Source organism: Xenopus laevis, chromosome 8L (assembly GCF_017654675.1).
Source record: "Xenopus laevis strain J_2021 chromosome 8L, Xenopus_laevis_v10.1, whole genome shotgun sequence".
In the NCBI taxonomy this organism is placed as follows: Eukaryota; Metazoa; Chordata; class Amphibia; order Anura; family Pipidae; genus Xenopus; species Xenopus laevis.
In genome coordinates, this window is record NC_054385.1 from 43,218,533 (window position 1) to 43,492,605 (window position 274,073).

The following is a 274,073-nucleotide window of genomic DNA, read 5'->3' on the forward strand; positions in this document are numbered from 1 at the left end:
ATTTTGCAGTATTTGATTCAAATTGTACAGTCACTGGCAAGCAACCAAGCACAGGGATTGGATCCTTTAAGTAACTGACCAGTTTTAGGGCAGATGCAACAAGCTGATCTTTTGCAAAGTATTTCAAGAAAATATCCTTTGGTAGTATAGAAACAGCTGAACCTGTATCAAGCATCAGGTTAATGCAGTGTCCCTTGTCAGCAGAAGCAGTACTGACACTGACAGTGCATATAAACTTGTCTGGAATAAATGTACCAGCTTTATCCACACTTAATACTTTAACATTTGTAGTAGTGTATTATGTTGAACCACAGCGAAAGCAGTATTTTTTATTTGTATTTGCTGCATGGTTTTGCAGTGTAGGTGAATCCCTTTCCTTAGCACTGTATTTTGCCTGTGACTGTACATTATTAGGTCACAGTGTTGAATTCACAATCTGTACATTCCCAGCAGTTCCCTGACTGAGAGTTTTAGCCTCTGCCACTGCTGTTTCAATTTGGCTAGCAACTGTAATAGCCTTTGCAAGGGTTAAATCCTGCTATAAGAGCAGTCTCTCTCTAATGCGAGGTAAGTTTGTTTCTTCCACTATTTGGTCTCTTAGCATTTCACCTGTTAGATTCCCAAACTCACAGGTAACAACCAGCTCTCTCAAAGCTGCTACAAATTGTTCTGTGGATTCGCCATTACATTGTCCACGTTGGTGGAATTTATATATTTCAGCAACCACATTTACTTTTGGCACGAAAAAGTTCTTTATAGCAGTAAGAGCATTTCATAAGTCTCATCAGGTAATGGTAATATATAGAATATACGCTGTCCCTCTGCTCCCAGGCAGTGAATAAGTAAAGCGCGCTTTCTAGTAGCAGAATCTCCGCTTGGACAGCAGCATTAATGTAATATTCAAACATACGGATCCAAGCAGTAAAAGGTATGGTAGGCTCACTAGGGTTTGGAAGAAAAGGTGCAGGCTGCTGCAGAGGTAGAAAAGCCATCCTGTCGCCAATTGTTATGTTTTGGGTAGCCGAGCATGACAAGAGTATAACAATGCTATATTAGCAGGCTCTCACGCAGCCATTACACAACAGTAACTTTCACTTTTAAGTTGTCAGGAAGTATGCATAGTATAAGTCTGGGCACAGTGACATCTACAGGTCATTTGTATAAACACCACAAAACAGTGTAACATTTTACGCAGGGCCGGAACTAGGGGTAGGCAGAAGAGGCATGTGCCTAGGGTGCAAAGTCACAGGAGCGCCAGGCACGTACCTCATCTGATGCCTTCCCCTAGTTCAGACCGTTTTGTCCAGACTCCAGATGCTGTTCCACGCATGCGCACTGGCGCGAGTTTGACGCTCTTCCACGCGTGTGCACTTCCTCCTTTATGCAAGTGGTGGGGACGACGTAGTCGGCCGGGTTGCCTAGGGCGCCCGGCTGACTTGGCCCAGCACTGATTTTACATGTTTTTTCTTAGCGTGACTTTTGCCAGATACAATGTACAGCAAATGTGGCATTCACATGGTGTAAAATAAAACATACCTTGATAAATTCAATGTTTATTTTACACAGCCTTTTACACCGTTTTTTCTGCGAATTTCGTTTTAAACCGCATAATACATATGCCACTTAGTGTACCAGAACACAGGGAGATTTGTCACCTGCACTGCAGAAATAGTGCAGACAGACAGTGCACACTAAACAGGCCAAACCTCTTTATCACTGTGTTGTTTACAGTCCATATTATATTACATGTTTTTTTCTGGTTGCTGTATCTCTGGGGAAACTCTATGAAGACTGTATTCGGTGCATCCCTACTTTACTACAGAAAAAAAAACATTTTGGTGCAGGGTGAAATAAAATGTAAAAATTTGGCATTCAGACAACTGTGTATTTGTGGTGTGACAATTTTCTGGTGTAAACAAACAATTTATGCTGGTTTAACATTATATTCATCTTTGCATTGCATTTTTGGAATCCCATCCCAGTGTTTCTGAAAATGTAATTATAGTTTTCTGAATTTGATATTAGCTCAAGAAGTTAATATACAAAAAAAAACATGGAATGCTAATTAAACATGAAACTAGAGGGTAGGGCCCCACAGCAAAATTAAATTATGGTTATGGAATATGAAACCTGCTTATCATTGTGTGTCCCACTCTGTCCCTATACCTACTGGGCCACTATAGATCTACTCTATAGATACACCCTTAATTAAATCTTTTACATACAAGTGATTTGTTGTGCAGTGGCTTTTTTATACATTCCACAACAATGGAACATTTGAGTAATACAGCCCATTTTTCCCAACAGTGTCAGTATGCACAGAATTGCAGAAAATCCAATATACATGGGTTCAGTAGTTCCACGTGGTGCTGTGAGTATGGACACTAGGGCAAAAAATTAGCTACATTAGTTACTTCATGTGTTCTCTTCAAGTGGCACATATAAAAAATGCAGGGCAGAACAAAATGTTCATGTGTATAAGCCCTTGTTCTTGAAAGTGGAGTTTGTAAATATGACATTATTATTACTATCACGCATTTATAAAATGATGAATCGCTACACAAAGCAACCAATACAAATATACAAAAACTAAAGGCATCCCTTTTACTCCATTAAAGGGGTGGGTCACCTTTATATTAGAATGGCCAATTCTAAGCAACTTTTCAATTGGTCTTCATTATTTATTTTGCATAGTTTTTCTTCTAAGTCTTTCTAGCTTTCACATAGGGGTCACTGACCCCATCTAAAAAAAAAAGCTCTGTACAGCTACACATGTTTTGTTATTGCCACTATTTATTACTCCTCTTTCTATTCAGGCCTCTCTTATTCATATGCCAGTCTCTTATTCGAATCAATGCATGGTTGCTAGGGTAAATTGGACCCTAACAACCAGATTGCTGAAATGGCAAACTGGAGAGCTGCTGAATAAAAATTATTTGCTGTGGGGCCCAGTAATATCTAGTTACCCCACTGCCAAAAATGAAGCAAATTATACTAGAAATATGTAGTAAACCCCCCAAAAAGATATATACACGGAAGGTACACAGAAAAGAAACAAGTATACTTTACCTTAAACAGGGCTGCCACCTGTTCATTAACTTATTGGCCCACTAAAGGGTGTGACTATAAAGGAAGCAGAGCATTACAATAAGTGATTTCTTAATATATTCTGGTAAAACAGGTACATTTCTGGAAGTTTTGGGAACTCGAAAATAAGTTTGCTGTGCAGCCAAATAACATCTGCATATGCCGGTGCAAAATCCATCATAAAGCCATTTTTGTGAATTGCTGCTAGGGTTGCCACCTGGCCGGTATTTTTCCAGAAAAGGTGGCAACCCTAATTGCTGGCCAGTTTTTCAGACACTTTAATGCCATTTCTGTTTTTGCTGTTGAAATGTTGTCACCCCCTGGAATGACAATGCTAATGACAAAGCATACAAAAACTCTGCAGTCACTAAACTGGTGACATTTGTAATGATTCTATTGCAGTATTCATCTTCCATACTGCTGTTTTATCAATTGATTTACTTCACCCTTGTGAATAACCCGCAGTAACCCATAGCAACCAATCAGCCTGCTGCTCTTGCGGTAAGACTGATCCAAACGAGCATGTGACTGGTTCCTGCACACATGTTAGTGAATGAGCCCTATGAACCAGGTCGTCAGGGGGCCAAGCAATACAAGCAGGTGTAGCTGTGGGAAGCCCTCCTTTAATTTAATATTAAACACTCCTCCCCTGTTAGCAGTGGCTGTGCACTTGAGTTTTTTTTGCAGTTCAATCCTTCAGCCCTATCCGCTAGTTCCTCGACAGCCTCCCCCACCTCCACAGGTGGTAACTCCCCAGCCTGAGGGACAGGTTATATAAGGCAGCCCAGGAGGGCCGCTTTCCCCCATTAAAAAAAAAGCTGCTGCGTGGATGCCGAGTTCAGGGGTAACCGGTGACCTACATACAGGCCGTCATGCACAAAGGCTGGAAGAAATACTTTGGCCAGAAGTCTCTTAATGAAGTGACCATGGACGATTACTTGGGCAGCCTGGGGCTGTACAGAAAACTGACGGCTAAGGACGCGTCGTGCCTATTCCGAGCAGTGTCTGAGCAGGTGTGAATGATGGGGGGGGGGCTTTGCTGGAATTTTAGGGGCACTTCAGAGTTTAGTTCTATATGTTCTATAGAAACTGCTGCACTGGCCCTAGAGTGAGGCAAATAATTGCTCTACTCCCCTCTTCTGCATCCCAATATACTAATATCCCCTACCATCAGTTTTTAGCAACTTTTCCATTGGTCTTCCCTTTTTTTTTATATATATTTTTTTAAATTTTTTATTTTATTTCTTAGTTTGTAAATTATCTGCCTCCCTCTGCTGTTCACTATTTAAATGGATGTTTGGGGGGTTTTGGACCATGGCAACCAAAAAAACTCATTGCTCTTTTTTTATTTAACTAATATTTTGTTCAGTCCATCTATATATCTATATATCTATATATCTATATATCTATATATCTATATATCTATATATCTATATATCTATATATCTATATATCTATCTACATCTACATCATATCTCAAAGGTAAACCCCTGTAAGTGCCCTATTGCAAGTGACCAAACACAGCAACATAAACCAAAAATGTGGAAGACCGCAGTCAATTGACTAATAAATCAATTCGCTATAATTTATTGTAGGCAAACATACTCACATCTCAGCTGAACACCAGCACTTTTTTTTTATATACCTGTGTGTGTGTGTGTGTATATATATATATATATATATATATATTTTTTTTTTTTTTGTTCCAGCACCTAGGCATCACCATGGCTATCTGAGTGCACCTATCTAGTTGTGTGTGTGTGTGTGTGTGTGTGTGTGTGTGTGTGTGTGTGTGTGTGTGTGTGTGGCTAGACAGAGGCACCTGCGCTTTAATAGTATTAGGTTGGAATATTTGGTCTAGTATGGCAATTAGGGTTGTCATCTAATTAGTAATTTACAGGCACAACAAAAAAAATTGCTGGCACACAAGGTAATGCTGGCAGGGTGAACCCTTGCTTCAAGTTTATTGCAGCATGCAACGTTTTGGGGTTAAACCCCTTTATAAAGCATTTGTTTTTCTAGGTGGCCAGGGTGTGAGTGCATCCAGGCAACTTTCCATAGTAATTTACTGGCCCATCCCAAATCTACTTGATGCCAACTTTTTTAATAGGGAAGGGCAATAACCTAAAGAAAGGCCCCATCATTACAGAAGAGAGCCCTCTGTCTCTCCAGCTGACTAGAGCCAATTTCCTGCAGACTATAGATTTTGTGCTATATGATTTTATTCTGAAGTGTTGTTCATTGCCCTACATGGGTATTTGCCACTGATGTACACAATAATTTTAAAGGCGCCATGTAGTATATTTTGTGTGGAGTTTGCAGTGACTTTGCTGTATGGTAAAACAAGTTGACGTTTTATTCTGCTAAGGGAATGTCATGCATGTTAGTGATTATTTAAATGCATACGTGTGGAGACTGTTCTGATTGCTCTGATGAGGTATTCTTGTCACAGAAATTTTGAATGGCGAATATTGGTTTCAGAATCACCCCCTTGGATTTTTCCACATTTAACTACAACCTAGAATTGCATTTAAAGAGCAGTTGTTTACCTATCCATTAACTTTAGGTATGAGGTAGAGCAAGATATTAAGAGACCATTTTAAATTGGTTTTGATTTTTTTATTTGTGGTTTTTGAATTCAGAGTGGGTATGTTTATTGGATAGGGTCTCGTGCTTTTGAGTGATATGGAAGTTCTGGCCTATTTATTGATCTAGAATTTTGAGCTGTATTGCTAACTATGAATTTTATTTATGCAGTTGTGTTCTAATGCATTAATAAAGCACTTTAATGTTCATGACATTGTAAATGATTATTAAAAATGCAGTTTTTTTTTTGTTGCCCCTTTGCAGTTGTTCTACTGCCAGATTCACCATCCAGAAATTCGAAAACTCTGTGTGTCCTTTATGAGGAAAAATGAAAAGTTGTTTGAATCGGTAAGACCATTCAGCTCCAGGTAGAGGGGTGCAGGCCAGTCATCCTGAATTGCTTGCATTTCTTCCTTTTTTAACATTCTATTCACCTTGGTAAATAGCAAAATGAGGGCTTCTAGTATTTTGTATTATTCAAGGTTAACTGTGTAACTGAAAATATGTACAGATTGGACACCATTATCTACGAAGATACTTTTTCTTTCTTTCTTTTTTTTTTTTTTGTAAGTTAATTCTAGGAATTTATAAAAAGGAGGTACAGAAAGGAAAATGGTGAGGGGGAAACAGTCTATGCATACACATTATATTAAGACCTCAAGATGTCTTAATATACAATATAATTTTCTATAACGGGGGCTATATGTTTTCAACTTTCTATGGTTATTGTAATGCTAAGATACATTTTCCAGCTAGAGCTCCATGGGCTTGAATTATTCCTCCAGTTTTAGGTCCACCATCCTATCTGTATATTTTACGCGAGTTTAAAAAAACATTTTTTTCCCCTAGCATGTTGAAGGACCATTTGAAAAGTACCTGGAACGCTTGGAAGACCCTAAGGTATGTTAAATAGAGAAAGTAGTTCCATACTAATACCCTAAATTGTGAGTCTCAACACTTCATTTAAAATACTTTACAGTGCATTTCCTGTCGTAGTCCACAATATGTCAGTAATTGACCAATATGTTTCGGAAAAGGCATAATGTCTGATTGTACCTGATCTGTTCCTACCTCCGTAATTTGTCATGTCCTTCATATTTGGGTTAGGTGGTTACAACTAAGGACATGTGGCCCATAGCTACCAACACAAGTCATTATAATAGAATCTAGGGTCTATCACAAACTTGGAAAGATAATCTGTTTCATACACTTATGCTGAAAATTTAAATCAAATGTTTATTTTTGATCCTCTTCACACCTGGCCCCAATCTTTGTTAGGGTCCCCTCTATTTTCTTAGTTTTCTGTGTTATAATTTTCCCTTTAAAGTGGACTTGTCACTCTAAGAAATAATTCCAAAGTATTTTCTACTGTGTTTGTCAAGCAAAATAAAAAAAACTATATTGAATCTTGTTTTCTTTAGAGGATATAGGTGAGTTCCATTTTGTGAACATTGTTAAGGTAAACTTTAATTATATTACATTATTCCAAAATTTTGTTTATACACCAGAATGGGATACCACATGCACTGGCTTAGGGTTGCCACCTGTCCGGTTTTTGGAAGGGATGCCCAGGTCACAACTGCCTGGCTTTCCAAATAAGGAAAATTAGGCTGGATTTTGAGACTGACATGGTGATCCCCACCATGTGACAACATTACACAGTGTTTTATTTCTGGGTGACGGGTCCCCTTTAATATTATATTCTATTTTTATAACTGTGTATGCTCTTTTATTGTAGGAAAGTGCTGGACAGCTTGAAATAACTGCTCTGTCTCTGATTTTTAAGTAAGCTTTCTATTTTGGAATTGCTGTTTATAAGATAATGGGTATAGAAATGTGTATAAAGTGTGTTTCTAAGTTTATTTGTATATTTGCAAATAGATAGGATCTGATTGCGCTATATCAAGCCCTTTACGCTCCCCCCTCCTTTACTCCATGCCACTTGAGTTTGGCCTTATAGCTAATATTCAGTATGTACTGTATATTTGGGGACACTAAGTAACCTTGAAATCCAAGTTTTTGAAACCTCTGACCCCAATCCTACATAATAGTGAGGATGGGGGTGTGGGAGTCGACATAAATAAAGTTAACAGTCCATGCCAACTCCCAACCAAGCATAGTAGTGTTCTAATAATACTTTTTCTAAAGTATTTTGTTTCCCACTTTTTTTTCTTTACTAGTCAAGATTTCATTTTATATAAAAGCCCTGGAAAACAACCTACATATGCAACAGACAACAACTGGGAAGGAAAGGTGAGAATCACACTTGTAATTCTTATCTAAAGGCACAGTACCTCAGTATTTTTAAGTGATATGTCTTCTGCATCTTCCCGTAAATTGATTTGTGCGTTACCTCCCTTTTAAATCTAGTTACCACAGCTCTACATAATTAAAGGAACAGTTCAGTGTGAAAATAAAAACTGTGTTAATAGGCTGTGCAAAATAAAAATGTTTCTAATATAGTTAGTTAGCCAAAAATGTAATATATAAAGGCTGGAGTGAACAGATGTCTAATAAAACAGCCAGAATCCAACTTCCTGCTTTTCAGCTCTATAACTCTGAGCTAGTCAGCAACTTGAAAGGGGGCCACATGGTACATTTCTGTTTAGTGAGTTTGCAATTGATCCTCAGCATTAAACTCAGATTCAAAAGCAACATGACCCATGTGGCCCTTTCTCAAGTCTCTGATTGGTTACTGCCTGGTAGCCAGGGTAACCAGTCAGTGTAAACCAAGAGAGCTGAAAAGCAGGAAGTAGTGTTCTGACTGACATGTTACACATCAAATCACTCCAGCCTTTATACATTATATTTTTGGCTAACTAACTACCGTATAGACTCGAGTATAAGCCAAGTTTTTCAGCCCCTGAAATATGCTGAAAAACTCTACCTCGGCTTATACTCGGGTCAAGCTCAAAAACGGTCGCCGGCGCCCAAGAATAGTCGCCGGCGCCCAAGAATAGTCGGCGGCGCCCAAGAATAGTCGCCGGCGCCCATAAACGAGACGCCGGCACCTCCAACGGTAGCAAAAACCCTAAATTTTTTGATTGAAACTTACCAGAAGCTGCTGCATTTCTCACCCTAGGCTTATACCCGAGTCAATAAGCTTTCCCAGTTTTTGGAGGTAAAATTAGGTACCTCGGCTTATACTCGGGACGGCTTATACTCGAGTATATAAACATTTTTTTATTTTGCACAACCTATCTATTTACACAGTTTTTATTTTTACACTGAACAATTCCTTTAAGGGCTAAGTCAAATATCATATGGCCTATAAGCTGGAGTTTCATAATGTGTCTTAACGGATTTTTGTGCCCATGCATCTTTCTGCCAGAATAAACTAGGTCTTTTCAGTTTCTGTTGGTCCTTGACAAATGTCATTAACTAAAATGGTACTTGTCATTACAGATCAGTATACAACATAAGCTGCATATGTATATCTATGTATATATTACTATATATATTGAGATATAAATGGTTTTAGTATTCTTCCTCAACATAACATTTTCTCCTCATGCAAACAACGCAACCATGCTTTGTGTAAGTAGTGCATTGCAAATAGTTGACAAATGATGGAATCAGCTAGTTAGCAGGTGAAATATTTTAGCGACTTGCAGATAATAAAAGTTTGCAAATCTCTCACATGAAGTATTAAATCTATAAACCGCTGTAAGAAAAAATAAATAAAATAGTTGGTGGCTTTATATATTGGTTATGGCTCCCTTTTAAATACCTGTGTAAATGTATTTTTAACAGTCATTTCCACTCCTACCAACCTGGTACATTTCAATCTTTCTCTGTTCTGTTTAGATAATGCTGTGCTGCTCAAGCAATGGGCATTATGACTCTGTATTTTCCAAAGAATTCCAAGCTACTGCTGCTATATGTCAGGGTAAGTATATTCCACCTTTTGGTTGCTATATTGGCTCTTACCAATACTGAGTTCTTTGATCACACTGCATCATTCCTGCTTTATAAATTTCACAGGTAACACATTTAAGGATCACTAAAATTGGGTGCCCACACTAACTTTGCAATAAAAACAGTTGTTGGCCTGTGCCGAGTCTTGACACATAGTTTAGCAAAGCACTTCTGTAATTGTGGCTCCACTAGAGCAGTGCTGCCCATCTGGCGCCTGTGCGCCACATCCGGCCCTCAACCACCCTTTTGTAGCTCCCCCACACAAGTCTGTCTGCTTTGACTACCTGCCTTATGTAAATTTTAAATGGTATCTGAGATTAACTGGCCTGTGAATTGTTTACACCTCAAATTCAGACCGTAAACTCCTGCACTGTTCAGATCTGTAATCCCCCCCCGCATTGTTCACACCTGTGACTGAAAGTGCCCATATTGTTCACACCTCATACAAATGGCTGGAGGGGCACCAGCATTGTGTCACTGCATGTAGTACAGTATGAATTGTTCACCTTCGCCCTGATTGGTTTCCTTGTCTCCTATTCTGCCTTCCCTTTGCTCCCTGTGTGTGTCATACTCTGCCTTCCCTATACTCCCTGTGTGTGCCATACTCTGCCTTGCCTTCCCTATGCTTCTTGTTTGTGCCATACTCTGCCTGCCCAACACTACCTGTGTGTGCCATACTCTGCCTGCCAAACACTACCTGTGAGATGTGAGCCTGGTAAGCTTTGTTCTGGGGGTTGGTTAGGGGGGCCCCTTGTGTGCTGGGGGTGCCGTTATCCACAGGGGAGAAGGAGGCGTATGGATTTAAGGGTATGTTTTAATATAACTTGCATACAATAGTTCACATACAGTATGAGTGATATCCCTGCAGTGAGCACCAACCGTTTGGATTTTTGGTGTACTACAACCATTTATGTGGACATGATCTTAAAAGTTCTTGTGGTTTTATAAGGGAGTGTTCAAACACTGACTTACATTATCCCTCCAAGTGGGCAAGAAAAATTCCGGCCCTCTGTACCACAGACGTTGGACAGCACTGCAGTAGAGGATACTAGAGGTTCAAGTATAAGGTGTAGGTTACATGTGCAGTAAAACCCACTTGCATCAGTATGCAGCCACTTTGCTAGGTATGGAGATCTGCTACTATATTGCTATAGCATCTATTTTTATTTATTTCAATTGAAATCCACATTTGTTTTTTCCTTTCTGACTGCTGGTTCTGGCTCTTGAAACCGTAATAAAGCCTGCTCTTCTCTACCCAAGAGTCTAAAATCCTAATGCTACATTGTATAAAGTCAGAAGTAGTCATGCAGAGGATACATAGAACTAATATCAACAACAATTACATTGATATACTGTAACTCTAAAACAATGTATATTCTTAAAATGTTTTGAAATTTTTTTTGTGAAAAAGAAAAATTGTGGAATACACGTTTCTAAAGTTAATCTCTCCAATAATGATGGTTTGCAGTGAAATGATTCTTGTGGGTAAGAATTGTGACCAAAATCACAGTATTGCTCTTGATGAAGGGCACTAGGTTAATAATATTTGTATTTCCCTATTTGTTGCATAATCTGTATTGATAAATTGCTTCTCTACATAGCTGTTCTGTACGAGTGCCTATATAAAGATGTTTTTGGTGTGGATGAAAGAGAGTTGCTTGCAGCCGTTGATCTCTTCCGAAGTGGTACCAAAAGAAATCGGAATAGTGCTTCCACTGGTAGTGAAGATGCCAGCTTTGACTGCTCTTCAGAGCAAACATCGAAACAGTTTTCTGATAACAGGTAGATTTCTATGTTTCGATTTTTGCCATACTGCCCATCTGTAGCAGCTTGGACACTGGTTTCAACAGACCATCCAGCAACCTATTGAATCCTAGATGAACTGCCTCAAAAAAAGTCCAACTGCTAATTATATTTTGTTGGCAGTTGTGAAGTGCATTGGCAGATAAGGAAGCGGCAAGAAGCTGGTGTTCCTCTTGCCCTTCTGCAGGTTGAAACCAAAGAAACAATAGAATGTGTTTTTAAATATACATCTGTTTGTTGTAGTGCCAAGTTGTTAATTTGATGATGCTCACTTGTAAAGGAACATTGATTGCTTTTTCTTTTCTTGTGTAGGGTTAAAGATTGGGATGTAAAAGGTGGGGAAAATGCCTCGGATGACAAATCCAGACAAGCCACAGATGACGCAAAGGTCGTTTTTTTTTTTTTTTGAGTAAATAGTGAGATCACTAAAATAAATTTTCTATCTTATACATTTTATTAAAAAGATTGTTTTGCATACATTTAAGCCAAATTAGTTATGAACTAAGGGTGCTGCTGTGCTTCAGAGTTTTATAAGTAGTATATTACCTGCCTAATTCAGTCAGTTCTGACCAAACTGTTTCCTTGTCTGCCTGTAACCCCAAAAGCACCAGCAGATAATCACATGTCCCTCAAAGACAGCACTGAATAGATACACCTTCAGGATTTCCGCACATGACCTGTATCCCCACACAGTGGATCAGGGAACACACTAGCCCTAATTCCCTATTAGGCTTTGTCCTTGTACTACAGGCCAGTGTTGCCTGAGGGGAGAGCTACCTCCTTGCTATTCCTCCTAGTTGGACACCAGCTGCTCTTGCTACTTAACCTACCTATCTTACTCTCCTAGAGAGTACTATTACAGGTAGTATCCTATCTCTAGCAGGCCTCATTGACAGAGTCCCTGCTCCCCGATTTATCTTATCTAGAGGTATTGGTCCCTCTAAGGCAGAATGGCTTTACTGTGCCTTGTTGTACCCAGGCTCCCTGGAAACATCCAGCTGAGTCAGCAACCAGAAGCCAAAGAGAAAGATCCACCCCTTCATATTAGCACTCCTAAAGATGCCCTGATACCGAACTGCACCATCAATTCTCCCCAGTATGTCCCTGCTCTATAATACTTGATAATAAAAGCAGAGTAGTGTCACTACTTACTACTGCCATTCCTGACTACTTGACTTTCACTATCTCTATGGTGACCTGAAGCATGCACATTTGATGTCAGGACCAGAATGGTTTAAATGCGTATGTTGCTGCTCAGCCATGGCCGATGGGGCCAAGAAGTCATATATGAAAAAGTTGACCTAAATTAATTGTAATGATTTGTCTATGTATGTAGTGTGGGTGCACGCATATATGTGTGTGTAAATAGGCCAAGGGGAGCACACCACTACAGCTGGTTAGACATGGTGGCTGGAAACCCCACTAATCTACTTTTCTCCAAGTCATCTTGGGGGACACAGGGACAGTGGGGTATAGCTGGTACATCCAGGAGGGCATGACACAACATTAGGAAAAACTAGCCCCTCCTCTACTGGCTATACCCCCAGCAGGCGGAGCTTAGATCAGTTTTAGTTGTGTCCTCAGGAGGATAGGACATTAAATCTACGCTCTCAATTTTTATTTTATTTTTTTCATTTTTGTCAGTTGCTTGACACCAGGGAATGCCCAGGCCCTCTACACTCAGCAGAGGATACCCATAGGCATTCCCCAACGTAGGGACCTGCCTCCAGGGGGCCCTAATTATTAAAGACCACCCAGTCTCATACTGGTCTCCCCTTTTGTAGGTGGAGACTTACTGGCCGGAGGACAGAGGAGAACGTACAGGACACAGTAAGTATATTCTGTGCTGCCCTGCTCTCCTCTCATATTCCTCTCCCTGCATATGGGGAGAGAGGTCTGTCTCCTAAAGGGCCTATTCCCCTTCCCCCACACTAGCACTATTGCATTGCTGGTTTTACTCAGCAATTGTGCGACCCTGCCTATCCCTCTCTCTTCCTCCCCACCTGGTACGCACAGGGTACTGCATTAGAGCCTGCAAAGGGGGGAGTGTTTATGCAAAACGGGGCGCATTGACCGACGCATTGTGAGAGAGGTGGCAGTGGTTTTAATGGGCACGGGATGGAGATGCGGAGCGAGTAGGTCTGGGGCCAGCAACTCACTGTTGCTTCCGAGACAGAGCGCTGACACAAAACTGGGCCGCGCAAGTTCTTTGGCACCATTTGCCCTGTTCTCGCACATCTCAGCTCGCTCCCTCAGTCGCAGCTGCCATTTTGTTTCCCGCACTGGAGTGCATATACAAGTTCAATGGCAGATTCTCCTGGCCTCCTGAGCTTCACAAACAGCGGGGCAAGTCTCCTCGGTAGTGTTTACACTGTACACTGGTGACTATTCTGGGGACACGCCCAAGTTCTGGGAGAAGCGGTAGCAGGCTTCTTTACAGACAAGGAATTGGTATTAGCCGCACCTTTACAGACAGCCTCCTCTGCTGGCCCCCCCTTTGGCCTTACAGCACGGTTGAGCTAAGTCCAATACATATATATATCTCTCTCGCTCTCTCATATTGCCTTGTCCTACCGGTGTCTGAGGGATCTGGTGATGGGCCTTTTTCCAGGGTGGCACCTACTGCCCAAGTAAGATATTTAGCTTCTGCTCCTCCCCAGGAAAACCAAGACTGTCAATGGGCGTCACCATCTCTGCACAAAGATTCTCCACCACATAGGCAACCTTCCACTCCAGAGTGGGCATCACAGCTAGCCTCCGGAATACCAAAATTAGCCCAGTCACTGGACAAACTGCTGTCCTGTCTTGACAAGCCAAAAGGGAGTTTCTAAATGCAGAGCTCCTTCTCCATCCGAGGAAGAGAGCGATTCTCCTCCCAGATTTTTTTCACCATCTTTACCAGATTCCAGAGAGGACTTTGATCGCTCAGAAGGTGAGCTTTCATCGGAATCCGACAGAGGGTGAGGAATCGCACAAGAATTCTGTAGATGCTTTAATTACATCTGTACTTGAAACGCTTCATCTTCAAGACCCAGAAGCATCATCTGACACAGCAAAGAGCCTGTTCAAATGTCATAGTAAGGCTTCACCTGTTTTCTCTTCTCATTCTCAACTTGATCAGATCATACAACAGGAATGGGATACTCCAGAGAGACGCTTTCAAACAAATAAAATATTTCAGAAGCTCTATCCATTTCACAATGAGCTTACAGAAAAGTGGTCAATGCCACCTTCTGTTGATCTGCCGGTATCCCGGCTCTCAAAGAACAGCGCTCTTCCTGTCCCGGACGCTTCATCCTTCAGAGATTCGATGGATAAGAAACTAGAGAGCCTTCTACGCTCCACGTTCTCGGCTTCAGGTACCGCTCTATGACCTGTCCTAACCATGGCATGGGTCAGAAGGGCAGCCCAGTCCTGTTCAGACTCCTCAGACTACTCCATACAGCCATTAACTCCGGGGTACCCTGCCATGAGCTTTCTCAATGGGCTTCCCAAATTAAGGAAGCAAATGATTACATGTATGAGGCTTCACTCGATGCACTTCAGGTCATCAGCAGATCATTGGCACTCTCTGTAGCAGCCCGCAGATCACTTTGGATGAAACTGTGGTCAGCAGACCAAAATGGCGCATTCTCACGATGGACGCGCAGTTCTCGAGGGCCGCTCTGCTCAGGGTCAGTGGAACTCATGAGAGGTGAAACTACAGATCAACCTGCTCGAGATCCATGCAATCCGTCTAGCCCTAATCCATTGGCAGCAGATTCTACAGGGTCAGGCTATAAAGATAGTCAGACAATGCCACAGCAGTGGCCAACATCAATCACCAGGGGGGCACAAGAAGCAGAGGAGCACTAGATGAAGTCAACCTCATTTTCAAGTGGGCCGAAGCTCCCCAGGCCCATCTGTAAGCCATTTACATCCCAGGGCTACTAAACTGGGACGCAGACTATATAAGCAGACAATCCCTAGACCCGGGAGAGTGGTCATTGAAGGACGAGATCTTCCACGAGAACACAGATGTGGGGCACCCCAGAGGAGGATCTTAAGGCTACCAGGCACAACCGCAAGGTCCTAGCCTTTCTAGCTTGATACAGGGATCCACTAGCCATAACAGCCGATGCTCTAACAGCCAAATGGCACTTCCATCTGGCTTATGCCTTTGCACCACTGCCCCTTGTACCCAGGACTCTCAGGAAACTTCAATGAGAGCAGACCACTCTCATCCTCCTTGCACCAAGATTGCCTCGGCGCTCCTGGTACACAGACCATCTCAACATGTCCGCGACAGAGCCCTGGACCCTGCCCCAAATCCTATCCTAATTTGACGGCATGGCTCTTGAAACCAAAATCCTAACCCAGAAGGGGTTTTCCAAGGCAGTAGCTAACACCATGTGCGCAGCCAGAAAGCCTGTCTCAGCAAAGACTTATCATAGACTTTGGTCCACCTACCACCAGTGGTGCGTACATCACAAGACACAGTTCAAACGTTTCTCCATGGCTAACATCCTGGAGTTCCTGCAAGCGGGCTTATCCACGGGTCTATCCCTTGGCTCCCTTAAGTCACAAGTCTGCTGTATCTGTCCTTTTTCAGAAACGACTCGCTCTTTTACCTGATGTCAAGACTCTTATGCAAGGAGTAGCACATTTGGCTCCTCCAGTTCGAGCACCAGTTCCTCTATGGGACCTCACCTTTAGTCCTACGAGCCCTTCAAGAGCCTCCTTTTGAACCATTAGGATCTGTACCACTTCTCTGGCTTACCTCGAAAACTGTCTTCCTTCTGGCTGTTGCCTCTGCAAGACGTGTTTTGGAACTCTGCACACTGTCATGCAAACGACCTTTCCTTGTTTTTTACTATGATAGGGCGGTCCTACGCACTATTCCATCTTTGGTGAATTTCACCTGAACCAAGAGATTACAATACTGACCTTCTGCCCTTCACCTTCCAATCCTAAGGAGAAGGCTCTACACACCCTGGATCCTGTTAGAGCTCTAAAGTTCTACCTGCACAGAGTCCAGGACATTCGTAAGGGGGACTCCTTACTTGTTATTCCTTCAGGCCCCCACCGAGGAGAGGCGACCACAAAATCATCCATTTCACGCTGGATTAAGCAAGCGAGTTCAGCGAGCCTACGTGGCAAAACTCCACCAGCTAGACTCAAAGCCCACTCTACTAGGGGGATGATTACGTCCTGGGCGTTCAGGAACCAAGCATCAGCAGAACAGCTGTGCAAGGCAGCTACATGGACATCTGTCCACTTTTTCAAAATTCGACCATTTCGATACCTTTGCGGCTTCTGACACTCGCTTTTTTCAGAAAGGTGCTTCAAGCCGCAGTGGTTACTTCCACCTAAGCCTCACTCTCCCACCCGGAGGATTTAGGGGACAGCTTTGGTACGTCCCCACTGTCCCTGTGTCCCCCAAGATGACTTAGAGAAAAGGAGATTTTGTTTACTCACTGTTAAATCTTTTTCTCTTCAGTCACTTGGGGGACACAGGGCTTTCCTCCCTGGACTGAGGCCCTAATTTTTTTCCGTCAGACATGTTACACTTAAATTAATAAAATTTTTCCTGTTGACTTTGGAACAAACTGATCTAAGCTCCGCCTGCTGGGGGTATAGCCAGTAGAGGTGGGGCTAGTTTTTCCCATTGTGTCCTGGATGTACCAGCAGTACCCCACTGTCCCTGTGTCCTCCAAGTGACTGAAGAGAAAAAGATTTAATGGTGAGTAAACAAAATCTTTTTTTTTTTTTTTTATCAGGTGTGGGGAAATGGGTCCATACTGTGGCTGGACATGTAGTTCAGAGCACTTTTGCAGGGTTGACAGCACTCTCGATAAAGTTTCTTGAATTTTCCTGGGTGCAGTGCCAATAAATTATCCATAACTACTACAAGAAGGTCCGCACTCTCAGGACTTATAAAAATCATAATATTTAATATAAATGACTACCGTTTCGGCTAGGTCCCTAGCCTTTCTCAAAGTGAGAGGCTAGTGAGCTGGTTGGTTTTCCTCTGCCGCCATTGCTTTGAACTGGAACTTTAAAAGATTACAGACTGATCGATGTATACAGATATAGATAATGGGTATAACTATATGTATTTGTGTGAATATGTATAAAAATGTATGTCCTCTTACCGTTTATTTTTCTGAAGTTCCTTGTCTTCTCCACAAGATGTCAGTGTCAAGTGCCAATTTTGATTCACAATTGTGACTGATAACACTACATTTTCACCTGTAAAGATAAAGTTTTGCTTTATAATTTTGCTACGAACTAGGGTAGACAATACGTTGTTATACTTCTAATGTTAATATGCACAATAGGTTAATTAGTTCACTTTTAGATCTTTTAAGGCAAGGTCATATCTGGTTTCTGGTGGAGCTTACAAAGACCCTGTACAGACAGCGTGCATTTGACTTTTGCATAGGTTTTGGTGCTCTGGCAAATAATGCACAGCTGTAATTAACTGTTTTTGTTACTTTGATTTTTGGAATGGATTTCATATTTATTAAAATTATAAAATGCTCAAGTTAATTAATATTTTTTTTTCATTTGGCAGTCCACAGAAAATCCTAACAAGATGCCCTTCCCATATAAGGTTTTGAAGGCCCTTGACCCAGAAATCTATAGAAATGTAGAATTTGATGTCTGGTTAGACAGTAGAAAAGGTACGTTCTTCTGAAGTGCATACGTTTGGCTGAGATTTAAAAAAAACAAAACAAAAAAAAAACCTTAAATTATAGTTGAGCAAAATCATGGACAGTCTGTTAGTATGATTTGCACAGACTTGTGTAGATATCATTCTGTTAAAATATGTTACTTGGCATAACTGAATTATCTCAATTACTAATAAATTACTTGCTTAACGTGTACCCATAATTCATTACTACCTTTCAAACCCCAAATTGTCCTCCCAGCCTTTCATACACGTGCAGCAATATGTTTGTTTTCAGCTACTTCTGATACTACAAAAGTGCATTACCCCCTTTCACTTTCCACTTAACATGGGGAGTGATCACTGAAGCTATACAAACAGCAACAGGCGTCCGATCTGCTTTTTCATGTAACCTTGAAAACTGTAGTCCAGTCTGCATCAGTCAGAGGTGATCAGTAACCACCAAATGTTCTTGTAGCATGCATGTTTTGTAGTTCTACTTTATTTTAAATCACATTAATTTTCAAACTGAACTCATTGTCCTTTATAAAATGCTTGCTTTAATGACCATTTAATATGAAATATGGACATTTTAACACTGAAGAAATTTGTTCCGATTTCTGTCCATAGAACTTCAGAAAACCGATTTCATGGTGTTTGCTGGAAGACACTATTGTTTAGGTGATAAGTGTCAGGTACGATATATTTATTTATTTTTTTCTTTTGGGAAACCTGAAGAACAAATATGACTTGGTACGTTACAGGTGGTGCAGTATTTAGAAATTCATTATCATGCCTCGCCTCTCTTACCTCAACTTGTACATTGTATGAAGTATAAAATGTTGATTGTCCTCCCATTGAGTGCAAGTACAATTTGGGGGGGGGGGGGGGTGAAATAATTAACTTTCTCAAAAAAGTGAAAAAGTTTACCTAAATTGTCATGATTTGTCGATCTATGTAGTACGGGTGCACCATATGTGTGTGTTTAAATAGCCCAAGGGCAGCACACCACTACAGTACTAGCCTCGGGTGCACGGCAAGTGTTTTGATTAATACAAAAGACACCAGCAACACAGATTTTTTGTGAACGTTTAAACAAGTGTATTTTTTTTTTTTTTTTTGAATTTTCACTAAAAATCTGTGTTGCTGGTCATTTTTTGTGTGACGTAAATAAATTGCCAGTGTTGGTAGATATGTAAGGGACAGAAGATTTACACATGACGTTCAAAGCATGAGGACTTTATATATTTAAAAATAAAACGTACAACTGTGCACTATATTTTCACTGTAATGACCCTGTCTAGTACTAATGCTGAAAATCTGCCTAGCAGTATAAAACAGTCTAAAACTTCAAAATGCCTCTAATGGAAAAAATACCTTCAGCAACATGAAACTCAAAGTCCCGGTGCTCAGTCCCATCCCCCTAAATCATAGATATATTTACAATAAGACAGAAGCACCACACGGGTTTCAAATTGCTGACTAAGTATATTAAAAGAATCCCATATGCTACGTTTCAGACATATTATGTGCCCTTTATCAAGCCATAACAAATGCATTTAAAGGGAAACGCTGGAAGGGATCTCAGAACAATTCTCCGTAACCATAGTTATCAATTGCATTATATGACAATCTATACAGTCCACTATATCATTTCTACAAAAAATTACAAACCTAAAAACAAATCATAATTTTATTTAAACCCACTGGATATAACGACTTAAGTTTATTGATCTACCAAACCTCTCCCCTTTTAAGTTAAATTCTCGTTCACCTCCCCTTTTCAAAGGGGGTATAGTTTCCAATACCATAAACCTAAGTTGATCAGAGGGGTGACTTTTTTTACAACATGCAGTTTTAATCATATACCAATGCTTACGTAATACTGGAGTGTGTGTGTGTGTGTATATACATATATTATATAAACATTGCAGCAGTGTTTGTTTCATTGTTTGTATACGCCTGAATGCATAGTTCAGGGAACTTTGAGATGCCAATAATGTTCATAATGTTACCTTACCATAAATTTGTATACCTGCCCTGTTTATATAGTACTTTAAATTGCTTTTATTTTCTGTCATACTTTTCCTAGGTACGCTTGGAACCAGGTGGAAGATATTACAATGCTCATATTCAAGAAGTTGGGCAAGATAGCAACTCTGTAACAGTCTTTATTGAAGAACTAGCTGAGAAGTAAGTAGGTTTTATAGACCTTAAAAAAAATATTGGATACGTTGCTATATTTCCCCATAGTTCTTTAATTTTCTAAGATTTAATATCTATCTCCAAATTTAGGGAAGGCTAAAGTATCTCCCATAGATTCCATTTTAAACAAACCTTTCTGATTTATATGAATGGTATCATTTTTCTTTTATAATAATTAAACGGTACCTTGTTCTCTGGTACTTCAGCTGCATGAATCCATGTTAAATGCAAAATAATCTTATTGGGTTTATTTAATGTTTAAATGTTTTTAAGCCGGCTTAAGGTATAGAGATCCAAATTATGGAAAAACCACAGGTCCCGAGCATTTTGGATACTGGATAAACTGCCAAAGGAAAATATCACGTATATAATGAAACCAGGTGTTCCAAAAGGCTTCCAATAAAGCTAAGAAGAAAGCTTGCTTGAACATATATTTTACTGTTACTTAAAGGAAAACTATACCCCCCCAACAATGTAGGTCTCTATTAAAAGATACTGAGTAAAACAGCTCATGTGTAAAACCCTGCTTCATGTAAATGAACCATTATCATAATAATATACTTTTTTAGTAGTATGTGCCATTGGGTAATCATAAATAGAAAATTGCCATTTTAAAAAATAAGGGCCGCCCCCTGAGATCGTAAGATTCACTGTGCACACATACAAATCACATGTTAGGTCACATGAGCCAATTAACAGACAGAGTTCTGCCTTTTGCTTCCTCACTTCTTCCTGTTACAGTTAATGTTGTAGTATTTCTGGTCAGGTGATCTCTGAGGCAGCACAGATAGAGTCACGAAATGGTGGTTCAAGGCAAGAGATGTAAAAGGGCAATATTTATGTAAATATATATTCCAGTTTGGTAAGATTCTTTAATATGTCATTCAATTTGATATAAACTATCTGTTGCTTAAGTGTTCATTTTGGGGGTATAGTTTTCCTTTAATTGGGCTTTCTCTCAAAGTAGACCTACAAGCTAAAATCATAATGCAACATGACGTTTAAAGATGTGCAACCAGTTTCGGACTGGGATGGTGGGATGCCGGGAAAAAACAGATGGCCCTGGCTTTGACCTGCTCCCTGCCTGAAGCTATTGCCGCTGCTCCCTCCCTGCACCGGGTCGTGGCCCTGAGAAGAAAAAAATATCATAATGCAGCTGGGAAAGGAAAAATGGGGGGCATCCGCAAAGCCCCCTCTGCCCCCCATGCTGTGTGCAACTAGCCGTGTTTTCACATAAATGCTATCATTTACATATATAGTTTCTCCTTTCCTAGCTGCATTGATACTTTTTTTTTTTTTCCTTCCCAGTCCAAACCTGGTTTAGCATCATTAGAAGTCCATGTTGCAGATTTGCACGATTTCTAAATCTACTGCTGATATTTACTGAGGATGTCCTACCTAATAATAATCAATATTCGTTATAAATATATGTAATTGTAAGCAACTTGAATTTGCATCAGTTAAAAATTAGTTACAGCTGAAACCATCTATTCTCATTTGGTAATGCTGTTGTTTGACTACGGAAATAGTTTATCAGAAACTGGCTTTCTTTCAGCTAAGACTCCAATTCTCACAATGCCTTACACGCTTCTATTATTCTCATTCTTAGGCTTGTAAATCTCAGAACATGCGAGGCATTGTGGGAACTGGAGTCTTGGCTGCAGGTAAGCTTAAACGTTTAAGTCAACTAAAGCACAGTTTTATAAGAGTAATCAGGGAAAGCAGAAGAAGAGAGATGTATGAGACAAACTGCATTTAATAGCAGTTACATTTGCAAGTAATTTCTAGGGGACATGGAACGAATGGGTTAAGCTCCACCCTCCAGGAGGCAGGACACTTGGAATAATTAATTAAGGACCGTGCCAGGTACTCCGGCTTAAAAAGTAACAGTAACACCAAAAAATTAAAGTTTTAAATGAATGAAAATATCATTTACTGCTGCCCTGCACTGGTAAAACTGGTGTGTTTGTTTCAGAAACACTACTATACATCATATAAACAAACTGCTGTGTAGCAGCACCAATCCATTCAGTTTTTCAAGTGTCCTGCTTCCTAGGAGGATGGACATTCCTCATTAAAGAAGATGTCAGCTCAGTGCTGACTCGTGGGGTGACACCAGGAGCAGGGCTACCTGCTTCCTTTATGGTGAGCCTCCTTCATGGGAAGAGCCTACCAGGGTCCTCTCTTAGCCTGGGAGGGCTATACTGACCTCTCCAGACATTCCTGCATCCCGGGTAGGGAGAGTAGACAGTCTGTCTGGTAAGGGGTAAAAAGTGAGTATGTCGACTCTGCCTTCATACTCGCGGTTTCCACTGGTAGCCTTCCCCCCCCCCCCCCCCCCAACGCAGCCCCTGATACTTGATTCATTCTCTCACAGTCCCTGTCTTACCCTCCATTGCCGATAACTTGGGCAAAGCTCTAGCTAAACTGAGCCAAAAACCCAGCAGCAAACGCAAGAGGCCAGAAAGCTCAAAGGGGGATACTGTCCACTATACTGCCTCTAACGGCTAATCAGCAGGAGCAGACTCCTCACACTCTGAGGGAGAGCTCCCTCCATCCGACGTTTTTTCAGGGGAAGGGAAGGAGAATGATGATGGTGAGACCAAGGTCCACTATGTGCAGCATGATATTGACAATTGTACTGGAGGTACTCAAAATCAGCAAACACAAGCTGTGAGTCTGTTCAAGAGACTGCACAAATCCTCTTATGTTTCCCATCACATGAACTCCTTGGCATAATACAAGAGGAGTGGAATTCTCCAGAGAGGAAGTTTTCAGGCTGGAAATTTTCCAAATCCTATCCTTTTCCTAAGGAATTGGTAGACAAAGGGTCAATGCCAGCAACAGTTGATGCTCCGGTATCTAGATTATCCAAATCCCCACAGCCTTACCAGTCACGGATGCGGCAGCATTCAAGGACCCTTCTGACAGACGTCTCAAGGGATTCCTGAGAGTGGTTTATTCATCGGCCGGATCAACCCTTCCTTTATCCAGTGCTGGCCTCTACCTGGGTAGCCAGGGCTATACAGGCATGGTCTCAATACTTGCTCAGACATTCAAGAGGGAATACCCAGATCTGACCTCATGTCATCAGCACCGTCTTATCGCAAAAGCCTCAGCCTGCCTATCTGTGTGACGCTGCTGTGGACGCCGCACAAATTACAGTTCGCATGTCCACAATTTCGGTAGCAACTCGCAGAACGATATGGCTTAAAAGTTGGTTGATAGTCCCTTACCACTCTCCTTTCAAGAGACAATGGCTCTTTGGAGGAAAAACTAGAAATTATGATTTCTCAGGCCACAGGGGGAAAGGGCATGTTCCTTCCCCAGACCAAGAACAGGTTGTCTACATTGGCTAAACAGGGTTAATTTTGTTTCGTGGCCAAAGTGGATGACTTGCAAGATAAAACGGCCCTCCTAAAAGTTCTCAATTTCTGTCAAAACCAGCTGACAAGGGTCCAGCATAGAAAACCAGCAAATTCCACAACAAGCTCTCAGGCATCAAGCCTGCTTCAGGTTGACTGGGCACTCCCTCTGGAGTAGCAGCATCTGATAGGGGGGCAGGTTGCTTTAATTCCCGGGGGGTGTGGAACTGACATTGGGCGGATACTTTGCAACAAAATAATTTCAGAAGCTGAGCACCTGGATTTTTCTTTCTTCCCCCCTCAGAAAATTTCTCATGTCCAGAGTTCCCTCCAGCCCCACTAAGGCACAGGCCTTCCTGGATTGCATCATCAAGATGGAGCAAAATGGAGTGATCTTACAAGTGCCTCCGTCTTGAGAGATTATCCGGGTTGTACTCCAATCTGGTTCCCGGGGGGTGTGGAACTGACATTGGGCGGATACTTGGCAACAAAATAATTTCAGAAGCTGAGCACCTGGATTTTTCTTTCTTCCCCCCTCAGAAAATTTCTCATGTCCAGAGTTCCCTCCAGCCCCACTAAGGCACAGGCCTTCCTGGATTGCATCATCAAGATGGAGCAAAATGGAGTGATCATACAAGTGCCTCCGTCTTGAGAGATTATCCGGGTTGTACTCCAATCTGGTTCCCAAGAGGGACGGGACATTTAGACTGGTACTGGGTCTGAAACATCTCAACAAGCACGATCGGTACGATTCCAAATGGAGACTCAACGATCAGTAATCCATGGAATGGAACCGGAACTAATGATGTCCCTGGACATCAAGGATGCGTACCGATATGGCCACCTCACCATTGTTTCCTGAGATTTGCCTTCAAGAATCATTACTATCAGCCCCTCAGGGTCTTCACCAAACTCATGGTGGTAACAGCAGTGTCATTACGACTACAGGCAATCTCTGTGACACCCTATCTGGACGACTTTCTCCTGAAAGCCAGGACGAAGGAGAAAAGCAGAGGGGATCTTCAAAAGGTGATCTCATTCCTCCACAACTTCGGCTGGACCATCAACTGGAACAAGTGCAATTTATGTCCCAACTACCAGATGACATTCCTGGGCCTCAATTCAACACCATCAGGCAGCAGGTAAGCTTGACCCAGGACATGCAGATGCAGATAAGAGATCAGGTCAGTCTGTTATTTTGCAGCCAACAACCCACAATCCACCTGGAAATGAAGGTTGGCTTGAGGGTCTCGTCCATAGAGGCAGTGCTATTTGTTCTGCGCCACCTCCAAGCCAACATCTTATACGGGTGGAAAGGAGGTCCTCTCTCAAAGATTTACCCCACTACACTCGACAAGGGAGTAATTTCAGTGGTGGCTAAGACAATCTTGGGCAATCCGGACTGGACTGTAATAACGTCAGATGCTAGCCTACAAGGGGCAGCATGGAACAATCTATCCGTACAAGGTCCATGGTCCCAAGCCGCGTCCAAACTACCAATAAACATCCTAGAACTCAGAGCAGTAAGATTAGCCCTCTCGAATGCTGGTCGAAGCAGCTCCAAGCAAAGTCAGTACAAGTACAAAGTGACCGCTCCACCACAGTCGCATACAAAAACAGCCAAGAGGAACCCACAGCAAGGCAGCTCTAGCAGAGGCCCTGCAGATTGAGTTGGGTGGAATTCAGTTCTGTGAGACTGTCCTCCATCTACATCCTAGGTGTGTCCAACACGAAGGCGGATTTTCTCAGCCAAAACCAACTGGATCTGGGAGAATGGGAACTTCATCTGGACGTATTTGCGGATCTTGAGACACACACTGGGGTCAGCCCCAGATCTACATAATGGCTTCCATATCCATTCGCAAGGTGTCTAGCTTCTTCACCCATTACGGGATCTGATGGCAGTGGATGCCATGACTCTTGAATTTGCAGTTTGACCTAGCCTACATCTTTCCTCCCCTTCCTATGATGCCTCAATTTCTGAAGATGATCAATCTCGCGCCCAGAAGAACGTGGTTCACTGAGTGTTTCTGGTGGCAATTTCATCGGAGCTCAGTGCGCTATTGTGTGATCCCCTGTTCCTAGTCTTCCACAAGGATAAATCTGTGTTACTCACAGTGCCATCCTTCATACCAAAAGTGGTATCATTGTTCCATATGAATCAGGAGATTGCTGTGCTATCCTGTGTGTCCAGAACCAAAGAACAATAAGGAGTGACAATTAGATGTGGTCAGATCACTTTGTTGGTACCTTGAGAAATACAAATCCTTTCAACGTTCTCTAGCTCTTTTCGTACTGCTGACCAGGCCTCATCGAGGCATGACAGCCTCCAAGACTTCAATTGCATGATGGCTCAGAGAGACCATCCATCAGGCCTACCTGTCTAAGGACAAATTACCACCAGAAGGTCTACAAGCACACTCCACAAGGTCACTGGGAGCTTCCCAGGAGTGGCGCAATTCGGCCTCTCTGGATCAGATCTGCAGAGCAGCTAACTGTTCCTCTGTGCATACATTTACTAAATTCTACAGTCTTGACAAGCTTTCCTCCGAAGTGGCCGCGTTTGGCCGTAAGGTATTGCACTCAGTAGTGCAATAACGTGTCTTAATCTACTGTATTGTTCCCACCCTGCTATGTTTGGGGCTGCTTTAAGTCCTCATTAATTCCCTGTGTCACCCAGAGACGACAGATAAAACATAATTTTTTGATATTCGCTGTTAAATTTATTTCTCTGTAGTCGATAGGGTGGACACATGGATTCCCGTCCCTACAGAGAGATCCACCAATATAGTAGGACCAGCGCCTGTGGCAATAAAGAGTTAAAAACCAATATGGTGCAGTATTTTTGATTCAAGTGGCATCACCCAGTGATCGTAGACTATAATGGGTGTCTATTCCTCCACCTTTCCTATTTGCTCCATGACTCAGATGAAAAAGGAAAACTGGTAAGTATGTATCCTTTTAAAACTCCTTCACCTTTAAGGGATTTGATCCACCAATAGCTAAAGTGCCTACTTACAGACTTATAGTTTCAATATAACACATAACCACATGTGGATGTAAGGTTATCGGCAGCCGTCCCCTCACCGAATAGTTAAATTGCCTACTTACAGACCAAAGGGTTAATTCAGCATATAGTCTTAACCGTACACAGATCCTCCTCCTGTTACACACGTCCCTCCGTTGTTTTAGTGCGAGGAGTAAAGGATTAAAAAGGAAAATAGTATAGTCCTGCTTTTATTTTTAAAAAAACATAATAAAACCAATATTGCACTCACATGTATTTGTTAAAATCATCGCAGTTAGTCCATACAAGGTGCTGTGTCCCAATTCTGTGGTGCTGCCAGATTGTATATATCTCTGTCCACTTTCTTGGGGATACTGCGACCCTAATCTCGTAGTCCTTGATCGCCTAACGCGTTTCGCCGATGGTCTCGGCTTCCTCAGAGGCATAAAAACCTGTACTGTTCTATTTTCCTTTTAAAATGTTATCCGCGTCGAGTTCCTCCTGTTTGTCCGGTCACAAACAGGGGTCCTACTATATTGGTGGATTGTTTTGGAGCAGTTTGGAGAGACTGTAAAGAGACCGGCTTTTAAAGAGAATCCAAAGGACTGACTATTTCCTTCTTTTTCATTGTTTCCTACAGAGAGATGTTGACCACTTTGGTCCATAAAGGAATATTTCCCAGGTTTACCAGTTCTGCAAGTTTGCTTAATAGAATAGTCTCTTTGGTACAAACTGAATGGATTGGTGCAGTGTGGGGTTAAGCCAGATCACCTGGCACACCCCTTAATGAATTATTCCAAGTGTCCTGCCTCCTGGAGCTTAACCCATTCTTTCCCTGTGTCCCCCTATCGACTACAGAAAAACAGATTTAACTGTATCAAAAAATCCTGCTTTTTTTCAGTGGGTGAACTATTCTGCACATTCTGGGTATAGCATTCATAGCATGTGGGCTCACAATGCTCATTGGTGAGAAGATAAGGCCTTATAATACATTTTGATGATAGTTATAATTTTCGTGACATTTATGATCTTCTGAGATGACTCTTCCAGTTTATGCATAAAAAATATTTGCCATATGACAGAATCATTTTTTTTTTTCAAACCTAAAAAAATTCATGCAGATTGTAAATAGTCCATCAAAAGTAAATGTTGTGGTTTAGTATAATAAGTAATGTTTTCTTAACATATTGCATATCCTCTGTCTGAGGTATACAGGTTTCATAGATCAATAGTTGCCAAATATAAATTGCTCCGTTACTTGACAGTCTTTCTTGTAAACACTAATAAATGTTCTGAAAGTTATTATATGACAGTATGGGTATTATATAAATACTGTAGGGTTTTCCTTTCTTAAATGTATGTATACCCCTGCTATGTGTATTTTTTCTTCTGCAGACACCTTGTTCCACTCGTCAATTTAAAACCCGTAACTCAGGTAATCCCTGTGCCTGCATGGAATTCATCCACTAACCGAAAAGGGGGGAACTACCAGAAAATGACAGTGGGATACAATAGTGAGATAGGTAAGGATGAAATGCTTCTTGAACAAAATATTGAAATTGGGCTTGGGTTTAATGGGTCAGTCCACTCTGTGGACAAGAGAGCATGACAAGCTACTTTAGGGAGCATAGCCACTACAATCCAGTTAACTTTTAAATCTGCAATAATTAATGTGGAACCTGGTAATGTCAAATCTTGTCCTGGCACTCCTTGAGTTAATTTCAATGCATTTAATCTATGGGTTGTAATGGGTTAATGGACCGGTTTTCCTTTGGTGTTGGGTTTACTTGGAAAATATAATGCACTACTTTTTTGACCCAACTTTTTAAGATTCTTGATGTGAAATGGTGTTCCATAACATTTATTCTGTGTGTAGAGATATATAGTAGTCATGTAATGTATATTACAGATGTTCATGGCAGATTCTAATTTGAAGGAATAGTGTACTTTTGGACCATGAGCTGCTTTTAGGCAAAATTTGACATTTAAAATGCTGTTCACTTTTTAGATCTTGACCTTAAAACTCGCAAAAGGCTGTTTAAGAAAGTACGTGGGAAGGAGGTTTGTATAATACTATTGGAGGGGTGCCAATGATGTCTAGTTTATCCTACAATTACAGGTTTCTGATTACCACTCCTTGTTCACAGACTCAAGGAAATGTGCCATCTTATGAACACTTCCGGCCTCCACAGTCTCCTCATAGACAAGGCAGAAATTATGGAATCCCAAAGTAGGTATTCTTTGTACTTGAAATAAAGTTAGCATTCTTAATAAATTACTAGGATCAGAAGCTTCAGACCACAAAAACAATGCCTAATGTTTAGTTTTATGGGTAAAGTAGTTCTGGAAAAATATTTTGACGATGGTTTTTCTTTTTTGTGCTTGCAAAGTTAAAGGGAATCAATAGTAAACAAAAATAAATTTATTTTTTTTAGGTTCCTCTTGTATAAATACTTATCGCCAGTTTAATTGCATTAATAATGTTGCACAATTTAATAAATACCTACAAAAGTATGTCCTGCTTCTGCCTATTCCTTGACAATCATTCATAATGATCCTCTGATAACTGCTTGCTGCAATGGAATTTTTGGCTTTGTGATCCACTGCCCAAAAGGATGTTTGGCCTAACTACATAAGCTTCACGGAGAAACAAAGGCAGACTCTCTCTTTATCCTTTCAGGCAATGAAGTCAAAAATTATTTCTAAGCAGAACAGCCGGCGACTGTCAGAATTACGAACAGCTTTTCGGGCACATGGGAAAGCAGGACACACTTTTGCAGTTACTTCTTAAAAGGATACTGTCATGGGAAAAAAAAAATTTTTTCAAAATGAATCCGTTAACAGTGCTGCTCCAGCAGAATTCTGCACTGAAATCCATTTCTCAAAAGAGCAAACAGATTTTTTTATATTCAATTTTGAAATCTGACATGGGGCTAGACATATTGTCAATTTCCCAGCTGCCCCAAGTCATGTGACTTGTGCTCTGATAAACTTCAATCACTCTTTACTGCTGTACTGCAAGTTGGAGTGATATCACCCCTCCCTTCCCCCCCCCCCCCCAGCAGCCAAACAAAAGAACAATGGAAAGGTAACCAGATAGCAGCTCCCTAACACAAGATAACAGCTACCTGGTAGATCTAAGAACAACACTCAATAGTAAAAACCCATGTCCCACTGAGACACATTCAATTACATTGAGAAGTAAAAACAGCAGCCTGCCAGAAAGCATTTCTCTCCTAAAGTGCAGGCACGAGTCACATGACCAGGGGCAGCTGGGAAATTGACAAAATGTCTAGCCCCATGTCAGATTTCAAAACTGAATATAAAAAAAATCTGTTTGCTCTTTTGAGAAATGGATTTCAGTGCAGAATTCTTCTGGAGCAGCACTATTAACTGATTCATTTTGAAAAAAATTTTTTTCCCATGACTGTATCCCTTTAAACATGCAAAATAGAGGCCTTGTGGTATTGAAAACAATCTGTCAGGGCTAGTCTGCCTTCTTTTTTATTCCCATATAGTGTGTCCCCTTTGCTTCTGGAGGGGCAGTCATTCCAAATAAGTTTGGTAATAGCTGCTTGAAAAGAGGTCAACAAGGAGAAGGAAAAGAGAAAAGGGATACATTGGAATAGGTACAATAATCATGGCATCACATTCATCTTTGACATTGACTGCCCATCCAATATATGGGTTGCTTATTCCATTTTTGCAGGTGTTTAGGTTGTAATGCTTTATGGTTATTTAACACCCAAGCCTCAGTCTTCAGTTATCAATATTCCTAAGCAGGTAAAGTCCTTATTAGACCAGCTATATGGAAAATTCTTAGTCACTGTATTGTAAAATATGGTAGAGATGTTGATTGCCACAGATTTACTATAATTTATCTTTAAGTTGCTTATTTTGTTAAAACGGTCACAAAGTGTATTTAAATTAGCAATAGTTATTAATTTATTTGTTATTAAAAAAACAGATCTGCATAAGCTGCTATTTTGTAATGTTTTTGTCCTACCGAGACCCCTGGCGACACCTGGGTGTATACCAATCTGTGTTAAAAAGGGCTCTTCAGGCCAATATGAGAGAGGTGGGCATCCATTTAGGGTGCAGAAAAAATAATGGCCCTACCTGTATAGCCAGATGATCAAACTTCATTGACTTGAGTCATTTTTCATGTATTTTTTTTTTTCTTCCACAAAGGGGCTCTCCGAGATATATAAACAGGCATCCAATAATAGGGCCAGAAATCGCATTTTACCACAGTCCAGGAAAAAGGTGCTACCAGAGCCTTGATGGATACTCTTATAGAACTCGGTAAGTAACTCATGCAGAAAGTTTTGCTTATCTGCAATTGTAGCTTTTTGTATATTTCTGATTAATTTTGGGGGAAAATTCACGTACACATTCAGCATCTAAAATCTGCGAGAAGTTTAATACAAATTTGAATGATTTGCGTGTTTAGGATTTTTATAGCACAGTTTAATAATCTGGAAATTCTCCCCTTTTTACTCGTAGCACTGTGCAGCAAGGCTGGATTTCTTGTTCTGTTTTGTTATCCCAAAAAGCAGTGGTTTGCAAAATTTTAATGAAAATAAACTGCAAAGGAAAACTTTTTAACTTTGGGTCTTTCCCCCAAACCCATTGACAACCCAGACACAATAAGATGAAGTAAGAGGCAGTGTGTAATGGCACCATAAGTGTTTTATAAAGTAACAGGAAGTGGGTACTGACTCCATTACATACAGATTGCAAATAATAGGCAGTAGGAACTGGAACCCCAGATAGCGGGGCACTGACACTACAAGCATTATGTACACTGTCCTACAATGGGTACACCCTTCTTCCTTAAAGGGGAACTATCGTGAAAATGAAAATTTAATATAAACTTCCTCATACTGAAGTAAGAAACTTTCTAAATACAATCAATTAAAAATTCTGCATTGTTTCTGAAATATCATGTTTGTACTCACTATCCCTCTCTCAGCATCTGTTTCTTTTCATTCTGTCTTCATGCAGTAGTTGGGTGTCAGATGAATGATAAAATATATGTTATAGGGGGGCTCCTTTCCTAGAAAGTGTATTAGAGCTCACTCAAATAACTGATTTAAGTACAAACAAAATCCTAACAAAATAACTGCCTTTTGCACAAATTCTGCATGTAGAGAGACATGCTGTCTGGTGATTTTATTAGTGAGCTCTAATACATCTTCTAGGCAAAAGGATTAGATATATTGGATGATTCATCTGACACCCAACTCCTGAATGAAGACAGAATGATGAGAAACAGATGCTGAGAGAGGAATAGTGAAGATAAACTTGAATATTTCAGAAACTGTACAGAATATTTAATTGATTGTATTTAGAAGAACGATCTGGGGCCCATGTAATATGTATTTTTGCCAATATACTTTTAGGTGACTTTTTTTTTTTTCCTGGCTTTAAGAATATCCGGACATCCTTTGCAAAAAGGCTTATTTTCTGCTCCTGCCCATGTACCATGATAGCTTTCACTTCCAAAGTCTGCCTAATTCTCTGAGCTAGAGATCCCATAACCAGATGAAATACAAATGGAGATAATGGGCATCCCTGTTGTATGCTATTGGAAATAGTAAACTTCTCTTATTGAAAACCAGAGTTTTCGCCACTACTTTTCTTAGAAAGGCCTTTTTGGTGTCTAAGGTAATAGTAATAACCCAATGTTAATAAATTACTAGGTCAATAAGCTTCTTCTAGTAGCATCTGAAGCTTGTGCTGCACCTGCATATTGTTTTCTTGCCCTGTTGCTGTTGCTCTGATGTCTGATGGCAAATGTACTGAACTAAAACAACTTGTTCCATAGTCTGTTTTCACATGTCCTTTAGATTTACAACTTTGAATAATGACCCCTTAACTGTTATGGTTTTTATCCAGAATATTTCCTTTTTTCTTTTAAATATACTGGTGGAGGCCAATTCTAAGACAGCTGTGTCCTTTTTGGGCAACTGTTTTCACCTGTTTAAAGGAAGACTAAACTCTAAAAATGAATATGGCCAGAAATGCTATATATTATGCCATAATATTTACCACATAAGGTTTGGAGCACCATCTTGGATTTGGTTAGGAGTGTTGGTGACACTGCACGTGCTTTGTGTTTTCCGGACAGCTGTTGAGGCTGGTACAGAACCCCAAATCATAATCTACAGAGTTTTAGATTACTTCTTTAAGATTTAGTTCTCCTGTAACATGTCCACAGAATAGAGAACAAATACATATGAATATGGTATATTTTGATTATAGAATTTATTTCGTAACATAAGAGAACAGGTCAACAGTATGAATGCTTATAGAAGGCTAACCATCACACTTTGTGTAGGGCTTATGCTCATGTGGGATTTTTATTTTTTTGGAAGTAACATTGTTAGAAGTGACGTTTAACGAACACAAAGATGCTCGAACACTTATGGGTTGCCTTTAAAGTTCTTGCCAGTACAAAATAGAGAAACCCCACAAGCATCCCTGGTACACTGGAAAAAATACTGTGTTTAAAATGCTAGCATGCACAAATCTATACTACACAATGGGTCTCAATAAAAAATAAATGGATTTGTTATACAAATACCACATTTTCTTTTCAAACTTGAAGGAAACAATTTTCTTTCTCCAAATGTTTTAATTCCAGGGCACCACTCAAGTGGCTAGTGATTAATCGGCAATTTAATGTGTAAGTACATTAAATATCCTAGCAATTTAAAGGGGGAAAATGCTATTTTGTTTTTTTACTGGAGATTAAAATGTAGGCAGCTGTTGTGCTTTCTAGCACAGGCTTATGTTTAGTTAAAGGGTGCTTTTTTCCATGATGGTATGTAATACTGAGCAATGCATTTGCTTGATATGCTTCTGGTAAAAAAGTTCTTTAACATTTCCAGAGCTGTCAACCTCGAATGCTCACTGGGATACCTCGAATGCTCATGAGGGATAAGGTTCCCTGTTACATAGGCGGATTTGACGTTACACGCAGACCTTTCCTGAAGTCAGATTCTGTGTTGCACAAGTGCTCCCGTTTACGTCCCTGAAATGTTCTGTGCATGCACACATTGAATTTTCGCTGAAAATAATCTGAAATCGTAGAATATCGTCAGAAATTATGGGAATTCTTAAGAGTGACAGTAGTCCGGAGTATTGAGCCCAAAAGCCAGTAACTTCCCAGAAAATAGGAGGGGTTGACAGCTCTGAGAACAGCCCGATTCACCAAAAGTGCTAAATGCAGTCCATAAAATGCAAAATCCATTATCTTTGGGCCTAAGCCATTGTATAGACCATATAACCCCTTTCATTGAAAAGCAAAGTGGGAGTATGTTATGATCTGTACATGCACTTACAGTAGGCTCTAAAATAGTAGAGTGGGTCAGAGATATTTGAACTCGCAATTCCTGCACCCAACCCTGCTTGAAGTTCTCATCTTCTTTATGACAGTCACCTTACTGATTCCCCTTTTGACCCATATATGGGTGGGGTGTAGGGCCACACTTGAAGTTAGACAATCCCTTACCTGCACATAGGGCTCACCTTCTTTGTCCAGGTTATGGTTCAACTTGCTCATTTCTACATAGGAGCAAGTGCAAAAAAGAGCAATTTTTTTTTTCTTTTAGGCAAAGTTAATGATGAAACCTCAATACCGCACCTATCATCAGGACCTAGGAATGTTTGCAAAGAACACATTTGTGCAATACGTACCCCCTATAATAAATTGTAAGGGGTTCAATCACTGAAGGCCTAGTAGTTTTATACAGCTGATGCAAAGTCAAGCAAATGTATAATTGTAGTTTACTGCAAAGGTGGTACATTATTTCAGTGACCAATTTAATTCATGTGACATCATTAATTGTTCTAGCCAATGAATCAATTAATAAAGGTATATTATACAGGTATTTATGACTCTTGATTACTTTTGTGTGCGTTTTGTTTCTTTAAAATAAATGCACAGGGGGTAGATGTATTTTAGGATAACATAAAATGTGTTCTAAAATGTGCCCCTATTAGCGGATATTTCACATTCAAAAATATTTCATGTTATATATTTTGTTTGCCATGTCGCTTTAATTCTTCAATACAAATTAATATGGTTTATTTCTCCTTACTGTTGTAAGGAGAAAATGGACCCATTCTTCGAGTAATTTAAATTAATGATGGAACAAGTTGTCAACACCTGTTGAGACAAAATTTGCTCAGTTATATTTAAATCTAGTGAGCCATTTAACACCTTCATCTGCCATTTAATGTTTCACCATTAATCTACCTGTGATACCTAATTGTGTAAAGGATGAATCATCTGACCTGTGTAAGACACCCCCACTGATTTCAGTTGCTTACCTGTCATGCTGTCTCTTCAAAAATATGCAGCAACCAAGGGTAATTCTGCTCCTCTAGTCATTTATTTTCCTAAGGTTTCTTTACTGCACATGCACCCTGCAGTATTGGTGAAGGGAGCCCCAAGGAGAAAAAAGTATTAGTATGAGATGTATCAGGATTTAGCATTGGTGCACAGTACTGCTGCTGAGCTGGACTTCAGTTTGGCAAATTGATATCTTTATCAGCTTTGATAAATGTGTCAATTGTTTGAAATTTTCATCTGTGGATAATGAAATGCAGATATTCTTGCTGTACCCTTTATATTTTTTTTTTTTTATTCCACCACCCTTCCTGCATTTCAGATCATACAGTCGGAGTCGTAGACAAATGGGTTGTATAAACAAAGAATGCCAGTTTGGGTATGTGCCGGACAGAGATGAAGAACAAAGAGGCTTGGATGAAACCATGGCCTATTATGAGATTGAAGAAGGCGATGAAACGGCTTATCCAACTCTGCCTGTATGTAACCTAAAGTCATGGGCTTGCCCTGACATCATCTAGTTTACTTGAACAAATTAATTAATAAAATCCACCTGAATTAAAAGTAGTTTATTTTTCTTGTGAGGACTTTTAGCTGACATGCAGTTGCCCTTTTGTGCTTAAACTAGTCGGAATGAGAAGAGGGTGTCATTGTCAAATTCAGATTCAGACTATAAAGTATGATTTAGACTTTTAGAGAAGGTAGTCTAACACTCAGTCTCACCAGATCACTGTAGAAGTGATTTCAAGACATTCCTTTATATAAGTGTTGTAAACCTATCCAAAGCATGAATGGACTTGACATTTATCTCTTCCCAGCTGTCTTATCTGCAGCCTTACTTAAATATAAATTTAAAATGCTCTATTACAACATTATTATTTACATTCTAGGTTCTGAAATGTATTTTTATAATTTTGCTACACCACAGAATCTCTAAGGATTTATATAAACTATCCATATTTTTAATGGTATGATAGTTCCCCTTTTAATGGAAAGGTGCTGTAGGGTTTCTATCTCATCAGTTTGGGTGTTGTATTGTGGCGGTATTATTCTTGAAAGAAACTTCCTTTTGTTTTTCTTAAGTAGGTACTAGTAACTTGACAGTACTTGACAAATGTATTGGTCAAAATTCTTCAGCTGCATGGAGAAAAGAAAAATAGGATGTACTGTATATAATTAATAATCCTGTGGCAACCACTACCTAATATTTATTTTTTGCTAGTGCCAATTATAATTATGATAATCAATGTTCTCTTATCCACTTCAGAATCAAGGAAGCACAATGGTTCCTGCTACAGGATATTGGGTTACAAGAACCAGTCCTGGGCCAATTAGTCCAGGGAAGCAAAATATGAATTCATCAGAGGATGAGATTGATGAGCCGAGTGACAGCGGTAAAGTTATTTTTATTTTACAAGATACTTTTTGATATCTCTTTACGATGTTTTATAAAGCAGCAGTAGCATAGAAGGGTGCATACACCTAACATACAAATACTAACTGATAACAGGTAAAGATAGACTTTGCTCAATTTAGCAATCTAATCTCTATCTACAGGCTTTCAGCAAGCTCTCTGGCATTCTAATACTATGCCTTATACAAGTTAATTGTTTACCACCCATCCTCCCCCAAATATCACTTTAGTTGCACGTTATGAACATAATGAAGATAACTGCAAGGTTACCAATTATATCACTTGCATTGTGTTCCTCGCATGAACCATTTTCAATTTTAATATAATGGACTTGACAAAGAGTGAAACACGCTGTGCCAATAAAAGCACTAGCAGCTAGTTCTGTTTGTCCTGCTTCTCTATTCTCCATAATATTAGCATATTGCACTACGGGTGGTAGTGCCTTGAGGATCCAATGATAATATTCCCTCCATTTTGGGGTTTTATCCTGTTACTTTCCATTTAGTAACTTTTTTCTGGCATGCAGTTGATTTTGCAGTTGGCTGATTCATGCACTAACCCGTTCATTTTGGTGACGGCAAGTCACTTAAGTTGAGTTGACTTACAAAGTCAGCTTACAATATTGATTAATAAAGTCCTACAACTAAGTTGTAGGAGTTTATGCATAATAACTGAAACAACCACCTCTGATCCTGTATATCCAACACACAAATGTAATCAAAATATTTAGATGAGAAATTATTGTATAGTTTAACTTCCATATTGTTGCAGCAGTGTTTTGGATTACCTAAATTTGGTTTCCATTTCTTATTTGTAAGATTACTTTTCATTTTGTCAAAAGCCAATATTTCATAAAACGTCAGTGCAGTCAATTTTCTTTGATATAACCAAGCACATTTTTGTTTTGTTTTTTGTCTTCTGATAATGGTTGCTATTTAGTATGTCCTTTTTTTTTATTATTTATTAATTTAAAATGGCAATTGTAATTATCTAACATGATGCAAATACATAATATACCTGTATACTTTAATTTGCAGTTTATAGTAAACTTATATTGTAATGATGATGAGCAGTGCTGTACGTAATCGCCATTAAATGCTTAAAGGAGAAACTGAGCAATCATTTTGTGTATGAATATGTTCATGTTTAATCAGTGTTTTTTTTATTAGGTGAATATCATGAAGAGTTCATTTATACTTCAGGTCAGTACAGTAAAACAAATATGTGGTGTATATAGTGCTGTTGCTTTTATATTAAGGTGTAACATTGCAGCAGTTCTTCAAATAATTTTATGATTCTAGGATATTTGAGAAAAGGACAGACTATACCTAAAATGCAACATCATCATTATTAGCAGCTGTGGTCATTATTTAGATCATGTTTGTGGTCATTATTTAGATCATGTTTGTGTTGAGAGTGGGTGACTTCAATATGCATTAAAGGAACAGTACCATCAAAAAATTAGTGTTTGAAAGTAATTCAAATGCAGTATTGCCCTGCACTAGTAAAACTGGTGTGTTTGCATCAGAAACACTATTGTTTATATAAATAAGCTGCTGTGTAGCAATGGGGGCACTATTCACTTTTTAACCTGTGCCTTATAGCATTTTTTCAATTCATGCCATTGCTACACAGCAGCTTGTTTATGTGAATTATAGTAGTGTTTCTGAAGCAAACCTCAGTTTTACCAGTGCAGGGCAATAGTACATGATATTTTCATTACTTTTAAAACACATTTTTTGGTGTCACTGTTCCTTTAACAGTAATCACAGGAACGGGCCATTTTAGGTTGTAAACTCTTTGGAGCATGTTTATCAAATGGTGAACTCAACTAGGAATGGGCAAAATATTTTGCCACAAAAAACACCCATTGACTTCAATGTGCTTGGTCAGGTCATTTTTTGCACAGGTCATCAAAGTCCAGTTCCGATGAGCTCTATTTATTTGCATGGAATTTGTTGGTATATTTATCATAACTTGAAGTCTTTTCGACCTTAAGTCCCTAAAAGTCTCATACAAGTTAATAAATAAAGAGTGGTGGAATATCACTCTTGCAGGGTTTACTCTTCTGTGCATGCATGATCAGGACTTTATGCAAGAGATGTCCGTAAAAAGGTAAGTTAAATGCTGGTACAGTGGTTAAACAGGCTTTTTTTCCCCGACAGACCAGTGAAGTTTTCTCTTAACAGGAGGACCGCTGGGCAAAAACTCCAAGCTATTTATTTCACTGGGAGTGCCTAACATTTTGATGCCCCTCTATGAAATAGACTTACATGTCTTTTAACCTGCTTTTGCTGACCAGTGTTTTTCTTCAAAAATTTTTAGATCCTGCCTTTGAAAGCTCTTCATTATATAGTGCAACAGAGTCCACTCAGAACTTGGTAATATATTTCTGTATCTTTAAATAAAAATAAATAATAATAAAAAAAATATATACATATGTATGTATTGCCCTATTTTTTAATTTAACATTTCTGTATTTTTAATTTTTGTAATGATGTTTTTGGTCATATATATGGTAAGGACAGGGCCGCTGCGCTGGTCAGCACTGCATCTAAAAATGCAGAGTGCAGCACAGCCCTGGGCACTTGTGCTTAGTATGGTTACTGAATGAGCACTAAGGTGAGCGATCTTGCACTTGCAAAGCATAAGGCTACATGCCAAAAATTTCTAGAGCTATGTAAGCCAACATGCACCCCTATTTGGAATGGGTTGCCCAAGGGTCTAGAATTCAAGTAGAAAAGAAAACATTAAACCCGTACTATTGACACATCCATAAACACTCCATTAAATAATTTTGAATTAATTTTCAACATGTAAAAACGTAGAGCGTGCACACTGTGGTTACATGCTGCGTCAGGAAAACTTCCTCATGGTGCAAGTAATCGCATCACTGCCCCCCACTAATAAGCAACACCCAAATGTGTAAGTGTTATATGCACTATTCTGAATTACCAAACCTAGTATTAATGAACATTTCAGCCCTTCAATAGGAATTAACTGCCAGAGTAAAACTCTTAGTGAGGCATAAACTTTCTTTAATTTTCATTGCCCTTATACAGCTCCTTGTGCTGGTGCAGAATGAGAACTGTGCATTGTTATTATTTTATTAACATGTATTTATATAGCGCCAACGTATTGCGTAGCACTGTGCATCTTTGTTGGATTAAAGCAGATATGTGCAAGCAGTTTGCTGAACTACTACTTCTGGTATCTTGCCATATGCCTTTCCATGAATCTGGTTCCATGGAAAACCCTCTTATAACCATTTCTCCATATGTGTCATTGCATTGTTAACCTGTAGCGTGATTCTCCTGTTCCCTTTGGTTTTTAATGTCCTGTTATTGCAGTTTGACAGATACATTTTGTATTTGTCAACTAACCACCTCGTACTGGAATATGAAACAGGTGGTAGACACATAGAGTAACCCTTTTCAGTCAGGATTATATTTTTTTTGTTGTTAGCACTAAACACTGTGCATGTTACAGTATTTCTGGCTGAGACTGTACCAAGACTGCAAATGCCTCCTCAGCCAAACTCGTAGGATAGCTGCTTATTCCTTGACTCAAAAAATTGAGATCCGACCTGCATGAGTGGGTTGCCCAAAAATCTATATGGAGCGTCAAATTAACTGGCATTCACTTTTAGATAAACTGTTCTAAGTACCCTTTAGTCTAAGAAACCTACATAATGCAAATTACAATGTTTCAGTCTCTCCAGGATGATGGGACCCATGTTGTTCCTTCTCAAGATGACATTGTGTCATATAAGTATTCTGAACAGGTAGGTAAATGTATTATTTTTTTTTTTCTTGGGAGAAAAGTAAAAACTTGATTTAATTGGGTGACTAGAGCCAGTTAATCACCTTTATTCTTGGCTAGGTTAACGGTTTTTATTAGGTGTCAAATTTCAACTTGAATCTCCATGCTCACCTCAAGGTTTGGTGTTAGGAAGACCATGGACATTGTTTTTATATATTTAAAAGAATAGTAACCTCGTGCTTCACTGATTCTACCACACAATCACATCCCGTATTCACTGTGTTCAGGCTTGCCACCTGTAGGTGAACAAGTAAACACTAGAAGATACAATAGTTTTGGTTCGGACTGTGTATGAAGGTGCTAGGATGCACAGCATCAATAGAAGACTCCATACAAGGGGGTTTAACAGTTACATAGGGTTGCTGTATTTATCAGAATACTGCCAAGCTTTACAAAGCTTGGTACTTCTTTTATAATTAGTCACTATGTAATGTAAGAAGAATCCATTAAAAGAGCTAATAGCCAACAAAACTTGAGAAGCTTGCTATACAGCATGTAACTGACAAGCTACAGACTAACAGGATAAGTATTGCATAATGCCGAATTTTAATATATATAATAGTTTCAGATCAGAAAGTTCTAACTGGCAAAACCAGCCTATAAACTTGTATGCTAATTAATAGTTTACTGTGAATTAAACTTTGACTTTTCCCCCAATCTTAAGCATTATAATCAATTTACCTTAATCTCCCTTTTCTAATTTGTATAATGATTTTAAAGATTTGTTTGAGGCTTTTCTTAATCCCTAGAGGCCCAATTGTAGACGGTGGATGGCTTCTAGTGTACTTATCTCTCCTTTATTATCCTCTGTGCATGAGAATCTCCTCTGTTCTGGATCAAAATCACTGCTGGGCAAAATGCTTTAGCAGAACTTTGGAAAGGGCAACACCCTTTCTATGTTGAAAGCCAGTTTTGCAGAGTGGTAGTGATTACTATTAAGGTTGGGCTTGTAGATTCTAATTCTTAATGCACTAGGTAGTATGTTTGCAGATGTAATTTTACATGTTATTTGTAGGTCACTTCTGTTATGGCTACCTCTTCTTGCGTGAATGCTGCTCCAGTGACAGTCATGTCAACTTCTGCTGTGGTGATCCCATCTACATCTACTTCTTCTGTTATACCACAGACTCCTGTTCAACCAATTATTGTGTCTTCACCTCCTTCAGGACGGCCAGGTAGACTAGATATTGTTTCTTATTTTTAGTTTTTTTTTATTTTGTTGTGGTGCTTACATTTTTTATAGGACAGCTTAAAGGACAGCTAATATAAAGGTACTCACATAGGGACCCATTTACGAGCAATCAATTTTTTTTTTCAGGAATATCTAAAAATGTATGGTTCCTATTTATTTATTTTTTTAAACTATAAGTATAAGTTCTAGATTTAAGTGTGAAATATAAAATCTCGGCAGGTAAAAGTTGTCAAGGTCCTGTAGAAGACAATGGGAGATAAGTGGATTCTATTGGACCCTTTAAAATCAGTTTTGACAAATTGACTTTCCTTCTTCTTTAATACTTCATGACATTCATAGTTTTAGAGTTTGTGAGTTTTGTCGTGGTTTCAAAAACCTCTAAAATCTAACCTTTAATTGGCCCCATAGAGAAGCAACGCCTGTAAAAACAAAAAAACAAAAAAAACCAGTTAGGTGACATTACTGGATACTCCATGTCTATGGTGCATCTATGGCAGTGATCCCCAACCAGTAGCTCGTGAGCAAGACTCTCAAGAGTCCTTAAATTTGGTGCTTAATTTTGAATTCCAAGCTTGAATGCAAGTTTTAATTGAATAAAAACCAAGTATAGTGGAAGAAGAGCTTCCTGTAGGCTGTCAGTCCACATAGGGGTTACCAAATAGCCAATCACAGCCCTTACTTGTCATCCCAAGGGACTTTTTCATGTTTGTGTTGCTCCCCAACTCCTTTTACATTTTAATGTGGCTCACAGGCAAAAAAGGTTGGGGACCCTTGATCTATGGTGACCCAACTCTAAATGTACAAGATCAGTTTTTTGAGGTTTTTTTCTTATTTATTTTAGTAATGACTTGAGATCTCCCAATACATAATTCCCATCTGTGGAATGCCATTTCATGTCAGTATTTAATAAATAGTCAAAAATTGGTCTTGCCATTCCTAGGTTTTTATGTGATTTCCCAAACAGAGCAAATTCCATTTGCATGTCAAACATATCAATGCAATTGTTTTCAGCGTTTGGATTGCTAAACTAAATTGTGATTTTGAATTGCAAAGTAAACTGTAACCTTGAAGATTTACATCTGCTTTATCATAGGTTTCACTGATTCTGTATTGAAACATGGACTTAAAAATAGCATTAATTGTTCCATTAATAGTCGGTGGAATTCCTTCCCCCTGCTATGTACAGTCAGCTATAAGTCACTTTAAAGGGCTTAACTACACAAGGTGTTTTCAGGCCTGGGCTTAGGGTGGCAAATTCTAGGGGTGCCATGCCACCCTAAGGAGCACTGGGAGTGTGTGGTGCTAGGACCATGCAGCCTAGGGGCGTCGCAGAGGAAAATCCAGGCCTAGGTGTTTTAATAGCCAACACTTTATGTATCAATAGGGGAAGTTCACCATTTTATAAATACAGATTCTAACAATCCCATAGGAATTAATAGAAAGTGGGTGAGTTAGTCTGTAGTGAGCTCTACTTTGCGCATTTTGATAAATCTGCTCCTTGGTAGCAGAAACAAGATGCTGGGAATGTTAGCAATACGGTACTTTTATACTGACGGTATTGGGAAATTGTGCATGTAACTTTTTTTTTTTTTTGCTTGTAGAAGTAACTTGGCTCTGTGTTTTAACAGAGGCAGGAGGTGGTGCTCTTGTCAAGCTTTTGCTATCAACAGTACAACAAATGTCCTTTGGCTGAGGGAAAGCAAAACCTTTGGTATATTTTACATACAAACCTGTTCTACAAAGCACTGTATGTGGCCTAATTTATATTGATATTTTGAATTGCTTAATAATTGCTTTCATATCTCATGAAACAGCCCCAATGTTTATGTATTGTGAATATGTATTCCAACACTTGTTTTTTGTGCATACAGAACTGAATGGATTCCTCCAGTTTTCCAGCATCAGTCATTTTTGTAAACGGTTTCCTCTTGTAGAAATAAAGTTGTTTATAATGTATAATTGCAAATTGCTTCTGATTTAGAAGCTGAGATGGCTACTCCATTATTACATTCTAGGATTCCTGCGGTGTAACAGAATTTAAATTGGTACCTTAGTTTCGAGCTGTTAGGCAATGTTTCATTCATGTAATGTCCTGATTAAGCTGTACTTTACATTTTAAAAGAGGTATGCCATTTCTCAAGATTACAATTTTTTCCTAGGGATAAGTGTTAAATAGCCTGGAATTCTACTGGATATTGTGACTTAAAATTGGTATCAATAGCAAACAGTGCAGTACAAATCTGTCAACTAAATTAGCACTTAAACCTAAAATTCATTGATGACCTTTTTAAATAGGTTGCCATTTTCACCCTATTAAAACACAGGTGTGTTTCTTTGCCACTATGCGACCAAAAATAGTACACTCTCTCCAGCTTGTTGTTTTCGGAGTGATCTAAAAGGGGCGTGTGAACTGCATAATCCTCTCGCCATTCCTTTAAAGGGATTCTGACATGATTTGTATGGTGCAGTTTTTATTTCAGTATTACACGGTTTACACTGCAAATAATTCACTCAATCATATAGAATTTTATTCCTAACCCAACAAGTGTATTTTTTTAGTTTTAATATTGGCGTGTGGGCAGCCATCTTGAGTAATTTTGCCTGGTCATGTGATTTAAGAAAGTGCCAGTCCGGCACTATGGAACTGCTTTCTGAAGGAGTTGCAGTGAGACCTGGATTTTATACTATTGGGAAGCTGACAATATGCCTAGCCCCATGTCAAATTTCAAAATTAAATATTAAAAATCAGTTTGCTCTTTTGAGAAATGGATTTCAGTGCGTAAGTCTGCTGGAGCAGCACTATTAACTGATTGTTTTGGAAAAAAGTATCCCTTTAAGGTCCTTTGGATGAAGCTTCTTTGGTAGAGGGGACTGTGAAGGGAATGAGCTGATTCATCTCGCAGAACTCTTTTTCAATACGAGTCATGTTGGCTCTTCAGTGTTCATTAAAAAAAATGAAAACCGGCAATTTCCCGATTTACAATAATGATAGAAATGGGTGCTGGAGATAACTTTGTGCACATGTTATTTTTTCTACTTCCCTTTTAAAGTTAGTCTAAATCAGGGTGTTTATTTAATTTTGTTTCGTAGCACCCCCTTGTCCTGGAGAGATGGGAGATTGCACTGTCCCTCTTCCACCACCACCACCTCCATATTCCTGCGATCCAAGTGGCAATGACTTACCTAGAGGTGAGAAATAACTATAATAAAAAATATTACTGGACCCAAATGTATTTATGGGATGCACATTTGCTGAACCCAGTTTGCAATTAGTTGTGACTTTACAATGTTGGTCTTTGGATCAAGTTATGTAGACTGACCACTGCATTCCAGCACCTAAATAACTTAAAGGGATGTAGGAGAAAACAGCTAATGCTTTCTCCGATGCTGTCATACTAAATGCAAGCAACTGTATCACTTTAGCCAATGTGTTGATGGGCAGAGGTCAGATTATCTCAGCAAATGCCTTTGAATCATTAGCGGGGTCATGTCAGAGACCTCATAGATCTTTATGAAGGTGAAGGGGCCAGGGCACAATTCTATAAGGGTTGAGGCTGTGAGAAATTTCATCCTGTACCCATGGCCATCTGCTTTCTCCTCTGGCTCTCATTTTGGAATACATCAGTGCAGCCTAGACAAGAAGCTGATCCTGGATTTCTTTTAAATATAGAATTAATTTCTGATAGCATTATCCACTGATGTATATTTGTTCCAAGGGCAATCACTCTTCTCCTATCTTGCAATCTAAAAGATGAGTCTAGGTTTGCAGGATGCCAGGAGATCGCTACCTGCCTCTGTGGTTTTGTACAGGAGGAATAGCGGTATGGGAGGGCAAGTTTCCTGGTTCTGCATGATGTTCTCTTCGTATGTTATTTAAGGGAAGTATTTCCAGTAGAGTAGATAATTGTTATAGCACCTAAAGATCATATATTGGGCAGGCAGGTGTCTGGTTAACTTTTTACTTTTGGTAGTTTATCATCTTTAAGGGGTAGCGGTTCTCCTTTGTATTAACTTAAATAACTTCAAGACTGTAGTAAAGTTATAGGATCTGTTATCCAGAAAGCTCCGAATTACTAAAAGACCATATCCTATAGATTCCACTTTATCCAAATCAGAATTTTTAAAAATTGTCTTTTTTCGCTATAATAATAAAGTAGTTGCTTGTACTTTGATCCAAACTAGGATATATTTAATCCTTATTGGAATACAGCCTATTGGGTTTATTTAATGTTTATATTTCTAGAAAACTTAAGGTATAGTATTAAGGTCCAAATTACAGATTACAAAACCCCAGGTCCCGAGCATTCTGCATAACAGGTCCCATGGCAGTTTGCAACTGGTCTTCATTGTTTGTTTTTCTTTGATTTTGAATTATTTGTCTTGCAGCCATTTGGAATGTCAACAGCTGCCTGGTTACAAAAATCCAATTTAGAGTAGTAACCAAGTCAATATAAAAATCCAAAAAAGTCAGACCAAAGGGGCATTATCTAAAAAAGATAAGCAATATAAGAATAATTGACACAATATAAGAATAATTGACACTTCGCAGTCAATCTTTTTTTTTTTTTTTTTTTTTTTTTTTTAAGTGCCCCCCCCCACTATAGCCACATTTAATTTTAAAATCATGCAAAATAAGTAATGAAGATGGAACTTGCTTAGAATGTGTTTTTATTACTTTGTATATGTACTTGTGTGGAAAATCTTCAACAGTTCTAGAACATGTCTGTCTTCTATTTAGACACAAAGGTTTTGCAGTATTACTTTAACTTGGGATTGCAGGTGAGTAGCTCTATGTATTCTTCACTATTTATGCAAGTAATATAACATACAGGGTTTGAACTTCTATCATTGTAAACATTCAAAGCCATCGGGCAATTCCTGGTGTATGTAAGAATTGTCTAGATTGCCTTCATTCATCCTCCCTTCATTCTGGTTTGGAAAGAAGAGGGAGACAATATGCCACCTACTCTCAAAAAAAAATCTCGTTGCTATGGGTTCAATACCTGTATATCAAAATTACACAGTGGTATGAATTACTTGTTTCTTATTGTATTAGTCCCCCTTAAATAGCAATCATTCCAAAATCATAATTTTCGATATAACAGAACACCTGATATTTCGCTGAACATTAAAATGCAAGCACATTTCTCAAAACTACAGCTTTTGGGAGAAAAAATTCTGTAGAAATGTAAATTATTGGAGGGCACACTTTGCTTATGCAATAATTACAGCGGAAAGTTAAATATGTGCAGGGTCCTCAAAGAAAAACACAGAATAATAGAGTAGATCAATAAAGTATAACCAAATAGAATCTATATAAACAAGTGTTACTGCAAAAAGAGTCTTTATAGAAACACTTATACATAGAATTTAGTCAATACAAAGCAGTGTTCACATTGTTGTACATATCAAACATAGTTCCAAAATGTTTTTCAAATACATACCACACAGTAATAGTATAGAGATGTAAGAGCAGTTGCTAAGGTGTATTGTCAGTGCACGCACTTCTACAGAAGAACGAGATGAGGAGCTGGTACTCGGAGGGGATGACCCATACTTGCTCAAACTTTATACTTTGTTCATAAACTTGATAGACTGTGAAGACCTAATGTGTATGGCAGCAGCATTTATGTCATGGAAGGCCAATTAATTGAGTTACAGTAGTCCTGCATTAAGGGTGAATCAGAATTTTGGTTGCATCTATCACAAATATTCCATGGCTAAAATTGACGCGTTATCGATGGGACAAGTGAAGGAAGGATAGGAGAGAATACAATATAATTCCAAGCAGGTCCAGACTGGGAATAAAAAACAGCCCTGGCACAGACCATATATATGTGTGTAGTCTTTGCAAGGTAGCTGCACTGCTCCGTTGCATGCTCAAAATTTTATTATAATGTCTTGCCAGGATAATAACAGTCCTTGTAGTATAAAAATGTCCTCATTTATATATGGCAATGTTATCACAATTTTGGTTGCATCTATCACAAATATACCTTGGCTTAAATTGACGAGTTATCGATTGGACAAGTGAAGAAAGGATAGGAGAGAATGCAATATAATTCCAAGCAGGGCCAGACTGGCACAGACTACTGTATATATGTCTACTCTCAAAATTGTATTATCCCTTGGCAGGATAATACCAGTCCTTGTAGTATAAAAATGTCCTTATTTATACATGGCAATGTTATGTATTAAATATTTTTTTAAAATGGTGCTTTAACTGTGTGTGTTGACTGGAAGATATTTTAATAATACAAGAGGTAATCTTACTGAGGTACTTTAGGGAGCTGAAGTGCAGATGTTATCCGCTAGAGCCCTCAAGAACCACTAGATAGGGAGGTGCAGCTTTTTTTACTATTAATTTATATGTTTACTGCCTTCATTATGAGTAAATTTCCTTATAGATAAGAACATGGTGTACACCATGCATCAAGATCTCATTCATGCACACAATATCTGCAGGCTTGGGCAGTTCACTATGCACCTAATATATACCCATATGTTCTAATGATATTTATTATACATGAAACATGAAATCAAAGCCCGTACCAATAAATTGTCTACTCTCCCAAAACACTCCCAGCTTCTGAATGGAACCATAGCCAGAAATCCCTAACCTGAGCAATGGTCTGATGTGTGGAAGAGGACTGCATGTCTAAAATCTTCCCCACAGGAGAATTATACACGAGCATGTTTTTAGAGAGGATATGCCACTGTATCGAAACAAAAATTACTGCCCTGCAGAGGTTTCTCTGTCGTCTTAGGGGGACACAGGGACGATGGGGTTAAGCTCCATCCTCCAGGAGGCAGGACACTTAAATAAAAATTAAAGGGGGCGTGCCCTATTGGGCTTAACCCCGCACACTGTGCTCTAGCCTTCAGTTTTTTAAGTGTCCTGCTACCAGGAGGTTGGACTACGCACTCTATCTAGGAATAGATGATTCTACGGTCAGCCCTGTCTGACACCCGGGGTGATACTAAGAGCAGGGTTACCTGTCTCTTCTACAGTTAGCCCCCAACATGGAGTAGCACACCGGGGTCAAATCCTAGCCTTGAAGGCTATAACGACCATCCAGACGTTGCCTGCGCCTCACTGGAGGGTAGAGGGTCTGGCCGGTGGTAGCCCTTAGTAACTATGGGCAGAGGGCTCCAGCGGTGCTATTCTGCTGCAGAATTCCCTCCCTCCTAACCCACCTCCGAAGAGTTTTCCCCTGGTTGCGGGTTAAACCTCACTTCAGGTGACGGGAGGACCAACATGTCTGTCTCCTTCCATCCACGGAACAGCGCTCAACTGGTCCCTCAGTGCCGGCTATTACCTCTCCTGGATGGCTTCCTGCATCATGCCGGTCAGTAACCGAATGCGCTGCTAGCATTCATATCGCCAGGAGAGGAGGCGAGGTGAGCGTCTTCATTCTGGAGAGACTTAGCGTTCCGCGCCATTATGCATTGCCGCGCGCCGCTGGAACGCATATGCGTTCCATCGGTCATTTTGAAATAATAGCGGCGCAGAGCGGCTGCTTCCTGCATATTTACCGGTCGGTAAACAAATGCGCTGCTAGCATTCATATCGGCAGAAAAGGAGGCTGAGGTGAGGTCCTTTACTCTGGAGGGTCTGAGAGTCCGGCGCCATTTGCACTGCCGCACGCGCTGCTGGAACGCAAATGCGTTCCAGCGGCCATTTTGTAAAAATAGCGGTGTACGTCGGCTGCGAGCTGCATGGGGGTGTTTTGGCTATGCAGCTACTGCCACAAAGATACCGAGCACGTTCTGGCGGTGCAAAAAGGTCAAATCCGCAGTGCCTAAGGCTCTCCTGTACCAGCATCAGTTATTCAACTCATACATGCATGATCACCAGCAGGGGCCCACAAATGACAGCAGGTAGGCCAGTGGGCTGCAGCTAAGCCGGGGGAGGAGAGAGAGTACCCCCCACAGCACGGGTGGTTATTGCATGTGCGGTGCTGTTCAGTGGGGCAAGGGGCCAAATCTGCTTCAGATAGCAACCCCAGTCCAGTAGCAGTACCAATCAAGGTATTCCACTAAAGACTATATACAGGAACCGGGAGGCAGCTATGTTGTATCACCATAAGATTCTTTTGGCAAGTCACCTCCCTAATTCCTTAGCATCACGACAAGGATTGCCTGTTTTTTGCTGTAAATTTAGGAAAAGACTGGCAGTCATTAGTCATCAGGTAGCACATGAACTAACCCTAGGATGACTTCACCGTAATTATCAGTCAGGTCAATTCCTGACTGGGCATTTTCCCTGTGGGGGAAAAACTTCACCTTCCAATAATATGGTAGGGAAATATAAATTCATGATGCGAGTAAGGAAAGAGAGAGTCAATTTGAAATTGACGGAATCATAAAGGTGTGTTTGAGATTCTAAGTCTCTCATAAACAGTCTACTGCAAGAGGAATGTAATGCTCCTGAGAGAGAAAATTCCGAGCTAAAATGAAGTTGTAATATCCATTTCCAAAGGAACTGGTAGGCAAGTAGCCAGATCCCTTGGCAATACGAAGGCTCCGTATAGATAATCCGGAATCCAGACTGTAAAAATTACCACGTGCCAATAACTAAAGGCGGCAGCATCAGGGACCCGGCAGTTAAACGGTTAAAATGCTGTTAAGAGCAAATTATCTTCGTGTCAGCACTACAATGCAGGATTCTGAGAAGGGAGTACTGAGAAGTGATCTGTAAGACACTCAGGAAACAGCAGATGCATTGATTTATCTAGGTGTTACCTCCTTAGATACTTCTCAAAATATGGCCCGCATTTGGTTCTGTCTGTTGCTGTGGGAAGAACCTGTGCATCAAAAACTGCTCAAGCAGACCCCCGTTCAAAGACATCTGTCATTTTCAGTCCTAGGGCAATGGTTATGTGGAGAAGAACTTGCGTAAATCATTGCTCAATTTACAGGCGAACTACCCTCCTGGCCCAACCTAGATCCAGATTTCCAGGATCGGCTAAGCGTCAAAATTGTTGTGGCCAAGGTGCATTCAAGTACTCAGAGAACAAGACTACTTCACGACGGGGCATCTCCTTCAAAATCGGGGGAACAGATATGGGGCAAGTTACTTCCATAACAACCGACCATCTAGAAGATCGAAGCCTTCATTCCTTGGTTGCATGAGTCAACAAAGGGTGACAGAAGGATAACTCCTAGACGTCACATCCCTAAACCCCACCCCTCCCGGAAATTCATTTACCAGGAGGGCCATCGCACCCCGCCTCCCCCTCTTTAAACTTATTGCCAGGATGGAGCAGTCTAGAACTATTGTACAGGTACCACAGCCGAAGAAATCTGGTGGTGTAACACCAACGCTTCATAGTTCCCAACTGTGGTTCGGCTTCAAACAATTGAACAAGCTCATGCGTTCCAAAATGGAAACCCTACAATAACTGATTCAATGCAACTAATGATGTCAGTAGACATCCAGAGGGATATTCGATTTTCCTCGCGAATCGCCACTACCGGTTGGTAGCACTACAGTTTTGACTCTCTTCTTATTCTGATGGCAAGATCTGCAGAAACCTTGCGACTGCAGGGGAGTTCTGTCACCCACACCTGGACGATCTTTATTCAAGACCAGGTCGGAAGACAAGGCCAGGAAGGCTCGGTATCCGAACCATGCTCAGGAAGTCCAGTGGGCTATCAAGCGGTAAAGAATCCAACTTACAACCCAGCTCCCAGATACCATGTCCACAACACATTTACACAGTCGCTATGTTTCCCATGGGACAAACAGGACAGGGTCAGACGTCAAATCGTTTTCACTGTTTTTTCCATTCAGAGACCAACAAGTCTCTTCGTAATGAGAGAGCTGGGGCCAATGGTCTTGACCAGAGAAGCGGTTCCATTCGCATAGATACACTTGCGTCCTCTTCAGACAAAATGAATCACCATGAAAAAGGGGATCCTCTGTCCAGAATCATCAACCTGTTTCTACTAGAACGGCTCTCCAGTAATGGTTACAGCCAAACAACCTAACCATAGGGCAGTCTTCAAATGGACTGTGATACCCACATGTGCCAGTCTGCAAGACCGGAATTGCAATATAGAACAACCTGTCCGCGCAGGTATCCAGAAGAGCTCATGCTGACAATCAATACCTTGCCGTTACGAGCTGTACAACTAGCACTAAACATATGGGCACATCGGTTACAAACAAAACTGGTGTATGTCTGCAGCAAAGACGTCACCATTGTAGTCTACATCAATTCACAAGCAGAAACGGGCAGCAGAGAAGCACTAGCAGCAGTGGACAAAGCCTGAGCTTGGGTGGAAGGAAGCTTGTAAGACTATCAGCTATACACATGCTACGAATGCCCCGACATTGTAGCAAACTTCCTCAGACGAAACCAGGTATATCCAAGTGAAGCGGAGCTTTAACCAGAAGCATTCTCGGAACCTGCGAATCGCTGGGGACAGTCTCAGATATATCTACCGGGTTTCAATGCCAACAGACGACTTCCAGGATTCTCACTGGCTGCCTAGATACATTGGCATCTAGATTGGTTGCCATGACACTTCGAGGGGGAGTTTGATCCAACGCAATCCTCCCTCTTCTCACTATACTACCTCGGGTCCGCTAGAAAATCAGACCGTTATCTCCACGGCATTAGTAGTAGTTCTGTACAGGCTCCAGACACAACGTGTTGCGGATTGCAGTACGGGCATAGGTACAACCTATCTGACGAGAGGGCAGCACTGAATTTCCTGTGGCAAGGTCCAATGTACCTCACTCCGGGTCTATTCGCCTTGACGGGATGTCTGCGTACAGCTGGTGAAGACAAGGGCAAGCAGAAGAATTCATATATGCAATACTCATGGCACTCAAATCTACTTCTCGAGATCCTATTACAAGATGTAGCACTTAACTGATGTGAAGAGGCTGACTTGTCCTTCCTGGAACTCCACATTCCATGGGTATCATTATTTTTGCAGCGGAGTTTACAGCTAGCTCTCTAAGGTTACAGGTATCTGTCTCACCAGCCTCTGTTAGCGGTGACAGATGCATTGTGCATTTCTGCAAGGAGTAGCACATGTAGCTCCGTCCTTTTTTTTTTCGCCCACCTGTCAAAGGTTAGGATCTTATCTCGTACCTAAGTCTTACTGGACCCAGCATTTGAATATCGGAACTCAATCTTTGTAAATGGCTCATCTGCAAGGTGGCATTTTTGTTGACATTTCATCAACCAGGAGAGTGTCTGAGCTGAGGGCACCGTTCCATAATCCAGCTTCTCTGGTTCACAAAGATAGAGCAATAGTACGTACAGTTCCTTCATTCTTCCTTCTCATATTAATCAGGAGATTTTAGTGCCATCGCTGCGCCCAACTTCTACAAACAGCGAAATCCGAGCACTCCGCGGATAGAGGAAACGGTTACGTTCTTCCGCAATTCACACTCTCTCTTCTTACCAGCGGGACCTCGCAGAGGTCAGGCAACTTCCATGATTCCTTTGCCAAGTACATCCGATTATCGCTTATCAGACATATTTTCTAACTAAGGTCTCTACTAGAAGGTATCCGAGCCCTTTTAAGCAGTGGGATCTTCTTGGGCGTGATACATTCTGACCCACTGGGCCACAGCTACAAGGCAGCTGCCTGGTTGTAGATACCTGCAAGATTACAGACTCAACACTCCCTCCTGAGCCCAGGCTTCCCTCGGTCAAGAGTGTTACAGTCTACCTTTCACTATTGGGTCTATTTAAGCTCGTTCCCACCCTGCGGTTCTGGGACTGCTTTGTTAAGTCCCCATCGTCCCTGTGTCCCCCTAAGACGACAGAGAAAACAGGATTTTTGATACTCACCGTTAAATCCTTTTCTCTGTAGTCAAAAGGGGGACACAGGGCTTCCCGCCCATTAGAACGAGCTTAACCATTGTTCGTTCCAGGATAGTTCCTGGTTTACCTCGGCTTATGGTTACTGTTCTTATTGTTCTGGTTGCAAAGTCTTTGGGACAAACTGAAGGCTAGAGCACAGTGTGCGGGGTTAAGCCCAATAGGGCACGCCCCCTTTAATTTTTATTTAAGTGTCCTGCCTCCTGGAGGATGGAGCTTAACCCCATCGTCCCTGTGTCCCCCTTTTGACTACAGAGAAAAGGATTTAACGGTGAGTATCAAAAATCCTGTTTTCCTCTCTATTGCCTAGGGCAGGGATCCCCAACCTTTACAACTCGTGAGCAACATTCACAAGTAAAAGGAGTTGGGGAGCAACACTAGCAGGAAAAATGTTCATGGGGTGCCAAATAAGGGCTGTGATTGGCCATTTGGTAGCCCCTAAGTGGAATGTCAACCTACATCAAGGCTCTGTTTGACAGTGCACCTGGTTTTTCTACAACTAAAACTTGCCTTCAAGCCTGGAATTCAAAAATAAGCACCTGCTTTGAGGCCACTGGGAGCAACATCCAAGGGGTTGGAGAGCAACATGTTGCTCGCGAGCTACTGGTTGGGGATCACTGGCCTAGGGTAATGTTATTCTAATAATCTTGAGAGCACCTCAAGACATTTTTTTGGAGTGTGAAAGGCAAATTTAAATCTTACATTTTTTTGGATGGTCTTATTTCTTATCTGAACTGGCCACAACTTTTTCTTTCCCTTAGCTATATAAATTAAGTATAATACAATATCAATAATGTGATGCTTATGTAATCCACAGTGTTATCACCAGAGCTTTTGGCACTCCATGGTATATGTCCAACAGATACCACCTCCAACACCTGTAGAGACATACCAAGGCTTTCCAGAACCTGTTTCTGTAGTTGATCAGTCTCCGCCTCCAGTCTACAATGAGAGCAGACCTATTGCACTGGAAACAGGAGGTAATAAAGGCAATACACAGAGACAAAAATATAGTAGGAAGAGACTATAAAAAGAAAAATCCTTTCAGGCGGTAGTAGAAGATGGTTCTATAATGTATAAGCGAATAAAAACAGGAGCAGAAGTCTAGAGAAGGAATGCAGGGGGGACACAAACAGTTTCTGTAAATTTAAAAAAAAGAATGAAGGAAAAGTAAAGGTAGAAAAATTCAGGAAAAGAACACACAGAAAAGAATAGTGGGGAAAATCAGAGCCTTCAGTAACCCCAATTTTAAACCACAAATGCTAAAAAATAACCTAAGGGGTGTCATTGAGAATTTCTTAATATTATGTAAAGAACTTTTTTTATTTTTTTTTTCCCCCCCAAGGTCCTTTTACAAATGTGGATCCATTGCCTCCTCCTCATGGGACAGTATATTATCCATTAATGACTGATCCTTATAACCAGTCACCCTTACAGGGTTTTGATTCTTGTGTACCGATTGTGCCCACTTATCACTACGTTGGACCGTGGCACCCGATTAGTCCAACATACAGCAGTTCACCTCGTCTGCATAATGCTGTAAATGCTGGACATATTCACCAAGTCAGCTACATAACTCCAACATCGCCAGCCCATTTTGTGCCGCAAACAATATGAAGAGGACCTTGTGGTTTTTTATGGTATGTTGCCTTTTTCATGAATATATAATTTTTTATGTGTAGGTTCTTCATGGCCATGTAAATAAAAACATGGGTGATAGTTGGGATTGTGTTTCCGGGTGCAACAGTGATAAAAAGTGTTTGCCTGTTTTCTTATGAGAAATGGTGGCCAGGCAGCCTGAGGCAACGCCAATGTCAACTTGGTAAACTATAAATAAAAGCACAAACTCCTCACATCAGTGTCCAGTTAAGAAGTTACAAAGACGAATGAACTTAAAATACTGGGGTTAAAACTCACTGTTCAAGAACGTTTGGGAACCATTGGCTATTACCAGTTAATTGAAAATAAGTCACAATAATGGGAACAATCTGGTTAAACTAATAACACAATCAATTGACTTCTAGTCAACACGGAGTGCATTTGAAGATTTTCTTGTGTTGGATCAAAAAAGTATGGCATCTTTCTACAGGGACCAGGCTCCATATATTTTACAATTCTGGGTTACATACATGTAACGAATAGATAAAGTCCCATTTATTTTCTGTAAATGCCAAAATTATGGCATAGATAACTCCAACCCCCAACTGTCATTGCTTTTTTTTATTTTTTTTAAACATTCTTACCCCCATTACACACTGATATATATTTTTTTCTCTTTCCAAATTGCTACATACACTTGTGTGCCAAATACTGTCCTATGAAACAATATTTGAACCAGAATGCAGAAATAAAATAGTTGAATGCCTTTACAATGTTCTCTTTTAAAACTTGTGGAACAAACCTATAATAATTTTTGCATATCTTATCTTCTACATGCCTCAGGCTTCATTACTGTAATCTAGTGAATTCATAACTACCGTTGAACCTAATTTTCCTTTCTTTGTGTATAGCAGTGCATTCATTTGTGCATTAAACTCACTTTAATGAAAATCCATGTGGCTTTGGTTATTCTGAGATGCATTCTATAATTTTGCATGTTTAAAATCTGTCCCCAAATTAAATTGCCCCTAGTCTGTCTTTCAGTTTCTGTATTTGTGACACAATTCCTGATACTTTTGCCTTCCTTTAAGAGCAGTTTTTAACACAGGAGTATCTTGCAGAAATGCACCAACAAGTATATGGTTTTGTACCTTTTTAAATGTATTTTAAATTCATATTTGTTTAATATTTTAATTCAGTACTTTCTGGCCCATGTAGATAAGGGGATTCTTTTCTCTGCCTTGTCTTGTTTTTAATAGATGGTGTCTAATAGCTTCACAAATTCACAAACAACTGTAAAAGCAAATAGATTGACAAGGACAATGAGAATAGAATTTATGGAGAACCTGTCCTAAGAAACAGCACCAAGTTTTTTTTTTTATTATTTTTAAGCTGCCTACACCTAAAGTGCCCTATATCTATTTGTGAACTTTGAGAAATACATGTTCCAGCACCTTGCATTTAGCTATAGTTTAACTTTGCTTCATTGTGGTCAGAGAGCCTGCCTGTGAAATGCAGGTATTTTAATCTTTATACTGAGTAACACCCACTCATTTTTGAAATCAGAAAAAAACTGCAGGGTGACGTATGTGATCACATTTCAGTTTACCATTTAATCCATCAAAGAACAAAGCCAAGTCTGTCACTTACTGTCACTTTTTACTTCTCAAATCTGATAAGTTTCATTATTTCAACGTTGCTGTGTATATGCAAGTTTAAACTTCACTATTTTCTTTCCTTAGGTTTCTGCTACATTCTAGATAGCGAAATCTTTGGACAAAATGTTGCTGCATCAGTGATTTCACAGAAGGTTCTGACAGCGATGGAACAGAACACTTATATGGTGGTGAGGTGCTGGGAAGGCATATTAGTTTTTACCGTGAAGAGTCAATGCTTGTTTCTTAATTTTGGTGGAATTGGATTTTCTGTTCGTTTTGTGGGACTGGCCATTATCATATAACTTTTTAAGCATGTTATGCACTTGTGAAAGGCTTTCTGCACTACCTTCTGAAGCTACTGTGTCCATAGACTACCTCTGACTACATCTACCTCCCAAATGGCTGTCAACATGTGAAGTGGTTGATCCAGATATTCATCATGCCAATCTTCCATTTGTTTGCCATGATATTCATCTGTGTTCATCTATGGCCTTGTAATTAAAAAAAACACTAAGCTGTTTTGACTTCAAATATTTAGCCTAAAGAGGGTGGTGATCTTCTCTAATGGTTTGCTCTTTGTACTTCTGTAGTATTTTATGCCCTTTTGTGTTTTAACTTGAAAGTGATACCTGTGCCAACATATATCCAAGTCAAAAACTGTCATTGCAGGTTACTTTGTTCATCTGACATTGCCAGCGTGCAAGTCTGTACATTGGCAACATATTTATGTGTTGGCGCTGTTTCCTAATTCTTATAATTGTTTGCTCTGTCTGAAATATTTATTTTCTGAGCAGTGAACTTTATTCCTTGTTTAACGAAAAGTAAATTATGTGAACATAACTTATTCTGTGCAGGGAACATTCCCTCTTCGTTTTCATTTATATTCAAGTGCACAGGAGCTGCCATGCTGTGTGCTCCAACAAGGGAAAGCCATAACCTATCTACCCCTGTGTTGCCATTGCCAAATGCTTGGTAACCAGCAAAATGCCAGCTACCACTTGTTTATAAACAAAGCACGAAGAGGAAAAATGTTTTGGTTTTTTTTTTGTTCATGATGTGCTTTGAATACTTTACTGTTTATGTATGGCCAGATTAATACTACTACTAGCGGTATTTTTCCTTCTAACACCTTTGACTGGTCAAAGGGTCACATACTATGTAAGTGGAGTAATTTATGCCTGTAAAGTGCATTGATTGTTTCCCTTTAAGATATCTCTTCTAAGAAATTTATCTGCCTGGTTTCTGGAATGTGCTTGTGAAACCCCAACAGTCTTAAGTTTTCTGGGTACACTCACAATAGCATAGGTGGATCATTAAGCGGGTGGGTCATTAGTGAAGATTCCACTGTATCCATCAGTGCTGCTGTGAAGGTATCTGGAGGCATTGCAGTGCTGAGGCATCATGACGATAGATTTAAGTGGTCTGACGTACGTTGGATCAGTTGATGGTACATTTTAAATATTTTTCTTCACCCCAGGCTTTAAATATGAAACTGGCAAATAACACATTTGGTAATATGAGAAATACTATGGCCGATCTACTTTAACTGCAACCTTGTAACTTTCAAGCAGGGCTTGAAATGTTTTACAGAAGAGCTGTGCCATAGAAGCCATCTTTTAACTTGATCATTCATAGCCATAGCTAGAACACCATGCAACTTCAGATGAACCAATAAAAAGGGAATGAGAAAGGAACACCATATTACATTCTTATCTGCTTCAGACTGGGCAACTTTCCCACTTTAATTTGTCTTAAGTTGTTTTGTAAGTGTTTACATGTACTGTTATTTATGTTCTTGTACAGTCTTTCCTTTGTTGTACGCCGCTCTTTCATTTAGAAATATGTAAGCCATTTTTGCACAATAGGTGATTTGAATTGGTGTTTACTTTTTCACTGGCACATAATAAAAAGCATAAATCTAGTGCGTGTGTGAAATCGTCTCTTCGCTATTAGATTCTAACATTATACCTTCAGAAAAGGAGAAATATTTGTTAAAAACTGAATAAAATATGCGGATTCAACATGATACTGAGATGGACTGGGGAGAAGGGTCAGTATTAGAGTGATGTACTAAATTTGCCATAAATTCAAAAGCGAGAAAAGCTTTTGTCTGTTTGTCTAAACGCTGCCATGTAACCCAAAAAAACCTTTCTTTTGATGTTATACATTTCTTAAATAGTGTTATCTGCTGTCCCTACAGTTATTGATAACCTGCCAAGTGGTCTGTCCCTAACAGATTATAGATGAGCAACTTCTGCTTGTAAATTGATTTCATTCTGCCTCATGGGTCTGTGCCCAAGGGAGCAAAATATACCAATGCTAAACTCAAAAAAAAAAAAATTGGAAGACCATTTTCTTTGCCTTTGAAGACCACCCCTGTGTGTTTATTGCCACAGAAGCTGAAAATTGTTTCACACTACTCCAAATTTAGTAAATCATTTGACAGCAGTTTCCCCATTAATCTTGGTCTTTGCTGGCCGAATAATTAAATAGCCTTAATAGAAATACATGTAGAAAAGTTCAGAGTGATATTGTGAGCCCTTTTGCAATAAGTATTATAATCATTTACTTTTTTGGATTAGATTTCATATTATTATTTGTTTTTACATGAATATCATAAAATGTAATCTAAGCACCCACTGGTTTTTGGCTCGGCATAGTTGAACAAATCGATAAATGCTTTTCCCCCCTGAAGCAGGAGGTTTCTCATTAAGCTTATGTGACTGGTTCCATTGCTCTGTGTGACAGGGGATATAGAACTGATCACATCAATAAACATCAAGAGATGGTAATTTGTCATTGTGCCTGCCCATTGTTTGGGCTGAGCTAAGGTTACATTTCATGTAATTTACAAAATAACTACTAATCTCATAACCTTTTTATTATGTAAATTGCAAAAGTGCTTATTAAAGAGACTATAATATGGCTGAAATTCCATAATCCTCTGTAGCATTGTCATTTAAAGGAACAGTGACACCAACAAATGAGTGTTTTAAAGTAATGAAAATATCATATACTGTTGCCCTGCACTAGTAAAAGTGGCGTTTGCTTCAAAAACACTACTATAGTTCATATAAACAAGCTGCTGTGTAGCAATGGTGGAAACTGAAAAGAGGCTATATGGCACAGGTTAAATAGTGGATAACCGATAACAAGATTTATGTTATACAGAGCTTATCTGCTGTGGAACCAGCGTCTTTTCTCCTTTGAATGGCTGCCCCCATTGCTACACAGCAGCTTAGTTATATAAACAATAAGTGTTTCTGAAGCAAACACACCAGTTTTACCAGTGCAGGGCAACACTGCATTATATTTTTATTACTTCAAACACTTTTTTTTTAATGTTACTGTTCCTTTAAGTAGAACTGTCCTTAACATGAAATGGCCAACTGGATATTTAAAGATTCTGATGGATAAAATCAGCCCAGCTGGTGCCTGCACCTAAGCAGACCTGTGCCCGTACTTAAACTGCAATAAACCTTTGCAAAAGTGATATTTATATGAATTATTCCCTCAAAATCTAGTAAAGGATTGTTTGAAAGAAAAAAAGGCAGTTTGGGTTCTACTGAATAAACAATAAATTGTAATCACATGGATACTAAACATATTCCTGTTTAAAACTAATAGCAACAGACCGCTCCAATCCACATATGACATTTTAATTGTGTGCTCCCTTAAAGGCCATGTAAAGGTAAAAAAATAAAATCCCATTTTTACTTTCTTTAACGAAAAAGAACTCTATTTCCAATATACTTTAATTAAAAAATTTGTACCGTTTTTATAAGAAACCTGACTGGTTGCAATGAAATAATCCCTTCATTTACTATTGTGGATAGGAATTGTCAGACGGTCCCTAACTGCTCTGCAGGGAAACAATCATACTTATGAACAGCAGGAGGAGCCCCTTCCTTACTTCCCAAGCAGCTTTGTTTGTTTCCCTGTAGAGCAGTCTGTGACTGTGTAAAGATTTGTATTGGATTTTGCTTTTGCATTTACATCCCCTTTACTGTTTCCAGCTTCAGGGACAAAGATCATGGAGCCAGATTTAAACCGATAAACTGGAACAACATTGGCCAACATTGAAAGCATAAATCATTTGTTTGATTAGGGTTGTGGTGCAGTAAGTTTGTTTAGTTTAGAAAATACAGCATTTCTAGCCTTATTCTATTTTAGACTTCCCTTTTAATGGCAAGATTTTTTTTCCCTCATGACTGATGCTTCCGTTTTATAATAATGGCAAGCATGTTCTCTTTCCAGTTAAATGACGAATCTGATCCGTTTTATGTATTCATAAATCTTTATTGGCAACTGTCATGTTTACATATTGTATGAAAGAATAGAAATCTTAATTTCAGTAAGCATACATTTGAAAAAAAGCTTTTATTCAGTACCGTAGTTTAGTGTACAATTTAATTACAAAAGACATGGAAATAAATACATGTTGTTTTTTTTTTTATTTACAAAGTTTCTCTGCAGTATAGATATCTGTTCTGTGGTACATAACCCAAAGTGCACTCTTAAGTGAATTCTATTTTGCGTTTTTGAAATGGACATTCAGAATGTTCTGTTACCCGTGTGTGCTGGATGATCTGCAAGGCATTGTAATATATTGCTCCCCTCTCCCGGGACAGAAAGGGTTAAGCTCTCACACTAGACATTGCTTGGAACTTTTTTTTTTTTTTTAAGTGCAGGCAAAATGCCATTTGGCTGCATATTGCTGCAAATCTCCAAAGAATAAAAAAATAAAGCAATCCATTTACTCAAATGCATCTATAGCTCTCCTAAGAAAAAAAAACTAAACAGATTACAGGTTTTCATTTACAAAGACGGAGGCCTGTGGCATTAAGCATGCTTGTTTGCAGATATCTTATTGCGTTGTACAAACTGAGGGATTAAGCAAAAAGGTACTTTGTCGTTGCTACTCAGCACAGTGTTTCATCAACGTACAATAAACCAACAGTCATACACAGAATCTGATTAATGAGACGCACATTTTACACAAAGTACAGGGAGGTCGCCTATTCATCTGTTACTAATGTGCAGAATGGTACTTGGCTCTTCGCAATACTGCTTTCATAACTCTTTCTCTTGTGCCAATGTCTTAAGCATGTTCCTTAAATATCAGAGTCCATTAAAATCAATTCCTTTAATTGTGAAATACAAATAATGTTCTGAATTCCCCTGTGTTCTATTAAACGAGGGATATGTGGTTGATACCAACAAAAAAAATTTGGTTTCAAATGGCTAGAAAAAAAATAAAATCCCTCCAGTTATTTACGGTACCTTTTTAAAGAGGCATCTTTTATAGGTTGAGTTTTACACAACAATTCTATGTAAACAGTCCAAATGCTGTAGGTTTAGGCTGGAAATAAGGAAGGGGTCATGGGAATTACCCTAGGCTGCTTTCCATAAGGGTTTGGGCCTATTGCAACATACTCTGGGAGAGAAGTCTGATCCTGTTCTTACTATTGGAAGGGTTCCATCTTAAATTTAGCCATGTATAATACAACCACAAATACCAGTACAGGTATAGGCTCGGTTATCTGGAAACCCGTTATCCAGAAAGCCCCAGGATAGCCATCTCCCATAGAATCTGTTTGAATAAAACCATTACAATTTTAAAAAATTGACCTTTTTCTCTCTTTATAATAAAACAGCACCTTGTACTTGATCCCAACAAAGATATAATCGGTCTTTATTGGAGCCAAAACAATCCCATTGGGTTTAATGTATACATTATTTTTTTAGCAGGCTGAAGGTACGAAGATCTAAATTATCGAAAGACGCCTTATTCAGAAAACCCTAAGCATTCTGGAAAAACGTTCCTATACCCGAATTTAATTGTACCCAATCCACTCGCTTCTGCTGCTCCATACACAATGTTGATAATGTGTATACTGTATCAAATGTTGTCTGCTGTAGCAATGGATTTATATTTTGTATAGTCTTCTTAAATGATTTTCAATATTGCACCCTGCAATAAGGTGAGGGAAGAAAATAAATATTGCACTGCCATCACCTCTGGTTCATAGACTCCACTTTTATCTCTTATTTTTGGAAAAGAGCCTCTCCAGAAGAACATTCCATTCAAAAGATAACCAACATGCTTTATTCATGTTTTAGTGTTCACATATATTTTTATATGCAAAGACTTTGTATAGATTGCAGCTGTAACTATCAATATTTTCCTTGTTAAGGAAAAGTAGGCCACTGGGCAGTGCTGTAAAAGAAATAGGTTTCCCCGTTAAGCTTATTAATCATTAGAAGAGCATGCAAAAAGAACACGGAGCGTCCTAATCACTTTTGCTGACTTGTAAAATAGATCTCCAGGTCTTGATGCGTTTCCAGAGAAAGTTTCCTGTTTTTAGAATAGACACCTTGAATTAAACTACATTTAGAAATAAGTAATGCGAGGCTTTACGTGCATATTTCCAAAATGCAGGACAGAAGGTCAGATGTTTCTCAAGTTAATGGCATTTTGAAGGCAAAAAAAGCAGTTTGAAGAAAATATTCTGATATATGCCAAATTGCTTAGTAGTCTGCCCAGTCATATTCAAACTAAGAGATTGCTGTGACCAAAGACATTTATGAGAGGCGCATTTAGCAAAGGTCGAATTTTGAATTCAAGTTAATTTTTTTTAAACTCAAATTTGAATATAAAATTTGATTGGGGGGTTATTTAATAAAAAATAGATATCTAAAACTCGAATGAATATTATCGAACAAACTAGAATCAAGTTTTTTCAAATGGGTCACTGGACCTCTCCCACTGACTTATACATGAACTCGGGAGGTTTTAGGTGGCGAATGATCAAATTCGTATTTTAAAAGGGACAAGGTTTGATAAAACTTGAAATTTAAATTAAAATTTGAATCATTTGGATTATTCACAATTCGAATGACCATAACAAAATCGTAAATTCGAATTCAAATTTTTAATTCAACCCTTAATAAATCTCCCCCTGAATCGGTGAAATGGAGCAGCATTTCAGATATGGACAACGAGAGACTCGGAGCTGCTGTTGTCCCTCAGGCCCTTTGTGTTTGTTATAGCCATCGTACATATTAGTGCTCTGACTCAGAAGGGTCAACAAATGACACAGATTAACTTTTATTACTGCCACTTTGTCTGTTTAACTTGCTTAGTCTCAGAGGATGCAATCATATCTTTTTCTTGGCATAATTTGTGTAAATGATGTTGAAAATAACTAGGAAATGTCGAGATTTCTGCCTCGGTAACTTTCTAAACCACACACTGTCCCCAAGTCACTTTAAGCCCCAGGGGTAGTAAACTCTAAGCAGAATGCTTGGGGCAGTAAAAATGGCATATAAGCTGTGCAAGAGACAAGAGCATGTAGCATGTTGTATATATCTGACTTAGGTGCAGCATTGTGCTTGAAATCTGCTTTTAAAGTGCATAGAGAATCCAGAAACTGTGATAGGACACAGGCATGCATTTACAAGCTCCTAGATATGCAGTAACCTAGATAAAATCTGCTGAAGCCGTCTGCCATTATTCAAGGTTGGGGTGTTTTTGTTTGTATGAGACAGTAAAGGACAACTTCCTGGCGTTTGCTATTCAAATAAATGGGAGATGCAGGGGCTCTTTTGAGCTTTTTGAAATATCCTGGCTGAAAAGTGTCCCGTGTCATGTTGGCCTTAGATTGACTTTACTACCGTAAACATCTTTACTGCCTTTCTTAATCTGTTACTGCATCCCTAATACTCTATAGCAGTGATCCCCAACCAGTAGCTCGTGAGCAACATGTTGCTCTCCAACCCCTTGTATGTTGCTCTCAGGGTCCTCAAAGAAGGGGCTTATTTTTGAATTTCAAGCTTGAAATGAAGTTTTAATTGCATAAAAACTAATTATAGTCCCAAGTAGAGCCTCTTGTAGGCTGCCAGTCCACATAGGGCTACCATATAGCCAATCATAGCCCTTATTTGGCACCCCAAGGGACTTTTTTCATGCTTTTGTTGCTCCCCAACTCTTTTTACATTTGAATGTGGCTCACGGGTTAAAAAGGTTGGGGACCCCTGCTCTATAGGGTGTGTTGCCTAGAGCACGCTTAGCGCTAACAGGCACACCTCTGATCAGAATTACTCATTGACCATTTCCCATACATTACTCTGACAAGTGGGTAATGGGTGGAGTGGGGATCATTCCAGCCATGTTTGTTTTGGGGAGTTTTGGTGATGCTTTGCCAGGGGTATTTATTTTGGTGATGCTATACCAGGGGTATTTATTTTGGCAATGCTATATCAGGGGTATTTATTTTGGCGGTGCTATACCAGGGTATTTATTTTGGTGATGCTATACCAGGGGTGTTTATTTTTGTGATGCTATACCAGGGTATTTATTTTGGTGATGCTATACCAGGGGTATTTATTTTGGTGATGCTATACCAGGGGTATTTATTTTGGTAATGCTATACCAGGGTATTTATTTTGGTGATGCTATACCAGGGGTGTTTATTTTGGTGATGCTATACCAGGGGTGTTTATTTTGGTGATGCTATACCAGGGGTGTTTATTTTGGTGATGCTATACCAGGGTATTTATTTTGGTGATGCTATACCAGGGTATTTATTTTGGTGATGCTATACCAGGGTATTTATTTTGGTGATGCTATACCAGGGGTATTTATTTTTGTGATGCTATACCTTGGTATTTATTTTGGTGATGCTATACCAGGGGTATTTATTTTTGTGATGCTATACCAGGGGTATTTATTTTGGTGATGCTACACCAGGGTATTTATTTTTGTGATGGTATACCTTGGTATTTATTTTGGTAATGCTACACCAGGGGTATTTATTTTGGTACCTCTCTGTGTTAAATTGCCTGACACCCAGATTCATTACTGCCACCCCATGCACAAGTTTAGTGAGATAGCTCTTTGATATGGATATTTACAGCCCCTTTTAATGTTATCACTTTGCAACATTCACAGCGGATCTGTATTTATGTGTAATGGTGGGAGAAACCTGATATTATGGAGATGAGGCACCTGTTGTAACACATAGCAACCCAAATGAAAGATCAATAGCTCAATGTAACAAAGTAGAAGGTATTTGAAATGTGTTAGCATTGTATATAAAAAGCCCAAGATGGCTTTGTTTTTTAGTTGCCAAGGTTTTGACACTGTAAACAAACATAACAGGGATATGTATTTTCTTTGATATGCCATATCAAATTATTCATCAGAACACAAACCTGCAGCTTGAGTTTTAACAGTGTGCACATCAATTTCTGTGTGTTGCTCTAATAAGGCACTGTGCCCTCGTTTTCCGCTCGTGAACTGGAGCAGGCAATGTAACCAAAATCTAGTTTCAGTAACATGTATATTAATTCATAACATCTACTGAATGAGGCTGAAAATGTAAGATAGTGTTTGCAGTAAATACATCATATAACACATCAATTACAAGATGTACTTTCAGTCTCTTGAGTGTTAAAAAGCAACAGACAGAGATTGTTCCAGTGCATGTTACTTAAAGGGCATGTAAAGGCAAAAAAATAAAATCCAATTTTTACTTTCTTTAATGTAAAAGAAACCTATCTCCAATATAGTTTAATTAAAAAATGTGTACAGTTTTTATAAGAAACCTGACAGTATGCAGTGAAATTCTCCCTTCAGTTACTGCTGTGGATAGGAATTGTCAGACGGTCCCTAACTGCTGAGCAGGGAAACAATCATACTTATGTACAGCAGGGGGAGCCATGCAGAACTCAAGCAGCTTTGTTTATGACGATCCCTAAGCAGCTCAGACCCCACTGAGCATGTGCACAGTCTTAGTCTTGCAAAGATGTTTAAAACAGTTACAAGATGGTGACCCACCTGTAGCCAACTTTGAAAGCATAAATTATTTGTTTGATTAGGCTTGTGGTGCAGCAAGTTCATGTTTATATTAAGTATACAAAATACAGCTTTTCTAGCCTTATTCTATTTTAGACTTTACATGCCTTTAATGCAGGGAGGGTCTATTGTTGCTTAGCAATGTGATGTCATGTTTGACCTGTAACCCTGTGTGATTTTCTTCTTCCTGTGTGTGTGTCTCTATGAAAACTTCCTGTTGCGCACATGTTATACTGAAGTGTTTATCTATAAAGCAACCAAGTTACTGTTCACACAGAGGTTGGTGTGTCTGTCCTCACAGAGAAGCTGCACATGCAGTTCACATCAGCTCTCTGCTAACATTGAGAAGGAACCATTTTAGGTTCTACCTGCAATTTGGTTTGACTTACACTAATTACTTTACTACCATAGTTTACAATTGGCAATTTCCAAAGTACAGGCTACTGAATATTTCCGCTAAAGGGTTAAAGCTGGGCAGATATACTGTATATACATTTTTTTTAACCGTTAAGCCTAGTATATGATAGAAATACAATGCCCCCCATTAGAGTATGACATGCTACTGTATCTGACAGCTCTAATGACTTGTGTAAAGTTGGCCTTAGGACAGAACCGTGTCAAGGAAAAAAATTAATTTCTATAGCAAAAGGACATTCATGTTAAGTATTGCTTTCATAGGAGATGTGCTAGGCGATTTAAAGATAGATTAAACACTTCCCATAATTCACAGGTGGTATCCTTTTTGGGAGTGTCGCTGCTACAGTATGTGTGCTGTTTGTAAATACATAGTCATGAAAACAGGGTTTTCTCCTAAATCCTAAGACTGTAGATACAGTATTAGCATGTGCTTCACTTATATATGTTGCAACTATAACGTATATACTTTACATTGAGGTGCTCTTAAATTTTTGTTTGAATATTCCCTTTTCCGTTGGTGAAACCAAATAACGCCCCTGGCCACAACTCCCTGTGCAGTGGGACAGCTGCTTATTCAAGCCATGCAAAGAAAGGCGTGTTGATTTTACAAATTTAACATAATTGCATAAATCACTTGTGGGTTTGTGCTTTGCTACCAGCTGCATGAATTATGGGTATGTAGCAGGAAAAAAGTTGAAGGCCCACCATCATAAACACAAAATCTACAGAAAAATATCCTACTATTGCCCCTCGATAAAAAAATGGATATAATGCTCAAATGGAACAGTTTAAATTGGGAAATACAGGCTGTTTCATGGTATGAATATCACAGACCCACTACAAACAAGATTAACTGTGCCACATCTATATGTTTGCATAGATTTATTGTGTACATAGCTTCTGAATTTTTGAGTTCATGAACTGCTCACTTGTTGCCCAGGAACCTATGCTGCTGCTGCCTGGGGTAAACTCGGGAAATAATGCAGACATTTTAAAGGGTTGGGGCTATGGTGTGTGTAATAGTTTACAAAGAGAGATTTTTTTCAAAGGGAATATCTTCTAAGTTTCTTTAAGGGGCAGATTCCGTAAGGGTTGAAGTGACTAACGCTACCAAAAAATTCGCCAGCGTGACATCATTTCGGACCTTTGGCAATTTCCTAATGGGCGCAGGCATCACTTCACTAGCGAAGGAGATAGACGCTAGTATGCTTCGCATTGTAACGCCAGGTGAATTTTCGCTCTGGCGAACAGATGTAACTCTGCAAATTCACTAAGATGCAGATTTTAGCTCATTCGCCAGCTCAGACCAGGTAACAGTATCGGAAATTCACCAGCCTTCGGCGCCCTGGACGCAACTTCGCACTTTAGTGAATTAGCTTTGTCCTATCGAATTTACGCCTGGCGAAGTGTTGCGATGGCTGTGAAGCCATCGCTGGCGAATTTTCACCGGTTAGGGAATTCACTCTAATGATATATGTGTGTTAAAGGCAGTTAAATGTTTATTGCTTTCAGCTAAACTTGAATTGCTTACACTAGGTATGGGCAACTGATATTGTTTTAGTGGGTATAGTTTGCCTTGTTTTCTTGGGAAATGTTCAATGATTAGTTCTTATAAAGAGGTGATTTACCTTTAAGCTAACTTTTAGTATGTTCTCAATGTTACTCTGTCCGATTCTTAGCCACTTTGCAACCGGTCTTCATTATTTTGTATAGTTTTTAATAATTTGCTCTCTTTTGACTCTTTCTGACTTTCAGATGGGGGCACTAACCCCAACAGGCAAAAAAAGATTGCTCTCGGAGGCTACCATTTTTATTACTTATCTCCCTATTCAGTTCTTCTCCTATTCATATTCATCCCTTGCTAGGGTAAATAAGACCTTTGCAACCAGATAACTGTTTAAATAACCAAACTGGAGAGCTGCTGAATGAAAAACTTGCAAAAAATAAAAACTGAAGACCATTTGAAATTGCCTCAGAATGTCCCTAATTACAGCCTACTGAAAGTTAATTTAAAGGTGAACCACCCCTTTAAAAACCGTTACAGTATGGCCTGTGTGTTATCAGTTTCAGCAGGTAAAGATTCTATTGGTGACCACAAGTTAGGATTAAGCTAAAACCAAGAGAAAAGAAGTAAAACCCACTTCCTATACGAGACAGCCTTGCCTGTCTTTCATAAATCCAATTTTACTTAATTGTTTTCGCACATTGTCAATCTGTGATTGCATCTACGTTGTGGTGCTAGCACTTTAAAAGAATTTCCTTAATGGTGTTCTTTTATATAATTCTAATTTAACAATTGTTTTATAGAACGAACTAGCACTCAGCACTTCTAATGTTTTTACAAGCAATTAATTAATGATTTAAGCACATAGACATCACCTTTTTTAACCCAGTAATCACTGGTACCATATTTAACCCATCGAATTATTGCGTTAAGCACTTGTTTAATTCCTAATTGGTTTGGGGTGTGGAAGGTAAGGGGGTTTTACTTCTTTTCTCTTGGTCTTAGCTTAAATTAAATAAGTAATACATACCTCCCTTCCATCGGGAAGTGATTTGTTTTAACTGGTAAGGTTCGTACAAACCAACTTTTTTCTAAGCACAATTTAGGATTAGTTAATGTAAGCATAAGAGACGACATGCTCCAGGGTCCTAATTCGAAATGCTGAAAAAAAGATTGCAGGAGTTTCTGCTTTTTTATGGATAGTTGCAGTAAATATTCGACATTCTTTGGACTTATAAATATATACAGTATAGAGATAGAGAGATCAAGATATATAGAATCTGTGATGTCAGAAAAGGTCCTATGAGTACTTTATTGTATTATAATGCAAAGGCCCTGCTAATGATGAATAGGATCATTTAAAAACTTGGCAATATCCTAGCACTCTGCTCCCGAAAGCAAACCAAAATCTGGTAAGAACTAGAGGATAACAGAACACACATTAATGGAAGTGACACACATCACATGGACATAAAGAAGACCCTACCTTTTTAATTATCTGTAAAAGGGAAGTGTAAAAATATCTGTCTGTTCTATGATACAGCAATTCTAGGTTTATACTTATAGTCTTGTTGTGACCTGCTCTTCCTGGCCATCTTTCCACTTATTGATAAAAAGGTCGCATGTCTCACCCCAAGAGTCAAAAACATCTTCTGTTGAGTCTATGAGCCTGGTATTTGAAGAGCAGAGGTTGGAAGCACAGTGTAAAGAGTTGGTACAAATAGGAGGATTCTCATTGCTTGGTCCAACAATGCTCCCATCATGACTCACCTCATTGAGGTTAGTTTCACTTACAGAGCGCTCTGTCTCCTGGCCAGTCTGGATATGTTGTAAGTCCTGCCACATAGCGTGAGGCTGGACTAGCCCATCTGAAATGGTGTACACTGGTTCAGACACTGGCTCTGTCACATGCCCGTTCATTTTGGAAAAGAGTAGACCTAGTCTTTTAAAGGACTCCTTTTTAGAACTTGAAAGCCTTTGAAGCTTGTTACCATTCCTGATAAATGAACGCTTGCTAATGCCGTTACTCTTGGGAGCATCCTCCACATTTTCAATCCCGGACATTGTCTTAATCAATGCCGACACGTTAAAATCCTTCTTTTTGTTAGTTACGCCGAAAGAAACACTTTTTGCCTTGGGTTGCTCTTCTGCTGCCTCATCTTTTTGAGACACCTCCGTGCTGCTGGTGGAGTAGCTTCTTCGCGGTGGCTTACGATTTCCTAAGAGATCGAGCACTTCATATCGAAAGCTGGAGATGTCCTGTTTCAGTTCCTAGAACAACAGAAAGAAGTATGTAACAGAGGCAAACCTATCACATATAATGTACCTCTTAGTAATGGTCTGACTGTACATCATTTCCATGGTATCCTTAACATATGATTTGCCACTGCACAATTTTATCATTAAATATAAAACCAAAGATTATCAAACACAAGTATGTTATACAGGGAGGCCCATTTATCAAAGGTCGAATTTCAAATTCATGCGAATTTACTCACTCTAATATTCAAATGGTTCAGACTCAAAAATGAGACTCATATTTACTCTAATATTCAAATGGTTCCGACTCAAAAATGAGAATCATATTCTATTCGTATTCAAATCATACAAGTCGAGTTTTTCTCCCGAAAAAAAAAAATGTCAGAAAATGACTCAACAGACCTCTGACTTTGTACATTAACTCAGCAGGTTTTAGGTGGCGAATATTCAAATTAGGACTGTTCCATGGTCACGGTGTGATAAATCTCACAAATTCGAGTGTAATGGTCTGTTCTATTGATATAAAAATGGATATAAACCAGTATTCTTATAATTGACTGATTTCAGCACATGTTGCTTATATGTCATCTTAATTGAATTATTCTGTTGCTAAAACTTTATTTATTAAGGGTCGAGTTGTGGTTTCCATAAAAATTTGAGTTTTCACAGTGTTTTTTTTTTGTACAGAACGAGGAGGCTTATATGCATGAAGAAGGTGATTTATGCTAAGAGGCATATTTATTAGAATTTGAGTTTTTTCTTTTATTCAAATAAACTCTAAATTCTACCAAACTCAAATGTTTGTTATTTATTACAAAATTAGAATCTAAAAAACAACTAAGATATAATTAATCCTTATTGGAAGCAAAACCAGCCTATTAGGTTCATTTAGGGGCAAATTTATTAAGGTTTGAGTTTTCGAGTTGTAATTTTTGGCCAAAACGCACATTTTCGTGTAAAAAAACTTGAATTGATCGAGTTTAAAAAAACTAGAATATTCAAGATTTATTATACCCCAACCCTGGAAATAGCTTGAATCCGAAAATACACCATCTAAAACCAGTTGAGGTCATGTAGGAGTCAATGCCAGAGGTCCCTTGAACCATTTGACAAGGTTAACAGGCTGCTAGATGTTAGGGGTTTTTTTTCGGATGGGTTTTGCCTGAAAACTGAAATGATTCAATCGATTTGAGGTTTTTTTCCCCGAAAACTCGATTACTTATAGTTTTCGGGTTGCAGGAACTCGCAGAATCGTCTTTTTCAGATTTGAGATACCATTTGAGTTTCTGGTTCATTCAAGGTAAAAAAAAAAAGACTAACATTCAACCTTTGATAAATCAGCTTTTATCATTATTTCATTTATTCAAACATGCTTAATTAGAGACAGAATTAGACAGCAGACATACTTCAAGGAAGATTATAAGTAATGTGGGCCACTTCACAGTACTTAAAGAGACCTTGGAATAAGAGAGGTGGTAATAATAAGCAAACTTAATAACGAAGTCCCCCTTGATTAAATAACCACACATCAGTATGAGATGTAGACTTTTAAAATAGGGTAACAGTCACCCTCCTCCCTGTTCACCTTTTACTTGCTTATACTGTACATGAAGGCCATACAACATTATTTTTAGTAACAACATTTAGTATGTTTTAGGGGCATATTTATTAAGGGTGGAATTTCAAATTGAAAAAAATTTGAAATTCGATTTCAAAAAGACCAACCGAAGTGAAGTGGAAGTTTTTTTTGGGTCGAAGAGGTCCGTATTCGGACCAGGTCTAATCGTACTATTGAAGGAATAGCGCATTCGATTGAATTCGATTCTAAGTTTTCCCCCCAAAAAGCTTTGATTTCTCAAAGTCCACCAATTGACTCCAAATAGGTACTCAGAGGTCCCCCATAAGCTGAAACAGCACTTTGCCAGTTTTTAGATGGCGAATGGTCGAAGTTTCAAAGAGAACGTACATGATAAATTTCAACGTTTTTTTTTCAAATTCAAATCGAATTCGGACTATTCCCTAGTCGAAGTACACAAAAAATAGCTTGAAATTCAAAGTTTTTAGCTTTGAAAATTCACCTCGACCTTTGATAAATCTGCCCCTAAATGTTTGGTGCTAAGTGCCATGCAAACTCCTCGTCCATGTACAGTACGTTTACGCTTTACTTGTCCAATTGCTCTGGGGCCCATTAGCATTAGTTACTACAGTGTATAAGACTCTCTGGTGGCTCCTGGTATGAGTGTCAACTAAATGGCACGCAAAGTAACTGTCTAGACCCCTGTTCTTGTCCTTGTACTGCAATATGAAGACCTAATTACCCCATATATTTTTCCGTGCCAATGCTTGACAACCAGCAAGTGATGAATAATACATATTGTATAAAACCACATGCCTCGTCATTTCCTCTAAATGTAGTAGCTTCCCGAGCAGCACTATAGATGGATCCATGGCCCACTTGATTGCATGCTAGCTATTCTATGATGTACAATCTCTATTTTTAAAACGCTTCCTTGGTGGTATTATGGGTCAGGTTGGTAGCACTTGAGCAATGTTCTGTTCAGTCTTTTTATTTATTTAAGGGGATAATTACATTTCATTAAATTCACATTACAAGGTTAAATCCGTTCTGAACTCCTTGAAAAGCTATGTTATCAAATAACCTTTGATTTCGTCTATTTTCTGAACTGGATTTTTATTTTATATAGGATACAGTTTGCATGCAATAAAAAAAGCAACGAGAACCAAATTAGTTCTCAGTGTACACAGCCTGGGAATAACTGTGAAATTCTACTTAAGTCACAGTCTCCTGAGAGCCACTCATACAATTTACACATACATATTTGTATCCCAAGGCTGTAAGAGGCTGCTGGAAGTGTTGAAATATGAGACGTACAGAAGCGAAGTCAAATCGCAATGGGAATTATCCGACAGCTCTTTTACTAGGTGTTGGGATACAATAATGTTCAATTTTGAAAATTCTGAATGAGCTTTGACAGTAATGAGTCATAAAATAATAGACAAGGGCAAAGATAACAAAAGAGCACAGCTGCTAATATAAGAAAAAAACACCAAAAATGCTAAGATTCCATGTTGGTTAGATGGTCTATCTGTATCAAAAGTTGTAAGAGAATTCTTCATATGACGTGGGTATTATTTCAAGGTCCTTAAATACAGATATGGCACCTGTTATCCAGAATGCTTGGGATCTGGGTTTTCTGGATAACATCTTTCTATACATACATACATACTCTACATAAACCTACTAGAAAATCATATAAACCTGAAATAAACCCAATGGGCTGGTTTTACTTTCAACAAGGATTAATTATATCTTAGTTGGGATCGAGTACAAGGTACTGTTTTATTATTACAGATAAAAAGGAAATATTTTTGAAAATGTTGGATTATTTGGATAATAATATTCACTGTGCCTTTTTAAACACGTGTGTGGGTATCTATGAAAGAAGAAAGAAGTGTGGGTATCTATGACCCATTTTTGATATAACTGTAACACTAATTTGGTTACTGTCTCTTTAAATCACCACTTACCCTTGGCAATCCAGGGGCCCTGAGTCCCTTTTGCATTGAAAAGTACTGGGAACTGGGAATTACAGCGCAGTGCCTCCACCTAGTGAACACTGAGGAAGACACCTCAGGGGGTTACACTAGGAATAATAAAACACACAGTTTGCAATTTGAACCAATATAAACTTTATATAAACAAAAAGTAAACACTTGGGCAACTAATACACTCTGCACTCCTACACTGGGGACACGTGGGACACTCCCTAAACCACTATTAGGTGCTTAACTGTTGCTTCACACAGTCCTTGGTAGATATCACAGTCCTTGGTAGATATCACAGTCCCAATCCTCCTGAAGGGGTTAATAATAACACAGGTCAAATGATTGTCCCTTCCCCAGAGCTCTTACTCCCCAGGTAGCGCTACCTTATTCCCCAAAAGTACCTCTCCCTTTTGAATGTTGGCAGCAGCTCTCTCGTAGCAGGTAAAGGGTTAACAGCTGTCTTCAGTATGGGGCCCCACGCTTGTATCCGTGCCAGTATCCTCCCTTGGGTGGCTCACTCACCGGGGTGCTCTCAGAGGAATTCACACTGGAGATCACACACAGCTCTGCAGCAGAATCAGTCTCACTAGTGGCACCTTTCTCCTTCTGAGTTTGCAGCAACTTGGCAGGGGACAGGCTGGGCTCAATCTCCCCAGATTCAGCAGCTTCTTCTCTGCACCTCACAGTCTTACAGCTACTCACGCTGGCTCTCTCAGCTCTCTTCCTGGGAGACCCTGTGCTTTTGGCTCCAAAGTCAGGCACACCCTTTCTCCCCAGGATGCACTGGGGTTCCCAGCCAATCGGGTCACTATCCAGCATGCAACTGGGCTGGATGATGTCACTGGAAGACAAACAGGGGAAGGATTCTTCCTGTCCCCTACATTCTCCCCTTGGACAAACCGGCAACGACCTCGCTTGCCGTACGCCCTGGCATGCCTGAACAGTAAAACAGTCAATAATGTTGGTGTCACTACTGTTACCTGAGACCCTAAAATTTGCCCTACATGAAGACCTGCGCTTACCCAGACCCAGTCCTTTAGATCTATCGGGGGTATCAGAGGTTTCAGGGACCACCTTCATGCCAATAGGGTTCTCCACAGTAGTCTTCTCTCGACTCAACACCTTATCCTCTTCAAGGGAGTCACTCTCACAGATGGAAGGCTCATAATAAGACTTCTGTACTGTAACATTTTTGTAAGTCTTACAATTCCGGGCCTGATGACCCATCACTTGGCACTTGTAACATCTTCCAAAGAAACTTCTACGCCTGCGGCGTACTTTACACAGTGCAGATTGGGTTTCACCTTCATCAGGAACTGGACAGTTTGGCTGGATGTGGCCAAGCTTGCCACACCGGTAACACTTAGGAATTTTCTTAGCCTCAGCTGGGGGTGGTCTGGCTCTCTCTGACAGTTGAGCTTTTAACTCCTCCAACTCTTTGCGAAGCTTCTTGTTTTCCTCCAACAGTTTAGCATCAGCAGGGGATTTCTCTGTATGCCCTGAAGTGGGACTTCGTCTGACCCTCACATAGGCATCCGCCTCCTCTCGCCGCACTCTCTCCATCAGAGCAATGTACCCAGGGGGTAACTTATCCTGGTAGTGTGCTCTAATTGTCATGGCAACAGGGTCACTATTCAGGGTCCCTCTCTTCAATTGGCAAATTCTCAGAGGATCCATTTCACCGTCTGAAATTGCACCACGGCTCACTAGCAGTCTCAGGCCTTGTTCTAGCCGCACAAGATAAACAGACAAATCTTCCTTCTCTTTTTGAAAGGTAGAGTGGAAGCGATGAAGCATCTCTGTAGCACTCTCTACAGGGCCAAACGTCACCTCCAGGACTTCAATCAGATCACCTGAAGTAGCATCAGGGTGGCGAACCATATAGGATTTAACAACATCCACGGCAGGACTGCGGAGACTCTCAAGGATCTTCCTTCTCATAGTCGTCTCGGGGCCAGTCCAATCTCTCACGGACACAACAGTGGAGTCTCTCCAGCTCTCAAAGGACTCTTCACCAGTAGGTACAGGATCTGTGCCGGAAAACACTTTAAGTCTCTTAAAATTACCATTCCAGGCCAGCTGTGTTAGTTGGTCAGTCAGTTGTCCCAGCGCGCTCACAATCTCTGGGGTATCCAGCCGGCAACCAGAGCTATGCCGACTCCCCTTGGAGACCACGCTCTCACAGGATGGACATCTCTTTACTTGACTCTGCCCAGCTGGTGAATCAAACAATGTCTTGTCCCGCAGCACACTTTCCTGTGCCTTCACAGCATACTGAGTGGTAAGGGCATCACCCTGGGAAGTTAACTCATCTGCATCATCAGACATATCAGGCAGAACAATCTTCCAGGGCCCTTCACTTTCAGCATCAATATCAGGGGAACCCGGTCACGATCTATCTCTTTAGGGCTTTCTATAAGAACATTTAGTAGGACCCCAGCAGAATCTCTCCGTGACGCAGCCACTCTTGGGCGGTAAAAAGTCTGTTCCCCATCGAGAATTTGGTAAATAAATTCTTCTTTCACTCTGGGCACCATAGGCCCTACAGCGGCAACCTTTCGAGGGTTAAGTCCCAATGCAGTACACCACTGGCGAACAGTTTGTGGAGTTTCAAATGAAGACATATTTTCATCAAACATATCCAGCTTCCCAGTCGATATCTCAGCAGTGCCTCCAAAATGTAACACTAATTTGGTTACTGTCTCTTTAAATCACCACTTACCCTTGGCAATCCAGGGGCCCTGAGTCCCTTTTGCATTGAAAAGTACTGGGAACTGGGAATTACAGCGCAGTGCCTCCACCTAGTGAACACTGAGGAAGACACCTCAGGGGGTTACACTAGGAATAATAAAACACACAGTTTGCAATTTGAACCAATATAAACTTTATATAAACAAAAAGTAAACACTTGGGCAACTAATACACTCTGCACTCCTACACTGGGGACACGTGGGACACTCCCTAAACCACTATTAGGTGCTTAACTGTTGCTTCACACAGTCCTTGGTAGATATCACAGTCCTTGGTAGATATCACAGTCCCAATCCTCCTGAAGGGGTTAATAATAACACAGGTCAAATGATTGTCCCTTCCCCAGAGCTCTTACTCCCCAGGTAGCGCTACCTTATTCCCCAAAAGTACCTCTCCCTTTTGAATGTTGGCAGCAGCTCTCTCGTAGCAGGTAAAGGGTTAACAGCTGTCTTCAGTATGGGGCCCCACGCTTGTATCCGTGCCAGTATCCTCCCTTGGGTGGCTCACTCACCGGGGTGCTCTCAGAGGAATTCACACTGGAGATCACACACAGCTCTGCAGCAGAATCAGTCTCACTAGTGGCACCTTTCTCCTTCTGAGTTTGCAGCAACTTGGCAGGGGACAGGCTGGGCTCAATCTCCCCAGATTCAGCAGCTTCTTCTCTGCACCTCACAGTCTTACAGCTACTCACGCTGGCTCTCTCAGCTCTCTTCCTGGGAGACCCTGTGCTTTTGGCTCCAAAGTCAGGCACACCCTTTCTCCCCAGGATGCACTGGGGTTCCCAGCCAATCGGGTCACTATCCAGCATGCAACTGGGCTGGATGATGTCACTGGAAGACAAACAGGGGAAGGATTCTTCCTGTCCCCTACATAACATAACTGTTTTTTCTTACCACAACATCTAGAGAAGTGGTACCCAAATTTTCTTACCTGTGAGCCACATTCAAATGTAAAAATAGTTTCTAAAATAGAAACTAAATTCCCTGGCGATGCCAAATAAGGGCTGTGATTGGCTACTTGGTTGTCCCTGTGTGAAGTTGCAAACTACAAGAGGTTCTGTTTGGCTGTGCACCTGGTTTCTATGCAACTAAACTTGCCTCCAACCTGGAAATCAAAAATTAACACCTGCCTTGAGGCCACTGAGAGCAACATCACAGGGGTTGGTGAGCAACATGTTGCTCGTGAGCTGCTGGTTGGGGATCACAGATCTAGCGTATAAATATCAAAAGTGCCCATGCAATTGAGGAACAGAGGGTCATATTTAACAAAAGATGCCCAAGATCTTCTGCCCATCTGAAGTAATTTGAGTAATTGATGAGAAGACTTATATCCCACACTTATATCCTTATGAACAGAAGCTTAGAATATTCTCTACAAGTATCTGCCAATTGTCAGGCTTAACATAAAATGAAAGTAAATTGTAGATTTTCTTTCACAGCTGATCAATGTAAGCTGAATATGAATATTTTTATACACAGAGCATAGTTTTCAGGAGGACATTAGTTAAGCATTTCTTTAGGCTCTGGTTAAATTAGATTTATTAAGGAATCTTTCTAGAGAACAAATACCGTATATACTCGAGTATAAGCCGAGGTACCTAATTTTACCTCCAAAAACTGGGAAAGCTTATTGACTCGAGTATAAGTCGAGGGTGAGAAATGCAGCAGCTTCTGGTAAGTTTCAATCAAAAAATTGAGGGTTTCTGCTCCCGTTGGAGGTGCCGGCGTCTCGTTTTTGGATGCCGGCGACCATTCTTGGACGCCAGCAAATATTCGTGGAGACTATTATTGGACACGGCGACTATTCTTGGACGCCAGCGACTATTCTTAGGCGCCGGCAACTATTCTTAGATGCCGGCGAGCGTTTTTGCGCTTGACCCGAGTATTAGCCGAGGTAGAGTTTTTCAGCATATTTTGGGGGCTGAAAAACTCGGCTTATACTCAAGTATATACGGTAAATTCACAATACAGATAGAATGAACAAAATAATTCCCAGCAGTTCAATATTTTACTGTTTATCGAACCTGAAAATATTCCTGAATGTCAGGAAAGTTTATAACAAATTGAAACATTTATCAAAACCTGATACCTGTGTCTGTTTGTCAGAAAATGTTCAACTCCATTGTGACCTAACCAGTGATATTGCACAACAGCATTGAACACAGTCCCGTGTTCCAATCATTTCTCCCCAATGTGTAACCCATGCAGAGAAAAAGGATTCAAATAATTTGGAAAACAGACAAAACATGGAGAAAGAGATGAGCTTAAGATGTTTACTCCAGTTGAGCTGGATATGTTCTCTGGGTACCAAAAAGGGTCATAAAATACAAAGGACACTCCCATGGCTGTGATACACTTTGTTAAAAATATATTGTTTGTCACAGTAGAGAAATCAGTCTGACTGATCTCCAAGATACTATGAGCTCACTTGTGGCTGAATATTTTCCCTCTGTCCCTAAATTGTGCTTATTTTTGGCCCGGTATCCAAAGGACAGTGCTTGTTTCAGTGCTTTTATCCGAAGAGGAAATTTGTCCTTAAAATTGGCCCTGAAGGGATTGATTATTTTCCGAGCATAAAAAATATTGGAAGTCTGCAATAGGGGTCAAAATAGAGGTATGGGATCCGAAAGCTCTGAATTACAGGAAGTTTCCCTTTTAATCATATAATTCATATTTTCAGAAATTATTTTCCTTTTCTCTGTAATAATAAACCTGTACTTTGTGCTTGATTCCAACTTAATCCTTATTAGAAGCAAAACAATCCTTTTGAGTTTATTTAATGTTTCAATGATTTTTTAGTTGACGTAAGGTCTGAAGATATAAATTATGGTAAGATCCCTTTATCCGGAAAACCCCAGGTCCTGAGCATAACAGGTCCCATTTCTGTACCAACAATTGCTTTACTGCATTCTGGCAGTTGAAGATGACATACTGTATTGCCAAAAGTATCTGGACATCTGAACTGTCATGCACTCAGTTGGAACAGTCAAAGCTGATTTCCAAAAGGTCTTTTTCTTACCTTGAAGTTTTCTTCTGTAAGCCCTTCGTTGGTCTTTGAATTTCTGATCATTGCAGCGACGTATCTTTTTACCAGGTTTCTGATAACTTCCTAGAATATCGGAAAGGACAAGTTTAGAATTAAGTTCAGTAAAACTTGGTCAGTTTCAGGGCACTGAAGCAATTTCACCAAAGCCCAGTATAATAAAAGGGTCCCCACAAGGAAAAATAGACAGAAAAAAAGTATTGTGTAGCTATTGTTAAATGTTTCATGGGTGGCCAGGATGAGTTGGACTACAATTCTCAGCATCACCGACTGTCTCTGGCTATTTGAGCTGGAAGTTGTAGTGCAACAATAGCTAATGTTACAGTTTGGCCATCCATTCTTTCTATTAACATTTACACCCCCAAAGTTAGGCTTTGAGTCAGCTCTTGCTGAGCACCAGCAGTGATTGCCTTTTCATTCTCCATGTAGGGGGATATTGCAGATTGTTGCAGAATTCTCATTGTGTTCAAAGGATAATAACAATACATTATAATCAGCCTGCAGTGACCATACCATGGATATAGGTCATTTTCTTGAGTAGTTTGAACATTTTGGTCTGTTTTACTCAACATGACCAATCTTTCTTACTTAATTTGTTTTTAATAGCTTTATTGTTCTCTTACAATGAAATTACCAATCAGTGTTTGGCCCGTAACAGCCAGCTTTCAGTTAAACTGACCAAAGTTGGCTAATAGGACTTGCTTGCTTTGGAACTATTCAGTTGCCTGCAGGCATTTGTATGGTGTGTTCATACATAATAAACATGCCTTAAACAAACATTCACAGATGCTAAACTGAAAAGCTCTCATCCAAATCCATTCAAAGATCTAAATACTGCTGTAGTAAAATGAAATGTATAATCAGTGCATAGTACATTCACTTTAATAAGCACAAGTACTGTATAATATGTAGGGATGAACCAAATCCACTATTTTGGGATTCGGGCAAATGGTGAATCTTTCATCAAGGATTTAGCCAAATCCCAAACCCAAATTTACATATGAAACTTAAACTGGCCATAGACCCAACAATCCGACCATACAAATCGTAGACGCAACGATCCGACCGTACAAATCGTGGATTCGTACGATTTTCGGACCGTGTGTGGAGAGTCCCCACATTTTTCGTCCGGCGGAGATTAGTCGTTTGGTTGATCAGACAGGTTAAAAGATTTCTGTCGGCTGCGGGTAATATCTCTGCATGTATTGCCGATTGTACTATTTTCAGAGGGAGACTCTCACTAGCTTTGGTCAGACATAACTATCATACGATTGCTGTCAGGGGCAGAACATCGGCTGATCTGTTCTTTTCTACTTTATTTGATCGTCATGGTTAGTGGCAGGTTGGGAGATGGGAAAGTCCGATCGTACATTGATTCGTACAATCGAATCTTTGCGTCTATGGCCAGCTTTAGGGTAAGGAAATGTAAAAAAAAAGAAATGTGTGCAAAAAAAACACAATTTCCTTATTTCTGTGACAAAAAGTCACATGATTCCATTTGGCCAGACACAATCCTGGATTCAGTGCATCCCTAATAATATGTAAATTACCTTTTTTTATCATTAGGATATGATTAAAAAGAGATTAGACTGAACATTGGGGGCAGGCTCTGGGATAAGGCAGGTGAAGGTAAAGCAGATCGTGCATTGCCTGGGAACTCTGTGTATACAGTAGCCTGGTGTGAAAACGTGAATTCATTACTGAGTATTAGCATTAGTACTCTATGCTTCATGGGTGAGTGAGGGATTGTGGGAGATTGCTTCTGAGTGTGTCACTACTGAATGGGTTTTCTCTCCTGCCCCCCTTTCAGTCATGCTGCCTGGACCTCTTTCTATTTAACATATGCTTGTTACCCTTACCCGTGTTCTGTCTATTTAGTATTATACTGAAGCCCTGTGGCATGTCATCCATGTAATGCAGCTAACTGCCTGTGCTCTGTTTTAATTCTCATGGGATCCGTTATCCAGAAACCCATTATCCAGAAAGCTCCAAATTATGGGAAGGTCATCTCCCATAGAGGCAGATTCCCTTAAGGGCGAAGTGACTAAAATTCGCCAGCGTGACATCATTTAGGAACTTCGACGATTTCCTAACGGGCGCAGGAGTCACTTTGATAGCGAAGGAGATAGTTGCTAGCATTGCTTCGCATTCTTAACACCACGTGAATTTTCACTCTGGCGAACGGGCGTAACTCCACAAATTCACTAAAATGCGGATTTTACTGAACGTTACCTCGTTCGCCAGACTTGCCTTCGCCAGCTCAGACCAGGCAAAGTGCGATGGAGTGCAATTTTTAGTCCCAAAAAATGCTGGCGTCTTTTCCTTTTTTCAGAGTGATAGGCTGCAAAGGTCCGTAAATTTTTTTTTTGTGTAACCGGGTTCCCCCCTCCATTTTCTAATATATGGCACATAAACTATACACTGGGCTAATGTGTAGGGCATTATAACAACTCTATTTTATTTATTAAGGTTCCCTGGACTTCTGTAATGTATTTGCTGCAACATATACGTCCATGTCAGTGTTCGGCACCCTGGACGCAACTTTGCACTTTAGTGAATTAGCGTTGTCCTAGCGTTAGAGTTGCGAATTTTCGCCGGTTAGGGAATTTGCCCCATAGACTTCATTATAATCAGATCAATTTAAATTTTGAAACATATTTCTTTTTTCCCTGTATTAAGAAAACAGTACCTTGTACTCAAAATGAGATATAATTAATCCTTAAATGAGGCAAAACAATTTACTCAAATAAGATATAATTAATCCTTAAATGAGGCAAAACAACCTTACTGGGTTAATTTAATGTTTTAATATTTTTTAGTAGACTTAGGGTATGGAGGTCCAAATGACAGAAAGACCCCTTATCCAGTTTTCAGGATAATAGGTCCCATACCTGTACTTTGGATGTAGGAAACACTTTTTTTTTTTAACTTCTAACTTCTGGAATTCATATAGCCTGTTAGTCACTAGGTACGTTTAATATATACAGTGTTACCATGTTAAAAATAAAAACGGTTCCAGTTTATGAGCTACTTCGATGTTCCCAAGATATGTTTCCTATTCAGTCTTCAACATCGGGGTGGTCATGATGAATTTAAGGCAAAGTCGATCACTGGACTGCCATCGGTAGAACAACCTGACAAGGTTTTGATAGTGCTGACCTTCTCATAAAAGGCCCAGAGTCTGAATCACTGACATCTGCCGAGGAAGCCATTTATATGTTATTTAGGGATGAGCACAGAATGCCTGATTGTCTCGGCCGGTGACAGAATGTACTGTAAGCGGCAGGTCTAATCCTGCTTGTCATACGGTAAGTGGTTTCAATCAAGTGTTGGCAAGAAAACAGGGCTGTATCAATATAACGGAGCGCCCCTTACCTGGTAATGTTGATTCTGAATCAGGTTGTCAGCGTGCCGTTCCTGAAATTAAAAATGCAGGCATAAATTTAACACATGCCTCACTGTGATTCAATAGCTCCCCTGCGGACTATAATAAAAATGGAACCCTCTGTCTAAGAAATCTGCCCAAAAAGGTTTCTAAATGAATAAACCATAGCCATTAAATTGTTGATCTCCTCTTACTGTAAACGTCTTTAGGTTCTCGTGCTGCTTTTGCATGTCTTCTTCTGAGTTCTTGCCAGGGCAGAGTTTATAGCGGATCCACTTGCAGAAGTACCAGATGGATTTTGGGCTGGCAATGATGTTAAAAGGAGGAGGCATTGTCGCACCTTCATCAAAATAACTCATCCACAGCTTAGTCCTAGCAAATTTCCATTCAATGTCAGCATGATCCTGTGAGAGCAATCATATAATATGGGTAAGCAGAAATACTCTCTTCCTGCATTGCATTAATCTCCTGTATAGTTGTTAATTTAATGCAGATCTGTTTTGTTCTGAGATATTACAGGTATGGGATCCGTTATCCGGAAAACCGTTATCCAGAATGCTCCGAATTTTTGAATAGTTGTCTCCCATAGACTTCATTTTATCCAAATTTTTAAAAATAATTTCCTTTTTCTCTGTAATAATAAACCAGTACATTGTACTTGATTCAAACTCAGATATACTTAATCCTTATTGGAAGCAAAACCAGCCTATTGGGTTTATTTAATGTTTAAATTATTTTCCAGTAGACTTAAGGTATGAAGCTCCAAATTAAGGATCCGTTATCTGAAAAACCCCTGGACCCGAGCATTCGGGATAACAAGTCTCATACCTGTATAGTATTGTTCTTTGTAACTTTTCCTGATCTCTGGCCTTTTTAATGTTAAACAGGATAATTCAATAACCAAACAGTGGTAGGATGTCAGAATGGAGGAGAAGAAGTAGATGAAGGGATAGAAACAAAAGCTAATTTAAATCCTGTACATGTGTAGAGAGCCATGGATGGCAAGTTAACAGGGTCGGACTGGGCTGGCAGGACTCTGGGAAAAAACGAGCCGACCCAGAGCCACTCCCCTCCTAGAACTGTGTGCGCTACAGCTGCTGCCCCCTTTCTGCAGCAAAAAAATGTATGCTTGGGCCAGGGGGGGTTGCGGCTGTGGCAGGGGGCCCCCGAGAGGGTGTGGGGGCCCCTGAAACAACTGCCTTGGTGGGCCTCTGACCCCCCGGTCTGATGCTGCATGTGAAAATGTTGCCAGGTGCAGTTACCCATAGCAACAGGTGACTAGTAAATGCTACATAATGATGGGTTGCTATAGGTGACTAGATCTGTAAAAACGTTGCACTTTTTATTTCATTTCAGTTTTATTCTAAAAAGCATATCTAGCATGGGCAATACGATTGGGCCTTACAGCTACACCTACTGTATATAAAGGTTTGTGAAACAAACACACACACATATATGGAGAGATTATTCTTTGTAAATGAATATAAAACCGTTTTATTTTTGGCCAAAGATCAGTTTATCCAGGGACCTTGTCTAAATGACCCAACTCCATTCTCAAGAAAGCTTTTCTTAAAGGAGAAGTAAACCCTAAAAATGAATAAGGTAAAAAATGCCATATTTTATGTACTGAACTTGTTGCACCAGCCTAAAGTTTCAGCTTGTCAATAGCAGCAATGATCCAGGACTTCAAACTTGTCACAGGGGGTCATCATCTTGGAAAGTGTCTGCGACACTCACATGCTCAGTGGGCTCTGAGCAGCTGTCGAGAAGCTAATCTTAGGGGTCGTCACAAATTATCAAGCAGAAAATGAGGTTGGTCTGTAATATAAGATGATACTACAAGGCTGATTATTAAATTCTGATGCTAGTTGCACTGGTTTCTGTGCTGCCATGTAGTCATTATCTTTTTCAATTACTTATCAGCCTTATATTGTGACATTTCTATTCTATGGGGCCCATTTACTAAGGGTCGAAGTGAATTTTCGAAATTCAAAAACTTCGAATTTATAAGTAATTTTTGGGTACTTCGACCATCGAATAGGCCAAAATTCGGTTAGAAAAAACGTTGAGAGTCGAAGTACTGTCTCTTTAAAAAACTTCGACACTTCGCCACCTTAAACCTGCGAATTGCTGTTTAGCCTATGGGGGACCTCCTATAACCTTTCTAGAGTGTTTGGCTAAGTTTTGAGTAAAGTATTTTTTTGTAAAATCATTCAATTCAAACGATTTAATCTATCAAACGATTTTTACTTCGATCGAAAACAGCCATTTTCGATCCAAAAAATACTTCGACTATCAAAGTATCAAATTCGATGGTCGAATTTCAAATTTTTTTACCTTTGAAATTCGACCCTTAGTAAATGTGCCCCTAAGTGTATTATATATTGTGAGTTGTTCCCTAAGCTCAGTAAGTGACAGCAGCACAGAGCATGTGCAGTGAATCAGCAGAAAAGAAGATGAGGAGCTACTGGGGCATCTTTGGAGGCACAGATCTTCCCTGCTGTGGTTGCCTTGGGCTGGTACAGAAGCCCAAAACATAATGTACAACATTTCTAGCTACTTCTTTAGTTAAGCTTTAGTTCTCCTTTACAGGGGTAGTTCATATAAAAATGAACTTTAAATATGAGGTTGGCAGTTGTATTCTAATAATATTTGCTATTTGTTGTTCCCATATATGAACTTATAGGGGTTGGGTGTCTACGATAGGGTTCATAATTTCTCTTTAGATTGTAGAAATGCACGTGTTATTTACTGTAGCAAGAAGTGGACTTGTCTCCTTTCCAAGGAGTTTGGGTCTCATTCTGAGTGCTACACTAATGTCACTGCATTCCCAAATATGTCCACATTGTAAAGGTGCTTTAATCTGACTGCCTTTAGGAACTGTGTCAGAAGCAGAAGAACAGGGAGTATCTGCCAAGGTTGGCATCCAGTTAATCAAACAAATGCATTTGGCCATGAATTCTGTTTGGATACATCTAATTTATTTTATTCCAGGCACGCTGCTCCCTCACATCCATCTTTTCAATGTGATATATTGTATTCCATAAATACACCTTTTACCTACAAGGTTTTCACGGTGAATTCTTGCTTCTTTCCAGAAATGAAAAATTATACTGTAAATACTGTATAATGTAACATTACAGTTGGCCCCCACAATGGGAAAAAAAAGTTTTATTTTTAAAAACCAGTCTCTCTCATATAGTATAGTTTCAGAGCAGGGCTGTAGTTTCTTAAGAAGCAGACAGAGAAAAGCTTGTGATTGGTGAGCTTTTATGAATGCTTAAAGGAGAAATGAATCTTTATGCATCTTTAAAGGGGAAGTAAAGTCTAAAATAGAATAAGGCAAGAAATGCTGTAGTTTGTAAACTAAACATAAACATGAACTTACTGCACCACAAGCCTAATCAAACAAATGATTTATACTTTCAAAGTTAGACACAGGGGGTCACCATCTTGTAACTTTGTTAAACATCTTTGCAAGACCAAGACTGTGCACATGCTCAGAGTGGCCTGGGCTGCTTAGGGATCGTCATAAATTATCAAAACAGCACAAGTCAAATAATGTCTGCCAGAAGCTGATACAGCAAGACTGATAATAATCAGAATATACAAACTGCACTGGGCAATGTAATGTAATCTAATGTGGATTTTATAGTTTTTGTATAGTTTATTACAAACTTTCTCCAACTCTACAGAACCAGTGGCTGCAGCAAAATAATCCTCCAAATAGAATCCCAGTTTATCTGTTTAAATCTGGCTCCATGATCTTTGTCCCTGCAGCTGGAGTTGGCAACGGTAAAGGGGATGTAAAGGCAAAAAATGAAATCCAATACAAATCTCTACACAGTCGCCGACTGCTCTACAGGGAAACAAACAAAGCTGCTTGAGTTCTGCATGGCTGGGAAGTAAGGCGGGGGCTCCCCCTGCTGTTCATAAGTATGATTGTTTCCCTGCAGAGCAGTTAGGGACCGTCTGACAATTCCTATCCACAGCAGTAAATGAAGGGAGATTTTCACTGCATATAGTCAGGTTTCTTATAAAAACTGTACACATTTATTTTTTAATTAAAGTATATTGGAGATTAATTTCTTTTTCTTTTTTACATGCCGTTTAAATAAAACTTTCATTTACATTTAGACCAGAAACCGTAAGCTCCTTTGGTGCAGGGAGTAAGGAATGAATAAATCTCTGGAAAAGTTTGGGAGCTAAATAAAGAACAATCATGCGGAATTTAGCACAAACATATAAATAAAATTGCAGCTGTGTGCTGCTCTTTTGACATTTGCAAATTACTCTGTGTCTTTTCCCTTTCCCTAATACTATTCTTTATACCCTACTTTTCTTTCTTTTCTGTAGCTAAATAGGTTAAAGGTATAATAAGATAGAACAACTTGTATTTTACCTAAAATATAGAATCAGATATAAAAAAAGTGTGAGCAACGTTTTACTGCATACTAATTCAGACAAAGCAAATCCCCTGTCAATACTGAAAACCGCACTGTAAATGCAGATATAAAAATGCATTTTAAATGAATTTTATATAAAAAAAAACATCTGTTCACTCTGATAACCTATATATTTATTCCTTTGTAGGCAATGAGCACAGCCTGCGTGTCCATATGCTGCAGTCCATAGCTACGGGAATAAAGGCAAAGGTGTCATTTAGTAGCTCGTGGTTGCTCATGCAAATAAGGTCAGATGAAGCAAGAGCTACGCATCAGTAAAAATGTGTTTGTTGATGTTTGTGTGCACAGGCTCTAAATGGATATCTGTGTGATGTGCAGCAGCGCTGTGGAAGAAGTGTATGTGTTTTGAGTAATGCTGTAAAATGATTATGCTGACAGGCACTCGGTGGGAAAGAGAAGCACTAAGCTGATTGCACAGTCACACCTTTTCCCTTCCATGCTGAGGACAGATAGAGCTTGTCTTAGAAGCAACATCCCAAGATCCCTGCAGCTAGGGTTGCCACCTGGCTGGTATTTTACTGGCCTGGCCGGTAAAAATGACGGTGGAACCTAATGTTATTAATAAGGAAAAAAGATAAATATATGGAATGCCGGTATTTTAGGTGGCAACCCTACCTGCAGCTCTCAGACAGATGGCACAATAATTACCAAGCATTATGGCAGATGCGAGTGCAGATCTGGAGCCCACTGGAGTGATGCCAGACTGGGTCTCCTATGGCCCACTGGTGAACTGAACATCAGGAGCCCACTCTCATAGCAGCCCAGTGATAAATATTATAGGTGTTATATAGGACTATGGTAGATGGGTGAAACATATGGTTCACCTTCAAGATTTGACTTGTATTAGAATGGCCAGTTCTTAGTAAACTTTCAATTAGTCTTCATTTTTTTTATAGTTTCTGAAGTATTTGCCTTCTACTGACTCCAGTAGCTCATAAACTGTTACTCTGTCAGGCTATAATTTTTATAAATAACTATTATTTTATTTCTATAATTATTTTTAGTTAGGTATCACTCAATTCAGGTCCTCTCCTATTCGTATTTCAGTTTTGCATTCAAACCACTACATGCTTTTTAGGGTAATTTGGACCCAAGCAACCAGATATCTGGTGTTGATTTAAAGGTGAACCACCTCTTTAAGTTATAAAACAGTCACTGCTAAACAACTTTTCAATTGGTCTTCGTTGTTTATTTTTTATAGATTTTAAAAGGGTGGTTCACCTTTACATTAACTTTTAGTATGTTATAGAATGGCCAGTTCTAAGCAATTTTTCAATCGGTCCACTATTTTTATTTCGTTTTATATATAGTTTTTTAATTATTTGCCTTCTTCTTCTGACTCTTTCCAGCTTTCAAATGGGGGTCACTGGCCCCATATAAAAAACAAATGCTCTGTAAGGCTACACATTTATTGATATTGCTACTTTTTATTACTCCTCTTTCTATTCAGGTCCTCTCCTATTCATATTCCAGTCTTTTATTCAAATCAGTGCATGGTTGCTAGGGTAATTTGGACCCTAGCAAGCAGAAAAAGGCAAACTAGAGAGTTGCTGAATAAAAAGCTAAATAACTCAAATAATAAAAAATGAAACCAAATTGCAAATTGTCTCAGAATACCACTCTCTACATCATACTAAAAGTAAATTTAAAGGTGAACAACCCCTTTAATGGAAATTGCCTTGGACTGGGGATGGGGGATGAAGGGGTTTATAGGGGGCCAGCCTCAAGATACTGTATAAGGATAATGGCGTATTTGAGTGAATTGAATATTTGCTTCATTAGATTTTCCTGTAAGACTAGTCTGAGGAACAATTAACCTTATAGGGTAGAACGTTTGATATGAAGCATAACAAAATTGGTGTGAAGGTGATACCTTTATTGGCTAACTAAGATGATAATCACAACAAGCTTTCAGAACATTGCAGTTCATTCTTCAAAGCTGGTCAGTAGCGTAACTAGAGGGGGGCAGGCCCTGGTGCGTGACGCGCAGCCGGGCCCCGCCCCCTCCGTACCGCCCGCATTTTCAGTGGCGTGTGGGGTGCCGGGGGGCCCTGCTCCCCCGGTAGTTCTGCCACTGAAGCTGGTAATTAACTTTGAAGAAGGAACTGAAATACTCTGAAAGCTTGTTGTGATTATCATCTTAGCTAGCCAATAAAGGTATCACCTTAAGGGCATTGACACACGCTCAGATTCGGGGAGGTAAGTTGCCCAGCGACAAATCTCCTCTTCTAAGGGGCGACTAATCTCCCCGAACTGCCTCCTGCTGGCTAGAATGTTAATCGCCGGCCGGGATGGTAATCAGTGTGCTTCGTCTTCCAAAGTTGCCTCACGCGGAAACTTTGGGCGACTTCTGAAATTGAAGTGCTCTGACGATTTAGATTCTAGCCGGCAGGAGGCAATTTGTGGAGATTAGTCGCCCCGAATAAGAGGCGATTTATCGCCGGGCGACTAAATCTCCCTGAATCTGAGCGTGTGTCTCTGCCGTTAAACCACTTTAGTTATGTTTCTTATCAAACGTTCTACCCCTATAACTTTTTCAACGGGCTAACACGGTGCAAAAAAGTTACCTGGGACAATTAACCTGAAATATATCCCTATACCTGTAGCAGGCAAGCTCTAAGCTAGCAATTGTGCAAACAAAAATAAGCAGAGACAAATACACTATACATACCCAATATTGTATGAGACATATTTATCAAGCTGTCGAAAAATGCAGCCATTTATTACACAGCCCATCATCCTGTAAAAGCTGACAAATATGTAAATTTAAGAAGTGGGAATGACTTTGCCAAGTCCTCTGACGTGTAACATTTTTGGCAAACATTTTACAGTTACTCTGGAGTGTGCACAGAGCTTTAAAATATGGAATGTGTGCCAACATTCAAGCCTGCTTTCATTGGAAGGCTGTAACTTTATAAATATATGATTACTTTTATGCCAGATTCTACAGTTTAGTGGGGGGAAAACTTTAAAAGTATGCCCTTTAATATTAATTTACTTTCTGTTTGATGGTGTTTAAATCGAGGATATAGGGAATATAAAGATGATATTGTTTCCTTTTAATGGGCTACGAGTATATTTCAAATATTTTCTTTTTATAAAAGCATAGCAGGCATGAATACACAGCAGATGTCAGGGAATCAGTGGCCACCAACATGGTCTCCGTCAACCAGAAAGGTGTAAAAATCTGAATTACTTCAGCTACTCTGCACTCAGACCAGAGATTTGGATCAGTGATTTTTCTGAGTTCTCGTTTCGTGGCAGGCTGTGTCCTAAAGGCAGTTTCATCTCATTTATGTTGTCAGCCATAAAATGACTGCAAATTCCATGCAAATATATATATTTTTAGACTAAAATGCAATGCCTAGTTCAATCAGAATAATAACAGTATGTTACTGAGCAAAATTTGTTTTATCAAAACAGTAGCCAGAAACAGCATGGCTCTAATGTAAGGGTTTTATGCTATGGTTCTATGTTTTAAAAGGGGTGGTTCACTTTCAAGTTGTGGTATGTTATAGAATGGCCAATTCTAAGCAACTTTTTGATTGGCCTTCATTATTTATTTTTTATAGTTTTTTAAAAGGAATACTGTCATAGGAAAAAAAATATTTTCAAAACGCATCAGTTAATAGTGCTGTTCCAGCAGAATTCTGCACTGCACTATTTTTTTATATTTCATTTTGAAATTTGACATGGGGCTAGACATATTGTCAGTTTCCCAGCTGCCCCCAGTCATGTGACTTGTACGCTGATAAACTTCAGTCACTCTTTACTGCTGTACTGCAAGTTGGAGTGATATCACACAATCCCCCAGCAGCCTAACAACAGAAAAATGGGAAGGTAATGAGATAGCAGCTCACTAACACAAGATAACAGCTCCCTGGTAGATCTAAGAGCAGCACTCAATAGTAAAATCCAAGTCCCACTGCGACACTTTCAGTTACATTGAGTAGGAGAAACAACAGCCTGCCAGAAAGCAGTTCCATGCTAAAGTGCTGGCTCTTTCTGAAAGCACATGACCAGGCAAAATGATCTGAGATGGCGCCTACACACCAATATTACAACTGAAAAAAATATACTTGCTGGTTCAATAATGCGATTTTACATGGTAGAGTGAATTATTTGCAGTGTAAACAGTGTAAATTAGAAATAAAAACTCATAAAAATCATGACAGAATCCCTTTAACTATTTACCTACTTCTGACTATTTCCAGCTTTCAAATGGGGGTCACTGACCCCATCTAAAAAAACAAATGCTCTGTAAGGTTACACATTTATTGTTATTGCTACTTTTCATTACTCGTCTTTCTATTCAGGCCCTCTCCTATTCATATCCCAGCCTCTTATGCATGGTTGTTAGGGTAATTTGGACCATAGCAACCAGATTGCTGAAATTGCAAACAGGAGAGCTGCTGAATAAAAGGCTAAATAACTCAGAAACTAAAAATAATGAAAAATATTGCAAAAAAATTGTCTCTGAAAATCATAGTAAAAGTTCATTTAAAGGCGAACAACCACTTTAAAATGGACCTTTTACATTGGAGCCTTTGCTCAGTGAGATCCACCTCTACAATTCATAAGGGCTCATATACTACAATGTTGCATTGTGGGAAATGCATCATTTTTTCATGGCAGTAGCTAGAAATTCTGCCTGCTGGGGCCTGGTGCTTTCCATTTCCAAAAGCTCATATATTTCTGCCTGACAGTAAATGAAGCTCAGGCAGGGTGAAGTGAAAAGAAGGCAAGCAAATCAGAACTTACCGCAATGAGCTGGTAGGAGTTGTTCATCATAGCTATCAGCATGTTGAGTAACACAACCAATGAGATGACATTGTACGTTCCAAACATCGTGGCTCCGACAAACTCTGTAAACTCGTGACGTGCTTTAACATTGGTGACATACAAGTTCAGAAGACCAAACACTGACCAAAACAAAGACTGAAGGGTCTCAAAAAGGCTGTAGATGAAGAGAAAAAATGCTGTAAAAATATAAGTATCTACTGTATTGAGACATTTGCCTAATCTGTCATCCCTCCACCTTACATTATATATTGCATGTAATACGAGCATTTTTATGGTTACACCCCACGCATTTCAACGCCAAAAAACATTAGGGGGTCTTCATTAGTGGCTTTGACAAACTTATTCCTGCAATTTTTCTGTTGCCCTGATGAGGACCCCCTAATGTTATTTTGGGTCAAGACTCATACATTGGGTTAATATATATTTAAAAGACATTTGTATTATCTTGGGGATCTTACTATTTTCGGTATAATTTAGCAGTACACCACCAAATATATTCTTAGCTAGAACCACCCCAACAGGAGGACCAAAAGCAAGTGCACATTGACATTACGTATGATAATGTAGCAAAGCTATACTGACATACTATTGGGCAAAGCAAAAATAAAAGGCATATTAAACGGCAAAATGTTACAATAGTAGTAGTTCGACAAAAACATATAAGTAAAACACGCGGTGGGATTCTACAAGCCAAACTTGGCATTTAATTGACTGTTCTTTCTTTGATCAGCAAGGCAGAATAGACAGAAGTTTGCACTTCGATCCCATTTAACAGGAGCCATTGGAATGGCCAACATAATAGATACACTGCATAGCTTTAATATGGAACTGTGCATTTATCTGCAGCACAAGGACAGGGAAGCACATTCATTTACTTCAATGATGAAGCACCAGCTACATTGATTGCAAACGGATGGCATTCACAGTCTATTGATTCTTTCTTGGCCTTGCTGAATGTGATTTGGTCATTATTATATTTCAAGCCTTTGCACGAAGAGAGAGGGAAGCTAACGGGCTCTTTAAAAAAAAGATTGGGGCAAATTAGGGGTGATCCAGAATGCTTTTGTGCACTTGCCTGTGATTGTCAGTTCTTTTGTATGTGTCAAATCAAGCCAGAATAAATGTTTTTTTCATGAGCTGTGAAGTGCCAGTGCACCTTGAAATTAATTTTCATTTATATTCTTTATCTGGCAATACTGTGTGACTGCTGGGGTAATAATGACAGCAGAAACCACAAATGTTTATTGTTAAAGTGAACACATACCTTTGCTAAATCAAAATCGTTGTCTCCTCCTAGCTCTCCAAAGAAGGCGTCCCTAAACTTAATTACAGACGCAAGAGAATTCTCCAATGGGAATCAAAACTACTTGTGCTATGTCAGTATTAGTTTTGGTATCAAACATAGAGGGATGAGTGTGCAATTTTTGTTGCCAATATTAAATTAAAGGACAGATGTAGTGGTGATAAAATAGTTGTCGATGACTGTATGATACCAAGAATAGAGTGCAAACACAGCAGTCAGCATTCTTATTGAAGGTTATTCTTGTATCAGTTGAACTGCTGTCCCTGAAGAATTTGGAAAAAAGTTTAAGGGGCAGATTTATCAAAGGTCGAGGTGAATTTTCGAATTGAAAAAAATTCGAATTTCAAGCTATTTTTGTGTACTTCGAATTTGAAATATAATTAAAAAATTTGCAAATATCGAAATTTATCATGTACTGTCTCAACATTTTACTTCAACCATTTGCCATCTAAAACCTGCCAAATTGCTGTTTTAGCCTATGGGGGACCTCATAGAAACTATTTAGAGTCAATTGGTGGACTTTGATTGAAAACGGACCTATTCGATTGAAAACGGACATATTCGGCCAAGAAAAACTTCGACTTAATTTCGGTTGGTCTTTTTGAATTCGAATTTCAGAGTTTTTCAAATTCGAAATTCAACCGTTAATAAATATGTCTGTTGCTTTTAAAATACATTTTTACATTCACTGGGCTACAAATGTAGTCCAAATTGTGTTCCAGCTACAAGTTATGGGTGATTTATGTCTCCTGTAATATTTTGAACCACATAATTTTCTGTTCAGACACTCTCCTATTCTTCTTCCAGTCTGCCACTCAATAAACTTTATGCAATGGCGTAATTATAGAAGAAACAGACCCCGTGGGCATGGATGGGCCTGGGGCACGCTGGGCCCCTCTGAAGATACTTTTGGAGGGGGGCCTGGCTCGCTCTTGTTATGTCAGTAACTTTAAGGTTTCTAGAGTAAACTGAACCCTAGCAACCATATAACAAAATTTTAAACAAGAAAACTACTTGACAAATAATTCAAAATGTCAGACATTAAATATGGCCTTGGCATAGTAGTAGTATTATGACATAGAGCTGAAGGTTTGCTTCCCATGGCCAACGACACAGTAACAGTCACATATCAAGCAGTTATATTATATATGGAAGTCAAAATAGGCCCTGGTATTTCATGCACACAGAGGCCCAAACAGCCCCCCACCCCCATCTTACAGCAGCCCCTCTGGCATTTGCCAGAAATCACAGATTGCCAGTCCAGGCCTGATATCAAGCCCTACTTACCTTCAACATCCCAGCCTCACACAATCACCACCAAGATTATAAAAACATTACTTTTAGATGATTTTTATGTACCTTTTCTCCGCAGAGGAGACCCTAAATCGAACAATTGCAATACAGCATTCTATTTTACTTGTACAATATGCTCAGCAAGGCATGGGCGCATTTGCTTTACCAGAACTGCAAGATCTTCACATTCTGAGGGACACTGATTTAGAGCATCTCATAGCAATAAGTGAAGGTGATCTCATGACTAAAAAAAATCAATGAATAAGGGACAATCAAATGGGCTTGCATCAGCTTTTATGGCAAAAAGATATCTCATAGCTAAGGCTTTCAATATATTTTATGTGCTACTGCAGACGCATCTCTGAGTCAGCTGAAAGATCTCCACAATAAAGAGCTCATTGCAAGAACAATTATATTGCTCATAAGAGGCATTACAAGCTTACACAGTAAACTCAACTACCTGTGTATTAGCTATTGTTAAAGGACAAGGAAAGTTAAACTAAAGAAGTAGGCTAGAAATGATTTGGGATTCTGTACCAGCCCAAGGCAACCACAGTCCTTTAGCAGTAAAGATCTGTGTCTCCTAAGATGCCCCAGTAGCTCCCCTTATTCGTTTCTGCTGATTCACTGCACATGCTCTGTGCTACTGTCACTTACTGAGCTTAGGGACCCACTCACAATATACAGTACATATAGAATATAAATGTCACAATATAAGGCTGATTAGTAATTAATACAGATAATTACTACATGGCAGCACAGAAACCAGTGCAACTAGCATCAGAATTTAATAATCAGCCTTGTAGCATCAGCTTATATTACAGGCCAACCTCATTTTTTGCTTGATCATTTGCAACAACCCCTAACCTTAGCTTCTCAACAGCTGCTCAGAGCCCACTGAGCATGTGAGTGTCGCAGACACTTTCCAAGATGGTGACACCCTGTGACAAGTTTGAAGTCCTGGATCATTGCTGCTATTGACAAGCTGAAACTTTACACTGATGCAATAAGTTCATCATATCAAATATGCCATTTTTAGCCCTATTCATTTTTAGGGTTTAGTTCTCCTTCAACTGCCATTGCAGTGCCTTCGACAGTAGTATTATACTGTATAAGGGGTTATACGAGGAAAGGGTCTATTGGAGTGGTAAAGGTTAGTAGTTGCTCATGTCTGCTAAGTAACACTCCAAATGAATTGTATTCTAGAAATTTCACATTTGTCTTCTTTGTTGTTAAGAAAGGGGAACTAGAACCTCATGGGGCATATTTATCAATGGTTGAGTTTTGAATTAAAAAAAAGTCGAAATTCGATTTGAAAAAGACCAACCAAACTGAAGTCAAAGTTTTTTTTGGGTCGAAGAGGTCCATATTCTGCCGAATTCTAATCGTTACAATCGAAGGAATAGTGCATTTGATCGAATTCGATTCAAAGTTTTTCTCAAAGTCCACCAATTGACTCCATATAGGTTCTAGGAGGTCCGCCATAGGCTAAAACAGCACTTCGGCAGGTTTTAGATGGCGTATGGTCGAAGTCGAAAGTTTTAAAGAGACAGTACATGATAAATTTAAAATTTCAAAGTTTTTTTCAAATTTGAATCAAAGTTAGACTATTCCCTAGTCGAAATGCACAACAAATACAACGTTTTTAACTTCGAAAACTCAATTCGACCCTTGATAAATCTGCCCCTATATGTTCCTTAGTGCTTAGTATGGGGAAAACCTAGCTGACTTCAATCTGGCTTTGAAGCAATGGAGTGTTCCATTTAAAGTCATGCAGGATGACAAAGACCCTTGTATTATTGGATAACATACATGTGCTGAAATGCCTTTCCTTCTTGTGGTTTCTTGTTAGGAAATATAACATATTAGAAGGACCACGAGGAAGGCTGCCTGAGTGACAATGGCAGTTAAGACAGGGCTTAAACAGCAATCTGAGCTAAAAACACATTTACAGAAGCAAAAAGTCTAAAGAAAGATAATGATACTTTGCTTTCCTTAATAATTTCATTATTGTCTCTGTAATCGCAGAACTGGGGAGACCAGGAGAGACACAGTCCCCTACTGAATCTTTCCCCCTGGTTCCAAACTATTATGACAGTGGGGGGAGAGTATATTCCTTATAATACCTGAGGTTGGTGACCAGATTTAGTGTTGTTTTATTTTTTAATATAGAACATACAATAACTCTTCTGCCAGAGCCTCATATAATGTTGTTATTAACACATTACTGGGGAAAACCAAGTTATTTCATGTGACAGCGGTAAGTCTGTCTCAGTCTGACATGGGTGAATGAGCTGCCACCTTCTCTTAGAATTCTCACAGCAGAATTGGAAGAGGTTGCTATTGTTTTGCTCGTCCGCTCATTGTACTCCATACAGTCTGTAAAGGTACACTTTAGGAACAGAATTCATTTGTCAGCCCTGAAAGCCATTATTGGAACGTACAAGATAAAGTGACAGGGGTCTGTGGAGAAATCCTGCATCATCTGTTTCACAGCCATTGAATTAGAAGAACATCATTTGGCAAGAGTCAGCGCGTGTCTGAGCAGGCTGAATAAGCACTTCTGAACCCCCTTTGGATCATATAGATTAAAGAATAAGTCTGTTATTGAAGTGAAATTACATGCAGAAATGAGGAACTGCAATTCGACTAGATCTAGAAGTATAAGGAGCATTTCCTATTTTATTCTCTTGTAACAGACTCTTAGGGGCCGATTCACTAACTTCGAGTGAAGGATTCGAAGTAAAAAAACGTTGAATTTCGAAGTGTTTTTTGGGCTACTTCGACCATCGAATGGGCTACTACGACCTTCGACTACGACTTCGAATCAAAGGATTCGAACTAAAAATCGTTCGACTATTCGCTAGTCGAAGTACTGTCTCTTTAAGAAAAAACTTCGACCCCCTAGTTCGCCATCTAAAAGCTACCAAACTCAATGTTAGCCTATGGGGAAGGTCCCCATAGGGTTGCCTAAGTTTTTTTTGATCGAAGGATATTCCTTCGATCGTTGGATTTAAATCCTTTGAATCGTTCGATTCGAAGGATTTTATCGTTCGATCGAAGGAATAATCCTTCGATCGTTCGAACGCACTATTTGCGCTAAAATCCTTCGACTTCGATATTCGAAGTCGAAGAATTTTAATTCCCAGTTAATTAACCCTCGATATTCGACCCTTTGTGAATCGGCCCCTTAGTTCATTTACCTAACATATGAGAGGAGTTAACATCTTTGGTACTGAGGGTGGTCACTAGATCACTTTTTGAACCACATCATTTCAAATTTCGATAAATCTGAAATTTAAATAAAGACACTTAAAAGGGCAATTTTCAATTCCACTCTTGTTATAGCTAAAAAAAAAAAAAGCATCATGCTAAAAGACCAGTTTTCATGGGCTCTAACATTTAAGGGCCAACTGAGGTATTTCATATACTTTCAACCTAAGGTTTATTAAAACTCAAATATTCTTCTTGATCTTTCTTGCTGAATTTTGAGTATGAAAAATGCCACTGAATGTTCTCGCCTATTTTTTTCTATTTGGGGTATTTATCATTTGTCTTTAGGGTTAGACTGGGCCACTGGCGTACCAGAAGAAATCCTGGTGGGCCCAACCACAGAAGCTGGTGTATAAGTTGAAGGTTGGCAAATATAAAGGGGGGGGGGTGGCCAATGGTATCAGCTGTTGGCCAGTCAATGGTAGCAGAGGACCTTAAGCTCAGGTCCTCGGTAAGCCCAAGTGCCCCCAGCCCACACTCTTTGTCACTTGAATCTTTGACATCGCTTGAGATTTCTTACTTTAAGCTATACATGTGCTGATAAAAGTCTCCAATTGGGCCCCTCCAGAGGGAGACACTTAGGGGGTTATTTACTAAGCTCAGAATACCCTAAATTACCCGAAATTAAAAAAATCACAAATTTTTCGGAATTTATTAAACCCCCCGAGGGCTAAAAAGCCCGAATCTAAAAATATGGCATCTCAAATCTGTCGAGGTTGCATAAAAGTCAATGGGAACAGTCCCATTGATTTTTGGTTGTGTCGGGGGTTTCGGGCAATTTCACAATGTTTTCGGAGCTTTCGGCTGAAAACTGAGTTTTCTGGGAGAATTCACGAAAAAATCGTGAAAATATGAGCTTTTCCCGCAAAGCAAATTTTCTGGAAAATGTAATAATAAAGAAGCGTTATAAACCCAAGCGGGTTAGATTGGAGTTTGTAGCAGCCGATATTGGACTTTGATAAATAACCCCTTAATAATATACAGATATCTATCAAGATAGTTTGTAAATCTAGTTGGTGGAGAACAGCATTGGCATATCAATGTAGCTTTCATCTGCCAGGTCTCTGTATGCCAGCTGCATTATCTGAATGTTGGTCCCCAATTTGGTTCAGTGCATTGGTTGACAAACTGGACAGAGATCTGCTTATGTGGCAAATATGTCAGATGAGTAGATCTCACCATGAATTTGTCAAGTCTGCAAATGCTTGGTGGTCATTCCGTTCATAATGGAAAATAGTGTGGCAGTGTGTTTTAAAATAAAGAGTGCTCAGTCCATACTGGATAATGGCTCATTAGAAGGACAAGCCTGAAGGTAATGTTTACAATACTGTTTACTCTTCTAGACTGAAATAAGCAAGTTTTAATTTCTCCCCCTTTTTGGTGTCCTTCTCCAACAAGAAAGTTTATATTTCTTATAATAATATTTTGTTACAAAACTCTGCTATTCATCTTTTAATTTGTTGTTCAAACCACTGCCCGTGTGTGAGGGTTACTGACCCTGGCAAAAGACAGTCTATTATTTTATCATTTTATCACCATGAAAGAGAAGGTCACAATTGCCTTAGAATGTTGCCGTCTGCCTCATACTAAGGACAAGTTAATATTGAGTCGAACTTTAAGGAGATTCCTTTTGCAAGTCATATGAAAAACAATATTTTTTACAACCTCTTCCCTAGAAGCGAAAATGATATTCATAAAGCACAGAACTGCTCATCATCGGAGCTCCCATAACTCTGTTCCCTTGTGTCTTGCAACTGAGTCGCTTCATCTATGCAGATCAGCATTGGAGAGAAACAAGCTGTTTATCATGGCAGTATAGACATTGTGTGATTTAGAGAAGCTAAGCTGCGCATATCCTGCTCATTTAGCCATAAAGCTGCCACAGTGTTAATGAGAATGATATTCCTGCCATTACCTATAGCCGACGGGCAGAAGGCATTTTATGATTATAGAGTATATTGAATAAGAACTGCTATATAATGATGTCTTCTAGGTGCAAGTCAGAAAAAAACAAGGAGCTGCCCAAAAGTGTGAAGCACAGTAAGTCCATCACTCCTCTTACTTTATATTCTTTGACTTTTTCTGCCGACACATTAAAATGTCACGTTTTATACATCTTGGGAAGATTTAATTCTCAAATGTTTTGAAGTGCATATTTATTGGGAAATGTATTCCCAAGTGAAAAGACACCTAGACAAATGCAGAGAAGGGCAGAATCACCTGCTGTCAGTGAGATATAGTGGCTAAGATCTCAATATTAGTAAGATGGTGGGCAAGAAGACTGCCTCTTATTGGGGCACATATACAACATGATGGCATTTAATTGGAAGGTTCATAATCCACTACACAGGCTACAAATGTAATGCAATCTGTATGTTCTGCAGAATCAGCACTGATAAGCTTTAAAGCGGGTGGAATATGTGAAGTTTTAATATTGAGAATAGGTGTGTTTTTCATGCAGTACAGGTATGAGATCCGTAATCTAGAAACCCGTTATGCAGAACGCACCAAATTACAGGAAGGCCATCGACCATAGACTCTAATTCAGATTTTTAGAATTGATTTAAATTTTCTCTGTAATCAAACAGTAGCTTGTACTTGATCCCTCTAATTCTTATTAGAGGCAAAACAATCCTATTTTTGTTTATTTAACATTTAAATTAAGTGTGATCCAAAGTCTCATCTCGAAAACCCCACTTCCCAAGCATTCTGGATAATAGGTCCCATAAATATATTAATTAATGTGTTAACATGTTTGCCTTTTAATCCATTTTAAATGAATGGTTCACCTAAGAATTCAGAACAGAGGATGAATAGGAGAGGGACCCTATAGAAACACCATTATAGCCTTATATAAAGTCAATGTTTTGGTTACTGGGGATAGTGACCCTGACAACAGACAGCATGCTGAAAGGCAGAATTGGAAGGTAAACTGCTGAAAAAAAATAAACATAAAATAACAACCAAATTAAAGCTGTTAAGAATAGCGCAACATAACATACCTAACGTATTTTGTGTACAACATACAGTAATAAAAATTCCTTTAAAAGCTCATTTAAAGGGGAACATCTTCTTTAATCCCACAAAACATGTTTTCATTTGTGAACCTGAGCTCCTTGGAATATATTTATCAAAAAGTGAAACTAGAGCTCACCACAGTGAAACTTCGCAGTTCTCAATTCCTGAGTGCATAATTATTAACGGGTGACAGCAAGAGTTCATCCTATGAATAGAGTGGCAGGTGAAGTGAGCTCTAATTTCACTTTGAGAAATATGCCCCTTAGTGAGAAAGAAATGTCTACTTACGGTAATGCTTAATATCTAGATCAGGAGACATATATTTCAAGGCGGTTACATTTCTTAACACTTCTGCTGAATGTATGTATTTCTGCCAAGTAAACAAAAGTAAATGAGCTAAAAAGAATGCAGCCTTACGTGGAAAATGCGTTATTCTGTTTCTCGCATCGTATCCCCTTGCAGTTGTTAGGTTCCTCAGAGGCACTAGTCTCATAATAAAAGTAGAGTTGGTTTAGTCCATTGGCAAAAGCCAGCAGCACCAGGCAGTAGATAAAGAGGAATTTGAGAATGTCCAGCAGCATCCTCCCAAGGGAAATTTGTAAGGGGCCGAGGTGAGAATTCGCTGTGAACAGGGAGATGAGACGTAGGGAGCTCAGGATATTGGATATTGCAAAGAAAGCTTCGGCAATCAGTGTGGGGTGCCACATGTCCCACTCTTCTCTTGGCTTTGAACCGTTGTACTGAAGGAATGCACAGAGAAAAAAAAAAGTTAATTATCCAATTTAAGCAGGAAAGACATTCCAGTTTCTAGAGGTATATAATGCAATGGCAAACATTTGTTCTTGACCCCATAAGTAATTATAAAAAGTGTTCTGTAGTTTAGTATGATCAGCAGAAAACAACAAATACATTAAGGGGCAGATTTACTAAGCTCGAGTGAATTTTCGAAGTTAAAAAACTTCGAATTTCGAAATAATTTTTTTGGCTACTTCGACCATCGAATAGGATGCTACGACTTCGAATTTACTTCGATTTGAAGTAAAAATCGTTCGAATAATCGACCATTCGATAATCTAAATACTGTCTCCTTAAAATAAAACTTCGACTTCATACTTCGCCAAATTAAAGCTACCGAAGTCCAATGTTAGCCTATGGGGACCTTCCACAGCACTTTTCTAAGTCTTTGCACTTCGAATAGAAATCCTTCGTTCGATCGCTAAAAATCGTTCAATTCAAACTATTTAATCAGACGATTGAACGATTTCTATTCGATCGATCGCTAAAAATCCTTCTACTTCGATATTCGAAGTCGAAAGATTTCAATTCGAGGGTCGAATTTCAAAGTTTTTATAACTTCGAAATTCGACCCTTAGTAAATCTGCCCCTAATTGTCATAAAAGACCGTATGAGTCACATGAACTTTAATAGCACATTACTTACTTGGTGGTCTTCTTTGAAATCATGATAAGCGCCTCAAGCACAAACTGACGGGTAAACTTAATGGGTTACATTGTTCTGTTACGGTGTTGAGGGCTAGGAAACCCTGCCTGAAGGATTAGATTTAGGGTAAAATGGGGGAATGGCATGGCCTCTACATAGACCACTTTCAGTATTTACTTCTTTGATTTGAACTTGCTACACATATAATTCTACACAATAAATTAATTATTATATAATTTTACCTCCTGCATAAATGTGTTTCCTATGGGTACAGTGATGTGATTTGAAACAGAATAAAATTCTGTGTATGCAGATTCCACCGTGAGCCCCTGACTTTGATGAATTATGTTCTCACGCTAGCCTTGGTCACTACTACCCTAGCCTTGAGGGCAGTGCCACCTGTTTGGCTGTAAGAGCATTCTTTGTTTTTCTGTGCTGTGAAGATATAACTCCCACCAGTAACTCCCTTTCACTCCCATACTCGTATGTTCTCATATCCTATGTTCCCAAGTCTACCCTTGTTATTTCTTTGTTTAGTGTTCTCTGTGAGTTCAGAATCCACAGAGCTTGTGTGAAATAAACTTGGTCTTTCACCTCAAGTGGTCTCCAGTATCTGAATTTCCCCAACATATACTTGGCATTGAAGCAAGGCAATATTATCCACTGGGTAGGCACAACATGAACACCTGTACCATATAAGTCAATATAATTAAGTAATTCTTACCTTTACATAAGCAACTATTTTAAGGGAGATGGTTGCAAGGTAGAGGGAGTTCATTGCAAAGTCCATGAGGTTCCACCAGTCATGGACATACTCATTAAACCCGCCATCCCACATCTCCTTTATTTCACCCCAAATAAAACCTGAAGAGACAAGAAATGTATCATTAGAAGTGTGATTAAAGTTCAGATGTATAAATATCTTATTTTCTTCCACCAGTAAGCAGTGTGCTTTACTGGTCTTATGCACAGTTAATAGTTCTAAAGGCAAAACTGAACTACTTTTTTCAATGTTTCAGTGTCACTGGAACACCACTGTGAAGATGGAAAACAATGAAACTAAACATCTTTTTTGGTTCTATGGGCTACCAGACATTTCCAGGCAGTACCACACTTTGCCAGAATTACTGTCACACAGAACTGAGCTTTTGTTGCACAAATGAAACAAGGCCAGTACAAATGTATCCTAGCATGTGCAATGAAAATGAATGAATGAGCAATGAAAGGTGTAGGTGAGAGCTCTGCTCTTTCATTTACAAGATAAAAGTCAAGCTTCAAACAATGTGCATATGCCAGCAGCATGCGGTACGCTGTCCTCTTGTAGATAAATGAAAACAATTGTGCTGAAAGTGCCTCGGGTTTACAATTTGCAAGTTGAACTTTTAGACCTGGCAATGTGCAGACAAAGAAGCATTGAAGGTGAGGCTGACAGACAGGGCTACTAAAGAGCAAGGTACCCATTAGAATAAGGACAGACTGAGCAGAATATGTTGTCAGGGAACCTGCAGAAATATAGATATATCATTTAATTAATTTCTTAAAGGGAAACTATAGCCAAAATTAAAATTTCATGTGAACCTTACCATGCTGAAATATAAAAATATAATTACAAATTCTGTAACCTTTTTGATATAATCAAGTTACTCTTCATGATCCTCCTCTCAGCAATCTGTCTCTCCTCATGATCTCTTTATTCAGCAGCTGGAGTCAGAGTTTGATTGACATTAGGTCTAATAATAAATTTGGGGGTGCTCCCTTTGCCTAGAAGATGTATTAGCGGTAACTCTTTTAAAATAACTGACTGTGACAGATATCCTCTCCCTCTAAGTGCCGTTGTGTTCGATTTTGTTTGTGCAGGAATCAGTTAGCTTTAAAATTGAATGGAATGGAATTGAGTTAGCTTTAAAACATCTGCAAGGGAAGGAAGCCCCCTAAAAGACTGAATAGAACTGTAAATGAAAATCTGACTCAATTCAGTAGAGAATTACAGGGCCCTGTGAACATCTGACATGAACCCAATCTGCTGAGAGAGAAAACCAAATACTTCTAATAGAGCTCATGCGATGCCGCAAGAAAGGTTCAACTAGGTTGAATAAAGTTTATAAGGAGATGAAACTGTGTGGGCACAAATAAAGTGGCCCAATCAGAATTGATATAAATGAATATGTTAAACCAGTGCTTTTTGCAGGAGAAAAGACACCCAATGAAGTTCTCAAATATTCAGATTCCCTTATCATTAGTGTGCATTCTACTAATTTTATAATAACATGGGCCCTTGATCACTTGGTCAGAGGAAAGTATAGAGGGTGAGTCTTCTACTACTAGCTTGAATTTATAACAATAGCAGTTGTGCAGCCAATTCATGAAATGACTCTTACCTAGGACCCAGGGCAGGATCATCCACTCCACTACTGTGGGAGGAGGCCCTTGCATGTGCAGTTCTGTTCTCACTATGTGCTGGGAGGCCAGGAGCAGGAGGAAGAGGAAGGTGAGATATGAGGCTGTGTGGCAGATAAACTTGATGAATGGCTTTTTAATGAACAGTCCCAGCCTGCTCTTCGGTGCGATCAAATATGCCACGGATAGCACGGGGAACAACAGCCCAATGGTAATGCAAGTCACCAGCTTCACAGCCCAGTGCTTCCGCCGCCAACCGGGGAATCCATCATACCACAGTGTAGCCAATAACTGCTGGCAGTTTGGCTGGGCCACAAACTGAAGGAAAGAAGAGAAAACATGTAAGCAGTGCAGTTGGACCAAACTCTTGTTTAATGCAAACACTTTCATCTTCTATCTCTTGTATTTAGAGCAGAATCCCTATATTTAGTTCAGTGGTTTGCTATTTCCCTTTATGTAACCCCACTGTACTGGCCTCTGGTCTTTAGAATCAATCAGACCATAAAAATAAACATATAATAAAGCTGTAAGCTCGCCACTGGATTTTTGATGGAAAGAATGTTTCACTTAACTAAAAACACTTTTATGGAACATTTTCTCCTCTGTTGTGGAAGAAAGGTATTATTAAAGTCAACAGTAAAACACAATGAAGCATAGGGCAAGTTAGCTTTACCTCTGAGCCAGTTCAGCTTTGCACATGTAAAAAAAAGCAATCTCATTTCCCCTTGTTTAAACCACAGCAAAATTCTATTGGACCTGAATACCATACTGTATAAATGTACATTTTCTGTAATTGGAATGGCATTATTTTAATGTAACTGTAGCGAGATCAATCATTATTATTGGTATCATGTATTTCTAAAGCACCGATATATTCTGCCGGAAACCCGATATCCAGAAAGCTCAGAATTACGGAATGGCTGTCTCCCATAGACTCCATTTTATCCAAATTTTTAAAAACGATTTCCTTTTTCTCTGTAATAATAAAACAGTAGCTCGCACTTGATCCCAACTAAGATATAATTAATCCTTATTGGAAGCAAAACCAGCCTATTGGGTTTATTTAATGTTTAAATGAATTTATAGTAGACTTAAGGCATGAAGACCCAAATTACGGAAAGATCCGTTATCCGGAAAACCCGAGGTCCCGAGCATTCTAGATAACAGGTCCCATACCTGTACTGACTAATAGGTGGGGAAAAAGTGGGCCCTGCTTATTAGAGCTTACTATCTAAAAGGACTTTAATGTCTTCACCACGTGATTGTTTCAGCCTATTCTCCATTCCTAATTGATGTCCATTTATTATTGTTATGTCCCTGGAATGGAACAATCCTTAATTGACACTGAATTTATTGGCAAAGATTAATGTTATCTTATCCCGTCAGTGGCTCCTGTGCTTTAGGGAAACAAGACGAATGCGTCAAGCCTTTCGCCATAACTCAGGTATGAGTCTTCTTTAACTGCAACGCTCAGGGCTTTTTTCTTTTTTTTATTTATTAATAAATGACTTTCACCTTAACAAAAAGATGAATAGCTTTCAGCTACAGAAGACTTCCTATAGATGTTTTTATTTGCTGATTTAGTTATTTAGATTTATTACTGTCCCACTTCCCTTAACTAAATGCTTCATTTAATGTCTATATTTACTGTAGCCATGTAAGCAGTACAATGGCTTTGTCTAATGACTTTTTACCCAAAGTGAAACATATCCTATTTGCAAATATATTTTATGCATATAGTTGTTGCCAAATAAGTCGTTTATTAGTGTGCTGCCTCAACCTTACATTGTTTCCTTCTGCAATCATTTGTGCCAGCTTTATTCATTCTGGCTTTTAGTTTGACATTCTCCTGCTTTCATTAGTTTGTCACGCCAGGAAATCAGTTCTTTTAACATATTGAGAAAATAATAATAGGCTGGGAAATACAGTGAATACTGTAATTCTATTGGTAAATGAAGCAATGTACTTTAACACTATCTTCATCTACTGAGGATTACCTCCACCTCAGGCTCTAAGTACCATCCACCTCCTCCATCACCTAGGATCCAAAGAGAACATGCATATGGTGCCTTCCCCTTTAAAAAGACTAGGGAAGTCTGACAACTCATGGCCAATAAAGAAAATGGCCAGGTTACACTCTCATCAAGAAAAGGAAACAGCAACCCCTCCCAACTGCAGGATCAGCTCTTAACTGTTTAACCTTAATGGGGATAAAATAATAACTAGTCCCTTTAAAAGTAGATGGAATATTGGGGCACATCCTACCTATAATATGTATTTAGGGTATTATGGGTAACAATAGAGAAAATAAATGACCTAATAGTACATTTAAATTAGAAATTACATTTTGCACAATTCCAGAGACATTTGTTCCTGGACTTAGTCCAGTTGTAGTACACGGCTTCTCAAATGGGGTGCAATGGAGAATAAAGTTGTACTGAAAACTCAACAATCTTCCCTTTTGCTCTACCAAAAACTTGTTCAAATAAAGCTTCAGTTACAGTAAAAAAAAACAGCGTGCAATGCTAGATATTGACTTAGTTTGGATAGACATGGTGCTCACTGAAGAGTTCTCGTGTAGGCATGCCCACTAAAGAAGATAAAGAATGGAAGAGTTTAGGGAAATTCTGCTGCCCTAGACTTGGACACGCTAACAATACTAACTCTTGCACTCTTTAGAGCAAATGAGTGAATATTATATGTACCACGTTATGTCCAGTATTTTGGAGATTTATAAATGACAGAAATCTGTGTGTTATTGTTATCAGGCCAAAAACTGAGGCCAAACATCTTAAATCAATGAAAACTGTATCCATAATGCTCTGTGCACATTATTTTCAGGCTCTGAGTTTGTGCCTTGCAGAGCTTGCAATATAAGCTTGGCACCAAAAACACGGGAAAGTAAGGAAGATTAAGGAGCAATGCCACCCTCCAAATATAAGAAGTCTCTGTATTACAATGTAAAGGAAACAGAAACTGTGAATAGGAATGGCTTTTGTATGGGGGTACAGTGGAAATGTTACTATCGTAGGTTGTGAAAAATGTCCCAAAACCTTCCATCTCTTTTGCAGTTTGGTATATGACACCATCCAACATGTAGGTGCAGTTCATTAAAGGGAATTTCAAAACTCAACAGCATATTATCAAGGATTAAGGAATGCTGGGAGCTGTAGACCAGCAGCATCAGGGCTGTGTTATTAAAGCAACAACATTGAAAGCAAGAATATTCTTCAATGAGCATTCTACCTGATCTGTATTAATCTGGCTGGCTTCATGCTCTATGTTCCTGCAACACTGGGCAAATTGCACCTGGGCTTTCACCCACCCAATCAGTAATTAGCTTGGTTTAGCCAGCTGCAACTTAAAGTTATATTTTATTGGTTGCCATGGTTTACTGTATTAGTACAACTTGTTCATCATTCACACCAATACCAGTGGTATTTAAAGTCTGATCCCTAACACACACATACATGTATGTTTTTGGGGTGTAAGAGGGGCACCCAGAGGAAACTGGCACTGGCAGATCCATGGCACCAGATACAGAGACATCATTCATCAGTCCCTGCCATCATTAAAGCTTAAAATCTAAGGTCCCTATCACTTTCACTCACATCAAAGCTGCAACGCTCTTCCTGCAAAACAAGACTATAACATTCACGTATTGAAAGTGTAATTGGCCATTAAGTTAGAATCATTCTGTGAGGCGGCATAGAAGTGAATGCAGTTTGCAGCACCCATCTCTATAAATAACTATAGCAGCCTTACTTAAAATCTGAACATACTATTTACTCTTCTGTTTATATAAGATAAGGTTCAAAGTGATGGTTAGATCCTATGAGTAGAGTGTAAAATATTGAAGGCTATTTTGCAAGTATATTTGGCCCCTCCAAGGAGTGTGAGTGGTTAAGTAACAAAAGGTAAATAATGCATTCGCCTTGGGTCACAAGTGTGATCTTGCAACTCTGCTGCCGGGACCACCAGGGGAATTATTTGTTCTATATGGCCCCCCACTTATAGGCTGTCACCCCAGATAACAGCCCTCAAGTAAAATACAGCCCTGGTACCCAGTGCTTCTGTTGTTGGAATATTGCTCCTTTAATCAATCATTTTGAGTTGCTTAAAGACAATTGGTGACAATTGAGCAGGGACATCATTCTTTCAAATGAAACAAAGGCTCATGTTTGAGTGTAAGTGGGTAGGAGTGTGTTATTGCCTGAGTGATCGAAGAAGGGGTCTAAAAAAAGAGTGTTACAGAAGACATGGAACATGATTAATTCTATGGTCATATGGCTATATACTTTGCTCGAAGACTGCACTGCTACATATACTAAACTATACAGAACAAGAACTTTGGCTGCAAAGGATAAGCAGGGATGCCATGGGCACTGCTGATTATCTCCACTCGTCCTTCAGTGTCTCAGTGTGGGCAGAACACTTGCAGGCTGAACTCCCAATTCTACCGCAGAGGAAAGAAAATCACAGGGCTCAGCACTTATAAATAACTTCACTGCCTTGACCACTTTATATGCAGCATCTGCACTTCTGCAGGGACCTTGAGAGGCATCCCAAGGTCAGCAGGAGGGTGAGAAAATGATGGCGCTTTAATAATGGTTATCGTTATTCAATACACAATTCTTTTACGCTGGAGCCTTATCATTTCCAGAGTTCCGCATTGTCATTTCCATGAAGAGCTCTGCCAAAACAAAAGGCATGGAGTTGGATTCTGTAATAACTTTTTTTTCTATAATACATTTGTTATATATGTTATCCATAATTTCAACTGTTCATCTTTGGACTTTTTACATTTGTTAATTGGCTTCCAGAGAATTTCCTTTTTCGAGTAGATGATTTGTGTTTAAATGTCTACAGTATATGCCATATTGTGTTGTGGGTCTCGGCATACGGTTAGGCCTCTGTGTTGTGTGAGGTTGAAAGGACCGGAATCTATATGAAAACTCACATTTGTTTTCATGTTTAAGAACCCTAATGTCAATAATCAAATTATTCTTTTGAATTGACCAACTTTCTATATTATTTTGATTTTTTTTAGATTTGAAGCAAATATCCTATTTTATTGTAACTTGTAATTTTTATTTCTTCTCAAAAAGAGCAAAGGTCTGTCTTTGCAATGGTATGAATTTCTCCAACTAAAACACTATTTTGCTCCTATACTGTTGGCAAATAGAGTACATGCAAAAAATGGGAGGTCTGCATAGTGAGGACAATCGATTAAAAAGAATGGGATGCTAAATGGGACAGGACTAAACGAGGGATCAATTGTGTCCAACAGTAAAATATTTTCAAAATACTCATGTTTTTGTACCACACACCAACTAAGTTTCACAGATTGTTCCCAGTACCTCCTCCCTACTGCTGGAGAGGATGCGGGCACCAAAGAGATCTACCCCATATATTTTGGTTTTGTCCCCAAATACAATCATTCTGGGATGAAATCCTGGTATTACTACGCCAGATCACGCTTTATACCCTAGATAAAGGCATTCTCAATCTACTCCTGGGGAAACCCTATGAACAAATTATAAAACAGAAAAACTTATCAGTCATATCTCTTAGAGTGAAGAAAGGGCTACCTTTCCAGCGTTACATATATTGTGGAGGCAGAGCTGGCTGAAATAGAGGGTTACTGAAATGTAAATTTAACAGACATGGGGTTGATGCTAGTTTATATTTAAACCTTATTTTGCACCAGAGTTTTAATGTGTGCTCTTTTGTTTTAAGCATCAGTATTTTAGGTTTGTCTTTTCCCAAGACAGGCCAGATCCAAGCATTAGGATGATATGTTTTTTTTTAATGAAGTGTGAACCATATTTGATGGTTCATTTACCTCCACAGCCACAGTTGTGATTGCACAAAAATGTACAACACTTTGCACTTACCTATGGATGTGCTCAGCACTGATGCCTCCTTTTCTAAATCACACACAAGTGCACCTTTTGATGCAGAGGGACCCTGGAACTACTGCTACCTTTAAACAGGATAATTCCATGGTCCCCACTGTGGGCTGCATCAAGCAGACTTATGCCTAAAGACTCACATTTAGATCACATTTTGACGTGAGGGATGGAAAATTTCCAGTTCCCTGTTCCCCAAAATATTTGGGAAGCTCAGGTCAGCCCAGTGGTAGGTAGGAATTACTGTAGATTAGTATTTATGCTTTAATGTGTGATGCTCTTACAGAAGGCAGGGATTGAGCTATAGTTTGTATTGTTGAGGGTTACTGTAAGTAGGAAATTATATAGAAGCCCTATATGGCATGGTGTCTCATAACGCTTAATATTAATCCATCACACTGAGTATTTGAAGAATATTTTGAAAAGAAACTTATCAGAGTTACAGAACTAAGTTTTATTCCTAAACTTACCTAAGGGAACCATTTTGCTTGCATAAGCATATTACATCAATACCGTTATCACATAAAAGCAGCAAATCTTTATTCAGCTATGTACATTATACTCAATAGCACTTTCCAAAATCTATGAGAGAGCCTGTATTTCCTAATAACCTGTTCATTAATATGTGTGTCTGTATATATATATATATACGTATACACAATATGGCCAAAATATCCAGACACCTGCCAGTCCAACATTTAATTTCCAAAACAATGATATCGATATATTTGGTCCTCCTTTGCTGCAACAGCAGTCTTTACTCTTCTTGGAATTCTTTCCATTAGATTTGAACTATAATTTGAAACATAATTTGTGGAATTTGCATCCATTCAACTTCAAAAGAATGTGTGAGGTTTTACACTGATGTTGGGGGATCTGTCCTGCTTGCAGTTGGGACTCATGCCGCAGGTTTTCAGTTGGGTCAGAACTCTGTAATAAAGAATAATAACTGTATTTGGACCTTGCTATGTGCATAGGGACATTATTGTGCTGAAAAAAGAAAGAGCCTTCCCTTCTGTTGACATAAAAAAGGAACCTACTGTATGTGGAACCATTGCCAGGGACTTAGAGCCAGACCAGTGGTGTAACTATAGAGGAAGCAGACCATGCTGGGGGGGAAGGGGGGCCTGGACCTCGGGGTCAGCTTACTTTATAGCTTTGGGTCAGCTTCTACCTGTGATGGCAGGCGCGAATGTACTTGAACAGACAGGAGAGGAGACCCGGAAAGCTGCTCCTTGTAGTTGGCCCCTTTAAACATTTTGTCACGGGGAGGGGGGGGTGAATCAGCAATTGTTAGCAGGTGGGAGGGGAGAGCCGAGGATGCTGCTCCCTGCAGTCGGGCCCGACCCCATTGACGATTTTTCGCTGGGGGGAAGAGCTGGCGGTAGCTGCTTCCTTCCGCCCAGCCCCTTCAACAATTTTTTTTGCCGGGGGCAGGGGGAGTTCGGGAAACTGCTCCCCGCAGTCTGGCCCGGCCCCATTAATTATTTTCACCAGGGGTCGAACCAGTGAAGCTGCTCCCTGCTGTTGGGCCGGCTCCATGAACGTTTTTTCGCAGGGGGGGGAGAGCCCGTGGAAACTGCTCCCTTCAGTCAGCGCTGGGCCCCTCCAAAGATTTTTTGCAGGGGAGCTCAGCCCGGAAATAAAGAGAAAATAAAGAGGCTGCTCTGAGGTTCTTCTGCTTAGGAAAGGTTTGAGAAAAGTTTTTAATTTTTTTCCTAAGCAAAAGAACATCAGAGCAGCCTCTTTATTTCTCCTGACAACTTCCTTGACTATTTGGTGGTCAGAATGGTGGGAAAATGACCAGCAGGTGGTGCTGTTGTAATACAATTTATTTATATTAACAGTACATATTTCCCTTTATATCTTGGAATTAAAGAAAAATAAATAATAAATGTAAATTACAAAAGTGCTTTAAATAGCACCCTCGTCAATTTCACACTCACTTATTTTAAAGGTTTACTTATCCTTTAATAAAGTGTTATGGCAACGTACCGTTCAATAAAGCTGTGGCCAAAGCAATTCCATCTTAATTTTATAGTGTCTGTAACCTGCTATTTCTAGGCCGTTAGCGGAGTAGCAGGGCAAGTATTTGTCCTTGCCGTTGTCATACGTAATTCCAATTATACTAACAATACAGTGACAAAAGAAGATGGCTGTTCCAAAAGCTTTAACTGCAATTCAGGTACAGTAGTGTAGTGTGTGTCTCTGGGTACTTGTGTGTGTGCATGTATGCTTTTAGGAGAACTATTGATAAGACATAATTGCATCTATAACGTGAGACGAACTATTGACTTGTTTTGCCCTCACTCAATGAACCTGAATGATTTTTCCAGCATAATTATAAATAACGTGCCTGTGTGACAGCAATGTTATTAATGTTTCTATTACCTCACAGCCATAGACCTAGTTATCCACTTCCACCATTCGTCTCACTTATCATTCTTTACTGCCTCCTCCAGCCTTCTTTCCATTCACATTTTCTCATGCACATGCTGTAACTCAGTCAAGCAGGAAAAAAAAATATGAACATTATGGAAGAAAATATTCTTTAGCCCAACAGAAGGGCTTGGAAAAAGAAGATAAAGGTGGCCGGTCATATTTCCTTCACCCCAAACATTAGTCCTAAATAATGTCCATAAATCAAGTGCAATTTCATCAAACGTGATTACGCTAAATACACAGAATCTAGGTTTGAGATCAGCAGCCAATCTGGAAATGTGAACTGTGGCACTAATCTCCTTTCTCGTGCCACATGCCAAGTCATGGAACTGCTGCTATTTAGTTGTCCATATGCTGTGTGTGACCTCATTACAGTTGTCTGACCCACAGGCCTACATTTTCCAGCATGTTTAAAAGTAAACAAAACTGGGCAGTTGTTTTTTTATTAAACAATACAATTTCAGCTGAATGCGAGATACAGGTAAACCCCCATTTCACCCAATAATGGGTTTAAATTGATGATTTAGTTAACATAATCATAATCAAGCCCGGCAAAGGCATAAATTAACAAGGGTGTTTTTTCTGGTGACTAAAAAATATCTTGTAGCTGCCAATCATTGATGCATATTACAGCTAGTCTGTGCTGCGATGAACGAGCAGATGGTAGTTATGCTGGGCTATAAAACTAAACAAAGATTCTTACGTAATATGGTAAATGTGATTACTATGCCTTACAGAAGACAATGGAGAGGAGCTGTGCCAATGAATGTGTAAAAAATGTGAAAAAGGAACAATGCACCTAGTTACCAATTTCTTGGAACATGAATTATATTAATAGACAATTCTTTGCACACATTAACGAAACAGGGGATTATACCTACATGTGTAAGAGGAGAAAGTGTTTTCTGTATATGTATATGTAATTTTCCAGTTGAGCACTAGATGGCCATAACCTGTAAGGTTGTGCCTTGGTTTTGTGACATCCATTTTGGTTTCCAGTAGAAGAGAAAGTCTAAAGCAGTGATCCCCAACCAAAGCCTCTCAAGCAACATTTTGCTCACCCACCCCTTCAATGTTGCTCCCAGTGGCCTCAAAGCAGGTGCTAATTTTTGGATTCCTGGCTTGGAGCAAAGTTTTGGTTACATAAAAACCAGATGTACTGCGTCTTCAGTAGAGCTACCAACGCCCTTATCTGGCATCACCAGGAGCTTTTTTCATGCTCGTGTTGCAAAAGGTTGGGAACCCCTGGTCTAATTTGTATAAAGAAGCTGAAATAGAGAAAAGGGCACTTTGGCCTGGCAGAAGATACTGAATCAGTTACCAAAAAGTGAAGGATTTATCTTTGCAAGAACCTGTTCTTGTTGATCGTCCCTTAAAGTATTGTTAGCTAGTTGATTAGTCCTGTTAAACGAAAGCAAAACTACAGTAGAAGTGACAGGCAAGTAGATTAGGTCGATAGGGAAGCTGTGGCCTGAATAAGGAAAATAGTAGGGTAATGCCTGGCAAGCTTGTTGCCAGCCAGGGAGACCCCCAATGTAGGCTTAGGTTGTGGGAACTTAAGGAACTGGTAGTGTGGGAAGGTGAATTGATGTCAGGTGAGCTGGCAGGATTACAGAAAATAAATCACGCCTGGAGTGAAAGGTTGGAGGTTTTGTTCTTTAATACGTCCTTGAGGATGCCAGGGTGTAATATGACAAGCAAGAGGTCATACAGTTTTCATGTGCTCTTTGTGCCTGTATTTAGCTGGAAGATATACACACAATCTATAAAAGCTCTCTGCTACTATTGACAGGTTACGCCACAAGCATCTGTTTCATGGCGACACTCTGCTGAATAGGAAATATTGGATTTTCCACTATAATGAAAGCCTCTGTGGGACAGGCAGGCTCTTTCCTTTTTTTTGGAGTAATTGATGTATTTGTGCTTGATGACGTATTTACTCTCATGCAGTAGTTTGGATGATGTGCTTTAAAATACTGTATTATAGAGGATTACACAAAAAGAGACAATAGGCATAAAGAGTCCAAAAGGGTTGAGAAGCAATATGGGAATAGTATGGGCTTGTGAGCAAGGAAGAGCAGCAATATATTACAAGATTGAAAGTCTTTGCAAGTAAAAAAACACCAAAGAGCTTTTCAGATTTATAGATCAAGTGGTGTCATGTAATACACCTTCATACATCCCCCATGCAATCCAGCAGAACTTCTTTAACTGAGCTCAGTGCACCACTTGACATATAACCCTCCAAGAATCTTCAAGATTATTCTTCCTTTCAAGTACATAACGTTCACTTTAAAATGTGTTCTTTGAGTTTGTGGTCAGAATACCTGTACAAAAAAATGTCCAGGCATGTGGCAGGTTTTGAACCTTGACAAATAATTATCTATATAGTAAGCCAATGCTTAACAATATTTTAGTTTTTTGTTTTGGAACAGTAATGTTTCTGCATTAAATCATATCCATGTAACAGCTACATTGCTTTCTCCAGTGGCTGAAGTGCATTAAAAAAAGGTGAAGGGATGAAAGAAAAACAAGCCCACTGCATTTAAATATTAAGGCCTGCCTACTGACACACCCACCAGCAAGCCCATTATACAGTAGCACTTAAAAATAAAATGGAAAAGCCCCTGCAGTTCTTGACACAGTGACTATTTCCCAGCAATACATGACACAGTAAACCAGCATTTAATGACACAATATCAACCCTTGTATTTTTGATTATACAGCATTGTCCTTTCAATGCCATGACACAGTAGGGTCCCTGCATATTTTATATTCCCCCACCCTCCCCTCTGCCTGACACAAAATCACATTATATAATATTTATCATCCACTCACTGATCCACAATCTGCTCCCCAAAACAACCTTACTCTTGCCTTCTCTGCATTGATCTTCTTTCCCCCTTTATCTTCCACTGTATATATTCATTTTCCTTGTCCTTTTTTACCTTTCCATTTACTTTTCTCTAATCTTTTCAACTATTTTATCCTGCTATCCAACCCTCTTAGCTTTATTCACCATTTCTTCTATCTCTGTTTTCAGTTTTATATTTTAATATCCACCCTTTCTCCTTTCACCTAATTCAGGTTTATATTTTATTAGTTATACAATATATATTTTTCATGTCTTTATGAAGATATGTTATATCCTTTCTTCCTACAGCTTGAAACATGGTTTCTTTCTCAAAATATTATAGGGCATTGGATAGAAGAAGGCAAGTTCAAAGTTCACTTTCCAGCCTATCCATTCCCTGTATGTTTTTATAAGAGAACAAGCTGTATCTCAAGCTATAGGAAGTTAGAAAATGTCAGCTCTGCAGATTATGTATTTTAAAGCAAGTGGAAGTGGAGAGGAGCAAAATAAAGCTCCAGTGTTACAATAAAAGTTCCCAGGACTGTTGCATCTTTCCTGCGGGATTGCTATTTCATTAGCAATAAAGAATTGGTGGAATGGCATACTGCCTTTCCCCAATTTCCAGCATTGACTCTCTCAGTCTGAACATAGTTATCTGACAGATGTCAGCATCGTAAATATAGAATGTGGATCCTTTTTGGCTGCACCCACTACACACTCCATTACTTTCCCATGCCCAGTTATGCCCTTGCTCCAGCAACACAACACTTTAAATATGGGTGACTCCCCAAAAAGCAAGGATGATCACAGGTTTGCTTCCTATGTTTTCTTAAGATCTATTGTTGAAGTTCCTTAAAAAAGAGCTATAACATGGAGCTAAAACCCGCCTAATGGTTTTAAAAAATAGTGGTGAGCACAACTTTCCCTTGTTTGTTATAGTTTATACAGGAGCAGTGACCAGCTCCATGTTGTAGCTCCCACCCTTCCAAGATATAGTCAGGTGATCCCACTGGTGTCTAATAAAAGGGCAACCAAGTTTTGGAGTTTTACTTTGAAAGCAGCAAGTAAGTTGCAGGTAAAACCTAGTCCCTTTGTAAAATGTATAATGAAGCAATAGAATTCTTAATGAATCAGATAAAATTGAGCATAGGACTGGCCAGATATGGGATGACTTTGACGTAGTTGGCCAGCTTAAATATATTGCAATATATGGACAAACAATCCCTGTTTTGTTTAAAGGGTAAGGCATTTTTCAGTAGCAGTATGCACAAAATGTCTCTGTCTTAAATATATTGATAATGGGTTGAGTGCAGAGGACTCTTGTATTTGTCTAATATATATATATATATACACATATATGTAAAATTATTCCATTTACAATGCAGCATTTGCCAAGCATCGTAAATTGCCTCATACATTGGTCGAGATTACCAATTAAAGTCCATTAAAGTCTAAGGAAATCAGAAACAGAAATAGGAGCAAAGGTTTCATTGAATCTAAACCCATTATATCATAAAGCCATGCAGCCTCAGCCAGTATGACAGTTAATACATCTTAAGACACCAGAGAAATATAAAGTGGTTAATTTTTCTAATGAATTGGGAAACTAGTATGCATTTTAAAGAATAAAGAAGTTCTGTCATGTGGATTAATCATTCTCTTGTGCCATGCATAAATGTATAACAATCACGTCACTTATGTTTAAGAAATAAGAAAAAAGCCATGGTTAGGGCCTTACAGATTTATAGCATGCACTCATTCCATACCTAAACAACTTCTGCTTTCTGCAGAGGTTCAACCTGATCCTGCACTGGGGATTTAACAACCAAGGAAATAAGGTAGTAAAAACAATATGGCACATGATACATTGCATTACAATATACTGTATACACATTTTACTCCATATGTTTATCATAGCAGTATTATAACGTCATGGTCTTTACCAGATATTACTCTGTGGTGCAAATCAAATGTCAGAATTTATGCAATAATTTTTTTTCAACAAGTAAACAAGTAGAACATATAGAATATTCTACATATTTATATTAAGCCTCTTCCTATAGGTAGTTAATGACTTTGAGAAATCTCACCTCCTTCTGGTGATACTTTATTGCTACTTTCAGTTTTGCAAGGTCATGACACTTCTGAGGGTCCAGCTCCTCACTTTGGTCATCCCTGTGGTTGAGGATAATCTCCAGTTCTCTAGAGCTTCGAGCTTGATCAAGCAAGTCCTTGGCAAATTTCTTACACTGTTGAGACAGTTCTTCATATTCTGCCTTAAATTCATTCTCCACTTTGCTGAGCTCTTTCAGTTCCCAGCCAAGGCGAAAAGCAGTCAGGATGGGATCCTCACTAGATAAGGCAATCAGAGAGGGGCTCGCAAGAGCCTTGTAAATGTTGAGCCTTGACCTGGAGTGCCTAAGGCTGTCAACTTCTGAGCTGGAGACACACTCCACACAGTTGCAACGTATCTGGTGTGGTCGAGGGATGGTTACTCTTCTTTGGACTAGGAGTTTTATAATTTCGTAGTTATTAGCGTGAGCTGCCAACATGATAGGAGTAATGTCCGGGGTAAACTCAGAAAACTGTGTGTCCATCATTAAGGTTGGCACCTAGGAAACAGAAACACAATATAAATCCATTGTGATAAAGAGAAAACAAATAACAATAAAAGCTAATAAGAAATCTTGGCTAAATGTTAGGATTGGATTTAAATACATGTGAATTGCATTTATAAAAAATGATGAGAGATCCACTGCAAATACACTCGTCATGGTTGCTGTGCTACTTACATACTTTCCAAAGCAGGGCTGGCACAAACAAGTCTTCACTCCAAAGCTTGATGCAGTTAAAAATATATTTTATATAATGAAAAACCATCTCAAATGATGTGGCTTAACGCGTTTCGTGCCATGGTGACACTTAATCATAGGCTGGACATCTTCTGAACACACACAAATATTTAAATGAATTTGAACCAATCAAATACGAGTTTAGGACAGCTAATCACAAGGTTTGATACAAAAAGAGTTAGGCTATCCAAAGTTATATATAGAAATACAAGTTTTAAAAGATTTAAAAAGAAGTTTTCACATTTGAGAGATATTTTTGTAAATAAAAATCACAGTCAGAATAATATAGTGTATACACTTGGTGACAACTTTTATGTTCAAAACAATTGTAGTTATACAAAAAAAGAAACATTATAGTCAAAATGCATGAATGCCAAACCACACAATCTTTATAAAAAAATATAAAACTAAGGGTGAATATGGTCAACCTAATAACTCAGTGACCAATACTGAATCTGCTAAACGGAGGGATAACCATTCAGATATGCTATCTTGCATCTTAACCCATAGTTCACAGTTCAATCAAATTAAAGACATTATTAATAAAAATCTAGCAATTATTCGCACAGATCCTATACTAGACACAATTTTAGGTTATAAGTGTAACTTTGTCTCCAGACGGTCAAGAACCATCAGAGATTTACTTTCCCCAAGTCTTGTGCAAAGTAATGAATCTAAAAATGACTCCTGGCTAACCACAGTGGGCATGTATAAATGCAGTGCCTCGAGATGCATCCAGGGCTGGATTTACATAGTGGATGCCCCTAGGCCCGCTGTCATTTGTCGGCCCCATCCCCTTCCTTTTATTCACTCAAATGTTCATCATCGGGACTGTAGCAATGGGGATTGGCAAACGGGAAATTTAAAAAACTATCGTATCTCCTAGGGGCACATTTACTATTGGTCGAATACCGATGGTTTATTAACCCTCGATATTCGACCGTCGAAGTAAAATCCTTCAACTTCGAAGGATTTACCGCATTTCCTTTGTTCAAATGATCAAAGGAAAAATCCTTTGATCGAACTATTAAATCCTTCGAATCGAACGATTCGAAGGATTTCAATCCATTGATCGAACGATTTTCCTTCGATCAAAAAAAGCTTGGAAAGCTTATGGGGACCTTCCCCATAGGCTAACATTGGTGCTCGGTAGGTTTTAGGTGGTCGAAGTTTTTTTTAAAGAGACAGTACTTCGACTATCGAATGGTCGAATAGTCGAACGATTTTTAGTTCGAATCATTCGATTCGAAGTCGAAGTAGCCAATTCGATGGTCGAAGTATCCAAAAAAAACTTCAAAGTTTTTTTTTATTCTTATCCTTCACTTGAGCTAAGTAAATGTGCCCCCTAGTGTTTCTGAACCAATGTTGGTGTGGTTGGGCAGCATGCCGCCCCCTAAAATCCTGCTGCCCTAGGTCCAGTCCTTGGTGGCTTTTCCACAAATGCCAGGGTGGATCCCATGTAGCTATGTAAATAAAACCACAACTTTTTGTTCTTCTACATCAGGTAAAATTTATGACACAAAACAATACATTAATTTTAATGCTAAGAATGTCATATATCTTATTACCTGCACAAAATGCACTCAGCAATATGTCAGCCAAACCAGCCGTAGTTTAAAAGAACATATACTCAGCATTAAAAATGTAAATAAGTACAACCACTGTAGCCAGATATTTTGCACACTGTTCGGACAGATCCTTCAACTTTTTGTCGGTAAATGGCATAGAAAAAGTTTCCTCACATATTAGAGGAGAAATACTATGGATAAACTTTTAAAACAAGAAGCTAAATGCATATTCTATTAAGGCACTATACAACCATTAGGAATGAATCTTGACTATAATGGTTCTTGTTTTGAATAACTACAATTGTTTCGAGCATAAACGTTGTCACCAAGTGTATACACTTTATTATTTTTTCCCTCTGCACCTCCTTTGTCCTTGCCTGTTCCAGGGGTACCCCCTTCTAGTATAATAAAAAAGATTAAATCAATAAATTGATAAAAAAATTATTGATACACTGTCCCCCAAAATTGTTCACTTGTTTTAAACCAAAGAGTTCAAAGCTTTTTGTTTTGTTACAGTTCTATGTATTTATTTAAAAAGAACCTACATTTTTCTGTAGCACAATGCAATATAGAGAAAGGACAAAAAGAACGAATGGAGGAAATGAAGTGGAAGCCATTGGCAGAGGGCAGGCATGTTAATTATAGCTGCTGAAAAGTGCAGATATTTGAAAGAACGATTGGGGCGATTTTTCATAATGAGCCATGTGTGCTGAATTGATGGGGAGCTCCGCCAGCAAAGAGATGCTGGGAAATGTAACTCCATAATGCTAAAGGTTACTGATCCCTTGGTTAATGGTAGCGATTAATACAACCTCTAAGCCCCATTCCCACGAAAAGCATTGTCACCTCTATAGGACTGGATTCCCAGCTTTCACTGTGCTTTCTTATGATCAGGCTGCTGACGTAAATGACAACAAACTAGGTGCTCTTTTTATATATATATATATATAACAAAAACATCTATATGAAATAAATGAATTACTGTAAAATTACTTCAGCCTTAATCCACTTTTCCATTAACCTCATCCCTGGGCACAAACAGATTAACATTCTGCTCTGCATTTCCTCCTAAGGCGAGGCGACTATGAAGCCCTTGGAAGATGATGTTAGATCTAAATGTGCCCTAATTACGGTATATGAGGATCATCAATGCCAAACCACGACAATACCAGTGAACAGAAAATGCTGTGCTGAATAAAGTGTTAAATGCTAATTGTATTGCTACTGTTATCAGCAAGACTAGCACAATAAAAATGGAAGAGCATCATAAGTGCCCACATTTGAACATACTTTGCAGGGAAGCTGGGCATTTGCGCCAAATGAGAATGGCTTTAACAGAAGGAGGCCTGATGTGCCATATGAACTACACGACAGGGGCAGCATCAATCTGACAGATCCCTTCCAACAACACCATGCACACCTCCACCCGTTTCAGTAAGATATCATACCAGACCACATGAGATACAATAGGCCAGATTCAATTCAGCAAGGAAAAGGTTTATCACGTGAGAAGGACGAGATTCAGTTTGTGATGCAATTCAATTCAGAAAACGCATCACGTGAAAACTCTATTGAGTTGAATCTGGCCCATTGGGTGGAAAAGGGTGCAGCTTATTTTTCTGACAAATTTACATAAACAATAACCAACATATATTAACCTCAATTAAGGGGCAGATGTATCAAGGGTCGAATATCGAAATTCGTTCAAATAATCGTTCGATCGAACAATTAAATCCTTTGAATCGAACGATTCAAAGGATTTTAATCCATCGATCGAAGGATTATCCTTCGATCAGAAAATTTTAGCAAGCCTATGGGGACCTTTCCCATAGGCTAACATTGGCCTCGGTAGGTTTTAGGTGGCGAACTAGGGGGTCGAAGAAATTTTTAAAGAGACAGTACTTCGATTATCGAATGGTCGAATATTAAAAACGATTTTTAGATTCGAATCGTTCGATTCGAAGTCGAAGGTCGTAGTCGAAGGTCGAAGTAGCCAATTCGATGGTCGAAGTAGCCAAAAAAAACATTCGAAAATCGAATTTTTTTTCCTCTATTCCTTCACTCCAACGAAGTAAATGTGCCCCTATGTGTAGGGCAATGAAAACAATTACATTTTTATAATATATGTATAACAATTAAGTTTCTTGCAACCTCCGATAGCCACTGAAGGCAAAAAACAAGTAAGATTAAGGGGTCCATCTAGGCATGGGTTTCCTTTGTAACTCTCTCCCCTTCTATCACTTTGGCCCAAGGTCTAACCCCTGTTACACCCCCACTTGTTATCACTATCACCACTCCCCTCAAGGGAAGCCCCTCCTGCTGTGATTCTACACTAATACTACCCCCTACTCCACAACCCCCCTTGCTCTGGGGAGGGCAGGCGAGAACACCCTTAATTCCTAACACACTCCTCCAGTCCCCTACATTCTAGCCCTGTCATGGCCCCATTGTTACCCAATTCCTGGCTCACTCCCCACAGGCATTCTTAAAATGCTTAATGGTTATGGCTATAACAATGCAGTTGATTTATCAGGCACAAAATGAAAGCAAGCACTGAGAACTTAGTTCTCTTCATAAGATCGCTGACATGCATCGTATGGTCAGTTTAAATAACCAGAAGATGGGAAAAAATGTTCATGGACAGACAGTTAAAAAATGCTGATTTTTTTTAGTGGTGCGAGGAAGTTTGTGATCCCTTATGCATCGAAGGAATGAATCAATGTTTCTACATAAATAATAATTGGGTTCTCTTGTTTAAGGTCATATTTTTGCAGAAATTTACATTCAAAACGTTTCACAAAATTTCAAGCACCTCTGTACATGTTATTCTTTTTGTACCAGTCCAGAGGTTCAGCAAACTCATAGTGGTAATTAGGGATACACCGAATCTGCCCGGCTGAACCGAATCCGAAACCTAACTTGCATATGCAAATTAGTAATGGGAAGGGCAATTGCTTGACTTTTTGTCACAAAATAAGGAAGTAAAAAATGTTTTCCACTTCCCACCCCTAATTTGCATATACGGATTCGGTATTCGACTGAATCTTTCACAAAGGATTCAGGGGTTTGGCCAAATCAAAAATAGTGCATTTGGTGCATCCCTGGTGATAATGATCCAGGTCTTTAAAGTTCTCCACAGCAACTTTGGATCTTGAATCTTTGTAGGTCATCTTTTGAGTGTCTGTGACACTGCACATGCTCAGTGTGCTCCGGTCAGCTCTTAGACTTTATGTGACTTTTGTCCCTTTGGAGGGACAGATTTTTACTGCTAAATGGTAGTGGTTGCCTTGGTGAAGTACAGCAGCCTAAAATATAAGCAGTGGGATTTCTAGCCTAATTCTTTATTGATCTTTAAAAACAAGGACTGTGCCTGGAAATTAAGTCTTTTGGCAACTGTCAGTCAGGTAGTCATTGCAGCAATTTGATCTACTTCTTGCACAGATATTTATGTAATTCTCTGTTTCTTATTAGTCTTTTATTTATTTATTCAAGTTAATTTCCAGTAGTTAAAAAAAGAGATAATGTAGGACAATGTCAGTCTCAGTCCTCTACGCCACTGTCTGCCCCTTTAAACTGCACTACAAGATCAGTATGGTATATTTTAAAATAGAGTCTTTTTCCGCAACCTGCAACATTAAATAGTTTTTAATTGCCACTGGATATTCTTTCATAAAAAAACATTTTGACAGTTAAAATTGAATATGGCCACTGTCAGTTGCACAAATTAAGCAAGCAAAGGTTGCCATGGTAACTGCTGATGGAAGGGAAAAGAAGTGGAAATCCTTTGTAGTTCTAGAAAAATGGAAATGAGGCATGTTAAAGCACAAGCTGGCAGAACTTTGAGCTGCTTCTGTTTCATTCTTTTTTGAGAAAACTGCTTCCTAGTGTAAGTCTCTTTTTCAGTATCCACTGAGGAAAGTGATATGTAACATAACAGAACATGGAAGATATCACAAAACATTGTCCATATTGATTTCAAGGTATGGGACCTGTTATGCTTTCTGTAATTTGGATCTCCATACTTTGTCAACTAAAAAAATATTTAAACATTAAATAACCCCAGTAGGATTGATCTGCCTCCAATAAGGATTAATTACTGTATATCCTGGTTAGGGTCAAGTACAAGGTACTGTTTTATTATTACAGAGAAAAAGGAAATAAATATATATATAATATATATGTAATATATAGACTTAAAATAATGTTTCCAATGTTACTTTACTTTTACTGGAAATCCCCTTCAAAGGAGTCAGGGAGAATAAAAGGCCTGATTAAAACCTACAACCTGCAAACTCCCTATACGGTTTGAAACTTTCAGTTGGGGTCAACTACAAGTGATAAAGATGAACATAGGAAAATAGATAAGGAGAAGACAAAGGAGAAGATACAAGATACTAAGGGGCAGATTTATCAAGGGTTGAAGTGAATTAGAGGGAATTTTCGAAGTAAAAAAATTCGAAATTCTATGTAATTTTTTGGATACTTCGACCATCGAATAGGATACTACGACTTTGAATTTGATTCGAAGTAAAATCGTTCGAATATTCGACCCATTCGATAATCGAAGTACTGTCTCTTTAAAAAACGTTGACTTCAATACTTCAAATTAAACCTGGTGAAGTGCTATGTTAGCCTATTGGGACCTTCTAAAGCAGTTTTCTAAGTTTTTTGAAGTCAAAGTAAAATCGTTCGATCGATGGATGAAATCCTTCCATCGAACGATTTTACTTCGACCGCAAAACGGTCAAATTCGGTGAAAAAAACGTTGACTTCGATATTCAAAGTCGAATTAAAGTCATTGATAAATGTGCCCCTAAAAGTTAACTTAAAGGTTAACCTCCCCTTTAATGTTATTAACATGTATATAAATAGCACCAGCATATTCAACAGAATTGTACATGGTGTATACATTAAACATACAAAACAACCAATACAAGAGAAAAAAGGTCCCTGCCCTAAAGAGCTTACAATTTAGAGAAGGAGTTAAGAAACAAAGAAAGGGGATGCCAATATTAGGTAAGAACTGAGGAACTGAGCATTTCCTTTAGCAGCATATAGGGCACACTGCTAAGCTAAATGAGAAAAAGCTTATCTAAAGAAATGTGTTTTGATAGACCTTTGAAGTCAGAGAAATTGGGAGAAAGTCAGACAGAATGTGGGAGAGAATTCCAGAGAAGTGGGTGCAGCTTTTGCAAAGCCTTGAATGTGAGAGTGTGAGGAGTTAATGACTTGAGGAGCAGATCTGTAAAGGAGCAGATCTGTAGAGGCACATAACAAGGGGTTTGGTGAGTATTTGGAGATTATTTCAAAGAGAAGTTTGGAGCAGTTATGTACTGCTTTGATTAAGGGATTCTGTCATGATTTTTATGATGTAGTTTTTACTTTTAAATTACACTGTTTACACTACAAATAATTCACTCTACTGTATAAAATTGAATTCCTGAACCAGCAGGTATATTTTTTTTAGTTGTAATATGGTGTGTAGGCAGCCATTTCAGGTCATTTTGCCTGGTCACGTGCTTTCAGGAAGAGCAAGCACTTTAGGATGGAACTGCTTTCTGACAGGCTGTTGTTTCTCCTACTCAATCTAACTGAATGTGTCTTAGATCTACCAGGCAGCTGTTATCTTGTGTTAGGGAGCTGCTAGCTGGTTACCTTCCCATTGTTCTGTTAGGCTTCTGTGGAGAAAGGGAGGGGGTGATATAACTCCAACTTGCAGTACAGAAGAGTGACTGAAAATTATCAGAGCACAAGTCACATGACTGGAGGCACCTGGGAAACTGACAATATGTTTAGCCCCATGTCAGATTTCAAAATTAATTATAAAAAAATTCTGTTTGCTCTTTTGAGAAATGGATTTCAGTGCAGAATTGTGCTGGAGCAGCACTAACTGATGCATTTCAAGAAAAAACATTTTTTTTCCCATGACAGTATCCCTTTAATTATATTCTGAGTGGTATCGGAAGCCAGTGCAGAGACTGACAGAGTGGCATGGCAGAGTAAGAGTGGTTGCTGAGGTTTATGAGCCTAGTAATGAGCCAATAGTAAAACTACTTTATTAATGGAAGCCATGATCGGACACTACAAATAATACACATAACCAAATAGACACCTTAAAAGCAGTAAGGTATTCAGAAGATTTGAGAACCCCCTCCCTAGTAGAGGCACTAAATTATCATATGATATCTAAATACAAATGCAGTATATTATGCAAACAAAATGCAAAATTTACTTGTATGTCATAGCAACTTAATACCAGACAATAAAAGAACCGCTCCAGAAAAAAAATATGTATATGTCATTAATGATTTATCAATAAACAGCAGCGATATACAGTATATAAATCATAATTCATAGATGAAATGCATGCATCAGCATTGAACCAGAATGCACTGTGTGCATCGTTCATTCCCAAATGGCCACAAGTATATGCACTTCATTAATTCATTTCATGTTATGATTATTATGTTGCTTTATTTTGGGTACTCTTGTGATATCAGTGTATTACTTGCAGTGTGTGATTTTCGCCTTAATTAGAAGACACCAAAAGTTAAATTGGCCAGTGGTTGACAATATTTAAATGCACCAGTACAGGGTCATTTGTAGACACTGGGCAAAATTGCACCTGGGCAGTTACTCATAGCAAACTTTTTTTAGCTGGTTGCAGGTAGAACTATGAAAGCAAACATCTAGTTGGTTGCCATAGGTTACTGTCCAGGTGCAAATGTGCCCAATCTTTATAAAAGTCCCTCACTCTAACCACTAATCCAGGATCCTTTTTTAGGGATGCACGAATCCAGGATTCGGTTCGGGATTCGGACTTTTTCAGCAGGATTTGGCCAAATCCTTCTGCCTGGCTGAACCAAATCCGAATTTGCACATGCAAATTAGGGTTGGGAGGGAAATCGTGTCACTTTTTGTCACAAAACTAGGAAGTAAAAAATGTCTTCCCCTTCCCACCCCTAATTTGCATATGCAAATTAGGGTTCGGGTTCGGTATTGGGCCGAATCTTTAGCAAAGGATTTGGGGGTTCGGCCAAATCCAAAATAGTGGATTCGGTGCATCCCTATCCTTTTTATTAGAGGACTAATCATCATCTTCTTGGACCGTTGGCTCTGATTCAGCTCAGGGCAGGACAATGTGGCGGCATGGCATTGTGAGTACACTGGGACAGTAATATTTTTTTATTACTATGCAATTACCACTTGCCAATATTATACAGGAATCAAATTTATTTTATAAAAATATACATTTATAATACACAAAAGCCATGAATATCCTGTAAATTATATCCTTATAAACGGTGAGTAGTGATGTCATTTCTGTCACATGACTTACTAAAATTTGTGTATTATAATAAATAAAGTACCCCCAGTTGTAAAATATGAGGATATTAGAAGTTACCTCGGAGTTCCATGACCTGTATAAAAACACTCGGCCTTCGGCCTCGTGTTTTTATATGGCCATGAAACTCCTCGGTAACTTATAATATCCTTATATTTTACAAGAGGGGGTACTTTATTCACTATATATTATGCCTTCCACAATTATTGCAAGAAACTAAGATGTAATCAGACCAGGTAGAATTCTCATTAAAACATACACTTTTTGTCAACTGGTCCTTTAGCAACACTTAGGGGCCTATTTCTTAAGACTCAAATTTTTCGAAGTTCATGGGTTTTGGACATTTTGATGCTGGTTTTCATTTTAAAAATGTTTGGTTTCCGGATGAAAAAGTCATACAATTCAAATTGTCGCACAATTTTGTCACGGCTTTTCCCACACTTACACTTTTCCTTCTGATTTTTTTGTAAATTAAGCCATGTTTGGGAGTTAGGTTTTTTATTTTTAAAATAATGAAACAAATTTGAGTGCTGCTTTAAGGATTCATCTGTATAGTTGCTAAACTATAGCTCCCGTGATACTTTTACATTTGATAAGATACTGTAGTAGTCCAACAACATTTGCATGGAGAAACACAGCTGTGGAAGGGTTAGATCCCCTTTAAGCATATTTGCGTTAGGAAGAGTTATATTAAAGCGATACAATCATGTTTTTTTTTCAAAACGCCTCAGTTAATAGTGCTACTCCAGCAGACTTCTGCACAAAAATCCAATTTTTCAAAAGAGCAAACAGATTTTTTTATATTTAATTTTAAAATATGACATGGGGCTAGACATATTGTCAGTTTCCCAGGTGCCCCCAGTCATGTAACTTGTCACTCTTTACTTCTGCACTGTGAGTTGGAGTGATATTACTCCCTTCCTTCCCCCCCAGCAGGGCATCAGCAGAATAATGGGAAGGTAACCAGATGACAGCTTCCTGGTAGATATGAGAACAGCACTCAATAGTGAAAAGCCATGTCCCACTGTGACTCCTTCAGTTACATTGAGTAGGAGAAACAAAAACAATAGCCTGTCTGAAAGCAGTTCCATAGTTCTGAAAGCACATGACCAGGCAAAGTGACCTGAGATGGCTGCCTACACACCAATATTACAAGTAAAAAAAATACACTTGCCGGGTTCGGACTGAACTTTTACATGGTAGAGTGAATTATTTGCAGTGTAAACAGTGTAATTTAGAAATAAAAATTGCACCATAAAAATCATAACAGAATCCCTGTAAAGTGTACTTTATATTAAAGTCTATGCATTAAAGTCTCAGTGGCACAATTTCACTATCAAAAGAAAAAGATTAGTATTGATTTCAGTTGCATGCTTACAAATTGCTCTATTTTTGCTGTGAACAATAACCCACCATGTCTAAGGGTAGAGCTTAACGAGCGTTTTTCATCGAATCGATGCCTGCGGACAAAACGCCCGCGACAAGTCGGATGGAGTCACACTCCAAGATATAATTGGACTGAATGAAAAGTCGGAGTTAACAACTACACGGTCCGACTGTCAGATGAAGACGCTGCTTTCTGCGTCGTGTTGCATTGGATGCAATGTAGTTGTTACCTCTGACTTTTCATTCAGTCCAATAATATCTTTGTTTGTGCGACTACATCCGACTTGTCGAGTGCATTTCGTCGCGGGCATCGATCCAACGAAAAACGCTCGTGGAGCTCTTCCCTGAGAATACAAAGGATGATACTGAAGGCAAGGTAGATGACCTGTAGCAACATTCATTTAACATGTTAGAGAGCAATGGAAGTAGAATTTCCTTTTTATCCTGCTTTTGCTTTTAATGTAAAGTACCAGAATGATCTATTATCTGCCAGTGAGAGTAACGGACTGGTGCAGAATATACATATTAACACACTGTATAAACAGGACATTCATTTGTTCTTGTTCAGCATGAAACAAGGTGACTGCGGCTCTAATTATCCTGTTCCTGCCAGAAAGGTCTACACTGCAGTGAGGTTTAGAAAGCCTACACAAAGGCTTCATCTTGCAGCCCCTGAATCTATAAAAGCTGTCTTTCTAGGGCCCGGCAGAGCGGTAGCTGTGGGTAGGCTCTTGAAAGCCTTATGTTACCCAGCCTATACTGTAGTCTTTATGTTGCTGAAGTACAACTTCCATAATCCACCTTTTATTTATACAGTACCAATCTATTCTGCGGTGCTTTACAGATACTACTTAAGCTGGCCATAGACACAAAGATACTATCGCACAAAACAATGGTTCATACGATTTTGGACAGTGTGTGGAGTGTCCCAACATTTTTCAGTCGTTCGGACAGGTTAAAAGATTTATATCAGCTAACAGTAAGATCTCTGCATGCATTGCCTATCTGACAATATCAATGGGAGACTATCACTATTATTTGTTAATCGTAACTTTCATACAATTGCTGTGTGTCAATTAATGGCCCGAGAATTGTGTGATTTGTTCTCTTTACTACTTTATATTAATCTGAATGATTAGTTGCAGGTCGGAAGATTGGCATGGAGATTGTTTGTTCGACATAGGCTATAATCTGCATGTCTATGGCCATCTTTACTCACTTACATCAGTCCCTGCCACAGTGGATCTTAAAATCTGAGATTTACATTTACATTATAGTGAGGGTCAATAACATTAGAAAAATCACTGTGTCCAAACGGAATGTGAGGGTCTCCAAAAAATACAAAAACAAATGTAAAAAAGTAGAAAATTTATTAGGTCATGATACCTAACGCGTTTCGTGCCTATTGGGGCACTTACTACTATGAGTAAGTGCCCCAATAGGCACGAAATGTGTTAGGTATCATTTGTTTTTGTATTTTTTGGAGACCCTCACATTCCGTTTGGACACAGTGATTTTGACTTTGCACCTCGGGACTGAGGTGAACTGTGAGTGTTTTCTCCTTCATTCTTTACTTCTATTGGTATTTTTTGATTTAATACTTTTTCATTAAGTGGTACCACATTTATTTATTTTTATGTGGCAGTAGCACTAACCTTCACTTCTATAGTCAATAACATTAGAAACCTATTAACCTGCCAGGAATTTTGAGAATAAAACCCATGTAAACAAGATTCTCATCAGGGCACTTCCTGTTTAACTATGTAAACAGGAAGTGCCCTGTGAGATTCCAACCCAAGGCCCCAGTACTGTGAGACAGCAGCGCAAACCATTGTGCTCCTTGCATCCTGTGTTTTTCAGGGGTTTAACACCGAAGTTTATAAACTTCTTGGACTCTTGAAGTATTTTAGATTCTTTTGGTTGATAAAGCCAGATAATTTGTTTTGCACTATGGCAGACTTATAACAGTGTGAGATGCAGCAGAGATACTGCAGGAAAACTTGGTAAAACAAATCTGCTAAATAGAAACCTACAAAAGTGGCTACAATCCATAATTATATACTAGAGCAGTGCTGTCCAACTTCTATGGTACCGAGGGCCGGAATTTTTCTAATCTACATGGCGGAGGGCCGATAACGGAAGCCAGTGTTTGCCACTCCCTGTTTTTAGACCACACCCACTTTAAACCACACCAATGTTACCGCAAGACCAGGCCCACATTAATAGCACACCAAAAAAGCCAAATGGTTGGTGCTCACTACAGTGATCAGGGCCGGAACTAGGGGTAGGCAGAGTAGGTAGCTGTCTAGGGCACCATCATTGAGGGGCGCACTTTTAAGGGGATTTTTTTTCGTTTTTTTCAAGCATTTATTTAATAATTTGTTTCAGTAATCATGGTCACCCAGTTGAGTGGAATCCATCTCCTTCCCCTTCTCCCTCTTGCCAGCAAGTAATAGCTCCTTCTGTGCGGTGCACCGCAACATGTGTGTACGCGTCAATGACGTCACTGATGTGTTGGATGACAGAGAGAGGCAGAGAGCTGGGGGGGCTGCTTGGTGTGGCTCTCGTTGCTCTCAGCCTTGCACAGTTGCACTGAACTAAAGACATTCTTTCTATTACTGTAAAGTGTGAAGCTTCCTGCTGGCACAGCCAGGTACAGATTTGGGGCCCATATGTTTGCTGTTGCTGCTGGGCTGGGCGCTGGCACAGGTACATAAATACTTGGGGGCAATATGATGTGATCAGATTTAGTTTTGGCTGCTGCTGACACAGGTAAAGATTGGGGGCAATATGATGGCTGCAGGAGGGCTGTATGATGGATGGCTGCTGAGCTTGCTGGTACAGGTACAGGGGGCAGTAATATAAATGAAAATGTGTTGTACACTTTCTTGCTCTCTTTATTTAAAAACCATCATGGTAAGGAGGGAAATGGTAATGCAGGACAGGGGGGCACTGATTGAAGCTCTTGCCTAGGATGCCGAACTACCTTGTGTCTGCCCTGGCAAGGATGTCACTCATATGTGAAAAAAGCGAAGTCATATTAAGACATAAATCCATATGCCTCCTCCTCCCCTGTGTATAATACAGTACCCCAGCATATGATTAAACACCTTAGGGGCCACTAACAATAATTTTCAAGTGCTAACAAACCCCCAGAACAAATACCAAAGTATGACACACACAGGGAGCATAGGGAAGGCAGAACAGAGCAGGAGACAGGAATCAGGACCAGTCTAATATGTACTACATACAGTGACACAGTGCTGGTGCCCCATTAGCATTTTGTATAAAGTGTGAACAGGTGAACAATGTGGGCAGTTTCAGTCTCGGTTTCAAGTGTGAACAATACAGGGTTTTTGGATGTGAACAATAGAGGTGTGAACAATACAGAGAGATCACATGTGTGAACAATACAGGGGATTACAGTGTGAATTTGAGGTTTAAACAATGCAGGGACCAGTCAATCTCTGAAGTGATACCTTTTAAATTTTACATATGATAAGAAGACACAGCAGACAGATTTTGATGTGAAGGGCCACATAAGGGGTTGGCCGCGGGCCACCAGTTGGACAGCCCTGTACTAGAGTATTCAGAGCATTATAGTCCAGCATATTTAGGTAACCAGGGTTGGAGCAACCCGGCTATGGAAGGTTTAAGCTCTTTAAAATACAATGTACATTTACAGTTAATATTAATACAAGTAACATTGCCCAGCTATTTGACTTGTTGGAAAATGCCAGAGGGGCTGCTGCATGGCAGTTACTATTTAATCTGCTTGTTGGGAACTGTTTGAACCTCCGTGTACTTGGAATGCCAGGGCCTATTATGAATCTCAGTCCAGACTTGATTACTGGTCAGTATCCCGGTTACATTACGGGGCTTGAATTAAAAATAAAATGTGTTTTTCCAACTTCCTCAAATTTTATTCTGCTAAAGAAGCATTGAAGGTCTGTGTTTCTTTAAGAGAAAAAGGGCTTTATTTGTGACACAAAGCATTTAAAAAAAGCAACAAAAAACAATTAGTTTTCTTGCATCTAAATTAGTTAAATGGCAAATCCACAGCAACACAAATGAAATTAAAATCTCCAGCTAAATTAGATTGCCAATTGCAGTAATTCGAAAAATACGGCCTAGGCTTGTCCTGACCTGTAATTGATTAGTCACATGTGAAATGATCAGCTAGGAGCTTAGCCACTGGAAGCAGCACGTGATAGAAAGGCATGAAAATAAAGTTAGAATTATTGAGTATATATAACAAGGCAAGGCAATGGTGTATATAATATAGGATGTTTACATTGGGGGTGCCAGAAACAGCACGTATGTGACATATACCATAGATATATACCAGTTTTCTAGTGATATGTTTCTGTAACGGTGCAACTTCAGTTATCTTGTTGTTATCTAACATATAGGGATTACTTAACAAGGTGTGTTTGCCAAGATATCAAAAGGGCAGATATAAGGCTTATTATGTGTTGCCTTTGGCTATGACAATTTGGTGCCAAGAAGAGAGAGAGACAAGTGTAAATTGGCAGGATTCTTATTTAGGTTACTGGCCCTGGAGGACCACTTTTTCATTAGAGTGTCTTAAAGTGATACTGACACAAAAAAAATATTATTCAAAATATTAATGTGCATCAAAAGTTACCTGTAGCTCATGTTGATTATTTTCACTGATAGGGCTGCTTTTGTAAGTAATTGTTACTTCAAGTTCTGAAACCTGACTGTTTTGCCAACCGGACTGTCCCTTCTCAACATGTTTGAGAGTTTCCACGTGAGGCAACTTCGGGTGACTTCGGAATACAAAGCGCCGCGTGTGCCATGCTGCAGGCGACTTTTCGTTATAGTCGGCGCAAAACAGAGGGAAAGCATTCGCGGATATCGGTCGCCGCAAAGACGAGGCGATTGGTCATCAGACGACTAAATCTCCCACGAATCGCCCAGTGTGCCCCTACCCTTAAAAGTAAAAAGTTGTTTTACATGTATTCTTAGGGTGAGGGAGGCTGATTGGGAACTGTTAATGATCAATGGGAGAGGAAAAGTTAACACAGATTCACCTATGGATTGGAGAAAAGATGATGTCATGCCAATATTTAAAAAGGGATTACTGGCAACTATAGGCCAGTAAATTTGACATCTGTGGTGGGCAAATTATTTGAAGGCTTGTTAAGGGATTACATGCAAAATTTTGTCCTAGTGAATGCCATTATGAGCAAAGAGTTTGATACCGTGCCCCACAAACAACTGCTTTTTAAACTAAATAAACCCTTGCTACTAAAATCCCCTACCCCCTTCCTACCCTACATAGACCCCCCTTCCTGCCCCCCCCAGCCTAGGTGGTACCTTTGTTGAATGCCCCATACTCTTTATTTACCCCTTGTTGCAAATTCTGTCCAGAGTTAACGGCAGCCATCTTCTTCTCTTCGGTGCAGTTGGAGCAATTTGCATGTGCTGTAAGTCATGGAAGATGGCGCCATGAACAGAATCTGCACCAAGGGGTAAGTAAAGGGTTAGGGGCGTACCACCTAGTCTGGGGGGGGGAGCAGGGAGGGGGGTCATTTGTAGGGTAGGGAATTTGAGTAGCAAGGGTTTGTTTCTCCTTTAGTGAAGTTGTTTGCACATGGATAGGAAACTGGCTACAGGATGGGGGTACAGAGGGTGGTTGTTAATGGTACATTCTCTTCTTGGAGTAATGTTCTCAGTGTGGTCCCTCAGGGCTCGGTATTGGGTCCACTTTTATTTAACTTGTTCATTAATGACTTAGGGGAGGATATTGTAAGTAATGTATCAGTGTTTGCAGATGACATGAAACTATCCAGCCCAATTAATTCCATCTTGGATGTGGCTTCCTTACAACAGGATCTTGACAAATTGGCAATATGAGCAGCTAAGTGGCAAATGAGATTCAATGTTGATAAATGTAAAGTCATGCACCTGGGATGTAAAAATATCCAAGCCACTTATTCCCTTAATGGGACTGCACTAGGCAAATCCATTATGGAAAAGGACCTTGGAGCCCTTGTAGATGATAAACTTGGCTGTAGCAAGCAATGCCAGTCAGCAGCATCAAGGGCAAATAAGGTTTTGAGCTGTGTTAAAAGGGGCAAAGATTCATGGGAGGAGGTGGTTATTCTTCCACTGTATAGAGCACTTGTAAGGCCCCATCTAGAATATGCCGTACAGTTTTGGTCTCTATCACTCAAACAGGACATTATTGTATTAGAGAGGGTGCAGAGAAGGGCAACTAAGCTGGTAAAATATATGGAAAATCTTAGCTATGAGGAAAGACTGGACAAATACGGGTTGTTCACGCTGGAGAATCATATAATAATCTCTCTAATACTTTATTTACCAGCAGGGGCGTTTCTGCCATGAGGCAAGGTGAGTACCTTGCCCAAGATGGCAGCTCCCCAGAAGTTACCAGGGGCAGCTCCTGGTAACTTTAAGAGCCGAATTTCCGGAAATTCTACTTTTCTAGCACAGTGAACACAATTTCGCATTCTGTGCTAGAGATGTGGCGCCCTCCCTCGACCCCCGTCAGCAAGGTTAAGGGAAGCGGGATTGGCGGGGGTGGGGTGTCATTTCCAACTCCACCTCAGGCAGCATTACAGCCTCAAATGCGCTTGCTTACCAGATGGTCTTTCCAAGTGACATGAGGGCACCCATTCCGGTTAAAAGAAAGGAGGTTCCGCCTAAATATTCGGAAGGGTTTTTTTACAATGAGAGCTGTGAAGATGTGGAATTCTCTCCCTGAATCAGTGGTACAGGCTGATACATTAGATAGCTTTAAGAAGGGGTTGGATTGCTTTTTAGCAAGTGAGGGAATACAGGGTTATGGAAGATAGCTCATAGTACAAGTTGATCCAGGGACTGGTCCGATTGCCTTTTTGGAGTCAGGAAGGAATTTCCCTCTCTAAGGCAAATTAAAGGCTTCAAATGGGATTTTTTTTTTTTGCCTTCCTCTGGATCAACTAGCAGTTAGGCAGGTTAAAATAGAGTTAAAAGATTGAACATGATGGATGTGTGTCTTTTTTTGTCCAACCTAACTTACTATGTTACTATGTTATACAGAAGTAGTCACAGAATGGTTTGCTGGAGTCAGTGCCAGTTTCCTGATAAACAGGAGCACAAACACAAAGATATAGTTTGCAAAATCAAACAATTCATTATGAAATTGCTTTTATGATGGATCTTGCCCCAAAATGTGTTTGTTTAATCATTTACATAAAATTTATTTTAAAAGGTAAAGATTTGGGTTTCTGTTTGTAATTCAAATGCAAATTGTCGGAGGCTAATTCTTTAATCATCAGACTCAACAGCAGCACCATTCTCTGATAAAAAAAAATTAAAAAAAAAACCTTAAAAAGAAGGATTGCCCAATTTAAAAGTAAGATTCAGCTTTCATTATTTCCCCTTAAAAATAAAGTATGAGGCATACGTTATAGTGTATACAGAGCATCATCTGTCCATTGTATACTGTATATCTGTTTATGATCACTTTGGAAACTTCTGCATATATCTATGTATGACGAATCTCCCAAAACAAGCAATATAGAAGGCCCTGTATGCATATATATTCACACAGCTTACATTTCAGGTTATTTGCATGTCTAGATATAACACACTAAGAGAACTTTGGAGGAGACAAGGGAAGGGGAACAGACGCAGGAGGTCTAGTGATCCACGAGGGGCCAGTATGACAAACTGCAATTACCATTTTTAAAGGAGTATTAAATATAAATAAAGAAGTAGGCTAAAAATGTCACACATGTTTTGAGGTCTGTAGTGGCCCAAGGCAACCACAGCCCTTTGGCACAGTTACTTGAGTTTAGGCACAACCAATATACTGTTATATCACATAATCCCAATTGTCTCGTTTTCGGCATGAGTGATATCAAGACCACCCTATCTGTCTACACATTCAACCAGGATCTTTATTGCCTGCTTTATTGGCCCTTCTGGTTTGCCAGTGAGTACTAATTGGACTAATTAATACATGCAAAGTAAGACTGGGGATTCTCACTGAGCATATAGGTCTGTAAAATTCTAGTGCTACTAGGTCGATAGAATATATCCAGTCAAATGCTCCCATGACTCACAGACAGAAAGCATTTTGAACCAACCATATTCAACAAGATATTCCATTTGAATCAGTCTTAAAGCAACCAAATCGGTATAATCATTCATTATTACTCAGGTGCTAGGCTGTAGAAATCACAGGGCTTACGATACACTTCCCAGCAGCAATAGGAATCATTAGCATTCATTTCCATTTCTCATCTGCTGATTACAATTTGCAGTTATTCCTTACTCTCTGTGCAAAAACAAACTTTAAGCTTTAGGCCACAGATCTATTTATTTGTTGGCTGTCACAGTGATCAAAAAGTATATTTCTGGGCCCCACCACCACTTAAGAATTAGGGGTGATTTTGTGAGGAGTTCATGGATGCAGCTTGAGGCCTTATATAGACCCAGATCTCCTTTCAGGTCCTCCTACAGTTATGTCACTGGAATGTATTGATAATTCAAGGCTCAGTGAAACCAGAGGCTCCAAGTCACTCATTCAGTTTATAGCAATAAGAATATTTCATTAGAGTTTATTTCCATTTCAAACCCAGCAGCTGCTGCAATCTATAGCGCTTTTCCCAGTATAGCATTTTACCCTTCAGATCAGTGACATTTTTGTTTTTTGCCACTTTGACAGGAAATGTGTAAATCTGACAGCCATTCTCCCATTGGTAAAGTGTAATTAAACCTTGGGGAAATATGGATTCCAAAAAAAAGGCATCAAATGCCAGGCAGCAACTGATATGCACGGAAAGGCATCATTCAGTTTAAACTGCAGCTCTGTTTCTAGGGATGCAAACCTAGTGATTAGCCCAACTGAAAAATGCAGCATGCATAAAAGCAGCTAGCACAAAGGGAAGGAGGATAAAATAATGTTATCGCTAGTACCTGTAATCAGAACTTCTAACAATAATTCCTCCCTTGGCAATAAATCTACAATACTCACATTTCCTGTAACCAATTTTATGCTGTGTTAAGAATGACGTTTTTTTTTACCCACAAATAAGTGTTTGGCCTATAAAAACATTAACTAAGACTTTGTATCACCTTAAGCCAGGCCCATATTTGTGTGAAGGCTGCATAGGCCTAGGGTAGAAAGTTATTAGGAGTGACAGGCATGCTGCTGCACAAGGGACTTAGAGATAGTTTCGGAATATAAAGGGAAAGTTAAATCCCTCCCTGAGTACACCTCTTTATAAATTCGCTTTCACAACAACGATAATAATTAAAAGTAATATGCAGGAATATGCATAGATGTCCCGTCGAATACACCAAGATGTAAGGTGGCCGGTCAGTTTGCCTGGGGCGCCCGGTGGACTGGCCTGGCCCTGGTTATATCATCATCTATTGAGGTTATAGTGTTTTTAAAGGCCTTCAGCCTTTAAAGACACTATAACCTGATAAAGGTTTGCCTAAATGAGAACTAAAGCTCAATAAAAAATGAGGATAGAAATGCTAAACTTTGCGTTTTGAACTCCTGTTCCACTGCAAGGCCTTCACAATAATTCCCCATCTTACTTCTTCTGATTCACAGCACATGCACAGACCCTGCCTTCAGAGGCGTAACTACAGAGGAAGCAGACCCTGCAGTTGCTGGGGGGCCCAGGAGGTATAGGGGCCCCATGAAGCCCTAATTCATATAAAAGTTCAATAAATATTGGTAAAACAAGTCAACCTGAAGACATTTTGCAGGCCTGAAAAATAATTTGCTGTGGGGCCCAGTAATATCTAGTTACACCACTGCCTGCCTTAGAGAGTGCCCTAGGCCCAAATGTCTCAAAAGCATTTAAGGGCATGCTTGTCCCAAAACAAGTGAACTAAGTGGGTTGGGGGATATAGAACCACTCACCTGGCTTCTAACTGATACTGAGTAAAAGTTTAGTGGGCTTCAATACATTTTGCATCAAGCTGGTATATTAGCAGAGAGCATTATAATGACATCCTTTTGGCAACATCTTCTACCATTTCTTACTTGCCCTTTAGCCATGAAGACGAAAATGTTTGAAATACTTTTCTTTCAACAGAACAGCCATAGTTTTCTTTTTGAATATTTTGGCCATAATCCTATGAGGTCTCCACTGAAAGAGATGGAGAACTGGAGTAACCCTATAAACATTATACACTACATTTAATATGATGGGTTTCAATGTGAGAAAGTTTGGTTAGAAAAGCTTGACCTTCATAATCCAAATGCCCTAAAAAATTAGAAAAAAATAGCAATAAACCAAAATAACTAATGTACTATATCTCGCAAAAGCGAATGTATTTCTGCTAAAGAGGGTAGATATCATTTAGTGAGTTATCTCCTAAATCATCCCTAAAGAAACAATCTCTTAGGACCTTCTGAATATGGAATGTGAGAACACTCATTAAAGTACTTTTAATGTAATCTCCCGAAATTAATTATCATAGCTTTACACTCTGGCATGAGAAATATGTAAATATAGCTGCTAAAATTACTGCCTCGTACACTAGTTTGTCTTGTGTCTAGCTCATAATCCAGCCTTCTCAGTGCTTGTTTTTCATTTTTTCATAAATAGACACAGAAAGATCTTAAAGGGGCAGTTGCAAAGAATAAGGTTGTACTGAGAGACCAACAGGAAATGTGAGGATATCAGAGCAAAGTAGTAAAGAAAAAGCAGCAGGGGTACAGTTATATCCTATAAGGGAATTTGCTTTTTAACTACAAAGAAAATCCATGAAGATGTCGCCCAGAAAATATTTTATGATAATGCCTACTGAAATATTCATTCAACACTTGGATCAAAGAGTTTGCACCCCTGAGGATGTCCACTCAGGCAAATTGCGCTTTGGGTTTTTGTGATTCAATTCTGGGGCTCTTTGAATACCACATGGGCATTTGGTGAGACTCATTTTGGGGGACTTCATTCCAAGCTTATTATTCATATTATTCATATATTTGTCAGAGCCTTTTATTAACAGAGCATCCATATTCTTGTACCCGGATGCAAACATCTTTTCTCTCTTTCTATCTATCTATCTATCTATCTATCTATCTATCTGTCTGTCTGTCTGTCTGTCTGTCTGTCTGTCTGTCTGTCTGTCTGTCTGTCTGTCTATCTATTGTTCTATTATCTATCTATATATCTATCTATCTATCTATCTATCATCTATCTATCTATCTATCTATCTATCTATCTATCTATCTACGCACATACATTTATTACATGTGATGTAATTACATTATATATAGTGTGGTGTTTGAGCAAGGATATGCCTTGCTCAAAGACCACAATATATATAATAATGTATATAAGTTCAGTGATTTGTGTTTATTAAGTTCAGTGATTTTTTCGTTTACTTCAGCCTCAGGTCTCTCTCCAAGTATAAAAAAGCAGGCCTCTCCAGGCAGCAGTGTAATACATATAAATAGTTTTTTTTTTAGATATAAAGTAATTCACCCTTCTCTTGTAATACCTGTAGTCTGATACCTGAGTGTATGTCAAGAACCCCTGCTGAAAAGCAAAACAATCCTGCTGCTTTTTGCTGGACATATAAAAGAAAGAGTCACAAGCACCAGAATAATCCACTCCTCCATGCAATTGACATCTCAGCTATAAAAAAGTTTTTTTTATTTTACTAGGACATTCTCTTTGAAATGTGATAAAACATACCTGCTTCTCCCCACTTGGTTTCCTGTGACTGAGAAGTAGCTCTACAGCTCCCACCACTTCCTTCCTTATTGCATACAAGAGAGCATCCCCCACATATATATTGTGGCTTAGCAGCAGCTCCATGATCTCCAGGTTCTCGTTCTCTATGGCTATAAGAAGAGCGCTGCGGCCCAGTGGATCCATGCAATTGATGTTGATGTTGTAATAGATTTCAGCCTCCTCCAAGGCATGTTTGACACTGGCATAATCCCCCTTCTCCACAGCAATGAGGTAGGCCTTTTCTTCCAGTGACAGTTCTGCCTCTGCCCTCACAATCTGTAGAGGGATCCGATCTCTGTAGGGTGAGTAGTTCACCTTCTTGTAATACAGCTGGGCCATTGTTCATAGTGACATTAATACCTTCAAGAGAAAAGTCAGAATACATTTGATAAGAAAAGGTGGAAAGAATGTAGGAATACACAAGGTTCTGATGCAACTATATATATATACATGGGCACCTCTTACATGACATAAGGGAGACAAATTAGTTGGGGTTATTAGCTTTGTAATAACCCATCAAATACCAGGCTATTCAAGTCAATAAATAAAGGACATAGTTGCTACATTATTTTCCATAATTATGATTTCAAGGTAAACATGGCTGATGATTGTGAATATGTAATATCGTGATCAAAAACATTTCTTTTTGGAGAGACTCACCACGTAGATAAGGAGGCTCAGTTGCTCTGCCCCAGTTGCTCTATATAAGTGCATAGAGGCACATGAGCAATTCTAAAACCATGAAGCCTTTATGAGTTCACTGATTTGTTGCATTTCACGTTGATCTTTAGGCTGGAATGGGTTACCTAACTATAAATAAATAGCCCTTAAATCTAATAGTCAATGCAGAGATAAACAGAGAGGGTTACATGTCCTGAAGAAAACTCTTGTTCCCAAGAGTGATTATCCAACAGAAGCCTTTGAAGAGCAAGGTCACCATACCCTAGCAGATCACAGACAATCTTTACAGCTTATAATATGCAGGATGTCTTGCCTCTAAAGCTATTGAGCATGGCTGCTGGTCATTTAAGGATACCAAAAGTAAACACTCACAAATGGCACTTAGTTTATAAAGAATGCTATTTATTCTTTTTTTTTTTTTTTTTTTTAAATCACTGCCAAATAAATAAAACTCATCTTTTCTAACTCTAAGATATCATTGCAGTATAATATTGGCAAGCAAAACTTGCACGGTGATCACAATATGTTTGTTAACTACTGTTCAAGATGTCTGACAAAGATTAATCTTATTGGATAATTTTCTTTGTGGAGGGCGGTTCTAGGGATGTGTGCGGACCCTTGATGCAGCAGCCCCAGTGGGCCTGGACCCCTCTAGTCTGACATTGGCTCTACATGACACATACATCTACATATCACGTAAATCTATGCATATTGGGCATTAAAATATATAATAGTCATGGCATTCATATTTATTATGTTTTATGTTAGTACATACAGTAACTATTCCAGCACATTCTGAAACCTTATGTTAAATATACGTTTCCTATGGAAACTAAGGGGGTTATTTATTTTATTTTTTTTTATAAAATCAGACTTTTAAAACACCACAGATTTTTCGGAATTTATTAAACCCTGAGGATGAAAAAGTCTGAATCAGAAAATCCGGCATCTCAAACCTGTCGAGGTTGCATATTAGTTAATGGGAGAAGTCCTAATGATCTTTTGATGTGCGCTGGGTTTCATGCAATACCCTGAAGTTCTCGTGCAAAAAACATGAGAAACCAGAGTTTTCGGGTGAAAAATCCAGAAAAACATGAGTTTTCGGGTGAAAAATCCGAAAAAAATCACGAAAATCTTATTTTTTTCCCGCAAAGCAAATTTTCGGGAAAATGTAATAATAAATAGGCGTAAAAAACCATAGCAGATTTGATCGGAGTGTGCAGCAGAAAATGTTGGGATAAAATCGGACTTTGATAAATAACCCCCTAAAAGCTACCCCCAGGAAATGCTCCTAAAATGAAAGGGCACAAAATGTTAAAAAAAATTCTGGCAGTAATTATAAACATAGTGTAAAATTCTTCTGGCAGTGAAACGGTTAGATTCCCATTTGAGATGCTAAATTGCCAGAATACCACAGCAAATTTTCTTGACAGAATTAAAGCTTTTGACTTCTGTAATGTAGTGAATTGTTGACTAATAGGGCCAATATCAGACTTAAAATAATTACTATTATGCTAGCAATATAAAATAGCCTCCCCTATAGTTGCGTCACCTAGGTTAAATGGTAACTGTTATACCCACAGTGTACACAAAAAAATTTTGTTGAAAGTATGCTGTTGGAATGGAATGTCATGCGGAGCCAGTATCTGTATCCTAATTTTTTTTATTATGTATTTACATAGTAAATTGAGCTGAAAAAAGGAAACCAAGTTCAACCTTCTAAAATCTTCACAAGTGATCGAGAGTAGGGCAGACAAAATCCCTCAGTAGCCACTAATTACATTTTTATAAAGGAAAAATATATTCTTTACTGACCCTGGATCAAACACTGTTGCTATTAAACAATCATTAGCTGATTTTTGCTCATATAAAAGATCATCCAGCCCATTACTACCCTTAACCTTTTCCTATGCTTACAGTGAAATCTCTTTTCCGTTGGCAACTGTAGTTATACCAGTGTCGCCTGCATTGCATTAGAAAGAGACCTTTCTACATTTGTTTTGAACTTGTAAATTTGCAGCTTATCATATCCAAAACTGATATATGCTTATCCTTCCTGGTAAAGGGCCTAGAAATTCCAAAGCTAGCCTTCAAGGTAGAATAACATTGAAAGTCAGTTTAATTTTAGAGTGAAGGCAAATAAAAATGAGTGCCTTCTAAATTCCAATTAGATGCATGCAATCCTATTTGTTTGTCCCCAGCCGTCCATTCCTTCTCTTATTTATAAGACTGGTTTGTTGGCTTCACTGTGTTTCCAGAACTAATTAGTGAAACAAGGTATTCTGGCAGATCATGCTGTTACCTAAATGTAGGGAGCTGGCCATTGGCCCACTTGGAACTTCAGCCCTAGTCTTCCACAGTCACAAAAGTAAAGGATGAGCTTACATGGAGATTTTGCAAAGCAAAACACTGAGCTGGAAATGATTCAGTTTCTTTCTGTTTTATGCCTTGGCAGATGTTAATGCAAAATAAAAAACAGTGAATCCAATAAAGAGAACTCTTAATTCACCATATAAATATAGTTATAAGAGGACAATCCATACTAAGGGGCTGATATATTTTGAAAGGATTCACAACAGTTTTATCCCATTTACTAAACTTTATTATAAAAATGCTGTGACGTATATCATAATAAGTCAGTGACTGTGTCAGGATTCATGAGAATCTTTGAGCAAGCACCTTTTTTGTTCCATGAGAATCTGGAAAATGAGGTTCAACGTTGATAAATGCAAGGTTATGCACTTTGGCAAAAATAATATAAATGCAAGTTATACACTAAATGGCAGTGTGTTGGGAGTTTCCTTAAATGAAAAGGATCTAGGGGTCTTTGTAGATAACACGTTGTCTAATTCTGGGCAGTGTCATTCTGTGACTACTAAAGCAAATAAAGTTCTGTCTTGCATAAAAAAGGGCATTAACTCAAGGGATGAAAACATAATTATGCCTCTTTATAGGTCCCTGGTAAGGCCTCATCTGGAGTATGCAGTTCAGTTTTGGACTCCAGTCCTTAAGAGGGATATAAATGAGCTGGAGAGAGTGCAGAGACGTGCAACTAAATTGGTTAGAGGGACGGAAGACTTAAATTATGAGGGTAGACTGTCAAGGTTGGGGTTGTTTTCCCTGGAAAAAAGGCGCTTGCGAGGGGACATGATTACACTTTACAAGTACATTAGAGGACATTATAGACAAATGGCAGGGGACCTTTTTACCCATAAAGTGGATCACCGTACCAGAGGCCACCCCTTTAGACTAGAAGAAAAGAACTTTCATTTGAAGCAACGTAGAGGGTTCTTCACAGTCAGGACAGTGAGGTTGTGGAATGCACTGCCGGGTGATGTTGTGATGGCTGATTCTATTAATGCTTTTAAGGGTGACTTGGATGATTTCTTGGACAGACATAATATCCAAGGCTATTGTGATACTAAACTCTATAGTTAGTATAGGTATGGGTATATAGAATTTTAATTAAAAGTAGGGAGGGGTGTGTGTATGGATGATGGGTTTTCATTTGGAGGGGTTGAACTTGATGGACTTTGTCTTTTTTCAACCCAATTTAACTATGTAACTATGTAACTATGTAACTATGAGGTGTTTAAGCTCACCCATCATGCTCCAACACCCCGCCAACATTTTCATTCCTGAAAAGAAATGAGAATTGCATTACAATAAATGCCATGCAAGTTAATAGGGAAAAATTAACATGGGAAAATAGACCTTCTCATCAGATGAAGACAGCACCAAGTTGATAGAAGCTGCTTGGTACAAAGGGACCACACAGGAGCTTTCATGGGTAGGACTTACATGTAAAAACTGCCAAACCTCCCAAAAACATCCCAAAACATGTATCTATCTGAAAGACTCAGTCTCAGTGGGGAAGAAACATTGTTAGTAAAAATAACAAACAGCTCTTCTGATGTGCATTATCGCTGAAGATCACAAGTATGTTATTTTGGCTGTATGATATTGTACTGTAATCACTAGAAAATAGAGCATACGTTCATTTCTGCTAGAGGATACTGTACCATTTCAAATGGCATTGCCATCCATGGATAACTGCTGAAGAGTTGTATTGAGCAATAATGATTGTACAGTAATAGAACCTGAAGTTTATGAACTACAGCTCCCGATATTATTGAACCCTTGATCTGTCTTTGGTCAGATTCTTTAAAGAACTAGGGGTAGCAGAATTTCAAAAAATTCTAGAATGCTGGGATTTGTAGTATAGCAACAAATGCGAAAAGTGTTCTCATTGGAAATATTATGTCAGAATTGTCGTTGGAGAGCTAGGGGGAGAGAGTTACCCCACATGTAAGAAAAACAAAATGGGTTTATTTACCAAAAATCGAATGTGTGAGCTTGTAGAGGGTTTTTCTACTTAGAATAAACTCAAATGTTTGCTTATTTATTAAAAAATACTAATATAAAAAAACTTGATTGAATACAATAATGGAAAACACTAGAATACCTCAAATTTGTGAGTTTACAAAATCAAAAAAACATGAAAAACTAAAAACATTTTTTTTTAGGACAACTCCCATTGAGTTCTATGTGCGCTCGCAAGCTTTTAGATGGCGGAGTTTTGCATTAGAGAATTTTTTCGAAATTCGAACCTTGACAAATCTCCCTCAGGAGCAGTAACCCATACAGTCAAAAATATATCATTGGTTGCTATAGGCTACTGCTTCTGGGAAAAACGAGTGCCTTTTATTAAATAACCCCTTACGTTTTTGGAAAGGTATTATGCATCACATGGGAGTGCCCTTATAATACTGAGCAAGAACAGTTGTACACCATGCCCATTGCTGTGATGATTAATATTTTAAACATTAGTATTTCTCTAAAACAAATAGTAGTATTCTGTCAAATTGCAAATATATGTGGTTGGTTCCAGTAGTTCGTGTTAATACTTTTTGGTATGATTTCTAAATTAGGCATGGTGGAGAAGTATGTTAGCATTCTTGCCATAACTTTCTGTGCCTGTAATAAAGAACAAAGGCATTCCTACGAGATCAGATTTATTCCAGACAAGTCTCTGGGTTTTAGGAATAAAGATGGATAAGTTAAATGAGACACAATAGTCCTATTTTTTGTGTTCACCAAATGGGAACGACAAACCATACAACTGTCAGGAGTCTAAATGAAAGCAAGTGGAGGAATCAATGGTGTTTGAAGGTAAAAAGGAAAATGCTGGATGTGGTTAAACAACCTGAAATAGCTGTAAAAACAGCTGTAAGTTTCATCCTGTGCTGCCCTATTTGAGAAAATACTGCTGTATTCGGCTCCCAGTGGAATTTGTAACATAGAGCACACTGATGTATTTCTTATTATCGCTTCTCTTGAAATAAATCACATCTGATTCCTGCCTTATCCTTTCTATCCTCTGTTTCACCAGACAGCCATAAAGCATTTATAGTGTCGTGGGGAAAAAAAAGGAAACTGCTTAACACTTTGTGAACTAGAGACGTTTGTTTAATGAAGCTCATTCATTGACAAATTATTAATGCTACTGGTAGAGGAGACATAAGTCATGAGCAACCAATGTCAGTGGGGTTGATCACATGCTGTGTAGAGATAGGGCTATGTGGCCAATGGCATTAGTACTATGAATTGATGTGCAGCAGGGAAGCTTTATCATTTGAAGCAGGATTCTCTTTTCAGATATGGGCTGTAACGACTGCTGTAGCCTTGCGTTTTGCTACGTGATTTTTTAGAATCAAAATATTGATACAGGAATGGGGACCTGTTATCCAGAATGCTCAGGATCTGGGGTTTTCAAATAAGGAATCATTCCATAATTTAATCTCCATACCTGCTTGAAAATAATTTAAACATTAATTAAACCAATAGGACTTTTTTGCATCCAATAAGGATTAATTATATCTTAGTTGGGATCAAGTTCAAGGTATTGTTTTCTCATTACAGAGAAAAAGGGAATCATTTGTAAAAATTGTAATTCTTTAAATAAAATGGAGTCTACCGGAGATGGCCTTCCTGTAAATTGGAGCTTTCTGAATAATGGGTTTCCAAATAACGGATCTTATGCCTGTACAAGGAGCAATAATTACATGTGGCTCATGCCCCAGAAATTACTTTAATTGCAGCAAATGCTGACTTTATCAAAATGTTCTTTTGAAAAGTATGCAAACCCATCATGTATGCTATACTATGATACTATATTTTCTAGCTTTGTTTCTCAAGTAGTTAATGTTCCTCGCATGCCAGAACTGAATGGCACTTAAGGGAGGTATTGATTTAACATTGCACTGCGGTTCACCTAAAAAAAATCAATTTCTATCAAATCATATGTATATATTGCTTCTCTATAAAAAAAAAATGGATTGCTGAACACATGGATGATTCCATGACTCTGGAATAAGAGTCAGTGGATAAAGGATTTAATCCCTGCATTTATCTAGGGAGCATCTGACATAATAGTTCCCCGGAAGCTCTTCATTTATCAAATATGAACTCAGTAATGCACAGGGGTTGCCAGCAGGTCAATATTTTGCTTGTTTATTAACATTTTCATGACAGTCAGAGACGTGTTTTAACAAAACCGAAACATTCTTCAAAAGCAGATAGGTGAGCCAGTTTGGCAGTATGTATTTAAATACTATGAGCTGTTGAACTCCATTTTGCTCTATGTGTGTTAAAGCTCAATGGCAATAAAAAGCATATTATTGCAACAAAATGTATACATGAGTATATGCATAAATCTTACAGATTTCATACACAGGAGGGTAAAGGTGTTGCTAACCTGTATTTCAGGTATTCCCTAGGAGGGCTTTGGAAAGCTGGTCCTGATTTATAGTTGGAAGGGGGAGTAGCTTCCCATTCCTTGGTTAAAGTATTTCCCTGGCAGTTCAGTAATTGGCCGGGGGGTTGTCAGGGTTCCCTAGTCTTTAAAAGGGAAAGTCACCACATGCACTGTCTCTATGGTCCTCCCCACTAGTAGAAGGAGGTGGTATACTGATGGGCCTGAGATGGAGGTAGGCTTCAGTAGGTGAAGCATGTGTTATAAAGATTTGTAATTGCTAGAAGTGAAAGGATCAAGGTGGGTAGTAGAGGAGTCAGAGGCTCCAAGCAGGAGGCAAGCAAGGGTTAATACCCTGCAGTATCACCCATCAGTATAGGGACTCAAGTGGTCAGGCTTAGTAATAGGAGATTGTAGGAGTAATACCCCACTGTAAACATCGCCTGGCACTGGGGACTGGTACTACCTTTGGGGTGTTGTGAACACCACAGCTGAACGTGCAAGAGTACCACCATAAAAGGGTTAAAAGTGTATGCGCATTTATGGCATGGTCATTGGAGAAATCAAGTTCTGTATGTTAACTCAGTTTGGATAACTCCAATAGTCATGAAAGAGCCCACCGAGAGGAAAAAGTCACATGAAACCCATGCTCTACAGGGAGTTGCATAGAGTTCAGGGGAAGCAGACCCTGCAGCTGCAGGGGGGCCCAGGAGCTATAGCCCTAATTAATCAGCCATTTTAATATGTATTGGTAAAACAGGACAACCACTGCAACGCATCTGGCCAGCTGTAAAGTTATCCATTAGCAAGTATTACAGAGTGAAGGAACCAACATCGTCCTAAATAATGTTATTCATATAAATACAGATGGATAGAGGAGGCCCTGCGCATAAGAGCTTACAGTGATTGAAGAAAAAAACAGTATTGTGAAATAGGGCAGCCATAGCTGACCCACCAATGTGAGCTTTGTTTGTTTGGGCACGATTATAAAAAAGGGAAAACTTCAGCTCAGAGCACCGGTCTTTTTTGCTCGGCCACATTACTTTTTAATGTCCTCTCATTTAAAGACTGATTTATTTATCACATCACTTTTAGCTATTCCCTGCTGTATCTAAAGGATTATGGAAGATGCAGTGGTATATGGGCTCCGGCTCAAACTCACTTACTGACAAAAAAAAAAATAATCATCCTGGGCCTTAACACATTTTCTTTCAAGGTTAAACCAGTCAGGAGAGGTCACCAAGCATATTTATTACAATGATGTTCAAATCCAATATAACGTGCGCCATGTACATTACTGTCTGCTACGTTTCAGAAATTGGTTTAACACCAAGTGCCGCTGTAAGATTTTGGCTGAATATTAAAAAAAAACTTGGAGGGGGGTGTGCAAATTCCTTGCTTGTCTCTCCGAGGTTAAAGCTGAATTTATTTATTAAAGTAAATCCATTCTAGAGTTCAGCCAAAGTCAAGGCACTCATTTCTCTAGCATCAAAGCAATTTACCTGTGCTTGTGCTCCCTGGATTGGAATAATGACTGTGGTGCTGTTATTTAAATGGATCACGAGTTACGCAGCAGAAATTGGTCTCCCAGTGGTATCCTAACCTGGATCTCATCTAGTCTGAGCCAGGAAGCTTACTTATGAGCATTGCTCACTGTATCTACTGATGATCTATACAGCCATAGAAGTGACTGATTTGGATCCAGTTATTGTTCTACCATTCACAAATACTGTGTAATATATGAGGTATTTTAACAAAAGGCTTTTATAACCTTAACCACTATCATTTAAAAATCTTAGATAATGTTTTATGAACTTTACTTGTAAATATACTTTTTAGTCACCAGCAATGCCGCATGTCAATGGATGCAATGGAGAGTGCATATTGACTTAAGCCATTAAGCTACTTGTGTCTTGTATAGTGATGGGCGAATTTCCAACGAAATTCACTAAACGCTGATTTTGATGCTGGTGCCCATTAAAGTCAATAAACATCCATTAATCGTCGCCGACGTGATTGTCGCAAAGAAAACCCTTTAGTGCCGCCGAATGTTCTCACCGCCAAATAAATTAACCCATCACTAGTCCTGTACTTCCACATGGTTGCTGCTTCTTCTGATGGTTATTGCCCAACTGGAGTGATAGACTTGAACCCAGGGAATGTAGATGCAACTTGCACCCAATTTGAATCAAAATGCAACCATAGCTGCTTCCATTTTGATGCATCAGATGCAACTGTGAGGGATGCAACTCAGAATGCAGATACAGTTTATACTGAAATTATGGGGCAGGGGTGGAATTCTAGATGGGAATCTCAGCATGACAACACTAAAGCCTTGCAGTACTTTTGTTTTCAGTGTCAGTTCTAATATAGACAGCTATTGTCTTCTGCTCAATACAAAAACCTAAGCTGTCTCTCAATTAGTTTTAATATACTGTAGTCACTTGACAAATTACATTTGGATTGAGGGTTTAAATTTTAGGTAGCAAGTGATTCATGAATCATGGCATGCTGGTCAAAGATGGAAGTCAGAAAAATGGGGCCAAAGGGCGATCGAGTTTCCCATGTTATCACAACTTATTGGCTTAATAGTGATTATAAACCACAGGGTCACAGATATAAATGTAACCATTGCAACAAGTTGTTTTCTCTGTGCTCATATCATCTAATAATATAGTATAGTCCAGCAGCTTCACAGTTTAGTCTTGTGGTGCAATGCAAGACTAACGTTAATATAACACAGGAAAGGCATCTAGTTTTGGCTTTCACCTGATATTATATGTTAAATTGCTATTGAGTCTAGTACCAACTAGATAAAGGACTGAAAGCAGTCTTTATAAAGGTCACAAGTAAAAAATAAAATGACAGTGCAATAAATCTTTATATCTCTTAGACATTTAGCAGAATCCATAGCAAGAAATTCGAATGAGCTCCAGAGAAAGTTATGCTTACTTGGCATGGGCTTTAAGTTTCGGGGATTTGGTCTATGTTTGTATCTATGAATGTTAATTTCCTTAGCACTTATGCTTGTGGATACATGTGGCCTCATACTTCTATATGTTCTCGGAACTGCAATTACTTATTTCTATACATTTTAGGGGTGCATTGATACACAGGAGCCTTAAAACGGTGCTCATTATCAGTTATAACTGGTGCTTTGTGATGTAAGTTCTGTTGCATGACTCACCGAACTTGTGTATTATAAAGAATAAATTGTGAGGATATTAGAAGTCACCTTAGCGTTTCATGATCAGGTGATTACTGTTTCCAGATGAAGAGTAAACTTGGGGCCCTGTTGTACAAGGGAAATGTTCCTCTTGAATCAACCAAGAGCAAATCAATTCAGGGTGAAGGCATCAGCCTTGTAGTTCTCTCTTTTACAACATGTTGGTTATATTCTGATAAGAGCAGTTGCATCTATAAAGCCTGCTCCATATGTATATGAACCAATGAATACAATGGCAAATCAATGGTACCTGGATGAAGGCACAACAAATTACATTTAGGCTGTAAGGAGTGTAAAAAAACTAAGAGTGAAGTTCCGCCACTAGAGTGAAATTCCGCAGCTCTCAATTCATTTCTATGGGATTTTGAAAGGCGTATATATCAATGGGTGAAAGTTCACCCTTTGATAAATACGCCTTTAAAAATCCCATAGAAATGAATGGGGAGTGGCGGCATTTCACTCTAGTGGCGGAACTTCACTATTAACTTCACTCTTTGATAAATATACCCCTAAGATGGTAATGATTTGCTGCTAAAAGTTGAAAAAATTCTAACTCTGGGGTGGATATTAATTATTGCCCAGAAAGAGAGGGCACTCTGGGTACATACTAAAGTGATCAATACAAAAAAACATAAAGCTCCTAAATGGCAAGCTTATTTTACTTGTTGAAGCACTCCATGGACATGACCCCTAGGTCTCCAAAGTTGGCATCCCATTATTCAGTGATGTCAGTTATACCATTGCTATCTAACATAATGATGAACCCTGGCAATTTTTGTTTGTGATTCAAACTTCAGAAGGTCAGATAAAGTGAGGTTACAGGACAGAATAAAATGTATTTATTTCTTTGGTACTGACTGCATGAAACCTAGAACAGAGAGTCAGGGTACACAGAACAGGCAAAATTCTATTAAAGTTACAACAAGTGGAAAAAGTTATATTTTATAGCGTTGCATTAACTGTATGACTCTATGGTTGCTGGATTAAAACTCCCTTTGATAAAATGCTGGATAATGGTGGGAATTGTAGCGCAGATACATCTGGCAACCCTTTTATAGAAGGCAAATGAATGAGATGAAGGTGAGTGTCGGACTGGCCAGATCAGGGATGACTTTGAAATAGTTCATCAATTTTAATATATTGCAAATATATGGAGGTTGTGTTGTTTAAAGGTCAGGGATCTGTTTATCACAATTAGCCATTATGAGCAGCGCGATTGTGCAGTGTTTACTTGGCAGCTTCAAGGGGAATAAGGACTGAGAAACATCACAGTAACCAGATGCCACAGGAGGGAAACGTAGACCAGGAGCAATTTAAAGAGGGCAATGCAGTCTTCAGATCTAGAGGCAACGCTTGAGAAGGGAGCATTAATCACAATCAACGCCCAAGCCAGGATAGACAGCAGTAAATTTATAAATGAATGAACTTCACAGAGGAAGATTCTGTATCAGCTTCTTGTCCTTAGGCAAGTCCCTTATGTTTGTCTGATCTCAGGTACCATAACTTATATTCTAAGCTCTGCAGGACCAGCTCACTGTTCTTGAATCATTCAGTGGTCACTGGAAGTGCAACTTCCAAGTTATCAAGTTACTCTTCACTATCCCCCTCTCAGCAATCAGTCTCTACAGGCAGCTTGAAAAAGAACTAAAAACACATTTAAATTCATATTTAGGTAGCATTTATTGGTTTGATTGCTTGCTATAATTTGAAAGACCTGGTGCCAACTTTGTGACTTTTATAACATAACCCCAGTTATCAAGGTGTGTTTTTATTTTACACCATGCAAACACCAGATTTGCCAACATTATTTAACATTGTTTCCGGTGGAAGTCACTCTGCGGAAAAAATGCGTCAAAATGATGCCATTTTTGACACCATGTGTGCTGTATTATTCGGCTGTTTTTTGCACCACATAATAAATATGCCCCTTAAAGTGATATAGACACTATAACGCCAATGACAGTGTTCACATGGCCTAAACTTAAATCAGGTCTACCCCCCCTCTTCTGGGTTTTTTTTCCAGGAAGTTGCCTTCCTGTAATGCTACTATGCAAACACAGGGCATTCCACAAGTAGAACACCAGTAGTATAAGTAAAACACCACTAGTATAAGTGAAGAAGCATGATCAGTAGGAGCTTGAGCTGCTGCTGAGAAATACCAGCAAATAATGTTTTAATTTGTAACAGACTAGGAAAGACTAGGTGACTTTCTTGGCTTGCTTCTGGGTAATCTGAGAGGCTAGAGAGCAGCTACAAAATTTAATAGAATACATTTTTAAATGTTAGATTAAAATATGAAACAACATAGCAAGCGAAAAAATTTTTTTTTTTGGCGAGCTATTGAAAATGATACATTTTTAGAAGCGTAACTGTCTCTTTAAGCACAATATTGCTGTGAGAGACATAGCAACACAATGTTTAAAAACTTGAGGGGTTAAGTGGGTTATCGGGGAAGAACACAAAACTCTTAATAGATGATATTGCCGAAAGCTGTCACCTAGAGAGATGTACAATTTATCCTGAAGGAAAAGCAAGATATTCACAGGTCAGAACAAAAGATCAGCTTTGAGGCAGGCTTTCTTGCCCACTGACTCCAATCCTCAACGTACTGCAGACCGAGGAGGGAGTCACTCGCTGCATCTCCTGATATAATAGATTTGCTTTCCTTTGCATTCCATTCCTGTCACTGGAGCTTGATGGTGTTCCAAGGGTGATAATTATTGATCAAAACAAAGGATTTCTCAAAGAAACTAGTAGAGCAGAGGCAGAATGAAAAATAAATGTAGTTGTAGCCTCCCATCTGCCAAGTGACATGTTTTCATAGATATGTTATATTAAATAGCAAGAGGAAACGTACTTATTTTAAAATACGCAAAGGTCAGCTGTAATCACCATTTTTGAATGAACTAGTAAAGTTGTTTTATTATGTAGAAATGGCATGGAATAAGATTTTTTTTTAACCTTAAACATGGTAAATGGTGTTTGTTTGACTAGTTTGACCCAGATTTTGCTGGGTAATGGCTGAAACATGCTGGAATCTGTAGATTAGCCACATCACTGTATTTTACTTTATAGGACAATAAATACAAAGGAATCCTCCAAAGAGATTTCTACCTGGTCTGTGTAAATCTGCCTCCATGTTCTTTGTTCTTGCAACTGGAGCTGGAAGCATTAAACCAGCTTTCTTCTTATATCTGATTACAGTCAGGGGTGTAACTATAGAGGAAGCAGACCCTGCGGCTGCAGGGGGCCCTAGGGGACCCCATGAAGCCCTAATTAATGAATAATTTCAAGGTTTATTGGTAAAATGGATAACCTCTGGATAGGTTGGTGGCCCTAAAATTAATTTGCTACGGGGCCCAGTAACATCTAGTTACACCACTGATCACAGTGTAATATCAGGAAATGATCAGCTAGATGACATACTGTAGTACTGGTAAGCAGCATAAGTAAATCCACTTTTATCTTGGTTAGGATAATATATTATAAAGAATTATTATTAGTTTTATTATTATTAGGCAGATTCCATACATGTACTATGTCAGTCATCCCACTGTTATTTAATACAGAGATTGTGTTGGGCTGTATGATATAACAGTGTAATCAAACTTCAGAAGGTAGAACATACTGCTGTTTAGTTCTTCTGTGGATAGAAAAACTTTGTTTTATATTTCCAGCTTCATTTGCACAAATAAAGAACATGGAGCCAGATTTACACAGATCAGGTAGGATCCTAGTTGGGAGATTATTTTTAAGAATGTACCTAACCAGGATTCAGTCTGTGATTAGTTCAACCCCCGAAAAATTTTTGTAGCATTCTTATTCAGCCAAATCCTGAATGTGTGCATTCAAAAGTGCTGAGCAGCTGAAGGTGACAAATTATTTTTGCTTAATATATAACTTAAATGTAAATATGCAAATTAGAGTTGAACAGTCATCCAAATCCCGCTTCCCCAATTATGTTGCCTTTTACTGTAGCTGCTGCTTCTTGTGAACATGGGTAATAAAACAGTAGCTAGTCTGGAAGCTCTGCACAGTTCTACAGCTGAATCATTGCTTTACCTAGTGAAGAATTAGTTTCAAGTGATTCTTCCTCTTCAACGCATCTGGCCAAGCCCCAGGTTCCATTATTCTTTGTCTGTCTGAAGACTGCTTAAATCTCCTTCTGTCTGTTTTTAGTCAGTATGGAGGCTTTGCTACTTTAGATGATTTCTTGACCTGTGTCAAGGACTAAATTGAATTCAGTACTGTAAAAAGGAGGCATCACGTGGAGGCTTTGCCTTGTACTATTTTTATTCTTTTTATCTAAAAGATTACCCATAAAAAATGTTATGGGAAGAAAATGAAATAGCTTTGCAGAATAAATGTACTATTGTATTATTTTATTAAAACATTATTGGATTTGATTCATGAATATTGCAAGTAAGTAAGGTCGCTAAACGATCAGATCTTAACCCGATATGCCCACCAAAGGCAGTGTGATATTGGGTAAATCTGATCGTTTGGCCCTAGGGCGGAAAAAACGAATTACAAGAAAGGAAATGGGTGCGGACTGTATCAACTAGCTGATGCAGTCCTTGATCAGCAAATAAAAAAAAAATCAAACCCAATCGATATGTGGCCGAATCGGTCTAAAAGACCGATATCGGCAGCTTTAACATACCCTTACAGCATTGTTTCTCTTAACTGTTTGCTCTGCTTCATTTACATTGTCTGCCAAAAATCTAAAAATAAGTATAAATTTGGTAGCTGACATTCGATATGGCAAACAGAATTCACCAGTGAATTGAGTAGGTGCTCAAGTGCCAAGCAGAGAGCAAGGTGATGTACTCGCACAGCAGCCTAATAATTATCATTTACCCATTAGGATTTGTAAATATTGTTTTTCCCCATACCACTTAAGGTTAAGATTCAGCTGAAAACACCTTAAAGAACCTAAAAGACATATTTAATTATATATTTAAAAAAATCACTTTACTAAACCTTAGTAATCATAACTTTAGATGGTTTCATGAAATGAACAAATGTCTCTGCTTTCAGTGTCTATAAACAGCCAATGAAATCAATTTGAACCTTGACCTGTAGTCTACTATGGGGCACACATACTAACCCAGGAGCTTAAAGGAACAGTTCAGTGTGAAAATAATAACTGGGTAAATAGATAGGCTGTGCAAAATAAAAAATGTTTCTAATATAGTTAGTTAGCCAAAAACGTAAGTGAAGTTATGCATATCAACCAATCTGCAATTTTAAAACTAGAGCAATTCTCTGTAGGTGACTGCAGAGAATATGCCCCTTTATAATACTATAGGGTATGGTGCAACATATCAGTTATAGGAGACTTTATTGACCATATAATTACCTGTCACATGTGATGTCAATGAGCACAAATTATAACAAATGGTCTTAGCTAGGTATTTGATAATCAACAGAAATAAATATACCACAGTGTCAGCTACTGTATATTACAACCTGCTAAATATTATCGCAAGCATTGCATTGTATTTTACTATATTATTATTATAATTTATATGTATATATTGTATAGTGAATAATGTACCCCGTATATAGATATTATAACTCACTGAATATATTTATGACCATATAAAGGTACAAGGGTGCAAGGCCGTAGGCTGACTGCTATTATTCAGGTCAGGGAACTCTGAGTCGGACAACGAATAAGAACCTGGGGCTTGGCCAGAGGCATTCCATGACACTTAGCCTTCAGCCTCATACCTTTATTTGGTAATGGGACTCCTTAGATACTTATAATATCCTTATAATTTACAACAGGGGGGGATTATTCACCATATAATGTATAAAAATATTTATATTGGGGAATATTTTAGATAAATTGATTAGGTCAGGAGTCTTTTAGGGTAATGGCAGACACGGCCCAGTCATTTTCTAGATCCGTGACATAAAAGCAAACATTTTCTTTTTGAGCAATACTTACCTGTTTCACTTCGAATGGAAGTCGTTTTGAGAGTGTTATACCACGGAGCAACAACATCTCCATATGTTTACTAGGGTTGCCACCTTTTCTGGAAAAAAATAACGGCCTTCCAATATATTTATCTTTTTCCCTATTAATAACATTGGGATCAACCATCATTTTTACCGGCCAGGCCAGTAAAATCCCAGCCAGGTGGCAACCCTAGTCATTACCCTTACGATTATTATTCTCTTTTTGAGACAGGAAGGAAATGGGCAGAATGCAGAGCTTCTTAAATGGACACTTCCATCGGGGGCATTTCTAAAAGACCACGAATATGATTAGCTATAACAAAGCTAGCAAAACAAGCATTAGAATACTGATGTGTCTACTGCAAGTCTGGGGTCTGTCATTACAAAAATACAAGCAAAAAGAGATGTGTTTATCTTTGGATGTAAGTAGATGTGATAGATGACTCCTAAATAAATAACTTGTCAGCAGTTCCTTTTTGCTGCCTGCGCACACATCACTATGGGAAGCATGCTTTACCTGCCAGCAATAGAAAGAAAATTGATTTTTGAACTGTTTTTGTCATCCACTTCTGCACCTGTTTGTTTACCAAGTCTGTACTGCAATTTATTCTAATTAGAATAACTGCTTGGCGCTTTATTTTTCATACACAGCTTCACGTTATTTGTACTAGATGTGTAAACAAGTAACAATCTAAACGTGTCAGAATATATAAAATGATCGATTACGTGAAGGCATGAAAATGAACAGTGTGCATATGCAAACAAGTATCAGTTCACTAATATACTAATTTGGCATCAGACCTATACAAGCACAGTTTTTGTAGAATCTTTACCTTCTTTTAGGGGTGAGACAATAGTTAAAAGTCAGTTAGAAATCAGTGTAAAAAGGCAGCTTAGTATATGTGTAAAATGACATGGGATAATGTAATGACAGGAACAGAGGTCTAATAACCTTTTTATTATACAAGCTGCAGTAGACTATTAAATGCTAACTGCTGAGTGGTTGCTATAGTAAACTAAAACAAAGGCAACCCAAAGACCAATAATGAACTGAAATCTGTAGCAGATGCACACCTGCACTGCTGTATCCTTACTAGACCTCAATTTTTATTGACACATCAAAAGTGCACAACAGATTATGTAGTAAACTATATACAGAATTCTTCATAGACTTCAAATGAGTAAATGCTGGCTACAGATTATTCATCACATTAATCAGCTTTCCCAGCTTGCTACCCAGTTACAGTCTGAGGTTTTTTCTCCCCAATCACTTAAGTTTGTCTTCACTTCAACCATACAGGAAACAAACTTCACTACAGGCTTGGAACCTGGGGTTTTCCAGTAAACTGATCTACTAGTAAGTTGTTAATGGTACATTCTCTACTTGGAGTAAGGTTCTCAGTGTGGTCCCTCAGGGCTCGGTATTGGGTCCACTTTTATTTAACTTGTTCATTAATGACTTAGGGGAAGGTGTTGTAAGTAATGTATCAGTGTTTGGAGATGACATGAAACTATCCAGCCCAATTAATTCCATCCAGGATGTGGCATCCTTGCAACAGGATCTTGACAAACTGGCAATCTGTGCAGCTAAGTGGCAAATGAGATTCAATGTTGATAAATGTAAAGTCATGCACCTGGGATGTAAAAATATCCAAGCCACTTATACTCTTAATGGGACTGCACTAGACAAATCCATTATGGAAAAGGAGCTTGGAGTCCTTGTAGATGATAAACTTGGCTGTAGCAAGCAATGCCAGTCAGCAGCATCAAGGGCAAATAAGGTCTTGAGCTGTATTAAAAGGGGCATAGATTCACGGGAGGAGGGGGTTATTCTTCCACTGTATAGAGCACAGGTAAGGCCCCATTTAGAATATGCCGTACAGTTTTGGTCTCCATCACTCAAACAGGACATTATTGTTTTAGAGAGGGTACAGAGAAGGGCAACTAAGCTGGTAAAAGGTATGGAAAATCTTAGCTATGAGGAAAGACTGGCCAAATTGGGGTTGTTCCCGCTGGAGAAGAGGAGCTTAAGGGTTGATATGATATGATAACTATGTATAAATATATAAGGGGATCATATAATAATCTCTCTAATGCTTTATTTACCAGTAGGTCCTCCCAGCTGACAAAAGGGCACCCATTCTGATAAGAAGAAAAGAGGTTCCGCCTAAATATTCAAAGGGTTTTTTTACAGTGAGAGCTGTGAAGATGTGGAATCCCTGAATCAGTGGTACAGGCTGATACATTAGATAGCTTTAAAAAGGGATTGGATGTCTTTTTAGCAAGTGAGGGAATACAGGGTTATTGGAAATAGCTCATAGTACAAGTTGATCCAGGGACTAGTCCGATTGTCATTTTGGAGTCAGAAAGAAATTTTTCCCCCTCTGAGGCAAATTGGAGAGGCTTCAGATAGAGTTTTTGGATGGAGTTGCCTCCTCCGAATCAACTAGCAGTTAGGCAGGTTAAAATAGACTTAAAAGATTGAACTTGATGGAAGTCTTTTTTCAACCGAACTTACTGTTACTATGTACTATGTCTACTAGAAAATCATGAAAACATTAAATGAACCCAATAGGCTGGTTTTGCTTCCAATAAGGATTAATTATATCTTAGTTGGGATCAAGTACGAGGTTTTGTTTTATTAATACAGAGAAAAAGGAAATGCAATTATTTGGATAAAATGGAGTCTATGGGAGATGGCCTTCCTGTAATTCTGAGCTTTTTGAATATCGGGTTTCCGGATCACCAATCTCATACCTGTATATCTCCTTAGAATCAAAGAATAATGCTTATAGCTTGATGTTCTGACTCCAGCCAAGATGGTTTAGGATCTGTGTCTCAATAAAGTAAGATTAAAAAGAAAAGATGAAAAAGCAATGTTAAATTCATTTATCACTGCTGTGTTTATCCTTTCAATCGCAGAATTAATTATTCCAAGATCTTCTTTAATTTAGCTAATGAGAACGGATAATTAGCACTGTTCAGAATACCTTTTTGCTAACTTAATTTCTAGCTCGCTAATATGTCTTTTGCCTTTACACAATTAAGAAATGGGAATTCACAGATTCAAGAATTATAAAAGGGTTTTTTTTTTTTCATTTTACCGTAATTTTTTGTTCTTGGCCAATTGAACTGTGTATACACACATGAACAACCCAATAACGTTCATGTATTTAACTTGTTTGTATGATACAAATGTAAATCATATATAAATAATCTAAGTAACCATATCCTCTATTCAACCAATTTAGAAACTGACTTAATTCGACTTAAAGGAGCAGCCAAACATTAACCATTAGAAATTGACCAGAACAGTGTAATGTAGATAACATGACATGACCATAATGTTACTGTTTTGGTATAACACAATATTCCCTTTTAATATAAACATTACTTATGATTAGGGTTTACCATGAATATATTCACATTGTACTATACGAGGGCGTAGGTTAATGTGTTTATAAAGCATAACCAATCTGCATGCCTGCACATACTAATGGGGGATACAATAACACTGACCTTGATTGATATTCTGCACAGCCTAATACAAAAAAATGCTATTTCCATATAGCCCTAAGCAGCTCAATCTATTGATAAGTTGCCAACTGGGGCAGTAGTTTCTATTTGTATGAAGCATGATTTTAGAACCCCTACTCATATTTACAATTACATATTTGCAAAGAAAGTGTTTCTATGAACATAGAAAACTATGTACTTATTATGTATTAAACTATCCCTTATAACATTGGTACACGTGTCTTTTAAGTTAATTGTTGCCTAAATTGCTTGTGATAGAATGTATCCTTTAATGCTCATTTGAAGAAAACATATGGAATATAAATAGTACATAATAGGCACGCTGGACTGTGAGGTTCATATAAAAATCGATAGTGACTACTCCTGGGTAGAGTCCTGCGCAGGTCCATTTTTTGGAACCTGTACCCAACCAGTTCCCACAACCTGCAATCCGCAACCCGAACCTGCAACCCGCATTCTTACCCGCTTGGCCCCGCTACCCGACCCGCAAGTACCTTATCCGCAACCCGGACCCACTGACCATCAAGGATCAGGAAGGGCTGTCATTGTAAACCAGAAGTGACATCATCGGAAGTAGGCGTGATCAGAAAAAAGGGAGTACAACAGGAAGTGCTGTGATTGTAAACCGGAAGTGACATCATCGGAAGTAGGCGTGATCAGAAAAAAGGAGTAAAAATCGCTATTGAGAAGACCTGCGGACCGACCCGCAAACCTGCAGATCCGCCGACTCGCGTCTATACCGGCAGGGTACCGCAGGTTTTTGGGGTACCGACCCGCTGCAGGACTCTACTCCTGGGTTCCCTTCATGTCCTGCGTCAATTGGTGCAGCACATTGGGAAATGACGCCAGGTAAATGTTAAAACATTAAGCCCAACTATTTGCAACAAGGCAAAGTGGAGTTGTGTGCCCATCTGGCAGAATTCTGGGGGAAAAATGGTGCCTTGTGGGAAGAAAAAAATGGAGACTTCTCTCAAAATTGCACTTAATTCACCGAGCCTCGGTAAGTGAATGAACATGCTAACAGCTAGAAAGATGTTTCTCTGCTCAAGAGATCGGAAACTTCAGATGGCCTTTGCCATCTATTTCCAGAGCAGAGCAACATCAGAACAGTTCTCTGTTTTCCTTCATAAATTTTTTCATCCATCTTATTATATCTGATATCTAATCAATATTATATCATGATAGTAATACAATGATTTACTTTATCATCATCATGATGAAGGAAGGCACTACATTCTAGAACATTTCCTAGATATCCACAGGAGGTAAGAAATACCAAGCAATGAAACAACTTATGTTAATCACAAGTTGAGTGGCTTAATCAGTAAGTCTAATTTCTTTGTGTCACTCAACTAGCTTCTAATATGATTCCATTGATATTCATTTCCCCCTAATTGCAGCCTGATGGGCTTTCTATACTAATGCAAATTGAGTCTCTTTGTTAATATCATTTTCAAAGTTATTAATTTTTCCTTTGACCAGAGGCTGTATGCTAGCATGAACCAACAATTGCTGGCTTTGGTTGGATGTCAGGGTCATTATGAATATGGGAATGATAGGGTTTATTTATCAGACAGCAAACCGCCTCCTACTGCAAATCTGTGCATTGCTCCCTTATGTATCAGGGAATGAATTCCTCTTTATTGTTTTGTGTGATGCAGCAGGCCATTCTCTCACAATCATTGCAATTAAGCAAAAAACATAATTAGTTAATGGAAGAATATAGTAAATTGTAAATATTATGTTTTAACTGTAGCCGTTTTCTCCGTCATACCATAATTTTCTTATTTTGTTATTCTGTGGGGCTGATTTATTATGTATCAACATGGGGAGTCCTGAAGAATTGACAGTAGTTCAATATTTCCTCCTAGTTAGGAGGGTTTTCCATGAGTTCATTTTGAGCCAATTTTTCAGAATGTTATAAACAGCTCTAACCAATTGAACTCCATTTCATACTGTTGGGTAAAATAGTAGGAATGATGCTTCTAGGAGATCAGCACACCAGATATTTTATGTCTAGACAAGGTTGTCACCAACCCTACTGCGCTACTCTGCATTCTCAAATGAGGTACAGAGCAATGGGGCAGCTAATGGTCAAGTATTGAATGTAGTTTGGGAGGGAGCCCTTGGCATGGGGGCATGTTTATAAATCTTTAACGGGGATTTCTTTCTCCTGGAATTTGGAACCCATGATTTATTAATCCACAGACTGCTTGGTAAAAAAAATCATGAGGGTAAATAAAACAGTCAGTAGATGTTTTCCTGCATAGAAATCTATTTTGATGAGATATTTATATTGAACTTGGGAGAAAAAAATCAGCATTAACAAATACAGAATTTGCATAGCTATTAGGGGGAAAAGCAAATCAACATCCACGACAGCAGGACGCTCAAGCATTGCAGATAAGTAAAAGAAAGCACTTAACATTTATGTCTCACCAGAGAGCTAAGATATTTTATGAGAGAAGGAATGGTTGCTCCTTGGAACCATAAAAGAACCCAGTCTTAAGGATAGCAGGAAGGCATTTAATAGCTAATGGAAATCAAGCACATTATAAGCAATACGAGTGCCCAGTGCACAGGAGCTGACAAAACATTGAGAAGTTCCTTTTGTCGAAGTTTTTGGCTTAGACAGTGAAATATGAGCACATACTGAAGATTATTGTGTATTTAAAGCATCCCTATTCTGTGTAAGTCCATTTAAAGATGGGTATGTAAGCTGCCAAAAAGATTGGTTTTGTGCAAACATCCATTTTAGGAAATGTAGGATTCAGGATTCAGTGTAGGAAAAGGATTCAGGCACAGGTGTATCTTAATTAATTCATTAGCAGGGACTTAAAAGTGTCCTTGCTGGTCTCACTAGTGATTCTGAGCAAAGGGTAAGTGAACATGGTTCCACCAGTCAGTTGCACATGATGCACATTGTTGCAGGGAGTTCAATGAATAAAAATGCTCCTATACATTCAACAAAGTAGAACACAGTTCTACCAATCAATAATACACAATACATGTTGCTGCTAAGTGTTTCATGATTTTAAATGTTTTTAAATGCACCTGAATACTTAGTTCACTGTAGGTAGTGTAGGACTCATGGCCATACATATTTTGTGGAACTAACACCTCCATTTTTGTTAAATGCATTTAAAGGGATTTACACAGGCTGAGTTTGAATGGTGGTATTTGTTCTCCTCTTTTCTATGTGCATATAATGGCTGTATATTGATTGTAGCAGCTGTTGATCTCCAGAGTGTAGGTTAGTCCAAGTGCTGGTCAATGATTTCATTTTGTTTTGTGTATCCTTTTTAGACGGCAATACCAATTCATGCCACTTTATGCAATATGGCAGCTTTGATGTAGAATTATACATATAAAAAGGGCTGTATCCTCCTATATTTCTCTCCATTAATCTATTATATATTGTTTTTGTAACCAGGGTGCATTAACCTATAAATGTACATAGTAAAAGGAAAGCTAGGGACAGCCAACAAACTAACGACGGTTTATGTGGAATGTGACAAATCCATTTTAAATGACTTAAATATTTCCCCCAGACTATGTCTAATTGATTCCATAGGTGCTATGCAAATATCTTACAGAGGAGAAAGCTGGGAATCAGAAGTAAAATTTTCTGAGTGGACTTGTTGCCTCTTAAGAAGACCACAGGGTTATACTTGACTAATTGTTTAAGTTATAGTCTGAAAGGAGCAGTGTCGGACTGGCCCACCGGGATAGCAGGAAAACCATTTGGCCTAATTCATGGTCATTCCCTATTTCTTTATGGGAACAAAGATGCTTAATAATAGAAGAATAGAATATAGGATGTAGAGATAAGAGACTAAGAGAATAAAGAGGTTGAGTGAGGAGAGGAGGTATAATAGTTTGGAAAGTGGGCCCTCAGCCTAAGATTTTCTGGTGAGCCCCTGGCATCCCAGTCCGATACTGGAAAGGAGAACTCAACCCCCCACTAATTAAAACTCCTACCCTGTACCCTACATAGCCCCCCTCCCTGCCCCTGCATAGGTGATAACACCTATAAATGCCCATAATTCTTTACTCACCTATAGGTGCAGAGTAAGCACAGCGGAGCTCTTAGGTGCCATCTTCTGGCTCTTCATATTTCTTCGGGAAATGATCACTGTATTGGCACATGCACAGTTGGAGTAGTCTTCCTATTGGTAGCAACTGCGCATGCGCCAAAAGGCAAGGAAAAGCTGGAAGATGGCGCTCCATGAGCTCTGCTGTGCTAACTCTGCACTTATAGGCGAGTAAAGGATTAGGGGCACTTATAGGTGTTATCACCTATGCGGGGGGAGAGCAGGGAGGGGGGACTATGTAGGGTACTGGGTAGGGTTTTTATTAGTGGGAGGGGTTGTGTTCTTCTTTAAACTGAAATTTAGTGAAGTAGAAAACTTGTAACTGAAGAATAGTGTTAGAGACTCATTTATGAAAGGTTGAATTTTAGTGGTATTAGAGCTTTTTGAAACCACAAATAAACTAATTTACATAAATGTCAGTCATTTATCTAAAGAAAAAAGCACAAATGAAAAAAAGTTGCAGAAAAGTCACGAACACTGCAACTTTTTTGATTTGTCGCACAATAACTGAAACTTTTTCGTATTGTTATATTATAAGACATATTGTATAAAGTGATCAGAGTGTAAAACTGGTAGAGCATATTCATGTAATGTACATTTAGTAAATACATAAAAGAGACTACCTGCCAATCTAAGCTAACACATATTAGAACATCGGATATGCACTGTCCTATCCATAGAATAACTCTAGATTCAAATAAAAAGTATGTTGGGAGAGTGTATTCATTGGAACTATCCTTCTGTACTAATATGGCCTCCAAAGTTGTCATACCTGCCCAGATTTAAACCACAGTGCTCAATATCTGGGTATGTATGTCAGCTTGGTTATCAGTTTAACAGACTATTGGGTTGATCTGTCTATCCTGAAATGTTCATTTGCTAGATCTGATCATGTCCTGCTTTAGATATTCGTGAAACCTTAGAAATTACAAATGGTTAGCATAACTCTTTTTATGAGATGTTTTATTGCATGGTAAAGTCCCTCAAGAATTCTACCACATTGTTAATAAACCCTGGTGGGCAAAGTTCACACTCATATTATGTCATAATATAACAACACATAATACAGTATAACATCCAATGACAGAATTTCTACTGATCAAGTAAGGCCGCATTTAGGGAAATAAGGCTTCCTATAAACAAATCATTTTGCTACTGTACATATATGTATTTTTGAATCTGTTTCTATCATGTGCATTAATATACAGGAGCATTTATAATAGTCTGCATTTTTCTTTAAAAGAAAAACAAACGATTCTGCCTTTCATCATATTAGGCAGATGCAAGGAGGTCATGTAGCGGACAAAGCCATTAGCCAGCATTAACCCGAGATCATATGGCCAATTAAATTAATTAAATCTCAGAATGGCAGCACCCATTATACATACAGTACCTGATGCTGTATTAATGCGAGTTACTGACTATATTTTGTGGTCAGCAGCATCCTTCACAGTATAAGTTGACATGTAATAATTCCCTGCAGTGAAATGAATAATCACAGTGCATTTATAGATCAATTGTTATCACCTTATTTGGTTAAAGGATCATTTGTACATTTGTAGCAGACCTGTTACCACAGAGAAATCATTTTGGATACCAGAGTATTTAAAAGAAAATAAATACAGTCAGTATCTAATGTGCTTAAAAAAGTGTCCTTTATGGGTATGCATGGAATCTTTTGTAGACCAGCCAGCTGAATGTTAGGTCCTCATTGAAGAATGGCTAGGAGCATGTTCATTATTTGATGAGACTCTTGGTCATTTCATCAAACACTTGAGATAAATGAGGAGAGGATGGAGACTGAGGTCAGCCTGCATTAGTGAGGGGGTTACAGTCTTTTGTCAGATATATATCTCTATAGAAGAGAAGTAATTGCTAACTTATAGGCAAAAAAATGTATTTTTAGTTGGTAGAAAAGAAAGGGCTATTATTCAGAGGGTCATGGTCATGTCCTCCTAGACACCAACCGCTCCATGAGAGCACATTAAAACCAACCATAAAAAACTCCAAATTAACGTTTATTATACAAAGTAAACTTTTGCATGGTACTCAGTCAGATCTGTTAGAAGTGAATTCAGTTTTCAAAAATGAAGGCTTTTGGTGCAACTTTGATGTGTACAAACTCTCTCTAGATGTTTTTCCAAGTATATTTCTAATATTGGTAGTGGTTAATGCTATTACAAAAGTATTATAGGGCTTTGATCATTCAGGATGTATTTTTAAACCTCATAATCTAGTTTCATGTCAGATAATTAAGGATTTTTACCCTTGTAACGTTTTACAAAGTTATTTAAAAAAAAAAAAACAATTATGTAAAAGTAGGACATATGGTATTTTTACAGATATATTTCCTGCAGGATTTGGAATTTTTAATAGAGTACACTTGAAGCACAGTGTGAATTTGTAACTTCAGCTATATTATTCTGGGTAATAGAGAGCACAGTATTTCAAATGTGACTCATGGTCATTTCAGCAAACACCTGAGATAAATGAGGGGAGGATGGAGACTGCATTGCAGCCATGATCTTCTCTCCAATGTGTGTGTGAGGGAGACAGTTAAAGGTAATTTGCTGTTCTGTTAAACTGCTCACAATGACACCTATCATTTATACAGATACCTTTCAATTCATTCTTCTACCAGCAGAGGATTCCTAGGCTATAATCTCTCGGCATTGAATGAAACTTTCAGAGAAATCAAAATGATCTGGCATCTTCCATTTCAATTTATGTTAGAAGGCACAGTTGTGTTTATGGGAGTGAGCTAGGAGGTCTTACATAGTCCCCTCTAAAACAGGTTTCCATAGGCAGCTTTTAACCCCAGTGCCTTCACTTACAATCTGCCTAAAAGCCCAATACATTTTATTATTGTTTCTTTTTAATGTTCTACAGCTAATGCCATGGATTCAGAAACGTTTCTACCCTAGTAGTACGTTATGGCAGATTCTGCTACCTATGGATTGTATGGTCTTCAGTGTTGTACTCGGGTGTGATACTATTTATTTATTTATTTGGGGCTGCTTTCTAGGTCACGAGGATTTTGGGAGATCCTTCAAGTTTTCATGGGAGGATGAGTTTGATAAAGGAGGAACAGTCTAAACCACCGCAGTCTTGGTGCAGGAAGGAATGTGGCCTTGCATACGTATCCAGGAACACCAAGATGGAAGAAGCTACTGGAAAAATTGAGAAGCTCTGCCATTTGCTTCCCACTAAAGCCAACAGAGTTAAAATGACTGTGGAGAACCGTAATGGTATTGATGTTATAACTGGAACATATCAGATGTGTAGAAGTGTAGCATGGAATGGCACCAGCCTGATAAGCACATTTATTTGAATTTTATGTCCCCTTTCCTTCTCTTGATGATGTAAGCTTGCCAGTCAGCCATTGATAATAGTAAGTTATAAGAAAGAAGATGAACCAGAATAGACCCCAGTAGTGATGGGTGAATATGTGCAGTTTGAGAATTTACTGCGAAATTTGCGAAATGGCGAAAAATTTGCATTGAAGCCAAGGGTGTCAAAATAATTTAGACGCGCAACAATTTTGACTGTGTTTTTTTGTAATTCTCAAGTTATTCATCATTTTTACGGATGACTTCTTCTCTAAGCAGAGCAACATCAAGAATTTAAGGGTTGAAGCTGGGATGGTTCCTGACGTTGCCTGAGAAAATGGAAGCATAGGAATTTCATATGAAACCACTTTGAAATAAAATGGTTTTCTCTGAGCTGCTGGAGTGAGATGCAGCAATAAAAATAGATGAGTTAAATGGCAGAAAATGGTATAATGTGCAGTCAGGGTAAGTTTATCTCATGTAGTGCAGGAACATATGGAACACCTGCAAACCCTGCGGGTGAATTTATGGGCTTGGGTAACATCAACAAGGCAGAAAGAACAGCTGAAATAAAGACTGTGCCTGTGTTGCTTGCAATAAATAACCTCTCCAACAGAAATATAAAGATTATCTTCTGTTATTCTATAGGAACGTGCAACCTGTGGCTCTCTAGATGACAGTGAGCCATAACTCTGATTCCAAGGATGTGAATGCTCAAGTTGCTTCTCATGGAGAGTTGGAAGAAATCAGATGAGCATTAACATTGTAATGACATGATGCATTGAACGGTTAAAGACTGAAGGTGAAGCCATTTTTTTCTATACCCATATTCATTTGAGCTGCAGGGAGCTCTGCAGTGCCACAGAATCAGCTCTTCGCTTTCCCTTTGTTACAGGCACCAACTGAATGCACCAAATTACACAGCCTGATTTTTCCGCTCCCTCAAACGCGTAGACATGGATTGGATGTATCACACAGATTTAACAGGGACTATGATCATAATTCTGGCCCTCAAGCCATCGTTCCCAGCAGAGCAATGTGGGTGTATTTGTGACGGAGGAAGAATGTAGACGGCTTGTGATCATTTATCGGTTTAATAGCATTTCTTCTAGATATTGTTAAGTTGAAGCTTTCAGAGATCAAGGTCCTTTTTCACACAATGGTTGGCCTTTGCTTATCCTATGCTAAAAAGTAAGACAAGTTACATTTTCAAACCCTCTGTTTTTTTTTTAGAGGTGATGAGCAAAACAGTAAAAGGTGGGCACAGCAACTGTGCTTTTAAAGGGGAAGTAAACCTAATAGTGACTCTACTGCACCCTTCCCAAGATGAATTAGAGCAGCAATAGTATTCCCCAGTAAGAATCGTCCCTATAAGTGCTACATTAGTTATATCATTGCCCTCTAACATCTTGGGATTTCCATACTATAATTACACTGCAATCAAATTCAGGAAGGCAGATCTAGCACTCTTTAAGTGTTTAGAATGTTGAGTGCTTTTATACAGATCATGGAATACCAATGTAACATAATATCTTTATAATTTACAAAAGGTTTTTTTTTTTCATTTTAGTCATGTGACAAATTACATAACTGAACATTTATCATAACTGATGACATCCCTGAGCACTGTTTATATAGTGAATAAAGTAGCCACTCTTGTAAAATATAAGGATATTATAATTTACAGAGGAGTTCCATGACCATATAAAAACAAGAGTCGTGGAACTCCTAGGAGACTTCTAATATCCTCATATTTTGCAACAGGGGATACTTTATTCATTATAATACACAAGTTTCAGTGAGTCATGTGACAGAAATGACATCACTAAGCACTGATTATAACTGATGACATCACTAAGCACTGTTTATAAGGATATCATTCCTTCAATCTGTTATACATTTACCCCACTATCACAGACTTTTCCATTTGATCAATAAAACGGCACCACTGCATAGTAACGGAGGACACTCATGTGGCAAAGAACAAATGTACCTATGGGTTTTCATTAGTGCTGAGATGAACTGACCCGACAACTTAACACCATTGAAGGCTGATCTGAGTGTGTGCTACTCACTGACTTAAAGAAATAGTTAGAAGGAAGTCTGAACCATCGCAGAATGCAATAATCAAAGAAAAACGAATCCAATCAATAGGATGGTGGAGGGGACATCCTGCAGCTAATTGATCATGGCAGAAAAGATCCACTGAGAAACATTTGAGTGGTCCAGTGGTGTGTTAGAAAACATTTTAAATACTTTAGTATAAATAGTCCCAGGGAATAAGCAAGACAAAATTGTCATCAAAATTGGCTTTTCAGCCTCACTGTTCATTTTGTTTCAGGAGGAAAGCAGAAACGCCAATAAGAACTGCATAATGTATGTCTGTCATTTATTGGCTTCAATAATGCAGCTCTACACTCCTTGCACAATATAGATTATTACATTCTCTCTCTTATCAAGGAATCTTCAGATTTCATGATCTGAGATTAAGGGGGTTGTTTATTAAAATCCTAAAAAGTTGAGTTTTTCGAGGGTAGATTCAGTATTCAAATTTTTCAAAATGTATTATGCCTTTGAGCTGCAAAAAGCCCAAATCTGAAAATACTCCAGCTAAAACCTGTCGAGGTCATGTAGAAGGCAATGGCAGAGGTCCCTTGAACCATTTGAATATGTTTTTAGCCCTCATGATGTTTTCTGATGGTTTGTGCTTGAAAAATAGATCAATTCAAGGTATTCAAGGTTTTTTCCCCCAACAAATCGATCATTTCCTATATTCCACTTTTTCACCCCGATTGCATTACATTTTTTACATTCTGATTTCTTCATAAATAAGCAAACATTCGAGTTGTGAGTTTATTCGAGGTAGAAAAAAACTCACAAACTCGACCATTGATAAATAACCCCCCCCCCATACTCAGTCAGGCGGAACTTTATATATCATTTGAAAGACAGCTGCTATGTCTGTGGAAATCCTTTCTTATCAAGTACTATGGCTACTGGACCCTGCATCAATTGAATATATCTTAGGATAGTTTGCAGAGAGATCTTAAATTTGGCCTCTCAAAGTGAGTGCTGCAATGTGTTTTCTTTGTGTACTTCAGGAAAGTGTTCAATTGCCCTATGTTTAAACAGATGGTTGTATGAGACATGTTATATTTTTGAAAGATGTGATATGATTGTCATTCTACCCATGCACTGATTCTATATACAATATTAATAAATGATCTGTTATCATTTATTGCTTTGGGATACAGAATTCCTGTAAGGGTAGGATACACACAATGTGATCTGCAGAGAATGAATCAGGACCACACCTTGTCACGTAGTACATGTAAAATTTCCTACATGTAATTGGACCACACAAAAATAGGCAACAATGTCACAGACTGAAATAAAGATGTTGAATGTTTATTTTCTCCTGTTTTCATAGAACAGGTGTTGTCATTGTTGCCCAACCACATCTTGTTAAATTGTTACTGGACTACAAATCCCAAAATACTTCATAATAGTATCAAGGGGGCTGGGAACTGTATCCCCAGTAAGTAATATTGCTTGATAAAACTTTCTCCAACCTATATGGTCAGTGGCATCGATGCAAGAGAACCATCCAAAGAGAATTGAACCTAACAGCCTGGCTCCATGTTCTTTATTTCTGCAATTAAATCTAAAAGCATTAATCATAGTTATACTATCCCAGAACATGTAAACAGCAGCATGTCTTCTTGCCTGATGTTTGATGCACAGGTCATTGAACTTTATTGTATTTTATAACAGGATTGGATTATTTTCTATAATAACAGGTGAGTCGTGACAAATGACATCATAAATCATCGTCATTTTAAGTTTTTACAATGTTTACACTGCATAAAATTCACTCTACAATATAAAATTTCATTCCTAACCTGAGTGTATTTTTTTAGTTGTAATATTGATGTGTAGGCAGCCACCCTGGATCATTTTGTCTGATCATGTGCTTTCAGAAAGAGCCAGCACTTTAGGATGGAACTGCTTTCTGGCAGGCTGTTGTTTCTCCTACTCAATGTAACTGAATGTATCACAGCCGGATCTGTATTTTTACTATTGAGTGCTGTTCTTAGATCTACCAGGCAACTGTTATCTTGTGTTAGGGAGCTGCTATCTGGTTACCTTCCCATTGTTCTGTTATGAGGCTGCTGGGGGGTGATATCACTCCAACTTGAAGTACAACAGTAAAGAGTGACTGAAGTTTATCAGAACACAAGTCACATGACTGGGGGCAGGTGGGAAACTGACAATATGTCTAGCCCCATGTCAGATTTCAAAATTAAATATAAAAAAATCTGTCTGCTCTTTTGAGAAATGGATTTCAGCGCAGAAGTCTGCTGGAGCAGCACTATTACCTGATGCGTTTTGAAAAAAACACGTTTTCCCATGACAGTATCCCTTTAATAATAATAATAATAATAATAATTAGACATGGCTGTAGTGTATTAAAGCAAGATAACTGAAGCAAGATAACTGACAAAGTGCTGGTAAGCAGCAATCGTGTTGGAGAATTATTTTGCACCTATAATGGTTTTCATTTACATTAGAGAGCTAGGGGGCGCTGGGGGACACTGTTCTGCTTGCCTGCGAATAAATAAAGATAACTAATTCAATAAAGGGCACCATACTCTAAAACCCAGTCCCTCCTGTCAGGAGGCTAGAAGTAATGTTAAGAGTGTAATTTCACCATGTAAAAAATGTGTCCTGGGTCCCTTTATTAGCATTTAAGGGCTGCAAGCAAACTTGAAACAATATTACAAACATCTACTGATGATAACACAGTGAATAAAATCATACATCATGCACTATACAAATATATTAGAAAACTGTCTCACGTTATTGTCCCTTGTCTTTTCATTCTTCATTATAATAACCTTGTTTTTGCAGCTTCCACATCAATTTGCATTGCTAATTCTAACTGTCAGAGATAAAGAATCCATCTTGTTTCCAGGAATCTCTGTTTCTTTCCCCTGCATTGAATTGTTTACTGTTTTCATTGTAGAAATTATTGTTACTGGAAGAACATATAAGGGAGTTTCTTAGAAATATCCAAAGTATCTGCAAAATGGAGATGTGCAAATGAGCTGTGAATTTGCTGTTTGGGCAGTATTCTGTACAAATCTAGGTGTAAATCAGTGCCAAGTGGGTGCGAATTGCCATAGAATGAAATATGGATTCTCTCAATGGTCATGAAACACTGTGATTCATAACGGATAAAAATTCTGATAAATCGTTTCTCTTATCTCTGCTGCCAACCACTGTGCTGATAAAGAAACCTCTTTCCCGAGAGATGAAACAGTCATTTGTGCAGCCCTACAAATATACTGTAGGATTGAATCGTACATCCTATACTGTTAACAGCTTGATATAGTGCTATATAGATATAGACTTATTATAGCATTTGGTATTGACAACCTTGTTTAATATTAAAGAAGTCTTTCAACTTTCTCATTTGCCTCAGCAAGTGGGCATCTCCGAGCCAAGAAAACCATTGGATCTGCCTTCTGCACATGTGCTCTTATGATAGGGATCTCCATAGGACCCAAATCAACTAACAATCTAATGGAATGTGGGGTTAATTTGCATTTTCATGCACAAGTTCACGTTCTTAATTACACTTTTTTTTTACTTGAGCTGTAAACTGTATAAAAATATTGAAATTATTTTATTAGAATAAGAAAGAAAAAGAAAGAAAGAAAAAAGAAAGATTATAGACCTGCCCCCGTCCCACATGTGATGTCACAAAAGGGGCAGGGGTGGGCACGAGTCTATAAATTTAGTTGGCAGTTGGCAGTGCTAGGTTGCGGGCGGGGAAAGCAGGAGAAGAGCTCAACCCACCCACGACCCGAAGATTTTGTGCAGGATTTTGTGTGGGTAAACCTGTGAGTCCCACGGGTTTCGGGCCAGCCCGCACATCACTACAGTCCAGTATCCAAGAGATGGAATCTTGAACCAGCACTGAACAATAAAAGTTTTTGTTCCAAGTCCTTCAAATTGATACAATCAAGTAATCCTGCTTGCTCTCTTTACACTTGGTTTTCTGATTTTGGTTTTTCCCAATCATTAGTGAATATATTTTTAGGCTGATATGATGTATGGACATTGGGGCGGTTCAGCTTTAGGTTAACTTTTAGTATGTTATAGTACGACTATTTCTAAGCAACTTTTGAATTGGTTGGGTTTTTTTTATAGTTTTTGAATGATTTGCCTTCCTCTTCTAAATCTTTCCAGTTTTCAAATGGGGGTCACTGACTCCATCTGAAAAACAAATGTTCTGTAAGCCTACTTTGTATCACTCCTTTTTCTATTCAGGCCCACTCCTATTCATAATCCAATCTCTCATTCAAATCAATGCATGGTTGCTAGGGTAATTTGGACCCTAGCAACCTGATTGCCGAAATTGCGAATTGGAAAGATGCTGAATAAAAAAGCGAAATGACTCAAAATCAACAAATAATAAAAAATGAAAACCAATTGCAAATTGTCTTAGAATATCACTCTCTACATCATTCTATTGGTTAATTTGTGAACAATCTCTTTAAGGCATGCAATATGGCATTCCATGCCATTGTATAATATTTTAACATGTCCCCTCACAAAATATAGTCTATGGTATAGTATATAATAGTAATAATAATTATAATACATGTGTATATAAAAGTAGGGTGTTAAAGGCAGTATGTCTTCATACCCCCACTTTTCATTTTAACATTCTAAGCATTTTGTTTGGCTCCCTTTCTGGTGCTGGTTACGTGGAAATGAGCATATTGGCCCATAGGGTGCTTAATGCATAGACTTGGCATATTGGTGATACCATAAAGCTGGAAGATTCCAAAAAATGTAGCTTAAGGCTTAAGTAGCTTTTCTTTTCTAATTACAGTATATGCGAACATTTACAGTGAGATAACAGAGAACTGAGACTACCTGCATTATCTTGCAGATTAGGTGTTGGCAATTTTTTAGCTGATGCAAAAATAAGCACACAAAGTTGCATATCCTTGCCCTAGCTCTTTTACTTAATGAGAACTTATTTTAAGCATTACTATCCTTTCATTTCTTAACTAACGCCCTCATAAAAAATGATGCATTTTGGCTAAGGTTTCCTTTTAAGCTCTTGTTTGTGCCATTCCCTTACGCTGCACTGCCAAATGCTATAATAAAAGAAAATGAATCTGTCAGGTTTGCTCTGCATTATGTCTCTTAAAGGAGAACTGAAGCCTAACTAAAGAAGTGGCTAGAAATGTTGTACATTATGTTTTGGGCTTTTGTACCTGCCCAAGGCAACCACAGTCCTTTAGCAGTAAAGATCTGCGTCTCAAAAGATGTCCCACTAGCTTCTTTTCTGCTGATTCACCGCACATGCTCTGTGCTACTGTCACTTACTGAGCTTAGGGACACACTCACAATATACAGTACATATAGAATATAAATGTCACAATATAAGGCTGCTTAGTAATTAATACAGATAATTACTACATGGCAGCATAGAACCAATGCAACTAGCATGAAAATTTAATAATCAGCCCTGTAGCATCAGCTAATATTACAGACAAACCTCATTTTCTGCTTGATAATTTGCAACGACCCCTAAGCTTAGCTTCTCAACAGCTGCTCAGACACTTTCCAAGATGGTGGCCCCCTGTGACAAGTTTGAAGTCCTGGATCATTGCTGCTACTGAGAAGCTGAAGCGTTGGGCTGGTGCAGTAAGGGCAGTATATAAAATATGTCATTTTTAGCCATACGATATTTGGTGTGTGTATCGTGGGGGACAAGCTGATTTGGATAGCCTTTAGGCACCCGAACATCAGCCGCTGTTAGTGCCTAATTGTCAGATACAAGTAGAGTTCTATTGTTTTACCTGGATATCTGACGATTCAGCTCTAACACATCTGTATTGAAAAGGAACAATCTTTCCTGCGAGCAGTGGTAATTGTTACATCTAGGGCCACCTTTACTCTCTTGTCTAGCAGTATCTGGGTTTATGGACTGTCTGTGTGCCATCACTTCTGCAAAACCAGCTAATACAGTAAAATAAAACTAGCAGGCAGTATAAAAAAAAAAAAAAGTGACATTGTGTGGAAACTGTTCTAATTATTTCTAGCAGTTTAACTAATTGAACAGCAAACTGATAATTAGCTTTCAACCCTCCCTGGGAAATACAGTTTTCCTCTACAGTGGGTTGCTCTGTATGGAAGCGCACTTCAGAAACTTAGCACCAACTAAAGGAATAAGGTCAAGAGCACATTCTATCTACTTTACTTCTTCCTTTTTCATACAAACGGTACCTATCTATGTATGATTTCATACATTATCTTTGTTATAATAGTTATGGTGCCACAGCAAATCTAAGAGGTAAATTGTGCAATCCTTTAAAGGAGAACTAAATCCTAGCTAATGGAGGCTAGAAATGTTGTACATTATGTTTTGGGCTTCTATATCAGCCAAAGGCAACCTCAGCCCTTTAGAAGGGAAGCTCTGTGTCTCCAAATATTTCCTATTAGCTCCCCAACTTCTTTTCTGACGATTCACTGCATATATTCTGTGTTACTGTCCTTTACTGAGCTTAGGGATCAACTCACAATATACTGTATATACAGAATAGAAATGTCAAAATACAAGGCTTTTTGCCGCCCCTTGGTAACTGGCCGCTCCGTGCCACCTGAGGCACGGATTCTCACCTTGCCTCATGGCCGGAGCGGCCCTGATTAGAACCAGAATTTAATAATCAGACTTGTAGCATCCGCTTATATTAGAGACAAACCTCATTTCCTGCTTGTAAATTTGCAACAACCCCTAAGCTTAGCTTCTCAACAGCTGCTCAGAGCCCACTGAGCATGTGAGTGCCGCAGACACTTTCCAAGATGGTGACCCCTGTAATTTAGGCTGGTACAATAATATCAGTATATAAAATATGGCATTTTAACCATATTCATTATTAGGTTTTAGTTCTCCTTTAAGTTATACCAGCAAAATCACACAGGTTATAATGATGTTTGTACAAAAGCTAGTATCTCACATTAACCAGCAGGTAGGATATGAATCTTAAACCAGGGCTTACAACTAAAAGGCCCATGAGGGTTTGAATGGAAATTTGTTTTGTGGACTCAGTTTGTCTAAGAGCCCAATTCTATGTAAGGCACCAACATTTACTATCCCTGCATACCCAAACTGAAAGCCTTGACAAATTAGTTTCTTCGCAAATTCTATCCTGACCAAACCTATGTATATCCATATACGTGGCTGATACAGCAGCGTTATCCAAGGGGCAGATTTATCAAAGGTCGAGGTGAATTTTCGACTGAGAAAAATTCGAATTTCTAGCTATTTTTTGTGTACTTCAACTAGGGAATACTCCAAATTTGATTTGAATATCGTAATATCGTAAATATCATGTACTGTCTCTTTAAAAATGTGATTTCGACCATTCACCATCTAAAACCTGCCAAATTGCTGTTTTAGCTTATGGGGGACCTCCTAGAACCAATTTGGAGTCAATTGGTGGACCTTGAAAAATCAAAGGCTTACCTATTTGGCAAAAAATAAAAAACCTTCGACTTGATTTCAAAGTTTTTTTAATTCGAAATTCGACTCTTGATACATATGCCTCTAAATGTTGGAACTCCAAGGGTTGCTCGACTGAAAATCAGAAAACCGCTGCTCTAAACTAACAACATGGGTTATGGGTTCAGACAGTAAGAATGCTCAAAGTAGTCTAATGCCCACATGAAATTCTCCTAATAGACAAGGAGAATAGCTTCAAAATGACTTACAATATATTTTTGTGTAATGTATAGCATATTTATAGATAGAGATAGTCACGGAACTCCTCTGTGACATACAATATCACTATATTTTACAACAGGGGGTATTCACTATGTATTGTATTTTCTCAGCCATACCGTTTCCCAGCACTATTGAATATTGTACCAATTAATAAAGTATAACAAAATACTTTTCAGCATTACATATTCTCCTGGTTGCCCCAAGATACGTTGAAAAACGTAAAAAACTTTCTCTGATACATTTTCGCCTAATTGAAAACTGATGAGGCTTGTTGAGGAACATTAGGTAAAATGGCAATTATGTGTCCTAATAAATGTGGTCCAATTTTGACGCCAGATTAAATTCTTCTGCCCTTCATTTTAGTGCTGCAAATGATTAAGCAGCCGTAGTTCTGATGTAAAAGGAGATCTCGGTGTATTCCATACTAAGGATCCAGTAGAAAAGGGTTTGTGCAATATGATTCCAGAACCATGCTATACCTTGGTGGTACAGGTATGGGACCTGTTATCCAGAATGCTCGGGACCTGAGGTTTTCCGGATAACAGATCTTTCCGTAATTTGGGTCTTCATGCCTTAAGTCTACTAGAAATCCATTTAAAAATTACCGTATATACTCGCGTATAAGCCGAGATTTTCAGCACCCAAAATGTGCTTGAAAATCCTACCTCGGCTTATACGCGGGTCAGCTGCCTTGTAGCGATGAATCCCCCTCCCAGCCGCAAAGAGCAACAGCGCGTGTCATCTGGTGTGAATGCGCATTTGGAGCAGGCGTGACGATGCGCTATGGAGAAGGCTATGGAGAAGGCATAGGACAACGCATGCGTCAAAGGTACGGTAATTACGGTAGGCGCATATGTCCTAAAATGCGTTCCGTACAGCGAAGGCAAACCCCTGCCCCACGTGACAGCTTTGTTGAACTGCGCGAGTGCGCGTCTTCTCTAGTCCCAGCGCCTTAAGCAGCGACCAGTGAGACCTTCACCACAGGGTAAGTGCCGTCTCTTGTATCTTGTGCCTGCCTAACTCTCTGCTTGTCACACACGGAGGAAGGAATGGTGGAAGGTGCATTGATAAAAATCAGCGATGTCAAACCTGCAGCCCTCTATCTGTTGTCCAGCTATGACTTTTGCAATGCTATTGGGTAATACTCTATTATAGGCAAATATAAGGGCATAGCTTACTGTGATGCATAGCTAAACAATAAACAATATTCCACTCATAAACATAAAACCAAATATGTCCTCACACTTTGTTTCCTTAGGTAAATGGAAGATTATCCTTATTCAAGTAATATAGTATCCTTTAACCACTTACCTGCCATAGATCATGGCTGTCAAATACCCCACTGCCAGAGTGAGCGATTTTATACATCTGGGTTCTTCTTTAATCTAAATGATGGCGTTTCAAGATCAAAGAACCTTTGCATTCACGGCTCCTGCATGTTGTAGTGAGGCATCCCAGCCGTGAAGAAAGAGCAACATATATAACATAGTTGTGTCTAGGCTTATACGCGAGTCAATAAGTTTTCTGGTTTTCATAGGTAAAATTAGGTACCTCGGCTTATACGCGGGTCGGCTTATACACGAGTATATACGGTAAATAAACCCAATGGGCTGGTTTTGCTTCCAACAAGGATTAATTATATCTTAGTTGGGATCAAGTACAAGCTACCGTTTTATTATTACAGAGAAAAAGGAAATTATTTTTAAAAATCTGGATTAAATGGAGTCTATGGAAGACAGCCATTCTGTAATTCGGAGCTTTCTGGATATCGGGTTTCCGGATAAGGGATCCTATACCTGTAGTAGGTAAATTAGATTTGTTTAGGGAACATCGGTTACATTACAAAATGGCTTCACGTACGGTTGCACTAAACACAGATATATAGGTAAAATTATATTTGCTCTTGATAAGTTTTTGGGTATAAATAAATACTATTTGCTATGCTGAAATCCAGCTGTTTAACAGTTCTTTTCTTTCTGCATCATTTGAAATCCTGGCAGGGAAGAAGGGATTAAACACTGATGTTACAAATTGTAACTTCTCCACAGCTTACAGACAGCATGCAGGAACTACATAACCCACAATGCATTGCACTGTGATGTTCCATTCCTTATTGAAATCACATGTGCAGGGAATTGGAGGATAAAGGCTGAGGACAGCTGGCTGCTGATACAAAGTAACAGTTGTCAGCCAGCTCAGCAAAGTAGTCAAACAGATCAGCAGTAGAGCAGGGGGCTAGGCTTAGGAAACTGTTCTAAACCATTAAAAATCATGAAAAATCTGCATATTTTTTAATTGATGTATATTGCAAAGTTGCTTGAAATTAAGTTTACTTTTCAATAAAACTTAAGTTATGTTTGTTTGGAGTTCCCCTTTAAAAGCAGGTATAGTTAAACAGACAAAAAATAGAATTTACCTGGCAGCAAACGAATGCAAAGTGAGGAAGTGACCATAATAAAGACATTTGCATTTCTAGTTTATACAAATTAAACACATATTCTTTGGTATAAGAAGCTGACATTGTATTGAAGGGGATTATCTTATGTTTGGGGTATAAACTGTAGTTTAAATCTCTGACTTTCTTTGACTCTGTAAAAGTGTCAACATAAAAGTGTCTGACATTAATTCTAATATCTCTCCAAGATCTATGTTTCTAATGAAAATATAATGTTAAATTTATATAGCTTAGCTGAACTCTGTTCACATTGATCTTTTACATTTCCCACAGGCAAAACCCACAGCTAAACATCTTTAATGTATGCCACCATCGGATGTTCTTCCATCCCCACTTATTTGCTCTATAAAAAATGTATCTGCCTTAGTCCCATTATTTCTAGGGGCTGGTTAAACCCATTTTACATTTTCTGCTGAGCAGGATAAAGTTACTCTCGTGCCTATGAGATATTGAGTACAGAGATTATTGCTTGATAAAATGAAAGCAGGAATTCTATCATTCAATATCTAACTCTTGGTTTCCTTTTATTTCTAAAAGCTTTCAGTAGCCTTATGTTATTGTACGTCACATTAAGGAAAGATCCCTTTCCAGAAAATCGCAGGTCCCAAGAATTCCAGATAATTGTATTGACATGGTAACACCTGTTTTTATAAATGCAAGTAACTGATTGTTTTAAGTAATTTAGGAGTACTTTTTAATACTGTACTTTTTAATACCATACCTGTTAATCCAACCAGTGAATGTAGATATTGCACAGCTTTATTTCAAGTTTGACTATTGGTTTGAAACAAGAAACCAATAAATCATTATTCCTCTTGGTCCTTTCCTACACATCACACAACAGATGACTCCATGTATTCTTCCTGTCTGAACTGCTTTAATCCCCACACTGCAAAAGAAATCTATTGTCTCCTATATTTCCAACTAATCAATCTCTTCACTCCTTTACCAATGAGGCTTTGGGAATACAAATGAGGTTCTTCCCAAATAAATGATTTTGTTAGATAGATACCGTTAAACTTTTAACTCTTCAATCCCAAATAGCTTAAGCTGGAAGTGCTAGCAAGGTGAAAATATCAGTCACAGAGGTGACAAAAACATTAATATAAAGTTCCATACAAAATAGTCTTATATAAGGCTGATTGTGACATCATAAGTAGTTTATTTATAACATTCTACACATGTAAATGCCCAGCATATATTCCATGGCGTAGGATTGCTTGTTCATAATAGGTATCAAGGTCAGAGTTAAATCTCTTTATTTGGGTACAACAGTTAAATATAGAGTCTGGCATCATGAACTTTATATAGTGAATAAAGTACCCCCTCTTGTAAAATTTAAGGATATTATAAGTTACCGAGGAGTTTCATGACGATATAAAAACAAGAGGCCGAAGGCCCAGTGTTTTTATACAGGTCATGGAACTCCGAGGTAACTTCTAATATCCTCATATTTTACAACTGGGGGTACTTTATTTATTATAATACACAAATTTCAGTGAGTCATGTGACAGAAATGACATCAGAACTCACCGTTTATAACTAATGACATCAGAACTCACTGTTTATATGGATATAATTTACAAGATATTCATAGCTTTTGTGTATTATATTGATATAGAACTGCAGCATTTATCTTCTACACAGTATTTCCAGCCAACTATAATAACTGATGGGTATTTTTATTCCATCTTACGTATCTCTATTTTATCTCACATCTGCCATTAGTGCTTAAATTTGTGTGTGTGTGTGTACTGTATCTCTCTCTCTCTCTCTCTATATATATATTATATTATATATATATATATCATCCAGACCTATACTTAGGTTGGTATTCAATTAATTTGTAAATGTATACACTCCCTGGGATAAAGCTGTGCAAAACACAGTAGTTCCCAGGGGACTTCTTGTCATCATTTGTAACCAGAATAATGTGATTTAACCTTTGATACCCCAGGGGTCTGAGCATGGCTTCTTTATTGATCTCAATGATGATGCCGATACCTGCAAATTCACCTCTGCAGAACTGGAAAGGGGATCACTTGTTCAAAATATAATATTTTGCATAATTCTTGCACTTCTACTTAGGTTGTTTTTGTTACAAGATTCGTGACATAGCAACTGTGTTGACCAATTTGCATGGCCAATCAAGCTGCTGAAAATATGGGACCTGGAAACTTATTTTTTCCACCAGCCTAATGTTGTATTGGAGAAATAAATCCAAAAACATGGGTGTCTTGCTAACCGCCTGACAACTGACAGATCTGCCTCTGATCTCCAAAATTCAAGGAAGTTGCAACATAATTATTATATCATGTCCTTCATGTGGCCAGTAGTTAATTGTGTTGTTTGACCTATTGCATCCATATTGTCAATGGGGATAGATGAGAAGGAAAATTGGTAGATGATTGATAGATAGATGATAAATAAATAGATGATAGATAGATAGATGATAGATAGATAGATGATAGATAGATGATAAATAAATAGATAGATAGATAGATAGATAGATACTTTAATAGATACCTGTCCAATTTCACATCAAATGTAGAAGAAAAAGCAGATTAGAACAATTCATTTAGAATTGATCTGAGCTTCTGGAGACGCTTTCTCAAGGGCAAGTATACCACAAAACATTTCTTAATTTAATTTCCCCTAAAAATGCTGTGGTGCATTCCTTTTCCTGAACTTTGATTAATAGAAGAATAAACAGAGCTAGGTTTGGTGCAGTATGTTTCATTTTATATACTGGAGAGTCAATGAGAGCACAGGCTGATAGGAGAAGCGGCACAAATCACACAGTTTGGTTGGCAGCTGACTCAACTTGTGTGATATATGATCATGTCTACATATCTAGAGTCATATATATATATATATACAGTATGTGTGTGTGTGTGTGTGTGTATATCTATTGTCTGGAATGCTGGGAATCCTAACATATTTTGCCCCTTTTAGAGTAGAAAGTGGGACTAACTACTTTTGCATAAAGGGGGAGGGGGTAAGATTTAGAAAAGCTTACCTGGCTATTTGTAAGGCTATCTTACTGTGCCCATTTAGATGGGTAAGACCAGAAGCAGCCGACCTGTGTCTCCCCAACTACCTCGCATTCTGACATTCCAAATTATCAGTGTCCTGACAAATATGGAAGAGTTAATCTTGTTCTCATAGTTTCTTAACAAGGGAATCAAGTATGAGGTCAGGAGCATGCTATTACATGGGTCGCAAATTGCTGTACTCAGGGAGCCAACAGGCAAGATCTTAAGAAAGATAAGTGGGTCAATCAGTTGCTTAATTATTTTAATAGATCTAGGCTTGCTGAAGGAGAGATAGATTAAATCTAGCCTGGCAGAAAAAAGTAGTAAGAGAACTGCATATCCATTTGTATCATTAGTGATCCTATCAATTTCATGCACCACATCTAAATGGCTGTAAACACGTGTAACTGTGCACACGTATGTTTTCTGTGTATGTGACATTTATTAGAGTGTTATGATCTACTCCCTATTTAAATGTTAGTCTAACCTGCTCCATTAAAAATGACTCATTAAGACCAATGTGACTAAACACATAAGGGATAATTTACTACTTTATGTACTGGTAGGGGTTGCCACCTGGCCAGTATTTTACCGGCCTGACCTGAAATGATGCTTGATGCCAATGTTATTAATAGGGAAAAATATCTAAATATATAGGAAGGTCTGTATATACCCTATGTACTGGGGAAGATGCAAAGTCCAAACAATGTGCAAACTGTTTTTGTACTTTTCATGTTGCCAGCGCAGCATTTAGAAAAGGCCCGGGCCCAAACTTACAGCCAGAATGGCAGAATTTTTAATTCAGGACACAATGCATCCATTGCTCTAGGCACAAATGCCTTGTACATGGGCACTAATCAATGACAGTTTAAGCCCTTTAAGCCTTATCACTTGCCTACAGGTTAATAGTAAATGAGCCCTATATAATTGTTACTGATCAGGGCCACTGAATTATACCTTTCCTTAATAACTGTCATCTGAAAATGAAGCAGCAAGATAGTACTGACATATCTCCTGTTATAGCACTAGCCCTAGGCCTGCGTCACACAAGGAGATTAGTAGCTACTAGTTGGATCTGGCTACATGCAGATTTCATCATGGGAAAACACCAGCTCCTAATCTCCTTGGGTGACATCAATCCAAACCTAAACCATACCATACCATCCTTTCTAGAAATGCCAACAGTATTAAGTTCAGGGGGTTATTTACTAAAATCTGAATGTATCTTATAATATTAATAAAAAAAAAGCTTGCCCAATTTTATCTTATTTATTAATATAAAAAAACTCAAATTAATCGGATCATGAAAAAACTTGATAAAACTAAGCAAAATCTCAGATCATAAAAAATTTCAGGCTTTGTCCCAAATTGCTCTGTTTTTTGGAGTTTTTTCCAGAAAACCCCCAATTTTCGGGCTAAACCCAGCGCAGACCTTCAAAGTGCCTTTCCCTATGTGACTTATACAGGACCTCGACAGTTCTGAGATGCTTTTTGCAGAATCGGGGTACAATAAATCATAAAAAAAAATCTATTTTTTTTCCTCTAAAAATTCTAGTTTGCTAGTGAAAATAACCTGAATTTTTTTGAGATTTCACAACTTGACCTTTTATTGTTTTGATGTTATTTATTCTTTAAATTTTACTACATTATTTACAGGTCATGTATATGCATTTCATGTTTCATGCTTTTTAAATGTTTTTATATATTGTTTTTTATATATTGTTTTTATATATTGTTTCTTACCCCAAGTGACCATCTGAACTTGAAAAAGGGAACAAAGCAAAATACATAAAGCACCAATTATTGGCATACTTTGAATAAATGAGTCTCTAGAGTAAGATTGATCCACACTCCAGAGCTGGCTGTAATTAGGCCCTGGAGAAAGAGAAATAAATCAGTAGATGGTTACTGATCCAAGCTAGCGCTGGCCTTCAGAGATGTCACATGGCTGCGGAAGAGCAAGTAAGTGATCAGAGCTGCACCCTTAAAGGCCCAGTACCAAAGCAAAATGCAAAAGGCTTTCATCCTACAGGTGATCAGTGTATAGTTTTCTCCAAATACTAAGGTTTTTGTTAATTGAGGTTTCTTAAATTCTCTTAAAATCATTGCTAATTTACGCTGCAAATTTGGAGCAAAAAAGGAAACCAACATGTGCCTAATTTGTCTATAGCATACCACCAGACACAGTCCTTTCAATATTCATGGGGTGCCAACATCAAGCACATAAGAATTGCTTGGGTTAACCAGGAAGGAGACGTCTCTTTGTTCAGAAATCAATGCAAGAAAAAGTTCCATCGCCTTAGAGAACATTCTCATATAAATGTAACACTTAGCCCATCCTCTGCCATACCGAACAGTAATCAATATGGGTTTTCAGAGCTCTACCATTAACTTGACGTCATTTAAATCTGCCCTCATAGCTGCTTTGGGTTCAGAGTAGTGATAGCAATCAGAAACAAAGATTTGGGAAAACACTGTATACAAATCTGAAGCATATTTTTCAGGCAAACCTTACAAATAGAGGTCATTTGTCCCATGTGAGGTTAAAAAAACAGTTAGGCATTCCTCTGGATCAGACTGTGGAACAGTGATGGTTGATCCTCAACATTTCAGGGGACTCATTGACTATTCCAAAGAACTATAAGTTATTGTAGATTTAAAGGGGACCCGTCGCCCAAAAAAATTATTCAAAATCCAATTTTATCACATCAGTCAAGCAAAATGAACTTTAATTACACTATATAAATTATTTGAATCTTGTTTCCTTTAGTCTGGGAATTCAAAATGATAGCAAGCAGGCAGCAGCCATTTTGTGGACACTGTTTTTAAGGAAAGCCTTGCATCGTCTCAGAATCTTGTTTGTGCACCAGAATGGGGGACCTGATGTCCATCCCCATGTCCTGGCTACACAATTAAATGGTAAAGAGAACGGGGGAATGTGGGAAGAGCAGTGATTTCTAGGAAGTGCTGAATGGAAAGTGAAAGTAATTGTCTGACCCGCCTCTATGCCCAGGGCATAGAGGAGGGGCAGACAATATTTGATTGACAGCTGAGATGTTTAAATGAGCTTACAACAGCTATGAATGCTTTAATAAAAAATAGAAATTGGATTTCATGTTTAATTTGAAAAGGACTTTTATTATACAGATTTGTGTGTTTGGGTGACAGGTCCACTTTAATGTTGATCAATACATTACTCAAATGTAATTTTGTGGAGCTAACATTTGGGCAACAGCTGAGCTCCTATTCCAAACATTTACCATGCCGTGGGCTTATTTTTTAGATTCAAATACCATGGGACCAAATCCTATTAAAACAATGATTTTTTCAAAATACGTCTCCTGAACTTTTAATTAAGCAAGGCAATAAAATCTCCTTTAAGGCCCATATCCATCCAGCGGACTTGGAGCTATCTGTCTACTGTCTACCCTCTACACCTTCGGACCTTCAAAAAGCATTATTAAAAATAAAAGACCGAATTGCTTAGCATTCCCAGACGTTCTAGAATGCTTGTTGGCCATCTCTTTTGATGCAGTATTTTATCTCATTTGTATCATTATTAAATTGTAAGATGGAAAGCAAAATAGATGGGAGAGTTGGATTTATTTAAGGAGAAGACTCAATAAGTAGACATTACAGTCCATCTTCTCCCCTTAGCACTCGGGGAATACAAGCAATCTCACTTCGTACAAATCAAGCAAATATATGCTGCCTTTACACCATATTTGTCTATATTACAGTAAAAGTACTAGAATAATTCACTAAGTTGTGTGTGTTGGAGCCATAATGTCACCTGGAAATACATTTCCAGACTAGCGGAAGGTGGTAATTCCGGGTAGTGAGAACACATGAAACGATAGCAAGGGCAATACAGTGAAATGGAAAGCATGGATAGGGCAGCCATACCAGGCCCAGAACAGCAGCACGCAGCACAATGCTATGCAGTTTGTTTTGAATCCCTCTGGCATTTAAATGGTTAAGAAAGCCAGATTCAGTGATGTACAGCCTTGTGCAGCAGCCGAAACTGAAAGCATCAAGCAGATTACCAGTCTAGAGAGAAGGTTAATGGGATGCAGCACATGTTGCAATATATATTCAGCTTTATCTATCCAGGGGTTTAGTGCATACTTATTTTTGTACACATCTGTCTTACAGCCATGAACCTGTTGAGGATAAATATATACTGTACACCCAACAAGGGATAACATATACAAAATAAATGTTCATCTCCAGCACAAACACTGCCTTTTCTGGCCAATTCAAAACCAAACCTTTAAATATTCAGCTTAGGAAAATCACGGGTAATAATTCGATGCTGCCACGGGCAATCAATAACCAGAATACTTTGTGTTAACCCCTCGGCTGCTAGCAGCTGTAAACAATTCGACCTGCTGAGAGTTTGAGAGGCAGCACTATGAATACGCAGTTGGCACGAGATAATTATAATAATAATTCTTGAAAATGTCTTTGAAGGGAGCCCCCTTTATGAAATGCAGTTTAAGTGACCTTCAGCAGTTCTTTTATACCAGTGATTGCGTCTGTGCTATTTGTTGTATGAAGAACCTGCGGTTTATCGAGAAAGTATGAAATTGTGGGGGTTTTTTGTGCTGTCATTGTGCTATGTTTCAAAATGACTCTTTTTAGTGAGCTTACAATCTAAATCCCCAAAGTGCCAAAGCCCATGGGGAAGAAATAATACACAAACTATTCACATTGACTAAGAATACAGTGTTGCAGCACAAAGCTAAGCATGTCCTATTAGGCAACTGAAGGATTACAATGCGCATACGGTATAAAGCAGTGGAATATGGCCACTTCTGAAGAAGACTCTGGGTAAAGAGTACTGAGCTGTAGTCTATCCGCTAAGAGACTGCAGGCTTTAGGAGCACTGTAATTGGGGTGGAGAGGGGGGTGTATTCATCCTGCAGATCCTACATAAAATATGGTTAAGGAACATAGCATAAGATTTGCAATATATGCAATTACTTTGCAGCCTGATGAATCAGAATTACCAATATGCAATGGATGCAATTTATTGCATTTCTAAAAAATAAAAATATAGGAACACCTCTACCTTACCCTATTCAGAAACCACCAAAGTGCTAATTTCCACTTATCCAATTTGCCACCAGACCATTGTGTCTGTTTATCTCATAAACTATTCCCCCCCACACACTTAAATCGTTAGTCGATGTGAGAATTTAGAATTGCATAACCAGGATGAGCTCTGTGCTTCTCTCTGGCATCAGGAACAAATGCAGTCTAATGTACTTCATAAGGCACAAAGTGATGTATGAAAATGACTTACACTGATAAGCAGCTTAGGCAACTTCTATTGGTGCACACCAGCTGCCAACTAAAATTCAGGGCTGGCTTTGGGTTACGGCAGAGAGGTAATTTTACCTGGAGCACAAGCTTTGCAGGGTCCCCTGGGGGTGCAACTAAACATACGGACGCATTATATTGTATAACAATTTTAGTTGGAGTTGCAGTACAACAGCTGGAGGGTTGCAGGTTGGTGATTATTTTGCAAACTCACATGGGGGTCCTAAGGTTTCTGCATTGATAAGGGCCTATATATATATATATATATATATATATATATATATATATATATATATATATATATATATATATATATAGGATTACGAACGGAGGTCATGTATGGTATAGTAAGCCAATTTTCTGGGAAAAAAACATATATTTTTGCTTGCAAAATCTTTCTTTTGATTGGAACAGAATAACCCTTAATATTAATATTTAAGGATTACACCAATTCTTTAAACCTCCTTAGAGTTCATCAGGGTACTAAATAATACGTGTTCTTCCATTATTTCCCTTACCATTTTCCTTGAGTATATCTGTATCCCGGGAATGTCACAATTTTGGAGGAAAAACATGAAATGAGGACAAACGAGGTAAAACATTACTATGTTGCACTGTAAATAAATGACCACCCTGTTGCTTTATTTTAGGATGAGTACTTTTGGCCATGTGTCGCAGGCCCTCTGCAGCAAATAGGGATTATGATTTAGAACAATACACTTGAACAGCATGACACTTACCTAGGTTGACACTTGTAGACTACATGATCAAAGGTCCTCTGCCATATACAGCAGCCACTTCATTTGTAAATCCTCTTAGCAACCTGAGAAACAGCCCAACAAGTCCAGTGAGTCACACATTTTTTTTAATGGCTCCAAAACTTCTCCATGTTGACCAAAAAACTGTGATTAGGGGGAATTCCCCCTTTCCCTTATGTAGCCTCCTCCTCCTTTAAGCCAATCCAAGGAACCAATAACCCCTTCTCCATTTGGAGAGAATGTAGAGCAGTAACATCATGTTTTCTTTGCTTCAGCAACCCCCTGGAGATAAAGGCATCTTTTCCTAAAACAAATGGGCGCAGGTTATTAGAGCCCAACTACATACCACTGCTTGGCTTCCCAGTGCCATTAAGAGAACATGGGACTTTTTTCTTCTAAAAGAAAAGGATGAGACAGAGACTAGTTCCAGTGAAGAGTTACCTTGGATGATGCAGATGAAGGCTGTGGATGCTGCTGTATGATGCTTATGTGTGTGTGTTTCAGGGAGCAGAAGCAGCAGTCAGTGAAATGCACGCACCTCCCTCTTCCCTCTCCCCCTCCCTGTCTCTCTTGCTCTCTGCCTTACACCTTGCACACATACACATGCACTAAACACAGACACACACAGGGAATATTCTGCCAACAGTATCTGCCTTAAGCTTGCTTGTTGCACAAACACTAAACAAAGCTCCTCTCTTGCTGTCCGCATCTGTCACTCTTACATCTATATTTATTTTCCCAGATAGAGAGAATGTTACGTGATATTCCCAATAAACCCATATGCATTCCTTTTTTGGATGAGCAGTACAACATGCAAGAGATCTGTAACCTGCTGCCTGTCATCTGTTGAGAGCATCCAGCTTCTCGTTCATCTCAACATGTCTAGGATGCAACTAAGGACACAGCTACCCAGTCAGCAATAGTGTGCTTTTCCTAACATTGAACACTAAAAGGGTTAAAGGATATTTACATATATATATATATATATATATTGAATAGAAGATCAGCACACTCTGTATTATTTAGGTGAAAACAAGTGTTGGTTTATTCACACACATGGATGAGATGTGTGAATAAACCAACACTTGTTTTCACCTAAATAATACAGAGTGTGCTGATCTTCTATTCAATATTACTACAAACTTGGTCGTGCACCTCTAGCTTCGTCTTTGACTGAGTGCAGGCGCTGTCTGATGTTATATATATATATATATATATATATATATATATATATATATATATTTATATATATATATATATATATATATATATATATATATATATATATATATATATATATATATATATATATATATATATATACTCAAGAAAAATGCTGCTGCACACCAGGATTTATTGTGAAAAAGTTAATCCTTTATTTGATAAATATATATATACATATATATATATATATATATATATACAATATCAAAACAGGGGGGTTGTGGGAGCACTCTAAAGGCTTTAAAGTATATATATATAAGTATAATAAATGCTATTGCATATGTACCCAAAACAGGGGTTATTTTGTTACAAAGTTATGATCATAAAATTGATAAGCCACAATACCACGTCAAGGTAAACCCCGAATGGCGGTCCCTAACTTATTTTATTTTTTATGTGCATTCTAGCATTACCTGTAATCAATGTCCGTTGAACACTGTTTTTTCACTGAGGGCAAAATCCTCCCCAGCCAGCAATCAGGCTTTTAAAGGAGATATATTCCCAAAACAAACGCCCAATTTTAAAAGCATAGGATCACCACTAGTTTAAAGGGGGGGTATGGGGTGCTACAACCACTGAAGCTATGCCACAGCTTCCGGCTAAATATACAATAAATATATATATATATATATATATATATATATATATATATATAATACAACCTTTCCTTCCAGGATAATAAATATTGTACAGTAATAAAGGCTGAAAATCTGTGATGATGTTGCCACAGTTCACTGATTACCACTAAGGATAAGGAGAAGGGTCACTGCCCAATAAAATGATTGCTTTGCCTGTGTGACACTGCCTGAACCTCACCAATCCTGAACTCAGCACTTTTTGCATTCCTTGTCTTGCCAATAAGCCTGCTGACCTGTTACACTCTGCTTATACCAGCGACTACATATTGCCTGTGCTTTGATATTGTGTTACTGTATTGCCTGTTTCCCAATGAAGTCTCTACTTCAGACACTAGACTGGTGGTCCTGGTGGTTATTTATAGTATGCTATGGCCACTGGTCATGCCATTAGGATAGCACTGGACACATTTATGGATAAACATTATAAGTTCCCACATGAACAGTGGCTGCTGGTGGCCATCACATGCTACAGATAAAACAAATCCTTCTAGTTTCCCACACCTACAGTAGTATTGCAGTAGTACTACACAGCAGCATCGGTACTAGCCTATGGCAACATTACACTGGAAGAGTAAGAGCCCCTGGCAATATTTTCAAAATAATTTGCCGGTAATTCAGACACTGCACTCAGAACCCCATGCCAGATTTTTCTATCCATGCTTTTTTACAACCGGAATTTACTTGTCCACTAAGGTTTTCTCACTGATTAGGTTACGCCATAAATATTATAGCATACAATAACAGCATTAAATACAGTGACACAGTGGCATACTCCTAAGAAATTTTTAAATTTGCCATTTATTTTACACTGGCCTATTCATCATGCAAGCCATTATTTTTAAGGTAACACATTCAATGGCATCAGGTGACAAGTAGAAAAAAAGAAGGGACATAAAATACGTTTGTTACACAGTTTGATAAGTATGCCCCCATTTTAAACAAGCAAACTTTCATTTCTGTTATGCTAAATGTAAATGCTAATACAACTGCTTTGTCTCAGTGGAACCCTGATGTGAATAAAACACAGGCACAGACCTGCTTTGAATTTTAACTGGTATGGAATAGGGGCTACTACACAGATTTTTGCCTTTTTCTGTATCTGAAGAGTTATGGGTAATGCCAAATAATTAAGTCACAGGCAAACCAGCCTACAAATAAATGCTTGCACAGTCATGCCTCAGAAAGACAATCCCTTTATTTCTTTTATTTCTCAAAGCACACAGAAACAATGAATACACTACAAGGAAATTAAAACGTGAATATTGGTATTATAATAGCTATCAGTCAATTATTGGGGTATAGAGTCGCCATCTCCAGTCTGTTTCCAGTTAAACCTTTTGGTCAACAATTATTAATAGTTACGAATGACTTCATGGGACCAATGAAGCTCAATGGACCATAATTAAGTTGCTTGTGTCTCCTGTCTGTTAATATATAGCAACTGCTTTGGATTCAAGATCATATCGTAGCAGCCATACTTTGACTTGAGGGAACACCCCTTGGAGTAATTTCAGTAGCTGTCCATTAGAAGGGTGCTGAAATCAATATACATCATTATCCACTGACACCTCCTCTTCCCAAGAGGAACAACTCAAATATATTTAGGTTTCATGAGCCATTCTAGTAATATTATTTTTAAAAAAAACACTCTGCCTGGGTATGCCGACCCCTTTATACTATCGCAATGTAACTGTTAATCAGATCTCATCATAAGAAAAAGCACAGCATGCCTGTTCTGGTTCGTGGCACCTTAATTTATGCCCTTTGCACCAGGCTAAAGGAATGCTTCAATTCCACAACACATATACTGTTTAATAAAAATACTAAGTAACACTAAGTAACAGTCATTGTTTTTTTTAATGACTTTTCTTGGGAGAGTAATTCCCACGGTGATGCACATTCATTTGGTTGCTCTTAATGCACAGGGGATACACGTGGGAAGCAAATTGAACCTAACCAGAAAAAAATTCCATCTTCTCGCTTCTTGTGAGCATGAGGGTTGACAAGTGCTTTTATCAACCACAAAATGTATCTGGAATTTATAGGTCCATCTTGCATGCTGATTTCCCAAGAGGACCTTGCAGGGTGCCAAACAGGACTAAGATGAACAAGTTGTTGATAAAGAGACCTCCATTTACCTGCGCCATTTCCAAGCATAGCTTTTTGCTTACAGTGATTGTTACTGTATTTCCTCTGTTTACTCGCTAAAGGAATATCAAACCTTTCAGCTGTTGTGAGCTGCAACTACCCAGCATCTCCTACCAATAATATCAACTGCAACAACTGAATAATCAAGAGCTGAACTTGCATGCTATAGCCCGTTACTGCATTTACTCTCAATCCTGTTTTATGATGTTATTCCAGCAAAATAAACTTCACTTATATCATTTACATGATTTAAATTGTATTTCTTTTAGTCTTGTAAATCACAATCACATCAAGCAGGCAGCATCCATTTTGGGGGCACTGATATTAAGGCAAGCTAAAATCTTGCCAAATCATGCCTAAATCTTGTTTATACAGCATAACAGGGCACCTGATGCCCATGCCCGTGCACTGGCTACACAATTAAATGTTGGAGATGGAGGGGGAATGTAAGGAGTGCAGTGACATCTAGGAATCGTAGAATGGAAAGTGCAAGTAACTGCCTGCCCCGCCTCTATACCTTAGGCATAGAGGAGGGGCAGGTAATATATGATTGACAGCTGAAAGTTTTAAATGAGTTTATAACCAGAATTTGGGTTTCATGATTCATTTTAAAAGGACTTTTATTATACAGATTTTGGGGGTGACAGGTCCCCTTTAAAGCTAATTAGGTATAGGTATGGGAACCCTTATCCAGAAAACCTGTTATCAAGAAGGCCATATGCCATAGAGTCCATAATAAAGGGGTTCACCTTCAAGATAATTAGTTTTAGTTTTTTTAACCAACTTTTCAACTGGTTTTAATTTTTTACAGTTTCTAAAGTATTTGCCTTCTTCCTATAACTCTTTCCAGCTTTTACAATTAACTACAGTAATATCCAATATTTATATTAGTTATAGGTTCACTAAAGCATATTTGTATGCATAAAGATATTCTGTGAAGGAACTCTGCATCGGAAAATGCACTTGTTTTACTCTGTAACATAAGTCATACCAATCATATATCGATTTTTAAATGGTTTGTATAGGATCCCCTTCATTTGCATTCCTACTGTTTACTGCAAACAGCAGCTGAACTCACCTCAGTATCTAATCTCATTCCCCATTGTCGGTTAACTGCTTGATCAACTAGCATTCTTGGGCAAATCTTAAGATGGCCATAGACACAAAGATCCTATCGTACAAATTGAGGATTCGTACTATTTTCGGACAGTGTGTGGAGAATCCCGCCATTTTTCTTCTGGCAGAGATCGGTCGTTTGGTCAATCGGACAGGTTACGGTAAAAGATTTCTGTCGGCTGCGGGTAATATCTCTGCATGTAGTGCCGATCGTACGATTTTCAGTGGGAGACTGTCACTAGCTTTGGTCGGACATAACTTTCGTACGATTGCTGTCAGGGGCAGAACATCGGCTGATCTGTTCTTTTCTACTTTATTTGATCGTAATGGTTAGTGCCAGGTCGGGAGATGGGGAAGTCCGATCGTTCGAGGATTCGAATGATCGGATCTTTGCATCTATGGCCAGCTTTACTCTTCCACCGGAATCAATTGCAAGTTGCCAAAACTTCAAAATGTTTGTGTTCACAAGGGTCATTTACACATGCAGGTGGATGTGTGTTTGCATTAGATGGACACAAATTTTGCACATATCAATGCCGTTTATTAAAGGTACTTCGCCCTAATCATGCTCTTTTCACTTAAGTATAGTTATGCTAGGTGTCATTGCCTCCGTCCTGCCTCTTCTACCGCATTTAGCAAATATTGACGCTGGTGAACTCTGGAGCTTTTAACTTGGTGGTATGTCCATAAAGATTGTGTCCATAGACACAAGAAGAGGAAGAATCAGACGCAACTGTGTTTTAATGGTGGTCACCAGAAGTGACATAATTCCTACATCAAAAATGTTAGCAGTTTGTTCCATGTTTCGCATTAGAGCCTACGGGTGTTTTTTTTTTGTGGCAAAATATTTCACTCATTCCAACTGGTGATGAATTTGTAACAAATGTATGACTACAACTTCTACTGTAATCGAAATATGTTGTTAAGATTTGGAGCCATTAGGGAGGTACCTGGACTACAACAATAAATGACCTGCTCATAGCTTTTGTCCTGAAAATTAAATTTTGTACAGTTGTGTATGTCAATTGTTAATATACTGTATAATAATGGAAATAGTGGATTTTTGATTCCAGTTTAATGGGCAATGGGAGCTATAGACTACCAATATCAGGCTACTTCTGTAGTATGAACCAAGGGTTGATCTTCTTGCTTCCTACTTCCTGCATGGGTGCACATGCACTGTAGAGCGGAAAGCAAACATTTAAGCAAAACGTTGGCTTTCTTCACTCTACTGCCAAGCATTGAAGACATAGCTGTGTAAGATGAGGATCACTCCATGGAGCTTGCTAAGAAGATCCCTGGGCTGGTGCAGTTATCTGCTAACATCAGCCTAGGGTACCCCCAATCATTAACCTTTTCCTGCTTGTTTTAGTGAACTACAAGGCTCAGAATTATAGATGTTTGAATAGGTGAGCATAGACTTGTGACTGTTAGATTAGGGATAGCATAAAAATCACCTCTTGTAGATGTCCAAAATAAGAAAGCTTTGGAATGTGTAAGTCTGGATATCAAGCTGGGGTAACACATAAATGCATTTACAGCTATTCCAGCTTACTGTAGGCTGTGATAGTGTGAAAAGCGTTATCAAACCTCCCAAGACAAAAACAATTAACAATTCCACACAAATGATCAGCAAGAACTTTTATAATTTGGTGGAAAATATCTTTAAAGAGATGCAAGTGTGTTTTTTACTTGTAGTACAGCTCCCTAATAGCGCAAATCTTGCCATTCCGGTCTGAAAGCAAAGGACTGGATTGATTGCCTAATAATTTTAAGGATGGCTGCCTTCTACTGAGAGTTTCTGATTGGTAGTTGCCATGGTAACGTTAGATGTTGGTAGCAGCATAAAATTGCACTGTACAGTATTTAAATTAAAATGTGTCTTACTGCGCACTTGGGAGGTGTCTCTGTCTCTCTGGCACAGTTCTCAAATACCATTCGTTAAATGACTTGATATACAGTATCTGATACCAATTTTACTACAATCCTACCACTGGCCTTTCTTTGTTCTCTTTCTTTATGTTGGCAGGATGGAATAACTAGCCTTTCCTCAAACATACACACACACGTACAGTATAAAATTTAATTTAGTTACTCTTGTACTAGAGACTGAGATCAACAGAGGCCCCCCTAGTGCATTGGAAGAAAGTAGTTAATATATCAGATGCACTATGCACTACCAGCAACTCTGATATTTAGAAATATGTATATTTATTTTTTTAATTTTTTGAATAATATATTTCAATATGCAAATGATATTTAAATAATTCTCTCTCTCTCTATATATATATATATAAATAAACAGAAAGAGTCCGCACTCATAGGTCTTGTGAAGAAAAAAGTGAATTTAATCAATGTTTCGGCTCCTAAACGTGAGCCGTCTTCAGGAAGTGAAAGCCAAACACAAACAGGCGAGCAGAAAAGAGTGCTGAATGGCCTGTTCCGATTTCACGCACTATGGACATATATATGAGCGAAGCTAGTACCGTGTCGCTAATTCCGGTAAGTGGCTCAGTTATAACACAAGGTCTGCTTATCAATACGTGCTTTACCGTACCTGTCATTGGTGGCGATAGATCAGTACCCGTCGATAGCTGATGGATCTCCTTGGTGGTGGCTGTATTGAGGTAATGTCCCAGATCTCAGAACAACACTGATCGGACTGCCTCCTATTTGGTTTTAAACATCACCGAAACACGTTAAGAATTCTTTATCACCATATGATTGCACTAAATCACTTTGTTTGTTTTATAACAAGGAAATTTATATTATGTTTACACTGTATTTTTCCACTAATGATGTCACTCAACGGCGCACGCCTACCTCTAGCGTCATGCTGAACTTTGGCGCTCCTTTTGATAATTGCTTTGTGTATATATAGTTGTGTTTGGCGTTCACTTCCTGAAGACAGCTCACGTTTAGGACCCGAAACGTTGATTAAATTAACTTTTTTCTTCACAAGACCTAGACCTATGAGGCTGTCCTGTGGAAAGGTATTTAGTTCTAGTGGGCCTGTTAGGTTCTCAGCTCCTCTGTAAAGTGCGTATTTAACTCCTGTGCTCTGTGTACCACCTTCAGTCATTGTACTTTTCCATCTCCTTTTCCAACTTCACTTCTCTGTTCTCCTTCCTTGCTCCTCCGTACTGTTTTCACATCTTCTTCCTCAAACTTCCCTCCTACCCTCTCTGTACTTGTAATTTACTGCTCCTCTGCAAAGCACATATTTTACTTTGGTGCTCCAACCTCCCCTCTCAGTCACTGTATTTTTCCTTCTTCTACCTCCTACTTCAGCCTTATTTGATACTTTAGTTCACTGCTCATTTTACATTTTAACAAATCACGTTTTAGCAGGCAGGGTGAGTTCCAGGTGGGTCTGGTCTATGGGTAGGCAGAAGAGGTAGCTGCCCAGCGCCCCCCAATTGTTGCGCCCTAGGCAGCTGCCTCTTCTGCCTACCCTTAGTTCCGGCTCTCGTCTTCTCCCACTTAAAGTGGACCTGTCACCCAGACACAAAAACTAAATCCAATTATTATTTTTTATTAAAGCATTCACACCTGTTGTAAACTCATTTAAAAATCTCAGCTGTCAATCAAATATTGTCTGCCCCTCCTCTATGCCTTAGGCATAGAGGTGGGGCAGACAATCACTTTCACTTTCCATTCAGCACATCCTAGATGTCACTGCTCTCCTCACATTCCCCCAGGTCTCTTCACCATTTAATTGTGTAGCCAGTGCATGGGGATGGACATAGTTTCCCCCATTCTGGTGCACAAACAAGATTCTGAGATGATGCAAGGCTTGTCTTAATAACACTGTCCACAAAATTGCTCCTGCCTGCTTGTTATAATTATGAATTCCCAGACTGAAGGAAACAAGATTCAAACAATTTATATTGTGTAATTAAAGTTCATTTTGCTTGACTAATGTGATAAAATAGGATTTTGAAAATTTTTTTGGGTGATGGTTCCCCTTTAAATCTAGGTAGAAGCCCCCTCAAAGTTATTAAGTTTAAAATACACTCTAACCTCAACACAGGTGTCTGTGGTAAAAGCTGCAAAAAATGGCACGGAACCTCAGATTGCATGGAAGAGAAACAGCAATATATGAAACAATATTCCACCAATATGTCCACCAGGAGTAATTTTATGTACCAAAGCTATACCTTATAACTTGAAGGAACCAAAATCAAGCAGGCATCATGCACAAAAAACATTAAACTGAACTCAAACAGCCTATTGGGATGGACCACCGCACTCCCAAAATACATTGTGCACAGAGTGGAGAATAACACACCTCCTACCCAAGGTCAGAAAACAACTTTTATGCAGTGACATTTAATAAAGGTGGAATGTACCAGTTCCTTTTGGGGTAGTACAACTTTCAAGCCTAATGTACAGACAAAAATAAATATGCAAATCAATATACACTGTCAGCCTAGATAAAGGGCTATTTGATAAAAATGTTTTATTGTTTTAAATTTTCTAAGCAATTTTGGGGATTTTATTGTGTTTCTGAATATATGTAGATTTGATTAAATTAAATATGGTATGTTAACTGATGTTTGTGGACTTGTCTGAGTGAGTGTGGTCTGAATATTATTATAAGCAACTATCTCAGCCATAAATTTTGCTTTTTAGAAAATGCATGGGTACAACAATGTGTTTACTCTTTCCAATGCAAGTGTAGTAGAGTAGGGCTTTAACCTTCTCTTATTGCTGTCAGTCCAAATTCAGGGGCTTTAATTTACTTAGGCAGAAGGTTGCTTCTCTGTTAAGCATGCATGGGTGTAAGTGTAGCCCACACTGGTGAAAACAAGCCCTGTTGGTGGTGGTTAGGTCTTATTTGTGCATTAAAGGGACAGCTATTGTTGTTGGATACCTTTTTTCCATAATAAATAAATTAACCAATGAAAACTGTGGTATGGTTTTACTCAGATTCCTTTTGTAAAATACAGGGATTTGAAATCCATGCTCATACTGTTTACAGTGGGCCTGCAAGAGCCTCTTTGAAAATATGAAGTTTCTTTATACAATAGAAAATAGTAATTAAAAATGAGGTGCCTAACTGGTTCAGCACCATGTTCTGGTGCAGAAGTGCAAGAGCAGCCCTTGTACTACAAAAATATCAATTACATTTTTTAATTGGGTAATTCTATGATGTTACGAAATGGGGTTGGATTCGTTCAGTTATCAGTTTTGGTAATAATTTTCAGATGAAGTGGGCCATACAATTAGTGAAAGTGTACACATTATAGACGATTAAAGTAATACTTAAGAAAAATAGATAAAGGAATAGTTGCTATTATTGTATTATATTGGGAATAATGGGCCCCTACTAGTGATGTGTGGGTCGGGAGAAGAGCTCAACCCGCCCTGCCACCTGCAGAGAAAAGTGCGAGGTCGGCCCGAACCTGCCCAACCTTGCGGGTCCCTCAGATATCGGGCAAGCCCGCACATCACTAGCCCCTACTGAAAAATCGAATGATAGAAATCACTAGGGAGTGATGTGAGTGCTTTCAAACAACCTATGGAACTCTGCTCTGAAGCAGCAATTATAAACAATGACAATGTAATGTACTAGTTAGTCAGGAACCAAGGAGAAAGCTGCTGGCAAAAATCTGACTCATCTGTAAAGTAGGAGAGCCCAACCAGTCCCAGTTTTCACAGACACCCTTTTGGGACCTAGGAACTTTCAACGGTGTTCCTAGCTGGGATCCCACTAACCTCAGATATCAGACTTTGATTATGCGGAACAGGCAAGGATCAGACAAAAATGTAGTGAAATACAGACAAATGGTCAAGGGCAGGCAGCGAGAAACATAGTCAGTCCGGCAAAAGGTCAGGAACCAGGGATACACAAGCAAACAAGGCTTTAGCAGGATCTAAACAACCAAAAGCCAGCTTGGGCAATGCTACGATGAGAGACAGGATTTAAATAGGGAGTTTTAGAGCCAAAACAAGAAGAGGAAAGGAGAAGAGCATAAATGTGCATAAACCTAAACAAAGATGGTGTCTAGAGCTTCAGTATGCACCATTTTGGCAGTCGTGATGTCACCATGCATGCACAGTCACACGTCTGAAGGAGCACACACCAGTGTGGAACGCACCCGTCGGCTAGAGCATGTTAAGGTAAGAGAATGCACCGGACCAGCGGAGTGTCTTACACACATATCTTCCCTTTAACAATATATATTTTACAAGCTATTAAAGGTGTGTTATACAGTACATAGGAACAGCAGACCTCTTATTGTAAACTATTAGGCTATTAAAAGTCACGCTTGACCATATTAAGGCACAGGGCCAAAGGTGAGTGTGAGTGCTTTAACTTATGCATTTGGGTAACATGTTGCTGTGTTTCAAAATTTTTTCATGACTTTGTTCCTCATGCTCACCACAAAGATAGTGCACACATTATTTATCATATATTTAAGGGTCCATCTTTGAGTGCAAGGGGGTTGGAAAGTAACTATTTTCCGGGTGAAGGTAAGCCAATAATATAGTATACATTTATTCTTTGTTCTAATTGCTCCTAAGTAGACATCTTTCATTGAACTTACACAGAACTGGGTTTTTAAACATGCCAATCTCACATTTTATTCACACCTTAATGACTATTTAAATGATCCACCTGGAAGAGCTTTTAAAGTGCTCACCTCATTTAAACATAACAAGCAGGTGCAATAACCCAACTGTGCATTATTCTTAGCAATTGTATATCCAACAGCCCCCTCTATGATGTCATTTGTCATGGAAGCAAGGGAAAGAAAAGCAGCTGGAGACTCATAAATTGGGACTTGTATTCATACTCCCCCACTGTACAAGCTGAAATTATATTGCAAAGAACAGCGCATAAGTAGTTGGATCACTGCATTTCCGCTATGGTTTAAAGGAAAAATCACAAAGAATTTTTAAAAGCTGCATTTTTTAACTGAATGGGCAGCCATTAGGGATGTCCACTTCTTTCATAAACCTTCAGAGTCATTAAAAGAACATTAGCTCCCAGGAACGTCGCTAATGATTGTTAATAGTCCATTAATGATTTGGCATTTCATAGCCATGCACCACGGTGCTAATACAGTGCCATTTGTGCTTGCGGATTATATATTCAGAGAATATAGGAAGCAGCAGGCACAAATAGAGAATCATTTTGTGATTAACCTGCCACAAAAACATTCTCTGTTACAGGAAGGTATGGAATAAACCAGTAGTTGGAAAGGACCATATTTACATGTCAGTTTCTTTCGGAATGAAGATGTGAGTTTGTAAGCTCATAAGAACAGGGGCTACTACCATTGAAGCTCCAGACGTAGGGAGTATGGTGGGCCCTTTAGGTACAGTGTGGAATCACCTTCTTGCAACCTTTCATGTGAAGCTGTATAGAGAAAAGACTATAAAATTGGGTAATGCTCACTGCACAGAGGTCTATAGTTCATGGGTCCATTCATAGTGTCTTTTAGAAAAAAAAATATGTTGAGGCCTATGTGTATGGCATGTAGTAAAACTATCACGAATAGTTCTGGGATTTGTATATCAAAGCAAAGGTACTGGGAGCTGTTCAGGACAGAGAAAGTTTTTGAGATTTCCATGGGGGGCAGTGAGCAGTGTACAATTAGAAGATGGGATCTAAATTGAATGGTGGTACATTGTGCATGAAAATCATTGTTTTAACCCTGTAACAAACACACACAGGTATAGGATCTATTATCCAGAAACCCGTTATGCAGAAAGCTCTGTATTACAGAAAGGCTGTTCCCCATAAACTCAGTTTTATCCTGAAAACCCCAGGTCCCCAACATTTTGGATAACAGGCCCTATATCTATATATCTATATATCTATATATATCTATATATATAATGCAGTCGCACACCATGTTAGTGAAAAATAAAACATAGCATTTATTGTCCATAATAAAACAGATTTCAGTAAGAATACTCATCTGCACAGAGGTATTGCCACGTTTCGTGCGCCATTCGCACCCTTTCTCAAGCTTAACTCTGTGTGAGTAAACCGGCACGATTGATAGTAGTGTCTTTAAGCTCCTTGTGTCTGCAAGCGGCGGAGCCCATGTGACCAGTCATCTAACAGCGCAGCGTGATGGGCATTGCCGCGTCATATGACGAGTGGTCTCGGTGTCTCCACTAGTTACAGCAACATGGGCCATATTGTGAGAGGGCAAAGTGCCCTAAATGTAGAATACAGCGCTAAAAATTGGTACACATGCTAGCATAATTGAAACATCATTAGAACACATGTTTTCATTTAGATCTAAGTCTTAGTGGCCCATTCACATTATTCAAATATAAGTATATACAACAGGAAAAGACAAGAGTAAATAACCCACCGTTCAGTTCATAAATACATAAAGATCAAAGTCTTTATTTAGTCCAGTTGGACTTAATGACTTTAAGCGGTGTCACCACTGTACCTCAGCCTTTCTTAGTAACACAACCCTGTCCCCCCTCTTCGGGGTTGTGGAATGAGTTGAATCACTCTGAATCTAAGGTCATCAGCCAAATGCCCTTTTTCAAGGCAATGTTTAGAGACAGATTTGGTTCAACAGTGTTGGGAAAATCTGTCCCTGATTGTCTGGATCGTCTCTCCAACATAGATTAAGTTGCACAGACAAACCAACATATAAACAACAAAACTAGTGTCACAACTAAAGGGTCCCCTGATTTTGTAAGTCTTATGAGCCACCATGCGTTCAAACGTATCTCCTGTGAAAACAAATTTACACTGAAAACAACCCCTACACTGAAACATACCATCCCTGGGAGGACCCATGAACGTGTTTTGTCTCGGCGAAGGAGCTACTTCTGCATGTACAAGTTTTTTACCCAGAGTACAACCCTTCTGTAATAAAAATACCTTGCCCTGGCAGTCTAGTGGTGCGGCGGGGACGCCCGCCGCGCCGCTCCTCTTCACGTGCACTGGCCTCTTCTTAGTGCACGCGCTGCGCGCACTTCCGGCTTTTGAAGGTGCATGCGCGATGGCGTCAGCGCGCAAAATTTAAAGTATTAAAGGGGTATTCTTACTGTTTGTCATTGCCCGTGATAGGATTGTATTCCTGGTGCTCCTGAGCCTTGTGCTATTTGTCTTCTTTCTTCTGAACCTGTCTGATTCCTGTTGTGACCCCTGCCTGGCTATTTTGACTATTCTGACTTCTGGATCCTGACCTTTGCCTGCTTACGACTACTCTTCTGTTAACCCTTTGATTGATGACCCGGTTTTGACCCTTTTGCCTGTTTGACGATCCTTGCTACCTGCCTGCCTCGACCCAGCCTGCCTGACTACGATTCTGCCTCATCCTTTGTACCGTGACCTTCGGCCCAAAAAGACTCTGCTAACAGCCGTGCCCGTTTGCCAGCCAGAACATCTCGCCTTGCACCCCTCGTTAAGTCCAGGTGGCACCCAAGTAAGCTGAGGGCTCCTAGCGAAGCCCAACGGTGGCACTTGTTCTGTTATTGGGTGCCAGCCGTGACACCTTCCTAAATGACATCATAGGCATCTGGTTAAAATCGGTCACAGTGGGATAAGCATCTCTTAATAGATACCAATGTTTGCAGAGTATCTGCCGGAAGTGTTCACTTTGGGAATGGTATTGACCAACAAAAGTTATGCGTTGTGTATTTTGTTTTTTACCATCTTTTTTCAAACTGTGTGTCCCAGCGCCTGGCCTCATTTTAGCGGTGGCAACACTATCATCCAAAATGTCTGTGGGATACCCTCTACCCCTTAATTTAGATCGCATTTTGGTGAGATCATTTTCCTGTAAGGAAGGTTCATTTGTGATACAACAAACTCTGGTAAACTGACTAATTGGAATGGATTTCTTTACTGCTGGAGGATGGAAACTATCATAGGCTAGGAGTTGATTGTGATCAGTGGGTTTAGTATATATTTTAGTAACAAAATTACTCCGTAGTTTCATGATATGTACATCTAGAAAGGTGAGTTCATGATTCCGGAGGTACCTGCATTCTGTCCATGTTATCCGTTTTGTGGGTGCTTGGTCAATTAATTATGTATAACAGTTCAAGATGGACCAGCACACCAATTCTTCAATCACCAATATTTTATTGCAACATTACAACAGGGATGCAGAGTGATTTTGCAATAAAATATTGGTGATTGAAGAAATTGGTGCGCTGGTCCATCTTGATATATTATAAATGAATAATTCTAGATTAAAACAGATAATGTATACCCTTGATTGCCTGAAGTCACCTTAGCGTGATTTTTAAGATGGATACATACAGACACTTGTAAAATGTGTTGAAAGCTATTGGGTGTATGTCAGTGCACATTAATCGTGCACCAAACACAGGACCCATATTTAGAACAAATCCAATTACGTCTGCCTTGTGCTCAGTGGACAGCTTGTGCAAAGCATTCTGTACGCAACTTATTGAGCACACTTTCCAAGCACAATTAAAAACCTCTTATTTATGTACCCTTTAAGCAATGTCATCTGAGTGATTTTTAATTGCATTATAAAGTACAGTCAGTTATTGGATCCATTATCCAGAAACCTGTTATCCAGAAAGCTCCACATTATGGAAAGGCGATCTCCCACCCCATTTTATTCAAATAATCCAAATCTTTAAAAAGTTCCTTTTACTCTGTAATAATAAAACAGTTGTTCCAATTAAAATGTAATTATTCTTTATTGTAAGCAAAACTATGATTTTCTAGTAGACTTAAGGTATGAAGATCCAAATTTTGAAAAGATCTGTTATCCCGAGCATTCTGGATAACAGGTCCCATACCTGTACAGGGTTTTGGTAGAGATATTTGGTAATCCTTCTCTGTGGCTAAAACTCTCATATATCAAGGGACAAAATATATACACGTAATTTATTGATTCTAGGTCTTGAAATTCCCGTTTCCAAAGGTCCTGTGCACCACCTTCTATGGAAAGCAGAGGGACGTCAAGTCCCAGAATCCATCACTTCATAATAGAACATGGTGGGCGGGGGGTTGCGATGTTCAAAAATGGTTTTAACCACAATCATGGTTTTTTTAAAGTGTTTATTTATATTTTGCAATTTAAAACAGTATGGTAAGAAAACTAGAAAGAGGCTGAGCAATAATGTTACAGTTTTGTCAGTAACAATAAAAAGAAAAAAGGAAAAGAAAAGCATGTCAAATACATTGTACAGGTAAGCATAAGTATTACAAACATTCGACAGGTGGTGGATGAGATAAGAAATACCCGAGTATTACTGTTTGGTATCGATGCAGGTAAGTGAGTTACTATAAGTCGTTATGGGCTAATCAGACTGGGCTTCAGGGTTGACTTCCAGCCAGGGATCCCAGACCTTTTCAAATTTTTCTGGACAGCCCTGGGCTTTGTAGGTCAATTTGACCAAAGAGAGGGTTTTAATGACTAATGCAATCCAGGCTGGTACTGTAGGTGCCTGGGGTGCCATCCATTTGATTATGAGTAACTTCTTGGTATAAAATAAAAGCTATCGTGCTAGTGATCTAGTTTTTTTTCAGTGGAAGGATGTCATCCACCAGTCCTAGTAAACAAAGCTCTGGGGATCAAATACAAGGGAAGGCCAATTCAATAACCATGTAATCTACTACTCCCCTCCAGTATGTGGCTAGGTGTGGGCAGGACAAGGTCATGTGGTGGAAGGAAGCCCCTCCCCACACTTCTCCTCATTTGGGGCAGATGGCACCAGGATTCCGACCCATGTTTTCCAGTCTAGTGGGAGTAATGTATATTTGGTGAATACATTTAAACTGAATGAGCCTATCTTTTAGGGAAATCCAATGGCCATATATAGTATCCATGGATTCCTCTCATTGTTCCTCAGCTGATAAGGAGGACTGCTGCTTTATCATGGCTTACTTTTATTATGTGGAATAAGGTCAAATAAAATACATTTATATATGGAAGTTTCACTGTTACCTTAGTGTTTCTTTATGATGATACATTTGGCTCGCAGTATTAGCAGCTCCTTTATGTGTTCTCCTGAGGCTCTGACATATCATTCATTAACACGCATACTCATTAATCTAATAATGAAACAGTCATTACCTTATTATGGATTACTGTGGTTAGCGAATAGGCACACAATATCAATATGTGTGAATTCCAATAAGGGGAACATTAATCTTTCACACTAGGGTGTGAGAACCTGCCCAGCCTCTTCTAATTTCATTCTTTCACATATCGCTGCAGAAGGAGTTCTACTGGAATGGACAGATGGAAGAAATGTTTTTAATACCAAGTCAGCATAAAAAAAAACTAATACCGATAATGTAAGACGGACAAAAATAGGATATTTAGAGTGAAATTCTGTGAGTCTGGGAGACCATCTGTTCTGGAATGAAAAAAGGAACTTGCATATAAATTAAACAGAGAATAGCAGCTTAATACATAACAGTTCATTAACAAATCTCTATCCTAAGCACTTTATTGTAATTCTTGTCAGTTGCCCTATACTCTATATCCAATACCCCATGTTTCATGACTTGATATCTAAAAAGGTAATACTTTTAGCATTTAATTCACTGGAAAATGTTAAATACTTTATGTATTCCATAAACTGTTTTTAACAGTTTTTATTAACAAAATGTCATGAATATACAGGTATAGAATCTATTTTTGAACCTGGGGTTTTTTTTTTGATAAGGGGGTTTCAGTAACTTGGTTCACCTTAGTATAAGTCTACTAAAACCAATAGGATTGCTTTTCCAACCATATAAATTTATGCAGCTTAGGTACAGGTAAGGGATCTGTTATCAGGACACACATTATCCAGAAAGCTCCCTATTACAGGAAGGCCATCTCCAATAGACTTTATTTTAATCAAACAATTCAGATTTTTATAAATGATTTCCTTCTTATCTGTTATAATAAAACAGTACCTTGTACTTGATCCCAACTAACATGTAATTGATCCTTACTGGAGGCAAATCAGTCCTATTGTGTTTGTTTAATGTTTAAATGATTTTCGGTTGATTTAAAGTCACACTGACACTAAAAATGTTATTTTCAAAATATTAATCTACATACAGGGGCCGATGCATCAAGGGTCGAATATCGAGGGTTAATTAACCCTCGATATTTGACTGCCAAATTAAAATCCTTCGACTTCGAATATCGAAGTCGAAGGATTTAGCGCAATTCTTTCGATCGAACGATTAAATCCTTCAAATCGAACGTTTCGAAGGATTTTAATCCAACGATCGACCAAAAATGTTAGGCAAGCCTATGGGGACCTTCCCCATAGGCTAACATTGGGTTTGGTAGCTTTTAGGTGGCGAACTAGGGGGTCGAAGTTTTTTCTTAAAGAGACAGTACTTCGACTATCAAATGGTCGAATAGTCAAACGATTTTTAGATCGAATCATTCGATTCGAAGGTCGAAGTAGCCCATTCGATGGTCAAAGTAGCCCAAAAAACACTTCAAAATTCGAAGTTTTTTTACTTCGAATCCTTCACTTGAGCTTGGTGAATTGGCCCCGGAAAGTTACCTATAGGTCATGTTGATCATTTTTCATGATAGTTCAGCTTTTGTAAGTAATTGTTACTTGAAGTTCCTAAAGCTGACTGTCCCTTCTTAACCTGTCAGTTAGAGTTTTTAATGCTAACAGACTACTGCTGCACAAATATGGCCCCCTCATAGGGAAAAAATGTGGTAAGAAAGGTAATGTAAAAGCATCGGGCAGATACTTTTATGGCAAAATTATAAATAGCATTCAAAGATAATGTTATGATAGATATTTAAAAAGTTTATTTCCTGGTTTCAGTATCTCTTTAAAGCATGGAGATCCAAATAATAGAAAGATCCCTTATCCAGAAAAACTTCTGGTCCCGAGCATTCTGGATAACAGGTCCCATATCTGTACCGTCAAGTACAAGGTTCTTTTTTTTATTATTAAAGACAAAAAGGAAATCATTTAAAAAAGATCTGAATTATTTGCTTAAAATAGACTCTATGGTATTTGTCCTTCCTAAAGCTCAGAGGTTTCCAGATAAGGGATCATATACTTGTACTGTAAATATAGTTTTAAATGCCTTTTCATACGCTCAGAGATGTGGGTCCTCTCCCACCAACATATATGGAGTCACCATCTTGACTGAACACCCCTGAAGTTTAAATATTGAATTAAACATGTGAAAATCATGCCTAAGCAAACACACAATGGGTGTAATGAGGAAACAGTTTTAACTCTACTGAGTACTTGCTACTGTTGTAAATGGTAAACTATTGCCATGGTAACTATCAAATGTGGATTGAACATTTAAAGTGGACAGTCCTTAGGATGGTGACACACGCTAAGATTCGGGGAGATTTAGTCGCCCAGCGAAAAACTGCCTCTTCTTCGGGTGACTAATCTCCCTGAAAAGTATTCCTGCCAGGCTAGAATCTAAATCGCCGGTGGGATGGCACTCTGAGTGCTTTGTTTTCCAAAGTCACCCGAAGTTTCCTCTTGAGTCAATTATTGCCTCAAAGCCTTCCCACTCACTTCCCTCAATAGTAGTGGACCCACTAGGGTACTAAACCCATCACCTCATCAACACCACAGACTGCTCATTAGCTATGTTACTGATGAGTCTTGCTTCTCAAAATAAACAGTTACAGAGCCAACAATAATGCTTGTTTACCTCTGTTTGCAGGGCCTTTACCCCATACTTTCACCCCATTATGAGCTAAATGTTTCTTTTGTGGGCTTCCCTCCTTACGACAAAAAGGCTTGACAGGGATTTAACTTTACTTTGATACTACAGGGGAATCCCACCTGCTCTACGAGGGTCTAAAGGAACTGTTAATCTTTTTAAGGCAACTGTCTGGATGGGAAACCACCACCCTTAATCCCAGACCTGCTCACTAGCTAGGGCCTCGTCTAATGGGACTTCCCTCAGAATAGATGAAATGCACTGCCTGCTCATCCATCTTACCACTTGTGTGATCATATATTTCTAATGTATGTCTACCTTATCTAAAAAATAGGCTTGAATTACTTGAAAAATTACTTAAACATTAGTTAATTTGGGCATATCAAATGCAACAAAATGATGAAGGACCTCAGTGGAAGATACTAGTTTAAGCCTCATTCCTCATCTGCCCTTCATACAAACCAATATCACCCTTGTAGTTATTGCATGGACTGCAATGCATTGTTTATAGCTCTGGCCTTGTACAACAGGAACCACTTCATATTTACTGCTCATTCCTTCTAATTGGTCTGCAGAGGCTGGTGCTGCAAAATGAATACAACAACTCCTCTTTTAGGACCAGATTTAATTTGATGATTTATCTCCATTCCCCAACTCTCTAGGGCCATTGGCTCAATGACTGCAAGATAATCAGGAGATGAAAATCCTCTCTGGTCTATGTAAATCTGTCTCCTTGTTCTTTGTTCCTGCAATTGGAGTTGGAAGCATTCAAACAATTTTTCAAGCAGAGAATAAGGAAACAGCCGTATGTTCTTCCTTCTGATGTTTGATTACAGAGTAACGTTGGGAAGCCAAAATTTGCACAGAAATCTCAATATGTTATAACAGCAATATGAATGGCGGTGTTGCTAGGCAAGAATCTTATGAGTGAATCCCGTTGTGTCTGACATTAAAGGGATTAATAAACTCGAAAATCTATTTTGCTCAAAAAGAGAAAATGGTGTTCTAAACCCCTTTCTAAAAATGAAATCATGACAGTTACTGTATTTTTTTAATGTAATTGCCATTGAAAGCTATGTATGTCCCTAGCTGTTCTTTGCACTGTTTCTAACTACTGAAACAATGTCATAGAAGCTTGATATCCTTCTACCAAGATTCCAGTTCCCACAATGCCTGCTTCTTCACGGGTTTATTAATCAGTTGGCTACAGATAAATCAGTAATAATGATAATTAGAAGTCTAGAGAATAATCAGGAACAATATTTACAAAACCATTGGAAATTTGTATTCTGGAAAGTTGCTTCCATTACCCAACCCAACAACAAAGATATTCTGCCCAACTGTGGTTTATTCGCATACATCAGGATAGTATCTCCCCCTCACAACTGCACTATACTGGAATTATGGGAAAAGTGCTGCACCGTGGGTAGAATAAACATGGATACTTGAACCTACAATTGCTTCGTGCACATTAAACATGAAGTTGTAAATGACCCCTTGTATCTCCAGGTGGGCTAATGTGATTATCATCTGATTATTAATGAATGAAGGCATGTAGTGACAAAATGAGGACAGGATGTGCATGAATAATGCAGAGCAGTAGAGTTTTAACAGAGCCGCACATTAGATGCAGCTGGTCAAAAGAGTCATTTTGAAACACTGATCAGAATGACGAGACCTTTGGGAAATTATTTATTGAGAAACTCCTGTTCTGTTACAAAAGGGGTAAAAGTATAGTGGATTGTGTCACAAAAACAGATATTAAGGAGATGATGGTTAAAAACCTGCTTGTAAAAAAGTTGGCACTTTTCCATATTTCAGTTGTGGGCCTTGTGTAATAAGAGGAGAGATTTGTAAACATCTAAATAATGACAACAATATTGTATTAAGACATTTCGCAACGTGTTGCACTGAAGGTATAGTTTACCTGCTTAAATGCCCATTCGGCCTTGGCTATGTAGGCCAGACGTCCAGGGTAATCAGGGTTAGATTAAGTGAGCACAAAAGCTTAATAAGAAATTACAAACTGGAAGAAAAAGAGGAGAGTGTAGAAGGCAGGAAGGAAAACAAAGAGAATAAAAAAAAAGACATTACTGCCTTGAACTTAAAGCAACAGTAACACCTACAATAAAAGTGTTTTAATGTAATGAAAATATAATGTACTGTTGCCCTGCACTGGTAAAGCTGATGTGATTGCTATAGAAACACTACTATAGTTTATATAACCAAGCTGCTGTGTAGCCATTCAAAGCTGAAAAAGGAGAAAAGGCACAGGTTACAAAGACTATAACAGATAAGCTCTGTAGTATACAATGGGATTCTTAAGAACTTATCCCTTATCTACTGTGTGTCCTGTACTTGAATGGCTGCCCCCATGACTACACAGCAGCTGGTTTATATAAACTATAGTAGTGTTTCTATAGCAATCACATCAGCTTTACCAGTGCAGGGCAACAGTACATTGTTCCTTTAAAACACTTTTATTTTTTGGTGTTACTGTTCCTTTAAACATGGTGTGTCTCAGCTCAGATGCTTGAAGGGGTAAACAAAAATGCAGGTAATGATTTTATGGTTTCATTGTTAAAATGTGAAGCCTCACCCTAATCCAGATTTTAATAAAGTTACCAATGCTTTGCTATTTCAGATATGGGCAGCGGCACGCTGGGTTGTTGCACTTAACTGGGTTTCCCCTACGCTTTCAATAACTCAATTCATTTCTAGACTCAACTACATTCAGGAAATGCATTTATTAACAGCCATTGCAGATAACAAAAAAGAAGTTTTTGACGATATATGGCAACCTTGGGAGAACTTTAAGAAATCCTCTGGTTTTTTGCTTTTGTTTCCTTAACTTAATTTCTTCCCACGAGTAATTCTACTTTTTCAGAGTCATTGAGAATACAACCTGTCATAACACACCGGTTTCCCAGTTAGGGAAAACTTAGCAATTTGAGAGCCACCCGTTTATTCTCTTTGTAGTCGCGCTATTGCCTACCCTGCCCTATTTAACTATGCAGGTTTCCCTACTCTTCCCCCTTTTTTTTTTTTTTTTTTTTTTTTTTTTTTTTTTATTTTACTATTGGTTTTGGTTTATATTCTTTGCCTTTTCCTGTTGTTTAAGTGAAGTTGTAATACTTACCTTATGCTTTTGCAAGTTCATATTGTTGTAATGTCTTTCAATGTCTATTACATATGAAGCACCAAATGTGAAAAATGACGCAATGACAAGATTGTACTGTTACCATTTTGTTCACGAAATAAAAAAAGATATGTTAAAAAAAATGTGAAGCCTACTGGATATGGAGATTAAATACGCTATTTCCAAAGGGCTTAAACAAGAAATTTTGCCTCACTTGTTTTTTTTTTTATAGAATTCGTTTTTCACAATACTGATGATTTTTCCCTTTCCTTTCACAGATAAAAATTGCTGGGGGGGATAGCAAAATAACTGAAGGTAAAGTTAACAGCCCCACTGGTAGTGAGTATAAACCTTTGATATTTCAATCCCTAATTAAGATATTTGATTTTGGTTACGTGGGATATTTCTAATTACTGTAATTTAGAGGCATTTTAAAACAGAAGTACCAACTGCAAACAAAAACCTGTTGGATAACTGAAAGCTGCAGCAGAGTTAAGATGGCCATAGACGCAAAGATCTCCTCGTACGAATCGAAATATAAGTGTTTCCCTGCACTGGTACAAATGGTGTGTTTTCATCAGAAGCACGACTATATAAACAAGCTGCTGAGTAGCCATGGGGGCAGCCATTCAAGGTGCAGGTTACACAAAAGATGCAGAATCCCATTGTATTCTATTACAGATCTTACCTGTTATCTGCTGACTAAACTGTGCCTTTTCTCCTTTTTCAAATTGAATAGCCACCTCCACATTCTATTTATATAAAATATAGTAGTCTTTCTAAAGCAAACACATAACTTTTACCAATGCAGAGCAACAGTACATTATATTGGAATTACTTATACATTACTTGTACATTTTTGGTGTTACTATTCCTTTAATGGTTGGGTAGGGAAAGGCCCAAATACAGAAGCTTGAGGCTGACAACTAGTTTAACCCTGGAAGAAGTGTAGCTGGATGCCAAAATGCTGAAGGGAAACTGAGATAGATAGGGAAAACACCATGAAAACGTTTTAAGATAAAGTAAATGAAGAGCGTCAAGTAGGAGAGCAGAACCCACATTATCATAAGCCAGAGATCTATTAAGGAGTTCAAGTATTAATGACAGTGAAGTCATTTTAGGGTAAGGCCACACTGGGCGTTTTGGGGAGATTTGGTGCCTGGCGACTAATCGGCTCGTCTTTGCGGCGACCAATCTCCCCAAACACCTTCTCTCACTTTGCGCCGGCTAAAATGAAAAAACGCCGGCGCTGATCACACGCCAGGCGACCAAATCTCCCCAAAACGCTCAGTGTGGCCTTACCCTTAAGAAACTTAGTAACAGAATTAATTATAAAGAAGAACTAAATAAACAAAGGCACAAATGCTGGAATCATCGTGATGACAACTATTGATTGATCAGTTTGTTTGTGTTTGGCATCAATCCATTCCCAAACATATGTTAGTTTGGCAGGTTACATAAGGTGACATCATTATCAGAGAGTTTTCGGTCTGCATTCTTCTTGGCATAATCACTTTCTCCTGTCAGAATTTAATAGGCATGTCACTCAGGAGCAGAAGTAAGATAGATTCACAAGAACGGGGGGGCTTATATTGAGACAATGAGAAGTGTTAAATGACAGATATGCATAGATGGATCAGCAATATTGCTTGTCAGCTTGATAGATTTCTGTGAAAAGAAAATTGTCATCAATCTCTCAAGTAAACTTGTTGTGCTACTTATTTCAAAGGTAAATCTTTGCACATAGGGAAGTAGAAGAACCAAAAAGAACCAGCCTTGAATCCTGGCCATTGACCCAATAACAGACCAAGAAAGTTTTCCTATTTCCCAGCAAGTCATTTTAAATGTATATAATATTTCTATTAATCAGTGCATTCATTTTTTTTAATTTATAATTCTTTGTTCTCAAGCTGTTCTTTTTAAATATTTAGCGGGCAATTATGTGATTTCTAAACAAGTCGTACGGTTACAAGTGGTTTAGAAGCAGGAGTACAACCCCTAAAACCCCATAACATACAATACACACATGCAGAATGAACAGTGAGAGAGCTGAAGTAACTACACACAGGTAGACTTTGAGCAGAAATGTTTGAGAGTTGCCTTTCCCTCCCACTTTCACCCACTCTAGGAGTAGGAGGTTACAGGAGTGCTGCACAAATAAATAAATATATATATATATATATAAGTCCAAGGAAAATGAGTGCACACAGGGAACCTTTCCATAGGTTTTACTTTAAAACCATAATTTTATTAAGTTATTAAAAAACAGGCTGATGTTTCAGTCCACCGCTAGGACCTTGGACTTATATTAAGTTTCTTGAGTAGCACCTGGGTGGTTTGCTAAGTACAGTGGAGTGAGGATAACCAAGGATTTTATATATATATATATATATATATATATATATATATATATATATATATATATATATATATATATATATATATATTGTAACAAAAAAACACACACTCACAGGTCTTCAAAAGAACCTGAGGATGGCTAGAGTTGTAGCCGAAACGTCGGATAAATAAATAACAGCCTTTTGCGGCTTTCTTATATAATATATATATATATTAATTAAAGGAACAGCACTCCAGTCACTGTCTGGGTGCAATGGTCAAAGTTTACCATACATCTTAATTGAAGGACCAGCACTCCATTTCCATAAACAATAAAGGCATTAAATAAACACGGAAATGGATAACTGGTCCTTCAATTAATATGTATGGTAAACTTTGACCATTGCACCCAGACAGTGACTTTAATCTGGTAAGAGTGCAAACACTGTACATGAAGTATATATATATATTAACATTAACATAATGATATAACCTCAGCCTTCTGGATCCCACCAATGATGTAATAAACAGCTTCATATATGTCCTTTGGTTGTTTGTCAAAGATCTCTTGGTCTTTGCACTGATTACCCAAGTCCTTTCTGTGACCCTACAGGTACCGCTGACACATTCTCCAAGTTGGCATAAACAAGAAAGACAGTACTGTTTATACTAATGCAGCCCTGGTAAGTGAATCCCTATTTTATTCAAATACATTTCCACTGTCTGACAAACAGCATACAGGAAAATCTCCAAATCCAAAAAGGGTTACGTTGCACAGGTCATTGCCCAGCTGCTTTACCTGCTAATCTTCCCTGGAAAAAAATGAGTTCTGTAGGTCAGTCTCTTAGCTTTAATATCACTTATAACTAGAAGCAAATAAAAACAATATCATTAAAAATGATCTCAAATGCACCAAAACATTTTGATTAAGTGGCTTAGAGGAAGCATTAGAGTGATGGAGAATGAATATTCGAGATTGCATTGGTTTTAATACAGCCACTTGCCTCTACCGTAATCTAAGAGGAGCAGTAGCCTGGTATATCAACCTGACCACATTTGAGTAATTGGCTGTGATGAGGTCCTGTTAATGCTCAGACACCTTATGGCACTGGGAAACAATTGAAATGAGCAAATGTTAATTATTCCAGGAATTACTATATGATAATAAGGAGCATCTAAGGTAGAAGCTGTTTTTTTATCAAATTTTGTCAGGAACAACAAGGAATACAGTAGTAGTTGTATAATTGATGGTAACAAAACACAAACAAATGCCTTTCTAGAAATAATGTAAAAATTGGGCACATGAATCAGCTAAAGCTCCTGTTATGTTTCTATGTTTTAGGCTATTAAGCTGATTATTTGATTCCAGATAAGGAGTCTCTCGTATTTCTTAGTAAATAACAAATATAGAAAAGGTTAAACAACTGAAATATATACTGCAGTAACAAAAACAAAATGGTATTCATCATGTTGTCTCTGTGGGGCAAATTCACTAACCTCTGAAAATTAGCCAGCGACAGCTTCGATCACAGCGCAACACTTCACCAGGCGTAAATTCGCCAGGACAATGCTAATTCACTAAAATCCGAATTTGCGTCCAGGGCGCCGTTACTGCTCCAATAGAAGCAAATTTGCGCTAGCATTGCCTAATTTGCATATGGCGGGAAGTTAAAGTTGAATGGACATATATGTTGCAGCAAATACATTACACTACACAAGCCCGGGAAACCTTAATAAAATAAAATAAAGTTGTTTTATTGCCCTCCTACACATGTGCCCAGTGTATAGTTCACTAGAGCGCAAATTTGCCAGGCGTTAGGGAGCGAAGTACCGCTAGAGTCTATCTCCTTCGCAAGCGAAATTACGACAGCGACTGTTAGTAAATTCGGCGAAGTTCTGGAATGACGTCACAATGTTGAATTTTTGCCCACGTTAGTCACTTCGCCCCCTTTAGTAGATTTGCCCCGGTATGTCTGGGAAAACAGAATTATTTCACATTGTTTTATACATAGTTTTGTTCTTCTTATTTAGTAACCAATTGATCCTGTAGCATATTGATTGCAGCAATAAAGCTTTTATATTGTTGCTCTATCCAGTGAAAATGAGAAATATATTTATGTTTGCTAGTAAATGGTGCTTTGAACACTGGGTTTATAGATATGCCACAGGCAAATAGCACTCCTCACATTTTCTCCTGTCTTTTAAGGCAGTCCAACCAATCAACCAGTGGAACAAATAGAAGGACACCGTACAAGGGCCACGTGTTATGGCCACCTTCCCATTATTAAAATTCTTTGTGCACTTCATCTGCCAATGATAGTTCATTGGCAGATGACATTTTCAAACCTGCCAATTCCCGAAACAACCAATATTCATACATGGATATCAGTCGAAATCAGCAGGGCAGCATACATGTGGCAATAACCATACAGGACAATATTATTAGTGCCCATGGTCAGCGTTACTGAATACATAAGAGAGGCAGGGTAGCTTAAAGGGATACTGTCATGATTTTTATGATGTAGTTTTTATTTCTAAATGACACTGTTTAAACTGCAAATAATTCACTCTACAATATTACATTTCATTCCTGAACCAGCAAATGTATTTTTTTTAGTTGTAATATTGGGGTGGGAAAGGGAGGGGTTGATATCACTCCAACTTGCAGTAAAGAGTGACTGAAGTTTATCAGAGCACAAGTCACATGACTGGGGGCAGCTGGGAAACTGATAATATGTCTAGCCCCATGATAGATATCAAAATTGAATGTAAAAAAAATAGCTATTTCCTGAGAAATGGATTTCAGTGCAGACTGCTGCTGGATCAGTACTGTTAACTGTTTTCCCATGACAATATCTTTTTAAACCTCCTTCACCAAGGTAATTCTGTGTTACTATCTTCCAACCTCCTGAATCAACTGGAACTGTCAATATATCTAAGTTTCACCAAAGTGGATTTAAAATGTATCTTTTTAAAGCACTAAGGATTCAGTATCAGACTGGAGATCCTTGGGCCATTAGGAGGACCTAACCCTGCTGCTGCCACCAACCCCCCCAGCAAGGCCCACTGACATCAGGGCACACAAAGATTTCTCTTGATATACCAGTTGACCGGTCCAAAAGTTGTAAAGTTGGGCCCATTAACATTTCTTAAAACAATACGACAATTTAGGGGGTTGATATTCATAGGATGTTCTAGCCAAAGTACAAGGAACCTTGTGCCCTGTAGTGTGATTATCTAGTAATTTTTTGCAGTGCCTAGATGCTTTCTAAACATCATGGTGAGTACTATGGTTATTTACACCCCTAAAAAACAACTAGTGTTTATAGTTAATGAACGCGCTGTCTATGAGGACGGCTAGTTTGAATTTCCCAAGGGAGTTTTCCTCTTAACTCAATGTATTTCATCCTGAGAATGAAAAGATCTAGTGAATAAAAACTCCCATGGTGCAAACTTTTCATCATGGAAAGAGAGCATTAGAGTGTCCATCAGGAAAGCCTGGGTTGACTGCTACTCAGCATTGAAGGTCAAACACCTTCAGGAATGTGATACAAGTTTGACATTAATCCATTTGCTTTCAAAGGTAATTTTAATAAACATTCCAACATATAACAATTCCCAATGAACTTGCTGAGATGTTTTTATAGATAATACTATAAATGAATAAAAGAAAGCGCCCTTCAATTAATAAATTAAATATGTGTATGTACACAACGTCCTTCCACTTTGCATTTAGTTATGGGTTTTCCAAACTAAAATAAAGAGAGCAACTAAAATTCTCAGTTTGCAAGATTTTACTTTTAATTTTGTTTATGACTCAGGTATATGTTGTAGCTGATAGAATCATAGCTGTGTTCTGTTGAGTCACAGATGTTCATAAACAGCTTAATGAATGTACAGTGATTTCCTTAGTGCTGTTCTTCTTCATTGAGATAACCACCTTCTAGCAGCAGCAGCTGTTACCTTGAGCAATTCCTGCTTTCTCTAGTGCAGACAGCTAAGCTCTTTGCATCTGATCTTGTGATTTCCTTGTTTTTTAAAGCTTGGTTGTTGCAGCTGAAGGTAATGGAGTCACTTTGCCAAGCTATAAGCACAATTTTTTAATTTATTTTTTTGCATTCATTGGAGTCTCTGTAAAAATGAGGTGGCAGCAGTATTATGACTGAGCAATTGGATTTTATGCTGAATAAATTTGTCCAAATTCTTGTTGTCCTTGCTGGCTATGCAAGTCTATAATTCACTCCGCATTACTAACAGGAGGGAGAAAAATGCATCTTATCCTCTCAATAATTGGTTGCCATTTTTTATTTCTCTGTTCATAGTGTTTTTTAAAGACTCCACCAAGAATACTTTATAGGAGAATGAAAGGCTGTATTTGCTTCAGGGTGCCAAAAGTTAGGCAACCCCAAGTGATTGTATATACTTGCCTGAAACTCCAGGCCGTTGCTGATATCAGCAGAAATCTGCACTGGTCCGGGGGTTCCTCCAGCGACCACCAGCGATCAAATTTCCCAGGGGAGATGCCCAGGGTTTCAGGTAAGTAGATATAATCACTTGGGGATGCCTAACTTTTAGCACCCCGAAGTAAATACAGCCTTTCCTTCTCCTTTAATGTACTGTACTGTTTATAGAACCCAAAGTTAATGTGCAGGTGTCTTGCCTGCACCAAGAGTCTGTGCTACCTTTCAAAAGCCAAGAAATACTAGTGATTTTAGGTAATTGTAAGAAAAAGAAATATTAGATTGGAGCCAGAATAGGTGGTGTGCACCTATCACATATCAAGCTAAGACAGCCATCTGTTGGCAGAGGTACCAGTTCAAGTTAAACAGGACCAGTCTCTAGTATCCTTTATGCATTTATATATTGAAACTTTATAAATATATACACTATCTGGAAATAAACATCCAGAAACACTCACTACTGAGTTCCAAACAGTTTATGGTAGCAATGTCAGCAAAATAACTATCCTAACTATCCTATCATTTCCATATGCAGTGCCAAGAATTGATGGAACTGTTGTAAAGATTGCTGGAAATCATAGTCTGGAGCAGAAAATATGAGGTCTCACTTCCTCTTCCATATGCAATTGCAATCCTGAAGGATGTCTGGGTATTGCAAGTGGCAACACTACCTGTCTCAATATGTAAAGGAGACTCATACACCAAGTTTGTTGTAGGAGAAATGATGGTCTGGGGCTGTTTTTCCATGTTTTTTTTAGCTACGGTCTAAAGGTAAGGTTTAGATATGAAAAGGACCACACAGAATTGGTTTGCCAAGATGCAAGTGAAAAAACTTGACTGGCCTGACCTCAACCCAAATGAACACCTGTAGAATGAACTGGACTGCCAATTCCAATCCAGGGCCCATTGACCAACATCAGTGCCCAGTCTAGCAACAATGTTCTTAAAGCTAGTGGAAAGCCTTCCCAGGATAAAAAGCATTTTGGACAGATGTTATTGCTTACAGTATATTATTTGTTTGTGTGTGTGTATGTATGAATATCAGTAATCAAACCATTAGCTCAAAAGATTGGAATAATTTATTCTTTGTATGCATGTCTGTTCCTGTAACACTTAGGGGAGTATTTATTAAAACTATAATTTATCTAACTTTGCGATGACATGAATATTGTATATGTATATCTCCTCTTACCATCCTACTCTTCCCCCTCCTTATCCCCTCTTCCCCCCCTTTTATTTCTGTAACCTCGCCCTTCCCCCTCTTTGTTTTAAAAATTGAAAATAAAGAATATTTAAAAAAAAAAAAAAAAACTATAATTTATCTAATTTTTTTATTAAAACAAAGTTGCAGTCCCATACACAAATGTAAGTAATTTATCAAAAAATCAGTTCAAAAAAGTCGCTGCAGGGAAAAGTCTCAACAAAATCATGCGACAATTTGAATCGTATCAAGTTTGATGCCCGAGTGTCGCCCGAAATCTTTTTTGGATTATTGTACAAAAATCAGCACAGATCACAATGCCAAGAAACATCCTCAGGGGCATCTACCATTTACTTCGGATTCGGATTTTTAGCAGATTAGGGGTTTAATAAATCTCCAAAAATTTGAGTTTTTTCCTCTAACAATTTGAGTTTTCCCCTTTAAAAACTAGACCAGACAAAATTGTGGTTTAATAAATAGGCCCCTAGTGTATTTGCCTAGTCTTGAAGTAACCTGTCAACCTGTCAATTTAAGGAATGTTGTCAATCATTGGTATGTGAATAGTATGGGGACAGGGAAGCAATCAACCTTGCTCCTTGTTTAAGCCAGTTTCATTAAATAACTTCTTAGAAATAGCCTCCTCTATCAGATGAACAGTCACAAGAGCTCAGTGGAAATAAGGGTTAAAGTAAGAACTGTACTTACTGATGGCATACCAGTTGATTTACCCAATCCAGGATTATCCTGTTTATTCTTTTAATCCATAAGGCTTCAATAAAACCAAGATGAACTAGGTATATCCATGTTGTATTATTTATAATAATTCTGTATTTTTTAAAAGTGTCGTCCTTTTCTTCCAATGATCATTTCGTTGAACTAAAAAAAATTAGCCAGAGAGGTAACTATAACTACAGCCTTTAACTATGTAGGGGCAATTTAAGAAATGAGTAAAAGCAAGATGGGGTGGAAAGAAATCTGCAATTAATTTCTGCTATAGGCACTTAGGTAGTACTATGCTCCCCAGTGTCCCCTGAGCTTCCCAGCTTATATGTTTTTACTTGGAGAAATTCCAGGAGATGCTCATGTGCCACCTCTCCCCAACCCAAAGAGTTGTACCTTTATCAGCAGTGAAGGTCATAGGACAAGGACCATTTCTGCAATGTCTTCCTCCTCTATAATGACAAATGTAGCAATGTTTAAAATGTACAAAATTTGTTTATTTGTTGACTATAGACAGTAATGCCTCACTTGTAGCAAGAACCCTCCAATGTCATCAGATAAATCTTTGGATCAATATATCTTTGTGCTGCGAGTGGTCTGTTTCTCCAACAAGATAGCTACCTAAGATTCAGTTAGAAAAGGAGGCACATCTTTAAAGTCAAAACTTTAAACTTCAATATTAGAAAAACGATCCTAAAAAGAAAATTGGAAAAGTCTTTATTTCTGGTGAACTAGCTGAAAAGGTAAACAAACCCTTTAAAAGTGAAAATGGTTCTTTGTAAGAACTGAAAAACACATGACATAAGGCTGTGAGTATTCAGCCCCTTCCTATTACTTTTGGGAGGTGACTTCTTTATAAATTTGCTACTATAATTCCAAGATGGACATGGCCTTTAGAACACAGTTTGCAAGGTGTGGTGCAAATTCTATATAGGGTGCAAGGACATCAACAGTTCCATTCTTGGGTTGGTTTGTGTAGCTCTGACCCTGAGCTTTGATACTTTACTGTAAAGAAAGGAAATTTCATGCTTTTCTGTTTTATTTTCTTCGAAAATCAGTGGAATTTATAAACTTTGCACAGAGCAGAATGGTTTGTACAGTGAACATATTTGCCAAGTGCATGGTTATATTTATAAAGCTGCATAAGAGTGGTGTATTAAATGCGCAAACACAATTGCAAATATTTATTTGGACTACAAATGTCTATAATAGCATTTTAAATATGGCATAATTACATATTTATTAGAACAGTTTGTGTTTGACATACGCCACAACTTTGGTGGAGGAAAAAATATATTTTTTTAATTAAAAAATGTTTTCTTGGACTTTTTTCCTTAATCTCTCGTTTTTTTGGGGGCGGTTTTGCCCGAAAACCCCCAAACGGTTCTCATTATTGGGCTAAACCCACAAAATCTTCAAATTGGGATAGGGACATCTGCCATTGACTTATACATGACCTTGGCAGGTTTGAGATGGAGGATTTTCAGATTTGGGCTTTTTGCTGCATTTTGTATAATAAATCTCAAAAAATATAAGCTTTTATTTTCCACTAGAAAAAAAATCGGGTTTTTACTAAATTCCCCCTAAAAGTACAGTACTTGCATCCACTGGTAGGCATCCAGACCCCCACAGAACAGGTTCTTCACATCAGACTTTTTTCTTTATATTTGGCTAGTCCTGTTTGTTTATTTCACTTTATGTGGACTGAACTAAAAATGTATTTGAAAAGGCAATTTGAAAGTGCTGTCCTTAAATCCCCAGAATCCAGTGCCAATAACGTCATCTTCAGATTTCCGAAAATGTGCTCCATGTCAGCAGTTCTTGCTGTGATCTACGATACTCTCTCCATTAGATTACCATGAAATTATATCATTTATCCCACTCACCAGCAGTCAGAGGAGGCAGTGTATCACCACTGCGCCTGAATACAAGTGCTTTACGAGAATACTGCTCTATGTAATTCCATGGTCATCATCTAGTTTGGCTTTGTATAGAAATCATAGTCGGATGCAAACATGTTTAGAGGGATTATTTTATCACTAAGATCCTCCTGCTTTTCTAAAGACCTACAATAAAACAGAAAATGATTCAGACATTTGCCCTGAATTGGCTTCTTGTAATTACAGACTCATTGATTACCTCATGAAACACATTGATCATTCTAGCTCCAACTCTCAATAACTACATCATTCAATGCTCTCTCCTTGCAGCTGAGCTCGGCTGGTTTGGCTATGACACAAGGGATGAATACTATGGAGGCTGTTGGCAGAATCGCAAGATGCGGCAGATCAAAACAGAAATTGTTAGAGTAAAGTTTTAATATATTCTGCAGCCCTCTGTTAAACGAGTATGAGATTGTGCTTTAGTAGGGCATATACAGCAAAGCATACAGACTGTTTACAGTATATACAGGCTAAGGAAGTATGCACAGTAATCCTTTGAGCCATTGCACTTCTTTCACGTACTGTTTACGTCAACAAAATCATGTGCAAATGAATGGGAGTGTAATTGACACCTATACCATGGTATTTCTAATATGGAAAGGCAGTTTTGACCAGGCAGATTTTGGCATGATAAAGGACCAATGGCGGTCTGAAACATTGCTGAGTCAAATAAAGGAATTTCAAATGGAAGATTTATCCTTGTTGGTGCTGTCTGTGAATATTATAAGGCAGTTTTGACCCAGTCAGACCTCCCAAAAACCAGGCTATCCTGGTCAAAACCAGAAAAGTGGCAATCCTACATTAGGATAAAGATTGCTGCCTGAAAGACAACAGGAACATTTACTTAATCCTGGGAACTGGTGCATCTGCAGTAGCAGAGCAGGAAGTGTTCCCAAAATGTAAGTAAGTGCTGAACTTATTCTAATGTACAAATATTATTAGGGGGATGCTTAATAACGTTGTACCTCTTAAATAACTATTGTGCGAAGAAAGCATATATCTATAAAAAATAAATATTAAGATATAAGAAAGGTGTGCTGGATAATGAATCCACCAAGATGGGACAGGTACCCAAAGGGCATCTGACTACAAACAGAGCCAACCACCCTTGAGTTTATTAGAGTATATAAAATGAAACGTTAACTTTTATTATTATTATTGGTGTTAAAACCCCATGGTGCTGTATATTTCTTACTCATTTCCAGACGTATGTCCATGTTCTTGTCCATATCTATGTGCCACGCACGTGGGTGTGAAAATCTATCTCATATGGGTGTAAATAGAGTATGCAGATGCTGAACTGCACCACAGATGATGGAGCCTTCCATTTCACACACCTATTGGTGTTCAGAACTATGCTCCTGACCTTTGCTTGTTCTTATTACATAAGTGGGGGTGATCCAAGAAAGTAAGAAGCCACCATAAACATGCAAAAGTATCAGGATAATGCAAATTGTGGTTAGCCACAGCATATACAGTGTCAATGCTGATGTCCATTTCTCACGCACAAAGTATTACACCAGTGCATGGTCCTGTATTTGATAGGAAGGTCATTCATAAGGATGAGCAACACTTTCTCATTTTAAAACTCTTTTTTGTTTGAAACTCCAAGCTATTTAAGCATATCATTGATTTGTATCACACATACTATATTCATGAGGCTGATAATGACACAGGCTTTACTCGTAGCTTCAGTTTTGGCTTACAAACTCCCATGCTTTAAACAAATGTACTGAAATGATACTTTAGGGGATTTTCAGTCGACAATGAAATGCCAGAAAAGGTGCTAAGTGCGTTCAGATTTTGTGTTGAGTCAACAAAGATTGTACAAGATTAATGTTAACTCTCTGGACCGTGTCCCAGTACACATAGCTCTTGTTCTATTTATAAATATTCAACATTTTAGCTTATGTATCACTGTAAGGATAAGGCTACTACTGTTTCCATTTTTTTTCTAAGGAATGAGCCTTAAGCTGAGCAAGCAGTACCATTCCAAATAAAGTCAGCGTACTTTATCTTACAGGAACTCAAGAAATTCCACAAATAATTTTTATGCTTATCCTGGCTGACAGACATATTCCAGTGGGTTTCAAACAAAATGATAACCTGGTCTTCTACATCAGTAACCCTATTTGTTTAAATTTTATTTCTTTGCAGCAAGGAGTGGAGCTAAACAGGACTGCTGCTCTGAGCAGTAGAATCTGCATTGGGATGGTCCATTATTTGAAGGGGTGCTGACCATAAGACGTAAGCTTTTTGTTAGCTCATTGCGGGTTTTTAATGGTAATTTTAAGAAATGAGTTCATATGAAAAAGAAAAAAACAATACATATGGCAAATATCCTTTATTATCTACAAGTCTGTGGACACCCATGCTGTCACTTGTCTTTACAGGATGCCTCCCTGTAAGGCTCTAGGGTTTAAGCTACGCTTTTGCACATATAAGTACTTGCTTAATGATTTACTAGAATATTGTAACCTTTCCCCGAAATAAAAGTGGGTGCCTAAAGATTAAACCAGAAATGTATTTTTTTTCTGATATTTTGTTAACTGCAAATTCTAACAATCTGGACTGGTGATATGACTATATAGCTGTACAATGAGGATCTGTTTCTTGCCATTCATTGGAGATGCCCAGTTTGCTATTGGCTCAGGAGGTCACATTAGTCTATAGAGTGGTACTGCAATTTGAGGAAAATAAAGGTGTTTTACACAAATGCTTTTTTTAATATAATCATGTGGAGGGTTGAAATGCTCTGAGCTTATGAATATTTTATCAGGTTTATTTTGCACTTTTAGAATTGCAAACTAAGATTTTAGGCACAAAGGGAACAAAAAGACTTCATATGAAAGTTTGCTCAGAAAACATAAAATAAACAATGGTTTCAGACATGATACGGCCATAGACTATACTAATTGTTTAATTGTTCTTGCTTCAAAAATAAAACTTTGTAGGAATAGTGAAGAAAACGTAAAAGAGAAATAAACTTTTCCATGGTGATCAAATGCACAAAATTATGCTACAACAAAGCCAGCTGAAAGCTTATGCTGCATTAACACAATAACTCAAGCCCTATACCCAATGGACAAGAAATTTCATCAAAAGTGTTATCTCTTCATTCAGCTGAAGTATTTCAGTGCCCTTAATATAGTTTCCACATGCCATAACAGTTTGATCTAAACAAAATAAAATATATGCATGATTCTGTGGGCCTACAATTAAAATGGCTATCCTAAAAAAACAGTATGTTTTTGGGGGGGTGTGGCATTTGTATATTTCTCCTTGCAGGAGGTTTCTTTGTATTTTCTTCATTCTTAAGTTATAATACATAGGCTAAAGGACCAAATATCGTCAATTGGTTCGCATAGAGATTTTGACACCAGAATGTATATTTTGTGCTTTATACTGTATCTTATCACTCTACTTCTGTATGTTATGGTTTACATTTTTATTTTCACCTATGACTATTTTTTTCTAGGTAGACCAGACCACATACTGTCGTTCAGTAAATTCTAGGAAGGACTGTTCAGGTTATTTAGTCGGTGGCCCAATGATTTCATAGGCCAACCGTCAATGGACCACATGTATGTACTATTCCTCAGATGACGGCCATAACTTTCTTGTTAGGGTGGGTTTCTCCTGCCTCATCTGGATAATGTGCTATTTACCAATGATGTGTTTATTAGAACAGATCATAGATGCCTTAATTTATTTTATATGGCAGATTCCAGACCAAGATGCAAATGCAAGGGTTTTCTTTAGATACAGTAGATTAATCTCAATTGTTTGTGAATGCTGGCCAGTGTTGTTTCAGCCAATGACCAGCAAAGTGTCCTTTCAATTATAAAATTTCACATATATTTTAGGAGCTGGCATGGGTTTAATGAGTGCATACTCTTTCCACATTCTCAATCACCCTCTGTCTGAGCAACCTGGACCCTATTGCTATGTATTTTCTGATTTTATCACTATTATCTGCATTGCACTACTTACACTTAACCTCTGACAGGTTACTGACAACACTTGGCAACACTTGTGGCTTATATTTTAGTTGAAATATGGTAAACCTCCTTGAAGTTACATTTACATAGTCAACTTTAAATTAAAGCGATAATCACTGATTGGATGTTATGGGTTGCTGCATCACTGGTGCAAATTTGTCCAGCAAATGAGCTTTGCCCGTATGCCTCAGAGATCTAAGGAATACCAAGAAAATAGCAAGTCAAAAATATTCCATTTGCTGTGCTGCAGGCACTGAGAATAGTTTTTTCCATTTCCTTCCCATGTAACAGTTGAGAGATTCCATTTAAATTTTAGCTATAAATTCTATTCTGAGAATTATTTAACAGCAGAACAACAGCAGCAACAAAATATAGAGTCATAGCCTCTAGAAATAATAACAAATGCCAAATTGTTCTTACAGAACGGGGAAAAAGCCTACACCCTCATTTCCATTTATATGCAGAACAAACAGATAAAAGCAAATGATTAACATTCTGTTTCATATCATTATCATTTCTTAGTGCTTTCCTTTTTCTGTGGCAGGAATAAAAAGCCTGAGCCGCATACTGTAGTTTATAACACAAAACATTCAGCTAAGGCTTGCTGTCACATTGAGCTCCATAGAATTACAGCTTCAGGCTTCTGTACAATGGTGTTTTAGTAACTTAGAGAGTGACATAAGTTTTAAAAAAATAAAACACTAGACAAAAATAATGTCTCAGAAAGGCATAACATAATGGGACATCCTAATACAGGCTCGCTGTGTCTCAGGGCTGGCCTTTCAGTTGTTCCAAATGTTGGTAGTAGTAGTTCTGCCGCACACCTGTTCTCTCACTCTGCACTGGTGGTGCTGGCTTTCCACAGACCTGGCTTAGTCCCGTAGTAGCTGCAAAAATGTATAAGGAGCTGCACACACTCAATTTATGCAGTTGGGGAGCTTACCCAATTTATTATTTCACCAACATTGTCAATGTTTTGGGGGTGGTACACCCTCCCTTCTTCAGGATTCAATATAATGTAAACAATCACGTTTATAGCCATAGTCCTGCCTCCCTTCCATATTCTCCTTAATTGTCTATTTAATTAAGTGATGTCCAAGTCCAATCCATTTGATGCAATGAAAATGCCACCTATTCCTTAGGAAAGTGCAATTTATGGCAGGGGAGTCTGGAAATAGGGGGGTCCAGGCCACAGGGTCTGTTGTTTGGTAGTTCCCCTTGCATTAGACTTTACAATTTGCTGCCCGCTGCAAGTAAGCAAGCAACAGGCAGATGAGCATTGGACTGGAGTGGCAGTGCAGTGCATGGAGTAAATCACCTACAAAATCCAGCTCACTATAGATAACTTAAAGGGATACTGTCCAAATTGTTTTTTTTTCAAAATGAATCAGTTAATGGTGCAGCTCCAGCAGAATTCTGCACTGAAATCCATTTCTCAAAAGAGCAAACAGATTTTTTTATATTCAATTTTGAAATCTGACATGGGGCTAGACATATTGTCAATTTCCCAGCTGCCCCAAGTCATGTGACTTGTGCTCTGATAAACTTCAATCACTCTTTACTGCTGTACTGCAACTTGGAGTGATATCACCCCCTCCTCTTTCCCCCCCAGCAGCCAAACAAAAGAACAATGGGAAGGTAACCAGATAACAGCTCCCTAACACAAGATAACAGCTGCCTGGTAGATCTAAGAACAACACTCAATAGTAAAAACCCATGTCCCACTGAGACACATTCAGTTACATTGAGAAGGAAAAATAGCAGCCTGCCAGAAAGCATTTCTCTCCTAAAATGCAGGCACAAGTCACATGACTGGGGGCAGCTGGGAAATTGACAAAATGTCTAGCCCCAGATTTCAAAATTGAATATAAAAAAATCTGTTTGCTCTTTTGAGAAATGGATTTCAGTGCTAATTCTGCTGGAGTAGCACTATTTACTGATGCGTTTTGAAAAAAACATGTTTTCCGATGACAGGATCCCTTTAAGATAGTACTTCAGATACATATGTCCTGGTGCCAAGCAAATAGTGTCCAGGGCTCTCAAGTGCTCTCTTCTAGATACGGAAACCATTAGAAGCAGAAACAGTTCTGTATTAATAACCTTTGGGAATGGAGCTAAGCAGTAACAGGGAGGTTATTTTATAGATTCATAAAATCAAACATTGAAGACAGTACAAAGTGCTGTAAACATATAGAACAGCATAGTAATGTATTATAAATGTTTATATGTATACCTTAGAGAATGATAGTTTGTCAATATTTATAACTGGGTGATTTATAACACATTCACAACACAGATTATAGTCTGTCTCATGTTGTACTTTACTGTGCATCTTTTAAAGTATCACTGCTAGTTTTACTCTTTTACAAATGTGCCTTTATGTTAGTAATTACTGATGTTTTCTATATATTGACAGAGAGAAATGCAAGACAAGGCAAGACTAAGATAAATCAGTGGATTTTGGAGATACTGTGTGCACCAGTATAGATACATTATGGTTATGGAAGTTAAAATGATTTGCAAAAAATAATATGCATAAATGGTGACAAAAAGTCTATCGGAGGCAGTTTGGGTTTCCAACATGTCTCATTGCTGCAAAAATTTAGCACAGTTTCACTTAACCACCAGACTACCTTTGCTTTATTATGACATGTTACAAGCTATAAGAAAAATTAAGAAGTGCTAGGGTACGTTGCATTCAAGACCTATTAAGATAGCCATGCCCCTGGACTGGTGCGCTATACTTGCTTCTGCTCTGCTGTAATCAGATTAAAACACAATAGAAAGCCTAGGGGACACAATAAGACGTAAAGGTGGCCATAGATGTAACAATAACGATCTTTCTAAGATCGTTACACCACACACATGTAGAGCTATCATCAGATATACAGGTAGAAACAATAGAATTCTACCTGTGTCTGACGATTCAGGTCAAACAGAGGCTGATTTTCGGGTGCCTTCAAAGGAAGCTGATCAAAATTTTCCACCTGGCCCGAACGATGAGCCAACCAATATCAAAGTCTTCTGCCGATATCAGTCAGCTCCTCTCCCACCATACATGCACCGAATATTGTACAAATATTTGTTTTGTACGATAATATTGTTGCGTGTTTGGCCACCTTAAGCATAGGGCCTACATGCACAGGGAAGTTTAAAACAGCTAGCTGAGGCAACAATACTTGCTCTAAAAAACTGTATTGAATTCAGTGCACAATGCAATCACTGCTCATTTGCACTTTTCTACAATATTTACAAAATAACTGTGGGCCAGAGTTTTTTTGGCAGGGGGGGCAGATCAACCATTGTTTCTCCACTGATTCCAGCCTGGACACTATCTGCAAGGATGTCCTCCCGATGCTGGCATGGGCCTCCTGAATATTCTCCAGTTTCCCCCACACTCCAAAAGCATGCAGGTAGGTTATTTGGCTCCTGATACAACATATCTTAGTGCATAATTAGATCGTAAGCTCCAGGGGCACAGGGATGGTTGTGAATGGTATATAATCTCGGTAAAGTGCTGCATAAATTTGTCTGAGCTTTATAAATAACCGATGATAAATACAGTAATAATTAAAGCAATAGATGCCATGGGTAAAAAGACTCTTTAGACCAAAACATGTTTGGGCAAGCCAGACTTTCCTCTTTGGGAATTGTACAAACCTGCCAACTACTTTATGTAAAGCTATATATAAACTTTACTGTCTCAATATTTATAGTTTAACACATTTCTGCATTCGTTATATGCTCTATATAAACATGTTGTCCAGTGGACCCATCCAATATTGGTTATCGCGTCACCTTCTCCACCAGACACAATAAAAACACCTGAAACTTTAAGTTCTCCTTTAAGACTATATTTTGTAAAATCAAGTCTCTGTTGAGAGAGATTAGGCTTTCTCAGCTACTGGGCTATTTTCTATCTTTCACTAAGCTGAGAACATTAGGAATTTTATGTTGTAGCTTTCCAGACACAATAGAGAGCAGAGTATGCATTTTTTCGTTCCAACACCATCGTGATATGTCCTCTAATGGGAAATCAGTTTTAATTCCGCTACTATAATAGATGGCCTTTGCAGCTACTTACAAGGATTAAGGCAGTTTCTATTTATAACTAACGCCTGGATCATTTTCATTTCATCTAAATACTTGTTATGAAATGTACATGAGCTGCTGCCTGTAACTACTCCTAGAAAAGAAATACCAAGTTGTTGTGTCTGCAAAAGATGCTAATGTGGATAAATAGATGGATAGATAGATAAAAGAAAGATAGAGAGACAGATTGCTAGATTTAAAGAATACCCCACAACAAAACACCCAGACCCTAACAGTATTTATTCAAAGCAAAGTTAAAAAAAATAAAATATATATATATGTAATGTTTCAAGACAATAAAAGTCAAGTATAGCAGTATCCACCATGCAGGAACACCCATAAGAATATTAGGGGGCAGTAGGTCAATCTGCTATAATTTTTATTTTATGAATCAGCTTCTCCCTTTTCCAAAAGTGAGTTTCTAAAGCTTGAATTTTGCACACTGCTGTCTGCTTTTTATAGATTATGGAGTGCAGAATCCTGACACTTTCCCTACAAATACAGCAATCACTGCATTATTGGTGAAGGGTAAAAGAGAGGAGGCACTTCGGTATACCCGCACCCCCTGGTGTAAGGAGCAGCAGAGGACACCGGATGTACGGAATCTGTCCTTACTGCCTGCGCTGGCCTCTGTGCCCGGCTTTCTTTTTATTATTAATATTAAGATAAAAAATCTTTCACGAGGTGCAAAATGTAGTATTCCCTGGGAGCAAGTACTTTTTTAGTGAGCATTAAGTGGGGCACCCACTTGCACTCCTCCTCTAGCGCTTGTGCCTTGGGAATAAGTAAATGACCCCTATTAGGTGGGAAGAGGACTTACTTCCTTGTAAATTGCCAAGAAAAACCTAAAAATGTAGAATCTATGTCATTATTTGCTAGTTGATGGTGCATTTAGAGTTACAGGGTACAGACATGCATTTTGCACATGTATTCTAAGGTTACACTGCACAGGTTACTTGCATGCTCTTGATTGGTGAATGAATTACCTAAATCATGCTGTCCAACTTGTGGCCCAAGGGCCAGACCCCCTTTGTGTGCCCCCCACATGAAAATCTGCCTGCTGTGACTGCTTACTTTGCGGATATCAGTGCTAAAACGAACTGGCCCCTGCATTGTATTCACCTCAAATTCATCCTGGTGAAGGGAGGGCGAATGGCGAAACCCCCCCCCGAAACATTGATGCATGGGTGGTGAAAAATAAAAGGGGTAAGCTCCCCACCTGCAAGAAATATGGTGTTTGTGCAACTATCTTCCAATGCTTTCCGTATATGATTGACGTGTGCTGACCGTCTAGGGAGCTCTGCACCACCAGGCAGGAGTACCATAGGAAAGGAGAGGAGTTGCGGAAATTTTCTATATTGGACTTTCACCTCAAATTCAGACAGTAAAATCCTGCATTGTTCACACCTGTAATCCCCCCCCCCCCTGCATTGTTCATACATGTAAGACCTCTATTGTTCACATTGGATTTAAGGATATGCTTTAATATCATTTTAGGTGTTTCTACTTACTAGCCCCTTTATAAAGTTTTATTGCATGAATTAATGCTACACCTAATTGAAGCCAAGACAATAATTGCTGGCTCATATGTCACAGTGTATAAAACAACAAGGGTTATTAACCACAGGTACTCATACAGATTTGCTTAGCACCGGACCATTAAGGGGATTAGATATATATATATCTAACGTGTAAAGTAGTGATAGTGTTTGTAAGTCCGCCTGCTTAGACTGCAAACAAAGGCATTACTTTATGTACAGTAACATCTTCTAAGTACTGTATATGTGATTTGTGGCTCACACTTGGATGGCCAACTGCACTTATCCAGTCCACTGACCTTTGCAACAGTTGGATCAATACAGACTACTACTACTTTTGCATGAACCATATATTTGTATCTGTGGTTCTAGTGCTGTATCTGTTGTGCCCGGCTATAAATAAAGTAAACGAGGGCTCACTGATAAAGCATTGGACAGGGTACAAAGAGCAAAAAAACAGGCAAATGGCCTGATGGATTTGTATGGCTAATACGTATTTCTACCAATTAGAAAACAAGCCAGTTATCAGAATCTTGTACTTCAAAATGAATACTGAAACAGTTGAATAATGTACTTGGAGGTGGAAATTAAGTCACTGCTGTGTTCACTTATGGAAAAAGGTCTAAAGCAAAAAAAAGAAAAAAGCAGGGAGGTCAGCAAATGTACATTTTCTATTATCCGGACAATGTGACAATTATAACTGACACACAAAAGACACAATTGCTTGACCTCTGTTTGCAAGAAACCATAAGGCCTTAACTGCTTGCAAAGATTGAAACTGTGATGGATATACGTTTTCATGCAAATTAAGTGGATGTTTATTTTTTTCACAAACAAGTTTTATTATCTTTTGTGGTTTTTTTTTATTATAACTTTTTTCTTTAGTTTGCTACCCCAACCTAACTTTTTTTTTTCAGCCATGCTTTATTTCAACAGCACATTGCAATATACTGACTCTTGCTGGAAATAGCTAGTTAGAACAGGAGAATTGTGTCAGTGACTCACAGCGTCTTTTTTTTTTTGACGCACGCCGCCATACAAGTCTATGAGCGTCATTTCCATGGCAAAACAAGGAGAAAAAATTCGCCCATCCCTACTCACAGCATGTGGTGGTTGCAGCCAGGAAAGTAAGATTGATAACTCACAAATAAATTGTTAAAAGAGAGCTAAAGCCTAACTAAAGAAGTAGCTAGAAATGTTGTATATTATGTTTTGGGCTTCTGAACCAGCCCAAGGCAACCACAGCCATTTAGCAGTAAAGATCTCTGCCTCTGAAGATGGCCCAGTAGCTCCTCATCTTCTTTTCGGTTGATTCACTGCACATGCTCTGAGCTGCTGTCACTTACTTAACTAAGGAACCAACTCAAAAGATACAGTACATATAGAATATACATGTCACAATATAAGATTGATTAGTAATTAATACAGATAATTACTACATGGCAGCACAGAAACCAATACAACTAGTATCAGAATTTAGTAATCGGCCTTGTAGCATCAGCTTATATGACAGGCCAACCTCATTTTCTACTTGATAATTTGAGACAACCTCTAAGCTTAGCTTCTCAACAGCTGCTCAGAGCCCACTGAGCATGTGAGTGTCACAGACACTTTCCAAGATGGTGACCCCCTGTGACAAATTTGTACTCCTGGATCATTGCTGCTATTGAGAAGCTGAAACTTTAGGCAATAAGTTCAGCATATAAAATATGCTATTTTTAGACACATTCATTTTTGGGGTTTAATTCTCCTTTAAATATATGTAATGCTATTTTAACCAGTGTGCTGTAATTCTGATTAAGCAACCACTACATGGCATGTTAGTAATTATGTAGCTGATCATGTAAAATCTCAGTATCAGATCTGGTGAAAATGCAAAAGAAACATGATGTTTCCGAAGGCACTAAAATAAGGTAGAAGGGTTTGTTCCAGCTGTGGTCTTTACACAAAGTATCTCATTGGAAGTACTAACCCTGCTACCCGCCTGTCTTACACTCCTGGGGTATACTAAGACTAGGTCTAAAATCTAACTAATTCTTGTTCACCGGGTCATGGGACTCCAGCTTAATCTAGAAGTGAGATTTACTTGTGCCTTTGGACCCAAAAGGCTGCTACTCACCATGTGTAGCACAGAGAGCCTTGCATATCCTTCCCATTTTATCAACTAGAGAGTAGCAAATACCTTGAACCAGAGGGAAACACTTGTCTAACAAAGGACACAGGTTCTTCTGTAGCAGAGAAAATTTTACCTAAGGGCAAAAGTTCTCCCATAAAATGATAGGCTGTATTTTACATTCTGTTTATTATTTTTTTTTCCAATATTGTTTTTATTTGAGTTTGCAAGTGTAAAGACATAGAAATAGGAAAGTATAAACATCAAAAGTGAATCAACTTAAATCAAAGTATTAAATAACATGAATAAGTATCCTGACCATCAAGTAGCAATGTATACCTCTTTTCTCAATGGGAGCAATATCGGCACTTATGGGTTTATGTAGAGTTAATAAGAGATAGAGCCTTTTATGTAGAATGGCTTTCCTGGCTGACACTGCTTATCATTCAGCCAGGGCTTTTTCTGATTTTTTGGTGTTTACACTAGAATTTACTGAAAATAGCTCAGCCCGCTGTAATGTTTAATGTTTTTCCCGAGAGGTCTTTCCATTAACGGAGAAGGAAAGCTCCAAGACAGTTTATTGCCAACAGATTAGCCATAATAGTGCAAGCAAGAACGCTATATTTATTCTGCAGAATGCTTTACCATACCTGAGTAAACAGCTCTAGACATTGTCTCTGTTTGTTTAGGATAGAAGCTGCCATATAAGCTTGGTATAAGCTTGGTGTGACATCACTTCCTGCATGTGTCTCCCCCTGCTCACTTACAGCTTTGAGCTCAGATTACAGCAGGGATGGGAGGAGGGAGGGGGAGATGAGCAAACTGAGCATGCTCAAGCCCAGCCCTGGAGATTATGCTGAAAACAGGAAGTCTGATACAGAAGCCCATGTGTACAAAATAAAAGGAAAGAAATGCTGTGTTTCTTTTGACAGAGGACTCAGAGCAGCATTACGTGGGCAAGACCAAAGACTGTGTATCATATCCGCTCTAGGGTTACCACATTTCAAGCAGTGCCTATATAAAATCTTTTGAGTGTTGTCAGATGAGTGATGTAGGATTTGTAGGGACATTTCCTGCATTCTATTTATTTTATAAAAACAGTATGAAGGAATATAAAGAAATAGATATTTGTGTTTGATATTTTTTGGATTCGTGAAAGATTCGGCCGAATACCGAACCGAACCCTAATTTGCATATGCAAATTAGGGGTGGGAAGGGGAAAACGTTTTTTACTTCCTTGTTTTGTGGCAAAAAGTCATGCAATTTCCCTCCCGCCCCTAATTTGCATATATATATCGGATTCGGTTCGGCTGGGCAGAAGGATTCGGCCGAATCCGGATCCTGTTGAAAATGGCCGAATTCTGGCCGAACCGAATCCTGGATTCGGTGCATCCCTATAGCGATATGTCATCAACTATTAATCAGAGGTGCCAGATTTCATTCGTTTATATTGATGCTGCCTATTGAGGACATAGTTGTAATGTTTACATGAAGTACATGAAGCATGTCAGAAGCCACCTGCACAGTATTAGCGAGCAAAAAAACGTACAAGAGAAGTAAGCCCGGTGGAACCATCCAAATGAAGCAGATATTCATTCCGGAGCACATTAGCATGGAGTATTCAGGAACATTTGAATAAATGAGATGCACTGAAAGCGGCAAGCCTTGCATGCTTAAAAAATAACCCGATACTTGAGAGGTTTTATCATTTTCTCCTTCTGAGGGGGTTGTGCAGGCCCCTGATGCAGCAGCTTTAGTGGGCCCAGACCCCCAGTTTGATGCTGATAACCATTAGTGGTAGTGGTACCTATACTGTGGCTGACACCTACATTTATTTCTACTTTATTATTTTTACACCTTCATTTATTTCCTCCTGCCCCTCATTTGAAAGAACTTGCACCAATTTTAATAATATTTTAATATGTGATTCTGCGTGTAAGGCTATATATATAATCTATATACTTTCAATTCAACTAAATAAAAGTTTATTGAAGAGCAATCATCTATAAGTCCTATATCAGAAACCACAACAATGAAAATATCATAGTCATAACTGCTCTCAATTGCTTCATACTAGGAGAAGGCAGTACTTGCAGAGCATGGTGATGAAAACAGGAAAACACTTTAATCTTTGAAATAAATGGTGTTGGAAATTGACCATACATGTAACCATTATAGGGTGAAAGGCTGTGAAAGGTATTGTAGAAGAATAGTTGTAGGGCACATGCAGAAAACTCCCCACTTAGTATAAAGGTATAGGATCAGTTGTCCTGAAACCCGTTATCTAGAAAGCTCCGAATTACAGGAAGGCCATCTTCCATAGACTCCATTTTAATTGGATAATTACAATTTTTAAAAATTTCAGTTTTTATTTCTAAATTACACTGTTTACACTGCAAATATTTCACTCTACAATATAAAAATTAATTCCTGAACCAGCAAGTGTATTTTTAGTTGTAATATTGGTGTATAGGGTTGTAGGCAGCCATCTCAGGTCATTTTGCCTGGTCATGTGCTTTTATAAAGAGCCAGTACTTTAGGATGGAACTGCTGTCTGGCAGACTGTTGTTTCTCCTACTCAATGTAACTGAATGTGTTGCAGTGGGACCTGGATTTTACTATTGAGTGCTGTTCTACCAGGCAGCTGTTATCTTGTGTGTTGTGTGTTGTTAGGCTGCTGGAAAAGGGATGATATCACTCCAACTTGCAATACAGCAGTAAAGAGTGACTGAACAGGCCAGCAGATTAATCAGCATAAAGCATCCAGACGCTTCAATGCAAAACATCATATTGTAGGGCTGCTGTGCTGCAACTTCATCACTAATGACTAGACAAATACATTTTACAGGGGAAAGAAAACAACATGTTTGTTAGAGCTCTTTTGTTCTCGTGATTATTGCTGCTGTTCTCAACTTGGTGGGACAATATATTTGCCAGCCTTATAGAAATTCTCCAGCCCACTCAGAAATGTTTGCGTAATATAACCAAGCATGGGATGTTTTTACAGCTTTGATAGCTAAAGCCCTGATTACTCTGATGACGATAATGCTGTGCAGATTGTCAGTAAAACACTAATGCCGATTCATGAATGGTTTGGCTTGTGTTTACAGTATATACGTAGGTCATTGTGACATATGCAGCTTATCAACGTCTCCAGTGTGCTTGTAACCACTGCCAAATATTAGGGGCAGATCAACTAAACCCTGGAGTTATTTATGAATTGGACAGTATGATGTTAGAAATTCTAATTCCATTTTTGGCTATGGAGAGAAATAAAGTGGTGCTATATAAGTAAGTTATAAGCAAACAGACAAAAGGCCAAATTGAGGAAAACTGGCCTAAGATAAAACATCAGTAACTGAACTAGCTAATATCATTGCATCACATTCTTTTGGCAAAGAAAATGAAATGTAAATTGATTGCATTGTGAATGTAAATATCGGGAGCTGGGACAAAATATGAACTATAAATAATATTCTTCTAAAAGAGGCTATACGGTAACAACACTTACTGTATATCTTAATATTTACCAAGCAAATACATTGATTCTCCAATAATAATTTGGCTGACCAGCCTACCAATTCATACTTGTACATACACAAAAACATAGCAGTTCATCACAAAATATAATGGCAAAAATTCACCAAAAAAATGAACTTGCATGTACAGGGTTTCTCCTTTCTAATATATTTTTATATCGGGCTTATTTATATAATTTTCATAAGGTGTGCCCAGTATACAATATGCTATGAGCTTATAAAGATCAAACTTCAGACTTAAAGGGGACACATGCCATAATAGCAGTGCTACTTTACAAAATGTTGAGGAACTATAACTGCTAGCATATTATTAAAGATTAAAAGATATCTATGACTTACTTAGCAGTGTTATTCAACCCAACGTTTTGGCACTACTACTCCCAGCATTCCCAAACATATTGACAAGGGTAAAGTGTGATGGATGATATAGTCCACAGCAACCACAGAGATTTTTTTAAAGCAACACTGGACAATAATATTTCCCCCTATGGGGCCAGCAGTCCAATGGTGGAGTATACATTAATTAATCCTGCATCTTCTGTTTACACTTGATTTTCTGCTCTGGGTTTCATAAAATTCTGGGTGAAAGCATAAAATACGTATTTTATCTCAACAGCACTATATGGGGCAGATTTATCAAAGGTCGAAGTGAATTTTCGAATTAAAAAACTTTGAATTTTGAAGTAATTTTTGGGTACTTCGACCATCAAATAGGCCAAATCCGACTTCGATTCGAATTGAAAATACTACTGTCTCTTTAAAAAACTTAGACACTTCGCCACCTTAAACCTGCCCAATTGCTATGTTAGCCTATGGGGACCTCCTAAAACCTATAGCCAGTATTTGGCTAAGTTTTGAGAAGTTGAAGGATTTGTTTGTAAAATCGTACGATCGTACTATCTTAAAAATCCTTCGACTTGGACTTCGAATGTCGGACTACCTTATTCGATGGTCAAATTTGGAATTTATTTTCACTTCGAAATTCGACCCTTGATAAATCTGCCCCTAAATGTTCTAATATGGTCAGCCTGGTAATCTTGATGCATGACAGTTCTCCTGTTCATGATAATTTTCATTAGGGGATTCTGTTGCACCTCTAACTATGCTCAGGATGCCTCCTTCGGGGAGCTAGGGAAACAAAATAGTCTAAAGGTGGCCATACATGGATAGATCCGCTCGTTTGGCGATGTCGCCAAACGAGCGGATCTCCCTCCGATATGCCCACCTTGAGGTGGGCAATATCGGGCAGATCCGATCGTGGGCCCTAGGGCCCAACGATCGGATCCTAGCATTCGGTAAACGGGCGGTCGGATCGCGGGACCGCATCAACGAACAGATGCGGCCGCGATCCGACGGGATTTTCTGTCCCATCCGATCGAGATCTGGCCGACTTTCGGCCAGATCTCGATCGGGGAAGCCCGTCGGGGGCCCCCATACACGGGCCAATAAGCTGCCGACACAGTCTGTCGGCAGCTTTTATCGGCCCGTGTATGGCCACCTTTAGGGATGATGGTTAACACCCCCCTCTAAAGGTGATCTAAGCACTGTTGCTCAATCATACTGCACTCAATTATTATTACTAAATAGGGTTAAACTATGGTAAAAGCTGTAGCCCAGCAACATCTGGCTATATCCTTGAAGAATAAGTAAACCTTTCTGTCTCTAAAATTACTCTAAACGGCCCCCAGAATAACATATTTTTGCTGTTTCTCTATTTCAGCCAGTTCACCTGCAGCTCTTTTAGTTACTTCCTTGTCTAGTGTGAAGGTGCCTACTGTGCATGTCTGATTGATTTCTATGAGCAGAGGCAGTAAACATGCCCCATAGACACCTCTTTGAGTTCTTCATAGTAGAAGGGAGAAGGAGTGCTCAGAAAGCAAAGAGGACGGAGCTTCATGCTAGAATGAAAAGACAAAGAAGTAACTTAAAGAGCTCCATCTGAACTGGCTGTAATAGAGAGAAAGGTGTGGTATTCTGGGGGCTATTTACAGTAATTTTAGGGAATTTTATATAAAAAGCTTATTTATGCTTATTAATATTGCCCAATAAAATGTTTCCCTAGCTCTCAAGGGTCAGCAACTTTTTTTTAATCATCATGCTCCATTATTTTTTAGTAAAAAAAAATTATCAATATAAACGAGTGTCATCCATACAGGTAAATTAGTACAGGGGTGAACAATATCAGCATCCTCCTTAACAAATGGTTGGCTCTGAATTCTAGAACCCAAACAACTGTGTCACTACCACAGGTATTCTTTTTATACCTAGTGTACATATATTAACTTTCCAGCTGTACCAATAAATTCATATGACAAACAAGTTGGTTTGTAGTTGAGTTACCGGCAAAATCTCATAGGCATTTCTGTCTTTTCTATGAAGATTTGCTCTATAGTAAACATAAAGCTCCATTTGGCTCTTATTTTGAAGACATTAATTGCTATGCTATGAGTCAATTAACATTATGAGCCGAGAAAAACTGTTTTGCGCACTGATTTTTGGCAGTTGTTTCCTGTTATTTCTGCTGCTATTGTTTCCAATACACAAAGGAAAACTGCCAGACATGAGCACAAGTTTCTGCTTCTGTTTATTTGTTGTTTTGCTGGATATTGTGAATGGACAGCTGCAACTATAGGAAATTCATAAACCACAATTTAATTGTTTGATGCAAAATAACACTTTAACAGAAACATTTTACATGGCAGAATTCTGGAGTTTTAGAAATAATTCTTAAAAAAATAAAAATATCAATCTTATTTTGGATTTATATGCCTAAAATAGAAGCAAGTACAAACAAAAGTGTTTTAGTATGACAGTTTAGAAAACTAAAATGAACACATATATCAGCAATGTAGGAGTTAAGGCATGTGTATAGTTAGAGACAGCATTACCCCTTGTGCCAGAACTATAGCAATTAACTCACTTCAGAGAGTCAAATGTCTACATTGTTCATTGTTCTAATCAAAGCTGACCAATATGGAAGGCATTCAAAAATGTTGTATACATATATACACTGGCGTAACTACTGAGGAAGCAGACCCCGCAGCTGCGGGGGGCCCGGAAAGGATTTTACTGAAGTGTGGCATAAGTGAGGCCTCAACAGACCCCGCAATGTGGGTGGCCCGAGTCCTGAAGGACTCCCCGCTGTCGGCTTTGCCTATCTGCTGCCGGCGCATCTCCTGCTACTGGTGAAGGGCCGTGCGTTCTGCTGTGGAACGAACGGCCATCTTGGATTTTTTTTTTTACGAACCTAGGGTGCAGGGCGGGAGGGGATCAGCATAGAGCCTGCCTCTGGTCCCCCTGCAGAGCTCTTCTGTGAACCCAAGTACCTGGTGCGCGTCTCCTTTTACCGGGAACCCATAATCGTGCCCTGTTGCCACAGCCTGTGCCTGTCTTCTTGTGCCAGGAACATCCCTGTGCAGACCCCTGGCTCAGAGTCCCATGCAGAGCCGGCAGCCTTGGGGGCCCACTCGCTAAGCATCGCCTAGTGCCTCCCTGCAGAGCCAGATGAGAAGAATGCTGAGTCTCTGCAAGATCTCCACCTGTACTGATCCATGAGCTGGAGAATCACATGTACTGCATGCAATGTAAGATGCCAGTGTGCTGCCAGTGCCTGGAGGAGGGCAAGCACTCCAGCCATGAGGTCAAGGCTCTGGGGGCCATGTAGAAAAGGCACAAGGTGAGTAGGGGGTGCAACTGGGCTCATGTGTCATTGTTTTTGTAGAAGGTCTCCTTACTGAATATATTTCCACATGTAGCCCAGAGCAGGCTTCTGTAGGACTTACCTGTACTAGCATTTGCAGCCAGAAATCTGCCCATGAGGGACAAGGTTTAGGACAGATGTTCAACTTCCATTCCTACAAAAGCATAGCTGAATGCTTATAGAGGGTGGTTGTATTATCATCCAAGTATGGAGTCTGTCAATAGAGCAGATGGACTGGTCCCGGTTGGATATCCCCAGCCGTCAAACCATAAATTAACAGAAATTCTGACAAATTTCTGGCATGGCCACACAAAGTAGCTCAGCTGCATTTTGGTGCAGGCTAAGCCTAAAGGAAATTGATCTTTTAAAAACATGAATTACCTACATGATGTTACAAGGCATTCTAGAGTCATTTGTGTTCATTCTTGGGACACCAGGAGGATGCTGGGAAGGTAGCCAGGAGAGCAACAGGCTTCAGGCGCACTTGTGTTTCTTCCAATGTCACTATTGGGTCTGAAAATGTTGCTGATCTCTCCTACTTTGAAATTGACAGCTCTACACAGCTGGTGTTAAAATGCTGGACCAATTGCATCCAATCGTGTCCCATGCCCAAATTCTCTGCAGGGGGGCCCCATAAAGTCTAGTTACACCACTGCATTTATATATATATATATATATATATATATATAATGGATCTTTCTGTAATTTGGATCTTCATACCTTTTAGTCTACTATAAAATCATTTAAACAATAAATAAACCCAATAGGTTGGTTTTGCTTCCAATAGGGATTAATTATATCTTAGTTTGGATCAAGTACAAGGTACTGTTTTATTATTACAGAGAATAGCTCTGGGCTCATATTACAGCAGGGATGGGAGGAGGGAGGGGGCAGACGGGAGAGGAGCAAACTGAGCATGCTCAAGCCCTGGCCGTGGAGGTTTAAGCTGAAAACAGGAAGTCTTATACAGAAGCCTATGTATGCACAATAGAAGGAAATAAATGCATTGTTGCTTTTGACAGAGGTCTTTGGGCAGCATTACTTGAGGGTTTACTGGTGTATTTAATGACCTTTCTGATAAAGCTAATTTACTGTAATTTTAGCCTTTCCTTCTCCTTTAATCCCCATTGTATATCCCCAGTTCACTGTCTTAAAAATCTATTGTTGTGTTTAATAGCAACACCAATAAAAAACAATATAATAATGCTTTATATGAAAAAGACAGCAAGATGTCAAGTGTGATGAGTGTTTAAAACCACCTAGTTTAATTATGGAATAATAAAACTGCAACGGCAATAACTTAAATTAGAAAGCTGTTATTCAGACTGAAAGATTAGTCTCCCCAAGATCAATGTTTATATACATTACACGAGGCTGTCCATGGGCAGCCTGCCAGGACATCCAAAGCCAGATGAAATTTGTTCTGTTCAACATGAACATTTAAAGGCAACAAATGCTGCCACCTCCTTACGATTCATGCTAAAAGTTTATAATTTCTTGAACTGAGCTTCTACATTTGTATTGTGTTCATTAGTTTGTCATCATTTAGTACTTTTACTAACATTCTTGAGAAATTGTAATGTTTGTGTAGGTTCCAACATATACTTATGTGTATATAATATGTTAGTATATATTATGGATAAATGCAATGCTGCTAAAGAGTCAGGCATTGTTGTCATTAACTATTCTTGGGTGCTTTTTGGAGGGTGCTTTGGGTCACTGTCCTGCTGAAGTACCTTGTTTTGCAACAGACCCAACATAATCTCCTGATTTCATGGCACTGTATATAGACTTTCAGCAGAATTCCTTCATGTTTGACTATATGGATGATGTTTTCTTCTATGAAGACTTCATTTTTCCCCTGTCAACAAAGCGATCTGACTCCAGTTCGGATTTCTAATGTTTCTCTGTCATCAGTGGGGTCTTCTTGTGTCTCCTACCGGAGAGCCTTCTTTCACTGTGTTGGCTACAGATGGTCTGAGTTGAAACTTCTAGACATTGTGTCTGAAGATCAGCTTGAATCTGTTGGGCTGTTGATCGAGGTTCACTCATGACACTGCTTTTTTGCAGTCTAGGATCATTCTTTCTCTTTCGTCCAAGTTGAGGGAGACTGGATACAGTGTTATGGGTTATCAAATATCTTGATAACATTGCATATGGTGGACATAGGAATGATAAAGGGATTCTGTCACTATTTTTAGTGTTTATTAATCAATTACATGTAATTCTTTCTACTATTTGAGGTTTTATTATTGAACCACTACATGTATTTTTAGTTTTAATATTGCTGTGTAGGCGGAAGTCTCGGGTCATTGTGCCTGATCCTGTGCTTTAACAAAGCCAGCACTTCACAATGGAATTGTTTTCACATAAGGTATTGTTTCTCCAACTCAGTGTAACTGGAGGACTCGTGACTTGGGTTAGCTGGACTTAGCTGGACTTTTACTATTGAATTTTGTTCTTATATCTACCATTAGGTGGGGAATGGGAGCATTTTTAGCAATGCAATGTCAGGGAGCTGTTATCTTGATACCTTCTCATTGAGATGGTTTGTTTCAAGGCACCCAAAAAAAAGGATCCCTAAAGAGCACAACTCAAGATACACATAAACAGTCATTTAGAACAAGAGCATATTCTCTCACTAAGCACTAGCCACATAATTAAGGGGAGACCCAGCCTATATTGTATAGTCTATAGTTATTATACCCATATTTAATTCACGGGGGGAATCAGCCAATGACAATGATGTATGATACTGCTGTTTGCCAGTTTGAGCAAGTAGGTATCTTCGGCCTGAAGATTTCGATGAGAGGTTGGAATCTATCTTGCAGGTAGCAAAGGCAAAGATAATGATAAATAATGGATGAAGAAGCTACAGTTATAAATAAAAGGTTTGTACACTCTTTTGCAACGCATATGTCAAAGACAAAACCCAATGAACTGTTTAATAAAACCTTAAGGATGAAGAACAATATGTGATTTATTTTTATATGGTGTCAGTTGAGCCGAATAGGATATATCTTTACTCCAGCCTTTTACAGACCTCTTAAATATGAAACAATTCTGACCCTTGTTCATCACATCTTCTGCATTAGCTTTGAATAATGAAAGGACACAATTTATATACTGTAATACACAAAACTGTCTTATTATGGTTGAAATATTAGTTATCCCATTTCTGAAGAATAATTCACTTGGCACAAAGGTGGACAGTGTATATTCAAAATGACCTCTTGTTAGACAATCTGGATAGGGATTTATATACATTGCACATTTTACCCTAGTATCATAAAATATAAGAACCATAGAGGACAGCAACGCTACTATACAATAGAATGTCTGTTTACCATTTATTTTTACTTCTGCTAACATCCACGCATTTCATAGGCGTAGATAAACAAAATAAATGCAAAAGTCCTGCAAGCACTGACAAATGGGTTTAGAAATCCCTGCTAAAAAGACAAGCATATCAGTAGAGTTAGAAATAAATATATATAGGGAAGCAGATCATCAGGCATTTTGTTCTTCACAATCTTTTCAAGGATAAATGCAACAACAGAATTGTATAGAACCACCATCAGCTGCTTCGTATAATATGTGTTCAGCCTTCTGGCAAAGGGGGCAAATATTGGGCAGAATGAGGATAAGTGGATATTGTAATCTCTGCAGTAGATGTAAGTAGCAAATGGAGAGCCTGCAATGGTTAAAGGAGAACTAAACCCTAAAAATGAATTTGGCTAAAAATGTCATATTTAAAATATTGAAGTTATTACATCAGTGTAAAGTTTTAACTTCTCAATAGCAGCAATGATCCAGGACTTCAAACTTATCACAGGGGGTCACCATCTTGGAAAGTGTCTGCGATACTCACATGCTCAGTGGGCTCTGAGCAACTGGTGAGAAGCTAAGCTTAGGGGTTGTCGCAAATTATCAAGCAGAAAATGAGGTTGGTCTGATAGTTACATAGTTAAATTGGGTTGAAAAAAGACAAAGTCCATCAAGTTCAGTCCCTCCAAATGAAAACCCAGCATCCATACACACACCCTCCCTACTTTTAATTAAATTCTATATACCCATATCTATACTAACTGATGCTACAGGACTGGTGATTAAATTCTGATGTTAATTGCACTGGTTTCTGTGCTGCCATGTATTAATTATCTGTATTAATTTCTAATCACCTTATATTGTGACATTTATATATATTGTGAGTGGGTCCCTGAGCTAAGTAATTGACAGCAGCACAGAGCGTGTGCAGTAAATCAGCAGAAAAGAAGATGGGGAGTTACTGGAGCATCTTTGGAGGCACAGACCCTGCTAAATGGCTGTGGTTGCCGTGGGCTGGTACAGAAGCCCAAAACATAATGTATGTTTCTATCTACTCCTTTGGTTAAGTTTTAGTTCTCCTTTAAAAAAAGAACAGGATATACAGAAGTGCTTTGATAACTTTAGCCTTCACCCTGTCCCTTTCTCTCATCCCCACTTACATTTTTTTGGTCATTTTTTAACCATGAAAAATATTTCCCTGCACTGGCAATAATTACAATTCTTAAAATATATTCATCACCATAACTGGCTTTGAGCACTTTCTGAAATCCTTTGTGAAATGGTGGCAAAATGTTGCACATTTGGTTTTCTTACTTTTTAAAAAGGTGTACCTGTATTATTATTAATATCATGTACTTATCAAGCACCAACTTATTTCACAGCTCTGTACAAAAAATATACATTGAACACACAGAATTACATATGTAGCAAATGAATAACCAATAACAAGAGGCGAAGAGGGCCCTGCCCAAACAGCTTACAGTCTAAATGGAGAAGGGGTTGAGACACAAGGTAAGGGAATGGGCAAGAAATAATCAGAAATAAGCAAGGTGAGAGATGTAGCATAGGGTATTGTATTTAGTAACACACTGAAGATAAGCATGGTTTAGTATGCAAACAGGTTTACTATATATACAGGTATTGCCCATATAAGTGTTCACTGTAACTGCCTAGCTGGGCATTATGTACAAGAGCCATACCTTATGGTGTTTTACTGGGTATATATGTAGAAGGGTAAAGAGTAACCTAGAGGGTTATGGCCAGCTAGATTTAAGCCTATATTATAGTTGGGAAGGGGAGCAGATAAAAGGGAAGCCGACATGTGCTTTGCATTTTTGGCTTTTCTTTTGCTGGTGAAACTGTTAAGGTGGCCACACACGGGCCGATAAAAGCTGCCGACAGGCCGTGTCGGCAGCTTATTGGCCCGTGTATGGGGCCCCCCGACGGGCTTCACCGATCGAAATCTGGCCGAAAGTCAGCCAGATCTCGATCGGATGGGACAAAAAATCCCGTCGGATCGCGGCCGCATCTATTCGTTGATGCTGTCCCGCGATCCGACCGCCCGTTTAGGCACCGTTAGGATCCGATCGTTGGGCCCTAGGGCCCACGATCGGATCAGCCCGATATTGCCCAAATGAGCGGATGTCTCAGTGTATGGGCACCTTTAGTTAGTTAATAGAGCAATCCAATTAGGAGGGCAGTAAGGGTTAGTACCCTGTGGTGACAGGGCCTTCAGGATAGGGACTCAAGTGGTCTGCCTCAGGGATAGAGAGATCCTAGGAGCATGGGACCACTGTGAGTTTCCTCTAGCACTGAGGGAAGTCAGGACTACCCCTGAGTGTTGTGAACACAATAGCTGAGCTAACAACTGATATGATAAATAATTGAACTTTTACTAATTTATGATCTTTCACCATCAAAGTCTGCACCAGCAAAGTGGTTGAGAAGAGATTCCATTAACAAAGAGTTTAATCAAAGAACGACTGGCACCCAAGATATTTGAGATACCAAGTTCTATGGGGGAAATTCACTAACGGGCGAAAATTCGCCAGCGACGGCTTAGCCGCCTTCGCCACACTTTGCCCGGCGCAACTTCACACAGACAACGCTAATTCACTAAGTTGCGAAGTTTCGTCGCCGGCGCCGAACGCTTGTGAAGTTGCGCTAGCGTTACTACTGCAGGCATAGCAATGTTGCGCTAGCGTTAGATAATTTGCATACGGCGGGAAGTTAAATTTCAATGGACGTATATGTTGCAGCAAATACATTACATTACACAAGCCCAGGAAACCTTAATAAAAGAAAATAGAGTTGTTATAATGCCCTACACATGTGCCCACTGTATAGTTTAGGTGCCATATGTTAGCAAATGTAGGGGGGAAGGAGTGTACACAAAAAAAAATGTACAATCTTTTTCAGCCCATCACCCGGTAAAAAGGAAAAGACGCCAGCGTTTTTTGGGACTTTCAACTTTTTTTGGACCAAGTCCTATCTACGCAAGTCTGGTGATAGAGGTAACGTTCAGTAAAAACTAAAACTTAGTCTTTCGCCAGAGCGAAAATACGCCTGGCATTAGAGTGCGAAGTTGCGCTACAATCTATCTCCTTCACTAGTGTAATTACGCCAGAGCCCGTTAGTAAATCAGCGAAGTGACAAAATGACGTCATGCTGGCTAATTTTCGCCATCGTTAGCCACTTCACCCATTAGTAAATTTGCCCCTATGTGTGAAATCAAGGTGGGTAAGGGAGTTTAATTAATTCGGGACATATGAGATTGTGTAAAAGGATTACAGTATGGATAATGCATTGCAATAGCTGAGGGTGTATGTACTGAGGAAAAAATAGGCATATGTGTCCAAGAGGAATGACTGAGTATATATTAATGTGAGAGGTTGCGCGTAAGGGAGTGTGAATTAGTAGTTTTGAAAAGGTAAATGTGAATGTTTAGTTGAGCGAGGATAGGTATGGATAGGTATATACCCTGGTGGTGTGCCACCTGTCTTTATTATAGTCAGTAAAATAAGAGGAGACTGTTGTGTGCAGCTGTAGGCCTGTTCACAGCACAGAGTTCAATACTAGTTACCAGACTGTGGGTAAAGCTGAGAGACAGAGAAGTGACTGCTTTGGGAGCCTGACAAGCATTTAATGTGCAAAAAATGAGTTGCTGATTTATGGAGATGAAAGCACTATCTTGTCAGTCAAACACAATAGGGGGTATAAACAATTGTCAGCAATTTGTGATGCACATATGAATATAAATCTGATGCAACCTTCTCATATCCAAAGCCTCATAATGCCTCTAGGACACACTGTGAGGTTATGCATTGTTGTTTGGATTCTAGCAATCTCCTGTTAGCTAAATAAACTGCATATCATGTCACTATAGATCCTAGAATTTTTCATACAGTGCTATAGTCTAGTAAGAATAGAAGACCCGTTAAACAAATCACATTATCTATTTTTTCTACCACGCTGAAGGTTGTTGGGAGAATTAAAGGGGTGGGTCACCTTTAAAATAACTTTTGGTATATTATAGAATGGCCAATTATAAGCAACTTTTCATTTAGCCTTTACCTTGGATTATTTGCCTTTTTCTTCTCCTTTCCAGCTTTAAAATGTGGGTCACTACACATTTATTGTTATCGCTAATTTTTATTACTTGTCTTTCTATTCAGGCCCTCTCGTACTCATTTTCAGTTCCATTATTCATATCAATGCATGGTTGGTAGGCTAATTTGCAAACAGTTTGCTGAAATTTCAAACTGGAGAGCTGCTGAATAAAAACCTAAAAAAAACTCAAAAACCACAAAAAACAATAAAAAAAAACAATAGCAGATTGTCTCAGAATGTCACTGCCTACATCATACTCAAATTGTAAAACCCTTTAAATGGTTACATCAGAATAAAGGATAACTAACTTTATATCAGAACAAAGGATAACTAAAGGATAGCTCACTATCTTATAAGGAGTGTTACTAATCATGGCTTTATACTGTATATATTCAGTATATTGTGATTTGTTCCCCAAGCTGTAAATGACAGTTGAACAGAGCATGTTTTGGAAATTGGCAGAAAAAAAGATGGGAGGCTACAGGGGGCATCTTTAGAAAGTAGATCATGACTTCTAAATGGCTGTGGTTGCCTTGGGCTGGTATGGAACCCTATAACATAATTTCTACCCTAAATATTTGATAAGCTTTAGTTCTCCATAAAGTCGAAAACAGAGTCAGCAACCAGCTCATGCCTCTTTCTCTTTCAGCTTGACCTTGTTGTAGTTTTCTAAATCTGGAAGTGAACCAACAACAAAGTGTATCACTTAGTATTTTAGCATTTTATCAGAAGGCCATAGGAACCTTTACTCTTGGTCCTAAATAAAGCATGCTGAGCCTACATAAAGCTGAATGTAATCATATTTGATGGAGAAGTTCGGTTAATATGTCACATTTGCTGAATCTTCACTTCATTGAAACTGACAGCAGCCATAATACTGATGGAGAGATTTGAAAAATATCACTTAGGTTTTCCAGGTCACCTAATCAAGGCATACAGCCTCCTGGGAGAAGTCTCTGGTAACATTAAAAGGACGGAAAACAGGCTAAAAGATAGTAGAGAAAGTATTGTACTCTGGGTAGTATTGACCATCTCTCTGATATTTTATGGTTCCTTCCATATTTCCTAATGGATTTTTTCCAGTAGTTGGGGGTTATGTAATAAGAGGCTCCCCAGGAGCAGTAATCTATTTTAACCAATCAGCAGGCCACCTGTTTAAAAGCAAACAACTTATTGATTGCCATGGGTTTCTGCTCCTGGGCAAACTTTGTGCATTATGTGGGGTTTTTCTCTTTTTGATAAAGGCAATATCCCAAACATGCCTAAAGCCATTTACCTGATTTTTAGGGTGCGTCTATTGTAGTTTTGCTATTGTTGAGGTGTGTCTATTATAGTTCTTCCTGTCTATGTGTAACCAACTTGGCAGTGGAATGGACTAGTTATAATTAACATTTTTGGTAAAGCTTTAGAAAGTTTAAATTTTCAACATTAACAGAGGCAACCAGCTTCAACACAGTGTAGTTTTCTTTCGTTCAAGGTACTTTCATATTCCTTTTCCATCAGTGACAGAACTAGCTATACAGCAGACCCCTGTTGTGTGTGTGTGTGGGGGGTCTGGGTAAAAAGGGGGCCTGGACGACGAGGCTCTGCTTTATCGTATTCCACCCTCCCTAGCACCTTTGATACAGCTGTGCAGTATGGAAAGAGCAGGCCCTTAGGGGAGTTTGCACAGGGCAACCTCAGAGGATTTTTAAGCGGTGGGCCCGGCACACCGAGGCTACGCTGCTCTTTTCCAGTCTGTCAATTAGGCCATGGTGTACCTTGCTGAGTATTAGTTATTTAAATACTGTGCCAGGAATCAGAATTCAATACATCTGAATACTGCCGTAAGATATGGAATCTGTTGTTAGCCAGTAAGGAAATAGAGTTAAATCAGTTGCAGCACATGGATTCACCCATGAAAATAAAAAAGTAATGCTTACTTTACCAGGAGCAGTGAAACCATTTTCCTCAAAAGTGTGCTGCTTTACATGACATGCTAGGGCTCAATTACTAGATAGAAGGTTCAAAAAACAAGTGCAAAGTGAGAATGGAGTGCAAGGATTTGCATTTCTCTCTGCATGCAATGCTGACTGCATATGGCAGCACTCCTACTGGGGGGGGCAGCACTCAGGTGGGATGAGGGCATCCTCTGGCACTCCCCTACCTTTTGGTTGGACTTGCACCCCTGACATAGTAAATAAGGCCTCATATATAAAGCCATACTTCAAATAGTCTGCTGGAGAGTGATTTATGAGTACCCATCAGAAACATGAACCTCTGGAGGCTCCTACTGCTTCTCGATTGATGTGTTTACAAGTTCCTGCAAGAGCTATCGTGTGGATAGATGATGTTTATACATACCAACATGGATGAATTAGGATACCCCGTCAAATGCAATCCTCTGGCCTGTTCTAATAAAATATCTAATGCTTAATATAGATTCATGTTGTTTGGATTCTTTTCTGTTTTTAGCCTGACCCATATATGCCACTGAGAATACAAAGCATCATCAGAAAACATGCCTCCTTCCTTGAATTCTCTGTTGGCAATCTGAGATGGAACCAGGCGTTTGATCATCTGAACAGCGCTAGGCGTCTCTCTGTACTTTAGAAAAGAAATTACTGTTGGTGATGTTTATTAATGGGGCCTCTACCTTATTGTTAATATATCAAAAACTTCTCCAGACTTACAGAGAGACAGAGAGAGAGAGAGAGAGAGACAGAGAGAGAGAGAGAGAGAGAGAGAGAGAGAGAGAAATGTTTTCCATATTATTAGTGTAACGGTCAGCACCCAACACCAGAACAAATGCCAAGCACCCTGGTCTCGGCTCGTGCTGCACCTGTAGTGTGACCGCCTTTGACCTCGGGAGGAGCCCTCCAGGTTCTGTATAGGCAGAGGGGCACAACTGTAAAGCAAAGTCTTTGGGCAGAAGGTCGTGGTACAAGGCGTTAGGCAATAGAGTAGTCAGATCAGGCCGGGTCGAGGCAGGCAGAGAATAAACGTAGTCAGGCAGGCAAGGGTCAAACCAGGAAGTCAATCAGAAGAGTTAAGCAAAAGAAATCTAAATGGGAAGGGAATGAGACATAAGGTGTGGGAGTGGGCAAGATCAGAAATAAGCAGATGAGAGATGTAACATATGGTATTGGATTTGGTAGCTAAACATGGTGGGAATGTTGGGAAGCAGCTACTTAAGTTTTATAGCTGCTATGAACCCCCAGTGGTATTTATGATGTATTTTACACCATAATATTGGTATAATGTAAAGGGCTTGTGTTTAGGTAGGGCAAAGGGAGATCAATGCAGAAAAGAAGCACAAAGGACTGTCACAACTGATATTTTTAGTACATACATAATGGATTCCAAGCTTTTCTAAATAGTGTCACAGGGGCTCAGAAACACCCTTAAAAAACATATTGGCGTTTTGGAACCTGGCCACAGAAACATCATTTAAGTGTGACTCCTGAACACTGCCATCAGAGGGATTTAGGAACACTGTCATACTAACAAGAGTCAATAGGAGTCATAGGAGTCCGGAACATCATCATACTAACCAGGGGCTCAGAACACTACAAGAACCTGGTTATACTAGCAAGTGTTACTAGTTACAAATGTAACTAGAACTCAGGAATATGGGTATACTATTAAGGGTCATTGAGACTCAGAAATGTGGTCAAGTTAACAAAGGTGATTATTGCTAAGGAACATAGTTATGCTTACAAAAGTCACTCATACTCAGGTCAAACTAACAAGGGTCCATGGGACTCAGGAACATGCTACAACTAAAATGGACCATTCAGTCTCCGGAGCATGGTAATACTAAAACAAAAGTCACTATAACACTGGCAAACTAATAATAGGCACCGGAACTCAGGAACATGGGCATACTAACAATGGTCCATGTGACTCAGTATTATAGGGGTGAACAGTCACTGGGGTTCAGGAACACTGCCATAATATCAAGAGCCACTGGAAACTGACACATTGTCATACTAACAAGACTTACTGGTAAAGGAAAACTGTGCCTGGGAGTTCGGTACACTATCATACTAATAAGAGTCACTGGAGCTCAGAACACTGGCACATAAACAAGAGTCACTGGGAGTCCAGAACACTGGCATGTAAACAAGAGTCAATCTGGCTCATTTTTCAATACTGAGCAAGTTTGCATCCTCAGCAATAGCCCATAGCAACCAATCCCATTTGTATATATATATTGTCCTACTTGCATCTTACAAAAAACCCAATCATTGATTTGGTATTAAATACTGCCAAGGTGGAAATTTTGCTTGTACAGAGGCTAATATGCAGATAATGCAACATTAATACATCTGACTGTGGAATGCAGGAAGACATAGTTCAACAACACATGAAGGACCACAGGTTTCTCAAGCCTTAGACAAGCTGCATTATAGTCCAAACCTTGATGCCCCTTAATAACCTGCCGAGTCACATTTCCCACAATTGTAGCATCTAGCTACAAGCCTAACAAAAACACAGCAAAGATCTTATGGGATACATAGAGGGGAGCTTGTGTCTTAGTTGATTTCATTGATAGCACTTGTCAAGTTTCTTCCTTCTCCTTATACAGCATAGTATGAAATATCATATTTTCACAGTCCCTTTGGCAGTCATGACCTCCATCCTCTTCACTGAAAGTTCTGACGGAGAGAAAACGCTATTTTGTATCCACTTGCCAAGCTTAAAATGCAGCAGATAAGAAAAGGATATGTAGGTGGCATTACACAAGCAAACTGTAAAGCTTTTGCCAAGTTCTGGGAATGTTATTGGGACACAGTAGGCTATAAAACAAAAAGTGGCTCTTTGCAAAGTGTTGCCTTACCCACTGTGGGCAGTGCCATTGTGTGATTTCTTTCTCTCCACGGTTATAATTTCTGCAAAGATTTTCCAAATTTGCCTGCAAATTACTGTACGTGCGTCTATATCTTGAAAGGGTAATTTGCAGATGGAAGGGGAAGAAATTATTTATTCCCTTTTTCATCCTGAAGACAGACACCAGATTTCATGAATGATGCCTTCACCTGTCCATTCTCAGTGCTCGACTCAATGTTTTTCTCCTCTTCCTTAAAATGGCATAAGGGAGAACATTTGGAAGAGCTGACAATAGGAGTCAGGGGAAATTATCACAGCAGATGTTGCATCCTTTGTAATGTTTCAATAAGCCTTTTGCTTCACTTAGTCCTGAATTACTGTGGTTTCTGTGCATACTAGATGAACAGCATGCATTTGTACACAAAAATTTCTACAAGGCCTATTTAGGAAGTTAAAGCATTTCGATAGACTTGTCAAAGCCTTTGCCTGTCAATAAGATTAAAATAAAACCCCTATATAACTCTGATCCACTGCGTCCCCTAGTTTCCTAAAGCGATAGAGACTAAAGAGAATTCATCAGTGAGATTTCTGCTTACTAGCACTGTCAGTCATCTTGCTGTTCTCTTCCAACATATCCAACAGATTTTTATAGTGCCAATCCTGCCCAAGGATTCCATAGATTTATAGTTATGGCCCCCATACATGTAGTACATTATACGAGTCCCCTGAACATAAAGTATATGATAGAATAGTCTCTCTCTGCTAATTAACTTGGACAGCACTGACTTAAGGTGACCATACACGAGACAATTACAACTACAAACTTGGCCTTTCCAGACCAAGTCAGCAGCTTATTGACCCATGTATGGGGTCCTTTGGACAGCCTGCTGGAGCTGTCCAAAAATTGGGAAATGATCTTTTGGGCAGGTTTGAATATCCCATATATTTTTTACTTGAGTGCAAAGCAATAAAATAAACTTTATTTTTTACTTACTTGAGTGCCCTGCTATGAATGACACAATCGTTAATAGGGAATCCAAATGATAAGAAGTTACAGGACTTCTGGAACACTTATCAAAGTGTCTAGCCCTAATAGATGTTAAGTGAGCTGTAAGTCTACAAGCTGAGGAAATACCCCCATACACCATGCAAAAAAACAAAAACAAACTACAACATGCAACTGAAGAGAAAGGTAAAAAAAAAAATCTTCATACTAAAGGGCCCAGAACATGTGAGCCAAATAAAATCAGTCTAAAAGAGTTATATGTAAGATCAGCACTGTGCAATATGTTGGCGTTCTCAAAATACATAATAATAATAATATGATTTCCCTTCTGCCCTCTTTCATGTCTTATATAACTAAATGGTAGCCTTTCATTTTCCTTTCCTTCTTCACTGATCTGGGTTGCACAGCTATAAAATCCATGGCTTACCTTCAGCTCTCAGGGGGGACTCTAATAACCCTGGCTCTACACCAGCATATGGGCAGAAGGGATGGCAAATGTTGTGCTGTCGGAAACTACATGTAAATGAACATCACTTTAGGAGAAGCAGAAAATCCATTTAACAGCAAATGTACAATATGGAAAAGAAACAACTACCATGCACATTAAAGAGTAAGAAACAACCATTTATGTACAAATATGGGATTTATTATCAGAATACTTGGCACCTGATTAGGGTCAAAATGAAAAACACTATGGGACAGATTTACTAAAGGGCGAAGTGGCTAACGCTAGCGACAATTCACCAGCATTACCATCCGCAGGGTCATTGCCAATTCACAAACCGGCACAAATGCGCTAGCATACGTTCGCAACTGTATCGCCAGAAGACTTTTCTGAATTTACTCCACAAATTCTCTTAAGTGCGGATTTTACTAAACGTTACCTTTTTCGCCAGATTTGATTTTGCTGCCTCACACCAGGCAAAGTGCTAAAAAGAAGCTAGATCTTCCTCAATCTTCTGTCACTTGCATCATTTCCTGTATGCCGAAAATGCATTAAAGTTCAAAAAAACGCTGGCGACTTTTACTTTTTTAAGCGGGATTGCCTGCAAAAGTCCTAACTTAAACTTTTTTTGGGTAACCGGTTTTCTCCAGACAGTTCATAACATATTGAACATTCATATTACAGTGGGCTCATGTGTAGGGCATTATATAAATTCTCTTGTCTTTATTAAGGTTCCCTGGACATTTGTAATTAAAAGTAGTAACTTCAAGGATTTGCACCAACATTTATAATAAAGACCCCTATACAACTTTAAATTACCTGCCCTATGCAAATTGACCAAAGCGCAAGATCACTAGAGAATGTTCGCTAGGCACAAACGAACGCTAGCGCATCTTCGCTAAGAAATGCTCTCACTGCCGAAAAGTTGCCAGCGTTCAAGGGCCCAGGACGAAACTTTGCATATAAGCATTTGTGCCTGACGAAGTGCTGTGAGGTGTGTGAAGCTGATGCTGGCGAGAATTTGCCATTAGTGAATCTACCCCTATGCCTCAAGGCAACTTAAAACATTTCAACATTTGAAAAGTTCAGCGGGATCAACTTGCCATCAGCCTTAATGCATGCCAGCTAAGAATTTTCTTTAAAAAATTTAAGCATGGTCTGTCTGTATCCAGAAACCCTGGATGCTGCCTCCTGACCCTGAATAAAGGTGGCCATACATGGATAGATCCGCTCGTTTGACGATGTCGCCAAACGAGCGGATCTCCCTCCGATATGCCCACCTTGAGGTGGGCAATATCGGGCAGATCCGATCGTGGGCCCTAGGGCCCAACGATCGGATCCTAGCATTCGGCAAACGGGCGGGCGGATCGCGGGACCGCATCAACGAACAGATGCGGCCGCGATCCGACGGGATTTTTAAACCCATTCGATCGAGAGCTGGGCGACTTTCGGCCAGATCTCGATCGGGGAAGCCCGTCGGGGGCCCCCATACACGGGCCAATAAGCTGCCGACACAGTCTGTCGGCAGCTTTTATCGGCCCGTGTATGGCCACCTTAAGTTATGTGCAGGGGTGGAGGAAGGGGGTTGTGGGGGGGGCAGAGGGATGTAGCAGCTGGGGTGGGGACCTGGGCCCCTGAGGCAGCAATCCTGGCAGGTCCTGGACCCCAGTCTGATACTGTCTGTATCAATAGGTGCAACTGAGCAGCGACAAGAGCAACTCAACAGAAGTGCAAGGAGTGAATATTGATGAATGTGGTTTTACTCACAATTGACTGTGGGGAAGTTTGCACAAACACAACTGCGGTACAGTATTGGATATAAATGAGCCCCAGTGTGTTTTTTTGCTGCAACCTTCTTGATTTTCGAGAAAATTTGCTTAAAGGGAAAAATTTGTTTTTTTTTTAGACATTGTAGAAAATGCCATTGCCATATTTTGGAACTTTCTAGATTATAGATCAGCTGTGCGCACTGTAGTTTTCATTTTCAATAAAAAAGAATCCAAGCATTTTTTTCCCTCCCAGCTCATCAAAGATAAGGCTAACTGGAAATGGGTTAGATATGTCTCTCTTCTTCGAATACAGACAACATTTTTTGTGCATACAGCCACACTCGCTAAATCTGACGTCTTGCAATGCAGGCAACATGTACAAACTGGAATGAGTCATGCACATAGTGATTTAAAGGTAAATCTATACTGCCTCAGGCTGTGTGGCTCATAAAAAATACATCAGTCTTAGGGTTGCCATATTTACAAAAAAGCTGTTTAATGTACTTTTATGTTTGACATTTTACTTTCGAATATTATTATAGAGAATATGTTCTGTTGATCTCTGGCAGAAGACTAAGGAATAATGTGTATAACAAGGTAAAAAAACAAACAATTTTAGCAGTGATGGGGCAAACACTCAATTACAGGCCTACTGTGAAAAGAGGAACTTTACAAACATGGATCTGTCCTGCTTCAGTATATAAAGAGGCATTTTCCTGTAATAATAAAGTCATAGTACAGGGATTAGAGGAAGAGTAACGTCAAAAAATGAAATTATAATAAGTAATACACATTTTATGTAGTGCCCTGCACTGGTAAAACTGCTGTGTTTGCTTCAGAAACACTACTATTGTTTATATAAATAAACTGCTGTGTAGCAATGGGGGCAGCCATTCAAAGGAGAAAAGACTCAGGTTACACAGCGGATAAGCTTTGTATTTGTCACGAGCGCCCGATGGCGCGGCTCTCGCTTCCAGCATCGGATCCAAGATGGCAGCGCCCAGGATCTCCACATGGGCGTAGAGACGCCGGATGTCACCGGCGCCAAATTCAGAATAAAAGGACGCCAAAGACGCCGGTTCAATGCCTGGCGATAGGTCTTATTTCTGTGAGTACCTGGGTGTTATATTATTGCTATTTTTCTGAACTTGACCTTGCCTGGACTTTGACCCTGATTTGTATGCTGCCTGCTTTTTGTTCTTGCCTGTACTTTGATTTTGGACTGTGAGCCGCTAGGCCCCCGACAGTATTAAACCTGTGCCATGTAGCCTTTTTTAAATTTCCGCCACTGCTACACAGCAGCTTGCTTATATGAACTATAGTAGTGTTTCTGAAGCAAACAGATCCAGGACAACACTACATGATATGTTCATTACTTTAAAAACTTTAATTTTTTTGGTGTCTGCACTTATTTCAAAAGAGGTGTTATTTTATCCACTATGGTTATATAAAATAGGCTTTATTTGAATGTTGTATAAGGTTATATTAAAAACTAGATAGCACAGTCAGTCCCCAAACCTACAGAAATTAGTAGATATACCCCATAGTATTCCTTAGGCAGACAAGTAACTTTTTTGTGGTTGGCTCCTCCCCCAGGAGTGTTACTAAAGTAATTCTCTCACCTTAGATAAAGTGGTCCAGCGGGTCCCCATAAAGGATATTTTCTACAATACAGTTCCTTGCCTAAGTGGAAAATGCCAAAAGGGAACCATGAGCCGGTGCCTACCTTATGCATTGTCTTGTTAACCATGTCTGTACTATAATTTAGTGGTCCTGCCAAGCACCTTGTCTGCTTGTTTCCAAGCTCACCCTCAGCCTGACTAACCCATTAAAGGAGCCCGTGGTGGAATACAGTGGACCCATTGCTGTATTCACGTCTGGTGCCACCTAGGCACCAGACTTCACTGCACCCATAGCTTGCAGAAGTGACGTCATTCACATGGCTGCGTGTGATGTCACTTTTGACATCACAGCAACCAAACTATGTCAGCTGACCCCCCAGGTCCACTACGGCATTTATTCCGTTACTCTCTGGCTGATAGGGAGGTTTTTTATTTTTCTACAAATGAAATATCAATTATATAAGCACTTGAGGACCTGTGCCTAGGGTGGCAGCATTATGGAGGCCTATAAATAAATACACCTTTGAGCATACCCTGGTCTCCTGACACAATCCAGCCATGATGTTTTAATATTGTTATTGTATTATTATAACAATAAATGCCTGGAGCCAGATTCTTGCCCCCACTCCCACAAAAGATCATCATTTTAATAGGATCTGGCCCTTGAACACATGAATATGAAAGATAACTTCCTGGTCCACTAAATAAATTAAGTTGGAAGTGTTAGTTTAGAAAAACAATTGGTCATGCTTTTGTTTAATAAAGCTTCCTAATCCCAATGAGATTACAAAGAAGCAACAAACAACTCAACGAGTTTGGTAAATAAGACTGGGTTCTGTCTCGTTTAAAATGTTTTCGATCAGAAACACTTCTATTTAACATTTGATCCTTGGTCCCTCCAGGCAATTGTGGGAGGAGGAGACATTAGTTAATCAAATGACCCTTCAAAAGTCATTTATAATGAAAATATTTTTTTTTAAATTAAATAAATAGGCAGAACATATTTTTAGTGCAAACCTTAATTATGTGTCTCATGTTGAAAACTGAAGTATATTGCTTGTTTAAAGGACAGAGTTGTGGGCAGATAACTACCTTCTGTGGGCTGAGGAATACTAGCAGTTAAAAGAAAGTAGCCTCCTAATCTTAAACTGGCCATACACGGGCTGATAAATGCTGCCGACAGACTATCTTATTGGCCCGTGTGTAGGGCCCTCTGACGGGCTTCCCCGATCAATAGCTGGCCGAAAGTTGCCCAGATGTCAATCGGGCAGGGTGAAAAATCCCGTTGGATCGCAGACCACATCTGTTTGTTTATGTGATCCCACAATCCGACCGCCGTTCTCCTGCATTATGATCCGATTGTTGGGCCCTAGGGCCCACGATAGGATCAGCCCGATGTGGGCATAATGGGAAGAGATAGATCCGCTCGTTTGGCGATCTCCTTGTGTATGGCCACTTTACTGCACAACAAGAGAGAAAATACATCTATGCCAACAAAACAAAAGGGGTTATTTGTTCCTTGTATGTTGCTTTAAAGTTCTGCATTTGTGATTTACAAGGAGGGGGATGAGTCTGTGCATGAAATGAGCTTTCTTGTGCCGTTCCTTACAGAGCTCCAGCCCTAGGGATTTTGTCAGTTCATTCTGATCTGAGCTGACATCCCCATCACCTGTAGTAAGAACAAGCTGAGTAATCCCAACCGCTGCCATCTCCTCGCTTGTGAAGCGTTTGAACAGTGTGCTGCCTGCCCCTATATAAAAAGCCTCCTTAGTGCCCTCACTGTACTTCTCGCAGTATGAAGCTGGGAAGCGCCATTTATCCTTTTTTATTAGCTCTGATAATCTGAGCGGATAAAACAAGGTGACTGAGTTATGCTAGTAGGGATGGTTATTATTGAGTCTGTAACTAAATTTACGATTCCTGTTCAACGCATTTGCCAATTATTGCAGGTAAAGTGTTGCTTCAAAGGGGTTGTTCACTGTTGAGTTAACTTTTAGTAGAATGGAATTCTGAGACAATTCACAATTGATTTAAATTTTTTATTATTTGTAGATTTTGAGTTATTTAACTTTTTATTCAGTAGCTCTCCAGTTTGCAGTTACCAGGGTCCCAATTACCCTAGCAACCATGCATTGATCTGAATATGAGACTTGAATATGAATAGGAGAGGGCCTGAATAGAAATATAAATAATATAAAGTAGCAATAACAATAAGGGGCCGATTCACTAACTTCGAGTGAAGGATTCGAAGTAAAAAAACTTCGAATTTCGAAGTGTTTTTTGGGCTTCTTCAACCATCGAATGGGCTACTACGACTTCGAATCGAACTATTCAAACTAAAAATCGTTCGACCATTCGATAGTCAAAATACTGTCTCTTTAAGAAAAAACTTCGACCCCCTAGTTCGCCATCTAAAAGCTACCGAACTCAATGTTAGCCTATGGGGAAGGTCCCCATAGGCTTTCCTAAGTTTTTTTGATCGAAGGATATTCCTTTGATCATTGGATTTAAATCCTTCGAATCGTTCGATTCAAAGGATTTTATCGTTCGATCGAAGGAATAATCCTTCGATTGCTCGATCGCACTATTTGTGCTAAAATCCTTCGACTTCGATATTCGAAGTCGAAGAATTTTAATTCCCAGTCGAATATCGAGAGTTGATTAACCCTCGATATTCGACCCTTTGTGAATCGGCCCCTAAATGTGTAGCCTTACAGAGCATTTGTTTTTAGATGAGGTCAGTGACCCCCATTTGAAAGCTGGAAAGAGTTAGAAGAAGAAGGCAAATAATAAAAACACTATAAAACATAAAAAATGAAGGCCATTCTATAACATACTAAAAGATAACTTGAAGGTTTACCACCCCTTTAAGAATCTACTCCTGTGGTTACTGGACTACAGCTCGCATCATGCTTTAACAAGAAGATAGCATTACTGAATATTTTTGGGGTATTCATTGACTTTAAAGTATTTTAAGGTTCATGTGTGATAAAAAGTAAATGACCAGTCTTGCCTATTCCCTATTCCAGTTAGTTCAGTTGGAGCCATATTTATTCTAATTAATCATACTGTGCTCCCAGGCCCGTGGCAGGTGAAAATGATGAACTGCCACTTCTAGAAGCCCGGTGCACACAATAAACTACAGCAATGTCTTTATCCTGCCATTAGATAACATTTTAATTAACCCCAAAATCTGACACTAGAACTTATTTAGCATGTCGTACCTACTGGAGTGGAAACTATATTAGGAAAGAAGAATTTCCATAAATCACAGCTTGAAAACAGTGAAATGGAAACTGAACATCGTAACTAGAAAAACAGTGGCCTCAAAATGATCACAGAAGTCAAAATACATTTGCTTAACGACCATCAAAATGTTTTCTGGGCTACAACTCCCAGCATCTTTAAACAGTGTTAATCGGAGCTGTTGTCCAGATTCTGCTCTTAGTTTAATATGATCATTGCTAAGAGCATTAAACACATTTTCAGCCCCATGTCCTCCCTTCTGACGTTTACTTACAGTGCAATATCTATAATTAAGCTATGAATGCTTATTTTGAAGAGCTAGGTGGAGCAAAAAAAGGGTTTTGGAAAGGTATACATAATAATGTTATTATAAGCCCAATAAGTTAGTAATTTTCCAATTGCCTTTAGACTGGGAGGACACAGCCTGAAGGCCAGTGAGGATGACAACAGACGTGAATAACTATTTGCTGTCCTTGATGCATCTATTGCAGCTTGTGGGTCGCTTTGGGTGAAGTTTAGGGTGAATATGTTTGCTGACCTAGAATTGCTTGGAACTGTGGGTATATAGACAGTCATACAGTTGTAATTTTGTTGATGGGGGTGTAAGAAAAGTAACTTACCCTGGTGGTCTAGCGGGCCGGCGGGGACGCCCGCCACGCCGACCTTCCTCTTGATGCGCCGTTCTGTTAAAGGAAAACTATACCCCCCAAACAATGTAGGTCTCTATTAAAAGATACTGAGTAAAACAGCTCAAGTGTAAAACCCTGCTTCATGTAAATGAACCATTATCAAAATAATATACTTTTTTAGTAGTATGTGCCATTGGGTAATCATAAATAGAAAATTGCCATTTTAAAAAATAAGGGCCGCCCCCAGAGATCGTAAGATTCACTGTGCACACATACAAACCACATGTAAGGTCACATGAGCCAATTAACAGACAGAGTTCTGCCTTTTGCTTCCTCACTTCTTCCTGTTACAGTTAGTGTTGTAGTATTTCTGGTCAGGTGATCTCTGAGGCAGCACAGATAGAGTCACAAAATGGTGGTTCAAGGCAAGAGATGTAAAAGGGCAATATTTATGTAAATATATATTCCAGTTTGGTAAGATTCTTTAATATGTCATTCAATTTGATATAAACTATCTGTTGCTTAAGTATTCATTTTGGGGGTATAGTTTTCCTTTAAGGGCGCGCCTCTGTTCCTTTTAAAGGCGGAGGCGCACTGGCGTGTGATGTCAGCGCGGAATGACGCAAGGCCTTATGGGTATTTAAAGGGCCATTACACTTTATTCTTTGCCCGTGATAGGACTTGTTTCCTGGTGCTTCTGAGCCTTAGTGCATCTGTTCCTGTGTATTATTGATCTCCTGTTGTGACCTTGCCTGTTTGACCATCCTGATATCTGTAACCCGACCCAGCCTGTATCTTGACTACTCCTTCTGCCTGATCCTATTCTGATTGACTACTCGGTTTGACCGCTTGTATCCACCTGCCTCTACCTTGACTACGATTCTGCCTCATCCTTTTGTACCGTGAAGTTCGGCCCAAAAAGACTCTGCTGAACAGCCGTGCCCCTTTGCCAGCCAGAACATCTCGCCTTGTACCCCTCGTTAAGTCCAGATGGCACCCAAGTAAGCTGAGGGCTCCTCCCGAAGCCCAACGGTGGTCACACTACTGGTGAAGCTGAGCCGAGACCAGGGTACTTGGCATTTGTTCTGGTATAGGGTGCCGGTCGTGACAGGGGGGAACTGACCAAAGAGGATCTTGAACAAGAACAATCAGGGTTTTTCTGTAGAATGTAAAATAATGCTGCACTAAAACCAATCTGACATTCCACCCCCAGGCATATATTTTTTTATACAGTATATCAAAGGGGTGCAAGCTGTATTTCTCCTATACTCAGAAATAGTGATGCGTGAATTTGTTCCATTAGCAAAAAAAAATTAGCAAAATTCACGAAATGGCGACGACAATTTGACGCAAACCTATTTAATCCAATTGCATTAAAGTCAATGGGCGTGTGGTAAATTGTTGCTGGCTTCGAAAATTTGTTGTCTCTGATAAGCAAATGTAAATTCACTTGTGAGTAGTGATGGCGAATTTCCACGCCAATTTTGCTAATTTATTTGCTGGCGGCGAAACACGGAAATTCACAGCGAATTTGCGACAGGCAAATAAATTCACCCATCACTGCTCACAAGTGAATTTATATTTGCTTATCAGAGACAACAAATTTTCCTAGCTGTGTTTTAAAACTCCAGTGGGTGAGCTTTAGCTTCCTGCGTTTCTTCAGAATTTGGAATATTTTAGGGGTTATGTAATTAGCATAAGCTCAGTGGGCAAAGTGCGCTCACCATATTTTTGTCCATAATAGTGGACAGTGTATTTGCCAGGGTAGATGCGCCTGTTGCATTGCAGCCATGTGATTCTTGGAAAAACATGGCCTTTTAACCAGAATGCTTGGAAACTAGGGTTTTCTAGCTAAGGGGGTCTTTCTGTAATCTGGATCTCCATACTTTATGTCCATTAAAAATAATTTAAACATGAATTAAACCCAATTGAATTGTTTTGACTCCAATAAGAATTAATTTTATCTTAGAGATGAAGTACAAAGTAGTGTTTTATTACAGGTATGGCATCCATTATCCGGAAACATGTTATCCAGAAAGCTCCAAAATAGTGAAAGTCCATCTCCCATTGACTTCATTTTATCCAAATTTTTTAAAATGATTTCCTTTTTATTTGCAATAATAAAACAGCACATTGTACTTAATACGATATAATTAAATCTTATTGGAAGTAAAACTAGCCTATTGGGTTTATTTAAAGTTTGCATGATTTTCTAGTAATCTTTAAATGTTGATCCAAATAACAGATCCCTTATCCAGTTTACAAGCATTCTGGATAACAGGTCCAATACCTGTATTACAGAGAAAAATGAAATATAATTTACAATTTTTAATTATAAGATTAAAATGGTTTCTATAGGAGACAGCCTTCCCGGAATTCAGAACTTTCTAAATAACGTGTTTCCAGCTAATGGATACAATACCTGTATTATTATTTTTATTATTATTAACATGTATTTATATAGCGCCAACATATTGCATAGCACTGTAAAGTAAATGTGATTATACAACTAAATCACATGAATTATATAATAGAACATATGGAGTTACATACATCACAATCAATACCGATACAAAAGGTGAGGAAGGCCCTATGCAAAAGAGCACACACTCTAAAGGGAAGGGAGTAATACACAAGGTGTGGGAGTGGGCAAGATCAAATTAAGTGGGTGAGAAATGTGGTACTGTATGTGGTGTTGCATTTGGTAGTTAAGCAGAGTGAGGGTAGGCTTCTCGAAAGAAGTGCGTTTTAAGAGATTTCTTGAAAGCAGAATGGTTGGGAGAAAGTCGGACAGACCATGGGAGAGAGTTCCAGAGGAGGGGTGCAGCCCTTGCAAAGTCTTGAATGTGAGCATGTGAGGAGCTAATGAGAGAAGAGTTGAGAAGCAGGTCAGTAGAGGAGCGTAGTAAGCGGTTGGGTGAGTATATAGAGATGAGTTGAGAGATGTAGGGGTGGGGCAGAGTTATGAAGTGTTTTGAATGTCAGGGTCATTAATTTGAATTTGATTCAATATATTCAAAAATTGTATAATAACTATAATAACTGGGGTAGATGATAGAAAATGGCACAAATTTCATTAGACAATGTGCCCAATAAAGATATGTGAAAATTAACCAACAACATACAAAGTATGTGGTTGCTACAAACCACCAGTGAAGAATGGGACAGAAGATCAAATTTGTTAATGTTTTTGAGTTTATACACTGGCCTTACAATCATATTTCCTGTATTAGACATAACTAATGGAATAGCTGACAGGTATTCACAGCGACCATTTTTCAAGCTCAAGTGAATGAACGAAAGGAACAGTGTAGTGGATTGATGTTTCTATAGCCAAGCAACACAATATTTGTCAAGGAGAAATACAACAGATACTGTATGTGGAGGGGATGGTTCAATATCATAAAATAAATTTAGCTGGAAATGGTAGAATTAGATTAGTTGAAAAATAAGACAACCAAATGGTATACTGGCATCCCTTCTGAACATGTCTACAAAGATTAAATCAGTTTGTAATTATAAATCTGTTGCATGGAGACTCCCTTCAGTTACTGCTGTGGATAGGAATTGTCAGATGGTCCCTAACTGCTGAGCAGGGAAACAATCATACTTATGAACAGCAGGGGGAGCCCCCGCCTTACTTACCAGCCATGCAGAACCCAAGCAGCTTTGTTTCTGACGATCCCTTAGCAGCCCAGACCACACTGAGCATGTGCAGGGTCAGGGTCAGGCAAAGATGTTTAACAAAATTACAAGATGACTGCCCCCTGTGGGCCAACTTATTTTCGACTTTCCTTGTCCTTTCAAGTTAATTTATTACCTGTGATCACGTCTCCCCCATTTCTGATGAACAAAAGGGCCAGATCACATATAGGTGCAGACTGAATTTGATGAATTTTATGTAATGGTTTTAAAAAGTTTTTTTGTATCAAGTCAAATCTGACCCTTAAATGGTCAGCATAATGTAAGTAAATGTGTTTTATCTATTCACTGCACATGCTCTGTGTTGCTGTCACTTACTGACCTTAGGGACCCGCTCACAATATACAGTACACATAGAATATAAATGTCACAATATAAGGCAGATTAGTAACTAATACAGATAATTACTACATGGCAGCATAGAAACCAGTGCTATTAGCATCAAAATGTAATAATCAGCCTTGCAGCATCATCTTATATTACAGATGAACCTCATTTTCTACTTGATAATTTGCGACGACCGCTAAGCTTAACTTCTCAACAGCTGCTAAGAGCCCACTGAGCATGTGAGTGTTGCAGACACTTTCCAAGATGGTGACCCCATGTGTCAAGTTTGAAATCATAGATCATTGCTGCTATTGACAAGCTGAAACTTTAGGCTGGTGCAACAAGTTCAGTATATAAAATATGGTATTTTTAGCCATATTCATTTTGAGGGTTTAGTTCTCCTTTAAGTGGTTTTTATCAAAGTTCGTGTTTGTGAGTTTTTTTTCTAACTCACAACTTGAATATTTGTTTTTTTTATGAAAAAACCCAAATGTAAAAAACTTGATTGAATGCAATCAGGGAAAAAACTCGATTACTGTGTCTCGAATTTTTAGGCTAAAAAAAATCTCGCATGTCACGAATTTATCAAGTTTTTGAGCGCAAACCACCTGAAAATCATGGATTCAAAAAAACATCTTCAAAACCTCTGCCATTGATTTCTATATGACCTTGATAGGTTTTAGCTGGAGTATTTTCGGATTCTGGCTTTTAGCAGCAGAGTGTTTTCGCTCTGTAAAATTTGAGTTTTTAGCTAAACTACCTTTGAAAAACTCATTGACTTGACCTTTAATAATCCCCATGATCTTAGTCTGGACCTGAAAGCTATTGGGGTGGGTGAAGTTACCTGATGACCACTGAGCCCCAGTGAGGCTTTTCCTCTCTTTCTGTTACTGAGTACGTGCAAGATTAGTGTTTCATTCTGATGCTATTGTACCTTCAACATGTTTATACATCAAGGTTTTAAACTGGTCAATATCTAGACACAGACACCGATTCGACTAATGTAAAACTGGTTTAATGTGTTGTATAAGAATGAAATAAAATCTTTCAAGAGTTAAAGACTTGGGGGCAGATTCACTAAGGGTCGAATTTCGAAGTAAAAAATACTTCGAAATTCGACCCTCTAATTGAAATCCTTCGACTTCGAATATCGAAGTCGAAGGATTTAGCGCTAAACGTTCGTTCGATCGAAGGATTTTTCGTTCGATCGAACGATTAAATCCTTCGAATCGAACGATTCGAAGGATTTTAATCCAACGATCGAAGGAAAATCCTTCGATCAAAAAAAGTTTAGCAAGCCTATGGGGACCTTCCCCATAGGCTAACATTGACTTCGGTAGGTTTTATCTGCCGAAGTAGGGGGTCGAAGTTTTTTTTAAAGGGAAAGTACTTCGACTATCGAATGGTCGAATAGTTGAACGATTTTTCGTTCGAATCGTTCGAATCGAAGTCGAAGGTCGAAGTAGCCCATTCGATGGTCGAAGTACCCAAAAAATACTTCGAAATTCGAAGTATTTTTCATTCGAATCCTTCACTCGAGCTTAGTGAATCGGCCCCTTGATGTGAAAACAGAGTTCTCTATCATGCATAGAGTTAACCCAGAATACAGATCACCACTCATTCCCAAATTCATTTGGAAAAACAGCTTGTACTTAGTAATTCAAACATTATAGAAACTGCTGCTAGAATGCTAATGATACTACTCCTGTTATTAAATAACCCTGGGAGTACACAGACATTAATATTCATTGGAGTTGAGAGTCATGAAGAAATAAGTGCCTCTGCCATCATTTCTTATCCTTATGAAGGGAAGTTATCTGCCACATAAATAACGCCACATAAATAACTCATTTTAACACTTCCTGTAAAATTGCATCAATAATCTGGCCATGTGTTTTGGAGCAGGTTTTTGGAAGGTACACTGTATAGCTCTCAAAATGCTAATTCTCTAGGAAAGTTCCATGAGATAGGAGACATCACCAACTGAGCAAGGGAAATGCACACTGTACGGTGAGTGACTTACCGCCTTTAGTGATTGACCTACCTAAATGATTAAAGCCCCTTGTGCCACAGGCTCAAACAAATCCTAAAGTACTATCAGTTGCCAGCACCTTCTTAGGAACACCAGCCATGCGGATAATGCTAGAAATCAGTCTGCCTTTCTGGCTATGGTAGAATAGATGAGCCTACTAAACAAATATGGGTGCCCTTTGTGGTTCCAACTGCGCATTTGTGGGTTCTTTCCCTTATCTGGGTCTCTTGTGAACTTGTCAGCAAGGGCAAGCAAAACCGAAGTATATCTATGAGGGCCCATTTATGATTAGTAAGGGCACTAAGCAATGGAGCACTAAGGAGCCCACAATTTCTCCTGCACATTCGGATCAAATAAAGAGAAAATATGGACTTTTTTCCTGGAATTTTTAAATACTGTCACAAAACAAGACTTATTTCAGTGAATTTGTGAAGAACTTTGTGATCAATCATTTTCCTGCTAAAATCTAGAATTGCAACCCGCCATGTAATTTCTACCTCCCACTTCTGCGTGAAATAATAGATGTAACTCAGATAATTGGAAGAGACAGGTCGAACTGTAAGACCATTTTATGTCTGACAGTGTTTCTTACTCAGACATTACCCTTTAACACCAAGAACATGATTTTGTTGACACTCCTCTTTGGATACCTGAGAGTGGGGGACATCGATGGAGAACCGGGCCCTGCCACCTACAAAAAGATTATATTCCAGGATCCACATGACTGGTACAGAAGCTCACCTACATGAAATAGCAATATAGCAAGTGTACAGTACATGTTATGGGAACAAATTTGGAATTATATATGGGGACTTCAAACTAGACCAGGATTAATATGCTTATGAGTTCTTTACACTCTATGTGTAGGTTAGCTATGATAAATAGAGTTGAATGGGGGAACTCTGCATGAATGACCTGAATACAGCCAGGTTGGTGTGCAAAGGGGTGTGTTAGGCTCAGGTAGCTTTGTAATTACTGCCTTTCTCAAGGCGAGCAATAATAAAAGCTCAGAGCAGGGAGTACTAACTGCCTGTGACTCATAGATCTATCCTGGATTTAACCTGGAGATTACAGTATTAATTGTCACAGAAAAAGTTACCTAGATAAATGTCATAATTTCTTCTCTTGGTATGGCTGAATAGTGGCCTGAATTACAAGAATCTGTATATTTTTGGCTGAAAATTGCCAATACTGGTGCTTTCCAGTCGATTTCAGGAATATTTCAGATGACTAAAAATACAATGTTCTGCTAGAAACAAAAATATAGATACAAATTTTAACTTACTACCTGTTATCTGGAATGCTTGGGACCTGGTGGCAGATTTAATAAAGGGCGAAGTGGCTAACGCTAGCAACAAAAGAGAATGGTGCTAGCCGTCATTTGCACTCTAGTGCGGATTTTACTGAATGTTACCTCTTTCGCCAGAGTTGCCTTTGCCACGTCAGACCAGGCGAAGTGCATTAAAGTGGACCTGTCACCCAGACATAAAAAGCTGTGTAATAAAAGTCCTTTTCAAATTAAACATGAAATCCAAATTATTTTTTTTATTAATGAGTTTACAGCTGTTGTAAACTCATTTAAAAATCAAATATTGCCTTAGGCATAGAGGTGGGGCAATCAATTACTTTCACTTTTCATTCAGCACTTCCTAGATGTCACTGCACTCCCCATATTCCCCATCTCTCTTTATCATATAATTGTGTAGCCAGGGCATGGGGATGAACACCAGGTCCCCCATTCTGGTGCATAAACAAGATTCTGAGATGATGCAAGGCTTACCTTAATAACAGTGTCCACAAAATGGCTGCTGCCAGCTTGCTATAATTATGAATTCCCAGACTGAGGGAAACAAGATTCAAATAATTTATACAGTGTAATTAAAGTTCATTTTGCTTGACTAACATGATAAAATAGGATTTGAAATTATATTTTTTGGGTGACGTGTCCCCTTTAAAGAAGCTAGATCTTCCTCAATCTTCTGTCACTTACATTATATTTTGAGCAGAAAATGCATCAAAGTTCAAAAAACACTGGCGTCTTTTCTTTTTTTCAGCCCGATTGCCTGCAAAATACCTAACAAACTTTTTTTGGGTAACCAGTTTTCCCCATACATTTGCAAACATATGGAACATTCATTTTACAGTAGGCACATGTGTAGGACATTAGAATAACTCTATTGCCTTTATTAAGGTTCCCTGGACATGTGTTTTAAAAAGTATAATTTGTAAGGATATGCACCAACATTTAACATAAAGACGTACATACAACTTTAAATTTCCCACCCTATGCAAATTGTGAATTGCCGTAGTCTAAGCGCATTGTTGCAATGGGTGCGAATCGGTGGCTGGCGACAATTCACCTTTAGTAAATCTGCCCCCTGAGCTTTTCTGCATAAGGGATGTTTTCTTAATTTGGATCTCCGTGCGTAAAAAACAATTTAAATGTTAAATAAACCCAACAGGATTGGTTTGTTTACAGTAAGGATTGATTGTATCCTAGTTGGGATCAAGTACAAGGTTTTGTTTTATTATTAAAGAAAAAAAGGAAATCATTTTTTAAAATGTAAATTAATGGAGTCTTTGGGGTATATTTATCAAAAAGTGATGTTAGAGATCGCCACAGTCCTCTAGAGTGAAATTCCGCCACTCTCCATTCAATTCTAGGGAATTTTTAAAAGAGTATTTATCAATAGATTAAAGTTAAAGTTCACCCAAATTTGCCTTTCAAAATCCCATAGAAATGAATGGAGAGTGGCAGAATTTCACTCTAGAGGACTGTGGCGATCTCTAACTTCACTTTTTGATAAATATACCCCTATGGGATATGACCCTCCTGTAATTTGGAACTTTCTGGGTAACAAGTAACCGGATAACAGATCACATACCGGTACCCCATTCTGATTACACAAACACTGTATTGACAATTTTTGGGTCTTGGCCTCAACAATAGTCACTTTTTTCCTCTATTTTTGGCCTTTCACTGCCATATGAAAAATGTAGCATTATCTCTTTATAATACACAAAAGCCATGAATATCTTGTACAATATATCCTAATTAACGGTGACTAGTGATGTCATCAGTTATAAACAGTAAGTAGTGATGTCATTTCTGTCACATGACTCACTAAAACTTGTGTATTATAATAAAGTACCCCTGGAAAATATGAGGATATTAGAAGTAACCTTGGAGTTCCATGACCTGTATAAAAGCACTCAGCCTTCAGACTTGTACTTTTAAATGGCCATGGAACTCCTCAGTGACTTATAATATCCTTATATTTTACTACTTTATTCACTATATTAGTTAATGTGTGGCAGTGTTGGACTGGGACACCAGGGGCCCACCAAAAAACCTCAGAACAGGGGCCCACCCTCAGTACTATTTTCTTCCTCTCCTCACTCAACCTCTATTCTCCAAGTCTAATCTCTTTACATACTATAATATATTATTTCATCTATTTACCCACTTTGTTCTCCTAGAAATAGGGAATGGCCATGAAATACGCCAAAAGTTTAGCAGCATGAGGGCCCACTGACACCTGGGCCCACCGGGAGTTTTCCTGGTATCCCTGTGGGCCAGTCCGACACTGATGTGTGGTCAGTGATATAGTTTCGTTGAACATCCTTCTAATGAATAATATGGTGTTTCCCTCTCTTCTTCCCTGTTTTTGTTCTCGTGTTTGTACTAGCTGTTACTGAATAAATGATTAAAATATTTAATCCAGATTTAGAACCTGCAGCCCAGATTAACACCAGCCTTGCATTGCAATTATTAGTTATTAGTGTTAAATGCTAAAAACAGACGATCAGTAACATTAAGACTTTTGCTATACATTGTTAAAAAAAACAGTCAATGCCCAGAGGGCAGGCCAGTAACCTGATATAAATCTGCTGCAGAACATTCCATGGAGGAAGAGATGACAATTGTCATTGTGTCAATCATTTTCCTACTTCCTGAATGCTTGCTATACTGTACACTGGTGACTTCATGGAGCATAACTGTAATTGACAGAGCTGCTTCCTATGAGATTTCCTTTCTGCCACTGGCTTTACTTCACCAGGCTCTGCATTTGACAAGTAGCTTCCTACAGTGCCCTGAATAATGAGATTGCGTCAGGATAGCATGCCCTTTAACTGCCCTTA

At 38.8% G+C, this 274,073-nt stretch overlaps 2 protein-coding genes across 3 annotated transcripts; one reads left to right on the forward strand and one right to left on the reverse strand.

The window, feature by feature from the left end:
• The first annotated feature begins 3,660 nt into the window (after window positions 1–3,660).
• Window positions 3,661–58,434, forward strand: alg13.L (ALG13 UDP-N-acetylglucosaminyltransferase subunit L homeolog). 2 transcript variants are annotated; one of them, XM_041572747.1, is made up of 26 exons: window positions 3,661–4,100; window positions 5,938–6,021; window positions 6,523–6,573; window positions 7,412–7,458; window positions 7,854–7,926; window positions 9,481–9,562; window positions 11,193–11,373; window positions 11,707–11,782; window positions 17,951–18,059; window positions 18,677–18,741; window positions 20,139–20,239; window positions 28,019–28,146; window positions 28,632–28,669; window positions 28,771–28,853; window positions 30,815–30,928; window positions 35,305–35,461; window positions 36,250–36,376; window positions 37,566–37,598; window positions 38,722–38,777; window positions 40,109–40,180; window positions 41,234–41,393; window positions 44,501–44,599; window positions 46,149–46,189; window positions 54,074–54,236; window positions 54,602–54,896; window positions 56,598–58,434. In XM_041572747.1, the coding sequence occupies exons 1-25, from the start codon at window positions 3,960–3,962 to the stop codon at window positions 54,871–54,873; spliced, it is 2,553 nt and encodes an 850-aa protein (XP_041428681.1). In that variant the 5' UTR covers window positions 3,661–3,959; the 3' UTR covers window positions 54,874–54,896; window positions 56,598–58,434. The 2 variants fall into 2 exon arrangements, with proteins under 2 accessions (XP_041428681.1, XP_018085350.1); XM_018229861.2 differs by having other exon boundaries at window positions 3,662–4,100; window positions 28,632–28,684.
• A 10,050-nt stretch (window positions 58,435–68,484) lies between these two features.
• Window positions 68,485–190,433, reverse strand: LOC108698404 (short transient receptor potential channel 5). Its single transcript, XM_018229862.2, has 11 exons — window positions 190,342–190,433; window positions 141,352–141,750; window positions 118,589–119,110; window positions 105,272–105,608; window positions 103,618–103,757; window positions 101,871–102,193; window positions 92,525–92,720; window positions 83,492–83,701; window positions 83,288–83,329; window positions 79,889–79,978; window positions 68,485–70,564 (listed from the first exon to the last, which is right to left on the reverse strand). Exons 2-11 carry the CDS (start codon window positions 141,727–141,729, stop codon window positions 69,854–69,856), a joined length of 2,949 nt encoding a protein of 982 aa, XP_018085351.1. The 5' UTR covers window positions 141,730–141,750; window positions 190,342–190,433; the 3' UTR covers window positions 68,485–69,853.
• Window positions 190,434–274,073: the final 83,640 nt, after the last annotated feature.

Excerpts from the sequence above, each read along its gene's own strand:
- alg13.L (XM_018229861.2), top strand. The coding sequence starts at position 3,960 with ATGCACAAAGGCTGGAAGAAATACTTTGGCCAGAAGTCTCTTAATGAA. Across the intron at positions 7,459-7,853 it reads GCTCTGTCTCTGATTTTTAA|TCAAGATTTCATTTTATATA; the intron begins GTAAGCTTTCTA and ends TTTCTTTACTAG. Across the intron at positions 36,377-37,565 it reads TGATGAGCCGAGTGACAGCG|GTGAATATCATGAAGAGTTC; the intron begins GTAAAGTTATTT and ends TTTTTTTATTAG.
- LOC108698404 (XM_018229862.2), bottom strand. The coding sequence starts at position 141,729 with ATGGCCCAGCTGTATTACAAGAAGGTGAACTACTCACCCTACAGAGAT. Across the intron at positions 102,194-103,617 it reads AAATAGTTGCTTATGTAAAG|TACAACGGTTCAAAGCCAAG; the intron begins GTAAGAATTACT and ends GCATTCCTTCAG. Across the intron at positions 92,721-101,870 it reads CAGAATAACGCATTTTCCAC|CCTTTTTGAGACCCTTCAGT; the intron begins GTAAGGCTGCAT and ends CTTCATCTACAG.